Source organism: Dama dama, chromosome 16 (genome assembly GCF_033118175.1).
Source record: "Dama dama isolate Ldn47 chromosome 16, ASM3311817v1, whole genome shotgun sequence".
In the NCBI taxonomy this organism is placed as follows: domain Eukaryota; kingdom Metazoa; phylum Chordata; class Mammalia; order Artiodactyla; family Cervidae; genus Dama; species Dama dama.
The window spans coordinates 22,357,610-22,645,967 of record NC_083696.1 but is presented as its reverse complement, the minus strand read 5'-3'; the positions used below and the strand labels follow the sequence as shown (position 1 = coordinate 22,645,967).

General features: G+C 43.2%; 2 protein-coding genes and 2 pseudogenes across 2 annotated transcripts; 1 reads left to right on the top strand and 3 right to left on the bottom strand.

Annotated features, from left to right (window-relative positions):
* Positions 1-47,956: 47,956 nt before the first annotated feature.
* Positions 47,957-48,432, bottom strand: LOC133071417 (large ribosomal subunit protein uL23-like; annotated as a pseudogene).
* Positions 48,433-59,936: 11,504 nt separating this feature from the next.
* SHC3 (SHC adaptor protein 3) lies at positions 59,937-246,430 on the top strand. Its single transcript, XM_061163554.1, has 12 exons — positions 59,937-60,392; positions 112,564-112,634; positions 165,005-165,068; positions 167,503-167,622; positions 171,141-171,194; positions 177,956-178,007; positions 190,842-190,968; positions 209,512-209,662; positions 210,653-210,740; positions 213,271-213,429; positions 216,663-216,958; positions 246,249-246,430. The coding sequence occupies exons 1-12, from the start codon at positions 59,937-59,939 to the stop codon at positions 246,375-246,377; spliced, it is 1,767 nt and encodes a 588-aa protein (XP_061019537.1). The 3' UTR covers positions 246,378-246,430.
* LOC133071156 (HLA class II histocompatibility antigen gamma chain-like) lies at positions 208,442-209,247 on the bottom strand (annotated as a pseudogene).
* A 9,234-nt stretch (positions 246,431-255,664) lies between the features above and the next one.
* Positions 255,665-268,609, bottom strand: S1PR3 (sphingosine-1-phosphate receptor 3). Its single transcript, XM_061163553.1, has 2 exons — positions 268,365-268,609; positions 255,665-259,354 (listed from the first exon to the last, which is right to left on the bottom strand). Exon 2 carries the CDS (start codon positions 259,209-259,211, stop codon positions 258,075-258,077), a length of 1,137 nt encoding a protein of 378 aa, XP_061019536.1. The 5' UTR covers positions 259,212-259,354; positions 268,365-268,609; the 3' UTR covers positions 255,665-258,074.
* Between the last annotated feature and the right edge of the window lie 19,749 nt (positions 268,610-288,358).

Below are 288,358 nucleotides of genomic sequence, written 5' to 3'. Positions count from 1 at the left end.
TCTTTACCCACTGAGCCACCTAGGAAACCCTACCTTGGTCTATGTGCTTCGTCGCTCAGTCGTGTCCGACTCTTTGTGACCCCATGGGCTGTAGCCCACCAGGCTCCTTTGTCTGTGGGGATTCTCCAGTAAAGAGTACTGGAGTGGGTTGCCATACCCTCCTCCAAGGGATCTTCCCAACTCAGGGATCGAACCCAGGTCTCCCACATTGCAGGTGGATTTTTTACTGTCTGAGTTACCAGGTTAGTCTCCCTCAAATTGTTGTTGCTTCTTTGCAATCCCCCTTGTACATGCAAGCACCTTTCTCACTTACTCAGGGTATCCTTAAAAACAGGCAGAATACAGATTTTTTAAGTATTAGGAAATAAGTGGGCTTCCCTGGTAGCTCAGATGGTAAAGAATCTGCCTGGAATGCAGGAGTCCTGGGTTCAATCCTTGAGTTGGGAAGATCTCCTGGAGAAGAAACGGCTACCCACTCAAGTATTCTTGCCTGGAGAATTCCATGGGACAGATGAGCGTAATATTTCTTAGGATCCAATATTCGCCTTCCTGGGACTGCCTTTGACTTTAATTGTAGCACTTTTAAAAAAGTATACTGAATTATGAAAATGTAGTGGTGTTTCTAGTTCTGCAGGAGCCAGTGGCTTAGGTGTCCTGTCTTCTGCATAGAACAAATCATTTGTTCCTGCTCACCAAGAGGATGCTTCAGTGAAAGGTAAGGCAGGTCAGGAGAAATATTTTAAAGATTATCAGGATGACTAAGAAAATAAGACTGCAAAAACACAATGTAACTGAATATATGTAAGAGTCTTGTCTGCAAGTTTCTGGAGATGCCAGCTTCCTCTTAGACTCACCTGTCCTTCTTCCAGTAACATTTCATGCAGGGATATCTGTGCCCTACGCCCTTTAACAATATGGTAGACTAATATTAAAAAATAATTTAGGAAAATATTCACATCATAGATGCAAACAAATACATTTCAGGTGCTTACCAATCTTAAAAGCACAACAAAGAATTCAATATTTGTCTAGAAACAGTGAAGAGAAGACAGATTCCATGCTGGGTACTCACACAGGCAAAAGACTTTTTTGTTTTTTCATTGAAATTTTGTAGAGAGATATACTAACTGAAGGGGATTTAAGGAGCTGCTGAGCATAGGAATTGAACATGGCTAGCTGGTAGAATGGAGAAGGAAATGGCAACCCACTCCAGTGTTCTTGCCTGGAGGATCCCAGGGACAGCGGAGCCTGGTGGGCTGCTGTCTTTGGGGTCGCACAGAGTCGGACACGACTGAAGCGACTTAGCAGCAGCAGCAGCAGCTGGTAGAATGCACAGGACTCGCGAAGGCTGTCTTCTGGAGAAGAAAGGCAAGAAGGCAGGTTAATAGAGGTAGTCCTCTCCTCAGGATGTAATCTTTAGGTTTCTCTGGCTTTAAAGTGACAAGTCCACAGGAGCCTAGACTTCTGTAGGACAGAGCCATCATGTGATATTGGATAGGTTGTTCACTTCACTGAGCTACCTGGATGAAGGAGAAGTGGGTACTGAAATTCCAGCATCCTCTTTGCCAGGACCTGGGCTCTGGGCACCCAAAGAGCCATGTTTTAGAAGTGGGTACTGGTGACTCCCTCCCTAATCACAGTCATGTGGAATGATGAATCAACCTAGGGTGCTAAACATGAAAATGGGCAGACTTAGGACTTGGGAGAGTAGGGGGACTCTGAGACAAAGAAGATAACACAGCGACACTCGTGGAGGGGTCCTGGCCCTCCGTCTGTCTGGTAGTGGAGAGGGTGGCAATGGCCAAACCCCCTGCCACAGATGTCCATCTGCAGCCAGTTGCAGGAGCCAGCCTCCTGTCCACAGCTTTGCCCATGACCGGCCACCTACCTCTCATTCCTTATTCCATCACATCCCCATCCCCACCTAAAGGATGCAGCAGAATTGTGCAAAATGCAAATTGAAGGATGAAGAGCCTACAGCCCCAGGCTGAGTTTGGCAGGATGGTACCACGGCCACAGACGAGCATCACTTACTGTCCCCAAATTCTAAGTATAACTGTCTGCAGTATTTCCTCCAAATGCATTGAGTACCACATCAGATGGTGTTGTAAGTTTTGCTTCAGCCACAAAATATAATTATAGAAACTCATGAGGCATACGATGATCTGTTATGCATACTTCTATTTTTAGCTATTCTGTTGCTTTTTAAAAAAAAATCTCTGATGGTCTCAGCCTACTCCTATTGCCATTTTCTATTTGGAGAGCTTTCTCACCTATTTTAAAAGGATTACTCTGCTAACAACAAATTATCTTATTTTTTTCTTAATCTGAAAAATGTCTTTATTTTCCACTTTTTCCTGAAGGATAATTTTGCCAGATAGTGAATTCATAATTGACAGCTCTGGTAGCTCAGTTGGTAAAGAATCCTCCTGCAATGCAAGAGACCCCAGTTTGAATTCCTGGGTTGGGAAGATCCCCTGGAGAAGGGAATGGCTGCTCCAGTACTCTTGTCTGGAGAACTATATGGACAGAGGAGCTTGGCAGGCTGTAGCCCATGGGGTCATAAAGAGCTGGACATGACTGAACAACTTTCACTTTCTTTCAAAATTTGAAACTGGTCACCTCCTCTGGCCTCCATGGTTTTATGTGGGAATTCTGCCATCATTTAAATTGGTTTATCTCTATAGAGAATCAAATGTTTCTCCAGGGCTATTTTAAAGAAATTGGTCTTTGTCTTTAGTTTTCAGAAGTTTAATTATGTGGTTTTGGTGTGGATTTATTTGGATTTATTCAGTGTAAGTTTTCCTCCACTTCTTGAATTTGTAGCACAAATTTCCCCCACTATCTGAAAGTAGTCCTATGAAATATTTATAAACTAAAATGGCAAAACTGCTACTGCTAAGTCGCTTCAGTCGTGTCCGACTCTGTGCGACCCCAGAGACGGCAGCCTACCAAGCTCCTCTGTACCTGGGATTCTCCAGGCAAGAACACTGGAGTGGGTTGCCATTTCCTTCTCCAATGCATGAAAGTGAAAAGTGAAAGTGAAGTTGCTCAGTAGTGTCCAACTCTTTGAGACACCATGGACTGCAGTCCACCAGGCTCCTCCGTTCATGGGATTTTCCAGGCAAGAGTACTGAGTGGGGTGCCATTGCAGCAGAAATACCTTAGGACACATATTAAATGCCCAGAATGAATGGCGATCAAGTACAGATGCTCACAAACATAGCTCAAAACTCTGGCAGCTTGATGCTGAGATGCTGAATGTGGTTCCTAGGGAGGAGCTTGGGATCCTTGATGCCTCTGAAATGCCTGCTGCAAAACAAATGCTGAATGCTAGTTTCATCTTTCACCTTTTTTTTGGTAAAAGCAAACATCCTCTTCAGATTTCTTTTGGTAGGCAAAAACAAGTACGAATGTAACTCTTTTGTAAAAGTGAAGTGGCATAAATCAAACTTGCAGAAAAGTGAGGGGCACCTGTATATGTCTTTGGCCAAATCTGGGACATTGTCAGCTATTATTCCTGTGACTACTTTCTCATTCTCGTGCCTTTTTCCTCTGCTTCTGAGGCTCTAATACTATGAATACTAGATCTTTTGTTGCTGTTCCACAGATCCCAGAGGCTCTTTTCTTTTTTTCCTATTCTATCTTGTTCAAGATAAAATATTTTGTTTATCTTGAATAAATTCTATTGATTTGTCTTCATGTTCATTGATTCTATCCTGTCATCTCCACTCTACTGTTGAGTCTACCAAGAGAGTTTTAAAAATTTCAGTTATTCTATTTTTCAGTTGTATAATTCCCATTTGATTCTTTTAAAAATAGCTTTGATTTCTTTGCTGAGATTTTCTACTTTAAAAATTTGTTACAGATATACTGAAACTGAAATTCCCAGTTCTTGATGTGCTGAATGATTTCAACTCTAAGAGAACATTTGGTATTATGTTAGGAAAGTCTCGATCCTTTCTAAGAGTTCTCTTCTGGCAAGCAGTTTCCCTGTTTAGGGTTAGGGAATAGATTCTTGCCTATTGTGGCCTACAGTGGCCATGGAGGCCATAGCAGTTTCGTTTTCAGGGCCCTTGCGGTGTTATTTCTGGTCTGCCTCATTTTGCAGTGCTGCTGGAGCTCACACGGCCTTCTGCAGTTGATATCTGCAAGGGAAAGAGGCTCTTTCATGGTCTCCTGGTGTTGCCAGGCCATTTTCTGGGGTCGGGGCAAACTCTGCTTGGCCTGGTTCCCCTTGCGCCACTGGGTGGAGGCCCAGGAGACTATGGCTCCCCTGCATTGGCCCTGCAGGCAGAATGGTCCAGGTGCCTGGGCCTGGCTGTGGAACAGGGTCTGGGACACCCGCTGGGGCTTTGGGGCTGCCACTTATATAGGTCAGCCAGCAGATGCCACAAGGGGCCCTGTTGGGAGCCTGCATTAGGTCTCTATTGGGCTTTTCCTTTCCTGGTCCTTTGGCCAGAGGGAGTGGACCTTTTTTGTTTGGTCTTGGTTCAGGACTGTTGGTCCAGCCTGCAGCTTCTTAAACACCCAGTCTGCGGTATGTGGGGAGACCCTCAGAACTCCTGTGTCCATAGCCCTCACATTCTGCAGTCCGTAGCCAGTGGCCCTCTTTGTTCCAGCTTTCAGAGTCCTTTTATCACTAATTGTTAAATTATTTCCAGAGTTCTCAGTTGTGTTTAGAGAGGAGGAACAGGGAGAAATGAGTCTTGTTATCTTGTTCCAAAACCAGAGGTCTGCAATTGACTTTTAAATACCTGGATTATTAATTTCAATGGGCTTCCCTGATAGCTCAGATGGTAAAGAATCCACCTGCAATGCAGAAGACCTTGGTTTGATCCCTGGGTTGGGAAGATCCCCTGGAGCAGGGCATGGCAACTCACTCCAGTATTCTTGCCTGGAAAATCCCCATGGACAGAGGAGCCTGGCTGGCTGCAGTCTATGGAGTCGCAAAGAGTTGGACATGACTGAGCAATTAAGCATGCATGCATGCATTAATTTCAATAATATGTGTCCCACAATTGTCCCTTTGGTGGCTCAGCCAGTAAAAAATCTGCCTGCAATGTGGGAGACCCGGGTTCGATCGCTAGATGGAGAAGATCCCCTGGAGAAGGGAATGGTAACCCACTCCAGTATTCTTGCCTGGAAAATACCATAGACAGAGGACCCTGGTGGGCTACAGTCCATGGGGTCACAAAGAGTCAAATACGACTGAACGACTAACACTTTCACTTTTTTCATTTAGTGAGTTGTTTTTTTTTTTCCCCCCCAAGAAAAACAACTTTTAAAAATAATAGATGTCTTTGAAAGGCTTCCAGACCTGACCCTTAGGCTCAAGGTGAGTCAAAGAGCCAGGTAGGTATGATACCCGGAGCTTCCAGGAAGTCCCTTGGATGGAGTACATGGCTCTGGTTCTAGAAGCTAGTTCTCCCCTATTTTCTGATACTGATGAAAAATAGCAGAAAGTCTTTACTTTCAAGAAGAGGCAGCAAGTACATAGACATATGCTTCCCACTTGTCACTGTTTTGTTTTTTAATTCCTTCCTTCTGTTATTATTATTAGCAGTTTTTGACTTCGAGAGTAACAACCTATGCATTGAGAGGTCTGATTTCAGTGACTTTTATTCGTTAGAAAGGTAGGGGGCTGGGCTTCCCTTGTGGCCCAATGGTAAAGAATCCGCCTGCTGATGCAGGAAGCATGGGTTTGATACCTGATCTGGAAAGATCCCACATGCCACAGAGCAATGAAACCCGTGAGCCACAACTACTGAACCTGTGCTCTAGAGCCTGGGAGTCACAACTACTGAGCTCGTGTGCTACAGCTGCTGAGGCCCACACGCCCTAGAGCCCGTGCTCTGCAACAAGAGAAGCCTCCACAATAAGAAGCCCAAATACCGCAACTAGAGAGCAGCCTCCAATCACCGCAACTAGAGAAACTCCTGCACAACAGTGCAGACCCAGCACAGCCATAAATAAATAAATAAAATTGTATACAAAAAAGAAAGGTAGGCGACTGAATTAATTGGACTCATACCCTGAGAGAAGTTCCGGGTCAGTCCAGCAGGGCAGGATACATCAAGAGGAAAAGATATATTCCATCAATTAACCAAGCCAGGATCATTAGCAGGTCTAGAGAAGGCAGACAGATCAGTAGATTTTGGAGAGAAGCAGAGGATAATGGCAGGCAAAGCGGACTCAGGGTCAATTTTCACGACCAAGGGAGTGATGAGAGTCAGAGCTGGGGGTGGGCTGAGCTGAGCAGGCACCTGCTAGGTTTCAATGGCTACAGACCTCTCCTCCATGCTCAGGGTCTTAGAATTTGAAAAACATCCAAGTAGATGAAGTAAATGGTAACAGAAGACAATGTCTTGTTCTGAGCCTTGAGAGAAGGGCTGGGAGGGAGCATTTCAGGAAGGTGATGATGTGGGAAGGCTTGGAAAGATGGGACAGAACAGGGTGGCTGGGGGCCTACAGAGGACACACCTGTTGTCTCCTCTGGTGGTGGGTGGTTTGGTGTAGGTGACGGCCTAGGGGTTTGGGGAGTGACCTTGACTTGTCTGTCTCATGCTGTGTGGACAGAAGCAGCGGGTGGGGGCAGGGCTGGGGAGTCAGCCCACACTTTGTGTGCATGTCCCCTTGAGACACAGCATGGTGGAGACTGCCTTTCTCATTTAACACCACAGGAGCGGTTGGGGTAGGTCACCACACATGATCGCCCAGCTAGCTAGCAATAGGAGGAGGGCTCCTCTGGACCTGTGCCACTGTCCATCCTCTGGACAGTAGTGACCCAGGGAATAGAAAAGTAATACCCCTAAACCCTCGGTGCTTCTGTGTTCTATTCTGTAGAGGAAGCCCTTTGGTCTTCTGTTTTGAGCACACAGGTTCAAGATGCATGGAAGTGCAGGCTGGGTGGTTTGGGGAGTCTCAGGCTGGTGGGTTAAAAGTGAGAAAGATGGGGTGGCAGCTGGAGCTGGATCCCTAATGGTGTAAGGTGAAGGCTATGTGTGAAGGGAAGATTGGAAGCAGTAGGAATGCATGCATATGTTTTGTAAGTAATTGTAACATCAGAGAATATTTAAATTGTGTTTTCTCTACTGTTATAGAAGATAGTTTACTCTTTAATATATTTTAGAAAGATTTGAATCATCAAAGATAAGGGATGAAATAGATGAAGCCATTATTCCTTCTCCCATCATGTGGCCTTTTTTGGTAAATGAAAAAAAAAAAGGTCCATTTTCTCTACTGAAAATATTTTGAATTGATAATGCACTTATAGCAAGAAGTTCCTAGGAACTTACTAAGAATGTCCAGTTAGTGTGAGAATATGGACTCTGCTCACCAAGGAGACTATCCTAGAGAGGGCTGGAAGAGTGAAACACCCACTGTCAGTTTTTGGGAAGGCAGGTTCCCCTTTGCCATTGTAGAATCAATCTGCTTCTATTACATAGTTTGTGTAGCACTGGTCCAGCCCTGGGCAATCATGGTACCTGCCCTCCAGCCACACTGATTGGCTCTGGGTCTGGCCATCACTCATACCAGACCAATTATCATCTTCTCTGGGAGTTTAGCTGGGAAAACTCCTCACTCTTTCTGGAGGGAGATGACTGAAAGGAATCCCATGAGTCAGGAGACAAAGAAGGGAGCATCTTGCTTCTGCATGGACAGGGTTTGCCTAAAAATGAGACCAAGACAGGTAGGCTGTGAAGCGAAGGGAGGGAGAGAGAGAGATGATACCATTTGAGCACCTGAATCCAGACTTGTCTGATGCTAGAAACATCTTGCTTTGGATTTCCCAGTCACAGAAACTAACACATTCCTCTTTTTTTTTTTTTTTAGTTTATTTGAATTGTGTTTCTCACTTATAACTGAGTGAGTCCTGTGAATCCTTTTAATGTAAAATACAGCCAATTTGCCAGAGTGTGCTGGGCTTCTCAGCTGGGTTGCTCTTAAACTGATTCAATTAGCAGACTAAACACACAATAAACCTATCTGAAAGGCTCAATGCTACTCTTAATAGCAGTTTAGCTGGCTAGCTAGAGTCATAATAGCTCTGATCCTAGCCAGCAGCAAAAAGGTCACTGCCTAAATAAGGGTGTTAGTGACTGAATTTTGTCCCCCCAAATTCATATATTGAAGTCCTAACCCCCCATGTGATGATGGTATTTGGAGAGAGTGCCTTTGGGAGGTAATTGGGTTGTGAGTGTAGAGCCCCTGTGAAGGGATTAGAGCCCTTATAAGAAGAGACCAGGGCTTCCCTTGTAGCTCAGTTGGTAAAGAATCTGCCTGCAATGCAGGAGACCTGGGTTCGATTCCTGGGTTGGGAAGATCCCCTGGAGGAGGAAATGGCAACCCACTCCAGTATTCTTGCCTGGGGTATCCCATGGACAGAAGAGCCTGGCGGGCTATAGTCCATGGGGTTGCAAGAGTCAGACATGACTTAGTGACCACACCGCCACCACCAAGAAGAGACCAGAAAGCTTTCTGTCTTCCCCTCATTCTGCCATGTGAGGACACAGTGAGGAAGAGCGCTCTCACCAGAACTGACCACGCGGTTGCCCTGATCTTGGATTTCAAGCCACCAGAAGTGTGGGGAATAAGCATCTGTTGTGTAAGCCCCCATCTGTGCTATTTCGTTATAGCAGCCTAAGCTGCTGAAATAGGGCTTTGTGGAGTCCCAGGAGTGTGTACTGGCTTCTTAAACTCACAATGTGCAAACTCCTCCTCTGGGAAGTCCAGCCACCACACTTTAGAGGGGCAGCTTTGCTCAGATGCAGTTCTACTGTTTATTTACTTGTGGCTGCACTGGGTGTTAGTTGCAGCTTGCAGGACCTTCATTGCCGCATATGGGATCCTTTATTGTGGCCCAAGGGCTTCTCCCTAGTTGTGGCGCTTGGGCTCACCTGTCTTGTGGCATGTGGCATCTTAGTTCCCCAATCAGGGATTGAACCTGTGTCCGCTGCATTGGAAGGTGGATTCTTAACCACTGGACCACCAGTGAAGTCCCCAGTGAGCCCTTACTTCTTAAGCTTTTCCAGCTGACCAGCCCTTTCACTCAGTCACCCTCGTGTTTTGGTTCTGTTAAGTAGTTAGAATAGGAAAAGGGAGTCTAGAATGGTGGTGGCTAAAAGACAGGGAAGGGAAAACCCCATGAAAATAGAACAAAGGAAGCTCCGAGGACCCCAGAGCGAGAACCTCAGGTAAAGCAAATAGCCCTCCTGGCTGGCCCAATTTACATAGGGCAGGCTCAGGATGAGGATAAAAAACATATAAAAAGAGGAGCCAAAATTGAGCTGGGGGCTTCTCTTCTCTTCATGTCTTTTGGGTAGGCCGGCCCTCACACCTCGAGGATGTATTTTCCTTTGCTTGCCAAATAAAACTGAGCTGTAACACGGAGCTGTAACACTGGTCCATCCATCTCTTCAAATTTTTGTTGCAATAAGACAGAACCAAGGAAATTACCAACTCCCCCTACAGTTCTTTCAGGAGAGAGAGAGAGAGGAAAGCAGGAGTCAGCATTGTAGAGTCATAATCAGAACACTGTGGAGGGAAGGAGGGAGGGATGGTGTAGTGGGCATCAGTGACTTCCTCCAGATGATGACCCTGATCAGAGAGGTGTGGAACAGCTTGTGTGGGAGACTTCTTCCCTTCAGCCCTGCCCCCTGGGAGCTCTGCCTTTCCACCTGCAGAAGCTGACCAATAGCACCTTGTTGATAGTGTTCACTTTGGCCCCAAAATACATGGTAACAGTCAACGTCCAGAGTTTTCTTCGACTTTCCTTGTATGTCTTCATGGAGACCTCTCCTCATTAGTGATAAATAAACTGCATTTGCTTGGTATACAGCAGAGGTTGACAAATTTTTTCTGTGAAGGGCTAGATGGTAATAAATATTTTAGTCCTCTTGGACCATACAGACTGACTCTACCCTGACATGCGAAAGCAGCAGACAGTGTATCAACAAATGGGCATGGTTTTGTTCCAATAAAACTTTATTTATAGACAATAACATTTGGATTTCATTTAATTTTTATGTGTCATTAAATGGCATTTTTCTTTTGATTCCCCCCGCCCCAACCACTTAAAAATGTGAAAATTATCCTGCCACGGTCAGGAGGAGCCTAAGGAGATATGATGACTAAATGTAGCTTGGATGGGATCCTGGAACAGAAAAAGAACATTAGGGAAAAACTGAGGAAACCTGAGTGAAGTGTGGCCTTTAGTTAATAAAAAAAAAATCAAAATAGGCTCATTAATTGTGACACATGTACCATGCTAATATGAGATGGTAATAATAGAGGAAAGTGGGTGTGGGGTATATGGAAGCTCAGTACTGTCTTTGCAAATTTTTTTGTAAATTAAAAAGTGTTCATAAAAAGTAAAGTTCATTAAACAACAACAGCATTTTTAGCTTATGAGTGTACAAAAGCAGATGGTGATCCAGATTTGGCCTAAGAGCTATAGTTTGCCAATTCTTGGTATAAATAAAATGGGTTTCTATATCTGGCAATATGGTAGACCAGAAACTCTTACTGACTCAGTAATAACAGCTGAAAGTAATGATTAATAATAAAAAGAAATCCTTGAATCTATCAATGATCATGAAACAAAGAGTGATAGTTAATTTCATGTCAACATGGCTAGGCTATGGTGCACAGACAACAACCACTTGTGAAGGTGCTGGATGCTGCTGTGAAGGGATTCTGTAAATAAGATTAATGTTGACAGTTAGTTGACTATAAGTAAAGGAGATTACCTTTGATAACATGTGTGGATCTCATCCAATCAGTTGAAGACCTCAAGAGTAAATTCCAAGATTTCCTGCAGAATTCTGCCTCAAGACTGTAGTGTCAGCTTCTGCTTGAGTTTCTGACTTGCCCTATGAATTTTAGATTTACCAGCCCCTACAACTGCATCAATTCAGTTCAGTTCAGTCACTCAGTCATGTCTGACTCTTTGTGACCCCATGAACTGCAGCACTCCAGCCCTCCCTGTCCATCACCAACTCCCAGAGTTCACCCAAACTCATGTCCATTGAGTCGGTGATGCCATCCAACCATCTCATCCTCTATCGTCCCCTTCTCCTCCCACCTTTAACCTTTCCCAACATCAGGGTCTTTTCAAATGAGTCAGCTCTTCGCATCAGGTGTCCAAAGTATTAGAGTTTCATCTTCAATATGAGTCCTACAAATGAACACCCAGGACGAATCTCCTTTAGGATGGACTGGTTGGATCTCCTTGCAGTCCAAGGGACTCTCAAGAGTCTTCTCCAACACCACAGTTCAAAAGCATCAATTCTTCAGCGCTCAGCTTTCTTTATAGTCCAACTCTCACATCCATACATGACTACTGGAAAAACCAGAGCCTTGACCAGATGGGCCTTTGTTGGCAAAGTAATGTCTCTGCTTTCTAATATGCTGTCTAGGTTGGTCATAACTTTCCTTCCAAGGAGCAAGCGTCTTTTAATTTCATGACTGCAATTACCATCTGCAGTGATTTTTGAGCCCAGAAAAATAAAGTCAGCCACTGTTTCCACTGCTTTCCCATCTATTTGCCATGAAGTGATGGGACCAGATGCCATGATCTTAGTTTTCTGAATGTTGAGCTTTAAGCCAACCTTTTCACTCTCCTCTTTCACCTCCATCAAGAGGCTCTTTAGTTCTTCGCTTTCTGCCATAAGGGTGGTGTCATCTGCATATCTGAGGTTATTGATATTTCTCCCAGCAATCTTGATTCCAGCTTGTGCTTCCTCCAGCCCAGCATTTCTTGTGATGTACTCTGCATATAAGTGAAATAAGCAGGGTGACAATATACAGCCTTGACGTACTCCTTTTCCTATTTTCCTATTTGGAACCAGTCTGTTGTTCCATGTCCAGTTCTAACTGTTGCTTCCTGACCTGCATGTAGGTTTCTCAAGTATTCCCATCTCTTACAGAATTGTCCACAGTTTCTAGTGATCCAGACAGTCAAAGGCTTTGGCATAGTCAACAAAGCAGAAATAGATGTTTTTCTGGAACTCTCTTGCTTTTTCGATGATCCAGCAGATGTGGGCAATTTGATCTCTGGTTCCTCTGCCTTTTCTAAAACCAGCTTGAACATCTGCAAGTTCTTGGTTCATGTATTGCTGAAGCCTGTATCTCCAAGCCTGGCTTGGAGAATTTTGAGCATTACTCTACTAGCGTGTGAGACGAGTGCAATTGTGTGGTAGTTTGAGTATTCTTTGGCATTGCCTTTCTTTGGGACTGGAGTGAAAACTGACCTTTTCCAGTCCTGTGGCCACTGCTGAGTTTTCCAAATTTGCTGGTATAGCCAGCTCCTAAAAAAAAAATCTCTTTCTCTCTCTGGATATACTATATATCTATATGTGTAATGTATATATCTTGGCTCTGCTTCTTTTTTTTTTTCCTGGAGAACTCTGATACACAAAGTAAAGAATAGTAAGATGAAAGCTGAGTGAAGGCAAGGCTAAACAGGTAACCTGGTTACTGAATCCAGTGTTCATTTTGAGGGTGTCTGCTGCCAGGTGTAGGCTCTAAGAGGAGAACTTCCTGCTTTGAGCTAGGACCCCAAAAGTGTATTCTGTCTATGCAGGAGTGTAGTACAAACAACAGAGAATACAAAGATAATTGTATGGAGAATACAAAGATAATTGCTGGCATTCACTTAGATGAGGAGAAAACTCCCTGAACATTTTAACTACAAGCCACTGTTCTTGGGGTGATTCTAAATGCCTGTATGTTTTTTTTCTCATGGTTTCAAATTGACTGTGCTCCCAGGCAACACATGGGAATATACTCACATCTTGCAGGAACCTAAACATTATCCTAAACATTAAATGTTCTCACATTAGTTTAGCAAAAAAGGGAATAGTTCACAGTTACAGGTCACTTACAGAAGGCAATAATGTAGCTTGAGTGAGAACCAGCAGCAACACTCCATAGAAATAGGTTCCTGAAGTCATCACATATTGGAATTTTTAGACATAGGTTATAGAGTAACTACAGTTAACATGTTTAAATAAAGTAAAATGAAGTTTGAAAATAGAATAATGAACAATAAACTGTAAAGTATGATGAAAGGGTTATAAAAGAGAAATAATAGAACTTACAAAAATGAAAAAACCATATAATTATTGAAATTAAGTACTCGCTGGATGAGTATAGTAGCATTGGGAAAAATTGAAAGAAGAGTCAGTGATTTGGAAGATAGGAATCATGGAATTATTCATGATGTGTGAGAAAGCAAAGAGATAAATAATGTGAAAGAGATTTTCTAATTAGAGGCCTTAGGCTGTAGAACTGTCATTCTTAAACTTGAGCAATCATCAGAATCCCCTGGAGGACTTGTTAAAATACAGATTGCTGGGCCGACCCCCAGAGTTTCTGACATAGTAGGTCTGGGATGTGGCTAAGAATTTGCTTCCCTAACAAGTTCTCAATGAGGCTGATGCTGGTGGGGACTCAACTTTGAGAACCATTGCCATCAGTGTGGTTCAAAGCTTGCCTTTGCTGGTTTGAAAGCCCACTTGCACTTCTTGACTGTGTAACCTTGGAAATTTTTCATCACTTCTCTGTGCCTCAGTCCCTCCATCACAGGGCTGTTGTGGGGAACATGTGAATTAATGCTCACAGAACACTCAGTGCTATGATGGGAAGGGTGAGGATTCTGAAAGTGTTAGTTATTACAATGTCTGGTACACAGGACCCCTGATGGATTCTTTCCTGAGCACCCCAGATCACAGAATTTATGAGCCCTCTGAAAGTCGTATTGAAGCTGTGCAACTCATACTGGGACTTGAACGCATAGCCTTTTAGTTGAGATCACACGCCTGATCTCAGGACTTAATAAAGCTCAGGTTCTCAATGTCTTGTCACAGAAAGAATTCAGTGAGAGAGAAAGTGAGAGGTAAGAAATGGATTTATTCAGAGAGAAACTTATTCCACAGACAGAGTGTGGGCCATCTTAGAAGGCAAGGGACCCTGAACTATGGGATGGTTAGTTTTCTTGGGCTGGTTAATTTCACAGGCTAATAAGTGGGAGGATTATCCTAACTATTTTGGGGAAGGGGTGGAGATTTTCAGGAATTCGGCCACTGCCCGTTTTTTGACCTTTTGTGATTGGCCTCAAAACTGTCACGGCACCTCTGGACGTGTCATTTAGTTGCTAATGTATTACAATGAAAGTGTAATGAGGCTCAGGGTCTGCTGGAAGTTGACTGCTATCTTGGACCCTAGTTGGTTCTGTCTTGTCACAACAAAAATCTGAAGTGAAGAACCAGTGTTACAGCCCTCAGATGGACAAGTGTTACAGCTCGATGTTACAGCTCGGTCTTTTTTTTTTTTTTTTTTTCATTTATTTTTATTAGTTGGAGGCTAATTACTTTACAATATTGTAGTGGTTTTTGCCATACATTGACATGAATCAGCCATGGATTTAGAAAGTAAAGGAAAATACATCCTCGAGGCATGAGGGCATGCCGTCCCAAAAGACACGAGGAGAAGAGAGGCCCCCGGCCCAATTTTGGCTCCTTTTTTGTATGTTTGTTTTCCTCCCCCGGGCCTGCCCTGTGTAAATTGGGCTAGGCAGGAGTGCTGTTTGTTCTACCTGAGGTCCTCATTCTGGTCCTCGGACCTTCATTTGGTCTATTTTCACAGGCTTTTCCCTTCCTTGTCTTTTAGCCACCGCCATTCTGAACTCCTTTTTCCTATTCTAACTACCTAACAGTTCCGACCAGTTTTTTGTCATATCCTAAGGCTATATTGGGCTCTCCAGGTGGCACTAGTGGTAAAGAACCTGCCTGCCAATGCAGGAGACTTAAGAGATGCAGGTTTGACTCCTGGGTTGGGAAGATCCTCTGGAGCAGGGCATGGCAATCCACACCAGTATTCTTGCCTGGAAAAATCCCATGGACAGAGGAGCCTCATGGCTTATGGTCCATAGGGTCGCAAAACGTTGGATATGACTGAGGCAACTTAGCACACACGCACGGCTATATCATTCTTATAAAGGTTGTACCCTACCCCCTTCCCTCCTGTTTCAGTATTAGGGATGTTCCAGTGCTACCAATTCTCTGAAATATACGGAAGCTTGTTGTGTTAAAGTGCTCAAAGCTGATTTAGATAAAGGCTTGCCTTGAGTGTGAGAATTTGATGATATAATATTTAAAAAGAAATTTACCAAAAAAAAAAAGAAAGAAATTTACCTATTTCTACATGAAAGATTGACTATGCTGAATTCACTTATGATGATGTGATTCCAAATAGTATGTTTAAATAAATAGCTGAAGCTCATTTGTAATGTCAACAAAAGTTAATCAGTCAATCTAAGAAAGAAATTAAAAATTTTATTTGAACAAAATTGAGGATTATAACCAAGGAATAGACCCTCAGAAAGTTCCAAGAACTGTTCCATCCTTAGAAGTCAAAGCACAGTTATATAGATTTTTTGAGACAGGCTCCAGGTTGTACTCTAGGCTGTACATTAAATAACCTATTTGGCAGTTTACATAATCCAGATCTGCAAGTATGAAGTGGTGGGTCCTTGCGACCCCTTACAAGGTCAAGAAGGACTGTTATCTACAAAAAATTATCTTGTTGATGCTAGGAGAAGGTTACTCTTTAGGGCTAAGCTGATGGGGGAGGTTTGGTTGATGCATAATGCAGATACTCAATGTACAGTAGAAGGCAGAAAAAACCGTTTCATATATAAATTTTTCTTATCTTGCCATGAAATATGAATTTTATTTCACAGTAACCAGTAGATTGAATATTTGAATGTAAGTATTCACATGCTAAAATTCTTGGAAGAGCTCATTCCGTCCAAGCAGATAATCCTGGATCCACTCATACTGGCTGGTGGGAGCAAACGTACACATATTTTCCCAACTCAGCAATGTCATTTTGGTAGCCTGACCTCTGCCACGGTGTGAGTCTGAGTGTATACCATGGTGTTAGTTAGTTTTAGTCACTCAGTCATGTCTGACTCTTTGTGACCCCATGGACTGTAGCCTACCAGGCTCCTCTGTCCATGAGATTCTCCAGACAAGAATACTAGAGTGGGTAGCCGTTCCCTTCTTCAGGGATCTTCCTGACCCTGGGATCAAACCCTGGTCTCCTGCATTGCAGGCAGATTCTTTATCATCTGAGCCTCCAGGGAAGCCCACCATAGATATACCATAGAATACGGCAAATACTAGGAACCAGGGCTCTTCCTTCACGTGTACCCCAAGAACGTTTACCAGAACGCCATTGGTTTAACATACGGAATATTGCCCATGCTTCCTTGCTTAGGAATACTTTCTACAAAGATACACTAGACTTCAGGGGTGTCCATCCTTATTTGAGTTCTGGTTTGTTTATACTGCTGAAATCTGCATCATTAACTTTTTAAAATTTGGGTTTTATTATAATCAGGTACGCATACACATAGCTCTAAGAATCAAATAGTTCTTGTACTGACATGTGGACAAAGTCCACTTGAGTGGACAAAGCCATTGCAATCATTTGAGTTTTTTAATCTCACTGTAGGCATTCAGCCTTTTCAGCCATATCCCTATTACTGAAAACTGAATAAGCCAATCGGAATAAGTCATTCATAAGAGTCTGAGGACCAGCAGTCACCTTTTGAATTTTGCGTCTGATATCTGGAGCAGACTGGGCTATGAAATGCATAGCCAAAAGGGCCTGTCCCTTATGGGAGGAGGGGATCCACATTTTGTATACTTTTTAAAAGTTTCCATTAATTTCCCTTGAGAAACTGCAGGATTTTCATCTGGCCCCTGTTGAACTTCTTTTACTTTCTCATAATTAACAGGCTTTACTGAAAGGCTTTTCATGCCTTCTATCAAACAGCTGGACATATGTTCCCAGAATTTATCTGGTAATTCCACTGTGGATCAGCCTCAGGGATGGTGTCATTCCCCATGTGAAAGACTGCGTGTCCCTGTTGGGCTCTAGTTGCCATTTGGTCTGCGTGGGCTCTGGCTGCCAGTATTGTACACTTTCCTCTGGAGCATAGCAGTGGGAGAGCTTCCTCAGTGGCTCAGTGGTAAAGAATCCACCTGTAATGCAAAAGACGTGGGTTCCACACCTGGATTGGGAAGATCCCCTGGAGGAGGAAAATGGCAACCTACTCCAGTACTCTTTCCTGGAGAATCCCATGGACAGAGGAGCCTGGCTCGCTGCAGTCCATGGGGTCTCACAGAGTCAGACATGACTGTAGTGACTTAGTATGCAGGCATGCACAGCAGTGAGATAGTAAATATCCCCAGGTGAGATCAAAAGATCTCCTTAACCTGGTAAACTCCTTAGTAAGAAGTTCAGGGTCCTCAGAAAAACTTCCCAATTTCTCCTCTGCCGTACTTAGATCAAATATTGAAGAAGTCGTGTGGACTCTTACTCTTCCCTGATTTCTACCAGGAATTTCCCTCAGAGGCAGAAGTCTAGGGGCAGGTGGCTGCTAACTCATGCCACTATGGGGGCTAGCTGGACTGAGATTGGGTCCCTTGAGTACAGAGAAGGAGTTCCAGAACATGATGGTGGCCTTTCCTCACCCTTGGGTACACTTTCCCCTGGGATTTTAACTTCAACTGGAGCAGCAGCTCTCTTCGATATGGGAGCCTCTGTTGGTTCAGTGGTTCCCCCAGGAGGATTGTTGTTGCTATTCAGTTGGTCAGTCGTGTCCAACTCTTTGTGACCCAATGGGCTGCAGCATACCAGGCTTCCCTGTCCTTCACCATCTCCCGGAGCTTGCTCAAACTCATGTCCGTAGAGTCGGTGATGCCATCCAACCATCTCATCCTCTGCCGCCCCCTTCTCCTCCTGCCCTCAATCTTTCCCAGCAGGAGTGTGGGGAATATTGCTCCCTCTGGGATGGCAGCTACTGCAGGGGCAGCAGGTTCTTCCTGTGGGAGATCTGTCTTCACGTGGCCCCAAATCCTGGGTCAGCTAAAATGTCCTCTGAGTCCTTCCTTAAATTAACCTTCTGGGCTACATATATATTAGGCTCCCTTCCAAGACATTTCCCAAATACAAGGTCATAAAACCTTGAACATATGGTATTTCACTCCATTTTGATTCCCTTCTACAGTATAAAACCAACTGTAATATAGTATTATAATTTAGAGACCCACTCAGTGGCCACTTTTCTTGGCTAACTAATATTGTGGCTGAACATGGTTACATAGCCTGATAAGCTTTTTCTTTTTCATATCTTGTTTAGTTTTTTCCAGTTCTGGGGTATGTGTACCAGAGGAGTATTGACTGGGATTGATTTGGTTGGAATCACCTTACAGCCAAACTTAGGGAGATGTCTCTGATTTCCGAGCTATCCAAAAGTTTTGTTCTTGTGCAATTTGATCAAGATTTGTATTTATAATTTTAGATGATATCCATTTCCAAAGTAGTCTCCCAACTAGATGTTAGTGCCTGAGAAATTGTTGCAAAAGAATAGTTCAGAAGGTGTCCCTAGTGGTGCTGATGCCAACAATGGCCTGGAATGGATCTGGCAGCAAGTGGGAAATGAAAGGGTTAACATTTGCAAGGGCTGGAGGGAAGACTGGCATCAAGGCCTGGTGACTGCTAAGTCGCTTCAGTTGTGGCTCTATGGGCTGTAGCCCACCAGGCTCTTCTGTCCATGGGATTCTCCAGGCAAGAATACTGGAGTGGGTTACGATTTCCTTCTCCTGGGGATCTTCCCAACCTAGGGCCTGATAGTTCTTCAACTGGGCACTCATAGTAATTAAGGAAAAGTACTTTAAGTCTTGTAAGCTGGTTCCCTGCCAAATAAACTGAGAGCAAAGAATGAATTGTTGTACCTTGGTGATCATACAGGTCTTCTGGAGTTAAAAGAAAAGGAACAGAAACAGATGTAGAGCTTAGAAGGAAAATCTCAGAGTGAAAGAGGAGAGTATAGATTGCTAAATCCTGGAATGTCGTATAATGGGTGGCTTTATTTCAGTCTTGCTACTGCATTTGAGGGAGCATTGACATTCCACTGCCTTTTTATGTAGCCAGGACTTGAACTTGATCAAAGCAACCCAGACAGTGAAATTTCTTCCTTTTTATTATCATTTCCCTTGTTTTCTGCACCAGCAATAAGATCCCTTCTGTATTTCCATACCACTTTTCTACAGCAACCCATACTTATTGTCTCCAGTTTTCTGTCCTTGAACATCCATATCATCATTCCCCTGGCCTGTTCCTAGGAATCCAATCAGAGCCCCAAAGTGTTTGGAGTTGATTGGCTGGGCTGAAATGGGCTCTCAGTTGGTGGAGCATTCTCCCCAGGACTCCTGGCCTGTGGCATCCCATGACCCTACGAACCTGACCCTAGACCTTCTTACCTTACCACTGTCCTGTCCATCACCAGCTGTTGTGTTGATCCAGGGCTCTAAGGAATTCTGGCACTGTAGTTCTTTATGTCTCAGTGCAGAGAAGAATTCAGTGAGAGCAAAGTGGTGGATAAAAAGTGACTTACTATAATAGAATGTTTGTGAAGTTTACAAGCAGGCGGGCGAGAAATGCCGCACCCTGAGAACTTAGCGGGCTACAGTTTTATAATCAAAGGAAAAGTAGGGAAGAAGAACTTCTTTGTCTTTTTCAGTAGATGTAATATTTTCATCATCAGTTCCTACCCCAGGTAGGGCAGGGAAGCTTATTTGTCCCTTACTGTATGGTCAGACCAGAACTGTCAAAGCATTTGGGAAAAATATTTTTAGGTCTCAGTACAATAAGGGTTTATAATTTTGAAAGTCACCTTCCCATAAGTGATTGTTTTTTATGTGCACAGAGCCTGTTTTGGGGGTATTTAACTTGATGACACCACTGGGCAGATTGAAGGTCTTATTTTCCACAATTGTTTTATTGTTTTGGGAGCATGGTGCAAAGAATATGTCTTAGGGGCCAAAGAATTTGTTTCGGGGGTTATTAACTGACTGAACTCACTGGGCAGGATGTGGGTCTCATGCCACCATTGTTTTATTGTTTTGGGGCATGTCTCCTGCTTCTTTTGTGTGGTTTTGTTGCTAAGCAAGCCTCCTTGATTTTGTGGTTAAGCAAAGCTGCTTTCTCAAGTAATTGTTAACTTACAGGGATCTCCCATATTTTTCAATTTATAATCCCCTAGTGGGATAACTGTTTAATCATCTATTTTGTCCCTTCATTGTGTCCCTATCACTATTGATCTCAGAGAGTCAGCTCTGAGGGGTGGAGTAAAGCAAGATCTTAGTTCCCTGCCCAAGAATTGAACCTGGGCAGTCTGGATGAAAACCAGGAACTCTGACCATCAGACTAGCAAGGGCTAGAGGCTGGAAGCAAATTTTTCTTTGACTCTTGCCCCCACTGAAAAATGCATTTCTCAAGGAGGTAAAAACTTTAAAAACAGGCACTTGTTTATTATGAGACACACAGCACAAGTGGGAGAGCATACAGAGAAACAAATAAAAAAAGGCAGAGATGCGCACCCAGAGGGGAAGTGTGTGGACATCCCCCCGGTGAGGAGGAGCACAGTAAAGAGGTGCTTCACTCATTTGTGTAGGACAGTTCTTTCGGGTCTTTATCTTCCTTTTGGTCAACTGTTTGGTTTCTTTTTCCACACCTGACCTGCCCTAGGACCCTCCCCAACATGCATGCACAAATTTTTTCCAAGATAGATTCCAGCCTGGAGTTCTATGGGATCACATATTAGCATCACATATTATGGGATGGTGACCTCCAAGGAGCCTTTCTGCATATGTGAAATATCTCGTTTGCCCCAAGGAGGAGGAACATATGACCTCCTGATCTTTGCTCAAACAAGGTTTAGCCCCTCTCTGTTCCTGCCATAACTGTTATCTTAAGGATCCCACAGGAAACAAATCCTGGCTATTTGCCCTGTTTCTGTTGTTGCTTCCATTTTGAAGTAGGAACAGGAGGCTGGTTGTAAATATCTAACCTGGAGCCCACCTACCTCCTATCTCAGGAAATGCAAACAGGAGGCTAGTTGTAAATGCCTAGCCTGGAGCCCATCTATCTCCTGCCTCAGAATAAATAGTGCCTACTGAAGGGACTTCTCTGTCCTGCAAGTTAAAATTTAATTTTCTGAAGGGGCAGCGATTTTATACTGGGAAGCAAGTTTGTCCAATGGCACGTCTTCACCTTTATTTCAGGAAAAGAAAGGAAATTTCAACAAAATAAATCTCATGTATAAGGTTTAAAGAAAAAGGAAATTCTAGATTGTGTCTTGGATAGTATTCATACTTCAAATAATTTCCTATACCATCTACTACACATATCAGAAGGATTAATGATGGCTGAATATCATTTATCACAAAGCATTTAATTACATTTTGTAACTTAAAATGTTTATGTATTAAGGCAAAGACGTGTGAAACACGTTTTAGGATTTTTCACTGGAAAGAGCTGTAAAAGTTTTCCCAGGTTTAATGCATGGCTTTGCAAAGAATCGAGCAAGGTAGTAAGATTAATGTCAGTCTGTTCAGGCTGCCTTAACAAAGGACACAGACTGGGACCCGAAGCAGGAGAAATTTAGCCTTTCACAGTCCAGGAGATTGGAAGTCTGAGATCAGGGTGTCAGCTGGGTTGGTTTCTCTTGAGGCCTCTCTCCTAGGCTTTCAGACGGCCACCTTTTCCCTGTGTCCTCACGTAGTTTTCCCTCCGTGTGCACGTCTGTATCAGATGTCTTCTCATAAGGACACCAATCAGATACATAGGATTAGGGGCCACCCCATGACCTTATTTGACCTTAATAACCTCTGTAAAAATGCTATCTCCAAATATAGTCACATTCTGAGATACTTGGGTGAAGACTCTAACATATGAGATTTTATGGACATAGCTTAGGCCACGAGATCCCTTCTCCAGTCACGCTGGATGATCATGCAGCAGCCATTATGTTTGCACAGGAGTTTCTGAGTTTAGACTGCATTCAACCTTGCATGGCCCGAGGTTCACTCCAGCATCGCCTTCTCACTGTGGGCGCTCAGGCTCCAAGCATAAAAACTGTTGATGACTAAGTTCATATTTTTATAACTTTAGAGCTGGAACACACTGTCACCATCATGTTTCTCATCTCACAAATGAGAACTCCAGGTCCAGAAAGGTAAATGGCTTTCCTCCTCCAGTCCACTCAGCGCCTCCCAACCCCCTCTCCAGCCCACACAGGCCTTCCCTCAAGTGTCACCACAGGAAGTGTCAAACCTCCAGACCAAGCCAATGGACTCCCTACATCCCCAGGTCTAAGGTTCATGTGATAATGGAAAACATGCTTTTGGTGTGGAGGTGAAGTTTCCTGGGACACAGGGATGAGTCACATCTGACTGGATGTACGTGCAAAAATTGAAGCAGATGGTACACACAGGTATTTCCAATTTAAAAGGCTGTCTGGGTCATCCTCTCCTCTCCGCCCTGAAACCTCTTCCAACCTATCTTTAAATCACCCACAGAGAGGAAAAGAAAATTCATATCACTGACAAAAATGAGTATTTACACATAACCTGCCCATCCATCCACCCACCCATCCACTCATCTGTCCATTTATCCCTTCCTTCATTCTGATGTTTAAGAAGGCACTGGCTGAGCCCCTGCAGATCCAGCAGTAGGCAAGAATGAGGTCCGTTTCCTCATGCAACTTACACTGGGAGCCGTTGTTGAGATGGATGGGATTGCTTTACAGAAGGCAAAAAGGGAGTGATTTTCAGAATAGGTGGCAAGTAGAATGTAGAGAAGCTAGGAGAAGAACAAGTGATTTCAGAGAGGCAGCAGTGAGTGGAGGAATGAAGCAAGATCTTCGTTCCCCACCTAGGAACTGAAGCTACATAGCCTGGATGAAAACTAAGAATCCTAGTCACCAGACCAGCAAGGGATAGAGGCTAGAAGCTATTTTTCCCTGGCTCTTGCCCATAGTGAAAAATGCATTTCTCATGGAGACAAGAACTGTAAAAGCAGATACAAAGTTTATTACTGGATTCACAGCACAAGAGCAAATGGGGAGCACACGAGAGATAGTTTAGTTAAGACAGAAGCATGGCCAAGATGCACACTGGGAGGGAAGGGGTGTGGGCATCTTCTCTAGTGAGGAGGCGCACGATAAAGAGGTGGTTAAGTCATTTATATAGGGCAGCTCTTTTGGGTTTTTGTCTTCCCTTTGGTCAATTGTCTGGTTTCTTTTTCCACACTTGACCTGCCCTAGGACTCTCCCCCGGGGTGTGCAAATTTTTCCAAGATGGATTCCAGCACAGGGGCATAGGGGATGGCCTTGGCATCACATATTATGGGATGATGCCCACTGCTTTTTACCCCCAAGGAATGCTTTTGCACTTGTGAAATGTCTGCCTTGCCCCAAGGATGGAAAATACATGACATCTTGATCTTTTACTCAAATAGCATTTAGCCCTTCTGTTTCTCCCATGACTGTTATCTTAAAGTGTCCTCAAGAGCCAAAGCCTGGTTATTTACCCCATTTCTACTGTTACTTCTTTTTCAAAGTGCAAATAGGAGGTTGTAAACATCTAACCTGGAGCCCACCTATCTCTTGTCTCAGGAAATGCAAACAGGAGGCAAGCTGTAAATGCCTAGCCCAGAACCCATCTATCTCCTGACTCACAAGGACTTTCCAGGTGGAGGGAATGATAAGCTTACTATGGTCTGCTTTATAATTTCAAAAGACTCATTCTGGCTGCCATTTTTGGAAAGTGAAGAAGTGGAAGCAGAGAGGAGCGGTGGAGACAAAGGGATGTAGACAACCATCAGGACCCATGCTGGGATGGACGTGGAATGTGACAGAAAGTCAGGAAGCAAGCATGCACTGGTTTTCTGCTTGCTAGTGGGTGTGATTAGTGAGATGAATGGAATGAGCTAACCTGAAGAGATGCCACTTGGGAGTGGGCAGTGAGCATCCATGATTGTTGACATCTTATTTTTGTGGGAAATCTAGGTAAAATGGGAGGCGCAGCCTGGTTGCTGACTGGACGGATATTCAGGTGTGTGAGTCCAGGTGTGGCATCCTGCCAGGGTGACATAGAGTGCAGAACTGCCATGGAAACAGCTGTCCAAAGGCCTGGGCCTGATGTGCTTTTGGAGCAGAGTATCCAATGGTGACAGCACCTCAAAGCAATTCTTCCTGGGAAGGGTCTTGGCTTTGCTTTGCATCCCTGGGTTTCCACCCAAGCCTGGTCCTAAAGCCCAGATACCACCATCTGCTCAAGTGATTCAGAATCACTGTGTGTGCTTGGTAACCAGAGAGGCTAATTGTATTAGTTTTTTTGTGGTTGCTATAATAAATTACCTCAAGCCAGGTGGCTTAAAACAATTAAAATTTATCCTCTCATAATTCTGGAGACCAGAAGTCCGAAATCAAGGTGTCAGCAGGACCACACTCCATCAGAAGGCCTTAGGGGGAGCCCTGTACTTTGCCCCTCCCAGCTTCTGCAGGCTGCTGAGACTCTGACTTGTGGACACATCACTCTGGCCTTAGCTTTCCTCTTCCCATGGCTTCTTCTTCTGTCTATGTGTCTCTCCTCTGCATGTCTCTTATAAGGACTCTTGACATTGGATTTGGAGGGCACTGGATAATCCAGGATAATCTCCTCACTTCAGGATCCTTAACTTTATACATTTTCCAAGACTCCTTTTCCAAACAAAGTCACATTCTCAGGTTCCAGGAGTGTGACATAGACATATCTTTTGGGGGACCACAATTCAACTCACAGTAGTTGAACTTTGGCTCTGTTAAGTGTGAGATGCATATGGCATGTGTGAGTGAAGATGACCTAGTGAGCCAATGGAAGTGTATGCCTGGACCAAAGAGGGAAAGATCATCATCACAGGAATGGAATTTAAAGAAATGGAGCTGGATGGGTTCACACAGAGGGAGAGTATGGATGGAGATGGGGCTTGGGGTGAAGCCTTGAGCAGCAACTGCCCATTGGGCATGATTCCCATGTTGCACTGCTGCATAACAAATCATTATAAAACTCAGTGACTTAAAGCAACAGTTTATTATTATTATCTTTCTTGATTCTGAGGTTCAGGAATTTGGACAGGGCACAGAAGGTATGCTTTGTCTCCATTCCACCAGCTGGGAGCCTCAATTGGGATGACTCAAGTGCTGGGGCTTGGGGACTTCCCTGGTGGTCCAGTGGTTAAGAATCTATCTTCCAATGCAGGGGACTTAGGTTCCAACCCTGGTCAGGGAAGTAAGATCCCACATACTTCGGGGCAACTAAGGCCACACCCTATAACTATGAGAAAGCGTGCAGCAACGAAATATCCCACCTGCCACAACTAAGAGCAGATGCAGCTAAATAAATAAATAAAAGTACTGGGGCTCGACTGGGCCTCTTTCTTTTCTCTCTGTATCCACACAATGTCTCTACATGGTTAGCTCAAGCTTCCCTACAATATGGTGGCTTCCAGGTGGTCAGACCAATGGATGGAGACACAGAACACTAGAGATCAAGGCAGAAGCTTCAAGTCCAGTTGCAGAACTGGCGTGGTACCATTTTCTTCATACTTGATAGGTTAAAGCCAGCCCACTGTTGAGGGGAGAGGGGGGACCAAGGAATAAAGGAAGACTCGCAGCCATCTTTATTCTGCTTCAGGCAGATTATGAGAGTCTGAGGAAAACCCATCCTGGCCTTGTGTGTATGTGTGTGTGTGTGTGTGTGTGTGTGTGTGTCTGTGTGTCTGTGTACGTGTGCATGCACTCAATCACCCAGTCATGTCTGACTCTTTGTGACCCCATGGACTGTAGCGTGCCAGGCTCCTCTGTCCATAGCATTTCCCAGGCAAGAATACTGGAGTGGGTTGCCATTTCCCCCTCCAGGGGATCTTTCCAACCCAGGGATCAAAGCCATATATCCAGTGTCTCCTGCATTGGCAGGCAGATTCTTTACCACTACACCACCTGGGAAGTCTTACCTCATAGCAAAATTTGGGAAGAGCCTCTACAGCTCCCCAGTAATAATCTTCCTAGGATCTGGCTCATCTGAGACTGGGTGGACTATCTGTACCATCCTGAGGGTTGTGTGGGGCAGAACTTTCTTCTCCTGAAACTCCACCCTCTCCTTGAATATGTCTACATCTGTTCAGAGGCAGGAATCCCAGAAATCCCATTTCAAGGTATGCATGGTGTGTGTGTGGGGGGCAGGGGGGTGTCTGTGCAGTATGTGTGTGTGACGCACACAGCTTTGTGACTCACGTTATGAAGTTGTTTCTAGATTTAGGCTGGGGTCCTAGGTTGTTTCTTAGGGAGGGCAGGTGAGCAGTGTGAATGTGGACTGGTTGGGTGACACTCAGTGAATGCTTGTTGTCTTTATGTTCTCTGCATATTGATGGAAATGGCCTCATGCATCATGACCCTCTTTCTAGTCCAGGTCAGCACTCCAGAGCTTTCGGCCTTTCAAGAGCTAACATTCATTTGGAGGTGGTCACATTTGAGGGTGACTTCTGGGTTCAGGAACCTCCCTCAGAGCAAAGAGTTAAAGTCAAGGAGCCTGATTTCACATGTTGGCCTCACTCACTAGGTGCTCCACAGCTAGACTTTGAAATGGGGGTAACAACTTGAAAACATTTTCCTTTCACATGTGAAAGGGCCATTGAATTACAAGGGAAGCACATGAGGAGTCCATTCCCACTCATTTATAAAAGCCATGCTGTGTCCTGAGGCTATGCCTCGAGTGGAGGACAGCAGAGCTGGAAAGGGAGCTTGGCTGATGGCACAGTTGACAGTTCCTCCAGGCATGTATTCACCAGCAGGAAAATTGGAGGTGTGTCCAGAAGGAACGGAGACTCATAGCAGACTGGGATGGTTGGTCACTGGAAGGGCAGATGCGCTGACAAAGTTGCTTCTCTTTTCCAAACCCTCTTTATCTATCAAATGTTGAGGGTGTTTATATGGGTTCTGCCATGGACTGAGGGTCTGTGTCCCCCAAATTAATGTGTTGAAGGCCTAACCCTTAATGAGATGATGTCTGGAGGTGGGGCCTTTGGAAGGTAATTAGGTTTAGATGAAATCATGAGAGTGGGACCCTGTATGGGACTGTTGTTATTCAGTCACTAAGTTATGTCAACTCTTTGTGACCCCATGGACTGCAGCATGCTAGGCTTCCCTGTCCTTTACCATCTCCTGGAGTTTGCTCAAATTTATGTCTATTGAGTCAGTGATGCTGTCTAACCATCTCATCCTGTCACCCTCTTTCCTTCTGCCCTCAGTCTTTCCCAGCATTAGGGTCTTTTCCAATGAGTTGACTCTTCACATCAGGTAGCCACAGTATTAGAGCTTCAGCATCAGTCCTTCCAATGAATATTCAGGATTGATTTCCTATAGGATTGACTGGTTTGATCTCCTTGCAGTCCAAGGGACTCTCAAGAGTCTTCTCCAGCACCACAGTTTGAAAGCATCAGTTCTTCAGTGTTCAGTCTTCTTTATGGTCCAACTTTCACATCCATATATGACTACTGGATAAACCGTACCTTTGACTAGATGGACCTTTGTTGGCAGAGTGACATCTCCGCTTTTTAGTATGCTGTCTAGGTTTGTCATAGCTTTTCTTCCAAGGAGCAAGCATCTTTTAGTTTCATGGCTGCAGTCACCATCTGCAGTGATTTTGGAGCCCATTCATGCCCTTATAAGAAGAAGCACCACAGACCTTGCTCCCCTTTTCTATTCCATGTGGGAACAGTGAGAAGATGACTGTCTGTGAGCCCAGGAGGGTTTTCCCAGATCCCCACCCATGCTGGCCTCCAGAACTCATCTTCCTCTATCATTGAGCAAGTGGGGGAGAGTAGAGGCTGGCATTCAGCATGATTGTTGCCATGTACTGAGGGCCAGGCAGCCAGGACTCCTTCCTATCTCTCCCTTTCACTCTGGGCCAGGAGCCACATCAGGTTTTCAGTCCCTGTTTTGGCCAAGGACAACCACCTCATTGCCATAAGAAACGTCCTTCCTCATGCAAAGCTCAGGAGCTGAAGAAAATGGAATCAGGAAACTTGGGCCACTTTAAGGAATTATCACTTACAACAATAAAACTTATCCCCAACAAAGAAAACATTTAATAAAAATTGGCTTGATGGAAGATGCTGGATTTCAATCAGGATTCTGATGAAATGTTACAATCTGTTTGCCAAAATATGATTTTCAAAGACATTGAAAGGGAAACTTCAAAAAATATTTTGATTTGCTTCATTTGGGGCTTTCTAAATATTTAATGTCTAAAACCTTTCAGATTATTGATTCAAAGTGATGTTTATTTCCAACAACTTATGTTTAGTTTTTGCCATTTATAAACATTCAACAAAATTAGCCTCATGTGGTATTTAATATTGTTGGTCCATGAGTGTTTTTTCCTTAGAATTCTAGCATTAAGTCATAAGAAGATGATGAAAAGGAAGGCTAATGTAATTCAAAGGGTGTAAAACCTCAGAGTTGATCCTAGGAAGTTTCTATACTTCTTCCTCCCATGGGGAAGCCCTCTAACAGTTTCTACTAAATTCATTGTGAAGCTGTGGAGGGGAATGACCCTAAATTCAATCTCAGTATTCCATCCAGCCTGGCCGCTCAGGCTAACAGCATCTCAAAGTGCAGATAACATGCTGATGCTCACGGGTCCCCCTTAGCAACAGGATTACCATGGAAACACATTGTAACTCACTGAGAGGAAGCAAGCAAGAGTAGGAGGGGTTGAGGAATTTCTCACTGAAATAATTACAGTGGGCCTCAGTGTGTTTAAGAAATGAATGCACCATGACTTTTCGAAAAGAATTTCCTTTTCATAGCATGTTTGTGATAAGTCTTGCTTCCATAGAGTTTAGCTCAAATGCTTACTATGTTAAATCTAATAATACTGTATTTATGAAAAACATGTTTGGAGAGCTCTTGGTGGTAGATTATCTCTTTTAGGATACGGAGTGTCATGTGCATTTAGAAGTTTGACCAGACATGAACTTACTGTGAAGGGGACTGGTTATCTAAGTAAGAGGCAGAAAAGATGTATGTGAAATCTATTTTTTACAGAATTAAGGATTTGATAGGATTTTATATTAATTGAATATGTGCTCTTTATGCTTTTTATTCAATATTTTTTATAATGAATTATCACTTTTTTGAGTTGGATTATATCAGCACTGTAACTAGCGCTGAGCCTTCTGAATATCTGATCATTTGGGATGTTCTTGGGTTGCTATGAAAGATTTTGTTTCTATTTAGAAAACATTACATACTTCTCTGAATCAGAACTAAAAGGAGAAGAAAATGTCATTTAATAAATTATTCCTAAAGATTCTTTGTAGTGAAGACCTGATTTTTATTTTTAAAAGTAGCCTTTTATTCTGGTGAAAAATGTATATGTGTTCTTGGTAAAACTTTTAGAAATTATATAATAGCACAAAGACAAATATGAAGATTCCCCAGAAATCTGCTGAGAGACACTCATCCTCAAGGTTAAGCACTCTTCCTTGAATTCTTTATTTTTAGGTGCATGCATTGTTTATTTTAGTAATTGTGGTCAGGACAGTATTTAGGAGAACTGCATTTAACATGCAAAGCATTCATGGGAAGTTCTTCAGCTAAGAAGAAAAACTAAATCACAAAGCATGTAGATTGTTTGACATACAGAGAGGTTAATTCTTCCCTCAAGAAAGATGGTACTCCATGGAGAAATTAAAGTGCTCACTATGGAAACTCCATTTTAAAATTGATTCTGGCTGTGATGTTAACTTCTGAAGGTGATTTTCCAAGGATCCTGCCCGTGGGGAGGTGGTTGCAGGTTGGAACTGCTTAGATGGCTGGGGCGGGTTTTCCACTCTGCTAACCCCTGTGAGCACTGAATTAGGTGCCCTGATACATCTCTATCATTGTCTATTGAGTTGTAATTTTCATCTATTTTGATGTAACAATGTCCCAAGTTTTCGAAGACCCAGGACCTTAGAACCAATACATTATATTAAGACAGTAATGAGGAAAACATCTAACAATGTAACTCTCTGAAATAATAACATTGTTTACATACTGTGAAGAAAATACAGTGAAATCTAAATCCTTCCACATCTAGGGATCCTGGGTGTGGGCTTTTTTTGTTGTTGTTGTATTAACTGTATTAACCACAGCAAGGCTTTAGTATAGCTGAGGACCATGAGAGGTGGGCATTCTGGAGGCCCCAGGGTGCCACGTCCACGGCTTCTAGGAGTTTCTATGAGCTGTCATCAGAATATAGAGTACTGAGACCTCAATCTAGAAACTAAGGGCTGGGTTAGAGCCTGCAAATCAGGTAATGATGGAATTTTCACTAGATTCATCTCTGGTTGGATTCCTTTTTCTTTGAAGAGAATTTGGAAGCAGGTTGCATCACTATAGACATTTTATAGGAGACGAAAGTCACTTGAATATCACTACGTGCAGCAAGCAAAGTGCCTGAGGCAATTTATTCTGGCCCCGTGTTTGCCAGCAACAGAGCAAAGGAACACTTTTTCCAGAAAACTTTTTATTGTGGTAAAATACACCTAGCACAAAGTTTGTCATTTTAACCATTTTTAAGTGTACAATGAAGTGGCAGTAAGTATATTCACAGTGTTCCCTACAGATCACCACCATCCATTTATAGAACATTTTTATCACCCAAACCTAACCTCCAACCCATTAATCATTAACTCTTTGTTCCCCACCCCCTAGGCCCTGGTGGCCACCATTCTACTCTCTGTCTCTGGGAATTCAACTACTCTCAGGACCTTATTTAAGTGAAATCATAGAATATTTGTCCTTTATGTGACTGGTTTATTTTACTTAAAGGAGTGTCTTTAAGGTTCATCCATATTGTAGCATGTGAATTAGAATTTCTTTCCTTCTTAAGGTTGCATATTATTTCATTTTATAGATATACGGTATTTTGTTTATCCATTTATCCATTAATGCTCACATGGTTGCTTCTACCCTTTGGCTATAATGAGAAATATCAATAATCTCAGATATGCAGATGACACCATCCTTATGGCAGAAAGTGAAGAACTAAAGAGCCTCTTGATGAAAGTGAAGGAGGAGAGTGAAAAAATTGGCTTAAAGCTCAACATTCAGAAAACTAAGATTATGACATCTGGTCCCATCACTTCATGGCAAATAGATGGGGAAACAGTGGAAACAGTGGCAGACTTTATTTTTCTGGGCTCCAAAATCACTGCAGATGGTGATTGCAGCCATGAAATTAAAAGACGCTTGCTCCTTGGAAAGAAAGTTATGACCAACCTAGACAGCATACTAAAAAGCAGAGACATTACTTTGTTAACAAAGGTCCGTCTAGTCAAGGCTATGGTTTTTCCAGTGGTCATTATGGATGTGAGAGTTGGACTATAAAGAAAGCTGAGCGCTGAAGAATTGATGCTTTTGAACTGTGGTGTTGGAGAAGACTCTTGAGAGTCCCTTGGACTGCAAGGAGATCCAACCAGTCCATCGTAAGGGAGATCTGTCCTGGGTGTTCATTGGAAGGACTGATGTTGAAGCTGAAACTCCAATATTTTGGTCACCTGATGCAAAGAACTGCCTCATTTGAAAAGACCCTGATGTTGGGAAAGATTGAGGGCAGGAGGAGAAGGGGACAATAGAGGATGAGATGGTTGGATGGCATCATCGACTCAATGGACATGAGTTTGAGTGAACTCTGGGAGTTGGTGATGGACAGGGAGAGCTGGCGTGCTGCAGTTCACGGGGTTGCAAAGAGTCAAACACGACTGAGCGACTGAACTGAACTGAACCGTCTGCAGTGTACCTAGGTGGAAACCTCCACCATCCCAGCTCCTGCCAAGATTTCCCCACTGCTGCCATTTGCTCCTATTAACCCCAAAGACCCAGGACTAATGCTTAGGGACTAACAATAGTGGTGACTCAGTTCCTGAGTCTTTTGCCAGGACCTCAGTCAGTGTAGGCCATTTCATTTCTAATATCATAATCGTTCAAAGGAAAGAATCCCTTGGAATCTTTCCATAAAGCTATTTGTTGTCCATTTCAGATGCCACCCACTGGGTCTGTCACCACCTCCATGACTTTCTGCAAGTTCTGGGCTGCAAATCAACTGTTCTGCTTTAGAGAATGGAAATTGATCACTGTGGGAGTCATTATGGAACATCCAGGTCTTTGTTGGTCTGGGCTGAGAGGGGAAAGCTCTGACTAAAAGTGCTGTCCTGGGGTCAGCAGAATTATTATTTGACTTGATTTCAGAAATTATTCATCGTGCATAATAGACTTTGTACCCTTTGACCAACATCTCCCCATTTCTCCTACCCCCAAGCCTCTGGAAACCATAAATCTACTCTCTATTTCTATGAGTTTAATTATATAGATCTCACAGTAATTGTCTTTTTGCTTTGACTTATTTCACTTAGCATAATGTCCTACTGGTTCACCTGTGTTGTCACAAATGGCGTGGTTTTCTTCTTTATCCATTCATTTGTCAGTGGACACTAAGATTGTTTCAGTATCTTGGCTATTGTGATCATACTGCGGTGAATATGGGAGTAGAGATATCTCTTTGAGATCCTGATTTCATTTTCTTTGAGCATATACTGAGAAGAAGAATTTCTAGGTTATATGGTCATCCAATTTTTAAAAATTCTTTTTAGAAAACATTATTTACTTATTTTTGGTTGCACTGGGTCTTCATTGCTGCACCGGGGCTTTCTCTTGTTGCAGCAAGCGGGGGCTATTCTTGGCTGTGCATAGGCTTCTCACTGCTGTGGCTTCTCTTGCTGCAAAGCGCTGGCTTTATGTATGTGGGCTCAGCAGTTGCCGTGCACGGGCTTAGTTGCTCCATGGCCTGTGGAATCTTCCCAGACCAGAGATCGAACCCATGTTCCCTGCATTGGCAGGCAGATTCCTATCCACTGGCCCACCAGGGAAGTCCTATGGTAGTCCAATTTTCATATTCTGAGGAACCTCCATGGTATTTTTTATAGGGGCTGAACCAATTTACATTCCAACCAACAGTGGATAGCTGTTCCTTTTCTCCACATCCTCACCAACACTTGTTGTTATCTTTCTTTTTTCTGATAGCAGCCATCCTAAAAAGTCTGAGGTGATATCTCATCATGAATATGATTTGCATTTCCCTGATGGTTTGTGTTAGAAGTACAATGTTTTTCATGTATCTGTTGGTCATCCAGTCATATTCCTTAAGCCAATTGGGAGGATTTAACTTTTTCCTGAGATTGTTAATGAGATAGGATGGATTAAGGGTTAAAAGTATTAGGTTTGGAGTTGGACACGTATGCATTAGAATCAATCCAGTCACCCACTAGAGCTATGTGGCCTTAGGTACATTTTCAACCTTTTCTGAGTTTATTTCTTCATCTGTAAAATGGGGTAACAGTTCCTACAGCACTGCTCTGAGAATTCAAGGAGAACTTTGTAAACCTTTAGCTCAACCTGATAAGCTAGTAATACGTTTTTGAATGAATTTACTCAGAGCAAACAGCTATCAACTTTACCTGCCCCCAAAAGGAATCATTATTGAGTCATCCTACTGTGTTAGCCTTTGCCAACCTGGATTTCCAGCAATTGGATATTTAGGAAAATACTAAATGATGTTTTTACTTTATTGCCTTCTATATCTACCACCTGAGGCACCTGGAGTAAGAGCTGCCTGCATGGTTTTTTCAAAAGGAGTTCTTTCCTCAGACAGTGCATTAAAGTTTTGTAGAGGAGGGTTGAGCTGGCAGACTCCAGAGGACGAGGAGCTAGAGGTGGTGGTTTTAGAAGAGCAGCCTAGAGCTTGACCCTTAGTGGGGTTGGTGTCCAGGGAGGAGAGACCCCTAGAGGAAGAGGCAGAAGTAGTAGTTTAGTGCTAAGTCATTCCCGACCCCTGTGACCCCATAGACTGCAGCCCGCCAGGCTCCTCTGTCCATGGGATTCTCCAGCAAGAATACTGGAGGGGGTTGCCATTTCCTTCTCCAAGAGTAAGAGGAGGCATAAGCTTTGGGGTTTTGTGAGAGTGAGTGAGTGTGTGTGTGTGTGTGCTATGTGTGTGGTGTGTGGGAGTGAGAGTGTTGGAGAAGACTGTGAATGTGTCTGTGTGTGTGTAGACATCGACAGGCCCTCTGCCCCTTGGGGGCTCAGTGTGGACTGCTGATGAGAGGACCCCTGTAGACACTGGTGGTACTGCTCAGCGGCTTCAAGTGTCTGAGGAGGAGACGACAGCAATCTCCAAGGGGCTGCTCCAAGTCTGCCTGGAGCCAAGCCTGCAGCCACCTAGGGCAGCCAGAAACGGGAGCAAGGATGCAGATGAGGAGTACCAAAGGCCCACTTCACTGCATCACCAGTTACCTGGTACTCACAGGTGACAAGGAGGGCTTTTCCTACTGACTCAGGTAGCCAGGAGCTCAGTAAGAGGTTAAGAGGAATAGAGAAATGTGTCATTTAAAAAAATAGAAATGGAAATATAAAAAAATGAAGTGGTAAGAGTTCAAGAAATATTGCAGCTGTATCAGGTGGCGCTAGTGGCAGAGAACCCACCTGCCAATGCAGGAGACATAAGAGACGGGTTCGATCCTTGGATCGGGAAGCTCCCCTGGAGGAGGGCATGGTAACCCACTCCAGTACTCCTGCCTAGAGAATCCCATGGATAGAGGAGCCTGACGGGCTACAATCCCTAGGGTTGTGAAGAGTCGGACTGAAGTGACTTAGACCACACACAGCCTCAGCCCAGCTCAGCATCTGCCTGAGAGTGGGAAAGATTCTGAATCAGGATCTGGGCAAAGCGCTTCAGGTGAGCACCTGGTCCTCAGCCAGACACACAAGTGCTGCAGGAGTCCCATGTGGCTCTGGGTGCTGCCTCAGTCACAGGCCAACACCAGAGAAATTCAGGGAATTGTTCAAGCCCATGAAGGTCATGAGATAACAGTGCTTTCGGGGAGGCTTCTGATCCTGGGTTGAAGTCTGTTGGGATTTGCACAACATCGCTGTGATGACAGAGTGATGCTGCAGCTGACAACATTCACAGAGGTTGCTGAGGATGGGGTCATCTGCCTTGCCAGGCTCCCTAGGAATGCATTTCTTGTTCTGGAAAATAAGAGGGTAGTTCATGGTTAAGAAATGAGAACAAGAACTTAACACTTTTGAGGGACCACTCCCTCTGGTGGAAATAATCTGATTGGGAGCAACTCTGCACTTGTGAACAAGTAGAGATCTTACCTCTTGAGAGCAACATGGGGGTGGTCACATGGGGGCAAATTTGGTAGCCTGGTGGCCGTGGATCCCACTTCACAGAGTGGATTCAGGCTTGCCCCACCACTCTGGCCTTAAGGTCAGAGGATCTAGTTCTACTTAGTGACTTCTAGTGGGCGCTCAGCTCATGTCCCATGAAAGAACCCAGGAAATGGAAAGAGGGCTTTAGACTCTCCTGTGCTTTTTTATGTGTCTTCCCTGGTGGCTCAGACTGTAAAGAATCCACCTATAATGCAGGAGATCTGGGTTCAATCCCTGGGCCTGGAAGAACATAGCTTGCCCTGACTTTCTTCGTGAGAGAATGGGCACAAATTTGACAATCTTCAATTTAAATTTAAAACCAAGGGTATGAACACTAAAGAGAGAGAAAGAAAGAAAGGAAGGAGTTGAAATGGAATTTCTGGTACCACAAGGCATGGGAAGGCAGGGATATTCTTGCATATATTAAGGACTAGGGTATGAGGGTATAAAGAATACAGATATTTGTCCATTGTTATGTAATTTCTTTTGTGCCTGCTTAGTCGTGTCTGACTCTTTTGCAACCCCAGGCTCCTCTATCCATGGGATTCCTTGGGCAAGAATACTGGAGTGGGTTGCCATTCCCTTCTCCAAGAGGTCTTCCTGACCCAGGCATTGAACCCAGGTGTCAGGGATTGAACCCAGGTGTCTTGCATGGCAGGTGGATTTTTTACCATCTGAGCCAACAGGGAAGCCACTTTCTCATTCACTGTTCTCACTTAGAAAAAATGACTTTTTGGGTATGAATTATGATTCCTATTTTGTGAATAGAGGACAAATAATATTTGGAATGGTGAAGAAACTGACAAACCCACCTGGGAAGGAGCAGATGGGCATCAGGATGGAGCTAAATGTTTAACAATCAGCTTTCTGGAACACAACAAACAAATCTTGATCAATGTTTGCTGATTTCTATGGTGTCAGTGCTCCACCATGGTAAATTTTAAGTTACTAAAGATTTCGCGTCAGGCTCACAAAATCAGGTCCTGGTGGTCAGATGGTAAAAAATCTGCCTGCAATGCAGGAGACCTGGGTTCGATCCCTGGGTTGGAAAGATCCCCTGGAGGTGGAAATGGCAACTCACTCCAGTATTCTTGCCTAGAAAATCCCAGGGACAGAGGAGCCTGGCAGGCTACAGTCCCTGGGGTCACGAAGAGTCCGACATGACTGAGTGACTAACTCTTTCTTTCTAACAAGCTCTTGTGAGCTGGTACCAGCTGGCTCTAGCACAGTACTGCTTGGTAAAGAAACTGAGTGCATGTTTTTGTTTGTTTTTTTTTTTAACTGATCCTGAGTACTTCCTTGCTGCCAGGGGATATTTAGGAATAATAATTTGCCTCTGTAGGAAGCAATAGGACAGGAAATTTTGCATTCAATATAATACTGCATGGATGAGTATGTCTTGAGGCTAGACACACTAGATCCTACTTCCTACTGACATCCTAAAAAGGTCATTTCCTTGAGTTGTGTTTTTCCTGCCAATAATACTTCTACTAGCTTTTGTTGTAGACACTGGCAGTCTAACTATCTGTCTCAAATTTCTGTAAGTCCCCCTGCAGTCCTGGGAGTTGAAGGAAAATGGCTGGACCTCTTAGAGGAGCCTTCGGGCACTGAGCTGAGCTGCCGTCTGTCCCTGTTTGAGGTTTGTGGGCTGCGTGGGGAACATGTTACTAGGGAGACAGGGCCAACCTGAGGGGAGGCAGTGGGAGGCCTTTTGCAGAGCCTTGGAGCTGGAGTTGATTGCTCTTCCTGTGACTGGAAGGTCTTCTGCCCACAGTGTTGCAGTGGGAGCTGCCAGGCCACCTGATGGATGAGTGACTGCCATGATTTTGTCAACCCTGCTGCGCTGATGACATAAGACTTGCCCTGAATGCTCTGTCAGGGCACCAGTGTGGGAAATACAGTGTGGCATCTCTCAGGATTTGGCCTCTATCACTTATTTTAAAGCCATTTTCAACCCTGCCTCTGCCATTTTTATTTTACTTTTGGCTATAGCACCTGGCTTGTGGGGATCTTAGTTGATCAGAGATGAAACCTGAGGCCCCTGCAGTGGAAGCCTGGAGTCTTTACAGCTGGGACTTCAGTGAAGCCCCCTCATCTATTCCATTTTAGGAAGAACATACAGGGGCTTGGTTGCTGTGCATCATTGACATTTCCAGTTAACCTGCATGCAGAATTTGGCTTCCTGACTCATTACACATCAGCAGAGTTTCTTTAGAAAAATGAAAGTGTTGTCTCAGGCTTTCTCTCTGACACCACAGAACAGGACTGAGCCCCAGAGTCAGCACCGCAGGAATGCAGTGGTCCTGAGTTTCCCCGCCCCCCTCAGCTCCTCATTCCATCGTTGCTTCTGGCTTGCCTAATTTCTCTCCATTTGTTTCTGCATCTTCCCAGGTGGCACTAGCGGTAAAGAACCAGTTTGCCAATTCAGGAGACTTAAGAGACATGGGTCTGATCCCTGGGTTGGGAAGATCCCTAGAGAAGGGCATACACAGAGAAAAGTGCAGACAATATTTCTAATCTTGTAGGGCTTTGGTGTAAAAATTAATGAATTACTCCAAAGCAAATGTTTCTCATGGTTCCTGTCTTCTAAAAGCATTGTGTAAATGCTGGTGAAGCCTCCCAACCAAATTGCCAGTAGCTGTCAGCTTGTGTAGATGCACTGTTAAGGATCCAATCCCCACACACTCATCCTCATCTTTTGTCAAACTGATCCATCCCACATATGTCTCTCTCTCCTGCCTCTCTACCCTAGGGATCCCAGCCCAACCTTTCTGCAGTGTTTCAATTGATAAAATCCATTGTTCGTCTACATGATGATGCATTTAAAAAAACTGAAATGAAAACTTCCAGTTATAAAATAAATAAGTCGTGGGAATGCAATGTTCATCATGGTGATTATAGTTAACAAAACTATATTGTATATTTCAAAGCTGCTAAGACAGTAGATCTTCAAAGTTCTCATCCAAGAAAAAAGAATTGTGACTGTATGTGGTGACGGATGTTAACAAGACTTATTGTGATGATTATTTCGCAATGCAGACATATGTCAAATCACTACATTGTACACCTGAAACTAATGTGCTATATGTCAATCATATCTCAAAAATTAAAAAAACTCAAGTTATTTAAATTGATTTCATTTGAGAATTTGACAATTTTTGAAGCATCGTTGGAAAAACTTAGAGGCATGTCAAACTATGCAAATAAAATTGTCAGTGCAACTTGAAGAACAGTGTTACCCTGGACAAAACATAGACTAACTATATCAGAGCAATTGCTAATGCACAACTGTACTGTCATCTGAGGAATAGAAACATGAGGGGCCCATCCCTGGACATGAAGAACCTCTCGTTGGCCTTTGGATTGAGTCTGGAAGACAATGTTTTAAGGACCAGTTGCCAGTGCAGTGGCACTGTTTTGATAAACTCACGTGGCAAGCTAGTATTCTAGGTCACCAAGAAGATTGTCGCTTGGAAGAGATAGTATTTCTAGGACAAAATTTGCTCTACTTGGCAGTATCCTGCAGGTTTGCCCAAGTAATCATCAATTATTAGAGGTATAAAACAAGTTTCAAGTGTGTCTCTGTTCTTGGCCTGGGACACAGGGAAGGGTCAGTTCATGCTGGCATATGAGCGGGGTGTGGAGACCGCCAACTGCATGGGAGTAGGGAGGCATGCCTTTACTCTTTATATGCTCACAAAAGTGGGCCTGAGGCAGGAGGTAGATGGGTTCCCCCCATCTGCCAGGGTAAAGCAATTGCAGATTCATTTCCTGTGGACCAAAACTGCAAAATATCAATAGCAGGACAATTGAGAGAGGAGGCTGGGCCCTGTCCAGAAAGAAGATAAGAGATCACATGTTCTCCTTCTTGAAGTCAGGAGACCTCCAGACTCCACCTGTGCACAAAGGTTCCATGGAGGTCAAAGGGGAGTGATGCTAACTGATGCTAAATACCCATAAGCCTTTGCAGTAGAATTCATCTAGGCTAAGAGATCCTGAGGAGGATCTCTTGGGAGATCATACACTTGGGAGGATCCTGAGGTATGCTAAGTATGGACTCTGAATCAGACAGATCAAAATGATTGGCCAAAAGAAAGCCAGAAGAAATGTCCCATGAGAGTAATTCAAACTACCAGAAGTCGCAACTCAGCAGTTCCCTTCCTGAGTTTGCTTGTGTATCTATCCACATGTACTGTACTTGTTTTTCCTCCTAATAAATGCTTGTTTCACTGCTTTTTATCTTTGTGGCAGTTCTTTTTCTGCAAAGCCAAAAGGCCAACGCCTTGTCACTGACCACTGGTCTACTGGCTAGGATTTCGTGCTCTCACTGCCGTGACCTGGCCTCAATCTGGCCAGGGAACACTGGCCCTGCTTCAAACCACTGCAGGCTGAAGCTACCCGAGATCAGGCCCTAAAGAGGGGCCCAAAGACAAGCTGAGCATCCATATGGGAACGCACAGAACTCACGGCAGGTTCGAGGGTGTCACAGCAGGTTTTTGTGAACCTTCATTCTGAGCTCTTTATTTAGCTGGCTGGTTTCCTGACTCAGCCACTCTCCTTGGTTCAGATTTTTGAGAGAGCATCTGATTGGCGATAGGGCATTGGGTCGCCTGTGGATTGGTTCCCTCTGGTCTAGTCATCTGTTGCCGGGTGGGGTGGTAGTGTGGGGAATGAGGAATGAACATCTTGCTGGTATGGCTCTGTCCTCCCAGAACTGCTCACTGCAGATACCTCAGCTGCTGTGGTTTCCCTTGAGATGAGGTCAAGCTCCTTCACCTGCTTTGCAAAGTCTTTCTAGACCTGTTCACTCCCCACTCACTGGCTTCATCACACACATTCTCCCTCCAGGGTTGGCTGCAAAATGTGTGAGTCCAGATCACAGTGAAAATATGGGATCCTTTGTTAAAGAAGCAGGGGAAAATATGCCTTAAAGATATTTTGAAAGCCTTTATTTTCCTCTTGCAAGTTCCTTCTTCACTTCTAATGGTGTTTTTTTTTTTTTTTTATATTTAATGATCTAAAGAAAAAGAATTAAATTATCATGAAGTCTATTGTTCATCTTTATACTGTGCAATGTCAATTTTAAGTGCAAACAGTAGAGCATTTGACTTGCACGCAGTCACTGAAATGACACAGTTCATGTTTCCTGGCTGGTCCTGAGAGGCTTCCTCAAGTTGGCTGGCAGAGTCAGGCTCGGAGTCTTGCTCAAGAAGGGAAGGAGGGGGACAGGACCCCAGGCACATACCTGGCTTAGGGAGTGCTTCTAGCCGAGGACTGTTCACAAACACCTGGGGGCCCTGACTGTGACCTGGGGTACCCTGGCATTGGCTCAGCCATGGTGCTGATGGGTTCCCCCTTGCCAGTGTCAGAACAGATGTGCTGTGCTCCAGGTTAGGGAAGATTCAGGGAAGCAGAGCCTCCCCCATTCTCATGGGACCATTCTGTGTGGGCTGACACCCCGTTACCTGGATCAGGAATAGGCCAGAGGCTTGCTCCAGCTAAGAGGTGACCTTCCACTGGCTATCTCCAGATGTGTAGTGGTGCAGCCAGCCTGAAGCTGGGGGAGTTGGATGGGTCCAGGTCATCCCACCTTAGATGCTTCAGGCATGCCCCCCTGAGCCTGGGCCTCTGATGGGGAAGGAGGACAGCAGAGGTCACAGCATGGGGACAGGGAGACATGAGCCAGACCCTGGCAAACAGAAGTCAGAAGCAAGCAGCTGGTAACTCATTCTGGGAGAAGGATGAGAGAACAAAGTGGGACCACATGAGCCAGCCTCCTGGGACATGCTCCACCATTCCACCATCTCTGCTTACAAAACACAAATCAAAGATAAAATCACAGTATTAAGAATTTTGAAATGGTGATGGTGGACCACAGCTTTGGTCTCTATCAGAAGGTGAGCCCTGCCTCCTTCCTTTTAAAAATTTTTTATTGAAATATTAAGTACATATAGCTTATATCTTAAAAATAATTATTTTCTTATTTGGCTGCTCTGAGCCTTAGTTGCTGCACAAAGGATCTTCGTTCTTTGTTACAGCATGTGAAATCTTTTAATTGCAACATATGGGATCCAGTTCTCTGACCAGGGATCGAACCTGGGCCTCCTGCATTGTAATCATGGAGCCTCAGCCGCTGGACCACAAAGGAAGTCCCCCCACTTCCTTGTTGCTCCTTCTGTGGACAGGCCTCAGCTCAGCTCCCAGCTGTCATACATGCCTATGCTCTACTTGGAGAAAACCTCCTGCAGCCCCTTTGCTACCTTCTGGACTTTGCTAAAATGTCACTTTGTGTGGCAGTCTCTCCCCGCCCTACCCAGGCTGAAGCAGGGGCTCCTCAGACTCCTAGATCCCTGAGACATGGATGATGTAATTGCTCGTTTCCCAAGCTGTGTTCAGGGTCTGTTTCTGGCTTCCTGATCACTGTGTGCCAGTAAGTCACAGGCACACACGGACACCCAATAGATACTGGGTGAATGAATAAATGAGTGAATGAATGAAGGCACTATCAGAGGATGAAATATGCCCTCTATGTCTGCATTTCTTTTTTATTTTTTTTAAAACGTATTTTTTTGATGGCAATGGGTCTTAGTTGCTTGTTTACGGACTTAATAGTTGTGGTATGTGGGCTTAATTGCCCGGGGCGTGTGGGATCTTACTTCCTGAACCAGGGATCGAACCCATGTTCCCTGCATTGGAAGGCGGAGTCTTAACCACTGGACTACCAGGGAAATCCCCTGCCCCTATGGCTGGAATGGCCTGAAAGTGGATATAGGAAAGTGAATCTGAAGAAATGGCTCACTGTCCTTGACATTCCAGGAATGTGGGGTCCATGGCCCTCTGATTGACCCATAACCCATGGGAACAAATTATCAAAAGGTTTTCTTTTCTGCATGGGGTGATGAACTCCTCTATGGTATTAGTGAATAAGGATATTGTATCTTTATCTTTGGGAAACCACTGATATCTAAACACTTTAAATTATTAGGAAACATCAAGAGCTTGGACAGAGTGTATTTATGTCAAAACAGTAACAGAAAGTCCATGAAGTTGGATTCTGTGGTGTTGTTTTTGATGTTCTGTACATCCTTTAAATCTTTACTTATTAACTTTTTATTATGGAAAATTTCAAACTGCAAAAATGCAGAAAGAATCATATAATGACCCCTTTGCCTTCTCATGACACATTCCTGCTTATCAGCATTTGGCCAGTCTTGTTTCCTGTATCCCTCAGCTTTTTTTTTTTTTTTCCTGGAGCATTTTAAAGTAAATCTCAGATATATCTGCAAGACCATCGCTCTCTGCCCCTGCACCTGGAATATTGAGGGCCATTCTGGTGATGGCACTTTAGGGATGTCACAGAAGCACAGATGAAGCCATAAGGAGGAGGGGAGGCTGGGTTGCTAGCAGCAGCATTGAAAAGCTTCTGTTCAGTCTGAAAGAGACAAAGGCAAGAGAGAAGGGATCTTGCTCTAGGAAACAGTGAATGGCATGAAAAGGAACACCACCAGCTGCTGCCACGCCTAGGACTGGAAAAACTGCTTAAAACTTGGGGGGTGAGAGAGGACTGTGTAGCTGGCAGAGATAATTTCAACTTGCATGTCCTCCAGTGTGGAGTTCCCTGGCCCAACAACTCCTCTTCCTGTAGGAAAACAGCACGGCCATCCACATGGTGAGAAGAACATGATGGGTGAACTGGGCAGTGAGGGGAGCCACGTGGCCCATGGCAGAGGCTCTGGAAACAGACACATCCAGGAAGATAGCTCAGGGTCCTGGGTCTAGGGTTTCCAGATAAAATATAGGACACCAAGGTAAACTTGAGTCTCAGATAAACAACAAATGATTTAGGGGTGTAATTATGACTCAAATATTACATGGGATAAACTTATGCTAAAAAATGAAAAAATGACTTATACAAGGTTCAGATTTAAGTGGGTGTCCTACATTTTTTTTCTTTTTCTCCTGAATATGGTCCCTTTACTTTGCTGGTGTTTAATTGCTAAGTCATGTCTGACTGTTTGGGACCCCATGAACTGTAGCCCACCAGGCTCCTCTATCTATGGTATTTCCCAGGCAAGAAACTGGAAATGGGTGGCCATTTCCTTCTCCAGGGGATCTTCCCCTCCCAGAGATCGAACTGGCCTCTCCTGCATGGGCAGGAGGATTCTTTACTACTGAGCCACCTGGGCCACTTTACACCTAACTCCTTTTTCTGTTCTTCTATAAAGGCTCCTTGTTTTACTGGGCATATAGTTTAAAAAAATTTTTTTTTTAATTTTTAAAAGTTTATTTTTGGAGCAGGTTTAGGTTTATAGCAAAAAACTGAAAGAAAAGTACAGAGATATCCCATATGCCCCTTGCCCTCACATACACATAGCCTCTCCTATTATCAATATGCCCCCTCACAGTTGTGCATTTGTAACAACTGAGGTCATATAGTTTTTTCTTTTAATATTTATTTGTTAAACACTGTGATAAAATACACATAACATAAAATTTACCCTTTTAATAATTTTTTAGTGTACATTTCGGTAATGTTAGTTACATTCACATTGTTGGACACTCACTCTTCAGAGTTTCTTTCATATTATAAGGTCAAAACTTAATACCCATTAAACAAAAATGTCCCATTTCTCCCTCCCCTGGCCCTTGGCAACCTCCAATCTCTTTTCTGTCTCTATGAATCTAACTACTCTAGCTACTTCACATGAGCAAAATCACACAGTGCTTATCCTCTTGTGATTGGTTTATTTCACTTAGCAGAATGTCCTCAAGATTCATGCTGTTTTACTACATGTTAGAATTTATTTCCTTTAATGGGGGGAAGGGAGAATTAGGGAATTTGCGATGGATATGTACACACTGCTATATTTTAATTGGATAACTAACAAGGACCTACTATATAGCACATGGAACTTCACTTGCTGCTATGTGGCAGCCTGGATGGGAAAGTTGTTCACTACTCATTTCTCCACTCTCTCCAGGAAGACTGAATGGCATCACCATGTACAACTCAGGCATAGCCACGTGACATTCCCTGGCCAGTGAAATGTAAGCAGAGTTACGGTGTCACTTCCTGAGAGAAACTTGAAATGTGATCATCACCAGTAGTGTTCTGTCTGTTCAGGACCGTGGGCACAAGAGGCTGCTCTGCTAGCTAAGTCCCCAAGAGAAGACAACAGGGAGCAAAGAACAGCTGACCCAGGGTTGATGTGGAGATAAAGTAATAAATGTGCCACAAGATGCTGGCTCTTTTGTTACCACAGTATAATCGAATCTATCCTGACAGCACTGCACCAATCATGCAGATCTATATAGTAACAGAGGCAAAATCTCCCAGTCTTTTGGAACTAAAAATATCATTTATTTTCTTGTTCTTGACCTGACTTTCTGATGGAACTGGCCTGAGATGCCTAAATACACAAACTCCTTTTATTAAGGTGTAACTATCACTCAGATGTCTAATTCAAAACATTATAGTGTTTTGAATTTTATGTGTTCTATGCTCCAGTCGGTTAACATTACTGTTATAGGAGGTGTGAATGCTTAGCATCAAATAATGGTTACTCTAAACTCTTATTTGGGAAATTTAAATTTGAAAAGCTATTTCCTCTTGACCACACCTCTAAGTAGGTAATTCAATAGAGAAATACAGGGAAAAGCTAACTTATAATCACAACTAAATAGTACTGAATGGCGGCTGGTAGACTCAGGGTAAGGAAATATTCACATATAGTATTGTAAATTATTATACGTTATTCACATGTTATTATTCATTTATAGTGGTATAGATTATATAACATTAAAGATTATTATCAGCCAGCCCTCCATTATTTTCTATCCTTGAAAGGGAGGTCTTAGGCCAAGCTAGAGGTAGTCACATTCCTTCTAAGTCCATGCTAACTCTTTAAACCTAGTATGCTTTGATGGTTTGATAAAAACTGCGTATTTTACTCTATACATTGGTGAATATCATTTCCGGTTTACATCAACAGTATCTCTAGATGGGACTCAGTATCGTCACCCTTGTGGTGGTGGTAGTTTAGTCATTCAGTCGTGTCAACTCTTGTGACCCCATGGACTGTAGCCCACCAGGCTCCTCTGTCCATGGGATTTCCCAGGCAAGAATACTGGAGTGGGTTGCCAGTTCCTTCTCCAGAGGATCTTCCTGACCCAGGGGTTAAGGCTGGGTCTTCTGCATTGCAGGCAGATTCTTTACCAACTGAGCCAGCATTTAATGTTGAAAAGTGCCCTAAGAGAAGATCATTTGCTTCAAAATGTAATGTCATAGGCATACAACTCCTCAGAGAAAATTCAAATATAGTACACCCCCATTTTAAAAGCTGAAAAATATTCCCTCACTTTCACTATAACTGAAGAGCCTTTCTTTTGCTAGATATGTCTTTCTTCATCTCACCCCATCCTGCCCCAAGCATCTTTGCTGTTGGTGAGGTGCAGAGCAGTTGACTTCATGTAACATCGTGTATGAGAAATACAGGATCTGAAGGAAGGCTTAAGCCATAGTATCACTGGGAGAATCAGAAGGGAAATGGTTTTACACAAAATACTATCTTAGTTTCCATTTTTTAAAATAAAGGAGAATTTCCAAACATTTTTCTTAAACAAAATTTTTTTGCATACCATAAAATCCACCCATTCAAAAATTAATTTTTAGTAAATTATCTTTATGACTTAGTAATTTTTAGTAAATTTACAGGATTTTGTAAGCATCACTTGGATAAGGAAATGGCAACCCACTCCAGTATTCACGCCTGGAGAATCCCATGGACCGAGGAGCCTGGTAGGCTACAGTCCACAGGGTCGCAAAGAGTCGGACACGACTGAGAGACTTCACTTTCACTTTCACTACAAGCATCACTACAATGTAGTTCTAAAATGTTTCTAGCACCTTAGAAAACTTCAAACTTCCTTGTGAGACTTCCCTGGTGAGCCAGTGGCTAAGACTCCAAGCTCCCAAAGTAGGGGGTTCAGATTTGATCCCTGGTCAGGGAACTGGATCCCACATGCTGCAACTAACATTTTGCATGCTGCAACTAAAGATCTTGAATGCCACAATGAAGGTTTGAGATCCCACGTGCCACAAATAAGAACCATCACAGTCCAACAAATAAATAAATGTTTTAAAAAATCATTAAAAGACGAATAAAAATATTCCTTGTGCCTGTTTGTAGTTAATTCCCAGTCCTTGCTGCTCTCCACCTCATCTTCCCCATAGCATCAACTGATCTGCTTTCTGTCTCAATAGATTTGCTTTGTCTGAATATTTCATATAAATAGGACCATGCCACCAGAGAAGACCCAAAATAGAATCGTACTGGTGGTCTACTGTATCTGGCTTCTTTCTCACAGCATAACAATTTAGGGTTCATCTATGCCGTAGTGTGTATCAATAATTTGTTCCTTCAGAGTAGTCTTTCATTCACCAGTTGATGGACATGTCTATTGTTTTCACTCTCTGGCTATAATGAATAATGATGTTATGGACGTTTATGTATAAGTCTTTTGTGGATGTATATTTTCCTTTCTCTTGGGTAGGTTCTAAGGAGTAGAATTGCTGGGTGGATGAGTAAGTCTATGTCTAAACTTTTAAGAATCTGTTTTCCAAAGTGGTGGCACCGTTTTGCATCCCCAATAGATTAGATTTTTATATGAGTTCACTTCATGCCCTCTTAGCAAATGGTGACACCTTGCCCAGAGGATAGATGAACCTTTGAGGCCACCAGCAGGAGTGGCCCAAAGATCAGCCAAACTGTAGGTCATGTGACTGGCAGAACCACTTAGTATGAATTTCTATAAAACAAGCCATCAGTCTTGGCAGTCTCTCACCATGCAGCCTGACAACCATAAGAACCTTCCCCCAGTGCATCAATTCACTTAGACATGTGGAAATACATTTTACAGCCAGTTCCTCCTGGCAAGACCACTAAGACACAAAACTGCCAAAATCAGAGGCTTAAGGGAGAACACTTTTTTTTGCTGGTTGGGTAACGGATCATAGTACTTGATCTACAAACCTTCGGTCTGAAGTTGTGTATGCACGTCATCTGCATGGTCCATCTGCTGCATAAGACGTGTCGGGAGAAATGGCAGCCCTCATCCATTCTTTTCCCAGCAGTAATGAGTTTCCATTATTTCTTGGAATCAATTGGTTCTTCAAAATTTATAAAACATTCACACCATAAATGCACTTCCCAGACCCCATTTCTCCCTGTACAAATACAGTGCATTTTGACTGGATTAACATTCAGTGTTTACATTATTTTAATCATGCAAATATTGCTGAGAACAGAGCCATGTATTACATGGCAATTATTTTTCCTTTTCTGCACCAATTTCTTACATTCCTTGGAGTTGAAAGGTTGTCTTTTTAATCTGTTTCAGATTCTTTGTACTTATCATGAGTAGTGCCCCAAGTCCCACCAGGAGTCTGAACTGTCTCTTTCTTTGCTCAGTTTTGCATTCATGAACCATGTTCTGTCACCTTCTGTCTGCTCTTGCAGGGCCATCTTGGAAGTCCCCTCATTATCACCCCAGAATTTCCCTTCCCCTCCGTCTGGGATTGGGTCCCATTTCCTGCAGCCTATGGCTTCCTCTTTTAAATATTTGCCCGGAGAGGTGATGGGAAAGATATCTCATAGTAGCTGCCTGAGGAAAAATGCAGGTTTTTTTTTTTTAATACATAGTGAAAACTTTTATATTTGGAATTAGCCAGCTGGACTCAGTTTAGATAATCCCAGTTTTGTTGGTAATGTCCGAAGCATCGTAGTCAGGAGCCAGTCGTATATATGCCTTCTTCTCTCCATTAAGTCTGATCAGGGTATTCACCTTAGCCATATCAGAGGCATAGAGCTTCTTCACAGTCTGTTTAATTTGGTGTGTTTTGGCCTTGACATCCACACTGAATAACAGTGTGTTGTTGTCTTCTATTTTCTTCATGGCTGACTCGGTGGTGAGGGGGAATTTCATGATGGCGTTACTGGTCAAGCTTGTTTCTCCTCGGAGTGCTCTTCTGAGGATATTTGGGCTGCCTCCTGAGCTGCAGTGTTTTGGGCCACCAGCAAGTGGGTGACGTCCAGATCTTTTTTTTTTTTTTTGTGGGTGTGGGTACCTTTCAACACTACTTTCTTGGCCTTCAAAGCCTTTGCTTTGGCTTTGGCTTCAGGAGGGGCAGGGCCTTCCTTCTTCGTCTTCAGTGCCATGTTCATGAAAAAGCTTTTTTGAGACTTTGAATATCTAAAACTGTCTTTGTTCTACCTTCACCTTTGTTGATTATTTGGCTGGGTATAAAAGTCTAATCAGAAATAATTACCCCACACTATTTTGGGGGCATGGCTCTAGGGAAGTCTACTTTCCAGTATTTCTGATCCTGATTCTTAATATGTGACCTGCTTCTCTTTCTCTGTCTCTCTCTGTGTGTCTCCCACTGAGGCTTTTCAATACAGAAAGGTCTCATTGTATCCCAATCTCAGTATCTGTGTTCAAGGAAATTTTGTTATTATTTTATTATTTCCTCCTTTCATTGTCCCTCCCTTCCATGTCTCCTTTCCTTTCTCCCTCCCTCCCCTCTATCTCTACCTTTTTCTTTTTTCTTCCTGCAACTCCTATAATTTGCTTGATGAATCTTCTGATATGGTGGTCTAATTTCTTATCTTTTCTTCTTTCCATCTTTTTGTAATTTTGTTCAGCTTTCTAGATGTCCTCAAAAATTTCTGTTGGGCTTTAATTATCATAAAGGAAGATCAGGGGCCCTTTGTAGTGGACATACTGTGGGAACATTTGCCAGCCCAGCCTCTCCCTGGCTGTGCTTACTCTTGTCTGCATGGGGTGTGTTGGGACAGATGCCTCCATCCCACCTTCTCCAAAGCAAAAACAACTTATCTTCAGCAGGGTGGGCAGGAAGCTATAGCCTGGGTGTGGATGGTTGGGGAAAGACCTTGGAAACTACCTCTAAACAGACTTTCAAATAAGCCTGCTTACTTCAGCTCATACTCTTTACAGGCTAGTCCCCAGGTACCTGGTGTTGCTAACTCCTAAGGCTGTAGGTCAGTCAACAGGACCAGAGCTGCCAAAGCCAATGCCTGGCTCTAGCCTGTGACTGTGAACCATTACTTAAGTTCTCCCTGCCTCAGTTTCTCCATCTATAAAACAAAGACAATGACAGTGTATATGTAATTTGGGAATTTGCAAAAATGATAGATCATTGAAAGTACTCATAAAAGTATTTGGCACATCTTTTTCACTATTATTATTTTGGAGGTTCTTGGTTTAAATTTCTGGTTTCTTTGATAAGGAAGTTCTCAAGATTTCCAATGTGCAGCCAACATTGGGAACTCTGTTGCAGAGGAATTTCACATTGTGAAGTTCTCCAAGAGTTCTACCGAACTCCTTGAAGATGCTGTGTCAGGAATTTGCCAAGATTTTGTCTCATCAGGCTTCTCAAGGTTGACCACCTTGATGTCCTGAGATGTTGGCAGGTGGAGCCATTTCAGTCTGTTGGGCACTGTGGCTGGAACATATCCAGGGGGTTGGCTTTCAGTTTGGGATCACTGACCTGATGTGCACAGTTACTGTGTGGTCAATGGACATTGTTCATGTGGGAAGTAATTGGGTGGCATACCTGGGAACCATCAACATCTACTAAATCAGGAATGCCAGGTGGGGCAGCCATCCTCATGGTGACACATCCACCAGGGAATCCTTGTCTGAGAACCATGACAACACAGAGGGGCTGCTGGTGGCTGCAGTGGGAAAACATACAGAATTTTTATTCTCAGTCTCACTAAGTGCATCAAAGACAGTGAAGTCCTTTTTAGGGTACCAGTGTCAGCATATTGATGCCTCAGCATTGTTGCTTCTGACTCCACACATGAAGAATAAATAATATGTATAATTAATAAATATAAATATTATGTTGACAAAGATTGTATAAGTAGGTTAGTACATATGCATGCATGCTTAGTCACTCAGTTGTGTCCAACTCTTTGTGAACCCATGGACTGCAGCTTGCTAGGTACCTCTGTCCATGGGATTTTCCAGGCAAGAATATTGGAGGGAGTTTTCATTTCCTTCTCCAGGGGATCTTCCTGACCCAGGAATTGAACCTGTGACTTCTCTATTGGCAGGTGGATTCTTTATCACTGAGCTACCCAGGAAGCTCCTACGTTAGTATGTATAATTATGTGTAAATCACAAGACATAATACATCCATATGAAAGAGCAATAATACATATAATTAATATACATAAACATGTATAAATATAAGCTTTATAAGTATATTAATATATATGACTGTGTATTATATAAATCATAGCACATATTCATATGCAAGAGAAATAGTACTTTAATATTAATATATATCAATATTATACCAATATAGCTTATATATGTATATTAGTATACAAAATTATGTGTAAATAATAATGCATAATATATAATATGTAAACAATTATATAACAATGTAACTATATTATACATAATTATATATATAATAAAATATTTTTTGAAAAAGCTATAAGTGATAAACATTTGACTATAGTGAGAACCCACACAGAGTCTAGAAGAAATAATCTAAATTAGAAATAGCCAAAACAATGCTGTGAATACAGAAAGATAAATGTGAGATTCAAAACAGGCCCTCTGTTTGATGGAAAGATGTAGGTGAGGGTCTGTATGAGTTCAAGTCCACAGGTAGACTGGTCTCCCCATCCCATTTCCCTATCCAAATCTGGGCAAATCTTGTCACTTTTGGTTTGGAGCCAACCAATCTCTGTGAAGGCAGAGTTATGGCACCCCCTCCACCAGTCAAGAGCCCAGACTCTTGAATAACCATCTTGAAAACTATTAAATAAGAAAAATCATTTGTTACTATGAAAACCACAAAAACAATGAAAACCCAAAACTGGTGAGGTTGCAGAAACACAGGTCTACTGATTGCTGTCAAAAGTGAAAACAAAGAATTTCAGGAAAGGTACTTGGCAATGGTAATCAAGAGGTATGAAAGTTTGCGTTTCCCTGTGATTTATACTGAGAGATCATCCAATGATACAAGGCAAGCTGGGTATGCAAAGTCTCTCATTATGTCAATGTTTATGGCATTGATAAATTAGAAACAACCAGTGTCCAAAAAAAAAGCCTAAAGGAATTATGGTTTCTCAATTCCATGAAACATGAAATGTATTTGTGGAGATTATATTATAAACTAAAACATCCCTGAAAATATTCTTTAGAGGAGAATGAGGAACATGAAATTGTTTCTATGTAAAACTAAACATGCGTATGATCAAGGAATTGATGGGAATACAGAATTCACTAAATTTTCTCTAAATAAATTAATTCTTCAGTAAAAGCTATAATTTATTTTACAAAGGAATATAAGGAAAATTGTTACACTGATGAAAGAAATTGAAGATGACACAGCAGATGGAAAGATACACAGTCTTTACAGATTGGCAGAATTTATATGGTTAAAATGACCACACTACCCAAGACAATCTAGACTCAGTGCAATCCCTATCAAAACACCAGTGGCATTTTTCACAGAACTAGAAGAAATAATTCTAAAATTTGTATAGAAATATTAACACAAAAGGCCCCAAATAGCCAAACAATTTTGAGAAAGAAGAAAGCTGGAGGTATGAGGCTACCTGATTTCAAACTATATTGCAAAGCTATAGTGGTCAAAATAATATGGTATGGCACAAAAACGGACACATAGATTAATGACACAGAATAGAGGGCCCAGAAATTAACCCACATATAGATGAACAATTAATACATATATATCTGTGTGTGTTTGTGTGTATGTGTGTGTGTGTGTGTATGTGTGTAGGAATATTACTCAGCCATGAAAACAAATAAAATTTTGCCATTTGCAACAACATGGATAGATCTGGAGGGAATTATGTTAAGTGACATAAGAAAGAGAGAAAGACAAATACTGTATGTTATCACTTATATGTGGAATCTAAAAAGTAAAACAAACCAGCAAATATAACAAAAATGAAACAGACTCACAGATATGCAGAACAAACTTGTGGTTCCAAGCTGGGAGAGGAAAGGGAGTGGTGGAGGAAGATAAGAACAGGGGATTAAGAGAATCAAACTGCTATGTATAAAATATATAAGATACAAAGAGATGTTGTACAGCACAGGGAACATAAGCCAAGATTTTATAATAACTATACAGGGAGTATAATTCTAAAAATTGTGAATCACTTGTTTGTACACCTGAAACTTTTATAATATTATTAATCGGCTATACCTCAATTAAAAAAAAACTAAATTAAAAATTAAAAAAAAAAAACAAAACAACACAAAACTGTTCGGCTTTCCTGGTGCTCTAGTGCTGAAGAATCCGCCTGCCAGTGCAGGGACACAGGTTCAATCCCTGGTCTGGGAAGATTCCACATGCCACAGGGCAACTAAGCCCCAGGCACTGCAACTCCTGAGCTTTGCACTCTAGAGCCTGTGCTTTGCAACAAGAGAACCCACTGCAATGAGAAGTCCCCACACCTCAATGGAGAGTAGTGCTGGCTCAGTATGACTAGGGAAAGTCCTGGTGTGGCAATGAAGACCCAGAATAGCTAAAAATGAGTAAATCTTAAAAAAAAAAAAAAATAGAAAAAATATAAAGGATGTCCTTGATGCTGAACCATTGGGCACACCCAGTTTTCAGCATCCAAGTTTCTCGCACTCAGGTGACTTGTTACAGAGGATTCTTATACCACAGACATTCCTACCTCTAGGCACCTTAGGGGTCCCTGTGGAGAAGACATCTGCCCACCTCAGTCTGGGAACCTTTCTCCATGGTCAGATCCAGGTTTGATTCACATTTCTTCTTATCTAAACATCCTGTATTTTCATTCTGTCTTCCCTAGTGCCCATCCCTTCCCACCTTGTTGTGGGAATTGAGTTTTCTTTCATTCCCCAGCCTGCCCCCAGGATGAATCCAACCTCTGGTTTTAGTGAAACTGAGTCACCCCTGACCCCTGCTTTGCCCTCCTGTGAGGCAGCTCCTATGTCTCAGGGGCACAATGAGGGACTTTCTGCTCCCTCCCACTTCCCTTGGATGTGCATCCCAAAGGATCCAAGCAGCCACCTCCCCAGTGCTTCTCCTGAATACCACCGCACTTGCCACTGCTTCCGTAGCCACTTCCACCTCTGTGCTTCTTCTCCCCACTGCCCATCTCCCACTCCTGCTGGCCTGCCTTCTCCTCTCCTCCCCGCTTCTACCTGCATCCTCGAATGAAACTTCTACCTAATGATGTGCTACCTTCCAGCTCATATGTCAGCAGATGAGCCTTTAGAAAATCACACCTCTGCCCTCATATAGTCATGGTGGATTCATAACACCTTTGCTTTTCCTTGTTTGTCAGCAGCATCATCTCTTTTCCTCAGCAGGTGCTGTAAGTGCTCATCCTCACCTTAGTTTTCTTACTTAAATGGGCTACTTCAACTTTTTAAGTACAGTCTTGCTTTTTGTGTTACAGAGGTCAGGTATAATTCCACATTAGGCATCAAAGTCTTTTGGCTTCTTACCATGAGCCCAGATAGATTTATCTGCAGACACACTCATGGTGACAGCTATGGTCCACTTCCCTTTATTCTGCCTTGCCTGCTACGTTCCTGGGAGGCTGGCCCCTCACTCCCCACCACCAAGTTCCCTGGACCTCTGGCTTCTTGTGAGTTTGGCTAATGGAAGGCGCTAACAGGAGGTCAGAGACTGGGAAGAGAGAAGCTGGGGTATTTATTCTGTTTCCTCCCCATCACTGGTTCTACTTCTCCCTCAGTAACTTTATTCCTTCAAAACTACAGCTCCTCCCGGTGGCCCTACCTCTAAAATTCCCTCTGAAGTTCCACTGGTTCTAGAAATTCAGTTGTCTTCCCATTCCTTCAGCCCTAAACGTGGGAATGACTTTAAATTTGCAAGTTAAGATTTATTTGGGAATCTTTTTGAGGACTCTACTGGGCTTAGCAGGAGGCGCTAATGGTAAAGAACCTGTCTGCCAATGCAGGAGACATAAGATACACAAGTTCGATCTCTGGGTTGGGAAGGTCCCCTGGAGAAGGGCATGGCAACCCACTCCAGTATTCTTGCCTGGAGAATCTCCATGGATAGAGGAGCCTGGTGGGCTACGGTCCATAGCGCACACAAAGTTGGACGCGACTGAAGCAACTTAGCATGCATGCACTGAGGACTATACTCAGGAGACAGCCTCTCAGTTTGCCCTGAACAAACTATTCTGAAGAAGTAAGGGAGGAGCCAGGATATATACAAGTTTCTTTTGCTGGGGGAAAAAATATGTAGTTGAACATCATAAGATTACTGCTAATCACAAAAATCCAGACATCTCAACTTAATGATTTCAGTGCTTTTCTATGTATAAGAAGATGCAAGAATCTGAGTCCACTGAAATTATTTCTTGATATACGTGTCTTACGGGCTTCCCTGGTAGCTCAGCTGGTAAAGAATCTGCCTGCAATGCAGGAGACCCTGGTTTGATTCCTAGGTCGGTAAGTTCCCCTGGAGAAAGGATAGGCTACCCACTCCAGTATTCTTGAACTTCCCGGGTGGCTCAGATGGTAAAGAATCCACCTGCAATACAAGAGACCTTGTTTGATCCCTGGGTGGAGAAGATCCCCTAGATCCATCCAATGTGGCAATCCATTCCAGTTCTTGCCTGGAGAATCGCATGGACAGAGGAGCCTGGTGGGCTACAACCCATAGGGTCACAAAGAGTGGGACATGACTGAGCAACTAAGCATATATATGTCTTACCTATTTAGGGCCAATATCCAAAGCACAGAATATTTTCTGTTTTTTCTCCATCCCTTCAGGGTGCATTGTTGGGCAGTTACAGTGGCTAATGGCTTGATGCTAGTAGAACTGGTACATTCCTTGTTTACAGTCACCATCCTTTGGAATTTCTTAACCTCTTCCCTGAAAACGGGTCTCCTCCTTGGAACCACCTATTTTCTACTCAATCCCAAATGATCTGCTCCCCAGTTCCTCCATCTCTCCCACTGTCCTTTCTAGGGTGATAGCTCCACCTATCCTCTTGACCTCCACCTCTTTCCTGGATCTCCATTTCTTCCATTCTGTTCTAATCTAAAGCCCTCACCTGTATTCTTTTTGTTGTTGTTGCACAAGATAGGATGTAGGATCTTAGTTCCCTGACCGGGGATCAAAACCCCAACCCCATGCATTGGAAGGCAGAGTCTTAACCACTGGACTGTCAGGGAAGTCCTGCCCTCACCTCTCTTCTAAACATACCCCCAACTCTTCTATCATCTGTTCTATACTCCCTGCTGTACCTCCAGCCATTGCCCCATATCCTCCCTTTTATGGCAATTAATCTTCTGGAAAGTATGACTGCTTTCATCCATTTCGTCATCTCTCATTCAGCTGGCATCACCCCGTGACCTCAGTGGCAGCCCCTCTGTTACACTGCAAAGGTGTTGTCTTGGGGAACCACCACCTCCACAGTTGATTCTCAGCAAGTCCTTACTCAAGCTCCCTGAAGCTGTGGTCGTGAACATGGATTTGGAGTCAGACAGAATGGCCAGTTCCTAACCCTGTGTGTCCTGGGCACATCTCATAACCCCTCTGATCCTCTGTTTCTTTCTGTGCAGAATGGAGCCTCTGCTGTTTGGCTGGAGGCCGTTACTCCTGGGGCAGGTGAGGGAGTGAAGAGTGAAGGAGAAAGGAAGGCCCACCAGGGCCCAGGGGGACCCTCAGTGGGGAGCCCGCCAGGCTGGGGTATGTGTGGCTTCACAAAGCCCCACTTCTCACTCTGCCCATTCCTCTAGCCTCCTCCTGCCTCCCATGGAGTTTGGTCCTTAACAAGCATCTTGCACCCCCAAACTCCATCTCAGCTTTGCCTCCAGACAAGCCAGCCTGGCCCACTTTTTCTCACCCATCGTTGTCATCCAGGTCATTTTATTGTCTCTTGTTCAGCCCACTGCTTTGGTCTTCCTTCAAGACTCCATCATTTTTCATTTGTTCTGTCAACAACTCCACAAGGCCACCCCCCCTCACTGTCAAGGTGCCCACATAAAATGTAGATCTGACTGTGTCACCTCTCTCAAGCCACTGCAAACCTGCTCAAGCATCTCAAGGAAGTTATTGGTTATTCCTAGATCCTCCAGGTCAGGCCATCTTAGTGGCCTGGCTTCTCAATACTATGCATCAGCCCAACCAATCTACATGGGATTCTGGAAATGATGAGCTCCCTCAAGACTTGAGCTGTTCCCTACCCAGCATTTTCTCTCGAGGTACCTTTTTTTCTCAGCCTATCTGGAAGATCCCAGTAGTGCCTCAAATCTTTTCTTGGGGGATCATCTCCCTGCTGAAGTCAACCCTGACATCCTTAGGCCACGCTCAGTATGGTACCCTATGGATAAGTTTTGTATATCACACATATTACAACATTCACATAGCATACTGCATTGTAATATTAATTTTCAATTTTCTGCCTCTTTAGTTGGAATGAAATCTATGGGCAAAGCCATGCTCCCCAGGGTCCTGCTTATGGCCCATTCTCAGGAGCACAGGTTCGGACAGCCTCTGGAAGCAGGAGAAGGCACAGAGAAGGCAATTCTTCTCTAGAAACCCCAGAGGAATGAGCCCTGCTCACATCTTCACTTTATCCGCTTGTGAGCCATTTTGGACTTCTGATCTACAGCACTGGGAGATAAATTTGCATCGCTTTAAACCACAGATTTTGTGGTTACGGTAGAGTAGAAAATCAATACACATTTAAATTAACAGATTTAAAAAGAAAAACAAATATTCTGGAAAGGCCCTAGGCTGCCTGGCTTTCTTGAGGCTGACTTAATAATGGTTTCATTTTTTTTCTGTTTGTTGTTGTTTTTGTTGTTGTCTGTGTCACCAGACTATGAAAATTTCATCCATCATCCATCTTTATATTGTCACAGGCTGATAAATCTGATACTTGGGCTTCTGGGATAATGTTTAAAATAAGCAATAGCAGCCCCCAGTGAGGGTCCACAGGGCTGCCCGGGGGCTTCTTGGCTGGGTTGCAGCTTCTATTTTGGTGCTGAGAAACCTTTGGGATCCTCTTTTTGCTTTTCTCCTAAGTCCCAAAATGCTGATACCATCTCCCTGATAAGTGAGGTTTTACTGTCCTATTGTATTCTTAAAATATTAATCTCTCTCTTAGATTATGTATCTTCTTTACGTGTGGTACATTTATATTGCTATTTACTTTTTAAAGTGGTCAATTTCCCTTTACTTGCCTCATCATAACAATAGGAACGAAAGTCTCCTATTGGCTAAAGGGTTAACGGTGTAGCTTCGGGTTTTTTCCCCTCTCCTTGGGGACTCAGAACGTGCATGCCTGTTTTATATTCCTTTCACAAAAAGGATCAAGGGCGAGGAGCCTGGGTATTGAATGTGCATTCACTGTACATTCATAATAAATGCTGAACAGAATGGCACATTCATGATTGCTCTTAATGTAAATGAATGGTGAATGAAAGTTTTAGGGCACAGCTCACCTCCAAGAGGGCAGTCCTGTTCGCACTCATACCTGTCCAGTGGATCTTGAATTTTCTTGGAAAAACTAGTTTTTCCTCTCATCATAACAGCCGTCTCCTTCCTCCCTACATCTTTGTAATCAGGCTGGCTTTTTTTTTTTTTTTCCCACACTGCCGTTGGATGAAAGATCCCGCCTTTGATTGAAATGGAATCTTCCACTATTGAGCAAGCTTTTGTTGAATGAGTCATCGGGGCGGCTGCTCATTGGCTGAGGCCGCTGGAACCAGGGGATTGCCTGGCGCCGGCTGCAAGGCCCGGCTTCATTCACAGAAACGCTGGCTCGCTCGCTAGCCCTTTCATTCACACAAACAGCATTTCATTCACATTTTGCTGTTTTTGTCTGCTTCTAATGAAGATCACGGTTTGGGAATGATAGGGAAGTTTTGCTTTAGATTTGGGGGGACTTGGATAACCATCACCACCATCTCTGGAGTGTGCATTTGCTGTTGCTATGCCAGCAAGGGGAAGAAAAAAAATGAGTGCCACGCGGCTGCTCGGCTAGGCCTGCGGCCCTGGGAGGGGAGCTGCCGCTCCTCCACGCTCCTGTGTCCCCGCAGCGGGCCTCACCTGGCCCACCTTGAGTGGCACTCGTCACACCCTGTTCCATAAAGCTTTTCAAGGCTGGGTGCCTCAAGTGTCACATGTCTAGCCGTGGGTGTAAGAAGACTAAGGCTAATCTGATAACGTGCTAGAGGTAAATTCATTTTTTGCATAGAAGTAGACGGGAAACTTGGACAGGGAGCGAAAGCGTTTCACTGTGAAGGGCGGCTTCTCTCAATAGACCGATGAAGACCGATGAAGACTGTCAAGAGCCCATGGTGACAGGGGTCAGTGGGTTTGCGTCTTCGCAGACCTTCTGGGGTGGGGTGGAGGGGCTCAATGCTCTGTTGCGCGGACAGCGAGGAGGCCTGTGCGTTTCACTTGCAGCCGGTGTCTGACTCCTGAAAACAAGGCATCTTTCGGTGGGCTTGATGTGTACAGACAGCTGCTGCATTTTTTCCCTTTCTTTCTGCAGGGTTGCAAGCAGCAACCAAAGGGATATTGAAATGTATTTGTAGCGTTTCTTAGGCATTTCTCCAGAGCTTGAGCACATTCAGTTGGAATAAAGCTTCAAGCACAGCCCTCCTTTTGGAATGGATTTCTGGAGCTTGTTGCCATTCATCAAAGAAACAGTCTTCTTTTTCAGAAGTAGGTTTTCAGCTTAACCCTGGCTGAGAAAGACTGCTGTAAATGATGAGGGAAGAGACCCTCAGTGGCTCTGGGCAGAAGTTCATACGCAGATTTTTTTTTTTTTTGGGGAGGGGGAGGAACTGCATTGCCACAAAGACTCTTGTCATGGCTGCTCTGTTGACTTGAAAAAAAACCTTGGAGATTGATATTTTATGTTCACCTGGGAATGAATATTTTCTTTTTGGCTATTTAAGAATTCCTGCTGCTTTCCAAATCAAAATTCATGAGGATCCGCTGAAGATCTTATTCTTAAAAATCCTTCGTCACATTTTAACGCTGCACCGTCAGACACTTTTCCAGGCTCACAGATGGGCTGAACAGGGAAGAAAAAAAACCCTAGCATAGAATAATGGGTTTCAGAAAGTTCATTTGAAGGAACAGGATTTACCTCTGGCATAGATGTTGAGGGGGGCAGGGGAAGGGGAGGTGAAAAACCAAAGGTTGGAAGGAAATGTCTGGGAAGGTAGAGAAAGGAAATTTGAGAATTGATTGGCTCTAGAGTGCTGTCAGTGGGTGTATGTGGTTTTTTTTTCTTCTTCTTTTTTTTTTTTTTTTGCTACAGGAAGTGATTTGCAGTGCTCACCGAGCCTTTGTTGAGAAGGGTCTCCTCTCGGAGTGAGTCATGCTTTTGCTGTGAGCAGCCCCAAGCAGCTGGGCGCGCAGCAGAGGAAACTATGACTTTTGCAAAGCGAACGTACCGCCCTCAGCAGCCGAGTCCGGGGCCGGGGCTGCGCGGCCGCGGCCGTGCGGGGTGTTAGCGGTGGGAGGCCGGCGCCGCTGCTCGCGCCCCCCAGCCTGCTGTCCCGGCCGCTCCGTCCCGCCCCGGGGACCGCGGCTCGCCTGCTATGCGCGGCAGCCTGCGCCGGGGCCGGCACCTGCAGCGCCCGGGCGGATGCGGCGAGCCCACGGAGGGGCATGCTTCCACGCACCAAGTACAACCGCTTCAGGAATGACTCGGTGACATCGGTCGATGACCTTCTGCACAACCTGTCGGTGAGCGGCGGTGGCAAGGTCTCGGCGGCGCGCGCGGCCCCGGCGGCGGCCCCCTACCTGGTGTCCGGAGAAGCGCTGCGCAGGGCGCCCGACGATGGGCCGGGCAGCCTGGGCCATCTGCTCCACAAGGTGTCCCACCTGAAACTCTCCAGCTCGGGCCTCCGCGGCCTGTCGGCGGCCAGGGAGCGGGCGGGCGCGCGGCTCTCGGGCAGCTGCAGCGCGCCCAGCCTGGCCGCCCCGGACGGCAGCGCGCCCCCCGGCCCCCGCGCCCCGGCCATGCGCGCCGCCAGGAAGGGCCGACCCGGCGACGAGCCGCCGCCTCGCGCCCCGCACGCCAGCGACCAGGTGCTGGGGGCCGGAGTCACCTACGTCGTCAAGGTGGGTGCGGGCGCGGGCCACCGGGTGGGAAAGCCCGGGCGCAGAGGCGTCCGGCACAGTGGGTCGCCGTGGAGGCCAGGGGGTGCGCACTTTTTCGCAGCCAGCTCGTTTGGCAGCGGGGACCCAGCTCAGCAAACGCGCCCATTGCGCATCCAGTGGGAGAAGGTTTGAAATCGGTGACCTCACTGCCCTGGTTTCCCCTGGCTCCGCTCCTTTGGCATGCCTTTGCCACCGAGCTTTGCCCTGTGTCCGGCCAGTACCCCTCTCGGCATGGACCACTCTTCCTGGGAACTGTGCATCACGTCTGCCTGGGGTTCACACTTGGAAGAACTGGGCAGCCCCTGCGATAAGAAAGGCAGGTGGTGTCACTACTTCTCCTGTGTTTGCCCCCGGCGGCAGAGTAGGTGGTTTTATTTCTCGCTCAGCAAGGATTTCCAGCTCCTTGCAGTGCAGCCCAAGTACTGTCCTGTATACCAGATAGCAATTTCTTAGCCAGCAAGGTTTTCTTTGGTTTCTGCCTTTCCGTCCATACCTGCTTTGGTTTACAGCAGCAGAAGGAAATTTGGGACTGTTTTTCCCTGGGGACTCTGGCCTTCCCTTTAAATAGGCTAAAGGAAGCTGAGCCACAGGCTGGAAAGTAGATTTTTTTTTCCTCCAACACAGAGAATTATACAATCATGCCTGATGTAGTCCACAAAATTCTTCTCTTATGCAAGTATTCTATGATATTTAAAGAACAAATACTTAGCAGCCTTCCACTGGCCTGCCACATGCTTATCACATCCTTCTGGTCGTTGGGCAGCAGAGAATCACCACAGCGCTCTTCCAGCTGGGCAGACAGCCTTCAGACAGTGGAAAGGGGCCAAAATGACATTATTTCAGACTGGTCACTCCAAGGCATGACTTTTCGTTTTAAGAGAAATGAGATGCACACTCTCTCTAAAGTGTTGTCAATTGCACTGAGAAATCTGCAGGCTCTTAGTGGATATTAATACTTACTGCCTACAGATCCAGTTTCAAAATTCTACAGACCACATCCCCTGGCAAAATATATCTTGATAATTTTGAACCAAATATTAAAGGAAACAGTTGACTTTGTGGATTATCTTTAAGTATCTCAAAAGTACCAACAGAGGAATGCGATCATCAGTATTAAAAATGGACCTGTTCTCCTTTTGGGTCTCCTTTTTAATTTAATCTTCATTCTTAGCTTCTGAGAGTGAATTAATCATATATTTTACAAAAGGGAGGAAGATCAACGTAAAGTATGCACAGCTGGTTGAGTTTATTGTGAAAGAAAAAGGATATTCCTCTTGTATGCCTTCTTTAAGTTACATAACCAGGAGCCGAAAACAAAAGGGAAAAAGAAGAAACAAAACCAAACAACAAAACCCCTGACAACGCTGAGGTTAAGAAGTGATGCCAGAGTATATTACTTGTGGCATGTGTAATATAGTATAATTGCTATCTGAAGAAAAAAAAGAACCATGTTAGACAGACGTTGGCAAAGGTTTTTATACCTGTCATGTTGAACATAGAGGGTAGTTTCCAAATGGAGGGAGAATTTTCAAACTTAAGTCTTTAAAGTTTTCTTTAAAAAAACAACTTGCTTTGCTTAAGGCTTTACTCTTGCTTTTTGAAGGATGAAGGCTGACATCCAGTTCTAAATATCAGTTGTGGCCAAAGAAATCTAGTCTACTGTGCTGGGCTATTAGGTTGTGACACCCTCTTCCCCCAACCCTGAAGCAAGAACAGCACTCAAATAAGTGAAAGGCTGGGTCTGCTTAGAGCCTTCTGGATTTGGGGTCATTTTGCTGTGCCAGAGGATCGTAGTGACCGGGGGGGATCATAGCATGACCTGTTAGTGCTCCTTGCTGTCTCCTGGTCCATCTTCAGTGGGGAATGGTGGCTCAGGCTTCCCTGGAGAAGTTTGAAATCACACAGCAAAGGAATCCAGACACTAAAGGACAATTTCTTCTGCGCACATTTGATTCACAGTATCACGTGGCCTTCTGTCAGTGCACATTTCTGAATTGCCCTTGTTGAGTTTAGAACCATGAGTTTATTTTCTTGAAAGATCACAAAACTTAAAAAAAAAAAAAAAGAAAGAAGAAAGAAACCTGGTATTATTGGCTGATTTGCAAATAGTTTTATTGGTGTCCTTACTTTGAAAGATCTCTGGTAGATAGAAAAAGGGCAGTCTTTATAACTTGCTTGTACATCAACAGCAAAATCTAAAGGCTTAGAGTTTGGGAGAGAACTTGTTATCATTCTCTTTGATTTAAATATATGTCTAAATTAAGGAAAACCCCAAATGTTTTCTAGTTTCCTGGAAAACTCATCTGCTATATAATTATAGATTTCCTGTCTCACAGACATATCTACCTACAGATAATATTAGGATATTGCACACAGATTTATTCTTTAAAAATATTTCAATATAATCTACTTACATGAAAATGGACATTGTAAGATATAGAAGTCTGGTGTATCAATTAGGAAACACCAAATTGTTTGAATGGCAGGTTGTAATATTAATTAATGAAGGATTTGAAAATTTTAAAATAGTAATACCTGAGCCGCAGTAGAATTCCAAGCTCAGAGCATGTTTAATTTGTCCTTCGTGCCTTCACTTGAATCTGATGTTAGTAACAGCATGAGATTATTCGAATGAGCAAGGGTCCAGGTTTGTGTTTGTTTACGTCAGGACACCCATTGGTGGCACCTTTGTACCTGCCTCAGTATGCCTGACACTGGGTTTTGTTTTGTGGTTTTTTTCTTCTTTTTTGGTGACACAAAAGGAACAGAACAAGAAAGTATGTCCTTGAGATAAAGGAAAATCATAACAACGAAGAGCAATGGATATTTTCATTATAATTCTATTTTAAAACTATTTACATTTGGGCTTGAAAGACCTAGAGACATACAGACAAGTACTGATGACACTGCTGCCCATTTTCAAATTCTATTTCCTAGAAATCCAAGCTGGTGGGGAGCCTGAGAGCCCATGGGGGCTGCTACTGATTTTTAGCAGGTCCCAAAGGCAATACTGGGATGCTCTACCCACAGATCTGCAGGGCGAACAGTTTAAGAAGGAAAGATAGCCAAGAACAGTTGGGGGTCAGTTCTTTAAAATAGCCACTAGCTGTTGTGGAAGAGTCATTTGAAGCAAGCTTATCTTGAGGTTCAGCCTTGACCGCCCCTACTGGAAGGCAATACTGTGTGGACTACCCCTGAGTTAGCTGTGGCCCTCAGTGGGAGGGTTCTCTAGAAGAAGAGTTCGCTTTACAGCACGTGACACCACAGGCTCAAAACAGGATCAGGATAAGAAGTGACCACATTCAGGGCTGACCCGAGTGCCCACAGCAAGAATCAGGAGGTCCAGATGCTTGCTGATCACCAGGAACCCAGTGAGAATGTAGGTTGTACTTCATCGCTCAGTCGTGTCCGACTCTTTGCAACCCCATGGACTGTAGCCCACCAGACTGTTTTGTCCATGGGATTCTCCAGGCAAGAATACTGGAGTGGGTTGCCATGCCCTCCACCAAGGGATCTTCCCAACCCAGGGATCGAACCCAAGTCTCCTGTATTGCAAGCAGATTTTTTACCTACTGAGCCAATAGGAAAGCCACCAGAGAGAGTAAGTTATTCATCCTTAAATCCTGTGACAGCCCCCTCAGACAGCCAAGGTTTTGGTCTGCAAAGAGTGGTGCTATGTCTTTACTGACAATAACTTCACATTATGAGCTGTTTATAGGAGATTTTAATAATCAGAGAACTACTGAGTTATTTCCTGAAGTGCTGGATTGTTTTTCTTTTGGGATGAAGCCTTGTTTTTACAAGAGCTCTTTAAAAATTATTTTGTTTCTCCCATTTGTGACTCTGATGATATTTAGGGTGTATGAATTATTCATTTTATTCATAAATGTTCTATTGCTTTTTATAGGTGGTCTTTATTAACTGCTCTTACTCTAAAATTTATTCTTAATTGGTATTTTTTTTCACTTGCCTCACTGTGTTTAAAAGTATTTTAAATTTATTCTTAGAAAAAATATCTAAAATCTTTTTTCTTTTCTTAGCACTGTATTCTTTTGATAACTATGAGCTAAGTAAGGTCATATTAAACAGTCACCAACAAAGTTATTTCATGTATAGTCATGATATATTATTGTGGTGGGATTGATTGAATTTTATTTTAATTCTAGATTAGTAAGTTGTTCCTTGATGTACAACACAATTTTAAAAGTTGATTATTTTCTTAAAATTGTTGAAGAATCTCATAAATGCATGGCTTATATGTAAACTGTCAAATGATTTGAAAAACAGTTTAAGAAATTCTTGTGAGATTAGTAGACAAAATTATTTATTTGATCTGGAAAGCATGACACCTCTTTTTTTTTAATGTGACACAAGTATAGCAGATGTGTGAAAAGTGTGTATGTACACACATACCACATCACACATAAACACATACACACATATCCCACACCACACCACACACACACACACACACACACGTACACACACACAGAGTAGACAACTTGTAATGACTTTGGACAGGGTCATTAGAAAATAGTAAATGTTATATTTCCAGAAATGCCTGATTATTTCATTCATTACTTTTACATTCACATTTAAGAGAAAATAATTCTGAAAGACAAGCTTTTGATGAAACTTAAATCTTACAAAGAGTGGACTTCTTGCTCCTTTACGTTCCCACTTGGTTTTATCTTGGAATATATGTCATATTTTCATATTTGTCATATATGATAAATATCATTTGTGCAAAGTTGTGATAATGGGACACTTGGGTAACAGACATGTAAAACATGTAAGAGGCTGGCTGTCCAGCCAACTGGCTTGTTCTGAAGGGTGTGTGAAGCCTGCTGCCCCTTGCTTGGCTGTGGTATGTCCAAGCAGGAACATGGCCTGGATGTGGAGAATCTGCAGGGCGCCTGGACACCAGGACCCCAGATCCATTTGGCCACCTCAGAGTGTGGGGCTCAAGAGGTCAGCCTGTCATGGCTGGGGCAGGTCTTTTCTCCTGAACCTCATGCATCTGGAAGAAAGGGGCCTCCTGCTTGCACCATGGTGTCGGGGTGTGCTTCCCTGGGTCACGTGCCTGCTGGGTGGCTGTGGCCAAGACCAGACCCTATGGTGCTACTGCCCAGAAAGTTGCATAGGGTTTGGAGGAAAGCACAGTGAGGATTCAACACTTCAAATGAAAATCCCAAAGGACAAATGAAGTTACATGGAATTAATTCAGAGAAAGATAGTTTCAGATGAAATGCAAAAAATGATCAATTGGGCATATTTCCTGGATAAAGGACAAGAAAAAAATTGAATTTTAGCATAAAAAATTTACAATGTGTAGTGGATGAAGAATGTTTTTATGGTGGGAGGAATTAAGTGTAAGAATGTCCTGCTGAATGGGTGGATGTTGACTCTGTGTGGGTGTGTGTGTGTGTGTGTGTGTGTGCACGCGCGTGCACCCATGCAACTGCACAATAATCTTACAAGTTGCTTTTGGTCCTGCAAATTCATAAGCATTGATTTTCAGTTGAGCTTAAAAAAAAAACCACATAAAAACCAACAAATCATTCTGTCCCCATGTGGTTTAGCCTCTTCCCTCCCCACCATCAGAGTGGAGACAATAACCTGCTGATGTGTGTCAGTCTGGGCTTCCTACATGGCTTAGCAGTAAAGGCTCAGCAATAAAGAATCTGCCTGCCAATGCAGGAGACACAGGAGACACGGGTTCAATCCCTGGATTGGGAAGATCCCCTGGAGGAGGAGGTGGCAACCCAATCCAGTATTCTTGCCGGGAAAATCCCATGGACAGAGGAGTCTGGTGGGCTCTGGTGCATGGAGTTGCAAAGAGTCAGACATGACTGAGCAACTAATCACAGACACACACACAGACACACAGGCAGACACACACATCAGTCTGTGCCTCCCAGTGCTGGGATTGGCGCTGCTTTCCTAAAATAAACAGAAAGACACTAGTTAAACTTGGAGGGCGAGGGTCAGGAATCTCCACGAGAACCACTGAATTCCAATAAGATGCCGGGTCAAAGGCTGAGTTTCCATGGTTCACGAAGTGCTGTTCTCTTCACCTTGGTGGGGAGAAGGTGCCATGCATACCTGTGATGCACCTGGGAGGAGAGGACCAGTTGCTGCTCTCCTTGGGGAACTGGTTTCCTCTAGCATCTTTTTGACTCTGCAGTGACTCAGGCTGGGATCCGCCTCTGCCCTTGCTCCAGTAGATGATAGCAGCTCAGGGCATCCTTGGTCTTTGGCTCTCAGATTCCAGGCTCAGCCTTGCCTTGCTTCTCGACAAGAGAGGTCTGGCAAGTTCTACCACCTTCCAGCTGAGATCTCCATTTCTAGCCATGGTCTCGTCTCCTGCAGGAGCTATAGGGAAACCTGGGTGCCGGAGGAGAAGCTACAGAAATGCGAGAGTCAAGGGGCAGGAGCCTCACCTTATCACTGGTGTTTGTGGTGCTCAGCAGCTTTAGAGCTACCTGAAACCCCTCCAAGCTAAGACTTTCTGAGGAAGAATGTTCAAAGAGCTTGTTGTTATGATGCTCCTTGCTTTCTATATTTATTTATTGGCCACACCACCTGGCATGAGGGATCTTACTTCCCTGACCAGGGATTGAACCATCGTCCCCAGCAGTGGAAGTGTAGAATCTTACTCAGGGAGGTCCCAGCTGCTTACTTTCACGCTGACTTGAAGCCATCCTCGTTTTTCTGAAACATGTTGTTTTGCTAAAGCAAAGGCCCCTCGGAAGAGCCTTTCCTCACTTCTGTCTATTGAATGGGCAGAAAAAGCAGCAAAGATTTCATTTCAAATTTTAAGAAATTTAAATTTGTACCAACTCCACACTCAGTGGGACTTGGCCTTCACCCAGCCTCTCTGCTGGGACCCTTCTGACAAACTTTATTTTATCAAATTCCATTAAACATAATTATTTGGCAGTCTAAAGGGACTCACAGACCAGGTTCAATCCCATTGCTTTTGCAAATATTCAGCATTTCTAATGCCACTTGCCCATATAAAAATCTTCTGTTTAAAAATTTTTTGAAAAACCACAGCACAGCTCTAGCTCTGTTGAGGGAAAACTAGCCCCTAACCTGGTTTTCAACAGACACACTATAAAATCAGGGTCTCTTATGCTTACCCCCAAAGAGGGAGAAACAATGTTTTTATCTCTGGTAATGAAACCATAAAAAGCTGTCTGTTTTTGAGTGTTCTTCATGGTGAAGAACCAGCCCTTTCATTGGCCCTCCTGGAGGTAGATTCAGTGTGTGTGCGCAGTTTGGTTCTGTTGGGACCGCTGTGCTGCCCGGATCAGATCCTGAAGACCCCTTTCCCTCCTAGGACTTGGCACATACTTCTTACTTCCTTTCCCTCCGGTCCTCGGTTTGGACGCTGATTACTGAGCAGAGGCTTGTTTAAGCAGAAGTCCCCACAGCCTGCTCAGCAGAGAGGACCCTTACCCTCCCCCAACCCCGGGGAGGAGGGTGTTTGGGGGAACAGACGGTTGTCCCCTAATGCTGAATGGTTTCTATAAGGCAGGAATGATAAGAAAGGCAGCCTCTGGGGCCTGGGACCCATTATCCGATGGGTCCCAGGGCCCACAGAGAAACACGGTCATGGGCTCGAAGCCCAGTCACTGACGGGCCACCTTCTGTTGCTGGCAGTTCTACCGCCTTGTGATGTCTTTCACCTGGTTCTTTTGTACACCTTTCTTTTTTCTTTCTAAATGTATGTATTACTGTTTGGCTACTCCCAGGTCTTATTTGCAGCATGCAGGATCTTTAGCTGTGGCATTCGGACATTTAGTTGTCATAAGTGGAACCTAATTTCCTGACCAGGGACTGAACCCAGCCCCCCTGCGTTGGGAGGGAACAGTCTTAGAAGTCCCATAAACCATTTGTTATAAAACTTAAACATGTGCTATGGAGATTTTCAAACACACACAGAGCATACAAAGCATCAACATAAAAAAAAGAGAGGATGGTCTGATGAGCCCTTAGGTACCCAAGAGTCAGCTTCTCCAGCTGCCAGCTCATGGCCTCCCCCACTTCCTGAATCGTGCAGGGCTGGGGCGCTCAGACAGAACTCGAGGTTCTGATGAATAAGTTGCAGGATTGGGTTTCATACTGCTTCCACATCTGGCAGAGCATGTTCAGGGTCACAGGCACTGGGACACCCTTGCATTAGACGCTGTGGTCCCCAGCGCAGAGATAGTAGGGCAGCCCTTGTGGTTTCTTCTTTGAAGGTGATGACGATGGGCTCCAGGAGGCACCGCTGGTGGGCATCCCCAGGGGATGGGGTGGGAGCTATACCCCACCACCCACCCTGCTCGGGCTCCTCTGGACCACCCCACCTCTGACTCTCTAGCAACCAGATGACCCTTTGAGGAACAGGTTTTCTCCCAAACTGTTTTTATAGCAGTGTATTAGTCCAGGGTCTCCAGAGACAGAGAACCAATAGGATGTACGTATAGGAGGAGATTTGTTACAAGGCATTGGCGCACGTGATTACTGAGAAGTCCGCAGGGTGAGTCAGCAGGCTTAAGACCCAGGAAGAGACAACATTTCAGTGTGAGTCCAAAGGCAGGAGAAAGCCATTATCCCAGCTTGAAGGCCGTCAGGTAGGAAGAATTCCCTCTTATCCCAGGGGAGCGTCAGTCTTTTGTTCTATTCAGGCCTTCAGTTGATTGGATGAGACCTGCCCACATTAGGAAAGGCAGTCTGCTTTACTCTGTCTGTCCGTTTAAATGCTAAAGTTATCCGTAAACACCTTCACAGAAACGTCCAAAATCACTGTTGGTCCACATCTGGGCACCTGGTGGCCTAGCCAAGTTAATACATAAATTTACCATTACAGGCATAGCCACAAACTTTTGGAGTCTCATCTAGGATGGCCACCAGTTCTCCCAAACAGTTAGGGAGATTCATGTGCCCTGAAAGAATGGAGATGAAAGATAAGAAACGACTAACTAAATCTCCTGGAAGAATCTCAGGTTTTCTTACCATTTCTCTGGGCACCAAATGGAGACACCTTTAAAAATTCCTCAAGCAGGACCTCAAACCAAAGCCCTGGAGTATGAGACAGATGAACTATGACCCCTGCACACCAGGAGAGCTGTGGAACAGATCTTTATGGGACCAGTGGCAAGAGTGTGTCTGTGGTTTGACACTTGCTCAGAGTGAAGGCCTGATAGATGAGGTGTCACACCTAACATTATCACCAGAGGCCAGAACAAGTTCACTGGTGGAAATACAGCCCCTTAAGTGTCTGTGTACAGGCTGTCAACCGGGGACAGAGGCTCTAGGAGGGAAACAGATGTTTCTAGATCCATGTGTTATTGTTGTTGTATAGTCACTTAAGTCATGTCCACTTCCTTTTGTGACCCCATGGTCTGTAGTCTGCCAGGCGCCTCTGTCCATTGGATTCTCCAGGCAAGACTACTGGAGTGGGTTGCCATTTCCTTCTCCAGGTGATCTTTCTGACTCAGGGGTCAAACTCATGTCTCCTGCGTCTCCCACCTTGGCAGGTGGATTCTTCACCGGTGAGCCCCTTGGGAAGCCCCACTGGGAGTCATTACTAAAATGGAAAAACCGTGTATTTTTTTTTCCTGACTTGCAAATAATAATAATAATTTATAGGCCTAGTTTTCTCAATTTAAGAATTGCTCTCATAGATTTTTTTTTTTTCCTCATAGATTTTTAAAAAGTGGTTTTATGTGAGCTTCTGTTTGTGGCCTTGAACAAATTAGAGAATGAAGAGTATATATTACCAGACAGTGGAAGTAGCTAGGGCTGGTCCCTTTCAGAAACTGGGCTTTGTGTGAAAGGCTGATCATCATGTGGGCAAGCTGGCCTGAGTCTTGGGCCAGAGGAAGCACTGTTAGACACTCGAGACTTTCCTGAGCTCACATTCTGAGAAGCTTCTATCTTTTGTCCATGTTCTTGTAACTGATGGAAGCTGGGGCCCAGTCTAGAGATCCCGATTCTCGCATGTGTCAGCCTTGGTTGTCCCTGTCTGGTTCTGCTGGCTTCACTCCTGCAGGAGCCCCCCTTCAGACTCTCCTCCTGGTCTCTGGGCTAGAGACATTGCTTTTAAAATTTTAAATTATTATTATTATTTTGGGGGCCTCACAGTGTGGCGTGCAGGATCTTTCCTGACCAGGGATAGAACCTGTGCCCCAGCACTGGAAGTCCAGAGTCTTAACCACTGGACCACCAGGGGAGTCCAAACACTGCTTTTTAAAAAATTATCTTATTTATTTATTGGGCTGCAGCCAGTCATAGTTGCAGCACTCAGCATCTTGAATCTTTTTTTTTTTTTTTTTTTAATATTTATTTATTTATTTGGCTGTGTCAAGTCTTAGGTGAGGCATGCAGGATCTTCAGTTATGGCATATGGGATCTAGTTCCCTGACCAGGGGTCGAACCCAGGCCCCTGTCTTGGGAGCTCGGAGCCTTAGCCACTGGACCACCAGGGAAGCCCAACATCTTGAATCTTCATACAGCATGAGAACTCTTATTTGCAACATGTGGGATCTAGTTCCCTGACCAGGGATAGAACCAGGACCCCCTGCATTGGGAACATGGAGTCTCAGGCACTGGACCACAGGGAAGTCTGCAAACACTGCTTTTTTCAAAAAGGATGGTTATTTGTGAGGTGATGGTGGCTGCAGTCTCTAAAGGACTGAGCTGTGACTTTGTTCATTGGAAGTAGCAACTCTTGTAATAAATAATAACCTTGTTTGCAGAGTGACTTAGTACTTATTCACTAACATGGGAGAAGAAAATAAAATCATCAAATGATGGCTAAGACGAGGGGAGGTTCTGATGTTCCAGTGTGATCCACAAACTCCTGTCCTTTAATTGCATTCCCCACTTCTGTTGCGCCCTACCCCCGCCCCACCCTCTCTCACTCATGCACTATCTGTTGGTTAAAACTCCCAGGGCAGGGATTTGCTGAGAAAAGTTAACACCTGGCTTTCTGGGCAAAAACATGATTTATGTGCTGTGTATGTGCGTGTGGGTTCAGTTGTGTCCAACTTTTTGAGATCCCATGAACTGTAGCCCGCTAGGCTCCTCTGTCAATGAATTTTTCAGTTAAAAATACTGGAGCGGCTTGCCATTTCCTGCTCCGGGGGATCTTCCCAGGGTCTGCCTATTCTTGTGGTGTAAATAGTTATGGGAGGTGGGGAAAGGTGTGTAGTAACACAGCTTTGCAGAGTCTTAACTTCAAGGGTGTGGATGATACTGACATGTCACACAATACTTAGAAGTGCTGAGTTTTGAGTATTACTTTTTATAAAATATAACTGATGGTTTGGACTTCCTCCTTAGGCTGTGCCACGCTCAGTCGCTCAGTCGTATCTGACTCTTTGCGACTCCAGGGACTGTAGCTCTCGGGGCGTCTCTGTCCATGGGATTCTCCAGGCAAGAATATTGGAGTGGGTTACCATGCCCTCCTCCCTCCTTACGCTGCTTGCACCTAAAACAAATCCCCCTCCAAATATCTCTTCTTCCCTCTCTTCTCCACCTTCCTCATTTCACTTTCTTTCACCTAAGTCATGCCAACATGAGACAGTTGACTGCTGACCTGTGGACAGAGTTTGGAAAAGGTTCCTCGGTGACCCCCTATTTATAAAATCGAAAACCCACTTCATCTGGTGCTGTCACCTCACAGCTTCTCTCCCAGACTCCTGGCATCTGCTGTGAAGGTTCTTCTTTGCTTTTTCTCCTCATTTCTATTCCTGGATTATTTATGAACAGTCTTACCCTTTCTGTTCCTCTTCTCATTCATTAACTCCTCCATCAATCTACTAACCAATTATTTTATTCAATTAGTGTTTATTGAGTTCCCATCCTGGGATAATGTGTTGGGGATAAAGAGGTGGTTAAATAAGCACAATTCCTTCTCTTTTGGTGTCAGTGGTGGGGACAGAGGAGAGAAAGTACCAGGAGATCACATTGGTGGTGAGGATGTGGAAATCAAGGATGGCTTCTCAGAGGAGATGATATGGAAGTGGAGTCCTAGATATCCAGGAAGATGGATAGAATTGGTATGCAGATGTGTTCGAGCATGAGTGAGTGAGTGTGTGTGTGTGTGTGTGTGTGTGTGTGTGTGTGTGTGTGCATGCATGTCCCATTCTAGGAGGAGATGGAAACTGACAGTAGCCAATGTAATTAGTGTATTGAGTCAGGGGAGGGTCCCCAGGGGCTGGCCAGCACCAGACAAGTACAGTAGGAAACCACTGAAGATTTTCTGAAAGATTATTCTATCTTCTGTGTGGAGAACAGATTGGAAGGACAGGAACAAAAATAGAGACAGTTGAGAGGTAATAAGGAGGAGTGATGGTGGCTTGGACCAGTGTCATAGGTCAAAGGCCAGTGGCGTATGTTGGGCGCAGGTCTGTATTGTTCACTGTCCATGTAACCTGCCCATCCTCTCTTTCAGGGCCCCTTAAATGAAACAAATCTCAAACTGAATTCATGACCTTTCCCACCTCAGTTAATAGTGTCATTGCTCACCTACTTCTCAAATTCAAGACCTCAAAGCCATCCTTGAATGCCTCCTTTTCCTAAACTCATTGTATCTGTTCAATCACTGAAGTATCATTTCTACTCCACAGGGTTTCAAATCTTCTTTTGCTTTTCCTTTTGCCCTAATTCATACCTTCACCATTTCTTGCTGTGATTATTACAGTGAACTAACCAGTCTTCGATGATTGCTTTGGGAAAGACTCTTCTTTTTTAAATTAAATAAAAAAAATGATATAGTCTTACTTAGATGTTTCAGAGTGTCCCCTCAACTGCCTTCCCTTCAAATTTTCTTCCTTTCGTAGATAATCACCATCACCTGTTTGCTATTTGTATTTCCAGACACACATATGCACACTTTTTTCCCTTCTTTTATCTTTTCTTTTCCCTTTTTGTTTCACAAAGCAAAATATTCTACATACATTGTTCTGTGACTTGCTTATTTTAAAATTTAATATGCCTTGGAAATCTTTCAGTATTAGTATTTATAATTGTTTCATTCTTTTTGGCATTTGCTTAATATTCATGCACAATATACATGTATGCAAGTATGTGTGCATGCGTGTGTGCTAAGTTGCTTTAGTTGTGTCTGACTCTTCGCGACCCCATGGACTGTAGCCCACCAGGCTTCTCTGTCCATGGGATACTCCAGGCAAGAGTACTGGAGTAGGTTGCCATATTCTCCTCCAGGGGATTTTCTCTACCCAGGGATTGAACCCATGTTTCTTATGTCTCATGCATTGGCAGGCAGTTCTTTACCACCAAGCCACCTGGGAAGCCCAATATTCATGTATATGGAAGTGCTAATACTTATTTAGTCAGTTCTCTATTGTTAGACATGTAGATAGTTTCCAATTTATCACAGTAAAATAATGAACATTCTTCTACACACATATTTCCGTTTGGGCAAATACTTTTGCCTGTGTGTACAGTAAGTTTTAGCTAATATTAATCTTTTCCTATGATACTTGTGGGACATAGAGAACAGTGATCAATTCTATTGATGAGGGTGACTTTTTCACTCCTGGCTACAAAGTGAGTCCTCTTACTTAACTATAAAGGAGGACATTTACTGTCATATACCCTTTTACAAGTTAAGAAACATTTCCTATAACCTTAGTTTTCAAAAACTTTCAAATCAGTTTCCAGGATCTAGTGAGTAAATATATGTTTTTTTGCATTCTTCTGTTAATGTGGTGAATCATTTATCTTTGTAAAATGCATATCTCATCTTCTTAATAAAATCTCTCTGTTGCTTGCCTTTGCTTATGGAATTCAATCCAAATGACACCCAGACTTTCACGATTTGGCTTCAGTTTAGCTCTTGAGCTTCAACTCTTGCCCCTCCAGTGTTCCAGCCTCATAAAACAACTTGTTTTCCCCAAACCAGTTGCAACTCTGGCCTTAGTTCAAAGCTCATTTTCCCTCTCTGGGCCTCTTCTGTCCACTCCATCTTGGCCTGGAATAACGCTATTGTTGTTTTTCTGTCACTCTTTCGTGCCTGACTCTTTGCAACTCCATGGACTGCAACACGCCAGGCTCCTCTGTCCTCCACTGTCTCCTAGAGTTTTCTCAAAATCATGTTCCTTGAGACGGAGAGTGCACTAACTCTGTTAGCTTTCAAGAACTTGGGTCAGCTGTTCCCTCCTGTCTCTCTGGTGAGGTAGAGTTCATGTTACTCCTCAGGGTCTCCACAGCCCTGTAGGCGTGTTTTTGTGTTCATCAGTTCAATCCATGCTGAGTGAGAACCTGCCAGATACATGTTGCTAGAGTTCCTGCAAACCTAACATGAATTCAATGGTCCCTGCTTTCAAGAAATCATTCTCCAGAGAAGGGTTACTTGGCCATGCATTGTGGAAAAGGAGGTCAGCTGGCTCTCCCCAGAATGTCCCTGGGTAAAGAGCCTGTGACAAACATTTACTATGTGAAAATGGAGGCATCGAGGGGGCTGGAGGACACTGGGGTGTATGACAGAGCAAAAGAGGCTGGTTAGGAGGGTGACCTGTGGGCCTGTCATATCTGGTTGGTGATTAAGAATGTGACTTCAGAGAGGCACATTTTGACCTCTGTTCTGTTTAAAAATCCCTTGATGATTGTTCTTTCTGTGAACTGGCATGTACGACATAGCCCACCCAAAGTCTTTACAGGCTGTTCCCTAGATCAGAGGCCTTATTAGCGGACCCATGAATTCTGTTTTATATTGCTTTTTCTCTAACGCTAATTGCAGAAGGATTTCAATAAGAGAATCAACTTAATGAGAGCCATGAATAATCATTATTAAGTTAAAATGTTGTATGACCAAATGTCACCAGGACATTTCCAAACAGAAAGCTAAACTGAACACTTCCACATGCTCCCACCTCTCATTAAAGCATGTGGATTTATGAAAAAGAATGAGGGAAAATGGAATGTATCAACAAGTATTTTCTGAGGACTCAATTACTTGCCTTGTCCTGTGGAAGGTATTGTGGATTGTGAAAAAGGTACAGGGTGATTTTACAAAAGGAATTTGTGATCCAGTTGAGAAGGAAAAGCTGCTCCATTTTAAAAAGAAAGAAAAAAAAATTCATGTTCAATAAGGCACTAATGGCATAGTGAGAGATTGGTGGTGGCTGGAATTATCAAGAAAGGCTTCACAGAAGGTGTGGGATTTTTCTCTGGGTCCTGAAAGACTGTCCAGATCTGGGTGGGTGGAAGGGTGGAAGGTGTTCAAGCAAGAGAGCCAGAGTGAGAAACACTGTGGAGGTGGGAGTGGGCATGGCATTTGACTAGGGCTTGGCCACAGTCAGAGGGATGGTGAGAGGTCAGCTGCCATTTCTAGCCTCTTAGAGTCAGGATGCTATTTAATGGAGGGACCAGTCTAACGCTGGTCCTTGTTGGATTACACTTGATGGCTTCCCTGATCTTCATTATTAGGTTACAGAGCTTGAGGGAGCTGGAGGAATGTTTCCTTTGCTTTCTTCTCTCCAAGTTAAACATTTCTCACTCAATCAACAGTCCCAATCTCATGATATCCTGGATTCTATTTGTTTATGTATTAGTTTGTTAATTACTTTTAAGAGACATTGCTCATGTGAAAAATTTGGTGGAATTGCTTGGATTAGTGTATATTCTATTTTTAGAGTTTTGTCCTGTCCTAAGGATAATTTAGAACTGGACATTTAGAACTAGACATTTAGAACTGGAAAAGTTAGAACTAGAGATGGAACAACAGACTGGTTCCAAATCAGGAAAGGAGTACATCAAGGCTGTATATTGTCACCCTGCTTATTTAACTTATATGCAGAGTACATCATGAGAAATGCTGGACTGGATGAAGCACAAGCTGGAATCAAGATTGCCAGGAGAAATCTCAATAACCTCAGATATGCAGATGACACCACCCTTATGGCACAAAGTGAAGAAGAACTAAAGAGCCTCTTGATGAAAGTGAAAGAGAAGACTGAAAAAGTAGGCTTAAAACTCAACATTCAGAAAACTAAAATCATGGCATCTGGTCCCATCACTTCATGGCAAATAGATGGGGAGACCATGGAAACAGTGGCAGACTTTATTTTTGGGGGCTCCAAAATCACTGCAGATGGTGACTGCAGCCATGAAATTAAAAGATGTTTGCTCCTTGGAAGAAAAGTTATGACCAACCTAGATAGCTTATAAAAGCAGAGACATTACTTTGTCAACAAAGGTCTGTCTAGTCAAGGCTATTGTTTTTCCAGTAGTCATGTATGGATGTGAGAGTTGGACTCTAAAGAAAGCTGATTGCCAAAGAATGGATGCTTTTGAACTGTGGTGTTGGAGAAGACTCTTGAGAGTTCCTTGGACTGCAAGGAAATCCAACCAGTCCATCCTAAAAGAGATCAGTCCTGAATATTCATCGGAAGGACTGATGCTGAAGCTGAAAGTCGAGTACTTTGGCCACCTGATGTGAAGAACTTACTCGTTGGAAAAGACCCTGATGCTGGGAAAGATCGAAGGTGGGAGGATAAGGGGATGACAGAGGATGGCATCACCAGAGGCATCCAACTTGATGGACATGAGTTTGAGTAAACTCTGGGAGTTGGTGATGGACAGGGAGGCCTAGCGTGCTGCAGTCCATGGGGTCACAAAGAGTCAGACATGACTGAGTGACTAAACTGAACTGAAGGATAATTTGTTTATAGGCCTCCATGACAGAGGTAAATTCACATTTGTCTAAGATACAGGTGCTCTGTTTACCAAGAAAGGATGATAGGGCTTTCTTTGTGGATTATTCGTTATAATCTACAAACAAATGATTTTCAGAATCACAGTTCCTTTTATCAAAAGACAGTGCAGACTCATCTCTGCCCTCCTACCCTCGTACTATAGGCCATACAACTGTTGTGAACTTCCAACCATCAACCCTGGTCATCAAAACTCAGAATCACAATTAAGAAGGACAGTGGAATCGTCACCCATAAAATAAAGCGAATGCCCCCCAGTAAAATGGTGGAATTAGTTGTGGTGTATTAACACCACACAGTAACATGCAGACATTTAAAACAGTGAGTTAGTGTTTTATCATAGTTGACTGGATTTCACAAGGCATTGTTGGATGAGAAGAGCATAGTGTAACTACATGTGTATTATGAACTGATTCTTGTCACAGAAACAAGTACAGAAATGCTTGTATATACCCACAGTTATAGATGGAGACTTCTACAGCCTACTCCAAGCAATGAATAGGTTACTGTGCTGAAAATCAGCTGCTGCTGCTAAGTTGCTTGGTTTGTGTCCGACTCTGCGCAACCCCATAGATGGCAGCCCACCAGGCTCCGCCGTCCCTGGGATTCTCCAGGCAAGAACACTGGAGTGGGTTGCCATTTCCTTCTCCAATGCATGAAAGTGAAAAGTGAAAGTGAAGTTGCTCAGTCGTGTCCCACTCTTAGCGACCCCATGGACTGCAGTCTACCAGGCTCCTCCATCCATGGGATTTACCAGCCAAGAGTACTGGAGTGGGTTGGCATTTCCTTCTCCAGAAAATCATCAAGGATATACAAAACTGAGCAACATAATCAACCATAGGGTCTGATAGACATCTGTAGAGTCCTCTATGAAACCACAACAGAATAAACATTCTTATCGAGTACTCATGGAATATCTACTAAGATAGACCACAGCTCAAGCCATAAAGCAAGCAAACCTAACCAAGTTTAAAATAATTGAAATCATACAAAGTATGTTCTCTGACCACAATGAATTCAAATTAGAAATCGATAAGGAAAGACAACAGGAAAATATACAAACACTTGAAAATTAAGCAAAATGCCTATAAATAATCCCTGGGACAAAGGACAAATTGCAAAGGAAATTCAAAAATACATAGAAGTGAATGCAAATGAAACTATGTCATATCACAATATGTGGGACACAGCTAGAATAGTACCAAGAGGGAAATTTATAGCAACAAATGCTTACTTTGGAAAAGAGAAAACTTTTCCAACCAGTGACCCAAGTATCTAGCTCAAGACACTAAAAAAGAACAAAATAAAGCCAAATCAAGTAGCAGGAAGGAGATAACAAAGATAAAAAAGCAGAAACTGATGTAATGAAAAACAAAATCAATAGGAAGAAAAAATCATGAAACAAAAATCTGATTCTGTGGAAAAAATAATCAGTAAGCTGGATAAGCCTAACAAGACTGACAAGTATCAAAAGGAAGAAGATACAAGTCACCATCCCTAGGAATGTGAAGGGGCTGTTTCAAGAGCTCCGGTTGCCATGACAAGCCTTCTAAGATAGCTTGGCCAGGTTCTCGGTTGTCAGCATCCAGATGCTGGGCTGGCAGCCGCTCACGAAGAGCGAGGACAGTGAGGCAGGCTCTAGGCAAAAGGGAGAGTGGTAAGGAGTGGAAGACAAAGCCAGGCATCCAGATACAGTCTGATTCAATAATACAGAGGCCCAGTGCTGAGATTAGAGCTCAAGGCCCAGTGGGTCCACAGAAGAAGCCTGGCTGGGCTGAGAATGTGGCTGTTGGCACTAGGCCTATAAAGGTTCAACTACTCAGAAAGGAGCTAAGGAGACTTCAGGGGCCATCTTGTCCAATAATCTTTTTATTTATTTTTTTCAGGTAGGGCTGGGAAGTAAAGAAAACCAATGCTCCAGGCAAGAGAATGTATCTTCTGAGACCAAACAGCTAGTTCAGTGTCAGAGTGAATGGAGCCTTTGTAGGCTAAAGAGAGCCGGTCAGCTTCGCCTCCTTCATACATTAGCTATAACGTGGCTTTAGCTGTCATACCCATAGGTATTTTGGGAATATTTCTTCCCTCTTTTCCTTTGGCTTTGAATAGCAGATGTGGCCTATTGCGTTGCTGTGATTTTCAGATGAAATGAAGCACAGTGGTTTACTTTTAACCAAACCCCAGTCATACTTCCTCTCTCTGACTCAGCTTCCTCGTCGTAAATGAGATGGATGACACACGCCACCAGCTAACATTTACAAAGACATCCTGGCTTTTTTTTTTTTTTTTTGATGAAAGCCTATATGGCATTTGTATTAATATAATTTTCTCTGTTAGATGAAAGATTAAATGAGAATTGTCACACTAGCTAAGGAAACGTAGACGTAGGATGCCTATAGAACCAAATGGCTAATTTCTTCCTTGTGTGGGAGCTGAAAAAAATCTAATAAAGGAAACAGGGAAACTGAAAGTGGGTCGTCACCTCTCTCAACACTCAACCCTTTTATTCCCACCAGACCGTCCTGCCGCGTGCTCCTCTTCATGTGCGTTTTTTTTTTCTTTCTTTCTTTTTTTTTTTTTTACTGCACCGGAAACATATTTCTGGCTTTATTCTTAACAACAGATACCCTGAGTTCCCTGGACTTAACAACAGGTTGGCTCAGATAGTGAAGAATCTGCCTGCAATGCAGGAGACCTGGGTTTAATCCCTGGGTCGGAAAGATCCCCTAAAGAAGGGAATGCAACCCATTCCAGTATTCTTGCCTAGAGATTCCATAGACAGAGAAGCCTGGTGGGCTACAGTCCATGGGGTCGCAAAGAGTCGGACACGACTGAGTGACTAAGTAAACATTTTCACTTGCATTTTATTACTCCAAGCTCTCTGAATAGGTGACAACTTTACTTAACTCTTAATTGTCCATTCCCCAGGGTGATGCCCACCAGGAGGAGGTGCATCGGAGCCTTAAGTCCCTTGTCTGAAGTGGGGGCGACTACAGCACTGTCTCATCGGGCTGGTCAGAAGGAGTGCAGTCAATGAACATTAGTAGGGCAATTGGCTCGGCGCCTAGCAGGTGACAGAGGCTTCCTGAAAGTTTGCTATTTGACCCATCCATGTCCCTATTATTGAATCCGGAGCTCACCTCTCCAAAGTTTCATGAGTCAGGGACGACCTCTGTCTTCAGTCAAAGAGATTGATTATTCACTTGCTTTATTCAAGAAAGAGTATTGTCATATCACAAGACCATGACGCCAGCTCTGTCTCAGCTCAGCTTCCTAACTCATGTCGATCTGTTCCAGGAGGCAGGTATGATGGTGCAGTGCTGTTCTAGATGCCCCTGAGGGGAGGGGAGGTTGAGATTTGATGGGATGAAAGCTGGGAAGCGATCACTTACTCTTCCTGGTCCCCATTTTGGGTTCTCAGCTTCACAACTTTCTGCAGATTTTCTTTGGGGCTACAGTATGAATGGCATGGATTTGTCATGGAGGGTGAGTAACAAGGTAGTTGCCAGCAACGGGTTTTGAAAACCAACCAACTGGTTTTTGCTGCTGGGAAGAAGCAGTGTGGATATTGGAAACAGGTTTCATTGTGGGTGGGTGATGTCTATGCGGCCGCAGTGCCCAGCGCCAGTGTTCAAGTTGACGGGTGTTGGTACAGAGCTTGCTAACTGCCCTATAAGCCAGTGCACGGAAGCTGAGTTGTCATAGGGCTTCAGACAACATGTATCATAATGCCAAGTTATTTTGGTGGGTGGATTAGAAATGATTTTCATTTTTTAATGCTTGTCTGTATTTTCCAAGTTTTGCTACAAGGAACATACATTGTCAGAAAAAATTGAGCATTAAAAATAAAGTGATTTGAGGATTTTTTATTTTTATTTTTGAGGCTTTTTTTTAAAAAAAGCAATGATCTTTCATTCTTTTTATTGACCACATAGTAGACTATGTGACCTTGAGTGTTTAGCTAAGTGAACATCATATATATATATATATATATATATATATATATATAAACACATTACACCTACAGCACCTGACAAAGATCTAAAGGACATTCCCAGGCTTCCTGTGTCCCAGCCAGTCAGGACCCTCCCAGATGTACCCACTCTTCTGATTTCTGCCACCATTGATTAGTTTATGTCCATGACCTTTTTTTCCCAACCTTTAAACTTCTTATTTTGTATTGGGGTATAGCCGATTAACAATGTTGTGGTAGTTTAAGGTGAACAGCAAAGTGTCATAGCCATAAAAATATATGTATCCTTTCTCCCCCCAAAGTCCCCTCCCATCCAGGCTGGCGCATAATATTGAACAGAGTTCCATGTGTTATACAACAGGTCTTTGTTATCCATTTAAAATATAGCAGTGTGTACATGATCTTCCCAAAGTTCCTAGCTATCCCTTCTTCCCCAGCAGCTATAAGTTCATTTTCTAAGTCTATGTGTCTCTTTCTGTTTTGTAAGTTCCTGTATATCATTTCTTTTTAGATTCGGCATATAAAGGATGTCATGATATTTCTCCTTCTCTGTCTGAGTTCACTCAGTATAACACTCTCTAGGTCCATCCATGTTGCAGCAAATGGCATTATTTCATTCCTTTAAGGAGAAGGCAATGGCTGCCCACTCCAGTACTCTTGCCTGGAGAATCCCATGGACAGAGGAGCCTGGTAGCTTGCAGTCCATGGGGTCGCTAAGAGTCCGACCCGACTGAGCGACTTCACTTTAACGTTTCACTTTCATGCATTGGAGAAGGAAATGGCAACCCACTCCAGTGTTCTTGCCTGGAGAATCCCAGGGACGGTGGAGCCTGATGGGCTGCCGTCTATGGGGTTGCACAGAGTTGGACATGACTGAAATGACTTAGCAGCAGCAGCAACTTTCTTTTAAATGGTGGAGTAATATTCCATTGTGTATATGTACCACACCTTCTTTATCCATTCCTCTGTTGATGGACATTTAGGTTGCTTCCATGTCTTGACTATTGTCAACAGTGCTGCAGTGAACATTAGGGTGCATGTCTCCTTTCAGATCATGTTTTTCTCTGGTTGTATGCCCAGCAGTGAGACTGTTGGCTCATATGTAGCTCTAGTTTTAGCTTTTGAAGGAACCTCCATACTGTTTTCCACAGTGGCTGTATCAAGTTACATTCCCATTAACAGTGTAGGAGGGTCCCCTGTTCTTCACACTGTCTCCAGATTTGTTCTTTGTAGAGAACTTACTCTTGAACACAAATGTTTGTGGTTGACTCGCTAAGATGGTTGGGCCACAGCTAACTTCAGCAATTCTAAAGAATTTTTCAAACCTAAAATTTCTGGAACAGACTTTTGCTTGAGTTTAAAGTTGTCACACATTCTGTAAGTCAATGACAATTGAATTCTAATTGATTGTAGGTGTGTAGTGAAGTGACTCGAAGTATTAGTCACTCAGTCACGTTCGACTCTTTGCAGCCCCATGGACTATAGCCCACCAGGCTCCTCCGTCCACAGAGTTCTTCAGGCAAGAATACTGGAATGGGTTTTCATGCCCTTCTCCAGGGGATCTTCCTCTCCCAGGGATTGAACCTGGGTCTCCTGCATTGCAGGCAGTTTCTTTACCATTTGAGCCACCAGGGAAGCCAGTGGGTTAGTTCTTGTCTATGCTCAGGTGCAATGGTCACCACTGCAAATTTGGATGAAAGAGATGAAAGTTCACAGCCTGCCCTGGGCCTTTGGGTTCCCACAGGTTATCGAGTGATGATTGACCAGGTCACAGATGAGAGTCAGGCAGGCGCTCGTTTATAGTATATCTTGTATGCCTGACATCTTTAACTCGAATTTCCCAGAGAACACATCACAAGTGCCAGTTTCCCTCTAGAACCTGAAACCCTTCAAGTCACTAGCGATCAGTACCACTAACAGCTAAAATCTTAAAAACAGAACCATTGACTATTATTGCAAATCTGAAAGTCTATACACAACCTTACCAAATATGAATACTTTTAGTTAATAATGTTATCTTTCTCTTATGAAGGCAATGAAAGCAAATTGCAGAAAAAGTAGAAACTAGAGAAAAGTATAAAGAAGAAAATTAAAATTACCTGTAATCACAATTTTTCATAGTAATTGCTATTAAGATTTCCATGATGGTTTTAGCCCTTATTTTCACTTATGCAGAGTTGAGATAAAGTTCAATGATTCTCCAAATTATTAAATATTCTGAGAAGGCATGTTTTTTGTTTGTTTGTGTTGGCCATGCCACACAGTTTGCAGGATCTTATTTCCCTGATCAGGGATTGAACCCAGGACTTTGGCATTGGAAGGGAGCCTTAACCACTGGACTGCCAGGGAATTCCCTAGAAAACATGTTTTTCTTTTCGGTGTGCTGTGGGGCTTGTGGGATCTTAGTTTCCTGCTCAGGGATAGAATCTGGGACCCTGCCAGTGACAGCACCAAGTCTCAACCCCTGGGCCACCAGGGAATTCCTGAACATATGATTTTTAATGATTGCATAATATTCTATCTCATTAATGCATTATAACTTAAACACTTTCTTATTTTTTTTAATATTTAAGCTATTTCCAAGTTTTTTTGCTATAAAAACTTGGATATTCAATCATTCATTAATTTAATCAATAAATCACACTGAGTTTACACTCAAGCCCTGTACAGGTGCAGTGGGTAGAAACTGGGAATTAAAACTAGAAAGAAAACTAGATGTGGTCTCCTACCTCATAGAGCTTACATTCCAGTGAGGAATCAGAAACTAATAAAATAAACAAGCTAATCAAATAGAGAATTTAAAAATTAATTAAATAATTTAAAAATGCAATCATGCTCAGAAGAGCCAAAATGATCTTGATAGGAAAAAGAAGACTCAAAGTTTTTGATTTCAAGACAGTATGATACTGGCCTAAGTGTAGACATATACATCAATGAATATAGATCATATAGAATTGAGAGTCCATACATTTATGGCCAATTTATTTTTGATAAAGATTTAATGGGGAATTGTCTTTTCAGCAGATGGTGCTCAGACAACTGTATATCTACAGGCAAAGAATGAAGTTGGACCCCTTCCCACATCATATATCGAAATAAACTCACAATGAATCAAAGACTTAAATATAAGGGCTAAAACCATGAAGTTCATAGAAAACACACCACAGTAAATTTTTGTGACCCTGCATTAGGCAATGGTCTCTTAGTTATATTACCAAAAGCACAAACAACAAAAGAAAAGTGGGTAAATTTAGCTTCATTAAAATGAAAAAAAATTGTGCTTCAAAGGACACTGTCAAAAAAGTGAAAAGACAACTACAGAATGGGAGAAAATATTTGTGAATCATGTCTGATAAGGGACTGACATCTAGAATACATAAAGAATTATTATAATTCAATGATAGAGATGAAAATAACTCAATTTAAAAAAATGAGCAAAGGATTTGAACAGACATTTCTCCAAAAAAGACATACAGATGGTCAGTAATCACATGAAGAGATGCTCAACATCTTTAGTCGTTCAGTCCAGTTCAGTCACTCAGTCGTGTCTGATTCCCTGTGACCCCATGAATTGCAGCACGCCAGGCCTCCCTGTCCATCACCAACTCCTGGAGTTTACTCAAACTCATGTCCATGGAGTCGGTGATGCCATCCAGCCATCTCATCCTCTGTCATCCCCTTCTCTTGCCCCCAATCCCTCCCAGCATCAGGATCTTTTCCAATGAGTCAACTCTTCTCATGAGGTGGCCAAAGTATTGGAGTTTCAGCTTCAGCATCAGTCTGTCCAATGAACACCCAGGACAGATCTCCTTTAGGATGGACTGGTTGGATCTCTTTGCAATCCAAGGGACTCTCAAGAGTCTTCTCCAACACCACAGTTCAAAAGCATCAATTTTTCAGCGCTCAGCTTTCTTCAGAGTCCACCTCTCACATCCATACATGACCACTGGAAAAACCATAGCTTGACTAGACGGACCTTTGTTGGCAAAGTAATATCTCTGCTTTTTAATATGCTATCTAGGTTGGTCATAACTTTCCTTCCAAGGAGTAAGCGTCTTAATTTCATGGCTGCAGTCACCATCTGCAGTGATTTTGGAGCCCCCCCAAAATAAAGTCTGACACTGTTTCCACTGTTTCCCCATCTATTTGCCATGAAGTGATGGGACCAGATGCCATGATCTTACTTTTCTGAATGTTGAGCTTTAAGCCAACTTTTTCACTCTCCTCCTTCACTTTCATCAAGAGGCTTTGTAGTTCTTCTTCACTTTCTGCCATAAGGGTGGTGTCATCTGCATATCTGAGGTTATTGATATTTCTCCCAGCAGTCTTGATTCCAGCTTGTGCTTCTTCCAGCCCAGCATTTCTCATGATGTGCTCTGCATATAAGTTAAATAAGCAGGGTGACAATATACAGCCTTGACGTCATTAGGGAAATGCAAATCAAAAACCACAAGAAGATATCACTTTATGCCCACTAGAATAGCTGAAATAAAAAAGACAGACAATAACAAGTGTTGTTGGTGAGGATGTGGAGGAATTGAAACTCATGTTGCTGATGGGAATGTAAAATGCTATACCTGCTTTGGGAAAAGTTTTGGTGGTTCTTCAAAATGTTAAATATAGAGTTACCATGTGGCCCAGCAATTCCACTCCTAGGTATATGCCCAGGAGAACTGAAATCATATGTTCACGTGAAAACTTGTACATGAATGTTTGTGGCAGCTTTCTTCATAGTAGCCCCAAAGTGGAAATAACCCAAATGCCCATCAACTGCTAAGTGGATGGATTCAACTATAAAAAAGAATGAAATACTGATGCATACTATAACTTGGAAGAGCCTTGAAAACATGCTAAGTGAAAGAAGTGAAAGTGAATTCGCTCAGTCGTGTCTGACTCTTTGTGACCCCATGGACTGTAGCCTACCAGGATCCTCAGTCCTTGGGATTTTCTAGGCAAGAATACTGGAGTGGGTTGCCATTTCCTTCTCCAGGGGATCTTCCTGACTGAGGGATCGAACCCGGGTCTCCCGCCTTGCAGGCAGACTCTTTACCGTCTGAGCTACCAGGCACAAAAGGACACATATTGTATAATTCCATTTATATGGAATGTTCAGAATTGGTATTCTATAGAAAAAAAAGTAGATTAGTGGTTGCCAGGAGGTGTGGTGGTAAGAGGGTAGAGACTGCTAATGAGTCCCTTACCCAGATTTATTTTGGGGATGATGAAAGTGTTCTGGAATTAAATAGTGGGAATGGTTGTACAATATTGTGCATATACTAAAAATGACTGAATTGTAAATATTGACAGGATGGATGACTTCATAGCAGGTGAATTTTTTTTTTTTTTTAGATAAGGCTTCAACTTCTTTCTTTTAAAAAGTATGTATTTATTTATTTGGTTGTGCTGGGTCGTCTTTGTTGCACGAGGGCTTTCTCTAGTTGCAGTGAGTGGGGGGCTACTCTTCCTTGCAGTGCACAGGCTTCTTATTGTGGTGGCATCCCTTATTGGGGAGCACAAACTCTAAGCCCATTGGCTTCTGGAGTTGTGGCCCTTGGGTTCAGTAGTTGTAGCTTTCTGGCTCCAGAAAGTAGACTGACACATGGACATAGTTGCCTCACAGCATGTGGGGTCTTCCCGGAGCAGGGATTGAACCCACATCCCCTGAACTGGCAGGCAGATTCTTCACCACTGGACCACCAAGGAAGCCTAGATCTCACTTCTGAAGCAATAAAATTCATTGTAAAAATTATTTTTCAGGTAAATAACAAAATGAAGATAAATCACAGCCTGCAGACGTGGCAAAGAGGAAGGGGAAAGGTGCTCTCACATACCATGAATGGATGTATAAATTGGTAGAAGTTTTATAAAAAGCTGATTGAAATCCTTATCACAGGAGCCTGATGTGAATGAATAGTATTTTGAGTATAGTACATGTAGCTTTCACTCATTATGCACAGCTTAATTAATGCCACTCTTTTACAACCTGTGCTGTCTGGTGTATTTCTCACAGTAATTCCATTTTACAGATGAGAAAAAATAAACTCAAAAAGGCCTGCAGCAAAAAAGTTTGCTGCAGTTCACACAGCCACGAGGTGGGTCTATAACCTAGGGTTGTGTGAGTCCAAAGTCTGCTCTTGTTTGACTATCAAGATGAATGCAGAAATATATGGAGGTTTTGCAGGGCTTTGTCATTTGCCATCCAGCAAAAGTGATATGTCGACAAAGGTTCACCTAGTCAAAGCTATGGTTTTTCCAGTAGTTGTGCATGGATGTGAGAGTTGGACCACAAAGAAAGCTGAGCGCTGAAGAATTGATACTTTTGAACTGTGATGTTGGAGAAGACTTTTGAGAGTCCTTGGACTGCAAGGAGATCAAACCAGTCCATCCTAAAGGAAATCAATCCTGAATATTCATTGGGAGGACTGATGCTGAAGCTGAAGCTCCAATGCTCTGGCCACCTGATGTGAAGAACTGACATTAGAAAAGACCCTGATGCTGGGAAAAATTGAAGGCAGGAGGAGAAGGGGATGACAGAGGATAAGATGGTTGGATGGCATCCCTGACTCTATGGACATAAGTTTTGAGCTAGCTCTGGAGTTGGTGATGGACAGGGAAGCCTGGCGTGCTGCAGTTCATGGGGTCTCAAGAGTTGGATACGACTGAATGACTGAAGTGACAGGTGGCGCTAGTGGTAAAGAACCTGTCTGCAGTGCAGGAGACATAGAGATGTGGTTTGATCCCTGGGTCGAGAAGATCCCCTGGAGAAGGAAATGGCAACCCACTCTGGTATTCTTGCCTGGAGAGTCCCATGGACAGAGGAGCCTGGTGGGCTATAAGTCCATGGGGTTGCAAAGAGTCAGATACGACTGAAGTGACTTAGAACAATGCATAAAAGTGATATGTGCCTTTTGTAGAACAGTCTTCTTATGCTTTTAAAAGAACAGAAGACAGAGGAGTGAAATTTCAGATCAATGATTTTTCTTGTTCATTTTTAAATTGTAGCGGTTGGCATATAGAAACATTAAATACTTGTTGAATTGTGTAATTATGGCATACTCAACATAAAAGCACGCATGCCAGTTAACATAGAGAGAAGGTAGTTGACTCATAGAATATGTACTCATTTAAAAATTATAATTAGTCATTGGGAAACTCTAAGCATGTAATTCATTTGGAAAACTATCAACTACTGACCTTTTAGAAAATGCACCTGTTATACCAATTGAATGTTACCTGTATCAATTTCCAGGATACTGCTCCACATGGGGAAAAACTGGCATGGAGGTAAATTGAGAGAAAATGTTGAAATTTATGGCAATAGTGTTATAGTCTGCTTTTTCCTATTCCTGAATTTTTAAGCATCTTTTTATTTTGAAATAATTATAGAATATTGTTGCAAATATTTGTTGTGCTTTTTACTCCTCTCCTCCTTAGCTAAGGTCGGCATTCCCATCTCCTACCGTGTTTTCCTTATTGTTCTTTAACTTAAAATACACACTCTCAGACACTCACGTGGATTAATATAGCTAAGTGAAAAGGCTTGTTTAACAGTTAAATATGTAAATTCCAGAATAATTTCAGGGAAACGCAATCAGAGAATGTTCTTGTAAGTTACATATCACAAACCAGTGTAAATTGGTGCTAATAAGTGAAATAAAAAGTTAATGAAAAAATTATGATTCATGAGATTCCCACATTATCAAATGAAGTGTTAGAAGCTTTCTAGTTCTGATTGCTGGAGAGATGCTGAAAGCATCTTTAACTTCATTAGCCTTTAGTGAATACATTCACCAAATGTTTATTTTGTACCCATTTCATTGAGGCATTAGAAATGCAAAGAGGAATAAAGACACAGGCTTGTGGATTCCTCCAGGTGACAAAAATGTGTGAGTGGGTGCTGGAGTCTGCACTGGGTTTGGGGATGAGGGTGCAGGGCGATAACTGGATATTTTGATGGCAAGCTGAGATATTGGGGAATTGAGAGGGAGGGCGGGCATGGAAATGTCAGAGAGACTTAAAGGTTTAAATTTTCTTCATTTTGAATTTTGGCAGCGTCACTTTGTTACATTCTCTGTGTAGAGCGTCATGCCATGATAAAATGGTGAAAAAGGATCATGCAAACAGGCAGAGGCCATGGCTGCAGAACACAAGAAGTGTTCTTACAAGATAAGGGATATTACCACTTGAGGAGGGAGGGGCACTTTCTGGGTGTCTGGTATTTGATGCAGATCATGAAGGACTGGAAGTCATCTGAGCAGTGCAAGTGGGGAGAGAGGAAAGGAAAGGAGTTGCAGGGAGGAGGGTATGGCCTCTGTGGACTCAAGAGGTGTGACAAGGTGGGATGCATGAAGTAGTGATGAAAGATTTGGTTTGGTAGGAGTATGGGAGTGGAGGTGGTGTGTGAAGCCCAAATGGCAGGTGAAGGATAAAATCATGCCTTATTTATATTTATTACCTACTTCCCTGACCAGCATGGACCCTCAGTCTGGGCATGCTCTCATCAATACTGTTTGCTGGTATCCTGTCATCTGTCTAGACCAGTTCTGGCACAGAGTAGGGGCTCCATCAACATTTACAGAATGAACGACGTGTTGGAAGGATCTCCTTTTCAATTACAGAGAGAAACTATTACATGTAGTTCCAATTTTCATTGCTATCCCATCACCTTGTTTTGTGAATGTATTGCTATGTATTTATTAGTTACACCATTGATGGATATTTGGTTTTCCTTCAGTTTGGGACTACTATAAGTAGTGCTACTATGAATATTTTCATACATTTATTTTGGTGGGCAGATGGATTTATTTCTCTTGGAGTGGAATTGCTGTATCACAGGGTATGAACATATTCAGTTTCAGAAGAAAATGCCAGTTTTCCCAAGTGTTTTCTGCAATTTATATACCTACCAGCAGTGCAAGAATTCCCGTCGCTCCACCACCCACCCCCTACTCTTGATACTGTATTTTCCACTTTACCAACCAGGTGGGTGTGTAGTGTGTGCCTTGCGGTTCAATGAGCAGTTACCTGATGACTAATGAAACTGATCACCTTTCATTCATGTATTTGCCACTTGAAGTCACCTTAAAATGTAATGCACAACTTAAACTGGTATATTTCTAATACTAGCTTTACTATCTGTTAGTCAGTATTCTAGTCCAACGGAGACAAGAGCCTCACTATCTTATCTTTCATTTCCCTTCATTTCCCGTCTTTGCTCTGCTATGCTCCTTCTACCTTCCATGTCCTTGTAGAACCTTAGTTCCAGATTATTATTAAGACACAACCACAAGACATTTAGACTTAACAGTTAATTTCATTGATTATTAAATATTGTGTCTTATTTCCCATTTCTTTTTCTAGGATTTATTTTAATTCTCACTGAATAAACATCAAGTAATTCTTCCAGAGAGTTTCTGTGCAGTAAACTTTCTGAATCTATGTGTATCTGCAAATGTTTTCTACCTGTTCCCTTCCACAATATAGTTTAGCTGGGTGTTGAAATGTATGTTCAAAAATTATCTTCCTTCAGAATTTTGAAGATGTTGCCCCATTATCTTTTTTGTAACTGAAGTTGCTGGTGAGAGGTTGCTATCCATATGCTTATACTTTTATCTATGTATTTATGTATGTATGTATATTAAATTGTGCTAAAATATACACAAACATAAAATTCCCCATTTCAACCATTTTAAGTATACAGTTCAGAGGCATCAAGTACATCCACACACTTTTTTTTTTTTTTAAAGTAACTGAATCCTCTTCTCCAACACCCAGACTTTTGAGCATTTCCTCTATCATTGGTCTGACAGTGTATCAAGACATGGGAGCCTTTGTTCATTTGTTCTTTTAATCTTTTTTTTTTTTTTTTTTGACTACACTATGCAACTTGTGAGATCTTAATTTGGGGACCCAGGATTGAACCCATGCCCCCTGCAGTGGAAATGAGGAATCCTAAAGATTGGACCACCAGAGAATTCCCTGTTCTTTTAATCTTGCTTTGCTCTTGGTGGAACATTTCAAAGGAGAAATTGGATCTTCTCTATTACCTTTTCTTTATATTCTTATGCCTGCATCTTATATTTGATGGGTACTGAAATATCTGAATCTATCTTCAATGTCTTTTAAATTTTCTTTTACTCATCCCAATTCTTTGTACTTTCATGCTGTTGGTGTTTGTATGGTTGATCCCACAGTCTCCTTTTGCTCTTTTCATGTATGTAGCAGCAGTGGGTTTTAGGAATTGTGTCCATCTCTAGGTGTGGTCTTGAATCCGCTGTCAATCATTGTAATCGCATCCTCCTGTAAGCGGTTAGTTCAGGAACCAGGATGAAGCCCCAGCAAGGCATTCTCTTGGCAACATCCTCTTGATGCTGTCTGTGTTCATCAGAGCCCCAGTGTCCGCCCCATGCTTCATGCATGATGTTTGTGACTTCCTTCTTCAGTCCTACTCTGATTGGCTTTCCTCTTTCAGGGATGCCTTCATGTGGCCGGTCCACTGATACACCCCTTTTTCTGCTTCCCACTGTAATTAGGGATTCACCTATTCTTTCTTACTCTTCTGGGGATTTAAGTGGAAGCAAGAGGCTGCAGTGTGCATGCAAACAGCCAACATCATCCAAAACCTTTATCAATTTTTAAACAGAAAGGTTTTTTCCTCATTCATAGTGTGAATGCATTTCCTTTTTAATTTCCCTAGTTTCGTTAAGCCTAGTTGTATTTTGGGGTGATGCCCACTGTTAGAGAAAAGATATGTGTTGCCAGCTCTGCATGTCCATCATAAATGGAATGAGAGCTTGCCTGCCACCCTGGAGAGCTGAGTTCTGCTTGGAGCTCAGCTCAGGTTCACACCAGGAAGTCCCTGCCTCCGGCAGATGCTTTACTGAGCAAAGGGTATGTTGTGTTATTACATAACAAAGTTATGTAATTTTTAAAAATTTACCAAAGCAATGCATGCTTACCAACTTTGGAAAATGCAGAAAATACAGTTTAAGGATTTTCAGGATGAGTTGATGTTATACTTAAAAGCCCAATAAGTATGTTTAAAATATATATTTAAAAAAATAGTCAAAAAACAAATCCCCTTTAATCCCATCACTCAGAGAAGATAACTGGGCAGCAGGTGGTTGAGGTCAAGAGTCAGGGTCTGATATGAGGTGGCCTGGGTTCAAATCTTGGCTCCTCCTGTGATCCTGTTAGCTCAGCATTTCACCTTTCTAAGGACTGAGTGTGGCTTCTTTCAAGTGTGACTTCTGACCAGATACCCGCAACAGGCACCTTACCGACCACTGAGTCAGAAACTCTGGGGTGGAGAGGGCCTAGCACCCTGATCTCAACAAGGCCTTCGGGTGCTTCTGATGTGTGCTCAAGTTTAAGAACCATTACTCTAAGCATGGTTTCCTTCATGTGCCCTTTAAAGTGAAAGTGAAGTCGCCCAGTCGTGTCAGACTCTTTGCGACTCCATGGACTGTAGCCTACCACGCTCCTCTGTCCATGGGATTTTCCAGGCAAGAGTACTGGAGTAGGGTGCCATTTCCTTCTCCAGAGTATCTTCCCAACCCAGGGATTGAACCTGAGTCTCCCGCATTGTAGGTAGACGCTTTACCATCTGAGCCACCAGGGAAGTCCTCATGTGCCCTTTAGCTATTAATGATTTGTAATTGCATAAGTAATATGTGGGTATATTCTTGTTGAAAAACATAATGTCACATAGAATGAAAAAGCAGAAGTCCCTCTTCATTACCATCAGGTATTGAATTCCTTTCCAGTGGTCACTGCAGCAACCAGTTTGCTGCCTGTTCCTGTAGATTTTTTTTTTTACTGTGGATATATTTGCATCTTTGCAGACATATATGTCACTAGGAATAAGTAGTTTTGTGGGTTTTCTTTTTTTTTTTTCTTTTAACTTAAATGGTATAGTATTCATACTTTCCCAAAGTTAGCTTTATTCTTATTATTTATTTGCTTGCCTTGAAAAAAATTTCAAAAACAGAGCCATGTTGTTGTTGTTTTTTTTAGTTACTGCTTGATCAACCACGATTAAATTTCTTTTTGATATAATCACACAGTAAAAATCTTTGCATGTACCCCCTCTTAAAATGTGTAAGAATCTCCACAAGTACTTTCTCACAGGAGAGGTTTTGGGTAAAAAAGGAAAAGTGCATATATAAATTTTTGAGCCATTCTCTGAAATGCTTGTATCAGCTGTGGTTCCACCAACAGTAAATATTCTTTCATCTCATCTCTACCAACACTGATGTGGCTGAATTTTTCAGTTCTTTTTTTCCAGTTTTCAGTTTCTCATTGTGCTTTAACTACATAGGTTTGAGTGCTAATGAAATTACGTAGGTTTGGTCACTGCTCATAATGGTCAGCACCATGTCACATAGTGATTACTTAATAAATGTTAGCTTTTAACGATTAACATTTTGGTATAATCCTTCCTATTTTTTTATATGTAGCTTTTGAAAGACCTAGTTGTTATCATACTATAGATACAGTTTGAAAAAATTGGTTGCACTGCATTCCTTTCTATTAACTTATTTATTTTTTAAAATATTTAAATATTTATTTATTTGGCTATGTCGGGTCTTATTTGCAGCACATGGGCTTCTCTCCAGTTGTGGCTTGTAACAGTACAGGGTTAGTTGCCCCACAGCATGTGGGAGCTCAGTTCTCTGACCTGTGATTGAAACCATGTCCCTTGCAGATTCTAAGAAGGCAGGTTCTTAACCACTAGACTACCAGGGAAGTCCCTATTGCATTCTTTCCTCAGTATTTATATAGTCTTCATAAACATGTGATGCTGACATAGCTCCTCTGATAGCGTCACCACACTGACCCTTATCTCCTGAGGAGCACTTTGCGTCTTTGTTGTTTTTGTAACAATTAATAGTTGACAGGGCTTCCCAGGGGGCTCAGTGGAAAAGAATCTACTCACCAATGCAGGAGACGCAGTTTCATTTTTTTTTTAATTAAAAAAATTTTTTTTCATTTATTTTTATTAGTTGGAGGCTAATTACTTTACAATATTGTAGTGGTTTTTCCCATACATTGACATGAATCAGCCATGGATTTACATGTGTTCCCCATCCCGATCCCCCCTCCCACCTCTCTCTCCATCCCATCCCTCTGGGTCTTCCCAGTGCACCAGGCCCGAGCACTTGTCTCATGCATCCAGCCTGGGCTGGTGATCTGTTTCACCCTTGATAGTATACTTGTTTCAATGCTATTCTCTCAGAACATCCCACCCTCACCTTCTCCCACAGAGTTCAAAAGTCTGTTCTGTACATCTGTGTCTCTTTTTCTGTTTTGCATATAGGGTTATCGTTACCATCTTTTTAAATTCCATATACATTTGTTAGTATACTATATTGGTCTTTATCTTTCTGGCTTACTTCACTCTGTATAATGGGCTCCAGTTCCATCCATCTCATTAGGACTGATTCAAATGAATTCTTTTTATCGGCTGAGTAATATTCCATGGTGTATATGCACCACAGCTTCCTTATCCATTTGTCTGCTGATGGGCATCTAGGTTGCTTCCATGTCCTGGCTATTATAAACAGTGCTGCCATGAACATTGGGGTGCATGTGTCTCTTTCAGATCTGGTTTCCTCGGTGTGTATGCCCAGGAGTGGGATTGCTGGGTCATATGGCAGTTCTATTTCCAGTTTTTTAAGAAATCTCCACACTGTTCTCCATAGTGGCTGTACTAGTTTGCATTCCCACCAACAGTGTAAGAGGGTTCCCTTTTCTCCACACCCTCTCCAGCATTTATTGCTTGTAGACTTTTGGATAGCAGCCATCCTGACTGGAGTGTAATGGTACCTCATTGTGGTTTTGATTTGCATTTCTCTGATAATGAGTGATGTTGAGCATCTTTTCATGTGTTTGTTAGCCATCTGTATGTCTTCTTTGGAGAAATGTCTGTTTAGTTCTTTGGCCCATTTTTTGATGAGACGCAGTTTCAATCCCTGCATCGGGAAGATCTCCTGGAGGAGGAAATGGCAACCCACTCCAGTATTCTTGCCTGGAGAATCCCATGGACAGAGGAGCCTGGTGGGCTACTGTCCATGGGGTTGAAAAGTGTTGGACACAACTGAACAACAAAACAACACAACTAAACAACAAGAGGATCTTTATGCAAAATGGTTTTCTGGGAGTGGGGATCATTAAGATCCATTCCTTATATTAAAATTTCAGAAATGGAATTTCTGGAACAAAAGAACAGTTTTGAGCCTCTTTATATGTGTAGAAAAAATATTTTCTGTGTGGTTATATAAATTAAAAATATTCTTATTATGAGTAATGCATTTACTCTTATTGCACTTATTACACACATACGTGAATATCCAACAGTCCTAATGGTGTGAAATCAAAATACGAGGGCACTTCTCTCCCTCAGCATACTCCTGGTGGCATGCCAAGTCAGATATCCTTTATCTATATAAACACACACACAGAGAAATGTGGATATGTGTTTGATTAGGCAGAGAAAACTTGAGAAAAAAGAATGCATTTTTTCAGATTATAATTATTATTTTAAATAAAAGACAATATTGCCCCCCTCCTTTTTTTTAGCATTTGCCGATGTCTTTTATTGTGATTTACGTTGGGAAGATCCCCTGGAGAAGGCAAAGGTTACCCACTCCATTATTCTGGCCTGGAGAATTCCATTGACTGTATAGTCTATGGGGTTGCGAAGAGTCGAACACGGCTGAGCGACTTTCACATTTCACTTTCATGCTTCTATTTCTTAGGTTCATGGAATTTCAAGCTAAACTTTATCTTTCTTTAAATATGATCCATTGCAGATGGATCTTCAAGGTGAAAACTCAGATCTGGTCTGAAGAACAAGCACTAAGCGCTCAGGACACAACCTAGAGCCCACTGAAGGCCCAAGAAGGGGCCTTTGAAAGTCTGGATGTTTCTTCATGCCCTGAGAGTGGGCACATAATTATTTTCCTCTCCCTGAAGAGAGAGATTGGAAGAAAAGTCATGACCAACCTAGACAGCATATTAAAAAGCAGAGACATTACTTTGCCAACACAGGTCCATCTAGTCAAGGCTATGGTTTTTCCAGTAGTCATGTATGGATGTGAGAGCTGGACCATAAAGAAAGCTGAGCACTAAAGAATTGATGCTTTTGAACTGTGGTGTTGGAGAAGACTCTTGAGAGTCCCTTGGAGAGCAAAGAGATCCAACCAGTCCATCCTAAATGAAATCAGTCCTGAATATTCATTGAAAGGACTGATGGTGAAGCTGAAACTCCAATACTTTGGCCATCTGATGTGAAGAACAGACTCATTTGAAAAGACCCTGGTGCTGGGAATAATTGAAGGTGGGAGGAGAAGGGGACAACAGAAGATGAGATGATTAGATGGCATCACCAACTCAATGGATGTGAGTTTGAGTAAACCCCGGGAGTTGGTGATGGACAGGGAAGCCTCGTGTACTGCAGTCCATGGAGTCGCAAAGAGTTGGACATGACTGAGCGACCGAACTGAACTGAACTGCAGAGTGAGGGGCATGTTTGTAGCTCAAGTTTTGCTTGCCAGTTTGTGAAGCCCACTGACACTAACTAACCATGCAAGAGGCCCTATCCCTCAGGTTCTGGAGAGTCCAAGCAGCTGGCAAGAGTGAAATGAATTCGGGGGCCTGGGAGTTATTGGTTCAAGGTGGCAGGTTTCAGTGAGCACTGTAAACCTTCCCTGGCATCCCGGCCCTCCTGTGAGTCCTGAGCTCCTGGCAGTTTTTGGTTGTTCTAGGACCTGAGTCTCTCTGTCCGTAAATTCCTGCATCCCATGGGGAACTTTTAAGGGCTTCCTTGATGGCTCAGATGGTAAAGAATCCACCTGCAATGCAGGAGACCTGGGTTCAATCCCTGGGTCAGGAAGATCCCCTGGAGAATGGAATGGCTATCCACTCCAGTATTCTTGCCTGGCGAATTCCATGGATGGAGGGGCCTGGCGGGCTACAGTCCATGGGGTTGCAAAGAGTTGGGCACGACTGAGCAACTAACACAAACACATCGGGGGAACTTTTACAATTCTGGCTCCAGCAATATGTCCCTGACCCCCAGTCTCCTTCACTTCCTAAAACACCTGGTGGGGCAGGGAAAAACGCACCTACTAAGACAGTTCTGATGTCACCCTCATCCTCAGGCACTCATGGCCGGGGCTGTGTCTCCAGATAGATTTCTGAGATGGCAGTCCCAGTTCTTGGGGTGAGGCGAGAGCCATCAGAGTCGGTGGAGGGTGACAGGTCTGTGGCTAATCTTTTCCCAATTTTTTTTTTTTTTTTTTTTTTTTGGCATCCTGCCCTTTCTGTTCATCTGTAGCTGGTTCAGGCACACAGTTGCTGAGAAACGTCTTTATCAAGACCCTCTTTTATAAAATGATGACTTTTGTCTTAGTGCTATTGGCAGTTATCGCTCTTTTCTTCTGTATTGAAGGAACATTTCCCCTTATTTTCCTCCTGCTCTGGATGAACTGAGTTTTCTTTCAGACTCTTTGTAAGTTGCAGTTGTTTTTCTGATGGCTCCGGATTCTTGCCTACACACCCCATTATTTCTTTGAATTCTTTAAACAATTTTTCTTTGAATTCTTGAACAAGCTGGCTCAGTTTATTCTATCAGTGACACTCACTTCTGTTACAGGAACTCTGTCTCCAACCCCAGATGTTTTTGCTTTTAACGCTTCTCATCCAGAAAGCTGATTTTATTCTGTGCCCTTGAATTATTATTTTTAATAATAGTGTTGTTTGCCTGTATTCCTCTATTTCCTGAAGAAAGTCTTCAAACACGATTGGAAATTCTTTATTTTAATATCATGAACTTGGGTTTTCACAGAGTCCGGTTACCAATGTTATGCCATCAGTTTCCCAAGATTTGGGATGTTTGGATGCCCTACCTGGGGGCTATTACCAGACTTACTGCAGAAAGCAGGAGAAGCCAAAAGCCGCAAAGTTCTTCTGAGACCCTCAAGGTTAGCTGAAGTATGAAAAAAAAAAAAAAAACAACACAGTGAAACATATGCCATTTTTAACTAAATATAAACTGTAGTTGAACCCTCAGCCACATTTATGAAGATACCCTTAGGAACCTGGCCTGAAGTGTACAGATGATAATATTACTGGTATCTTAAGCCATGCGTATGCCAGGAGTTATGTGAAATATTTTACAGGTGAGTTTTATACTCACAGCAGGTCCAGGAGACATGTTGTCACCACTGTTCTCATTTAAGGAAAGTAAGGCTCTGGGTGTGCACTTCCGTGCCTGCTCAGTCACTCAGTTGTGTCTGACTCTTTGCGACCCCATGAACTGTAGCACTCCAGGCTCCTCTGTCCATGGGATTTTCCAGGCAAGGATACTGGAGTGGGTTGCCATGCCCTCCTCCAGGGGATCTTCCTGATCCAGGGATCGAACCTGCGACTCTTACGCCTCCTGCATTGGCAGGCAGATTCTTTACTACTGTGCCACCTAGGAAGCCCACGGCTCTGGGAGAATTAACTAAAAAGCAAACAAACTAAGATTGCAAGTATTAAATGGAAAAACCAAGATTTGAACTTAAATAGCCTTCGTACAACATTGATCAGATAAAGAAAGGTTGGAAGGTTAAATCAGTATTTATGCAGACAAATCTCAGACTTGAGTGGACATTAGAATCCCTGGAGAACTTGCAGGAATTTCTAACAGGTTCTCAGATGCTGCTGCTGCCCAGGGGACCACACTTTGAGATTCAGTGCCTCATATCCACAGTACATTTCATGGGCTCTCCTTCGATTTCCCAACAATTTGTCTTTCATCCTGGTTCTGACACATTTCTTTTGCTGCCCCATGATGTAGCTGTCAAAGAATGACCAGCAAACTGTGAGGTCTTTGAAGGCATGATGCCTGTTCAAGTTCTTTCTATGTGAGCCTCCTAACAGGTGCAGATAAGTGTTCATTAACACTTATGTGAATGGTGTAGGGTCTTTTTACACATAGTTAATAAACAATGGGCTTCCCAGATGGTGTTAGTGGTAAAGAGCCTGCCTGCCAATGCAGGAGATGTAAGAGATGCAGGTTCGATCCCTGGGTCAGGAAGATCCCCTGGAGAAGGGCATAGCAATTCACTTCAGTATTCTTGCCTGGAGCGTCCCATGGACAGAGGAGCCCAGCAAGCTACAGTGCATAGGGTTGCACAGTCGGACATGACTGAAGTGACTTAGCACACATGCAGTAAACAAATGCTTATATTCAGTTCAGTTCAGTTTAGTTCAGTTTAGTCACTCAGTTGTGTCCGACTCTTTGGGACCCCATGAGCTGCAGCATGCCAGGCCTCCCTGTCCAACACCAACTCCTGGAGCCTACCCAAACTCATGTCCATTGAGTTGGTGATGCCATCCAATCATCTCATCCTCTGTCGTCCCCTTCTCCTCCTGCCCTCAATCTTTCTCAGCATCAGGGTCTTTTCTAATGAGTCAGTTGTTTACATCAGGTGGCCAAAGTATTGGCATTTCAGCTTCAACACCAGACCTTCCAATGAACACCCAGGACTGATCTCCTTTAGGATGGACTGTTGAGTCACCTTGCTGTCCAAGGGACTCTCAAGAGTCTTCTCCAACACCACAGTTCAAAAGCATCAATTCTTCGGCACTCAGCCTTCTTTATAGTCCAACTCTCACACCCATACATGACTACTGGAAAAACCATAGCCTTGATTAGATGGACCTTTGTTGGCAAAGTAATATCTCTGCTTTTTAATATGCTGTCTAGGTTGGTCATAACTTTCCTTCCAAGGAGTAAGCGTCTTTTAATTTCATGGCTGCAATCGCCATCTGCAATGATTTTGGAGCCCCCAAAAATAAAGTTTCTCACTGTTTCCACTGTTTCCCCATCTATTTGCCATGAAGTGATGGGACCAGATGCCATGATCTTAGTTTTCTAAATGTTGAGCTTTAAGCCAACTTTTTCACTCTCCTCTTTCACTTTCATCAAGAGGCTCTTTAGTTCTTCTTCACTTTCTGCCATAAGGGTGGTGTCATCTGCATATCTGAGGTTACTGACATTTCTCCTGGCAATCTTGATTCCAGCTTTTGCTTCATCCAGCCCAGCATTTCTCATGATGTACTCTGCATAGAAGTTAAATAAGCAGGGTGACAATATACAGCCTTGATGTATGCCTTTTCCTATTTGGAACCAGTCTGTTGTTCCATGTCCAGTTCTAACTGTTACTTCTTAACCTGCATACAGGTTTCTCAAGAGGCAGGTCAGGTGGTCTGGTATTCCCATCTCTTTAAGAATTTAAATTCTCTTTAAGAATTTTCCACAGTTTGTTGTGATCTACACAGTCAAAGGCTTTGGTGTAGTCAATGAAACAGAAGTAGATGTTTTTCTGGAACTCTCTTGCTTTTTTGATGATCCAACAGATGTTGGCAGTTTGATCTCTGGTTCCTCTGCCTTTTCTAAATCCAGCTTGAACATCTGGAAGTTCATGGTTCACATATTGTTGAAGCCTGGCTTGGAGAATTTTGAGCATTACTTTACAAGCATGTGAGATGAATGCAATTGTGCAGTAGTTAGAGGATTCTTTGGCATTGCCTTTCTTTGGGATTTGAATGAAAACTGACCTTTTCCAGTCCTGTGGCCATAGCTGACTTTTCCAAATTTGCCGGCATATTGAGTGCAGCACTTTCACAGCATCATCTTTTAGGATTTGAAATAGCTCAACTGGAATTCCATCACCTCCACTTGCTTTGTTCGTAGTGATGCTTCCTAAGGCCCACTTGACTTCACACTCCAGGGTGTCTGGCTCTAGGTGAGTGATCACACCATAGTGATTATCTGGATCATTATGATCTTTTTTGTATGATTCTTCCATGTGTTCTTGCCACTTCTTAATATCTTCTGCTTCTGTTAGGTTCATACCATTTCTATCCTTTATTGTGCGCATCTTTGCATGAAATGTTCCCATGGTATCTCAAATTTTCTTGAGGCGATCTCTAGTCTTTTCCACTCTATTGTTTTCCTCTATTTCTTTGCATTGATTACTGAGAAAGGCTTTTTTAAATCTCTCCTTGCTATTCTTTAGAACTCTTCATTCAAATGGGTACACATTTCCTTTTCTCCTTTGCTTTTTACTTCTCTTCTTTTCTCAGCTATTTGTAAGGCCTCCTCAGACAATCATTTTGCCTTTTTGCATTTCTTTTTCTTGGAAATTGTCTTGATCACTGCCTCCTGTACAATGTCATGAACCGTCGTCCATAGTTCTTCAGACACTCTATCAGATCTAATCCCTTGAATCTATTTGTCGCTTCCACTGTATAATCATCAGGGATTTGATTTAGTTCATACCTGAATGGTCTAGTGGTTTTCCGTACTTTCTTCGGTTTAAGTCTGAATTTTGCAGTAAGGAGTTCATGCAACATGGATGACATTCCCCTTTAGGGGCCATGTTTGAAAATAATAAGCCTGGGCTTACCATCATTCCACATGAAATTGGAAGGAGTCCTCTAATAGGCACTGAAGCTAGAAGTCAGCAGGGTGAGTTATTCATAAATTCTTCTAACCTCTGGAAGTAAAGGTATGGGGACTGAGGAACAGTTACTATTAACTGGACAGAAGAGCCTGGTGGGCTACAGTCCACGGGGTCGCAAGAGTTGTACATGACTTAGTGACTAAACCACCACCATCACAGCTCTCAGAAGCTGTTCTGGTCCAGACCATTCCTCCAAAACCCCCAGGACTGTGTGACTTGTTGGCCTGACTGGGATCACACACACATCCTTGACCAACTCTGAGGCTGGAGTTCAAAGACACCCATCATAGAAGTAGCCTACCTGAGAGGTGTGGCTGGTTTCATGGATCGCTTCACTCACTATTGCATTGTCAGAACAAGGTAGCTGTCTAAAGGATCTGGGAGGGCTGCTTAAGATCCTTTGTCATCTGAGACACCAGATGACCTTAATAACTTTTTGGTCTATCTGCATCATGGCTTGAAGATCCAGTTTTATTAAGCATGGTCTGTTTCTTTTGGTGGAAAATATTTTCAATTTTCCCTCATTTTGTAACTGTCTGAGTAATAAACGAGCATGTTCTTGCTATGTAAAATGTCTATAAATAACATAGAAGGATTCAGAGCTAATACTCCTTCTGAACCATTCCTCCTTCCCACTGCCCTTCCCAGCAGTACCTGCACCGTCTTCGTCTCCTCTCTGTGCCTGAGGTCTCCGAATGTGGACCCAGTGAACCAAGCATCTTCATGTTCATATGCTTATGTGGTCCAGTCTCCTTTAGCAAGTTTCCCTTATCCTCCTCAACCACTTTTTTCCTCTGTCCCCTACCAGCCATATTGAGATCATCTGAGATTTTAGTTTCCCGTCAGTATAAAAGAAAAATTAGAGTTATGCATCAATAATTGGTTAGGCATAAAGTGTACCTGTATATTTTGTTGATTCTTTTCTTATCATTGTTTCTTGCAGCCCACATCCTTCTCTTTTTTGTAGTCCTTGTTTTCCTGAAATAATTCTTTCAGAGAACGTCTGTGGGTGGTTAACTTTCTGAGTCTTTGCTTTGCCCTCCTATTTGAATGCTAGTTTGGGTGGATATAAGATTCTTGGCTTAGTACCCTTCTTCATCCTTTTCATGTTATTTATTTTCATATATTTGGTGCTAAAAGAGAACTTTCCCTCTACTTTTTTCTTTTATTTTCCTGGAATTCCTATGAGACTAATGTGGAAACTTCTGCATCTAAATTTCATGACTTTACACTGTATTTTATGTTTCAGTCTCTTTGTTGGTAGGAGGTTGTCTTCAGTTCTGGGAGGTTTTCTGGGCTCCATTGTCCAGGCTTGCACAATTCTTCAGTTTTGTACATCTCTGGAGCCGATTGATTGAATTTTCTATGTAGTAAAAACCAGGTAGACACATGATGGAAAAAACCAAACTTTCATACCCTGCGGTTACCAAAATTTATACAAAAATGCCTTCAATTCAATTCAGTCACTCAGTCGTGTCTGACTCTTTGTGACCCCATGAACTGCAGCATGCCAGGCCTCCCTGTCCATCACCAACTCCTGGAGTTTACCCAAACTCATGTCCATTGAGTCGGTGATGCCATCCAACCATCTCATCCTCTGTCGTCCCCTTCTCCTCCCGCCCTCAATCTTTCTCAGCATCAGGGTCTTTTCTAATGAGTCAGCTCTTTGCATCAGGTGGCCAGAGTATTGGAATTTCAGCTTCAACATCAGTCTTTCCAGTGAACACCCAGGACTGATCTCCTTTAGGATGGACTGGTTGGATCTCCTTGCAGTTCAAGGGACTCTCCAACACCACAGTTCAAAAGCAACAATTCTTCTGTGCTCAGCTTTCTTTACAGTCCAACTCTCACATCCATACATGACTACTGGAAAAACCATAGCCTTGACTAGATGGATCTTTGTTGACAATGTAATGTCTCTGCTTTTTAATATGCTATTTAGGTTGCTCATAACTTTCCTTCCAAGGAGTAAGTTTCTTTTAATTTCATGGCTGCAATCACCATCTGCAGTGATTTTGGAGCCCAAAAATGCCTTGAAATATACCAAAGAAAAGTATGAGATTTACATAATAAAGACTACACAGTCTTATTAAAGGCAATAAATAATATCTGAATTTGAACAACTCTCATGTTTGTGGATAAGAAACTTAATAATAAATGTAAATTCTTTTCAAGGTAGCATATGAAATTTCTTTCTTTCTTTATTTTTTTCAGTGGGTTTTGTCATACATTGATATGAATCAGCCATAGAGTTACACGTATTCCCCATCCCAATCCCCGCTCCCACCTCCCTCTCCACCCGATTCCTCTGGGTCTTCCCAGTGCACCAGGCCTGAGCACTTGTCTCATGCATCCCACCTGGGCTGGTGACCTGTTTCACCATAGATAATATACATGCTGTTCTTTCAAAACATCCCACCCTCACCTTCTCCCACAGAGTTCAAAAGTCTGTTCTGTACTTCTGTGTCTCTTTTTCTGTTTTGCATATAAGGTTATGGTTACCATCTTTCTAAATTCCATATATATGTGTTAATATGCTGTAATGTTCTTTATCTTTCTGGCTTACTTCACTCTGTATAATGGGCTCCAGTTTCATCCATCTCATTAGGACTGATTCAAATGAATTCTTTTTATCGGCTGAGTAATATTCCATGGTGTATATGTACCACAGCTTCCTTATCCATTCATCTGCTGATGGGCATCTAGGTTGCTTCCATGTCCTGGCTATTATAAACAGTGCTGTGATGAACATTGGGGTGCATGTGTCTGTTTCAGATCTGGTTTCCTCAGTGTGTATGCCCAGAAGCGGGATTGCTGGGTCATATGGCAGTTCTATTTCCAGTTTTTTAAGAAATCTCCACACTGTTCTCCATAGTGGCTGTACTAGTTTGCATTTCCACCAACAGTGTAAGAGGGTTCCCTTTTCTCCACACCCTCTCCAGCATTTATTGCTTGTAGACTTTTGGATAGCAGCCATCCTGACTGGAGTGTAATGGTACCTCATTGTGGTTTTGATTTGCATTTCTCTGATAATGAGTGATGTTGAGCATCTTTTCATGTGTTTGTTAGCCATCTGTATGTCTTCTTTGGAGACATGTCTGTTTAATTCTTTGGCCCATTTTTTGATTGGGTCATTTATTTTTCTGGAATTGAGCTGCAGGAGTTGCTTGTATATTTTTGAGATTAATCCTTTGTCTGTTTCTTCATTTGCTATTATTTTCTCCCAATCTGAGGGCTGTCTTTTCACCTTATTTATAGTTTCCTTTATAGTGCAAAAGGTTTTAAGTTTCATTAGGTCCCATTTGTTTAGTTTTGCTTTTATTTCCAATATTCTGGGAGGTGGGTCATAGAGGATCTTGCTGAGATTCATGTCGGAGAGTGTTTTGCCTATGTTCTCCTCTAGGAGTTTTATAGTTTCTGGTCTTACATTTAGATCTTTAACCCATTTTGAGTTTATTTTTGTGTATGGTGTTAGAAAGTGTTCTAGTTTCATTCTTTTATAAGTGGTTGACCAGTTTTCCAAGCACCACTTGTTAAAGAGGTTGTCTTTTTTCCATTGTATATCCTTGCCTCCTTTGCCAAAGATAAGGTGTCCATAGGTTCGTGGATTTATCTCTGGGCTTTCTATTCTGTTCCATTGATCTATATTTCTGTCTTTGTGCCAGTACCATACTGTCTTGATGACTGTGGCTTTGTAGTAGAGTCTGAAGTCAGGCAGGTTGATTCCTCCAGTTCCATTCTTCTTTCTCAAGATTACTTTGGCTATTCGAGGTTTTTTGTATTTCCATACAAATTGTGAAATTATTTGTTCTAGTTCTGTGAAAAATACCGTTGGTAGCTTGATAGGGATTACACTGAATCTATAGATTGCTTTGGGCAGAATAGCCATTTTGACAATATTGATTCTTCCAATCCATGAGCATGGTATGTTTCTCCATCTGTTTGTGTCCTCTTTGATTTCTTTCATCAGTGTTTTATAGTTTTCTATGTATAGGTCTTTTGTTTCTTTAGGTAGATATACTCCTAAGTATTTTATTCTTTTTGTTGCAATGGTGAATGATATTGTTTCCTTAATTTCTCTTTCTGTTTTTTCATTGTTAGTATATAGGAATGCAAGGGATTTCTGTGTGTTAATTTTATATCCTGCAACTTTACTATATTCATTGATTAGCTCTTAGCTCTAGTAATTTTCTGGAAGAGTCTTTAGGGTTGTCTATGTAGAGGATCATGTCATCTGCAAACAGTGAGAGTTTCACTTCTTTTCTTATCTGGATTCCTTTTACTTCTTTTTCAGCAAATGAAATTTCAGTGGAATTCAAAGTGGTTTTTGAGGTGTGGGAGAACTTCACTAAATGATCTTAAAGTTCTTAAGGAAAAATATGCACCAGAGACTCAGAAATTGACCAATGACATATAAGAGAGTTCAGATAAAGGTCCATACAGAAATAGGACTTTAATATACCACAAAGTTGACACATTAATCCAGCAAGACATGAATGAATGATTAAATCAGTGATATTCATATAAGTTCTTACTTAAGTACTTGTATAAGCCTTACAAATAGCTGAGAAGAGAAGAGAAAGGCTAAGAAGAAAGGGAAAGATATACCCAACTAAATGCAGAGTTCCAGAGAATAGCAAGGAGAGATACGAACACTTTCTTAGGTGAACAATGCAAAGAAATAGAGTAAAAAAATAGAATGAGAAAGACTAGAGATCTCTTCAAGAAATTTGAGATACCAAGGGAACATTTCATGCAAAGATGGGCACAATAAAGGACAGAAATGGCATGGACCTAACAGAAGCAGAAGATATTAAGAAGTGGCAAGAATACACAGAAGAACTGTATGCAAAAGCTCTTAATGACCTGAGTAATCATAATAGTGTGGTCACTAACCTAGAACCAGACATCCTGGAGTGTGAAGTCAAGTGGACCTTAGGAAACTTTACTACAAAAAAAGCTAATGGAGGTGATGGAATTCCTGGGGAGCTATTTTAAATTGTGAAAGATGATGCTGTTAGGATCAAGTGCTACACTCAATATGCCAGCAAATTTGGAAAACTCAGCAATGGCCACAGGACTGGAAAAGGCCAGCTTTCATTCTAATTCCCAAGAAAGGCAGTGCCGAAGAATATTCAAACTACTGCACAATTTCACTCATTTCACATTCTAGCAAGGTAATGCTCAAAATCCTTCAAGCTAGGCTTTTACAGTAAATGAACCAAGAACTTCCAGATGTACAAGCTGGATTTAGAAGAGGCAGAGGAGCTAGAGATCAAATTGTCAACATCTGTTGGGTCATAGAGAAAGCAAACGAATTCCAGAAAAACCTCTACTTCTGCTTCATTGACTATGCTAAAGCCTGTGACTGTGTGAAGTGAGTGAAAGTGGAAGTGGTTCAGTCATGTCTGACTCTTTGAGACCCCATGGACTATAGTCCATGGAATTCTCCAGGCCAGAATACTGGAGTAGTCAGCCTTTCCCTTCTCCAGGGAATCTTCCCAACCCAGGGACTGAACCCAGGTCTCCCGCATTGCAGGCAGATTCTTTACCAGCTGAGCCACCAGGGAAGCCGGAGAATACTGGAGTGAGTGGCCTGTCCCTTCTCCTGTGGATCTTTCCAACCCAGGAATCGAACTGGGGTCTCCTCCTTTGCAGGTAGATTCTTTACCAACTGAGTCATCCTGTGTGGATCACAACAAACTGGAAAATTATTAAAGAGATGGGAATATTAGAGCACCTTACCTGTCCCCTGAGAAACTTGTATGCAGGTCAAGAAGCAGAGTTAGAACTGGACATGGATCAACTGGCTGGTTCAAAATTGGGAAAGATGTACATAAGGCTGTATATTGTCACCCTGCTTATTTAACTTATATGTAGGGTGAAAAGTGAAAGTTAGTCCCTCAGTTGTGTCCCAGTCTTTGCAAACCCATGGACTATAGCCTGCCAGGCTCCTCTGTCCATGGAATTCTCCAGGCAAGAACCCCAGAGTGTGTAGCCATTCCCTTCTCTGGGGGATCTTTCTCACCCAGGGATTGAACCTGGGTCTCCTGCATTGCAGGTGGATTCTTTACCATCTGAGTCACCAGGGAAGCCCTAGAGTCAGTATGTGAAATGCTGGGCTGGATGGCTCACAAGCTGAAATCAAGATTGCTGGGAGAAATATCAACAATCTCAGATATGCAGATTATGCCACTCTAATGGCAAAAAGCAAAGAAGAAATAAAGAGCCTCTTGATGAGGGTGAAAGAGGAGAGTGAAAAAGCTGGCTTGAAACTCAACTTTCTAAAAACTAAGATCATGGCATCTAGTCCCATCACTTCATGGCAAACAGATAGGGGAAAAGTGGAAACAGTGGAAGATTTTATTCTCTTGGGCTCCAAAATCACTGTGGATAGTGGCTGCAGAGATGAAATTAAAAGATGCTTTCTCCTTGGAAGAAAAGCTATGACAAACCTAGACAGCATATTCAAAAGCAGAGACATCACTTTTCTAATCAAGGTCTGTATAGTCAAAACTATTGTTTTTCTGGTAATCATTTATTATGGATGTGACAGTTGAACCATAGAGCAGGCTGATGGCTGAAGAATTGATGCTTTCAAACTGTGGTGCTGGAGAATACTCTTGAGTGCCCTTTGGACAGAAAGGAGATCAAACCCGTCAGTCCCAAAGGAAACAACTGTGGATATTCATTGGGAGGACTGCTGCTAAAGCTGAAGCTCCAATACTTTGGCTACCTGATGCAAAGAGCTGACTCACTGGAAAAGACCTGATGCTGGGAAAGATTGAGGGCAGGAGGAGAAGGGGACAGCAGAGGATGAGATGATTGGATGCCATCACTGACTCAATGGACATACATTTCAGGAAAACTCTCAGAGATAGTGAAAGACAGGGAAGCCTGGCATGCTGTATTCCATGAGGTTGTAAAGATTTGGACATGACTTAGCAACTGAACAACAATAGCTCATATAAGTAGTGGTCTATTTGGAGGCTTGCATTATAATTCATGCCATAGCCTATATAGACATATAAATCCCAAATAGATTAAAAAGGTAAATGAAAACTATTAAATAAAGTGAAAGCATATATAACTAATAAATAAATATTCTTAAAATTTGGAAGAGTATTATGAAAATCTGTGGACACAAGACCTTCTCATGCAAGATAGGGCATTCCAAAGCCACACCAGAAAGGACAGATGTGTAATCACAGTAATGATTACCATATTACTATGGTAACAAGTTCTTTTAGGTAAAATGTAGAAACTGACCATCAAAAGAAAATGATTGAATGGGAGATTAACATCACATTAATCTAGAAGAAAAAGATGAAGAACCTAATAGAAAACTGGACCAAAGATATGAACAGCCAGTTAACAGAAAAAGAAGTGCAAATAGAAGAAAAAAAAAAAGTGCAAATAGCCAATAAACAAATGAGAAAACTACACAATCTGATTAGATGACACGGAGATTCACATGAAAACAACAAAAAAGAAATACTTTTGCCCACGAGAGGCAAAGTTTCAAAAGATTGATGTTGTCCAGTGTTACAAAGGGTAGAGAAGTAAACTTGCTTAGACATTGGTGGGGACAGGACAAATTGCTACAGACCCTTGGGAGGGTAATTCAACTTGTCAGTGTTGGTGGTGATGTTCACGCAGAGCTGCGAATGCTGCAGTATTGGTCATCCTATATAATTCCCTGAAGTCGGACATGGTCTTCATATAACTGTGAGAGCAGTGGAGGTACTGGCAATACCTGTGAAGGTTGTGGTGGTGGTGATAACATAACTCTGAGAAGTTAGTCTACACGTTACTCTGCACATTCATCAAAGAATTCACATAGCTTTGCGTTAGTGTTGGTGGTGGTATTCACAAGAATCTGTGATGTTGGTTGTGGTCATATTCATATAACTCTGCAGAGTTGGTGGCTGTGGTATTCATGTGACTCTGCAAGGATCTAAGTGGTAGTGTTCATCTTACCTCTGCCGTGTTGAGCATGTTATCAATTATTCTGTGGAGTGGGTGCAGATGGTCTTCATTTAATTCTGCTGTGGTGGATATGATATTCACATATCTGCAGTGATGCTGACAGCATTGAAATGATGTTGGATGTTGTTTTTGGTGGTAACACAACCTGTGGTGTTGGTTGTGGTAATCACATAACTCAGTGGTTGTGTGAGCGATAGTCTCACCACTGGCTGTCTATTCTCATAGCTCCCACAGCTCCCATAGCTGTGATGTTGGTCATGGTATCCACACCGCCCTATCATGGTGGTGGTATTTGCATACACATAATGTGCCACGTGACAGGTGCATTCACATGACTTTATGATGTTGCTGATGTTATTTCCATGGCCCTTTGAGGTTGGCCAGGTTGGCATTTCACATATCATCATCGTCGGGGTAGAGGTAGTAGATGATCCGGCCATCCAAGATGGCTGTTTTCTTGCTCTCTGTACATCCCCTGCTTGACCAGTGCCAGCTATACCTACACCCTACTGACATGACTGACCTTCCCACATCCTTGCCCCCAGCCCCAGCCAGTGATCATTCTAAGCTTTGGTTTAGAGCATCTCCACCATGATACCTTATCAAATGGGCCATTGTGGACATGCTCCCCTGCCGGTTTTCCCTGGTAACTGATAGCCAACCTGATGTCAGTTCCCCCTATAACTGGTAACCTCCCTCTACCCCTAGGAGCGAAGACTACTGCCCTGTTCTGCCCGCTGTCTGCTGCATATGGTGGGTTGTTGCTCCAGGACCTTGCTTCAGACATGTGAGATTCCCCCATCCATTAAGCCATCGATGTCTCTGTTGCTGACACCAGCTCTTTCTTGGGTCTTGAAGCGGGGCAAGTGCAGGGCTTGCAGGCCTGTAGGGTTCAGCCCAACAGGAGATATTCAAATAAAAGTGTGGCAGAGGTCTTGTATTCACATGACCCCGCATCACTGGGGAAGGTTGTGTTCATAGACACTGCATTTCATCACAGTATTCATAATCCTAAGATGTTATTTTGTCATGGTGTTGGCAGAAGTATGTGGCATTGATATTGTTATTCACAGATCTTGTGAGGATGGTGATGGTATAATTCAGATAACACCAGGACTTGGGCATGGAATTGACACAGCTCTACAGTGATGGTCATGCTGGCATTAACACGGCACTGTGAGGCAGTGATATTCCCATAACTGAGAGAGCATTCACAGAATTCACATTTTGCTATGGTGGTGTTGATGGTATCATATAATTCTGCAGTGTTATAAAATGGTCTTCAATAGCTCTGTGATGGTGGGCATAGTAACTAGCTGACCTGCAGTGGTCATGTCATATTCACACATCTGCAGGGGTGGGCATGGAGGTTTCCATAACTGCAGTGGTAGTGGTGATGGTCATCACACATCTCAGAGCTATTGACACAACTTTGCCACTTTGGTTGAAGTAATTACTTCACTTTGTAATGTTGCTGGTGATGGTGTTCACATACCTCTGGGATGTGGTTGTTATGTTTACATAACTGTGACAGTGCTGGTCTTGACAATCCTGTAACTCAGCAAAGTGGGTCGTGGTCTCCACATATCTTAGTGACAGTGCTCACCATATAACCCTGCTGTGGTGATGATGGCCTCCACACAAATCTATAATTGCGATAGTGGTAGTCATATAATCATGCACCGTTGTTCATTGTTTTCCTGTGACTTGTGACCTCGTTGTAGTATACGTAACTCTGCAATGTTGGTCATGGTACTCATGTATGTTTGTGGTGATGGATGTGGTATTTGCCTAAGTCTTCGACTTTGATGGTGGTGGTGGTAGTTATATAACCCTGTGATGCTGGTCCTGGTATTCACGCGATTCTGTGATATTGTCCCTTTAATCACATGACTCTGCAAGGTTGGTGGTCATCTTATTCATATGTCTCTGTGACTGTTCATGGTACCCACTTAACTGATGGAGGTGGTGGTATTTAAATAACTCTGACTGTGCAGTGGTTGGAGTAACAGTCACATTTGAGAGAAGTTTAAAGTTTTGCTTGAGGTTATGTAAGAAGATATGACAGAGCCAGGCTCAAATTCAGGTTTTCTGTATAATTTAAATGCAGTCTTTTCTGTACTACACCATGAGGTCCCTTCCTGCTATGTCTAAATTTAAAGTCATTAGTATAAAACATCTGTACTTTCAAACTCCCCCAAGGGCTTTGGAACACGAATATTCTATCTCTTCCATTCTAGTTGTTTGTCTGTAGCTTTAACTGTGGCCATATAGTCACATACACACATACATTCTCATGTATAAAACTGATAAAGTTAGCTACAAATTTAGATGTTAAGTTGAAATTCTGAAAATTTATGTTAAATAATTCAGAAGAGGTCTCTCTGGTAAACCGAAATAAAACACCTTTGGGGGTAATCTATAGTTTATTCAAAACCCAAATGCATTTACTAAATAATGAAGTGTGAGGTTGGCCAAAATGTTGGTATTATAGTGTTTTCATTCTTTCTTTAAATATTATAAACTTCTGGAAATTTAGTAAAGGACTAGAAATGGGATATTGGGATGTTGGGTGGTGGTTACATGATAGGTACATGTTTAAATGGTCATTGAGTTGTACATTTATGATTTCTGCATTTTATGACATACAAGTTATACCTCAACAAAAGTTTCTGAAGATGTATTGCTAAAGAAAGTGAACATGCTAATGGGTTTCATGAAAGTTAAGTATAGTGCCAAATGTAAGCACTCAGGATGTTTTCTGATGGGTGAGAGTTATTACTTCTATAGAAACAGAATGAAGTGTCACCATGAATAAAAAGTTATAATGTGGTTGAAAAAATGTGTATGGCTCCCCAAATGACTTTGTTTTAGTTAGGAATCTTCTGACTCATGACTTACGTTTTCTCTCCTTGCAGTATCTGGGGTGCATTGAAGTTCTTCGCTCAATGAGGTCACTTGACTTTAGTACAAGGACACAAATTACCAGGTAAGCCCTCTTGAAAATGGACTCCTGTGATTTTACTTGAGAAAGGAATGATAATTCTGAGGTAAACCACTAGAAATTTCCAGAGGGAAAGTCTGCCCCTTGAGTGCTGGTGACCAGTGACAGGGAGTCAGGACCCACTGTCTCAAGTCTCCTGAGTGTTCATCTATGTTTGTGACATGTATGTCTTGACACAAGCCTCCTGAAGAACACTCCTCATTTCCAAACTCTTTTTACAATTAAGTTGCAGACAAATGGAGTGTTTAGGTTTGTTTCTTTAATAAATGAAACTCTAAGACCAGACTGATATTTTAAAATCTCTGTTATTTCTTTTTTTTAAAAAAAATCAAGATGTCAAGAGAGAATTTCCAGTGGTATACACAGAGAATAAAATTGCATAGAGTTGGAAGTAGAAATGTTAATGGGAGTAATAATTTAGAAAGCAGACTGACTCTTTTAATGTATCAGTGATTTTGAGCAGGTTTATATATTTTAAACCAGATTTTAAACTTCTTGAGGGCCAGTTCTGTTTTTAAGCATGTTTTTTATAAAATTCTTAGCCTAGTAGAGCTTGTATCTTTAGAAAAATGCCAATTTCAAGTCATCTTGAAGAAAAGAACCAGAACGCTAAGACGGGGTCTGTGAAATAGCTACATTTCAGAAAGCGATGAGCTTATATTGCTTTGGCAGTAGTGGCATTGTTTAATTTAAACAGTGACCTCAGAAAATGCCTCAGTTTTATTTCGTTCAAATTTGTCTATTGGATATCTTTGCATTAGCAAGCCAAAAACTAAAGATTGAGCTTTAGAAAGCAATTATTTGTGGTAATTATCTGCTCAGTAATTTACATACCTCAGTTCTACGTTTTAAGCATCACAATGAAACCTCTTCTTGCTCACTGAAGAAATTCATGTTCAAAAAAGTTGATGTTCTCCTTCTCTCCCAAGCAACTCAAGACACACTTATTGTGAACACGGTAGTAATCTACACTAAGGGGAGAATCCATCGCCACATATTTGTAAATGGTTTATGGATATTGCCAAGGCAAAAGAATGGTATTTTGAAGTGAGAGCAGTTAGAATAAAAGTTTGAATGTTTAGTCAATCACTCATTCATCTGAGCTGTGAGAAGGCAGTGCTGTGTGGGGGCTGTGGGCAGAATGCTTAACCACGGACCTAGGGACATTGGAACCCCTGACCCTGGTCACGTTCTCATGGGGGGTGGCAGTTGTTTTGTTTTTTTAACTTCAAAAAACTGAAGGATATTTGATTTACAATGTTGAGTACGGTGCTGTCATTTTTTAAAGAGAATTGTCGACCATTTCTACTGAATTTTCTTTACAGGTCCTAGAACTTCCGAGATAATTTTATGTCATTTTAATTTTTCTGATGTATTTACTGAGTCTGTACTATGGCTCTGCACATGTTGTGCACTGGTCTACATGAGCTGTCCTGCTTTGCCAGACCTCCTGTTTTTGGGGAGAAAGATGCACATGCAAATAGCCAAGTCCTGCTTTTCAGGAATGGAGGTGGGCAGGGGGGCCAGTAGCAATCCCAGTGTGCCTTTGGATCAAGGTCTGGGCACTCCTTGGGTATCAAATGGGCAGATAAAATAATAGTAGTGGTAGAAAAAAGCTGTGGAGCAGACATCCAATTCCATTCCATTTAGATTCTAGCAGAGGGGCAGCAATGTAATGGGCCAAGTGAAGTGCCATTCCTTGACTCAGGAAACTTGGTGTTTGTACTCTGATTATATCAGAATTGCCTTGGGTTTATTAAACTTAAAAAAAATCAATATATTTATTTTAATGGAAATATAGTTGATTTATGATATCATGTTAATATCTGCTATACTGCAAAGTGATTCAGTTATACATATATGTATATATATGTATACATTCTTTTGGATTTACTAGACTTTTTGAAAACTATGTTTGCTTTTCTCTGTGATGCTTTTTGTCTTTTGCCTCATTTTTGTCATGTAACCTGTTTCATATTTAGTTAAGAGCCAGACAGCACTTGTAGGAAACGGTTTGACAAACCAACAACAGAAAGAAGCCTTCACACCCAGGATGAGAATGCTCAATGGTGTCCTGTGGATGTGGCGCAGTTTAAAGCCTGTGTGGCAGCTGAGTGTTAAACACACCTATGATTGAATTCTACCATCTTGGTGTGCTTTATATACTATAGGCATTCTTGAAAGGTTGTAGGGAAACCTAATGTTGTAGTTAAGCTCTATTGTTGTTGTTATCCCTAAGTCATGTCCAACTCTTGCAACCTTATGGATTGTAGCCCGCCAGGCTCCTCTGTCCATGGGAATCTCCAGGCAAGAAGACGGTAGTACATTGCCATTTCCTTCTCCAGGGGATCTTCCTGGCCCAGGGATTGAACCTGTGTCTCCTGTATTGGCAGGCAGATTCTTTACCACTGAGCCACCTAGGAAGCCCAGCTATACAGTACCATACTGTAAAAGATTTAAAATACTTTTCACACAAATAATATATAAAAGAGCAAACAAAAATAAATAAAACATTTTTAACCTTACAGTACAGTACCTTGAAAAGTACAGTAGTACCCGCTACATCACTGCTGCTGTAATGCTTGCGTCCAGGCATCCTGAACTTGAAATAAAAGTACTGTACCTCTATACTCTAGACAATACTGCCATAAAGTACACAGAAGCACAGCCACTGGCAGAGGATGCACCCATGTGACAGTGTATGCCACGTGTGTGAACTAATTTGTGTGATTTGGACATGTGAACCATGTTCACATCTTAGCAAGTTTGCCACTTGAAGGTTTGGGCTTCCCTGATGGCTCAGCAGTAGAGAATCTGCCTGCAGTGCAGGAGATGGAGGAGACCCGAGTTTGATCCCTGGGTTGGGAAGATCCCCTGGAGAAGGACATGGCAACCCACTCCAGTATTCTTGCTTGGAGAATTCCATGGACAGAGGAGCCTGGCGGGCTCCAGTCCATAGGGTCACAAAGAGTTGGACACGACTGAAGTGACTGCACGCGCACACACGCACACAACTCGAAGGATCATATGAGGGGACTTACTGTATTTATGAAAGTCTGCTCAGGGGACAGCGACGCTTGACAGATGAAGAAAAAACTTTTGCAGAAGAACTAGCTGGCGATGGACAGGGAAGCCTGTTGTGCTGCAGTCCATGGGGTCGCAAAGAGTCGGACACTACTGAGCGACTGAACTGAACTGAACTGAGAAGAACTAGCGTCCCAACGGGCCCCTGGTCCCTGCAGCTGCTTGGCCTTGAAGAGGGTGACTCCCTTGAGTTCCGACCCCACAATGTGACCCCTGTCAGCACGCCTCCCCACACCCTTATGACTCAGCACTATTAAGGCCATACAGAAGCCCCACGGCCGAAGCTGGGCCACTCAAGAGCTTGAAGAAGCCACCCTCTGTTGCTTCCCCCATCGCCAGTGCCGCCTCATGGTCTGTGAAGCCTGACACCCGCGTCGGGGACCACCTTCCTCCCTGCGTGGATTCCACTGTGCCGTGCAGCCCCGGAGGGCTGCGGGGGAGGGTCTTGGCTTGGTGTCCCCCTGGGGAAGGCGGGGGCCTAAAGCAGGGGGGACCCAGCTCCCCAGCTGGAAGTCAATCAGAGACCTACACTTTCATCTGCGTTAAGCCACTGGGTCTTCACATGAGGAGACTGTGGCAGGACGCTGAGGGCCACTGCTGTGGCAACTGGCCACTCTTCCCCTGGGGACCACACCCTGGACCTTGGGGGATGGCTTGGACTGAGCTACTGTACTTCCTGTCAGAGCATCACGTGCCTCGTTAGATGGGGTGGGGTGGCCAGGGTGCTTTTGGTCTGACTCGGCGAGCAGCCTGTCAGGCCACCCCGCAGGGTGACAGGAAGCGCCCATGTGCCATGGTCACAGGAAAAGCCAGGCCTTACTTTCTCTCCCCTTCCCATCTGCTAATTTGATTTGCCATGTTAAATTTGATTTATTATTGAATATCACCTTAAGCTGTTTTTAGGGCATGGAAGGCTATAAATATATATGCAGTTAGACCCAGAGGACTCAGCAAGCTGGTCCTTCTCCAACAGTAAGTGTGATGGTCTGACGTGTATTTTTGGTTCTAAACGACCCCAGCTGACCTCCTACAGCGCTTGGATTCACCCAGTAACCATCAAGTTTGCTTTCCACTCAGCCTCGCATAGACACATGAACTCTGTGCATGGCTTTGCTCCACTTTCTGGGTGAGTTCCTATAAATCTACAAAATGTTGCGCAGAGGACACCACCACACTTGCTTTTTTCAAACTGTAGAGAGAAAACAGTTGAATCTAGTTTAGGTTTTTCTTCTCCCTTATTTTATTAGCACCATGCTCTAACCAACTGAGCTAACCGGCCACTTTCCCTTATTTTAAAGCTGTCATAGTTTCAGTGGGCCTTGAAGATGCAGGTTTAGCCCAGACCTTGACCAGCATGGCCCATGGACGAGATTGCTCCCTAGCACTCCACTTAACATCCACATGCTGGAGGGTTCTGCTTCAGAGTCCAGGTGTTTTGAAAATTCCCCAGGAACATGTATGAAATCTTTTTAGTTTGAAACCAAACTCAAAATTTGTGTTAAGGACAACATCCTTCTTTGAGGAAGGCATTTCCTTTTGTTCTTTTAAAAAAAATATTTATTTTATGTATTTGGCTGCACCAGGTTATAGTTGTGGTACACCAACCACCAACTCTTAGTCGTGGCATGTGGGTGGGATCTAGTTCCCTGACCAGGGATCGAACCCAGTACCCCTGCATTAGGAACACAGAGTCTTAGCTACTGGACCACGAAGGAGATCCCTCATTTTGTCCTGATTCAACCTATCGATGGGGGTCTCTGAAGACTTTTATCACGGATGCTAGCATGAGTTGAAGTTCAGAGTCACCTGGCCACAGCTTTCTCACACTACAGCCTGAGGGGGCAGAGTGTAATGGACACAGACTCAGCCATGAGCTGGTGAGTCAGACTGAATGTTGTGATGTTGGGATCTTTTATGTCCGATGTTTCCCTCAGGGAGTTTGGTTAGATGGCAGATGTGTGACTGTGTGGAACTGGTCTGACAGTGCTGGGCACTGTGATGGCTACAGGGCCATGATTTTGAACAAAATAACCAGCACACCCTGGTGGCCAGAGGGAGAAGGGAACCTGCAGACAAGGTGTTAAAAGATCGATCGTGGATGCTCCTGACACCGTGAGAACGGCGGCCTGGCTTGTGGGGATCTCTTGCCAGTTAGGTGCGTGGAGGGATCCATCCTCAGCCTGAAAGAGGGCTCGCTGGACGGCCTCAGTCTGGCTTTTTCTCTCCATCCACCCTCTCTTCCCTGAGTTGACCTTGCAGCCTTGGTAACACTCGCTTGTCCAGTCACTTCTGGCTTTCAACATTCTCTGAATGCTCCCAAAAAAAAAAGAAAAATGCCAAGGTAAAACCTTTCACCACACAATCCTTCAGCTCCATGGACTCCCCCAGCATCCTCATCTGTGTGCATCCATCCCAGCTGTGGTGTTTCTCCTCGTGTGCATGAAGGCCTCCGGCCACCGCGTGCCCTCGTTGGACTTCCCACAAGAGAGGGACCGACCAGGCTGCGGGGCTAGGCACCCTGGCCTGCTCCACCCCCACGACGTCCACCACAGCCCTTTGCCATCCCACATCAAACTTCTCTGTCACGTGGCCATTTCATCACCAGCTCATGGGGGAGTGGATCAGTGTGCAGGCTGAGGTTTGGGGAAAGGTCATATTTACTAATGAGCTATTTGTGTTGTTTGTAGAAGATGTGCCATCCTCAGGGTGGCGTTCGGCCTGTGAGGAGCTGTGGGGAGAGGAGATGGACGCAGAGGAAGAAAGGCAGGTAAGGCGCTGGGAGAACTGCACACGGTTGGGGGGATGACCTGGGGTCTGATCACACTACCCTGACCAGGAGGAAGCTGGAAGCACCCAGGCACCGAGGCGGTCTGAACATCTTCTGTTCAGCTTTGAGGTGATCCCTTCCTCTTGGACCACGGCATGGATCCCACATGCTTCAAGAAAAGGCAGACTTTGGTTTTGCAGCTTCCTCACCTTGCAGATCCAGAGGATGAATTTGGAAGGGCCCTGGCTTCCCTGGTAGCTCAGCTGGTAAAGAATCCGCCTGCAGTGCAGGAGACCCTGGTTGGATTCCTGGGTGGGGAAGATCCCCTGGAGAAGGACTAGGCTACCCACTCCAGTTTTCTTGGGCTTCCCTGGTGGCTCAGAGAGTAACGAATCTGCCTGCAGTGTGGGAGACCTGGGTTCAGTCACTGGGTTGGGAAGTCCCTGGAGGAGGGAATGGGCTACCCACCCCAGTATTCTAGCCTGGAGAATTCCATGGACTGAGGAGCCTGGCAGGCTACAGTTCATGAGGTTGTAAAGAGTGGGACGCGACTGAGTGACTTTCACTCTTATTTATCTGCAAACCCATTGGATCAAAGGTGTTAAGATGTGCGCTTGATACCTGGCAGGTGACATGAAAAACAAGGCTGACTTTCGCTCAGGTGCCCTCAGGCTCCAGGATCTTATCTCGCCAGTTAGACTCCTCCCCTATGATGTCGGAGAATTCCTTTTTCACTACAAAAGAAACACGTCTAATGTCGATTTAAGTTCAACATGCCAGGAAAAGGAAGAAATCTGTAAAAATCTTTCCCGAGGCTGGCTGACTCTCAGAATTAGAAAGGGGAGCAGTGGGTGTGAACAGCCTGCCCGCCCATCCCTGTATACATCCTGCCGGCACAGGATGGCTAACTTATGATTTCAGCCTTACGGCTCGCTCTAAATTTATTTGTTCTGAACACGTTTCTCAGGCTGAGCCTTTCGAAGACTTCCACCCCCAGAGGGGCGAGGCCTGGCAGGGAGGGAGTTAGTGTTTTCTCAGTTTAGAATTCTCTTTCAAAACACCAGCTTGCCTGCGTGCAAACGCATCCGGGCTTTGGGTGCAGCGGGCTGAGTCCTTCCGCTTTTCTTCTACGTCCTTACTCAGGGCTTACCACCAACCGGTAAGCTTTGGGCTTTGCGCCTCATTCGTCACTATTTGCGTGCGAGAATGTGATAGATGGGGGTGTGTGCATCACAGGTGCCCAAAAAGCCACGACTAGGGAAAGAGGGCCAGAGTCACGAGGCAGTGGGTCAGGTGACAGCAAGCGTATAAAAATACCACGGGAATACGGAGGAGGCTTGGACGAATCTGGGAGGACTTCCTGGGGGAGGAAGCGTTTAACACCGGGGTGAATTTCCCTGACCACATGGCAGACCGGAAGAAGGCATGACATCGAGGCACCTGCTTCCACTTGGGCCCCTCAAGGTTTCTACCTGCCTGCCTCTGGGCAGTAATGTAATACCCGCCAGAGGGTGGGGCCTGAGTCGGATGCAGTGAAGGAACACAGGCGCACGCTGCATCTGCCTGAGGCCTGGGCCCAAGCCCGACTGCCTTTAGGGCAGAAAGAGAGTTCTGGGGCTGAGGGACATAGGTGTCTGCTTTCTGATAGGCTGCGGTTTGGTGTTCCGTCTCTGCTTGCTGATATAAGTGGATGCATTCATCCCCTTTGTGAAGAACAAATGAGAGGTTACAACATCGGGCACACGCTGTGTACAGGTAAAGTCTCAAGGCCATTTCATGGACCAGACCCACACATGTGCCTTCATCTGTCCCCTAGCGGACCCTCAGACTTAGTGTGAGGGGCCTACTGGGGAGGGTGCTGCAAGGATCAGAGGGCGGGAATGGGCCGCTGGTGCTGGTGAAGCCCCTATCAGAGCCGAGGAGCCAGACTCTGGCCCTGGAGGGAGCATAGCCATGTTTATGAGGATGTCCATGAAGCCCAGACTGGACTGGGGGCTGCAAAATGACAGCTCTAGCTGAAGGTTCACAGCATCACTTGGTCTCCAGGCTTGTCTCTCTGAATCCTTTCCAAATCAAAATTTTCTCTTGGGGCTCTCTGAGCAGCCATCCTGGCCTGATCTTTCGACAGCAGTCTCCTGACCCAAGCAGCAGAGCCTTATTTACAGGTGGGGTTCCTAACCTAGCAGGCGAGTAAAAGGATCCATAGGTACCAACTCATAATTACCTCTCACCAGAGAGGAGCATCCTAGGTTCTCATTACTTCTCAGGGTTGGCTCCTCACCTGTGGAATAGGGTGGAATCCCTACAAGCAAGCTTGTTTAGAGTCTTAGACCTACAAAGTGCAGGGGCTGCACCTGGTTTGCCAGGTTACACATAGTAGGTGTTCAGCAAATCTGGATAGAGTCTTTATCATGGATTTAATTTTGCAGTTCACTCACTCTTTCCAAATTTCAGCATATGGTAATATCAACTGTTGATTGACATTATTCTAACTATCAGTATCAACCAGTTCCATTCAGGGCAGGTTTTCTAGCTGAAAAGAAACACTGGTTTGATGCAACAAACTAAAGTTACTGAAAAGGGTGAAATTTTTGATAACAGCACTGATTTTCACTTACACCAATATTATCTGGTATTTCGTTCTATCTTCTTACTTTGCTGACTGCTGCTGTTGCTGATAATAATAATGATGATACTAATAATACCAACACTATTATTGAATACTTGCTATATTGCTCTAAACTTTTCATTCATTCATTCACTCAACAAATTTTTATTGATCACATGTCGTGTTCTGTCACTGTTTAGATATTCAGAACAGGACACTAAATAAAAGCTAAACTTCTACTGCAGGGAGAGAGAATAAGCACATGGAGATATCAAAAGAAGGATGAACTTATAGTTTTCTTAGTTGAAAATAGTCAAATGTCAGCAGTTTCATGTTGCTTAGCATAATAATTTCAGATAGCGATGAGAGCATGTGGTATCTTCTCTCAGGGTCCCTGGGAGGTGAACTGTGTGCATTTTGGAGATGAGGAAACTGAGGATCAGAATGTTTATAAAAACTGTCAAAGATCACAGTGCCAGAAAGTGGCCAAGTTGAGACTGGAACCAGAGCAAGTCTGAATCTAGAGTCAGGAGTCACCCATTGCTACTTGAACAAGAGGGTTGCATCCTTAGGGAAGCCACAAATGCTGGCAAACTCCAGACATACACTGGGCAGGGGGCACCATTGGCAGATGGAAATTCCTTGTTAATTTAAAACTCCTTTCCCGACCACAGTGACATGATGGCCTTGAGCAGGCCATGGAGAAAATGAGGCACTTGCAGTCTGGTTGGGATGAATGGGGCAAATACATGTAAGGAAAAGGGTCAGCTGTGGGGCAGAGTGGGCTCTTCAAAGACTGTGCTGCTTCCCTTCTACTTGCTTTATTCATCCTGTGCTTCAGCAACTCTTCATTGAATTTCACTAAATTATAGAAGTGAATATAATACAAGTGTTTTTTTAAAAAAACTTTTCATATGAATAGTTTGTAGAAAGGATGAGAGCCTTGCCCACCTTAACTAGCCCAAAGTGAGTAGGGTAGGTTAGAATGGGGAGAAGTGGGGCAGAAAGCGGGTGATTGAGAGGTGATAGGATAGATGAGATGAAGAAGGGTGGCTAGGTGGGGGTTGTGGAATGGGAAAGGCTGCGTAGGGGTGGGGAGAAATGATGTGGGCTGGGTAAGGTGGAGGGGCCTGGGTGTAAAGGATGAGATGCCATCTTTCTCTCCAAGAAGTTTTAGGTGAGTCGTGTTTTCTCACCTTGACCATTGGGATAAACTAGAATCAAGATTTCTGGGAGAAATCTCAATAACCTCAGATATGCAGATGACACCACCCTTATGGCACAAAGTGAAGAAGAACTAAAGATGAAAGTGAAAAAGGACAGTGAAAAAGTTGGCTTAAAGATCAACATTCAGAAAACAAAGATCATGGCATCCGGTCCCATCACTTCATGGCAAATAGATGGAGAAACAGTGGAAACAGTGGCAGACTTTATTTTGGGGGGCTCCAAAATCACTGTAGATGGTGACTGCAGCCATGAAATTAAAAGATACTTGCTCCTTGAAAGAAAAGTTATGACCAACCTAGACAGCATATTAAAAAGCAGAGTCATTACTTTGTCAACAAAGGTCCATCTAGTCAAATCTATGGTTTTTCCAGTAGTCGTGTATGGATGTGAGAGTTGGACTATAAAGAAAGCTGAGCACCAAAGAATGGATGCTTTTGAACTGTGGTGTTGGAGAAGACTCTTGAGAGTCCCTTGGACTGCAAGGAGACCCAACCAGTCCATCCTAAAGAAAATCAGTCCTGAATGCTCATTGGAAGGACTGATTTTGAAGCTGCAACTCCAATACTTTGTCCACCTGATGCGAAGAACTGACTCATTTGAAAAGACCCTGATGCTGGGAAAGATTGAAGGCGAAAGAAGAAGGGGATGACAGAGGATGAGATGGATGGATGGCATCACATACTTGATGGACATGAGTTTGAGTAAACTTCGGGAGTTGGTGAGGGACAGGGAGGCCTGGCGTGTTGCAGCGAATGGGGTCGCAAAGACTCAGACACGACTGAGCTACTGACCTGAACTGAACTCAGTCTGATTCTTGTTTTGTTTTTTTTCCCCCAACTGGAAAATGAGACATTATTCTACTTCCTCATTTCTACTTTCATTTTAGACACTGGTTAACACTTTGTTAGGATGACCCTATCATGGTAGTTTTCTGACAAGCTGCTTAGGAGATCACCTTCAAGTTAAGTAGCTGTTTCTCCCAGTGAGGGCATAGTGCCCAAGGGCATGAAAACCTTCAACCATGGGACCTGTTCCTGGGAACCTGGGTGGAGAGATCTTTCTACTGAGAGTCTGCTGGGTGGGAGTGTCATTGTCAACTGGACTTGCATGGCATGGGCTTGGACAGCCAGTTGGCTTCACACATGAGCCAGGATCTCATGGGATGTGGGGCTAGGAAGGGTGAGTGACTAGAATAAGTTCAGATGTCATTGAAACACAGAGAAAGGGGCTAGACAGAGTGTCTAAGAGTTTAACGCTGAACTAGTCGAGGGCTTGGCAGAGCCTCAGGTGCAAAGCCTCAAGTTACTGGGTTTTTTTTTTTGGTTACTTATTTACTTCTTTAGCAACTAGCTCTGTCTCCTGGTGAAACGTTTGTTTAGTAAAGACATATCACTCTTTGAAGGGAAGACAGAGAAAACAGGAAAATTGTCAATTACCATAATCTCCTCCCATGGAGAGAATTCTGCTGCAGTGGGTTGGGGCGAGGCCTGGGTGATCCCCAGGGTGGCCTGATAATATCTCTGATGACAGCAATAGCAACAGAAGATCTTTTTCTCTTCTTTACCATATTACACCGCTTGGAAAGGACTCGTCACATAACCCGGGCTCCACTGTACTCTGGATTTCTTGAAGAATCTAGCAAGCTGGAATAAAGGGGCCACATAGATATGTTCTGACCTGGGACAGGGTCCCCAGAGATTTAATGACACATACACATATTATCTCATTTTCTAGAGTAGTGGTTCTCAAACTTGAACATACATCAAAATTACCTGGAAAGTTTGTTACAACAGATGGTGGGACCTCACCCTCAGAGTTTCTGATGCAATAGGTCTGGGGTGGGGGCTGAAAATGTGTATTTCTACCAAGTTTTCAGAGGTGGGTGCTGATGCTGCCAGCTCAGGTATCACATTTTTGAGAAGCAGCGTTCCAGAGTTCTATGTTTCACTTCTGAACCATTTGCAACTACCATCTATGAAACCACAGCTTTGAAAATAGGTCTATTTATTTTTTTTCCAGTGTTTCCACTCATCCAAAAATTTTAAAAATGGAGACCATTCTTGAGTTCATGGTTTAGAATGGTTTAAATAGAATCCATAAGATGAATATGTGGCATTCATGCCATACTCTCCTTAAGGACCATCTGGTATAGTGTATATTTATAATCCTCATGCCAGAAGCACATTTGTGTAAGAATGATGTACCCCCCTGATTGCTCCTTTTCTGTCTCTTTCTCTGAGTTCACTTACCCCCAAATATATCATTCCATAAGGAACTTTTTGCTCTTGCAGAGAGAAGCTAGTGTTGCAGGTTCTGGAGTCAGATTGTCTGGGCTTATGTTAGGCTGAGCAACTTTCCAGCTTGTGGTCTTGTGCAAATAACTTATGTTCTCTGTGTCTCAGTTTCTCTGTCTTTAAAATGGGAATCATCATGGTGCCTCTTTCATAGGATTGAGAAGAAATTGCGTCGATATCTGGAAAGCACTTAACTTGCTGTCTTGTACCTGGAAGGGCTTAAGGCATGTGAATATCATACTGATATTTTCATTTTTATTATATCCCCTCTTTGTTGGTGATCTCATTGTTTTAAATAACACTTCTAGGTATATAAGCCACTCTGGATCTTCTCTTCGGTACAGCTCTATATTTTTAGCAACTGATGGACCTGTGTCTTCTTGCTCAGTAAGTTGCCAAGTCCTAAGCAACCTATCTCTGACTCTCTGTTCTTTTTATGTCTCTCCATTCTCACCTCTATTACCATAGTTGGGTCCAGCTCACAACTCCCTGAATATTTGTCACAACTATAATCCATGCATTCTCTCAAAGTAGGAACCAGGGGGTCAGTCTAATATCATCTCTCTTCTACTATCATCTCATCTTCTCATCATCATCGCTGTAACATTGGTACAGTTACCAATGCTGTGGATTCTCCTTTGGAAGCCTTCCTAGTAATTTCTCTCTTTTTTTCTAGTCTCTCTCTTCTTCAGTTTTATTTGTATTTGCTGATCCATTAATGTGCCTAAAACATATTACTTCCTGTTAAGTTTCATTGTCTTACCCACTACCTGCAGAATACAATGAAAAAAATTTAACTTAATATTCAGTGTTCTATTTGAGCTGCCCCAGCATACGTTTCCAAATATATTTCTTCTACTCCCCATTATGCTTCCTTTGCGCAACCACACCAACCTACATATGGCTCCATTCTCCTGGTCCACTGTGACACCTCAGAGTCAAATATCCAGCTATAAGTATTCACTTTTACCCTGAGCTACAAGACCACTTTGTCTGAATTGCTTTGTAGGCTTTTACTTTATGCACATTTTATTAGACTTTTAAAGACACAGCCCATATTTCATCTACTCAAATATCATCTCCTGTATATAAAGCACTTCCTTTTTAAATAACTAAAAAATCACTGTCAATTAAAATATGACACAGTGCTTTCACATCACTTAGATTCAATTTACACATATTGAAAAAGCTATTTTGGATATTTTGCAGACACAGATTCATATCCTTGTCATACTTGTACATTTGTTAGAAGGAAAATATAACTAATATGAAAAAGATGTTCCTAGAAGTTTCTTCTAATTCAGAGTCTGAATAAAATGAATCGTTTTTTTGACTCCAAGTCTTGCTGTCTATGTTTTTCTAAATTTTATTGTCCTTTAGGTTATTTCAAGAGCATTAGAAGGCAATAAAATTAGAATCAGGAAAAGAATAGAAAACAAGTTTGAAACGGAAAAGGTAGTTTTTAAAAGGCACTAAAATTGATAAGCTGCTACTTAGATTGGTCAAGGAAAGAGAAAATTCAAATTACTAATAACAGGAAGGAAGGAGGGACCAACACTACAGATACTATAGACACTGCCACAATAGGAAGGGAATATTATGAACAATTTTATATCAACAAATTGAATAACTTAGATAAAATGGTACAACTACCAAAGTGGCTTAAGGGAAAAATAGATAAACGTAATAAGTCTGTATCTATTAAAGAAATTAAATACATGGTAAAAGCAATAAGAAAATCTTTCCATAGAGAAAACTCCAGGGACACATGATTCCATTGGTAAATTCTACCAAACATTTATATTTAAACAATAAATATAGTTTATTGTTATCTTTTTGATACATTGTACATATATGATACATTGTACACTGGAGGGGTTATCTAAGACTTGTAAGGTTGATTCAACATTAAAAAACATCAGTGTAATTACACATTTCAGCAGACTGAAAAAAATGAAAATCTCAATAGATGCAGAAAAGCCTTTGATGAAATTTAAGACACATTCATGATAAAAACTCTCAGCACACTACCAATAGAAGGAAACTTCCTTAATCTGATAAGACATCCACAAAACCCCTATAGCCCATACCACAATTAGTGATGAAAAATTAAATATTTTCCCTCTAATATCAGGAACAAGACAGGAATGTCTACTTTCACAACTCTTTTTTTTAATGGCCTAATATTTTTATTATTTTTTTTTCATTTATTTTTATTAGTTGGAGGCTAATTACTTTACAATATTGTAGTGGTTTTTGCCATACATTGACATGAATCAGCCATGGATTTACATGTATTCCCCATCCCGATCCCCCCTCCTGCCTCCCTCCCCATCCAATCCCTCTGGGTCTTCCCAGTGTACCAGCCCTGAACACTTGTCTCATGCATCCAAGCTGGGCTGGTGATCTGTTTCACCCTTGATAGTATGCTTGTTTCAATGCTGTTCTCTCTGAACATCACACCCTCACCTTCTCTCACAACTCTTATATAACATTGTACTAGAGATTTTAGTAAGATAATAAAAAGGAAAAGGAAAAGCCATACAAATTAGACAGGAAGAAATAAAGCTGCTTTTATTTGCAGATGATATAATCATTCATAGAAATTCCTGAAGACTCTATGCATAAAAGCTACTAGAACTAATAAGTGAGTTTAGCAAATTTGCCGAATACAATTTATATAAGTATCAGTTGTATCCTGTGTTTTACATACTAACAAGAATTAGTTGAAAAATGAAATTTAAAAAGAACCATTTACAATAGCACAAGACATGAAATAGTGTTAAATTAACAAAATATGTGTTAGATTTATACGCAAAAACTTCTAAACATTGATGAGAAAAATTTTAAAAGATCTAAATAAGTGGTGAAATGTACTGTGTTCATGGTTTGGAAGACATAATGGTTAAAATACCAGATCTTTATATGTAGTCCCTCGATATATATGTTTTAATACAATTCTAATCAAAATCTCAGTGAGCTTTTTGTAGAGAGCGACAAGCTGATTCTTCAGTATGTATAGGATAATCAAAGACCTGGAATAGTCAAAACAATTTTGAAAAAGTCATACAAAGAGAGCTTGCACAAATTTGCAGTAACCAGTACAGTGCAATGTTAGCATAAGGACACAAGGACAGACATGTAGAGTTCAGAAATGTATGCACACATACGGTCAATTTGTTTTTGACAAAGGTGTCACAGTAACTCAATGGAGAAAGGATAGTCTTTTCAATAATGCTGCTGAGACAACTGCATATCTACATGCAAAAACCAAGAACAACAAAAGCAACAATGACCTTCTATCACCATTTACAACAAACTTCTTCACATGTATACAGAAGGTAACTTGGAAAAACAAAAGTTGAAATGCCTTGTAGTCCTAAATCCAAAGGCTAAAACCACATAACTTCTGGAATAAAACATTTGAGATAGTCTTCGTAATCTTGGATTAGGGAAAGACTTTTTAGAACATGAGAAACACAAATCACAAAAGAAAAAAAAAAGGATAAATTTGCTTCATCAAATTAAAAACTTTCTCTTTGAAAAACATTGTTAAAAGAATTAAAGACAAACCACTGACTGGGCAAAAATATTTACAAAACACGTATCTGGTAAAGATGTGTATCTGCAGCACAGGAAGAAGTTTTGCAACAGACCAGTTTTTTAAAATGAGCAGGTGATGTGACTAGCACTTCATCAGAGAAGAAATATGGAAGATAAATAAACACATGGAAAGATGTCCAACATTGTTAGTCATTGGTGGTGGTGGTTTAGTCGCTAAGTTGTGTCCGACTCCTGAGACCTGACGGACTGTAGCCTGTCAGACTTCTTTTTCCATGGGATTCTCCAGGCAAGAATACCAGAGTGGATAGTTATTTTCTTCTCCAGGGGATCTTCTCCACCCAGGAATTGAACCCAGGTCTCTTGCATTGCAGGCTGATTGTTTACCCACTGAGCTATGAGGGAATTAGGTAAATGCAACCTGGGGCTTCCCCAGTGGCTCAGCAGGAACGAATCCGCCTGCAATGCAGGATCTGCCGGAGACGCGGGTTCAATGCCTGGGTCAGGAAGATCCCCTGGAGGAGGGCATGGCAGCCCACTCCAGAAATCTTGCCTGGAGAATCCTGTGGACAGAGGAGCCTGGCGGGCTATAGTCCATAGGGTCGCAAAGAGTTGGACACAACTGAAGTGACTTAACACGCACACAAATGCAAATTAGAACTGTGTTGAGCTACCACTACATACCTATTGGAATACCAAACAACTCAAAACAAAACACCCTGACAATACCAAGGGCTGACTATGACATGGAGGAGCAGCTGTAACTTTCAAACAGGGCTGCTGGGCATGCAAAGTACTGTTACTTTGGGAAAAAGTATGGCAACTTCTTATACAGTTAGTCACTTACCATATGACCCAGCAATCCCACTTCTTTTTATTTTAAAGAGAAGTGAAAGCATAGCCATACAACATACAAAACCCTGTATGAAGGTTTATAATAATTTTACTCACAATTGTCTCAAATTGGGAAAAACTCAAATATCTATCTACTGGATAATGGGCAGACCAAATTGTATGTCAACATAATGGAATGAAAGTGAAAGTCGCTCAGTCATGTCCGACTCTTTGTGACCCCACGGACTATACAGTCCATGGAATTCTCTAGGCCAGAATACTGGAGTGGGTAGCTTTTTGCTTCTCCAGGGTCTTCCCAACCCCAGGATCGAACCCAGGTATCCCACATAGTGGAATACTACTCAGCAATAAAAAGGAACAAAATCTTTAAAAATTTTTATAGTCAGCTTGCTGTACATTGTATTGCCAGAACTTAGTTACAACTAGAAGTTTGTATCATTTGACTACCTTCACCTATTTCTCCCAAACTTTCTTCCCTCACTTCTGGCCACCACCAATCTGTTCTCTGTTTTTATGAGTTTGATTTTTTTAGATATTACATATAAGTAATATTATAAAATATTTGTCTTTCTCTGTATGACTTATTCAGTTAGCATGATGCCCTCAAGGTCCATTTGTATTGTCATAAATGGCAGTATTTCCTTGTTTTTTTTAATGGCTGAATAATGTTTGATTGGATATATGTACCATTTTTTTTAATCCATTCAATTACTGATGGACATTTAGGTTGTTTCCAAGTCTTGGCTGTTGTAAATAATGCTACAGTGAATAAGGGAGTACAGACATCTCTTTGAGATACTTATTTCATTGTCTTTGGATATATACTCAAAAGTGGAATTATTGAATCACATGGTAGTTCTCACAGTCATGTCCATTGAGTCAATGATGCCATCTAATCATCTCATCACACTCTGGCAGATGGTGAAGGACAGGTAAGCCTGATGTGCTGCAGTCCACGTGGTCTCAGAGTCAGACACAACTGAGCAACTGAACAATAACAACATGGTAGTTCTATTTTTAATTTTTTGAGGAATCTCCACAGTGGTTTCCATAGTGACTGAACTAATTTACATTTCTAGCAACAGTGCATGAGGATTCCCTTTCTCCACATTCTCAAAAACTCTTACCTTTTCTGTTTCTGATAAGAGCCACTCTAACAGGTTGGCACCTGATATTATGGTTTTGATTTGCACTGTTCTTTTACTTTGCCAACAAAGGTCCGTCTGGTCAAGGCTATGGTTTTTCCGGTAGTCATGTATGGATGTGAGAGTTGGACTGTAAAGAAAGCTGAGCGCTGAAGAATTGATGCTTCTGAACTATGGTGTTGGAGAAGACTCTTGAGAGTCCCTTGGACTGCAAGGAGATCCAACCAGTCCATCCTAAAGGAGATCAGCCCTGGGTGTTCATTGGAAGGACTGATGCTGAAGCTGAAACTCCAATACTTTGGCCACCTGATGCGAAGAGTTGACTCAATGGAAAAGACCCTGATGCTGGGAGGGATTGGGGGCAGGAGGAGAAGGGAACAACAGAGGATGAGACGGCTGGATGGCATCACTGACTCGATGGGCATGAAATTGAGTGAACTCCGGGAGTGGGTGATGGACAGGGAGGCCTGGTGTGCTCCCTGGCATGCTGCGATTCATGGGGTCGTAAAGACTCGGACACGACTGAGCGACTGAACTGAACTGAGTGATTAGTACTGTTGATCACCTTTTTATGTCCCTATTGGCCATTTGTATGTCTTCTTTGAAAAATGTCCATTCAATTCCTCTGTCCATTTTTTAATCGCATTGGGTTCTTTCGGCTATTGAGTTGTGTGAGTGCTTTATATATTTGAGATACTAACCTTTTATCAGATAGATGATTTGCAAATATTTTCTCCCATTCTGTCTTCTGCCTTTTCATTTCATTGATGGTTTCTTTTGCTGTGCAGAAGCTTGTTAGTTTGAGGTAGTCCCACTTGTTTACTTTTTCTTTTGTTACCTTTTATTTTGGTGTCAAACCCAAAAAATCATCGACAAGACCTATGTCAAGGAGCTTATCCTCCCAATTCATTTCATCTTTCTTCCCCCTTTGGTGTGTTGGGAAGTTTTAAATTAATGATTCCATATTACTAATGGTCTGCTCAACAAAATCTTCTTACATGCAATAATATAGATAAATCTCAGAAGCACTGTGCTGAGAGAAAGAAATCAGACACAAAAGGCTGCATGCTGTATAATTCATTTATATGACAGTCTGGAAAAGGTGAAGTTAAAGGCAGAGTTCAGTTCACTAGGTGCCAAGGTCTGGAGGAGGGAGAAAAGCAATGACCACAGAAGGTGCATATGGACCCCTTTCAGGGATAATGAAAAATAGTCTATCTCTTGATTTTATTGTGGTTACATAAGTGTACATACTTTTCAAAAATTAATAGAACTGAACATCTAAAAGAATGAATTTTACATTATGTAAATTTTATTTCAAGAGACCTGTCTTTCCACTATCGTCTTAAATTTTTTTTGTCTTGAAATTGTTTTTTTCAAACTAATGATACTCATTCTGCAAATTGTGATACATATATTCAGGAAATGGTAACTACATCATAAATGCTGCCTGGCCACAGAAGTTTTGGAAACATTAAAATATGAAAAAATGTGCTTCTTAGAATCAATGCATTGGGATTCTTTCTCTTCCCTAGGGAAGGGAACCCTTTAAGCTTCTAAGACCCTTCATGGCATCATTGGAGACTGGCTTTTCCTTACTTCACAATCTTTGGTTAATAATTATTGAGTCATTTAATGCTTTTTACATCAGAGAGGTTTCTTAAACCTGAACTAATAGGTAGGGAATTTTGTGCCTTGGGAGACAAAGGGAATGCACCAATAATAATCAGGCAGAAGATTTTCATGAAATAACTCTATTCTGTGGATCAAAATGTATCCTTTTTTTCTGAGTATAAAAATAATACCAAAAATTAATGTATGTCTATTGGTACAACATTGGAGTGCATAGAAGCAGTATAACCTCCTACCCATAAACCCAACACTGTTAAATATTTTAAAACACCACATTTCAACTCTCAGATACACTGTTTTCACATATTAACATCTCTGAAATCTGGGTACATTTATACTGAGTCATATCTTAACCTCTTTCAGTTCAGTGGACTGAAGTTGTATCAGTTCAGTTCAGTCGCTCAGTTGTGTCCGACTCTTTGCAATCCCATGGACCGCAGCATGCGAAGCCTCCCTGTCCATCAGCAACTCCCGGAGTTTACTCAAATTCACGTCCATTGAGTAGGTGATGCCATCCAACCATCTCATCCTCTGTCGTCCCCTTCTCCTCCCACCTTCAATCTTTCCCAGCATCAGGGTCTTTTCTAATGAGTCTGTTCTTCGCATCAGTTGGCCAAAATATTGGAGTTTCAGCTTCAGCATCAGTCCTTCCAATGAATATTTGGGACTGATTTCCTTTAGGATGGACTGGTTGGATCTCCTTGCTGTCCAAGGGACTCTCAAGAGTCTTCTCCAACACCATAGTTCAAAAGCATCAATTCTTCAGCACTTAGCTTTCCTTATAGTCCAACTCTCACATCCATACATGACTACTGGAAAAACCATAGCCTTGACTAGATGGACCTTTGTTGGCAAAGTAATGTCTCTGCTTTTTAATATGCTGTCTAGGTTGGTCATAATTTTTCTTCTAAGGAGTGAATTTTAATTTCTTGGCTGCAGTCATCATCTGCAGTAATTTTGGAGCCCAGAAAAATAAAGTCTGACACTGTTTCCACGGTTTCTCCATCTATTTGCCATGAGATGATGGGACCAGATGCCATGATCTTAGTTTTCTGAATGTTGAGTTTTAAGCCAACTTTTTCACTCTTCTCTTTCACTTTCATCAAGAAGCTCTTTAGTTCTTTTTCACATTCTGCCATAAAGGTAGTGTCATCTGCATATCTGAAATTATTGATATTTCTCCCAGCAATCTTGATTCCAGCTTGTGCTTCATCCAGTCTAGCATTTATCATGATGTACTCTGCATATAAGTTAAATAAGCAGAGTGACAATGTACAGCCTTGACGTACTCCTTTTGCTATTTGGAACCAGTCAGTTGTTCCATGTCCAGTTCTAATTGTTGCCTCCTGACCTGCATACAGATTTTTCAGGAAGCAGGTCAGGTGGTCTGGTATTCCCATCTCTTGAAGAATTTTCCAAAGTTTGTTGTGATCCACACAAAGGCTTTGGCATAGTCAATGAAGCAGAAATAGATGTTTTTCTGGAACTCTCTTGCTTTATGATCTAGCAAATGTTGGCAATTTGATCTCTGGTTCCTCTGCCTTTTCTAAATCCAGCTTGAACATCTGGAAATTCATGGTTCACATATTGTTGAAGCCTGGCTTGGAGAATTTTGAGTATTACTTTACTAGCGTGTGAGATGAGTGCAGTTGTGCAGTAGATAGAACATTCTTTGGGATTGCCTTTCTTTGGGATTGGAATGAAAACTGACCTTTTCCAGTCGTGTGGCCACTGCTGAGTTTTCCAGTTGTATGGCATATTGAGTGCAGCACCTTCACAGCATCATCTTTTAGGATTTGAAATAGCTCAACTGGAATTCCATCACCTCCACTAGCTTTGTTTGTAGTGATGCTTCCTAAAGGCCCATTTGACTTCATATTCCAGGATGTCTGGCTCTAGGTGAGTGATACACCATTGTGGTTATTTGGGTCATGAAGATCTTTTTTGTATAGTTCTTCTGTGTATTCTTGCCACCTCTTCTTAATATTTTCTGCTTCTGTTAGGTCCATACCATTTCTGTCCTTTATTGTGCCCATCTTTGCATAAAATGTTCCCTTGGTATTTCTAATTTTCTTGAAGAGATCTCTAGTCTTTCCCATTCTCTTACTTTCCTCTATTTCTTTGCATTGATCACTGAGGAAGGCTTTTTTATCTCTCAGTGCTATTCTTTGGAACTCTGCATTCAAATGGGTATAGCTTTCCTTTTCTGCTTTGCCTTTCACGTCTCTTCTTTTCACAGCTATTTGTAGGGCCTCCTCAGGCAGCCATTTTGCTTTTTCACATTTCTTTTTCTTGGGGATGGTCTTGATCCCTGTTTCCTGTACAATGTCACAAACCTCTGTCCATAGTTCTTCAGGCACTCTGTCTATCAGATCTAATTCCTTGAATCTATTTGTCACTTCCACTGCATAATCATAAGGGATTTCATTTAGGTCATACCTGAATGATCTAGTGGTTTTCCCTACTTTCTTCAATTAAAGTCTGAATTTGGCAATAAGGAGTTCATTATCTGAGCCACAGTCAGCTCCCAGTCTTGTTTTTGCTGACTGTATAGAGTTTCTCCATCTTTTGCTGCAAAGAATATAATCAATCTGATTTCGGTGTTGACCATCTGGTGATGTCCATGTGTGGAGTCTTCCCTTGTGTGTTGGAAGAGGGTGCTTGCTATGACCAGTGCATTCTCTTGGCACAACTCAATTAGCCTTTTCCCTGCTTCATTCTTTACTCCAAGGCCAAATTTGCCTGTTACTCCAGGTATGTCTTGACTTCCTACTTTTGCATTCCAGTCCCCTATAATGAAAAGAACATTTTTTTGGGTGTTATTTTTAGAAGGTCTTGTAGGTCTTCATAGAACCATTCAACTTCAGCTTCTTCAGCATTACTGATTGGGGCATAGACTTGGATTACTTTGATATTGAATGGTTTGCCTTGGAAATCAACAATGATCATTCTGTCGTTTTTGAGACTGCATTCAAGTACTGCATCTCGGACTCTTGTTGACTTTGATGGTTACTCCATTTTTTCTAAGGGATTCTTGCCCACAGTAGTAGATATAATGGTCATCTAAGTTAAATTCATCCATTCCAGTCCATTTTAGTTCACTGATTCCTAAAATGTTGATATTCACTCTTGCAGTCCTGTCTGACCACTTCCCATTTGCCTTGATTCATGCACCTAACATTCCAGGTTCCTATGCAGTATTGCTCTTACAGCATCGGACTTTGCTCCTATCACCAGTCCCATCCACAGCTGGGTGTTGTTTTTGCTTTGGCTCTGTCTTTTCATTCTTTCTGGAGCTATTTCTCCATTGATCTCCAGTAGCATATTGGGCAGCTACCAACCTGTGGAGTTCATCTTTCAGTGTCTTATCTTTTTGCCTTTTCATACTGTTCATGAGGTTCTCAAGGTAAGAATACGCAAGTGGTTTGCCATTCCCTTCTCCAGTGGGTCACATTTTGTCAGAACTTTCCACCATGACCCGTCGGTCTTGTGTGGCCCTACACGGCATGGCTCATAGTTTCATTGATTTAGACAAGGCTGCGGTCCATGTGATCAGTTTGGTTAGTTTTCTGTGATTGTGGTTTTCAGTCTGTCTGCCCTCTGATGGAGAAGGATAAAAAAGGCTTATAGAAGCTTCTTGATGAGAGAGACTGACTGAGGGGGAAACTGGGTTTTGTTCTGATGGGTGGGACAATGCTCAGTAAATCTTTAACCCAGTTTTCCGTTAATGGGTGAAGCTGTGTTCCCTCCCCATTATTTACCTCCCCAAACTCAGTGGAGGTAATGAAATTAATGGTGACCTCCTTCAAAAGGTCCCATGCACGCACTGCTACACTCAGTGACCCCAATGCTGCATCAGGCCACCACCGACCCATGCCTCCGCTGGAGACTCCTGGACACTCCCAGGCAAGTCTGGGTCAGTGTCTTATGGGTCACTGCTCCTTTCTCCTGGTCCTGGTGCACACAAGGTTTGTTTGAGCCCTCTGAGCATCTCTGGTGGGAATGGGATTTGATTCTAAATGCAAATTAGCCCCTCCTACCATCTTGCAAGGGCTTCTTCTTTGCCCTTGCTGTCCTTGCTGAGCATGTGAACATCTGCTGATTGTTCATGTCAGCTCAATTAGACAACTTTTACCCTCAATGGTCAGTTCACCAACCATTCAAGGGAATGTGAGTCTTCAAAATGGGTCAAAATCCTTCCCTCAAGACCTTTTGGAAAGGCTAAGCATTAACTCTTGCATAATAGGCCTCAGTGGCTTGGAAGAAAATACCAAAATAGTAACAGAGCATTCATTTAAAAACTGCTGTCTCACCTACATTCTGGATGGCTCAGAGGATGATGTTGCATAGAAATGCACAGATACCAACAACTGAATCATAACATGATTCAGAAGTGTTGAAACCACAATGCCAAGAGGTTGCAGGAATATTTTAGTCCATTTATTTCACTTACCTATTTCTTTTTGCATATATAGGAGTGATATATATAAATAAAACTCTATGCATCAATAAGTCTAAAAAGTATAAAGTCTGAAAGTATAAAAGAAAAATTCTAAGGGATGAAGTATTGTGTCACAGTTTTTTCTTTAGTTGTGGCACATACAATGAGCATTTTTTATTTCTGGGACATACCACATAATCTCTTTTGCAGTTGGGTTCATCTTCAATTTGACTGAAGATAACATTTCCTTCATCTTTTCTGTGCATTATAAAACATTTTTGTTTGTGATTTTAAGCAGAAAAGGTGCAAGAATAGGACAAAAGAGCCCTGCCAATCTATAATTTTTTTTTTTTTCTGAACCATTCAAAGCTACATAAGAGTGTCTTTCCTCAGAACGATGACATTTCCTTACATATCTGGAGTACAGTGATCAAATCTGGAACTGTAACAGTGATAAAACACTATTACCTAATCTACAGCCCATCTCCACATTTCATCAGTTGTCCCAGTAATGTCTTCCACAGTTGTTTTTGCCCAGTCTAGGATTCCATCCAGGATCTCACACTACATTTAGTCATCATGTTTCTTTGGACTCCTTTAATTTGAAACAGTTACCTAGCCTTTCTTTGTCTTTCTTGACACCGACATTTATTAAGAGTACATGCTAGTTATTTTGTAGAATTTACCACACTTTTAGTTTTCCTGTTGCTTTCCCATGATTCATTTTGGGTTATATTTGGCAGTGAACAATAGAAATTATTGTTTCCTTCTCAGTGCATGACCTTAGGAGATACATGATGTAACTTTTTCCATATCGGTGACATCAACTTTGATGAGTTAGTTTGATACAACTATGATGGTTTGCTTTTCTTATACCTTATTGATACAGTAGTGTTCAGACTGTATATGAAAGGTATGTTCATCTTTCCTCCCTTAGAATCATAAACATATGTCATTATTAAAAACTCTCAGTATTTGTTATTATGCAAAAAGAACAAAGTCTAAAATGTCTGAATGCAGTCTGGGTTGAGCCAAGTTATCTTGAAAGTTGGGTTTGAGCTTAGGCCCTGATTAGGCCTGATTGGGCATAGTAGGTGCCCAATCAATGTCTGTTGAAATCTTGTTTTCATGAAGTTATTTCATGGGAAATAACTAAAAATGAAGCATTAGGAAAAAAAAGCAAGTTGCAGATAGTGGCAGCCCAGCTGAAGATGTGATTAATAAGACAAACTCTGAGTAGAAAGACTGATTTAAATTTTTTCCTTTCTTTTGCCCCCAGAACCTTTTCTGTGAAAATGAGTACAGCTATATCTGCTGAGCAGAGTGGAAGTCACTTATTTTTAGAATACCAGGCTTCCTTTGTTTGAATATAATATTGTGGGATACTGTCCTTTCTCTTCACATTTTCATTTTCTACTTATGACCTGGAAAAATGAAGACTTGTTGGATAATTTCCAGATTAGCAGCTTATAGCTCCTTTTCAAGTAAAGCCTTTAAGCACTGGAAAGTGAATTCAATTAGCTAATCTGCTATTTCCTGTAATTTAGTTTAATGCACTTTAATACCTAAAATATCTATCAGAGGTAGACATATTGTTGAGCGGTGAGTCTGATCTTCTCTGGGGGACACGACAGGGTCTGTAGTTGGTTGTTCTTTTAAGCAAATGAGCTCCTCATACTGCTTGCTGGAACCTGGCCTGGCTGGCATCCTTACTCTGGTGCATTCGGGTCAGCATCCAGGGTCTCTACAGCGCCCCCTCTGGTGGAACTTCTAACTCCGCTTGTCGCCTGGTCGGGGGGCACCTGCCCTAGAGGGCTCCCCCTGCAGGGCTGGGGTGGCTGGTTCCTGCTGCCTAATGGAATTTCCTCCACTCTCTTCCTGGGCCCTGGTCACTCCTTGTCATGTTGCCTTTTGTTTCAACAAAGCAATCTTCACTTCCTCAGGCCCCGAGTTTTGCAGGACCAGCCTCGCATAGGTGGATGCTGAACTCCTTGTCCACTCCACTCTGTCCAGAGCCCAAGACCCGTCACCCTGGGGAAGGCAGCTGGCAGGCAGATCCTGGGTGTCTGGTTTTCAGACCCTTCAAGGAGCATCTGAAGCACTAGCAAACTCTGCCTACTGCCTGTGAGCATCAGATGCCCCGGTTGTCCTCACCCTTGTTCCCTCTTGACCCGCAGGGACCCGCAGGACAGCCAGGTGACGGTGAAGATGAAGGTGTTGCCGCCTGCACACTGGGTGACCCCTGAGTGTGCACCGGGAGGGTGGGGGCAAACCCTTCCGTGACTTTCGTACTGAGTTTACCTTCCTTGGACATTTTTCTCTCCTGTAAAAGGGGCATCCTTGAACTCCTCCTGGGAGAACACACACATACACACACAAGCACAGATGGTACTGCTGGTGGCCTGGGGAGTAGAGTCCGGGGCACTGTGGTCCCTTATGGGAAACAAAAACTAGACTCCACCCCAGGGTTTCTCAGCCTTGGCATCCTTTACTTTGAGAGTCAGATCATGCTTTGTTGGGGGGACTGTTGTGTGCATTTTAGGACATTTAAAAGCCCCTCTGAGCTCTACCTACTAGACAGCCCCTCTTGCAACATCCAAAGTCTTCAGACTCTGCCCAATGTCCCCTGGATTAAAACTGCTGCTTTGCACTAACCTGCATGCATGCTAAGTAGCTTCAGTTGTGTCCGACTCTGTGCGACCCTATGGACTGTAGCCCTTAGGCTCCTGTGTCCACGGGATTCTCCAGGCAAGAATACTGGAGTGGGTTGCTGTGCCCCGCTCCAGGGAATCTTTCTGACCCAGGTATTGAACTCACATCTCTTAAGTCTCCTGCATTGGCAGGTGGATTCTTTACCACTAGCGCCACCTGCCTATCTTAAAACTAAATTTGATTTCATCATAAAAGTCACATATACATGCCCACCAGAAAAATTTTAGAAAACAAAGAAATGCACCCCAAAAAAGAAGGTGAAGTTTTCCCTTAATCTTTCACATTTGTTCAATCACACTATGCAAAGTTTTGTGCCCTTCATTTTTTGTCCAATATAACATTAAGTAACATCAAGTTCAGATTATTAATTTAATTTTATGGTATGTACATATATTATCTCCAGCTCACTCCCTCCAGTCTATTCACTTAGTCTAGTTGGAAATTAACTCAGCCCTTCATACCTGGTGGGAGGTGAGTCTGAGTGCAAACCTCACTAGGGGTGGATGGGATCAGGTCTGTCTCACAGTCTCCATCCAGCTTCTTGAAACCAGGACACAAGCAAATACTGATGTCCTGGTTCTTGGGGGATCAAGAATCATTTCATGCCCATTTATTAGCCGGTATCATTTTATGTGTTTGACAGAATTCTTGTTTTCATATGACTATGACTCTCTTATCCATCCATATTCAACATTAGTGTGTGTAGTAGAGTAGACCTTGATCCTTCGAAATGTATGTGCCTAAATATATGTTATTTATTATTTTTTAGCTGTGGTTTGTTTGTATCTGAGGCAGTGCTTTCTGACATGTGGCCAGACGCCCACAAAGCCTTTTAATAGCTTCAGAGCACAGGCTGTGCCGAAGGATGTCCCACGAGAAGCATATTATCATTTAAGTTTGAAAAGGCCTTACTTAGTTCAATTATTTATAGCCTCAGGCAGGAATTCTATCATTATGGGCATAAAAATATATTGAAGAATGGTGATGTATTTGACAGGAAATGCTGAAGGTTTAATTATACCCCCAGTGAAGGACAAGGTTAAAACTGATGAATATCTGTCAGTGACCTGTGACCCAGTGGCTTAGCATGTAGGTGTGAGACACACTACACTTTTATGCCAGGCTGCTGCCATGGCCCTCATGGGGGTACACACAGCCCTTGGTGTCTGGCTCTGACAGCAGTGACTGTTTTTTATTTTTATTTTTAGTAAACATAAAATTCCCCATTTTAACCATTAGCCATTTTTAACTGATTAAGTGATATTAAGTATTCTCACCCTGTAGTGTAGCCATCACCACCATCCATCTGTAGGATGATTCTATCTTCCCAAATGGAATTCTGTTCCCATTAAATAATCACTTCCCATTCCTTACTCCCCTTCAGTTTAGTTCAGTTGCTCAGTCGTGTCCTACTGTTTGCGACCCCATGAATTGTAGCACGCCAGGCCTCCCTGTCCATCACCAACTCCCGGAGTTTACCCAAATTTATGTCCATCGAGTCGGTGATATCATCCAGCCATCTCATCCTCTGTTGTCACCTCCTCCTCCTGCCCCCAATCCCTCCCAGCATCAGGATCTTTTCCAATTAGTCAGCTCTTCGTATCAGGTGGCCAAAGTGTTGGAGTTTCAGCTTCAGCGTCAGTCCATCCAATGAACACCCAGGACTGATCTCCTCTAGGATGGACTGGTTGGATCTCCTTGCAGTCCAAGGGACTCGCGAGTCTTCTCCAGCGCCACAGTTCAGAAGCATCAATTCTTCGGCGCTCAGCTTTCTTCACAGTCCAACTCTCACATCCATACACGACCACTGGAAAAACCATAGCCTTGACTAGATGGACCTTTGTTGGCAAAGTAATGTCTCTGCTTTTTAATATGCTATCTAGGTTGGTCATAACTTTCCTTCCAAGGAGTAAGCGTCTTTTAATTTCATGGCTGCAGTCACCATCTGCAGTGATTTTGGAGCCCAGAAAAATAAAGTCTGACACTGTTTCCACTGTTTCCGCATCTATTTCCCATGAAGTGATGGGATTGGATGCCATGATCTTAGTTTTCTGAATGTTGAGCTTTAAGCCAAGTGTTTCACCCTCCTCTTTCACTTTCATCAAGAGGCTCTTTAGTTCCTCTTCACTTTGTGCCATAAGGGTGGTGTCATCTGCATATCTGAGGTTATTGATATTTCTCCCAGCAATCTTGATTCCAGCTTGTGCTTCTTCCAGCCCAGCATATCTCATGATGTACTCTGCATATAAGTGAAATAAGCACAGTGACAATATGCAGCCTTGACGTACTCCTTTTCCTATTTGGAACCAGTCTGTTGTTCCATGTCCAGTTCTAACTATTTCTTCCTGACCTGCATATAGGTTTCTCAAGAGGCAGGTCAGGTGGTCTGGTATTCCCATCTCTTTCAGAATTTTCCAGTTTATTGTGATCCACACAGTCAAAGGCTTTGGCATAGTCAATAAAGCAGAAATAGATGTTTTTTTCTGGAACTCTCTTGCTTTTTTGATGATCCAGTGGATGTTGGCAATTTGATCTCTGGTTCCTCTGCCTTTTCTAAAACCAGCTTGAACACCCTTAGCCACTGGCAACTTCCATCCTACTTTCTGTCTCTGTGAGTTTTACTTCTCCTTCATAAAAGATACATCATGCAGTGTTTGTCTTTTTATAACTGGCTGATTTCACTTAGCAGAATGCCCTCCAAGTTCATCCATGTTGTAGCATGTGTCAAATTCCTGCTTTTTAAAGGCCAAGTAGTATTCCACTTAAATATATTTCACATTGGTGATACTTGAGTCGTTACCACCTTTTGGCTATTATGAATAATGCTGCTATGAATATGGTTGTACAAATATGTGGATCCCTACATATGATATATATATATGTACATATACATGTATTTGTACACCTGTATATATATATATACACCCATATATATAATTTGTACATATAAATTATATATAATTTATACATGTATATAATGTACAAATTATATATATAGTGTGCATATATATGTACATATATATATATAATGTACATATATATATGTACAAATTATATATAATTTGTGTGTATATATATATATATATAATTTTTTGTATATATACCCAAAAATGGAATTGCTGTATCATATGGTCAGTTTTAGGCTTCCTTGGTGGCTCAGATGGTAAAGAATCTTCCTGCAATGTAGGAGACCCAGGAAAATCCCCTGGAGAAGGAAATGGCAGCCCACTCCAGCATTCTTGCCTGGAAAATCCAATGGACAGAGAAGCCTGATGGGCTAGAGTCCATGGGGTCGCAAAGAGTCAGACATGATTGAGCGATTAACATTTTCACAACACTTTCGTGGTCAGTCTATGTTTAATTTTTTGAGGAACTTTCATACCAATTCCCACAGCAGCAGCACCATTTTACTTTCTTACCAGCAATGAATAAGTGTTCCAGTTTCTCCACATCTTTGCCAACACTTAACTATTTTCAGTTTACTTAAAATTTTTTATTTTAATAATAGTCATCTTGATAGGTATGGCTTGGCATCTCATTTTAACTTCTTTATTTCTTTTTTTATTGGAGGATAATTGCTTTACAATTTGTGTTGCCCTCTGCCATACATTAACATCACTGTGGCTTTAACAGAAATGATTATTTACAGTGTTTTGCTTTTTTATCTCCAAGTCCTTTCGCATGTGAGTTCACCTTTGATCCCTTCATAGGTAATGGATGTTTTTTGTGACTCTTAATGCCAGGTGCCCCAGTCTGAACTTGTCAAATTTCTTCCCACATCCAGGGCTTATGGTGCAAACTAGATCCATTACCCACTGCCACCTCCCAGTTGTGTGACCTCAGATAGGCCCCTTAACCTCTCTGGTCTTAGGTTCTCACCTATAGAATGGGAATCATAATATTAAAATATTAATATGCTCAAAATCAATAGAACAGGGCCAGCCACTGAACAAACATTCCCATAAGTATTAGTTGTGGATATTGTTATTAATTTTCCAATCTGCCTACCTTCATAATAACATCACCCTGTCACCAGACTCAGAGTCAATGTCTTCAACCTGGGTGTGCTCTTCTTGAAAATGACTCTTATGTTCTCACTTTCCTTTCATCCCACCTCAGCTCTCCCCCGGATTCTTTAACCACAGAGACTCACTTTCACATTTGACCCCTAAATATTTGCCCAGCAACACTTCCTCCTCCAGTTTCTCCTTTAAAAAGATCACATCCCTGTTCCAAAATTTTCATCACTTTTTTCTCTAGCTTCAAAAGCTACAGTGGGTCCTAATGACAGTGGGTTCTAATGTAGCAAAATACATTCCAGTCCTGCTGACTGGTTTTGTTGTTTGAATTTTCATTTTTGTTGGTGTTTAGCAATGAATTCCTTGAAGTATTAATATAACATACCTCCAGTAGAGTGTCCAAATATTCAGTGTATAACTCACTGGAATTTTACATATGCATACACTGAATAGCTGACACCCAGATCAAGACTTAGAACATTCCCAGACCCCAGAACTCTCTCTGTGGCTTCCCAAGCCAGTAAACCCCCACCCTGTTCTTGAACTTCTCATAAATGGAAGGATATACCCTGTCCTTGTGCCAGTCTTTTTCCTTTCCCTCATCATTTCCTCTTCAACTTTCATTCATGCTGTTGTCTGTTCTTCTCTGCTGATGAATGGTACCCAGGGACTGTGATACCACAGGCTGCTATGCGTGGTTTTGTGCATCTCTTCCAGGGAGTGTATGCATGCATTTCTCTTGGATGTGTACCTTAGTGTACACCAAGGGTAGGCCATGTTTCTTATTTCATTAAAAATTTTTGCTGTTATAAATGTTCCCCTCGGTTCATTGAGGTCCGACTTACACAGATAAAATCCACCTGTTTTAAGTGTACAGTTTGAGGAGTGTTGGCAATTGTATACAATCATTTAATTACTGCCACAAACAAGATACAGAACATTTTTGTCCCCTCTTCCAAATTCCCTATGCTTTTTGGAGTTGATAGCCATCCCCAAGTCTGCCACAGGCAACTATAGTACTCTCTGGTCCTATAATGTTGCCTGTTCTAGAATTTCACATGATGGAGTCATGCCGAATGAGGTTTTCTGTGTCTGCCTTCTTTCATTGCCCACAATGCTTTGTGGTTGCGTTGCCCACAATGCAATGTGATTATGTGTCTTTGCTCCTAAGGATGCAGAATGGCACAACATTTTGGAAAGTAGCTGAACAGTTTTTTTTTTCTAAAAAGTTATTTAAATGTCTTTATTTATTTATTTGGCTGTACCAAGTCTTAGTTGCAGCACGCAATATCTTTAGTTGCAGCATGTGGGATCTAATTTCCTGACCAGGGATCAAACCTGACCAGAGGCCCCCTGCATTGGGAGTGTGGAATCTTAGCCATGGACTAAGGAAGTTCTTGGACAGTTTTTAAAATAAAATTGATATAAATTTACCAGATAAGCCAGCAAAACATATGTGCACAGTAGGTGGATGTTCACAGCATTATAATTCATAATAGACCCAAGCTAGAAACAGCCCAACCCATTGATCAGCCAGTAAATAAATAAACAAATTCTGGTATGTACCTGCTATAAATACCACTTAGCAATAAAAAAAGAAGAATTACTGATGTATGTGACCACATAGACTGATTTCTTATTCTATTAAACACATTTTTCTTTAAAAATTTCATTAATACAGTAGGTGCTTATTATACTGAGTTAAACAGTATAGAAGTACAGAAAGAAAAGGTAAAGTTTCTCTGCTCCAATCATAGCTACTTGAGGTGAGGTAACAGGTAATCACATTTTCTTTTTTTTGCATTCACACACTGCACACACATGCATGCACCACACATCACACACCACATATATATAGCACACATACACACACACATAGTAACTCCCCACTCTTTTTGTTAAAAGCAAATTGATACCACACTGATTTCTACAGTTTGCCTTCTCCATGAACAAGTTAGTAGATTTCGGTCTGACTCCTTCATTTTTTAATGGCTGCAAGTCATTATGGCTACGTGCCAATTTAGTTAGCTCCTCCCATTTCTGTTGTTTTCTGGACAAAGCCACCCTACAAGGTCACAGAGAACTCTGTCCTTGGTGCTGGAGCTCGGGTTTTCATAGGATTCCTCGACATGGGGCTGTTGCAGGGTCGCCTCGCAAGTTCACACCATTTTGAGCAATTTATAAATACAGCCCCCCTACCCACATTTTTTTTTAACACATTTGAGCACCGAGTCTTAATGTTAATTTTACCAGTTTTATGGTCAAAACAATGGTGCTGTTGTTTTCCTTTGAGGTTTTTGTGTCCCAGAAAGGTGGCACATTCTCACACATATTTGCCAGCTGGTTTCCTTTCCTTTTTGATGAATCACTTTTGCGTCACCTGCCTATTTTTCTGTTGGGTTCTTTTTCATTTTCTTGTCAATTTGGGGGAAATTTTTGCACACACAATTGTATTTTGCAGCACAATATTTCCCTCACTGTAAGATCACACTAATGATTATTAATATTTTCCTTTATTTTTTGCATCTGGATTTTTTATTTCACCTCTCATAAGGTACAAGTGCCCAAACAGCATCTCCAGTTGAGTTGATTTCCACCTTGTGTGTGTGAGCTTAGTTGCTCAGTTGTGTCCAACTCTTTTGAACTGTGGTGTTGGAGAAGACTCTTGAGAGTCCCTTGGACTGCAAGGAGATCCAACCAGTCCATCCTAAAGGAGATCAGTCCTGAGTGTTCATTGGAAGGACTGATGTTGAAGCTGAAATGCCAGTACTTTGGCCATCTGATGCGAAGGGTTGGCTCATTTGAAAAGACCATGATGCTGGGAAAGATTGAAGGCAGGAGGAGAAGGGGACGACAGAGGATGAGATGGTTGGATGGCATCACTGACTCGATGGACATTAGTTTGAGTAAACTCCGGGAGCTGGTGATGGACAGGGAGGCCTGGCGTGCTGTGGTCCATGGGGTCACAAAGAGTTGGACACAACTGATCAACTGAATTGAACTGAACTGTGTCCAGCTCTTTGCGACACCATAGACAGTAACCTGCCAGGTTCCTCTGTCCAAGGGATTCTCCAGGCAAAAATACTGGAGTGGGTTGCCATTCCGTTCTCCAGGGGATCTTCCTGACCCAGGGATCAAACCCACATCTCCTGCACTGGCAGGCAGATTCTTTACCACTGAACCACCAGGGAAGCCCAAATTCCACTTTATCATCTACTAAAGTCCCTTATACCTTTGGCTCTGTTTCTGCGTCCTATATCAATCCACTTACGGATTTGTCTTCTGTGTACCAATAACCTACAGGTCCTGATCTTGGTGGTGGCATAGCCATGTTTCTGATCTTGTAGGGGGCATTGCCCCTCATTAGTCTTTCTTATTGTTTAAAGCCTTTTTTTTTCTCAAGTTTTGAACTTTCTTATGCATTCTAACATCATACTGTTGAGTGCAAAAAGATCTCATTAGGATTACAATTATAATCAAATTAATTTATTGCATTGGAGAGAATTTGCATTTAATACTATTATGTCTTTGTATCTGGGGACATTCATTCAGACCTCGTTATGTCCTGTGATGACATTTTATGCTTGTCTTCATGCAGGCACTTCCCCCACATGTTACACTCCATCCTGTCTTGTCATCCGTGTGCATGGGGCTCCCCATCCTTCACCCCATCCCACCATTCCCCTTTCTATGTGCTCACTGTTATCAGAAGGAAAAGAGTCTTTCTTGTTTGTCTCTACATTACCAGACCTTCATCTTACTTCCCAATAGTTTTTCCTTATGTCTCTTCAACAACATCATTTGTCCCATGATGTTCCTAACACCAACCTTGTGGGTTACTTGCCTGTTTCTTTGGTTCCTGTCCGAGGTCTTGCTCCAGACCATCCCTCTGTGCTCAGTAGCTGCCTTCCAGGCTCCTCCTGGTCCACTTGGACCCACCCGCCCTTCTCTCCATTTCTACATCTTTGCTTGTCCCCCCCTTTCCTGCATGGCACTTGGCACCCTTCTCAATAGAGAGCCCACCAAAACCCCTGGAGGGTCAGCCTATGCCCAGTGGCCAAGGACTTCCCCACTCTGACCCTGCACTTGAAGGCCCGTGGTCTTTCCTTTCTCCGAGGCCTTTGTCCTGTCACGCGGTGTGAGGTTGGATGTGGTCCTTCCTCCTCCACACTCCACGCATTTGGCCTCCCTTCTTGTATCAGCTCTGAACCCATCCCATGCAGGCTCTTCTCTGGGTCCGTCCCCACTGCCCACTGGGTCTGGTTATTCTGCACACGCTCAACCCTCAAGAGGGAAGTGCTGGCCCAGGCCCACTCCAGGGCCAGTGCTGGCCTTGTGGTCTCAGATGACCTGCTTGGTCTCCCCACACCCCAAGAGGAGAGCGAAATGAACAGGGATTTGAATGTCTGCCCCACTGCCTCTTGTGATCTAAGTGAGATGCTGGGTCTAAAGGTTCTCTTCTTACCTGACCTGGCTCATCAATGCTGAGTGCCCACCCACTGTGTGTGTTCCTGGGATTGTGTGTGGACCGGATGATGTGCTTGAGTAGCTTTTGAAGTGCAGAGATCAACTTTGTAATGCTGAGCATCCTCGCAAGAGATGAAAGCTTGGAACTCTGGGGCCATGCCCAGCATCACCCAGCAGTGCTGCATAGCCAGTGGTGTTGCCTCTGGTCACTGTGGGCTGTGGCAACGGGGCAGGATCTCACACCCGAGGCTGGGGTCCCTTCTTTCTGTGTGACCATGGAGGTGCCTGCTTCCTTGCTCACAGCGGCTGATGGCAGGCAGTCCCTGGGTCACTGAGTGCATTGGGTGAGTTAAGGTGGCCAGGGCCTCCCCACCATCGCCTCTAAGGAGACTCAGGGCTGTGGAGCCCCAATAATCTAATTCAGATTTTGACTCTTCTAATATAATGTGATTCTGGGAAGAATTAAGTACCTTCTCTGAACTGAATTCATTTTGAAACTGAAAATGAATGTCACTCAGTCGTGTCTGACTCTTTGAGACCCCATGGACTGTAGCCTGCCAGGCTCCTCTGTCCATGGAATTCTCTAGGCAGGAATACTGGAGTGGGTAGCTATTCCCTTCTCCAGGGGATCTTCCCAACCTAGGGATCGAACCCAGGTCTCCTGAATAGCATTCAGATTCTTTACCGTCTGAGCCACAGGGAAGCCCAAGAAAACTGAAGTGGGTAGCCTATCCCTTCTCCAGTGGGTCTTCCAGACCCAGGGATCAAACTGGGGTCTCCTGCTTTGCAGGTGGATTATTTACCAGCTAAGCTCCCAGAGAATTCATTGTATCTTAGTTCATTTTTCCCAAATGGGAAAGATGGTGGCTACATCTCAGGGGTGGTATCTCAGGGAGATGAGGGGTGTGAAGACACATAGCAGAGGCCAGTTTCCTTACTCTTGGGGTGCTGGCTCCCCATGGAATGAGCATATGTGTGTGTGTGTGTTTGTGTGTGTGTGTGTTTGTATGTGTGTGTGTGTGTGTTTGTGTAAGCCCCTCTCCTACAGCTTAGAGTCCTTGTTTGCAGGGAGCCTGAAGATCCACCCTCTGGGCCCCAGGCCCCTGTCCCCCTCTTGCTCTGCCCCTTAAATTGAGAATTACCTCCACACACAGGCAGCTGTCCAAGCATATTTTTTCGAAAGTTTATTCATTGGTTCCTCATGTTTCCCTCAAGCCCCATCTCCTTCCCTCTCCCTTTCTTTTCTGCAAAATCAATCAGAGGGCCTTGTTTTCACACTACATAGAAACAGGCAAATACAGACAGAAAGTCAGACAAGAGGGCTAAGAAGGGGACTCTCTCCAAGTAGAACAGCCTGTGATGCACAGTTTGTTGAATGATCAGAGAAGGGAAATGTCGCTTGTTTAAATAAACACCCACATGATGGGTGCCTCCCATAGGAAGGGGTGAGATTAACACCATTTGTACATGAGGAAGAATCAAACCAGATTTTCTCTCTTGCTTTCCAGATGTACTGTCTCTCTGAAAGGCACTTTCTGAGGACTTGCGGAGGGGGACCTTCACACCCTTGGAGTGCCCCGGCCACCTTGGTCTAGCCAGGTGCTGTGTCCTGAGCCCCAAATTCTGTTCCCCACAGCAGGGCTCCTGCCCTGCCCCCTCCCCTAATCCTGCACTTCCCCACCTCTCTGGGGGTCTCTGCCTCCTTACCCACAGGGTGCTGTGATCACCCTTTTGATTGACTGCCTTGTAGTTCTTGCCTGATATTAAACATCTTTTTGAGAAAAACAACCCATTGTGTCTATGTGGTCTTTATTTCTAGGAATTTGTACTTTGGCTTCCTATATTCCATGCTGCTCGTCTTCTGGAGTTTGTTTATATAAGAATCTGTTGTTCTATTAATAACATGGTGACAGAAAGGATGTTTGGGGACCAATGAAGTAGGTCCCCGAAAGAGGCGGGGAGCATGCCTCTTCCTCCCCTCCCCTTCTCTGACCCTTGGGCTCCGCAGGGCTCCTCCTCACTCCCCCTTCGACCCCCAGTGGCTGCTCTGAAAGGGGGAGCTCACTGAGATGGCCCCCACCGGAGTAGAGAGGAGGAGGTGTCAGACTGAGACAGCCCCTGAGTTTTTGTGAGGCTGGCATGAGCTCCCCCCACCCTGATGTCAGGAGGCACAGGAGGAAGCAGGAGACAGAGGACAGAAGGGAAAAGGTTGAGGCCAGCTTAGCCAGCTTAGCTAGCTCGAATAACTCCTGTGGGCTCTGAGCTATAGCAGTCTCCTGGCACCCAGTCTGGTGATGAGAGAGGCAGGGGAATATTGCCTCTGAGGTGCAGGGGCCTGAGAGAGGAGGCCTGGCTCTGAATTTGTTCATCGGCATGTCATCGGTCTCTCCTCTGGGCCCTTTGCTCTCTCTAAAGAATCAGCTAATCCCAGAGGAGTGGTCTGTCCCCAGCTAGAGAGTTTCTTTAAGATGTCAAACTGTCATGATATACAGAAAATAATGACAGAGGACGTGTCTGTGTGAGGCTCAGGACTGTTAAATAGGGCTGCATTGGAGATCCTCCTGTTGGCTAAACCTGTTTTTAGCTGCTGCCTCCAAAACCTGCATCCATCCACCCACAGGATCCTAAAGGGGAAGAGCTCACTGGGAAATGGCTTCTGAGTCTGCAGTGTGGTAGAGAGCACGGCCAGCCCAGCCTAGTGTCTGGCCAAAGGGACACCCACAATGTTGTAGCTGCCATTTTACAAAGGAAAGTGAATGCAGAGGATGGAGGGAAGGAAGAGCAGGTGTCTGGTCCAGGTTTAGGCAGTACAGCCAAAACTAGAGCCACAGAGAGGCTTGATGATGGAAACCTGTCCTGACTTTACCAGACGTGACTGGGAATGTTGGACCCAGGCTTCTCCCAGGGAGTATGGGAACAGGCTCGTTCCTCCTCCTGTGGTCTCCTAGTCACGCACAGAGCACCATCACGTATAGATCGGCGTGCATTTCCTGGAATTTTTATATATGTGGAGTCAGGTGGCACTTAACTCTCTTTTGCATGACCTCCCTCATGCATACAACTTTGTTCACACTCATTCATGTTCTGTGTGGATCCCTAGTCTGCTCTTTTTCACTCCCAGCACAATTTTACTCCGAATATGGTGTGTTTACCCATTCCATAGGTTTTGGATATTATGGCACCTGGTTTTTTTACTCACAGCCCCCATCTTGCCCACCACTCAAGGTCCCCAGTGGATTAGAAATGGTGTTGAGGACTTCCAAGGCCTTATGTAGTTCTGAGATGGTGAAGATGCTAAGATTCTGAGTCAGTTGCTGGTGACCTTGCTGAGGAACATGTGGGTGGACTCTCCTGAGGTCCAGAGAGATGGGTTCAAAAAATGCACCATCTCTGTGGACCTCCCATGTGATCCGGTCTTGGAGCTGAGGGTTCAGTCCTGGGATTCCAAGCAGGCTCAGGAGCTTGCTGGCTGTGTGATCTCAGACACTTTGCTTAAATACTCTGTGTCTTCATCTCCTCAACTATAAAATCAGCATCAGTGGCCCTATCTTCCAAGGATGTGTGAGGATTAAATGAGGCCACACCTTGAAAGAGACGCGGGTTCAATCCCTGGGTCAGGAAGAGCCCCTGGAGAAGGAAATGGCAACCCGCTCCAGTATTCTTGCCTGGAGAATCCCCCGGGACAGAGGAGCCTGGCAGGCTACGGTCCATAGGGTTGCAAAGAGTCAGACATGACTGAAGTGACTGAGCATGCACACATTCCCTGAAACATGTAGAACAAAGCCTGGAAAATGTCAGGTCCCCTTTTGCTTTTGGTGGTTGTTCAGTTGCTCAGTCATGTCTGATTCTTTGTGACCCTGTGGACTGCAGCACACCAGGCTTCCCTCTCCTTCACTCTTTCCCGGAGTTTGCCCAAGTTCATGTCCATTGACTCAGTGATGCCTTCCAACCATCTCATTCTCTGTCACCCTCTTCTCCTTTTGCCTTCAATCTTTCCCAGCATCCGTCTTCTCTGATGAGTTAGCTATTCATGTCAGGTGGCCAAAGCACTAGAGTTTCAACTTTGGCAATAGTACTTCCAATGAATATGCAGGGTTTATTTCCTTTAGAATTGACTGGTTTGCTTTTGGTATGTGTATCCAAAGGGTCGGAGACTTTGAGGTAAGATTTGCTTGCTTCTCCTATATTTCTGCTGTGCTGTAAGGAAGCAGGTTTCAGTGGCATTGGGTTCTTTAGAGCCTGTGGTATTTGATCTCAGAAGATGAATCTCTCTTAAAAGCTGGCATTAAAGATAGATATAGGCAGAGTTTCCAAGGTCTGTGGAGACCATGCTCCTTTGGGCAGCCCCATTTAACCTCTTGGTGGCTGGCATTCAGAGGGAAGTGGGACCACCTTGCCTACAGCACCGTGTGGGTCGTGGACTCATCCTGGTTACCTGAGAACTTGGCTTTTTATAAACTTGCACTTGTCCAAAAAGAGCAATTATGAGGTGCACCTTTCTCTTTGATTGGCTTATCAGCATCTTGAAGCAGTTGAATTGGGAGCACTTTTTCTAACCCACTAGTTAGAATGTTAAAGGGGAAAAGAAAATTCAGTGGAAGTACTCATAAGAATAAATCAAGTCTCTGAACTCTCAGCGAGAGATGTCTGTGACCACCACCAGTGATCTTGAGCAGACTTTAGTTATTTAAACCATTAGGAATATTAGGTTTAATATTGTCTCAGGGAGCTTTTTTCTTTGGTTCAGACATTTTTAGCAATCTCAAGGGTTTATGTTTCATTTTGGAGATATCAAAGTGCTTAAGGAATGCTTTTTCAACTTTTCTGTTGGGCTTTTATTTTAAATGAGAAATTATAGGATACTAGTTTTTATATCTATTTAGTAATCAGCAACCAGTATTTTTTTGATACCTACTGTGTACGTGTGTCTGGGGCAAATCACAAACATTGGGAATGTTGGGATAACGATGGCAGAGTTGACTCTGTAAAACAGACAGTTGGGGAACTCGCTTTGGTTATCTCACTGATTCTTCCAGTGGTACAGAGATTTCAAAATCCATGGCTCTGTTTCTCCTTGCAACATACCTATTGTTGGAAAACTTAAGTGCTTTTGACCTGTTGTGGTGAAATTCCTTTTGACAAATTAAGTTGGAGGTTATTTTTGATGCCTAATATTGTGTTTAATCCTGTGTGATGCTTTAGATCATAGGTGTTGGGATATTTCCATCCATCTGCATAGATGAAGCTAGGAAGAAGCCATCTGCTCTAAGCCCTCCTCCTGGCACTTTGAGCACCCATGTGCCCTCTAACCCTGAGTGGCAGCCTCCTGGCCCCATCCTTGCTGGGTGTTGGCTCTCATACCTTGCCTGCCTGTCTCATGGCTTCACGATGGAGATAATGGGCTGCTTTCAAGCGTCTTTGGGGGAAGTGAAGGGCCATCCTAACAGTGAGAGTGAGCTGTCTGTGGCCCTACCCTTAGCTCTACTCACCACTATCAGGCAGGCCTGTTGAGTTTTCTTCTCCAAATGCACCTCTTTTTCTTGTCATTTCACCGCAGAAGTCTGGGCTGGTCTCCCTGCCTGCTGTTTCTCAGTACCCTCTGTCTGCTGCTAGGTTAATGTCCATTCAGTTTTATTTCTATCATATCAGCCCTGTTTCTTTCTTTCTTAAATAATTTTTTTTTTTTTTTTGGCGTACAGTTGGTTTTCAATGTCAAGTTAGTTTCTATTGTACAGGAAAATGAATCAGCTCCACATATACATATATTTCCTCTTTTGGATTTTTCTTGCCATTTAGGTCACCACAGAGCATGGAGTAGAGTTACCTAAGCTGTACAATAGGTGCTCATTAGTTATCTATTTTTTTTTTTTTTGCATACAACAAAAAAGATGACTCTCATATGTATTATGCTGACAGAGAGAAGACATTCACAAATTAGGATATACAATGGGATTACATTTTTTTTTTTTTTTGTGGGTTTTGTCATACATTAACATGAATCAGCAATAGATTTACACGTATTCCCCATCCTGATCCCCCCTCCCACCTCCCTCTCCACCCGATTCCTCTGGGTCTTCCCAGTGCACCAGGCCTGAGCACTTGTCTCATGCATCCCACCTGGGCTGGTGACCTGTTTCACCATAGATAATATACATGCTGTTCTTTCGCAACATCCCACCCTCACCTTCTCCCACAGAGTTCAAAAGTCTGTTCTGTACTTCTGTGTCTCTTTTTCTGTTTTGATATAGGGTTGTCGTTACCATCTTTCTAAATTCCATATATATGTGTTAGTATGCTGTAATGTTCTTTATCTTTCTGGCTTACTTCACTCTGTATAATGGGCTCCAGTTTCATCCATCTCTTTAGAACTGATTCAAATGAATTCTTTTTAACGGCTGAGTAATATTCCATGGTGTATATGTACCACAGCTTCCTTATCCATTCATCTGCTGATGGGCATCTAGGTTGCTTCCATGTCCTGGCTATTATAAACAGTGCTGCAATGAACATTGGGGTGCATGTGTCTCTTTCAGATCTGGTTTCCTCAGTGTGTATGCCCAGAAGTGGTATTGCTGGGTCATATGGCAGTTCTATTTCCAGTTTTTAAAGAAATCTCCACACTGTTTTCCATAGTGGCTGTACTAGTTTGCATTCCCACCAACAGTGTAAGAGGGTTCCCTTTTCTCCACACCCTCTCCAGCATTTATTGCTTGTAGATTTTTGGATAGCAGCCATCCTGACTGGCGTGTAATGGTACCTCATTGTGGTTTTGATTTGCATTTCTCTGATAATGAGTGATGTTGAGCATCTTTTCATGTGTTTGTTAGCCATCTGTATGTCTTTGGAGAAATGTCTGTTTAGTTCTTTGGCCCATTTTTTGATTGGGTCATTTATTTTTCTGGAATTGAGCTTCAAGAGTTGCTTGTATATATATATATATATATATATATTTTTTTTTTCCAGTGGGTTTTGTCGTACATTGATATGAATCAGCCATGGATTTACACGTATTCCCCATCCCGATTCCCCCTCCCACCTCCCTCTCCACCTGATTCCTCTGGGTCTTCCCAATGCACCAGGCCGGAGCACTTGTCTCATGCATCCCACCTGGGCTGGTGATCTGTTTCACCATAGATAGTATACATGCTGTTCTTTTGAAATATCCCACCCTCACATTCTCCCACAGAGTTCAAAAGTCTGTTCTGTATTTCTGTGTCTCTTTTTCTGTTTTGCATATAGGGTTATCGTTACCATCTTTCTAAATTCCATATATATGTGTTAGTATGCTGTAATGTTCTTTATCTTTCTGGCTTACTTCACTCTGTATAATGGGCTCCAGTTTCATCCATCTCATTAGAACTGGTTCAAATGAATTCTTTTTAACGGCTGAGTAATATTCCATGGTGTATATGTACCACAGCTTCCTTATCCATTCATCTGCTGATGGGCATCTAGGTTGCTTCAATGTCCTGGCTATTATAAACAGTGCTGTGATGAACATTGGGGTGCACATGTCTCTTTCAGATCTGGTTTCCTCAGTGTGTATGCCCAGAAGTGGTATTGCTGGGTCATGTGGCAGTTCTATTTCCAGTTTTTTAAAAAATCTCCACACTGTTTTCCATAGCGGCTGTACTAGTTTGCATTCCCACCAACAGTGTAAGAGGGTCCCCTTTTCTCCACACCCTCTCCAGCATTTACTGCTTGTAGATTTTTGGATAGCAGCCATCCTGACTGGCGTGTAATGGTACCTCATTGTGGTTTTGATTTGCATTTCTCTGATAATGAGTGATGTTGAGCATCTTTTCATGTGTTTGTTAGCCATCTGTATGTCTTCTTTGGAGAAATTTCTGTTTAGTTCTTTGGCCCATTTTTTGATTGGGTCATTTATTTTTCTGGAATTGAGCTTCAAGAGTTGCTTGTATATTTTTGAGATTAATCCTTTGTCTGTTTCTTCATTTGCTATTATTTTCTCCCAATCTGAGGGCTGTCTTTTCACCTTCCTTATAGTTTCCTTCGTTGTGCAAAAGCTTTTAAGTTTCATTAGGTCCCATTTGTTTAGTTTTGCTTTTATTTCCAATATTCTGGGAGGTGGGTCATAGAGGATCTTGCTGTGGTTTATGTAGGAGAGTGTTTTGCCTATGTTCTCCTCTAGGAGTTTTATAGTTTCTGGTCTTACATTTAGATCTTTAATCCATTTTGAGTTTATTTTTGTGTATGGTGTTAGAAAGTGTTCTAGTTTCATTCTTTTACAAGTGGTTGACCAGCTTTCCCAGCACCACTTGTTAAAGAGGTTGTCTTTTTTCCATTGTATATCCTTGCCTCCTTTGTCAAAGATAAGGTGTCCATAGGTTCGTGGATTCATCTCTGGGCTTTCTATTCTGTTCCATTGATCTATATTTCTGTCTTTGTGCCAGTACCATACTGTCTTGATGACTGTGGCTTTGTAGTAGAGTCTGCAGTCAGGCAGGTTGATTCCTCCAGTTCCATTCTTCTTTCTCAAGATTACTTTGGCTATTCGAGGTTTTTTGTATTTCCATACAAATTGTGAAATTATTTGTTCTAGTTCTGTGAAAAATACCGTTGGTAGCTTGATAGGGATTGCATTGAATCTATAGATTGCTTTGGGTAGAATAGCCATTTTGACAATATTGATTCTTCCAATCCATGAGCATGGTATGTTTCTCCATCTGTTTGTGTCCTCTTTGATTTCTTTCATCAGTGTTTTATAGTTTTCTATGTATAGGTCTTTTGTTTCTTTAGGTAGATATACTCTTAAGTATTTTATTCTTTTTGTTGCAATGGCAACCCACAGCAAGTATCACCCTCAATGGTGAAAAATTGAAAGCATTTCCCCTGAAATCAGGAACAATACAAGGATGCCCACTCTCACCACTACTATTCAACATAGTGTTGGAAGTTTTGGCCACAGCAATCAGAGCAGAAAAAGAAGTAAAAGGAATCCAGATAGGAAAAGAAGAAGTGAAACTCTCACTGTTTGCAGATGACATGATCCTCTACATAGAAAACCCTAAAGACTCTTCCAGAAAATTACTAGAGCTAATCAATGAATATAGTAAAGTTGCAGGATATAAAATTGACACACAGAAATCCCTTGCATTCCTATACACTAACAATGAAAAAACAGAAAGAGAAATTAAGGAAACAATACCATTCACCATCATTAGTTATCTATTTTATACATAGTGTCGATAGTATATGTACCTCTGTTCCAATCTCCCAATTTACCCCACCCCTTCCTTCCTGCTTTGGTGTCCATATGTTTGTTCTTTACATCTGTGTCTTTATTTCTGTTTTTCAGATAAGATCATCTATACCATTTTTCTAGATTCCACATATACTTGTGAATACGAAATATTTGTTTTTCTTTTTCTGACTCATTCCACTCTGTCCAACAGCCTCAAGGTCCACCCATGTTTCTACAAATGACCCAATTTCATTCCTATTTTATGGCTAATATTCCATTGTATATGTACCACATTTTCTTTATCCATTTCTCTGCTGATGGACTCTTAGTTTGCTTCCATGTACCTGCTGTTGTAAATAGTGCTGCAATGAACATTGGGGTGCATGTATCTTTCTGAATTGTGGTTTCTCTGGTTATATGCCCAGTAGTGGGATTTCTGGGTCATATGGTAGCTCTCCATACTCTTCTCCATAGTGGCTATATCAATTTACATTCCCACCAAAAGTGCAAGAGGGTTCCCTTTATCCACACCCTCTCCAGCATTTACTGTTTGTAGACTTTTTGATAATGGCCAATATCAGACCTATTTAAAAGACCTCTGTTTGTCACTCCTCAGAGCACCTCTGAATACTTCTTGGGCCTGGATCTGAATTTTAAACCCATCTGTTTCTTTCTCCCAGCTCTCTGCAAATCTGACCCAGTCTGCTATTTCCCAGACCATCCATTGCTCCATAAGGCTGCTCCTTCTATTTCCATCATGTCATGCTTCTCTGATCCCATTTCCAATCTGTATTTTCTCCTGAGATCTTCTACCACCCCTGGCCTCCCGCTCCTTTAGCATGGAGGCCTCTCTGTGGACAAAGTGTACCTGCTTTTTTGCTTCTCTGAAAGACAGAATTGCCTTCTGGTAGTTCACAGTGCACGTGCTCTGGCTACTGCTTTCTCTAGAGTATTCCATGAGTCACTGGTCTCCTCCTCTGCTCTGTAGGTTTCTTGAGAACGTAGACTGTCTTGCTTCTCCACGGTGGTCAGAGCTCTGATGGATTTGCTGTGGCATGGGAGGATCAAGGACAGCTACTGGGTGTGGGGTGGGGGTAGCTCTCTGGACCATGGTCCTGTTTTCTACCGTGGGAAGACCAGGGAAGGAATGCTTTTAGTAGGGACAATCAAGGCTTTGTTTGAAAACAAGTCTGAGAAAACTTTAGACAATGAGCTGAGATAGCAACTGGATGTGGTAATTGTCTATAAAATCCTGGTACCAATATCCTGGGAAAGGTTGAAGCTGGAGATGAAGACAAATGAGGCCTTTGGAGCTAGAGATAATAAGATACCTGAGGACAGAAATAGGTAGAGGTAACCACAGAGTAAAATTGGACTCTGCCTTTGTTTAGCAGAGGTCCAGGCAGGGCATGGCTCCAGCACTGCTGGAGGGCTAAGGTGTGGGATCACCACAGATGGGTGTGGAACCTTCTTTGCTGTTGTTTTCCCAATACTCACCCGGAAGGCAGAATGAATGAATGATGCTGGGAATTATGGAGAGGACTTCTCTGGCTAGAGTCTTGTGTCTTATGGTCTCTACCCTGCTAATGTGGACGGAGCCAGATGGTTTCCTCTTGCATCAGATACAGTGATGGTCTTTGAGAAGATGACACAGACTTTGGCATGTGTCACAGGGAGCTCGGGCAGCCCAGTGGATCTGAGGAATTGCAATGTTGAGACCTTAAGCAGGAGGGAATGTGTTTGGAGAGAAACTACCTATAGCTGATAGAAGGTGCTGTGCGCAGGAGGCACCCTAATGGGTCATGAGCCTTCTGAATCCATGCTAGAAAGCATTTAGCTGAAGAATGGGGCTGTGTCAGCAGCAATAGGCTGGAGCTACTCCACAGGTGTGATGCTAGGAGGGGCAGGTGTGTGCTATTTCATAGCACAGGCAACCAACTATTCCTGGTAGAGGAGGACTGAGCTGTCAAAGAAGCAAGTTCAGTTCAGTTCAGACCCTCAGTCATGTCCAACTCTTTGTGACCCCATGGACTGCAGCAAGCCAGGCTTCCCTGTCCATCACCCTCTCTGTGAGTTTACTCAAACTCATGTCCATTGAGTCAGCAATGCCATCCAACCATCTCATCCTCTGTCGTCCCCTTCTCCTCCCACCTTCAATCTTTCCCAGCACTGGGTTCTTTTCAAATGAGTCAGTTCTTCGCATCAGATGGCCAAAGTATTGGAGTTTCAGTTTCAGCATCAGTCCTTCCAATGAATATTCAGGACTGATTTCCTTTAGGATGGACTGGTTGGATCTCCTTGCAGTCCAAGGGACTCACAAGAGACTTCTCCAACACCACAGTTCAAAAGCACTAATTCTTTGATGCTCAGCCTGCTTTATGGTTCAAATTTCACATCTATACATGACTACTGGAAAAACAATAGCTTTGAGTAGATGGACCTTTGTTGGCAAGGTAATGTCTCTGCTTTTTAATATGCTGTCTAGGTTGGTCATAGCTTTTCTTTCAAGGAGCAAGTATCTTTTAATTTCATGGCTACAGTCACTATCTGCAGTGATTTTGGAGCCCCCCAAAATAAAGCCTGTCACTGTTTCTGCTGTTTCCCCATCTATTTGCCATGAAGTGATGGGACCAGATGCCATGATCTTAGTTTTCTGAATGTTGAGTTTTAAGCCAAATTTTTCACTCTGCTCTTTCACTTTCATCAAGAGGCTCTTTAGTTCTTCTTCACTTTCTGCCATAAGGGTATCATCTGCATATCTGAGATTATTGATATTTCTCCTGGCAATCTTGATTCCAGCTTGTGCTTTATCCAGTCTAGTATTTGTCATGAGGTACTCTGCATAAGAAGCAATGAGAGTGCCTGTTAGAGGAGTCTGCTGAAACCCTCAGTCCTAGCCTGAGGGCCCAGACCCAGGGCTTACAGTGTCCCTCAGTGGTCCCTGACTTCTTTGTATGCATCCCCAGACCCCCATCCCAGCCAAGAAATCAGAAGCTGTGGCCAGAGGATAGGAGGCACCTCCTTCCTTGGCCACCAGAAGGTTTTGGGCTCCAGGCAGTGCTAACAGAGGGAGAAGAGCTCTAACTTTAAATGATATTCCAGGCTTTCACTATTACACTGGGACCTAACATTTTAAATCACTGGAAATAGGAAAATGGAGTCAGTTGTAAGTGATTGAGGACATTTTCTTGTCTGGAAGTGAGTTGACCAGATGTGGGGTGTGTCCAAGGGCTTCATCAGGAGCCAGGGAGGAGCTGGTTGCCTGAGTGGATTTAGACAGAAGATGTTTGGGCAGTAAATTTGTTCTCAGATTGCACCATCTACTTGTCCAGATTATACAAAGGACAGAGAGGAGTTGGGCTGAATAGATCGCTAGGGCTTTCTACGATTTAGAGGTAGAGTCATGGAGAAGGAGAGAAACTGACCAGGAACACTCAAGAGGGCGGAGCATGTCAGAAGTGTGTGGAAGCAAGAAGTCAAGAAAAGGAAGTATGTCAAGGAGGTGAGGACAGGAGATCACTTGTCGATTTGGTGCCAGGGAGGTTGTTGGCAACTTTGCAGGGACAGTTAGTGTGAACAAGAGTGACTTGGAGAAAGCTGAGGAGGAAAAGGGAGGTGAGAGTGGAGAGGGCACCATCAACAATGCTATTGATAGTTCATTTAATGGCGGTACCATAATTTGTTGAACTGGTCCCATGATAGACTTTCTTTCCCATCAGCATGTTAAAGACTTTGCTGCAATCAGTGGTGCTGTATATAAGTCTTCTGTCCTGTTTTTGAGTGTATTTAGAGGATGCATTCCTGAAGGTAGAACTGCTGGATGAAAGGGTCTCTGTGTCTTTTGTTTTGTCAGGGATATGGCCAGTCTGCTCCCACAGAGGCTATACCAACTTACACATTCTCACTAATGCAGGCACTTTACCTACAAAGTCTTACCAAGCTTAAATCTTTGGCTGTGAAAGTTGATTTTTAGTATAGTCTTTAATTTGTATTCTTACTATGGTAAAGCTGAGAATCTTGTCCTATTTTCAAGAGCCATTTATTTCCTGTGTGAACTCTTCATATCTTTTATCCATTTTCCATTGGGTTTTTGATATTTTCTTTATTGACTTATGTTAGAACAGTTATCTCTTTGATTGTGAAATATTGTCATTTTTTTCTTGTGCATGAAGTTTTATGATATTATGTCAATATTTTCTTTTATGGCTTCTGTATCATTCTAAGAGATTTAAAAAAAAATTTCCTGGTTTTCTTTTAGTACTCTTATGGTTTCATCACAAACAAATTAAATTTGTGATCCATCTAGGATCTATTTGCATACTTATATAAATATAAGATAGGAACTCAACTTACTTTTTCCTAGATGGTTACCCAGGCACTTAAATGCTCCCCACTGGGTAACTTTTCCCCTCAACTGATAAACATTACCACATTTATTCTGTAGGGGAGGAAAAAACTTTTGTGCTCTACCCTCCTATGTTCTTTGCCTGGGACCCTAAAATTAGGCTAAGAGAAGACAGATTAATGAGAGAAAGATGAACTGTTGATTAAAGCATGCAGTGCATATCCACACAGTGAAACTCAGCATTGAGTAACTCAAAGAAGTGGTTAGAACTTGGGCTTATACCTTAATTGAAGAATAGATCTGTACAGAATTGACAAGGCACAAGGAAAAAGAGTGAGTTTCTAAGGGTGACAGATTGTGGAAAGATAAAATGCATGAGGAAACTGATGGAAGATAAGAGCTAGTAGCAAGGTTTGCTATGCAGATTCCTCTGGTGCATTTCTTGGTTGATCTAGGTCTAGCATTGTCTCCAGCTTCCCTGGTGGCTCAGAGGGTAAAGAATCTGCCTGCAATGCAGGAGACCCAGGTTTGATCCCTGAGTCAGGAAGACCCCTGGAGGAGGAAATGGCAACCCACTCCAATATTCTTGCCTGGAGAATTCCATGGACAGGCCATCAGTTACAGTCCATTGGGTCACAAAGAGTCCAACATGACTGAATGACTAACACACACACACAGCATTGTTTCCAGTTGTCCTTCCTGGTAGAGAGGAGAAAGCAATGCCTTTGAAAATTCATGTCCTAATTTTAGGCAAGTAGGGGAAGTACAGGGAGCTTTTCTTGTATCTGCTTCTTCTCAATTGCCTTCAGCTCAAAATGATCCTTACACCAGAGAGGCGTATTTGAGGGTGGCAGGTTCTACTTATCTACACATTCTACATACCTCTACTTTTTGTTTTTTCATGAAATTGATCACAATTTGTGATTATATGTGTGTGTTTGTTGCATACCCAACCCACTAGAATATGAGTGATAAGTGTAGAAATAACCCAGATGTCCTGTTTTTCTTCTTTTTATTGTTTTATTCTATAAAATGTGTGTGTGTGTGTGTGTGTGTGTGTGTGTGTGTGTGTGTGTGTGTGTGTGTGTTTGGGGAGATTGGGTGGGCAGCAATGAGATTGTGAGTAGGGAATAAGGTGATGCTGCATGATTTCAAAGGATATAGTACTGTATTCCAATGAAAAAGCTATTAAATCTCTAGGGTACTGACTCTAATGATGAAAATTTTAGACTGAAAAAGGGACGATGGTGAAATCATGAGAAAGTAAGGAGCAGCATCTGGGGCTGGCTACTGAAGCCAGTAATTGTACTCTCAGATGACTCTGGAGGTGCCAAACATTCCATTTTCATATTAACTGAACTCCAAGGTCATGGTTGACTTACCAAAATGGGATCTCACTGGACAGAATGCTAGGACGCAATTTCCGTTATTAAAAACAGGGCAAAAGCACAACTGGAGGCTCAAACTAGGCTTAAATGGACTTATACAAAGGCTAAATAATGATTGCTAAATGAACCAATTGAAATAGTACTGATCACCAAGAGGCACTCTGCTAGGGAGTAAGGAGGGACATAAAAATTGTTACATTTAAATTAGACTTTGAAGTTCAAGCTAATTTCAGTCATCTAACTATTGCACTTATTAATAGTTATGTCACATTTCTATTTCAAACAGAAATGGATACCCTCAACCTGACTGAAATGAGAATTCCCACTCATGAGGAATATGGTCATTAGAAACAAGTTTCTGCCAATGATGAAAGGAGAGCATTTTTCTGAAAAGCAGCTTGGTTTGCAAACCTCCTTGGGGATTCTAAAGGCTGGCCCACAGGGGGGATCCCTAGGACTTCCCTGAGTTCATGAGCTCTGAGACATTTCTAGAATGTCTTACATTTGCAAAGTTTAAGGCCAAAAGGTTGAGTCTCTGAACATGCCCTGAGATGGTTGCTTTTCTCTCTATGGGAGGGATAGAGATATGGGATTTGTTTGATAGACCATGTTTATTATTTGCAACATTTTCACCACAATCCCATTCTTAATGCTCACTGGTCATTTCCACCTCCCAAAGTGGTACATAGGTAGCAAGGCCTGTTGCCCAAGCTTCATGGCTTGACTACATAGGACATTTGATGATGTGTAAGCTACATATTAAATTAGACATTTGACATTTCTTTTTTGAAGCCTGTCATCCAAGACCAGTTTTTTCCCTCTTGCATGTTAGTGGAAGGGAAAAGAAATCTGACGCTTACTAGGGATATTTAAAAAATGACTAACTGGAAACTTTTCACCAAATAATGTCTTTCTAGCCTGCTGGGACTATCAGAGACTGAACTGCTTTGCTCAGCTAAATATATCATTTAATACAACACACACAGTGCAGACAGGCATCAAACTTTTAAAAAATTAAACATAAAATATAGTAACTTTTAAAAAAATGCATGTTTCTCTAGAGAAATGACTCGACTCTATTCAATAAGGAGTTTACCTTTAGAAAATACTTTGAATGATCATTTTGATAGAACCACTTTTAGAATAATAGTATTTTAAAATAAATGACTAAGGATGAACATAAAAAATTTGTTTCTTTCAAATAAACTTTTTCTGCATCATGATGATTCATTGTCTATAGTTTTTATGGCATCTGAACTTTTAGAATAGTATTTCTTTCTCCTTTCTCTACAATGAGTTGAATGGCAAATGTAAAGCTTATCTTAATAGTCTCTTGCTTAATTTGACAAGGTCATATTTCTCTTAATAGCATTCTATGGTGACAGTAATAATTTTTCTAGATGATAGAAATAATTGCAAGAAGTATTCAGCTGAAAAAGTTTGTGACATGTCACTAAGGGCTCATTATCTTCTTTATTATTCAATGTGTCTCCAAATTCCTATTTATTATTTTTTTTATGTTCTTTTACTATTTTGTCCTTTTCCATGTGGGAGTTAGAAGTTAACCCAGCTCTTTTTGGGGCTCCTGACTTTGAGGCCTCACTTGGCATATCACTCATCATTTCTCACTGAGGCTGAGTCACAAAATTGTGCTAAGCATGCTTTCAAGCACCCGCCAGAGCCATGCTCTCCCCAGCTTCCAGCATCTGGACTATAGCAGCCTCCCCCTGGTCTTACTTTTGCACCCACCCACTGCTCCTGTGGGTGCCCTGGGTGGCTCAGTGGTAAAGAATCTGGCTGCAAGGCAGGAGACACAAGTTTGATCCCTGGGTCAGGAAGATCCCCTGGAGGAGGGCATGACAATCCACTCCAGTATTCCTGTCTGGAAAATCCTATGGGCAGAGGAATGTGGCGGGCTACAGTCCACAGGGTTGTAAAGAATTGGACATGACTGAGCATGCACGCACTGCTTCATGCCTGCTGCCCTGGACAGGCCTGTGGGTCAGACGCTGTGCAGCTGGTCCTCCTGCCAGTCCCCTTGGTACCTAGGTTCCTTGTCTCCTTCCTCAGGACTGTGCCCAGCACACTGTTGTTCTAGAAATGTCTGCACAGAGCCTCATTTCTGGCTCATTTGTATACCCCCGGAGTTCCTCTCCTCTTTCAAAACTCTCTTGATTTTATGATATTTAGTAACTGCAGAAGCTGGGAATAACACTCAGAGGACTGAATTTCTTTTAATTACATTCTGACTCACTTCAGAAGGATCTTGATCAATAGCAGTGCTTGATTAGGATTGGGCCTTGTGCCATGACCACAGCCATGGAGAGAACATCCAGAAAAGTACACTTCAGCGCTTCACGGCAGTGATTTTCTAAAACGGAATCTTAACCAAATGTTGAAAAAGAAAAAAGCAAGTGTGGCATTGATACATATCACAGCCTTAGGAAATGGCCACTGCAACAGATAGAACTATGATACTGGCAGCCAGAGGTTCTAAGATACAGTGCGTATGGATTTTTGGTTTTGTTTTTTGTATGTGTAGACAATCTGGGTTATGTAATCCTGATGGATGTGATAAAATGGATCTCTCTTCCTGTCCTCTTAGGGAAGCCATCAGCCGGGTTTGTGAAGCTGTCCCTGGATCCAAGGGAGCCTTCAGGAAAAGAAAGGTACCATCCTCCCAGCTCTTATTTTTTTCCCACTTCTGTCACCACGCAGTATCTTTAATCACACACAATTGTTCAGTTTCTCTTTCCTATGGCCTGGCTCTTGTCACCTTTTTTTTTTTTTTGGCTGAGAGTGGGGAACCAAGAGGCATCCGTTGGTTTAAAGAGGGTAACTTATAGTGACAATGACTCTTGTCACTTTTAAAAACAAAAAGAGCTTAGATTCCCTCTTTGCCATATGGTTGATGAGGACAGTTAGCTATCAAGGCTAACTGATAGTGTTGCCAAAGTAAACACCCCAGGTCTACACCTAAAGCCCTGTAAACCAGGACCAGATGCTCTTCTCAGCTTTTCCGTACATTAATTAATTTCATTTGAGCAACTCTTTGTGGTTGATGTCCTCAGGGGTGTGCTGGTAAAAGTTGAGCAACAGGCTCTTGGGGTGGAGACTGAGAAGCACTAAATTGGTCATGTTTGCCAGTTTCTATGGGGTAAATGCTCTACTATGGCCAATTTCAAGCTCTAACCTGATATCCCTAAAGGGCAGTTGGGAAGAAGTGTGTTTTAGGTCACTGTTACACAGCATCCCTGCCGCATGTAATGGACATAATGAACAGCATGGGCATGCATACTCAGTATCTTGGTCATGTCTGACTAGTTGTGATCCCATGCACTGTAGCCTGCCAGGCTCCTCTGTCCGTGGAATTTTCCAGGCAAGAATAATGCAGTGGGGTGCCATTTCCTCCTCTAGGGGATCTTCCTGACTCAGGGATTGAACCTGAGTCTCCTGTATCTCCTGCACTGGGAGGTGGATGCTTTCCCACCGAGTCACCAACCTAAACAGCATAGGTAATAGCTAATGTAGCAACAGTTAGGAAGTGATGAGTTTTGAGTGTTCATTGCTTGTCTTTTAAATGTAATTGATTTAATTGGAAGTCTACATAAATTAATTTTAAGTAGCAGCTCCTTTTAATGACCAGCTCATTGTTGTTGGTCAGTCACTCCGTCATGTCTGATCTTTGTGACCAGCTCATAAAACTCTTAAAAAATCAATAATTGGCTTTCGTTAGCTAGAACAAGCCATCTCTGGAATACCGCTTGATATTCCCATTTTACAGATGATAGAAACTGAGGTTCAGGGATGGGAACTTACAACGCAAGACGGTGGTGGAGCTGAGCTCAAGCTCAGGCCGCCTGGCTTCAGGGGTTGCACTTTTAATCCCTTGACCTTTTCATCCTGGAGGTGGTTGGACCAGAAGGAAAAACAAAAAAAAAACTTGATTAAGAGAAAACATAGAAAAACTCTTTCCTTAAGTGTCTAGTATATACATAATTAAATACCCACCATCTGGACTTTTCGAAGCCTGGACTGAATGGTGGGGAGTGCGTGCATCCCTGTCTTCGAGTCTGTCCCAAGGCTGAGGTTCTGGGGCAGGTTGTGTCATTGCCTCTGCTGCTTCCAGGGCTGTGGGTCAGCTCTGCTTTCATAGCTTGCAGACATTGGTGAACCCAGAGAGTAACTGGATTTCAGGCAGAGAAGTTTGGATGAAGGCTCAACTTGATGTGCTAGCCTGTGTTTCAATCAGCCCATGGGAGGCATAGAGGACCAGGAAGGCTCCAGAATTTTGAAAACAGGAATGCTTTTAAAGTCATATGGTACTTGACCAGCAGTTCTCAGGGTTCTCTTGACAAAAGTGGGGGAAGCAATTTCTATTTTGAGGCTTCACTCTGGTATACTTAATCAGAATCTCCTGGGTGGGCCTCAGGCATCTCTCTTTTTAAATAGCTCTGGCAGGGGATTCAAAAATAGTGCCTGCCTGGTTAAGAACTAGAGTGCATTGGCATCTTAGAAGAGGGCATGTTCTAATCTGAAAAGGAAGTATGGGGGGGGGCAGCTGGTCCCTGTGCCAAGGACAGTTCTGGAGGACTGTTTTATGCACCAGTTGGAGCAGAATTGGGTCTGTCCATCCTTATGCTGGCCCCAGACCCAACAGTTTTAACTGGACCATTTGATTGTTCATCAGCCCCATGAGCTGGTCCATTTAGTCTAGTCCTGAGTAGTTTCCTGGTGGGATGAAGCCAGTTTCTGAGGCTGCAAAACTTGTGGCCTGTGGTGCTTTCCTGAGGCTTATGAGTGACTGCCATGAGACGCATCCCATCACGAGCTACTTGGTGTATTGACACCTCTGACCTTCCTGCAAGGTCCTCATCTCAGTGTGTGCATGTTAGGTGTTTTAGTTTGCATACTGCATACTCTAGAATTGATGTGTTAGGGTCAGATGCCACCCTCCCAGCTCATTTCTGGGACATTGCCTTTGCGGGCCTGATGAGAGGGGAAGGTGGAGGTTGGAGGTGTGGCGGATGGAACGGTGTGGGGGCCCTGACAGTGCGGCCTCCAGAGAATGGAAAGCTAAAATAATGCTTCTTCATTTCACAGCCTCCGAGCAAAATGTTGTCCAGCATCTTGGGCAAGAGCAACCTCCAGTTTGCAGGCATGAGCATTTCCCTGACTATTTCCACCGCCAGCCTGAACCTGCGGACGCCGGACTCCAAACAGGTCTGTAGGTGCCCATGCCCTGCCCTTCCCAGAACCCCCAAACCGTGACTGTTTGAAAGGACTTCCCGTTTCCAGCTTTATCAGGTCCCTGTGAAACACATTTGTGTAAAGTTTTCACCAGTCTACAAACTCTGGCCACTTTTAAAGTTCATCAAGTGAGTGATAGCTGGAATTGGGTCTTTTGAATTCTGCTATAAATTACTTTTTTTTTGTTGGGGGAAGGAAGGAAAATGCATGAAATCACTGATTTACTTAGAGCTAAAAAGAGGTGTATTTGTGTATGCAAAAGTTTCCTATCAATGTCCCTTTGCCCCATTTTGTTTTCTCTTGCGTTGTATTTTGTTGGTTCTACAGCCCACATTTAATTTTCACATTTATTATCTTTGAAATGGTCACATGCTGTGGTTTAATTGATAGTATTTTTAATTTCTTAGCGGGTCATTATTTTCGAGCCTCTCACAGTTGAGACTGTCATGGAGTTGATGTGACGGGGTGCATCTGTGGCACATCCAGTGTGGCGGGGTCCTGGCTGACAGAGGTGGGGGTGATGAAGCTTACTGAGGCAGACTCTGTTAAGGTAGTTGGGTTTTTCCACACTGCCTCTCATTTAAGTTTCTTTGACTGTTAGTTCCTTCAGCTGGGAAAGTGGGTGTATGAGGAGCTGTCCTGGAACCAAGAGAACTTTGGTTCTGAAGGCCAGAGGAGACAAAGGAAGTGAACATGCTCAGCTCAGCCTGGGGTTCTGCTGGCGGCAGTGGAAGCTGGGATTCAGGTGTGTCTCCATGGAGGAGGCTGGGCGATCCACAGACCTCTGAGTGACGCACTTCCCCACTCCGCAGTGTGTTACCGGGGACGCCCAGGGTTACCTTCATCTTGCTAAACATAGTCATATTTATTGATTTCCACACCGTCAGGTGAGCAAGCAGCCTGCCCAGCTTCATTTAGGATGAATAGGACTCCACCTCCAACCCCAGATGCTGAAGTAAATTCTAGATCTGGCATAGAAACGAGAGGCAATGCCTAGGCTGTGCTTTGGCATACTGGGTGCCACTTCTCACTCCATTCCTCTGTCCTCACTCAACTGGTGGATAATTCCTTGTCTTTTCTCATCGGCCCTTCTGAGGGGTGGGTAACCAGTCATCTCGTGGTAGATTAGAAAGATGCCATGGGCTCAGCCTCTCTCTGGAGCTGCCTCTAGCTGTGGTGGCTTGGGATGCAGCATGATTGAGCGTGAAAGTTAATGAGATAGGTTTCCTCAGGGTTCCCCTCACATGCCCAATTTCATTCTTCTTTTTTTAAACATTGAATATGGTTGATTTGCAATGTTTTGTAAATTTCTACTGTACAGCAAAGTGATTCAGTTACATATGTATTTATATGAATATATTCTTTCAAAAATTCTTTTCCATTATGATCTATCACATGATCTGAACATAGTTCCCCATGCCATAGTGTAGGACCTTGTTGTTTATCCATTCTCTATATAAAGGTTTACATTTGCTAATCCCCGACTCCCTGTGTTTCCCTCCTGCCTTCTCCCCGCTTGGCAACCACGGTCTGTTCTCTTCCATTTTTATTGCATGTGACTGCTGCATCTTTTGTTTCTAGGAATCCTCAGGCCATGGTCCTCAATTTTGTGAGATCGTTGTAATTCCACCTTATACTTCATGTCCTACCTCAAAAAATAAAAAGAGAGAGAGAGAGGCAGGCTCTCAGAGCACAAAGGATGAGGTCACGATGGTTGGCCTTCCCCATCCTGCGGTTGGGGGCTGGTTGGGTATGTTCTGGTCTCATGGTCCTGCCCTGGGGAGGGAGTGCTAGGCTCAAGAGTCCTGGGAGATGCCAGTGCAGATACATGAGCACAGTCTGAGGAAGGTTTGGCAAGAGACAGAGCTCACATCCCTCAGCCTCTCCCGAATTTAGGCCTGGCTGTAGCAAATTGAGAAGGAGCTTGAGTGGGCATGCCCTTCCCGATCCAGAGAGACAACAGAAATGCAGTGCTAGCTCTCCTCTGCAGAGCTTGCAAGGAGGAGAAGCAAGATGAAACACCCTCAGAGCAAAACACGTCTTTTAGTTAATTAGCTCTCATTTTCTTACTCTCCTTTTCAATTTCTACTCCACCCAAAGGGACAGCATAAAATCACACAGTAATGGTCATGTTGACCAAATATGATGTCCATTTTATTCTGAAATCTTTGATTTCCAAATCTCAGCTTTCGGGCTTCTTTAGAATAAAAAAATTAAAAAAATTAACAAGCAGAAACGAACAACTTTAGAAGTCACAGTTTGTCATCATTTGGGGACTGCTACGTCCTCACTGCTCTCCTGGGAGCCCTCTACCCCTAGACTAGAGGCAGGAAACGGAAAGCTGCAAAAGGCAACTATTGGTTTGATCCAGCTGGGTTTGAGTACAGGCTACAGAGCTAGACTCACTGTTTCTATTCATGTGTATGCTCAGGATTCTTCTAGATTCTGAGTAGTTTTGTGAGTGCCAACAACTGAAGTAGGCATTTAAAAATATCTCATTTTATCTTATAATTCAGTTATAGCTTTGCTTTGAGTTTTACTGGCGCACGATCGGAAAAATCCCTTGGATGGTAGGATTACGGCTCTGTGAATTCTGCCTGCCTGCCTGCCTGCTGGCGAGGGCCTGAGGGGGCTGTGCAGAAACAAACTTGGTTCTGCTGGGCTGGAGGCAAGAGTGCTGTTCCCACCCCCGGAAATTTACTTCAGTGTCATTGCATTGTCTTTAAAAAGATAAAAATAGCAGGGAAGACTTATGTAGCTTTTTAAATTTAGGGCAGCTTCTAATTTGCTCAGTGTCTACTCAATTCCTCTGTATGCTGCAGTTGATAATGCTAATGGAAATTTCCCATTTTAAAATTAACTTGGAACATCCTTGCTGGTTTTTAAAGTGATCAATGACAAGAGTGCTGGAGAGGGCATTGATTTTGATCTTGGATATAGGCTAATTCGTGTGCTCATGCTACAAACCGGATGAAGTAGGGGACAGCCACATTCCCCTCCCCTCCAGCTATGGGGTCTTTAGACCCCATGTGTCTTTGGAAACAAACTGCACAGTTGAAGTGTTTTGGTGTGTGGGTGAGACGTTTTCCTTCTCAAAGAGGCATGGTTATTAAGACCCTCTGTGTTCAGGTCCCAACTCTGCCTTTTATTAGCTATAGAGCTTTGAGCCAACTGCTTGCTTAGCCCCTGGGAGCCTCAGGCTCTTCATCTGTAAAATGGGATTGCAATAGTTCTTACCTCACAGGGCTGCTGTGAGATGTAAATGAGATAATTCTGGCAAAGTAGTTAGATGCGCAGTTAGATGCTGTGAAATTTCACTGGAGGTTATCTATTGTTACCACTTTTATAATTGTTCTTTTCATTGGGTACCAATTTTACCAGTTTTCAGGAAACCTTATTGATTTGTATTGTCTGCCAACAAGCAGTTTGTTTTCCAAGACATGGGAAGGCTAATAACAGTACATCTTTGTTTCTTGTTTTCGGCCTGGCAGATTATAGCGAATCATCACATGCAGTCCATCTCCTTTGCCTCCGGGGGAGACCCGGTAAGTACCCCTTGAGTTGTTTTCGCTTGTTTTTGTCAGAGTTGCTGAGAAGGGACCCTGCTTCAAAAGCATGCCTCTTAGAACCCTGTAAGGAAATTTAACTGTGATACCAGCTACTTCGGCTTCCATTCCATAAGCTCTTCCTATCATTTTTTTTTTAGGGTTGACACATGGCAAAGACCCACTATTAAATTTCATTTCATTAGTCAAAAGCTGTCAAAAGTCTCTGAAGCAGTGGCTTTCTTAAGGGGTAGTGGCATAGCTCCCTAGTTTCCAAAGTGGCCGGCGTGTGCGCCTGACCCTGCCAGCCTTGCTGTGTTCCTGTTTTCCTCTTGGCTCTTCCCCGGAGTTCTCCATTTTGGGATTTTAAGTTTATTCAAAGGCTGTGAATTTACTTACTCTGACTTATTCTTAAATATTTGAAATTGGTATTTTTCTCTCCAAATTTAACACTGTCGTCTTTTAATGATTTGTTTTCCCAACAGGGAAGAGAGAGAAGATAGAGAATAGGAGAATGTTCCAGTTTTCGTTGCTTCTTTTATTAAGAAGGTGGCCTAACTAGGGAATTTGCTCCCCACATATGGTCAGGAAATCTATGATACAAGGCTAGCATTCAGCTTCAGTGTAGGACAGTATTTTTGTTATCCTTATCGCTGTTTGTATTATTTTATCAAATTGTCGGTAGGCAGTATTCAGATTTTATGTAAGGCTTACTGGTCCAAGATAGCCTGAGTAATCGGTGCATTATATTAATTACTTCTTATCCCAAGGCCAGGGACCTTGTCTATTTCTAGCCAGGAAAGGGGATTTTTCCCAGACTCCATGTTTAACTCATATACCTTTCTTCCACACTCCTACCTGGGTAGCCTGATTGTAAAACTGCTGTTGGCACATTGAAAGCCAAATCAAGGGAGTGATTTCTTCTGCTGGTTCCAGTCTCACATTTCCAAAGGACAGTGTAACCATGACATTGAGTGTATTCGCTACAGGAAAGCCTGTGCTTGCCCTTCTCTCCCCCACCTGCTGCAGCCTCTGGGGAGGTATCACCCCCATCTTCCCAGCATCACTCAGGTGCTCCTGCTGGGGAGATACAGGCTGCATCTCAAGGGTCTGAGACAGGGAGATGCCTGAACCAAGGGCCCTGGCAGGAGAAGGACTTGGCCACCCTGTAGATGGCTCTTTGCCCTTAAACCTCTGCTAAAGTTTCACCCTTATGGCAGAAAGCGAAGAAGAACTAAAGAGCCTCTTGATGAAAGTGAAAGAGGAGAGTGAAAAAGTTGGCTTAAAGCTCAACATTCAGAAAACCAAGATCATGGCATCTGGTCCCATCACTTCATGGCAAATAGATGGGGAAACAGTGGAAACAGTGACAGACTTTATTTTGGGGGGTTCCAAAATCACTGCAGATGGTGACTGCAGCCATGAAATTAAAAGATGCTTACTCCTTGGGAGAAAAGTTATGACCAACCTAGATAGCATATTAAAAAGCAGAGTCATTACTTTGCCAACAAAGGTCCATCTAGTGAAAGCTATGGTTTTTCCAGTAGTCATGTATGGATGTGGACTATAAAGAAAGCTGAGCACCGAAGAATGGATGCTTTTGAACTGTGGTGTTGAAGAAGGCTGTTGAGAGTCCCTTGGACTGCAAGGAGATCCAACCAGTCTATCCTAAAGGAAATCAGTCCTGAATATTCATTGGAAGGACTGATGCTGAAGCTGAAACTCCAATACTTTGGCCACCTGATGTGAAGAGCACATGTCTATACTTACATCTGTAACCAGGTCTGATTATTTTGCACTGGTTGTCTACTTCTTGCCTAATGTAATGCTTGAAACCAGTTTCTTAAATTTGGAAGTTGACCCAGTTTGAAAAATAAGATGCAGAAACACTGAACACCTGCATCAACATCTCCTTTCAAGAACTTGTCTCAAACTTCATCTTCATGATGATGTTATGAGAGGAGGTGCAAAGATATGGGAACTGGAAAGTCAAATACATTGTCCTGTGTTGAAACTATTTTTTCTTATCCAGGATGCACTAAGATCTGTAAACTATTTTCAGTTTTCATCATCACCTCTTCTTAACAAAGGAAACATTTCAGTGACCCCTAAAGTAATTCATAACTATTAATGTTTTTTCTGATACAAAAATGTTATGATTCTAGGGGATAGGAAACCTAGTTACTTTTTAATTTTAAGCAATTCAAGTGCATATCACCTTGTGCCTGAGTTCCCACTCCAAATTTATTTGTAACCATTTCAATTGGTAGATGTTTTAAATAAAACTAACAATTCTTATTTCTCTTCCTTGTTCTGATACTAAGTATGTGTCAATTTTTCGCTTTGTGCCTCAGTTTACTGGGTAAGAATATGGTGTTTTATAAGTCTGTCAAATAAGACAGACTGGAATAAGACAGTATCTGTCTTATTCTTATTCATTATAATTGTTTTATTCTTGTTCATTATAAGAATAAGATGAATAAGACAAACTGTTAATCCTTACAATAAATAGGCATACTACAATTATTATCTACTATTATTAGCAGTTCTAAAAGATCACTAAAAAGAATGCCAGAATAATGGTTGGGCTCAGAAAAGCTTGGGAGTGAGAAGACACATGTATAAATACAGAATAAGCCCTTGGCAACCCCATCTTTGGAACTTAGAGTGCTCACTGTGTGACTGGGTGATGTCAATAGCATTGTTTTGAATAGCAATACATTTCCCTACTGTGCCAGAAGTGCATCATTTTTGGCATCAGAAAGGCTGTGTCCTTGGCTTAACCGCTGATCAGCTGAATGACAGGGGCATATCATGTCTCTTGTCTAGTCTTCCTTCCCTAGCTTGGAGTCAGCAGAGCATTTCTCAGACTGGAGTAAGGACTGAAAAAGAATCATTTCCCTGTATATGCCAGAAGTGTGGACTCTAATTTTATTATCAAAATATATGCAAAAATAAATTATGTATAGACTCCTTTTGTTTACATCTTTTATTGAATTGTAAATCCCAATCAAACTTGGAAGTGCAAATAAAAACAGTAAGACTTGACAACATCCAAAGTAAAATTAATTTACTGTGATGCATAAAGTTTTGCTGAAACTAAATCTCTGCTCCCAATGTGACTCTAAAACTGGACACCATGGTGCTTTTGAGGGCAGCAACCGTACTATCACAGGCGTTGGATGACTCACTCCTTCCACTAATTTCTTCTATTCAAGTAAACACTTCAGTCATACATCACTGCGTACAAAAGTGACATTAAATTGCTTCAGGTGGGGCAAAGCCATCTAGTCTGCTTGTTCTTTTCTCTCTAATTCTTTAAAAAATTTGGCACCCAGAATGCTGGAAACCCCACTGAAAATCTTGGCACTGAAATTGCAGGCAGAACTTGATGACACAGTGGTTGTTCGAATGATCCCACATTTTCTTGTATTAACTTTTAAGATTTTCATGGAAGGGAAACCATAAAAGAGATTCTGGTGATATCTCAAAAGCTGGAAACTATACCTGCCCAAACCCAGCGTCCCATCGATCTCAGATCGAGAAACACTAATGTTCTCTAGAGTCACTTCTGACATTCACATCTCTTGCATCCAGAAAGGGTGTCTATGATGACAAGCTACAATCCTTATTTTTGCAAAATAGCTTCAGATTCTGAGCAGATCTTCCCTGATGAAACAATCGGAAGCTGTGTTGACTGTTGGTCTCCCACTCCAATTCCCAGGTTAGTCTGTGAATATACCAAAGGAGAGTGGTCTGGGAAGGAAGAGGAAACAGCTTAGCCAGACTGCATGCTGGAGAATGACCCCAGGTTAGCAGTCCAATATATCAAGAGCTGCTTGAAGCGCTCTCCTTTTTTAGTGAGTGATGCTGAGTTCTGGGGAGTGATATTTGGAAAAACACGTTGAACCATGAACTCCCTGCCATGGATGATCATACCATGGCACCACCCCACCCCCACCCTCACTCTCCCCCTTTCCCTCTCACATTGGAGGATTTTCTGGAGCGCTGTAGGGAGAGAAGGGGTTGTCTTCTCTGCCCACAGAGAATCACAATGAAGGAACTCATGACAGTCTTGCAAATGCTGGAAAAAAAAAAAGCAAAAACAAATAACCTTGGAATCCTCTGAAACCATCACTTTGGGGAAATACCAGGAGCCATGGGGAGAACTTTACCAGTTGTTCCTCTGCCTTGAGAATTTTTTGAATGTTGAAAATATCAACTTTGCAGCAAAGTCTTTCTTTTGCTTTTAAGAATTCAGAGATGGGACTTCCCTGGTGGTCCAGTTCAGTTCAGTTCAGTTCAGTCATTCAGGTGTATCCAATTCTTTGCGACCCCATCGACTGCAGCACGCCAGGCCTCCCTGTCCATCACCAACTTCCAGAGTTTACTCAAACTCATGTCCATTGAGTCAGTGATGCCATCCAACCATCTCATCCTCTGTCGTCCCCTTCTCCTCCCATCTTTAATCTTTCCCAGCATCAAGGTCTTTTCAAATAAGTCAGCTCTTTGCATCAGGTAGCCAAAGTATTGAAGTTTCAGCTTCAACATCAGTCCTTCCAATGAATATTCAGGACTGATTTTCTTTAGGATGGACTGGTTGGATCTCCTTGCAGTCCAAGGGACTCTCAAGACTCTTCTCCAACACCACAGTTCAAAAGCATCAATTCTTTGGCGCTCAGCTTTCTTTATAATCCAGCTCTCACATCCATACATGACTACTGGAAAAACCATAGCCTAGACGAAAAACTAGACGAACCTTTGTTGACAAAGTAACATCTCTGCTTTTTAATATGCTATCTAGGGTGGTCATAACTTTTCTCCCAAGGAGTAAGTGTCTTTCTTTTAATTTCATGGCGGCAGTCACCATCTGCAGTGATTTTGGAACCCCCCAAAATAAAGTCAGCCACTGTTTCCACTGTTTCTCCATCTTGCCATGAAGTGATGGGACCAGATGCCATGATCTTAGTTTTCTGAATGTTGAGCTTTAAGCCAACTTTTTCACTTTCCTCTTTCATGTTCCTCAAGAGGCTCTTTAGTTCTTCTTTGCTTTCTGCCATAAGGGTGGTGTCATCTGCATATCTGAGATTATTGATATTTCTCCCAGCAAACTTTATTCCAGCTTGTGCTTCATCCAGCCCAGTGTTTCTCATGATGTACCCTGCATATAAGTTAAATAAGCACAGTGACAATATACAGCCTTGATGTACTCCTTTTCCTATTTGGAACCAGTCTGTGGAAAGTTCCATGTCCAGTTCTAACTGTGGCTTCCTGATCTGCATACAGGTTTCTCAAGAGGCAGGTCAAATGGTCTGGTATTCCCATCTCTTTCAGAATTTTCCACAGCTTATTGTGATCCACACAGTCAAAGGCTTTGGCACAGTCAATAAAGCAGAAATAGATGTTTTTCTGGAACTCTCTTGCTTTTTCGATGATCCAGCGGATGTTGGCAATTTGATCTCTGGTTCCTCTGCCTTTTCTAAATCCAGCTTGAACATCTGGAAGTTCACGGTTCACATATTGTTGAAACATGACTTGGAGAATTTTGAGCATTACTTTACTAGAGTGTGAGATGAGTGCAATTGTGCGGTAGTTTAAGCATTCTTTGGCATTGCCTTTCTTAGGGATTGGAATGAAAAGTGACCTTTTCCAGTCCTGTGGCCACTGCTGGTGGTCCCGTGGTTGAGAATTGGCCTGCCAATGCAGGGGACACATGTTTGATCCCTGGTCTGGGAATTGAGCTCGCAGGCTGCAGGGCAACTAAGCCCACGTGCCCTAGAGCCTGTGCTCCACAACAAGAGAAGCTACCTTAATGAGAAGCCTGGGCACAACTAGCCAGTAGCCCTTGCTTGCAGCAACTAGAGAAAGCCCACGTGCAGCTATGAAGACCCAGCACAACCAAAAAAAAAAAAAAAAAAGCAAGAATTCAGAGAATTGTTGGTTCCTCTGTTTAGAAACTAAAACCCACGTGGCTGCCTAGGCCCACTTCTGAGATCATCAATTCCTCTCTGTGCCAAGTAGGTGAATCAGCAAGGGGACTTGTATTTCATGTGTAAGGGGGAGAATTCTCAATAGAATTCAAAGTTTGGAAACATCTCAAAAGGATTAAAATCAGTCATTAAGTCATCATATCTCACCCACCCATTAGGGGTATTTGTAACCAGTCTTTGAACATCCACTTCTGATTTTCTCAGTATGGCCCCCAGATCAGCAGCACCAGCAGCAGCTGCTGCCTGGATGCTTGTCAGAAATGTACATTTTGGGCCCTCAGCTCGGACCTGCCCAGTTGGAGACCATGGGGTGGGGCCCAGCAATCTGCACTGTAACAAGCCTTGTCGGGGACTCTTGACACCAGCTCAGATTTGAGCACCATTGTTGGAGAGCTGATGGCAGTATTTCTCAGCCTTCGTCCATAATAGAATTATCTGTGGAGCTTTTAAAAATTCTGATGTCTGGGGCCCACATCCACTCTAGTTAAATCAGATTATCTGGGAGCTGGGACTCAGTGATCAGTGTTTTTACAACTCCTTGGGTGATCCAACATGTTGAGTACCTGGGCCTTCTAGGTCCTTGCTGCTCACAGTGTGAGTATGCAAGAGCTGTCTGCCGATCTCCGGTGATCTCTGCCCTCCGTTACAGTTCGAGACATGTCCTTTAGCTGGTCTGTCGTTTGGGCTGGTCTTGGTGTCTGAGCTGCTGTGTACACGATGCATCTGCTTCACCCGTGGTTAGTGATGTGACATCTCCTTTTTCTTTCACAGGACACAACAGACTACGTTGCGTACGTTGCTAAGGACCCTGTTAATCGCAGAGGTAAGCCATGTGTGACCTCTGTCATTTCTTATTCACGTGCAGCTGGGCTTAACACTGGATACAAGTTGGTCTTCATGGTCTCAGCCCTCTTCACCTGCACGAACAAGTGCTCTCTCGTATTGTCAGCGATAATTGAGCTTTACAGGCAGTGAAGTGTGGCGGCACGCCTGGCTGGGTTAGGAGACGCTGGGTATCTGAGAGTCTGAACCACACACCTGTATAGGAGACGCTGGATATCTGAGAGTCTGAATCACACACCTGTATAAGAGACGCTGGGTATCTGAGAGTCTGAACCACACACCTGTATAGGAGATGCTGGGTAACATCTGAGAGCCTGAACCACACACCTGGCTGGGTTAGGAGACGCTGGGCATCTGAGAGTCTGAACCACACACCTGTATAGGAGACGCTGGGTATCTGAGAGCCTGAACCACACACCTGTATAGGAGACGCTGGGTATCTGAGAGTCTGAACCACACACCTGTATAGGAGACGCTGGGTATCTGAGAGTCTGAACCACACACCTGGCTGGGTTAGGAGATGCTGGGTATCTGAGAGCCTGAACCACACCTGTATCCAGACGGCCAGCACTTGGTACACCTGACCTGAGCAAGGCAGCTCCCACTTAGACTCTGAAGGTGGACTCAGTTACACCTGCAGCCTGTACAAACCGCTAGCCTCCTGCCCGACACCATCTCATTTGTCCACTGCCAACTGTCCACTGCTCTGCACAGCCCTGGAGGCCAGTGTCCAAGCTCAGGGCTCTCCTGTTAAACCCCGCAAAAAATGCTAGACACAGGCCTCAAACACAGGCTAGGTAGGGGATTTGAAGAATCAAGTACTTCCCATCCTCGTGGACCGTTTATCCCTAGACCTTCCCTTCGTACCCACCACCCCATCAGTTACAACAATGCCCCCACCCGGCCAGTGTTAATAAGCTTGGGCCGGTGGGCTGAATAGGGAGGGTGCTACTCTTGAATTCCAGGCAGCCACCAGGTGGCGCACGGCTCCAATTGAGAACTCATCGATGACGCTCAGCAGTGGGGCTTGTAACAACACAAAATGGCCCTTCCCTTCACCACCATTGGTTCCCCTCCTCCTCCCACCCTCTACCCCAGAAACCAATTAAAATTGCCTAGTTGGCTTTGCAGAACTTTTGTCTGTACACACACACACACACACACACACACTCTTCTTTTAAAATTTCAACACAGATAAGATTTTGAAATTATGCTTTCCAACTAACCTTCGGGGAGGGGGAGGTGGCAGACTGCACCACATTCCAGAGTTAAACTGGTTGAAGTTCTTTTATTTTTGTTTGTTCCAAGTTAACCTGCAGTAATCCTATACTTTCTTTTGATACGTTTAAGGGTTCCTAGGTCAGTGGTTCTCAAAATGAGCTACATTTTAAATCACTTAGGGAATTTTAAAAATCCCATTGCTCAGGTTTCAGAGCAGTGCTGCCCATGTTCAGCCAAGGCTGAGAAATCGGGCTCTAGGGACAGACCCTGAAGGAATATAACCCCATGCAATTTGCCTTAGGGCCATAGAAGCATACAAGCTATTGTCTTGTTTCACAGGCAGAAACCAGCAGTGCCTTCTGCCCACAGCGCCTTTTCAAAGTCAAGGAAATCAGGATATATTTCACATGCATGTTGGTTTCTAGACCAGCTGTTCCCTGGGACCCGTGTGCAGTGCTAGTGTGAAGACAGATGCCAGACCCCTGTGCTATGCTGCTGGTGCTTTGATGGTACCATCAGCAAAGGGGTCCTTTGAGATGCTTTGTGGGAGATGTTCACTCCTTCCTTCTAGTTATCTGTTGCCTGTGACACAACTTTGTGGCTTAACGACCATCATTTTAAAAGTATTTTTTGATACATTGTGTCACGAGGCCAGGCGGGGCTCAGTTGGCCAATTTTTTTTGCTCTATGTGGCATCAGCAGGGTCTTGGGTGGTCATTGGCTGGTAGCTGGCCTGGTCTAGAAGGGCCAGATTGATTTCACTTCCATGCCTCATACCTTGTCAGGAAGGACTAGAAGTCTAAGCCAGCAGGGTCCTTCTCCCTCTGCATGGAGTCTCAGGGTCCCTCCAGGTGGTTCCTCCATCAAAGAAGTAGGACGTCCCGCGTAGCAGCTCCATGATGCCAATGTGGACACGTCCAGTGGAAGGCCAGGCATGGCTCCACCTCTGTCATAGTTTACCAATCAAAGCAGTCCTAGTCATCTCAGATTCAGGGGATGAGGGAACCAGACCTGCCCTCCAACAGGAATTTGTAGCCTTCTTTATCCATCACATTTCTGTCCCCACCCCTGCCACCCCCGCAAACACACACATACAGGGAGCTCCAGCTTTCGTGAGGCAGTAGGTGAAGGGAGGCGGGTTGCATGAGTCCAACTATGAACAGTATCTCAGAGTCTGCTTTGCCTTCATCCCCTGTATCCACCCCTCCCCTACCTCCTTCCATAAGATGCTGGTGGAGGGCTCCCCCGGTTGCTCTGTTCTTCTTCCTCCTCCTGGAATTAAACCTCCAGGCAGAGAGTTTAATTTAGTAAGAATGGCCTCTGACATGCAGGAGTCATATTAGCAAGATGTTCTGGGAGTAAGTGTTCTTATTTGGACTCTTAGATAGCCAACTCCCCACACAGTGGCCCCAGTCAGTACGCTGGGGTAAGCCTTATAGCACTGTGGTTCCCTGGCTGCCAGCAGAGCTCCTCAGACTGGACAGATATCTGGTTCCACATCTGGAACCCAGAAAGTCTTCTGTCAAAATCCTACAGAGATGCGTCAGAGTCCCTCACCATTATCATTCGTCTTTTCCACAGTGATTCCTGCTTATACATTTCCTGTGTGTGTTTTGGTTAATCTAGAAGTATTTACAGCAAGCATCTATATATTTCTCTCAAATATCAAGAATCCATGGTTTATCTAATTAATCTGGTGGAAGAGCAAAGGATCTCTGACCCAAGTCATTAAGTTCTATGGTAACCATCTCGAGGAGATAAGCATTGCAAATGAGCAAGTTTCATGAAATTGGCAACTTATCATTGAAAGGCAAAGCCACCCATGAAGGAGGCCTGGAAGGTAACTCCTGATATATGTAGGATAAAATGCAACAAAGTAGGCTTTGCAGGATCCTAATATATCATTTTCTTTTCATAATGAAATTTGGATTATGACCCAATGATTCCCCTGCAACCAAATGTCTGTTGGTTCAGGATGGACTGTTCGGGTCACAAAAGTAGCTAAAAGATATTGTTCTGCTTAGACATATGGCTCCCTGCAGGTGGCTTGTATTCCTATAACCTATAAGCACAGTAGCATCCCTGTTCAGGCACCCACTGGAACTCCTAAACTTGCTGTAGAAAATCATGTCCTGTGGTGATGACCTGATGGCAGAGAGCCCTCTGTTCAGCTTGTATAGCTTCTAACCCCAGGGTTAGAAGCTGCTTTCCCTCCAGGGTTTCCTGAATAAGGGGAAATGTGGTGAATGGGCTTGAGAGGGAAGTCCCCATGGCCTGCTGCTCACACGACCACACTTCCTTCTTCAGGCTGCTCTACTGGCTCACGGTCATTTCAACCCTGAATTTAGGGTTCCTCTGGCTTTGGACCAGAGGCCCCAGAAGGTAACTTTGTAGGTTACCTTAACTTTGTAGGTCCTAGAAGGTAACTTTCTGCTAGAACCTTACAGAGCATGAACTCCTTAAATAATAGAGCACTTACTTCAACTTTTCCTTTCCCTAGAAGCAAAACCTCATCACCTCATTATAAGTGAAAGCAACGATTCGTTTTTTCAAGCCAGGAGGTTAAACTTCATCAAATAACTCTGTGGTGGGAGGTTACTTTTCCTGTGGGTGAATGATTAGGTTGTTCTTTCCCTTATCTGGCTATTGTCAACAGTGTTTTTTTTAACAAACAAGCCAACCTCTGGGTTTTAAACATGTTATGCAGAAGACCCTGAATATTTCTGCCTAGCCCAGAAAGTCAAACTTTCAGACTCTGGTTGAAAGTCAGACTTGTACCAGCCTGTTGCACATCTCTGCTCACAAGTCTCCTAGGCCTCTCACTGTGATAAGCCATGAGCTAAGTCTTTCCTCCCCCAACAGAGCTTGTCTCACTCATCACGATGTGAGCTGATTCCTGGTCTATCTGCTGTCTTGTTTCCTATGATTTTCTCCCACCTCCACTCCAGCTGCACTACTTTCTGGCTCATCCTTGAACATGTCAAGGAAGCACCTGCCTCAGGGCCTTTGCACCTGTTTAACCCCATGCCTGTGACATTCTTATACTAGACTTTCCCATGGTTCACTCCCTGACTTCCTCCAGGCTTCTTCTGTGACATCATCTCCTAGGTCACCTTCCCTGGTCATCCTGTATTTTATCCTATACCGTTGTCCTTAATTTACATTTACATTATTGTCTTTATGGTTGTATTGGTTTTCTGTGACTGTGCTGTGCTTAGTCGCTCGGTCGTGTCCCACTCTTTGCGGCCCCATGGATTGTAGCCCACCGCATGGACTGTAGCCTGCCAGGCTCCTCCATCCATGGGATTCACCAGGCAAGAATACTGGAGTGGATTGCCATTTTCCTTCTCCAGAGGATCTTCCCAACCCAGGGATCAAACCCAGGTCTCCTGCATTGTAGATAGATTCTTTACCATTTGTGCCACCAGGGAAGCCCAGAAATACTGGAGTGGGTAGCCTGTCCCTTCTCCAGGGGATCTTCCTGACCCAGGAATTGAACTGGGGTCTCCTGCATTGCAGGTGGATTCTTTACCAGCTGAGCTACCAGGGGAGCCCTGTGACCACTGGAACAAATAACCATAAACTTTGTGACTTAAGACAACAAAAGTTGCCCTCTTATAGTTCTGGAGGCTCAGGGTCTAAGATCAGGATGTGGGCAGGGCTGTGCTTCCTCCAAAGGTTCCGGGGAGGAGCCTTCCTGCCTTTTCCAGTGTCTGGTGGCTCCAGGAGCCCTTGGCTTGTGGTTGCATCACTCTAGTCTTGGCATCTGTCTTCACATCATCTCCTCCTCCTCTGTGTCTGTGTCGTCTCCTCTTCTGTCCCTTATAATAAGAACCTTGCCATTGGATTTAGGGCCCATCCTGATCCAGAATGATCTCATCTTGAGGTCCTTAACTTAAGGACATCTGCAAAGACCCTTTAAACAGGTTCAAGAGGTCAGGATGCAGACAGGGCTTTGTGCAGGGGCACCATTCAATCCGTGCAAACAGTGTATTTTTCCTTTCTTATTTTCAGTGTATACCCTCTAGACTGTCAGCTTCGTGAGAGTAGGACTCTGTGTTGTTTCTTGCTGTATCTGTAGATTGTAGGATAGGGCATGGTACATAGGTTACGCTCAACAAGTGTCTACTGAGTGAAGTCACCAGTAGATATTTTTTACATTTGCCTTGTGCGCATGTGCAAGAATGTTCTTAGGGTTTAATACCTCCGGGACAAATCACTGTGTTTTGGGACATCTTCAACTTTTAAAAAAATGGTTATTTCACTTTGCAATTCCACAGGTGGCACAGGAGGGCTCCTTGGCTTCTTCAGCACTTGGCATTTTCAGGTTTTTAGATTCCTGCCAGTCTGATGGGTGGAAAATTATCTCCTTATAATTTTAGTTTGCCGCTCTAGGGCTAGAACATGTATTAAACTCAATTTTTAAATTTTTATAATTTTTTTATTGGAATACAGTTGCTTTAGAATGTTACATTTGTTTCTGTTGTACAGTAGTGGATGAGCTGAGCATATACATATATCCCCTCTTTTTTGGATTTCCACCCCATTTAGGTCATCACAGCACATTGAGTAGAGTTCCCTGTGCTATATGTTAGGGTCTCATTAGTTATCTATTTTGTAACAGTAGCATACACATGCTACTTCTGTTGATGGACATTTAGGTTGCTTCCATGTCTTGACTGTTGTAAATAGTGCTGCAGTGAACATTAGGATGCGTGTATCTTTTTGTTTTATTTGTTTATTTATTACTGGGGTGTAGTTGCTTTATGATAGCGTGTTAGTGTCTGTTGCACGATGAAGTGAATCAGCTATATGTGCACAGATAGCCCCTCCCTCTTGAGTCTCTCCCCATCCCCCACATCATTGCAGAGTAATGAGCTGCGCTATATAGCAGCTTCCCACCAGCTGTCTATTTTACACATGGTCGTGCAGATGTATCAGTCCTAGTCTCCCATTTCATTTCACCCTCCTTTTCCACCCTCTGTCCACATGTCTGTTCTCTATGTTTAAGTCTCTATTCCTGCCCTGGAAATAGGTTCATTTGTACCATTTTTCTAGATTCCACCTATATGTGTTAATATGAATTATGGTCTTCTCAGAGTATACACCCACGAGTGGGATTTCTGGGTCATACGGTAGTTCTATTTTAGTATTTTTAAGGAAACTCCATACTGTTCTTCACAGTGGCTGTATCAATTTACATTTCCACCAATAATGTAAAAGAATTCCCCTTTCTCCACACCCTCTCCGGCATTTATTGTTTGTAGATTTTTTGATGATGGCCAGTCTGACTGGTATGAGGTGATACCTCATTGTGGTTTTAGTCTGCATTTCTCTAATAATTAGTGATTTTGAAAACAACTCTTAATTAAGAGCGTGGGGGATGGATCTTGAAGTTCTTACTTGTCTTGGATTAAGAAATCTGAAACAATGAGGAGCATGTGGATATATTAAGTGAACAAACTAGAGTTGACTGAAAACTACGCTTGAGTTTGTAGCCTCCAGCTCTCTGCTAAGACTTCATTGGTGTTCAGTGTTTGTTTTAAGGGGTGAGAGTTATCAGCCCACTAGGAGAAAGGGAGAGCAGTCATTGTTTGGTAGGGTCTTTTTCTGATTGGGCAAAGATTCCAGGTGTCTCTGAGATTGCCTGTGTCAGTCACCAGTTGGTGGAGAATGTGGCTCTGAACTTGAACTCTTGGAGAGTCTGTGAGTCTAGATATGAGGACAGTAAGAGAGTCCAAGATGGAACCACCGCAAAGGCTGGACTGCCTTGGGGAGGCTGGATGGCTGTGAAGTGTGAGTTGGGAGTGGTGTGGGTGTGGGTGTGGGTGGAAGGGGTCATGACTTCCTGAAAGGGCAGCAAGACCCTGAGAGGTTTTCTGCCTGTACTTGCAGAGTTCCCCCCATGGAACTAGTGCCCACCAAGGTGGAGTGGCCCATCCCACAGGGTTTGGAAGTGGCCACAATGGTGGGAGACACATACTGGAGCCTCTGTTTATAGTGGTCGCTGATCTGAGAGAGAGGGGGTGTTACTTTGTAATCAAACATAAAAGGTGCAGTGAGTCAGTGACATCCTTTCTGTGTATCAGTGGCTCCAGGACCACAGAGGGGGTATGGGAAGTGGGGTTTTACTTTCACAAAATTAAAAAAAAAAAAAAAAACACCACACAATAATCAGATAAAGAATCAACCCCTCCAAACTAAATGATTAAGAAAAGTATTCCAGAGATGGAAAGATAAATTCTTATCCATTATCGTTAGTGATGAACCTCACTCAAAATATTTATCTCGCTTTGAGATAATAACTGACAGTGTGATGCTTTCAGGGTCAACCGACATCTTGAACTTTTGTTTACCTTTGTTGCATCATTTTTGAAAGGTAAAAAGGAAGTGTCAGTCATGTCCGACTCTTTGCGACCCCATAGACTGTGGCCTGCAAGGCTCCTTTGTCCATGGGATTCTCCAGGCAAGAATACTGGAGTGGGTTGTCATTCCTTTCTCCAGGGGCTCTTCCCTACCCAGGGATCAAACCAGTGTCTCCTGCATTGCAGACAGATTCTTTACTGTCTCAGCCATCAGGGAAGCCCTACATGTTTTAAAAGATATTTTTATAATATACGTACCATTATATTGGACTTCCCGAGTGGCACTAGTGGTAAAGAATTCGCCTGTCCATGCAGCAGACACAAGAGATGCAGGTTTGATTCCTGGATCTAGAAGAATCCTGGAGTAGGAAATGGCAACTCACTCCATTATTCTTGCCTGGAAAATTCCACTGACAGAGGAGCCTGGCAGGCTACAGTCCATGGGGTCGCAAAGAGTCGGACTCAACTGAGCACAAGGAAAGAAGGAACTATTGTATGATGTTCAGTCGGACTCAACTGAGCACAAGGAAAGAAGGAACTATTATATGATGTTCATAATTTATAAATAAGTTAACGTCTATTGGGGACATGCGCTCAGTATAGTGAAGCGTTCTTTACTGGTAAGCGTGAACACACCTTGACAACTTCTGTAAATAAGCCATCTGGGTGTTTGGTGCACGTGATAAGCATTGCTAGTGCTCACTTATGTCCTGACCTCCTTCCTCCCCACCTCCCAGGGGCCTGTAGTGCAGCCTCTCCTGGGTGTAGGAAGAGTCACGCGACCGTTCTGCGAGAGAGCAGAATGCATGAGTGCTGGTGCAAGGCCTGCTGTCTCTTTCTTTCCTGGCTCGTGGAGGAGGCCTTGTACTGAAATTCAGGATTGAAAGATGCAAGCAGCCTGGCTCGTGGTGGCACCACCTGGCTGAGGAGAGTTGAGGTGATTGAGGAGGGCTGCCCAGGAACGAGCAGACAAGAATGGAGCTGACTTGTCACTGAGATGCTCGGGCTGTTTCTTACTGTGGCATCCCTTGTTTGTGCTGACTGACAGAGCAGCTGTCCCAAGCAGGGCTCAGAGAGCACGCTCAGATGAATGGAGGCCCCAGGGGGCCTGCAGTCCATTCATCAGTTAGATGGCCGGGGCGGCCTTGGACACCAATGGACAGGTGCCGCCACTGGCCTCTGGACTTATTTGCAACCATGGGGAAACTGAACCGGCCTCTTACATAGTCACTTCTGCCCTGCCAGGGTCTACTGTGCGTGGAAGACGTGTGGTTGCCATGTAGGTAAAGACGCCATATCTCAGTTCTATCTGATGTGATTATGAGGACCTCAGCACACGCTGCTCTCAAGCGGCTCATCCCAGGTTGGGAGAGGCCCTTGTGGCGAAGCCCGATGAGGCCCCTTGCTAGTGTCAGGGCGGAGGTGGCTGCTGTGTGCTCTGAGTGAGCTCCTGGAGAGTGATATCAGCCTTGCTTTTGGTCAAGAAGAGAGACCAGCTGGGCCAACAAGCCTCTCCGGTCCTCACCCACCCCCCCCATCTGTACACTACTGTTCACGCCCCAGTTGTACACTACCGTACCGCTATGAAGGAGCCAGCTTCCTGCAAGAGGGACAGATTGAGGAATGACCTCATTTTGTTGCTTCTGTGTTTGTTCGGGGGCCACATTTTAGGTTTTACAACGTCATTTTGAGTTCTTGACTCTGGGTCCCACCACCCTCTATGTACTTTTTATCTAGTGCTTCTCCTTCTCACTCATGAATGACAGACACCTCCAGCTCCCTGTTTTCATTGTGGGATGTAAAACAAGCAGCCCCGGTGGAGACCCTCGTAATCCTCCCACAAGTGAGGCTAGATGATAGTGGCTTTTAAGCTAAAAACCATTGCAACACCGAGAGAAAATCCCAGGCCCAGAGAGACTGTCAGCCCAGGTTGGTTTTAGATTTGGAGTGAGTTTCTGGAGCACGGAGAAGTCATTCTACAGAAGGATCCTCAGACCCAACTACTAGATGATACTTACTCAGTCCAATGAGGACAGAGCCCGGCCCCAGAGCCTGGAGTCATAATTTAATTCTGCATCTGCAGGTTCTGTCACCCTCTTGTATCCAAATACTAGGGCTCCACTGTCACCAAGCGAGGGTGCTTCCACCCAGAGCCCTGCATCCTTCAAAGGTCCCAGGAACTGACTTAAAGAAGACCTATTTCAGGCCTGGACTTCTCTGGTGTGTAGAAGGTGAGAGGGCTGTGTGGACCTCTGCAGAAACCTTATTCTTCACTCACTGTGTTAAAGCCTAGGGCGCTGCTTTTCTCTTTAGAAGAAAAACAAGCTTCACTTTCTTGACTCATCCCATCGTTATTCTGGTTCTCCAAAGTACCAGCCAGCTGGTTCCCTCAGCTGCTGCTGCTGCTGAGTGGAGGGGACAGGTGTGGCTGGAAACGGGGCAGATGGGGGAGCCAGGTGTCTTTCCCTCAATCCATCCTAGGCTCCTATTTCCTTCCTGGCTAGAAAGACACCTCCAATCCTGTCCGTTAATGAACAACCACGTGACTACAACAGCTGCTTAATGTGGGCTTGCTTTATGCTTACCTGGGTTAATAATAAATACCAAAACCAATACTAACATAAAACAATATCATTATTGGATAACAGAAATACAGCTGGGGCATCTGTCTCCTGGGACAAATCCCTTGGCCATATCTGTGCTCAGGCTAGGGTATCCAAGGGATGGGGTTTCCCTGGTGGCTCAGTGGTAAAGTATCCACCCACCAATGTAGGAGATGAGGAGACATGGGTTTGATTCTTGGGTTGGGAAGACCCCCTGGAGAAGGAAATGGCAGCTCACTCCAGTATACTTGCCTGGGAAAACCTATGGACAGAGGAGCCTGGTGGCCTACAGTCCATGGGGTCACAAGAGTTGGACATGACTAAGCAGCTGAGCATGGGCACGAGGCCCAAGGGGACTGCTTGCAGCCTGAAGCACTGATCCAGTTACACTTGGTCTTCCCAGAAAATTCTTGCTTCTGTGTCCTCAGAGGCATGCTCCTTCCGTGAGCCTGTGAGGAGAAGAAACCGCAGGCTCCCCAGCCCAGCAGCCGCCATCAGGGGGGCTGTGCGGTGCCTGGCTGGCGTTGTGCATGGAGAAGGCGGCATCGTGATGGAAGAGCAGCCAAACTGTGGAGGTGGTGATGTCTCTGCGCCTTCCCTCACAGTTTCCCATCTTAATGAATCCTCTCTTTGCTGACTTCTCCTGCAGTGGCAATGCTTCTGCATCCACCTAATCACTGCCCCAGGGAACAGCTCACTGCTGCAGCAATGCCTCTCCTCACTGCTGGGCATCCACCGCACTCCTGGAGGAACCTCCTTGAAACACAGTTGTGTCCTAACTGGTGGCAAGAGAAAGACGGAGTGTGACATATATCTGTCATTTTCTCCAGGGAGAATGCCTTTATCTCATTAGTAGCAGAACATGTTCCACTGGTCAGGGTGCCACGTGGAGGGGCTGAGATGCTTCTGTGGGATGCCATGGGCATGTGTCTGGGGAGGAGACACTTCTACTTGTAGAGCAGAGGGGACCTTCTCTGGCACCTTCCTCCGTTTGACTCTTTTTTCTCTGAAGGTTCTGCATGGATTATGCCACAGCCTGGCCACCAGGAAGGCAGGCACCCCAATGGGTTAAGGGTTGCTCCAGGTCCCTGAGGGGCCCTCATCTGACTGCCAACACCCTTTTTATGAGAACCAGCATGAATATCCAGCCTCATCTGGTGTACATGCAGATGGCATGTGGTGGGTTGGTCATACTGGTTAACTAGTACCTCTTTAAATGCGTCTTAAAAGTTAAGATGCTTTGAGTTGAGTCTTACTGCTCTGAGTTGCCACATTTGGTGATGACACTTTACTCCCCCTAGAAAATAAACAAACAACTTGCTCCAAAGGCCACAGGATACCTCAGGACTCATTCAGTAAGAGTCTGTTTAACTACAATGAGGTATCACCTCACACTGTTCAAAATGGCCATCATCAAAAAAAATCTACAAACAGTAAATACTGGAGAAAAGGGAACCTTCTTGCATGATTGGTGGGAATGTAAATTGATACAGTCCACTATGGAGAACAGATTTCTTGAAAAAATCTAGGAATAAAACTACCATATGAGCCAGCAATCCCACTATTAGTCATATACCCTGAGAAAAACCATGATTCTAAAAGACACATGTACCCCAGTGTTCATTGCAGCACTATTTACAATAGCCGGGACATGGGAACAGCCTAGATGTCCTTCAACAGATGAATGGATAAAGAAGTTGTTGTACAAATAATATACAATGGAATATTACTCTGTCATAAAAGGAATGAATTTGAAGTCAGTTCTGGTGAGGTGGATGAAACTAGAACCTATTATACAGAGTGAAGTAAGTCAGGAAGAAAAAACAAATACCGTATATTAACACATATACATGAAATCTAGAAAAAGGGTACTGATGAACCTATTTGCAGGGCAGCAGTAGAGACGCAGACATAGAGACCAGACTTGTGGACCCAGCAAGGGAGGGGACAGGGTGGGGTGAATTGAGAGAGAAGCATTGAAACATATACATTACCACATGTAAAACATAGCCAGTGGGACTATGACACAGGCAGCTCAACTCACAGCTCTTTGACAACCTAGATGGGGTGGGAGGGTGTGAGAGGCGGGAAGGGAGGTTTAGGAGAGAGGGGACATATGTACACCTAAGGCTGATTCATGCTGGTGTATGGCAGAAACCAACATAATATTGTGAAGCAGTTATCCTCCAATTAAAAATAAATACATTTTAAAAAGAGTCAGTTTAAGTCCATTTTTAAGGCTCATGGGGTCTTAGAGGGATTCCTTTGTCACGTTAAGATTTCCCTCCAAACTGTTTCCCAGTTGAGTTCAAAGTTGATATTTTCTAGACTCTCAAGCAATTGAAAAGCCATCAAGTTGAATTTTAAAAATTCAAAATGGACTTACAGATAGAACCTTTACTTTTACAGAGAATAAGCTATTAAGAAATGGATCCCTGTGGTGAAGCTGTGTGTCTGGGGGCTCCTGGGAATTAAGCTGCAGGCAGAACTGCCAGGACATGTTATGAAAGCCACCTCCTTGGCCCCCTCTTCTTCCCTAGGCTGCAGGGTTTCACCCTCAGGGAGAAGGAGCCTGGGCAGCTCCAGTGTCTGCCTCTAATGGGCCTGTCTCCCTTGCACCCACAGCTTGTCACATTCTGGAGTGTTGTGATGGGCTGGCCCAGGATGTCATTGGCTCCATCGGACAAGCCTTTGAGCTCCGGTTTAAGCAGTATTTGCAATGTCCTTCCAAGATCGCTGCTCTTCATGACCGGTGAGTAGTGCTGTGACACCATTTGCATGGCCTCTCTGCATTTTCTGACCTTTCCTCTTTAAATCACTTAAAAGGAGAAAAACCACAAAACCAGCTCCCTGAGGGGCGCTCTGAACAGACAGTTAATCACGGCATCCTGGGCCTGGAGACACCTGGCCGGTGCTGGGCTGGGGCTCAGAAAACTGACAGATGGAAGCTGACATATGGGTGATGCTCCCAATGTTTAGAAAAATATTTTCTTGAAACTATAGTGACAGTAGCTAAGGTTACAAAAAAACACTGTAATATGTTTTTATTCTGTTTCCCCTGCAAGCATGTGATGTTTCCATATGTTGTCTTCTTGGATCGGCGTTACCCTGGGTTCTACCTGTCCTGTTGTCCTCATCATCAGGGTTAGCCAGAGTCCTGATTCAGAGGCTCCTGTCATGAGGCACTATGCTTCAGATGACAAGCATTGGTTCTGCTTTATTGGACTTAGTAGCTTTCAGGCTCAATGGCTGTAGGGCCCTGATCTTTGTCTCACCAGTTTTTTTCTGTAGGGAGAAGACTCTTGAGAGTCCCCAGGACTGCAAGGAGATCAAACCAGTCAATACTAAAGGAAATCAACCCTGAATATTCATTGGAAGGATTGATGCTGAAGCTGCAGCTCCAATCCTTTGGCCATATGATGCTAAGAGCTGACTCATTGGAAAAGACCCTGAAGCTTGGAAAGATTGAGAGCAAGAGGAGAAGAAGTGGGTGACAGGATGAGATGGTGGGATGGCATCACCAGCTCAATGGACATGAGTTCAAGCCAACTCCAGGAGACAGTGAAGAATAGGGAAGCATGGCGAGCTGCAGTGCATGGGCATCTCAATGAGTTGGACACAACTTACTGACTGAGCAAGTTTTCTCTGTAAAATAGGAATAATAGTAGCTTGCAGTATTTTAAAAATTAAGTTCAGTTCAGTTCAGTTCAATTCAGTTGCTCAGTCATATCTGACTCTTTGTGACCCTATAGACTGCAGCATGCCAGGCTTCCCCATCCATCACCAACTCCTGGAGCTTGCTCAAACTCAGGTCCATCGAGTTGGTGATGCCATCCAACCATCTCATCCTCTGTCGTCCCCTTCTCCTCCTGCCTTCAATCTTTCCCAGCATCAGGGTCTTTTCCAATGAGTCATTTCTGCACATCAGGTGGTCAAAGTATTGGAGTTTCAGCTTTAGCATCAGTCTTTCCAATGAATATTTAGGACTGATCTTCTTTAGGATGGACTGGTTGGATCTCCTTGCAGTCCAAGGGACTGGCAAGAGACTTCTCCAACACCACAGTTCAAAAGCATCAATTCTTCAGCACTCAGCCTTCTTTATAGTCCAACTCTCACATCCATACATGACTACTGAAAAAAACATAGCTTTGACTATATGAACATTTGTTGGCAAAGTAGTATCTCTGCTTTTTAATATGCTGCCTAGGTTGGTCATAGCTTTTCTTCCAAGGAGCAAGTTTCTTTTAATTTCATGGCTGCAGTCACCATCTGCAGTGATTTTGGAGCCCAAGAAAATAAAATCTGTCACTGTTTCCATTGTTTCCCCATCTATTTGCCATGAAGTGATGGGACTGGATGCCATGGTCTTAATTTTTTGAATGTTGAGTTTTAAGCCAGCTTTTTCACTGTCCTCTTTCACCTTCATCAAGAGGCTCTTTAGTTCTTCTTCACTTTCTGCCATAAGGATGATGTCATCTGCATATCTGAGGTTATTGATATTTCTCCCAGCAATCTTGATTCCAGCTTGTGCTTCTTCCAGCCTGGCATTTTGCATGATATACTCTACATATGAGATAAATTAGCAAGGTGACAATATACAGCCTTGATGTACTCCTTTCCCAATTTGGAACCAGTCTGTTGTTCCATGTCCAGTTCTAACTGTTGCTTCCTGACCTGCATACAGATTTCTCAGGAGACAGGTAAGGTCATTTGGTATTCCCATCTCTTTAAGAATTTTCCACAGTTTGTTGTGATTCACACAGTGAAAGTCTTTAGCATAGTCAGTGAAATAGAAGTAGATGTTTTTCTGGAATTCTCTTGCTTTTTTGATGATCCAGCGGATGTTCGCAATTTGATCTCTGGTTCCTCTGCCTTTTCTAAATCCAGCTTGAACATCTGGAAGAAAAAAAAAAAGGAACATCTGGAGGTTCTCAGTTCACGTGCTGTTAAAGCCTAGCTTGAAGAATTTTGAGTATTACTTTGCTAGCCTGTGAGATGAGTGCAATTGTGCAGTAGTTTGAGCATTCTTTGGCATTGACTTTCTTGGATTGGGATTTGGAATTGGGATTGGAATGAAAACTGACATTTTCCAGTCCTGTGGCCACTGCTGAGTTTTCCAAATTTGTTGGCATATTGAGTGCAGCTCTTTCACAGCATCATCTTTTAGGATTTGAAATTGCTCAGCTGGAATTTCATCACCTCCACTAGCTTTGTTCATAGTGATGCTTCTTAAGGCCTACTTGACTTCACATTCCAGGATGTCTGGCTCTAGGGGAGTGATCACACCATCATGGTTATCTGGGTCATGAAGATATTTTTTGTATAGTTCTTCTGTGTATTCTTGCCACCTCTTCTTAATTTCTTCTTCTATTAGGTCCATACCATTTCTGTCCTTTATTGTGCTCATCTTTGCATGAAATATTCCCTTGGTATCTCTAATTTTCTTGAAGAGATCTCTAGTCCTTCCCATTCTATTGTTTTCCTCTATTTCTTTGCATTGATCACTTAGGAAGGCTTTCTTAGTTCTCCTTGCTATTCTTTGGAACTCTGCATTCAGATGGATATATCTTTTCTTTTCTCCTTTGCCTTTCGCTTCTCTTCTTTCCTCAGCTTTTTGTAAGGCCTCCTCAGATAACCATTTTGCCTTTTTGCATTTCTTCTTCTTGGGGATGGTTTTGATCATCGCCTCCTGTACAATGTTACAAACTTCCGACTATAGTTCTTCAGGCACTCTATCTATCAGATCTAATCCCTTGAATCTATTTGTCACTTTCACTGTATAATTGTAAGGGATTTATTTGATTTAGGTCATACCTGAATGCTCTAGTGTTTTTTCCCTACTTTCTTAAGTCTGCATTTGGCAATAAGGAGTTCATGATTTGAGCCACAGTCAACTCCTGGTTTTGTTTTTGCTGACTGTATAGAGCTTCTCCATCTTCGGCTGCAAAGAATATAAGCAATCTGATTTTGGATTGAACACCTGGCGATGTCCATGTGTAGAGTTGTCTCTTGTGTTTTTGGAAGATGGTGTTTGCTATGACCAGTATGTTCTCTTGGCAAAACTCTCTTAGCCTTTTTCCTGCTTCATTTTGTACTCCAAGGCCAAACTTGCCTGTTACTCCAGGTATCTCTTGACTTCCTACTTTTGCATTCCAGTCCCCTATGATGAAAAGAAACTCTTTTTTTGGTGTTAGTTCTAGAAGGTCTAGAACTGAGTTTAAATGTTTCATTTAAATATTAAATGAAATAGTAAATGTAAACAGGAATTGTGAGATGTTTAGTTTATTATAAAAAATGTTCAGCATCTACTCTTGAGTTTCCTTGGGAGGTAAGAATATTCCATGCTGCACTAAGAAGAAAGTAATGAGGCATTTGGTCATTCAGTCACTTCTCCTACCGAAAGCTTATTACAATGGTGTGTTCACTGTCAATAAAAGTTAATTTCTCCTGAATTTACTTTTCCTCCAACTTCTATGGCCATATTCTGGACTTAGTTGTAAAGGCATTATATTCCCCTGTCTTCATTATCTCTCTGAAGTCGTCATCTTTCTTGAAAGAGATTTTTAATTTTTTTTTCATCCACTGGAAAATTTCTTTTAAGGTATTCATTCTGGGGGTGCCTATGAAGGCCCCATTTTTCCTGGTTGGCAAAGACTTCTGCAAACTTATTAAAGCTGTGTGAAAAAAGAGAAAGTAGTGGGGACCCTATAGCCCTTGGCAGGACAGTGGGTGAACAAAGTTCTAAATTTTATATTATAATGGAATATAGTCATTAAACAGAATTCATCAGTTTATGTGTATTATCAAAATGAATCTCAAACATTTTAAATGATGTAAAAAAGGATATGAACCATTTATGGAAAATTTAAAAACACATAAATGATTGTACATGTAGCTTATGAATACATGCATGTGTATAAAGAGTATAAAAACATGCAAGAATATTACATACCAACCCTAGGACATTTGAGGATGGCAGGGACATGTATGCATGCATGTTCAGTCATGTCCAACTCTGCAACCCCATGGTCTGTAGCCCACCAGGCTCCTCTGTCCATGGAGTTTCCCAGGGAAGAATATTGGAGTGATTTGCCATTTCCTACTCCAGGTGATATTTCTGACTCACAGATTGAACCCATGTCTCTTGCATCTCCTGTATTGGCAGGCAGATTATCTACCACTGTGTCACCTGGGAAGCCTAAATTTTTGTACACAGAAGCTATGTGCATGCATGCCTGCTAAGTCGTGTCCGAGTCTTTGTGACCCCATAGACTGTAGACTGCCAGGCTGCTCTGTCCATGGGATTCTCCAGGCCAGAAGACTGAAATGGATTGCCATTTCCTCCTTCAGGGGATCTTCCCGACTCAGGGACTGAACTCACGTCACCTATGTATCCTATATTGACAGGCAGATTATTTACTACTGAGCCACCTGAGAAACTGACAGGGGCTTGGGGTGGGCTATAACTGGTTTTGTTAAGTGTATCTCTTCCCTAACATTTTATAAGGACAGTGTTCCAGTATGTAAAAAGAATTTTGCAGTAAACACCTGTATAACCAACCGTCTAGATTCTGCTATTAACATTTTACTGTTTACATCACATATTTATTCATCCAGTGTGAGTCTGACAAATTTTATTTCTTTAAAAAGAAAGGAATCAAGTATAGCAAACTGTTCACACTTGTTTAATCTCAGTGGTGGATGTGTAGGTGTCTTTTATATTAATTTAGCTTTTGTGTACTTTCAAAGTGTTACATAAAAGTCAAATAAATACTATTAAATTAGTATGTACAAAAATGAGTGGGGAGAGTTAATTGAACTACATGCTTCTCTGGGCGTATACTTAAGGTGTGAAGTCCTTACATGTTTCTATATAATAAAGTTTAAAGAGGTTTGGGGGAAAGAAAATGAAGTAGAGAGATCTTATCTATTGAGAAAACGTTGAATCCAATATGCAAGTAATGGTAAAAAATTTCTAAAGCAGAGTATCAGCCAGGGGTCCTGTGTTCCCTGACATCATTCCCATCTGGCCTGACAAACTGCTTGTGTCCATTGAGCAGGTCTGAGACCCATCAGGTGGGAATGTGCTGCCTTCTGGCCCTGCTGGGGCCATGAGAGAGCACATCTTGCCTCCAGCTGCCACACTCTTTTTCCCTTCCCCACCCTTTTCCAGAGACCCTGGACTGCAGAAGTCACTGGCCCATTTTCCTTCTAGATTTCCCAGAGGCCAGCAAGACAGGAGGTTCTGTTTGTGAGCAGTTCTCCTTGGGTTTGCTTCTCGCTTGCTCAGGCCATTTCTCTCCAAACTGGGAATGAGCTGGAAGTGTGAGAATTTGGTATAATTAGCTTCTTTGTCCACATTCCTCCAAGCAGAGTTGGGGACAGATGAGTGTGGAGTGAGTGTGGTGGCATTAGGGCCCAGGAAGCTGCCCCAGCATCTCAAAGTTTCAGGCTGGTGCACATGGCTTCTTCTCTCTTCTCTTACTGCTGGTGGTTGGATGACTTTACTTATTATTCGTGAATTATTTTTTGCTCATTGTATTAATTATTGAGGGACAGATTCTGTATCTGGAATCATCACCCATCTCCAACTGGAAATCAAAAATAGTACTTTTAAATGAATGGAAATTTTGGTATGGTCTGATTTTCCTTAGAAGATTTTTCCTCGTCAAAATCCAGGGTCATTTTCAACACAAAATCAGAGAAGACAGTGAAAAAGAATTCAAATGTAGTCAAATCTCTTTTGATTATTAAAAAAAATTTTTGATATATAATTTATGATGAAAATACCCTTTTGGAATATATAGTTCTGTAGTATTTAGTACTGTCAGAGACTGTATAACTATCATTCCTATATAATTCCAGAACATTTTCATCACCCCAGCAAGAAACTCCTTACTTATTAGCAGTTAATTCCCCAACTTGCAATCTTCTCTCCTGAGATAATCATTGTTCTACTTTCTGTCCTCATTGATTTGCCAGTTCTGGATATTTTATATGCATGGAATCATAGAATATGTGCTTGACTACTTTCACTTATTGGATTGTTTTCAAGGTTAAGCTATCTTGTAGCATGCATCAGTATGGCATTTTTAGGATGGAATAATATTCTTTTGCATACATTTGTTACCTTTTGTTTATTCTTTCCTTGGTTTATGGATATTAGGGTTGTTTTCACCTTTTAGTTCTCATGAATTGTGCTGCTGTGAAGATGTGTACAAGTTCTTGTGTGAACAGATGTTTCAATACTCTTGGGTATATAACTAGGAATAGAATTGCCTAGTCATATGGTAACTCTGTGCTGAAGTTTTAGAAACTGCCAAACTGATTTCCAAAGTGGTTGTACCATTTTATATTTTCACCAGAATGTATGAGTTTCAATTTCACTGATATTTGTTATTATCCATCATTTTGATTTTAGCTATCCTCATGAGTACAAAGTGGTGATTTTGATTTGCATTTTCTTGATAACTATTGATGTCAAGCATCTTTTCATGTGCTCATTGGCTATTTGTATCTCTTATTTGGAGAGATGTCTGCTCAAATCCGTGGCCCATTTTAAAAATTATAGTTGATTTACAGTGCTGTGTTACTTTCTGCTATACAACAATGTGAGTCAGTTATATATATATATACACATATATAAATATGTATATATCTCCACTTCTTTTTAGATTTCTTTTCCCATATAGATCATTACAGAGTACTGAATAGAGTTCCCTGAGCTATACAGTAGGTTCTTATTAGTTATCTATTTCATATACAGTAGTGTGTATATGTCAGTTACAATCTTGCAGTTTATCCCTCCCTCCCTTCCCCCCCCCCCCACCCCCCCCCCCCGGTAACCATAAGTACATTTTCTGCATTTGTGACAATTTTTTGTTTCATAAATAGGTTCATGTGTACCATTTATTTGTTAGATTCCATGTATAAATGACATCATGTGATATTTATCTTCTGTGTCTGACTTGCTTTACTCCATGCTGAGTAATATTCCATTGCATGTATGTGCTGCATCTTACTTATTCATTCCTCTGTCGATGGACATTCAGGTTGATTCCATGTCCTGCTATTGTAAATAGTGCTGTAATGAACATTGGGGTGTGTGTATTATTTCAAATTATGATTTTCTCTGGATATATGCCTATCAGTGAGATTGCTGGACCACATGGTAGCTCTATTTTTAGTTTTATAAGGAATCTCTATAGTGTTCTCCATTGTGGCTTACCAGTTTACATTCCCACCAATGGTGGAGGAGAGTTCCCTTTTCTCCATACCACTCCACAGCATTTATTGTTTGAAGATTTTTTGATGATGGCCATTTTGACTAGTGTGAGGTGATACCTCATTGTAGTTTTGATTTGTATTTCTCTAGCAGTTAGTGCTATTGAGCATATTTTTGTGTGCTTCTTGACCATCTGGATGTCTTCTTTGGAGAAATGTCTTTCTAGATCTTCCACTCATTTTTGATTGGGTTGTTCTTTATAATGAGCTGCATGAGCTGTTTATATATTTTAGATTAATCTCTTGTTGGTTGCTGTGTTTGAAAATATTTTCTCCCATTCTGTGGGTTTTCTTTTCATTTTGTTGATGATTTCCTTTGCTATGCAAAAACTTCTAAGTTTATTTAGGTCCTGTTTGTTTATTTTTATTTTTGTTAATCTCAGAGATTAAGCAAAAAAGAACCTGCTGTGATTAATGTCAGAAAGTGTTCTGCCAATGTTTTCCTGTAAGCATTTTGTAGTGTCTGGTCTTTTATGTAGGTCTTTAATCCATTTTAAATTTATATTTGTGTATGATGTTAGAGAATGTTCTAATTTCATTCTTTTACATGTAGTTGTCCAGTTTTCCCAGCTCACTTATTGAGGACACTGTTTTTTTTCTTCATTGTATATTCTTCCCTCCTTTGTCATAGATTAGTTGACCATAGGTGTGTAAGTTTATCTTTGGACTTTGTTTCCTGTTACACTGATTTATATTTCTGTTTTTGTGCCAGTACCACATTGTTTTCATTACTGTAGCTTGCTAGTATAGTTTGAAGTCAGAGAGACTCATTCCCCCAGCTCTATTTTTCTTTCTCAAGATTGTCTTGGCTCTTCAGTGTCTTTTGTGTTTCCATACAAATTGTAAAATTTTTCTCGCTGTAATTCTGTGAAAAAATGTTATCAGTAATTTGATAGAAGTTTCATTGAATCTGCTGATAACTTTGGGTAGTATAGTCATTTTGACAATGTTGATTCTTCCAATCTAAGAACATGGTATATTACTCCATCTGTTTATGTTATCTTTGATTTCTTTCATCAGTATCTTATAGTTTTCTGAGTATAGGTCTTTTGCCCCCTTAAGGCAAGGTTTATTCCTAGGTATTTTATTCTTTCTGATGCAGTGATAAATGGGATTGTTTCCTTAGTTTCTCTTAGTTTCTCTGATCTTTTGTTGTTAGCATATTGGAATGCCAGAGATTTTTGTATATTAATTTTGTATCTTGCAACTTTACCAAATTCTGCTCTGGTAGTTTTCTGGTAACATCTTTAGGACTTTCTATGTATAGTATCAAGTCATTTGCAAACAGTGACAAATTTACTTCTTGTTTTCCAATTTGAATTCCTTTAGTTTCTCTTTTTTTCTCTGATTGCTGTGGCTAGGACTCAAAACTATGTTGAATAAAAGTGGCAAGACTGCACATCCTTGTCTTATTCCTGATCTTAGAAGAAATCCTTTCAAATTTTTCACTGTTGAGAATGATATTTGCTGTGGGTTTGTCATATATGGCCTTTATTATGTTATATTATCTCTATGCTTACTTTCTGGAGAGTTTTTCTCATAAATGGTGTTGAATTTTGTCAAAAGCTTTCTCTGCCTCTGTTAAGATGATCATATAGTTGTTATTCTTCAGTTCATTAGTATGGTGTATTATATTGATTGATTTACATATGTTGAAGAATCCTTGCATCCCCAGGATAAATACCACTTAATCATGTGTATGATCCTTTTAATGTATTGTTGGATTCAGTTTGTAAGTATTTTGTTGAGGATTTTTGTATTTTTGTTCATCGATGATATTGGCCTGTAATTTTCTTTTTTGTGTGATATCTTTGTTCAGTTTTTGTATCAGGGAGATAGTGGCCTTGTAGAATGAGCTTGAGAGTATTCCTTCCTCTATAATTTTTTGGAATAGTTCAAGAACGATAGGTTTTAACTTTTTTCTAGATGTTTGATAAAATTCATCTGTGAAGCCATCTGGTTCTGGACTTTCGTTTGTTGGAAGTTTTTAAATCACAGTTTCAATTTCAGTGACTCATGTGTTCATATTCTCTATTTCTACCTGTTTCAGTCTTTGAAGGTTGTACCTTTTGAAGAATTTGTCCATTTCTCTCAGATTGTCCATTTTACTGACACAAAGTTGCTTGCAGTAGTCTCTTATGGTCCTTTGTGTTTCTGTGGTGTCTGTTGTAACTTCTCCTTTTTTCATTTCTAATTTTATTGATTTGAGTCCTCTCCCTTTTTTTCTTGATGGGTCTAGCTAAAGGTTTATCAACATTATCTTCTCAAAGAACCAGCTTTTAGTTTCATTGATCTTTGCTATTGTTTTCTTTTGTCTCTATATCATTTATCCCTCCTCTAATCTTTATGACTTCTCTCCTTCTTGAGGATTGTTGAGATTTTGTTTGTTCTTCTCTCTCTAGTTGCTTTATGTGTAAATTTAGGTTGTTTGCTTGAGATTTTTCTCATTTCTTGAGGTAAGATTGTATTGCTATAAAGGTCCCTCTTAGAACTGCTTTTGCTGCATCTCACAGATTTTGGATTGTCATTTTTTTTTTTTTTTTTTGGTGCCATTTGTCTCTAGATATTTTTTGATTTCCTCTTTGATTTCTTCAGTGATCCATTGATTGCTTATTAATATATTGTTTAATCTCCATGTGTTTTTTTTTGGACAATTTTTTTTTAACTGTAGTTGATTTCTAATCTCATAGCATTGTGGTCAGAAAAGATGATTAATATGATTCAAATTTTCTTGAATTTACCAAGTCTTGATTTGTGGTCCAAAATGTTATCTATCCTGGAGAATGCTCCATGTGCACTTGAGAAGAAAGTGTATTCTGCTGCTTTTGGATGGAATTTCTTATAGATATCAATTAAGTCTATCTGGTCTAATGTGTCACTTAAGTCTTGTGTTTCTTTATTTTCTCTTTGCATGATCTGTCCACTGGTGTAAGCAGGTGTTCAAGTTCCCCAGTGTTATTGTGTTACTGTTGATTTCCCCTTTCATGTCTGTTAGCATTTGCTTTATATATTGAGGTGCTCCTATGTTGGGTACATATACATTTATAATTGTTATATCTTCTTGGATTGAACCATTTATCATTATGTAATGACCTTCTTTGTCTTTTGTAACAGTTTTTATTTTAATGTCTATTTTGACTGATATAAGTATTTCTACTCCAGCTTTCTTTTGATTTCCATTTGCAAGGAATGTCTTTTCCCATCCCCTCAATTTCAGCCTGTATGTGTTTCTAGGTCTGAAGTGAGTCTCTTGTAGACAGCATATATATGGGTCTTGCTTTTGTATCCATTCAGCCAGTCTGTGTCTTTTGGTGGGAGCATTTGATCCATTTACATTTAATGTAATCATTGATATGTATGTTCCTATAGCCATTTTCTTAACTGTTTTGGGTTTGTTTTTATAGTTCTTTTTTCTTCACATCTTCTTTTGTTCTCTTCTCTTGTGGTTTGGTGACCATCTTTAGTGTTGTGTTTGAGTTGGTTTTTCTTTCCTGTATGTGTATCTATTGTAGTTTTTCTTTGCTGTCACCAGTTCTGATCTGCTGCTGCTGCTGCTGCTGCTAAGTCGCTTCAGTCATGTCCGACTCTCTGCGACCCCATAGATGGCAGCCCACCAGGCTCCCCCACCAATGGGATTTTTTAGGCAAGAGTACCAGAGTGGGTTGCCATTGCCTTCTCCGCAGTTCTGATCTAGCAATCTGCATATGTACAAAGTCTATATATGTACAAAGTCTCATGTTTTAGGTTGCTGATCTCATTCTACTTAGAGAAATTTGTTAGCATTTGTTGTAAAGCTGGTTTAGTGGTGCTGAATTTTCTTAGCTTTTGTTTGTCTGTAAAGCTTTCGATTTCTCCACCAAATCTAAATGATATCCTTTCTGGATAGAGTACTCTTGGTTGTTGGTTTTTCCCTTTCATCACTTGAAATACATCTTGCCACTCCCTTCTGGTGTAGAGTTTCTGCTGAAAAATCAGCTGACAACCTTATGGGGATTCTTTGTATATTACTTGTTGTTTTTCCCTTGTCACTTTTCATATTTTTTCTTTGTCTTTAATTTTTGTCAGTTTAATTAATATGTGTCTTGGTTTACTCCTCCATGGTTTCATCCTGTATGGGATTCTCTGCACTTCCTGAACTTGAGTGAGTGTTTCCTTTCTCATGTTAGGGAAGTTTTTGACTATAATGTCTTCGATTATTTTCTCCAGCCCTTTCTCTTTCTTTTCTCTGTCTGGGACCCCTATAGCATGAATGTTGGTGCATTTAATACTGTCCCAGAGGTCTCTGAGAGTAACTTCATTTCTTTTCACTCTTTTTTCTTTATTCTGCTCTGTGACAGTGATCTCCATCACTCTGTCTTCCAGCTCACTTACTTGTTCTTCTGCCTCAGTTATTCTGCTATTGATTCTGTCTAGTCTATTTTTCATTTCAGTTGTTGTATTATTCACTTCTGTTCATTTGTTCTTTAAGTCTTCTAACTCTTTATTGAACATTTTATGTATATTCTTCATCTGTACCTCCACTCTTTTCCAGAGATTTTGGATCACCTTTACTATCATTACTATGAATTCTTTTTCAGGTAGATTGCCTATCTCCTCTTCATTTAGTTGTTCTTGTGGGTTTCTATCCTGTTCCTTTGTTTGCAACATATTTCTCTGTCATCTCATTTTGTATAACTTCCTGTGTTTGTGGTCTCCTTTCCACAGGCTTCAGTATTATATTTCCTCTTGCTTCTGGCGTCTTCCCATTAGTGGATGAGATTTGTCTAAGGGCTTGTGTAGGCTTTGTGGTAGAAGGGACTGGTGCCTGCCCTTTTGTGGGTGGAGCTGGTCTTGAACCTCTAATGGGCAGGGTCCTTAGTCCATTTTTAAGATTGCATTATTTGTCTTTTTATTGTTGACTTGTATAAATTCTTTATATAATTTGGATACAAGTCTCCTTCCAGATATATAACTAGCAAATATTTTCTCTTATTCTTTGTGTTGTCTTGCATTTTCTTAATAATGTCCTTTGAAGGACCATCCTTTTTAACTTTGATGAGGTCCAAGTAATTTACTTATTTTCTCTTTGGTTGCTTTTGCTTTTGGTGTCTTGTGTAAGAAACCATTGCCTAATCCAAGATCATGAGGATTTACATCTATGTTTTCTTCTAAATATTAGCTCTTACATTTAGGTCTTTAATCCATTTGAGTTAATTTTTGTATATGGTGTGATTTAAGGGTCCAACTTTCACAAATGATTATCCAGTCATCACAGCACCATTTTTTGAAAAGACTATTCTTTTACGTAGTGAATTGTTCATCTTTGTTGAAATCTATTGACTATAAATGTATGGGTTTATTTATGGACTCTTAATTTTGTTCCACTGATTTATATATCCATCCTTATGCCAATACCATATAGTCTTGACTAGTATAGCTTTATAGTTAGTTTGAAGTGAGGTAGTATGTGTCCTCCAGCTACATTCTTCTTTATTAATGTTTGACCCTGATCACTATTTTGGGCCTCTTGCAATTTCAAATGAATTTTAGCATAGCATGTTTATTTTTGCCGAAGAAGACAATTGTGATTTTGATAGAAATTATCTTGAATCTATAGACCTATTTGGGGAGTACTTCCATCTTAACAGTATTACACCTTTCAATTCATGAATGCAGGATGTCTTTCCACTTGTTTAGAATTCCTTAATTTCTTTCAACAATGTTGTATAATTTTCAGTTATGAGTCTTGCACTTGCTTTGGTAGTTATTACTACCAAAAGAATAAATCTTTTATTCTTTTTGATACTATAAGTGAAATTGCTTGTTACTTTGGTTTTTATTGTTAATATATAAAAATACAACTGATTTTATACACTGATTATGTATTGTGGAAACTTGCTGAATTCATTTATTTTTTATTATTCACTTAGCTCTAATCATTTGTGTGTGTATGTGTATTCCTTAGTATTTTTTATATACAAGATTGTGTCCTGTGCAAGTAAATATAGTTTTATTCTGACTTACTAATCTGAATGCCTTTTATTTCTTTTTATTATATAATTGTCCTGGCTAGAATCTCTAGTACAATGATTAGAGGTGGAAAGATGGGACAAACTTATTATGTTCCTGATCTTAGGAGGAAAATATCCAGAATTTTCCCATTAATTGTATTCTTAGCTGTGGACTTTTCATAGATTATCTTTTTGGGGTTGAGAAAAAGGCCTTTCTATTCCAAGATTTTTGATGGTTTTTTTATCATGGAAAACTGTCAGATTTTGTCAAATGATTTTTCTGTGTCTAGATATGAGTATTTGGCATTTGTTTTTATTCTATTGGTATGACATATTACATTAGTTGATTTTGAATGCTTAAACAACATTGCATTACCAGGGAAATATCACTTAGTCATGGTGTATGATTTTTTTTGTATTTTGCTGGAGGATTTTTGGCTTGCTAGTATTTTGTTGAGGATTTTTCCATTCATATTCATAAAAGATATTGGTCTGCAGTTTTTTTTTTTCCTTGCAGTGTCTTTGGTTTTGGCAGCTGGATAATATTGGCATCATAGAGTTAGTTTGAAAACTTCCCTCCTCTTCTGTTTTTTGGAGGAATTATGAAGAATTGCTATTAATTCACCTTTAGATATTAGATAGAATTCACCAGGAAGCCATATGATTCTGGGCTTTTCTTGGGAAGCAAGATTTTGATTACTAATTTAGTCTCATTATTACAGTTATCTTCAGGTTTTCTATTTCTTCTTGAGTTATTTTTGATAGATTGAGTCTTCATAGGAATTTTTCCATTTCATCTAGATTATCTAATTTGTTGGTATATAATTTTTAATAGTTTCTCATAATCCTTTTAATTCATGTATGATTGGTAGCAATTTTTCATCTTTTCTTCCTAATTTTGGTAATTTGAGTCTTCTCTGTTCTTTCTTGGTCAGTCTAGCTATAGATTTGTTAATACTGTTGATCTTTCTAATAACCAACTTGGTTTCATTGCTTTTCTATATTGATTTTCTACTATTTTTATTTCTACCTTAATCTTTATTGTTTTTCCTTCTGCTTGCTTTGGGTTTAACTCTTATTTTCTAGTTTATTAAGGTAGAAATTCAGGTTGTTGATTTGATATTGTCTATTATCATACAGGCATTTATAGCTCATAAAGTTCTGTGTAAACACAGACTTTCCCTGTAAGTCTTAAACCCCTCAAAGTCATCCATGAGGGTTGAAACTAACTTCTTCCAAACTCCTATTAATGTTGAAGATTTTACCTCTTTCCATGAATCATGAGAGTTTTTGATAGCATTTAGAATGATCAGTCCTTTCTAGAAGGCTTTCAATTGACTTTGCTCAGGTCGATCAGAGAAATCACTACTTATGGCAGCTATTGCCTTATGAAATGTATTTCTTAAGTAATAAGACTTGAAAATTGAAATTACTCCTTGATTCAGGGACTACAGGATGAATGTTGTATTAGAAAGCTTAAAAACAACATCAATCTCAATTAGAACTCTTGGGTGACCAAGTGCATTGTCAGTAAGTAGTAATATTTTGAAAGGAATTATTTCTTTCCAAGCAATAGGTCTCAACAGTGGGCTTAAAATATTCAGTAAACCATGCTATAAACAGATATGCTGTTGTCCAGACTTTGCTGATCCATTAATAGAGCATAGGCAGAGTAGATTTAACATAATTCCTCAGGGCCCCAAAGCTTTCAGAATGGTAAATGAGCACTGGCTTCAACTTAAAGTCACCGACTGCATTAGCCCCTAGCAAGAGTCAGTTTGTCCTTTGAAGCTTTGAAGCCAGGCACTGACTTCTCTCTAGCTCTGAAATTTCTAGATGGTGTCTTCTTCCAATATGAAGCTATTTTGTTTACACCGAAAATCTGTTGTTTAGTGTAGCCACCTTCGTTATCTTAGTGAGATACTCCAAGTAACTTGCAATTGTTTCTATCAATACAGCAGTATTTGCTGCTTTACCTTGCACTTTGATGTTACGGAAATATCTTCTTTCCTTAAATCTCAGGAACCAACCTCTGCTAGATTCAAGCTTTTCTTCGGCAGCTTCCTCATCTCTTATAAATTGAAAAGAATTGGGATTCACTTGCTCTGGATTAGGCTTTGGCTTAAGGTAACGTTGAGGCTGGTTTTATCCTCTATTCAGATCTTTCATGCATTGGAAAAGGAAATGGCAACCCACTCCAGTGTTCTTGCCTGGAGAATCCCAGGGGCGGGGGAGCCTGGTGGGCTGCCGTCTATGGGGTCGCACAGAGTCGGACACGACTGAAGCGACTTAGCAGCAGATCTCTCTAAAGGACTCCATATAAACAATATGACTGTTTTACTTTCTTATTACTCATGTTCACTGGAGTAGCTGTTGCTGTTTTTTGTGGTTGTTGTTTTAATGATTTTCCTAAACCAACATAGTAAAGTCTATATTTTGTTACATATAACCATTGACAACTCTGCTCAGGTCACTTATTAGACAGCTAATGATCAAAGAGAGATTTAAATATCTGAAATCACTAAGTCCCCCAGCTTTTGCTGAGTTACTCTGTGTGAATCTTGGGGAACTCCTTCAACACTTAGCTGGGCAGTTGGCAACTCTGCTTTAGCTTTCACTTTCTGCTTGTGCAAAACTTCAAGGTCAGTGCGGATGAGAACTAATGCCTTCTTACATCTTTTCTGAGCAGGCACACAACCCGGATGTGAAAACAGTTCTATGCATACATGTAGATGCCTAGATTCCTAGAAATATGTCAAAGTTTATCATTTCCCAGCTTTTTCTTTTAAGCTTTTTGACTAGCTTACTCTTTAGCCCAAATGTTATCTATTGTTTCAGGGAGTCATAGTGTTAAATAATTGCCTCTAATTGTTTTTGACAAATGACCTTATGGAAGAAGCTGTTTTCCATAGACAAGCTCTGAATCAGGCCAAATAAAGACAGTTTTGGGAGTGGAGTCTTATAGAGAATGATCAGAAAGGTCATAATGACTGTTTTCTGGGAATAGGGCTTTACAGGAACCTAAATGCTCTTTTGCCTCCTCCCTTGTCTAGTTATTTAGGCTGCTGGTTTTCACTGTGACTACTGGATTTGGCTTTTAAGGCTACCCTGGAGATGGCAACAGAGCAAGTTAAAATGCAACAAAACTCTTGTCCTGCCAGCTATTTATGTCTTTTTTTGTTTGTTTAATAAACACTCTCTAGATTGGTACAAACTTCTGATTAATTTCCAGAGTTCTAAAAATGTTTATCATGAAAACATTTTTTGCTAGCTTTCTTGTTGTCATTACAGAGGAGAGAATAATTCAGAGGTCCTAACTCTGCCATTTTCCTCGATGTCACTAAATCTTCATTAAAGTTAATTTTGTTTTGGGTAAATTTCATGATATACTAAAATGTGTGTCTATACCTCAATAAGCTAATTATCATTACATATAAACTATGTCTTTCCTTATTAAAGTATACTTTTTTTGTTGTTGTTATTCTACTCACTACCTTTTATTCTCACAGGAGCCATGGCCGGAGGGCTGATGACAAGCTTGGCTGTGCAGAGGGAACTGGGGGATGGCAGAAAGTGAGGGGAGGGGCTGCAGTTTGGGGAGGTTGGTTCTTCTTGGGTGTATGATGCTGGGGAGAGGGAAGGGGTGGCTCATGCCCCCAGTTAGAGGGCTGGAAAGCCGAGGCCTGGAGGGGAGGGGACAGCAGAGGTGTCCGTCCTGGGACTTGGGATAGTGCCGTCCCTTCTCCCTGCACCTGCCAACCACTTCCGTGGGCCTCGATCTTGGAGTTCCGTGTCAGCCTGCTATGGTATCAGCAGTGGGGGTCAGCCTCACTCATGGTCCATGTCCCTTGGTGTGTCCCTGCTAGTGGATGGGAGTTTGGGCAGCAAGTGTACCGCTAATCTGATATGATTGTTGTGTCCAAAATGATGGCGAGGCAGAGTCTCATAGAATGAGGTGCAGGGTGGGAGACGGCAAGGGGAAGGGTGTGTAAGGGAAGGAGAGGGGCTGGGGCAGGGAGGGAAGCTGTGGCCTTGCAGGGCTGTCTGGGTGCTGGCATCTGCGTCTGCTGAGCTCAGGGGGCGACTGACTGAAATCCTGCTTGCAGCCCCAGCCCGGATGATGGATACTCCATCTCCACTGGGTCTTTTGGTGGAACCTCAAAGGGCTTCTCCTCCAGCGAGTTCTTGCTCATTTTAAACAAGAGCCACTGATGCAGCCAGCTCTCAAAGAGCTTCCAGTCCAAGCCATCCATGGTGTCTTTAAGGTGTTTCAGGTTTTCTGGCAGGCTCCCCTTCAGCTATGGGTACACCTTCAGGGGGTCCGCCTTCAGGAGCAAGTGCATCACGTGGTCCTGGGTCATGTTGCCGTACTTGGTGGCGTTCTTCATGGGCTCCGGGCCTGCCATGGGCAGTGCCCGCATCAGCATGGGAGTGGCCATCCGCATCTGGCTCAAAGGCTTGGCAGGCTTGGGAAGCTTCATGCGAAGGCTCTCCAGCTGCAGGTTCTGGGAGGTGACTGATGGCCCTGCTGCTGGTACAGGAAGTAGGCAGTGGTGGCCTGGCCAGCCAGGAGCAGAGCCACCAGGACGGAAAAGCCTGTGTACAGGGCTCCACGACTGCACTTGCTCTCCTGGGCTCCGGGGCGCTGGCTCAGCATGGCCAGCTGCTCATGGTTGGAGATGAGGTCACGCTGGTCTTCCATGCTTCTGACCTCTGGTCTTCCCCACTCCTGCTGCTGCTGCTGCTGCCTGCATATCTGGGATTAAAGTGTACTTTTAATAAAGGAATTCTTTTCTGTTTCAAATAAGACTGGAATTTTCTAAAGGGTAGCACTGTGAATAAGGCAGGGATATTTGGCTGAACCACTCATCTGCTTTTTACATGTGCCTGAGACCTAGGTCATTGAAGGGGGAGTGACTAAACTCTGCTATCTGGGACTATCGTTACTAACATTAGATTTTTTTTGTTTTGACAGTAAGTTCAACTTTTGGCTAAAGTTCTTGAAAATCCTCTTTTAACAGAATGCAGAGTCTAGATGAGCCATGGACTGAAGAGGAGAGTGATGGCTCAGATCACCCGTATTACAACAGCGTTCCAAGCAAGACACCTCCTCCAGGGGGGTTTGCTGATGCTCGCCTGAAAGCCAGACCCCACGGTCCTGACACAGCCCAGGTGAGTCTTATATCTATCCTTGAATGGGAGCTAACTGAACTTCATTTCCTATTGCTTTCTTCAACTCTATTTTCAGGCTGATATTCTATCCAGACAGAAAAACTCACAAACTTCCTCCCCTTGAATTTCATAAAGCAGACAGTAGGGGAAGCTTTTGCTTTAACATCACAAGGTTCCAAATGCCTTGGAATGCCATTGTGATTCCTGAGTATACAAGTCTGCAAGTTCCCTCTTCATCCCAGGACAAATCCCATTGTATTGTGAACTTAATGAGGAAAAGAGAGAGTTCAAGACTTTTAAAAGCCTGGGGTACTTTGAGTTCTCTGGAAAGAGAAAGAATGTAAGCCTTTAACATAGGATTTTTTTTTTTTTTTTTTTAGGTTTTCTATTTTACTTATCTCCCTGATTTTCCCTCTAATTCAAAATTCTAGTAAGACATTCTCTTTCTAGAGTTTTGGTAGCTCTATGATATCTCATTGTTATAGGGAATTTTTTGATGTCGCTTACCTTATGTGGATGACAATAAAAGTGGTAAATAACACTGAAGCCAAGGGTCAAAGCTCTATAAGAAGGAATCGACAAGGTGGATTTGCCCAAGAATGAATGGTTATAGGTGTATATGCTGGGTGGAAACTATGTTCTGACACATAAATAGTCTCTAACTGAAATCCATTTTAAGGCATGTTCTGTGATGTGACTGTATGTGGAGAGTTCAGTTTATGGTCACACTTAGGGAAGGGAGGTGGGGGGGTGGGTTATGAAAACAGGGAGCATCTGTAGTTTTGATGAGATGTAGCCTCTTTTTTCACACCCACACAGACTTACTTCCCAAACCTTCATGTCAACTGTGAGGCATGAAGGGAAAGCTGAGTGCAACAAGAATGCAATCCACTGGCCACTGAAGTCCCTTCTACTGTACTATGGTCTTTAAAGGTGGAGATGCAAGAAGAAGAGGACTTTTTCTTGTTTTGTATTTACATATGTCTATAGTTTGCAGGAAAAGAGCAAACTTACTACCAGGGGAGACACTTAGGAGACCCGTTTGGTGAAGACTGGCAGCCTACACCTGTCAGGCAAGGTGAGAGGCAAGGTAAGGTGGACAAGAAACATAAAAAATGCTTTTCAAAAGTGATGTGCTCCCTAGTGGCTGGTTCCTGTCCTGTGGAGTGGCAGAGTGGCTGACTGGAAATAACTGCTGTGGGTGGGGCTGCAGTTTCCCAACCGGATCACAGAAACAGAAATAATGGCTGTCAGGGATACCAAATCAAAGAAATAGAAATAATGGCTGTCAGGGATGTCGGAGGGCACGCATCAGATAATCCCTCCCTGGGCACCAGGACCAGCTCAGTCTTCACCCCTCCCAGTTCTTCCTGTTCTCCTACACACTGAGACTATGCCCCTAAGGCCCTTCTCCGGCAGGAGGGCTTGCCCACCCAGGGGCTGAGGAATTCACCTCCCCGGGACCAGCTCCACACCCAGTTCAAATGAGACTAAGGTGGGAGACTCTGGAGTCAATATGGAATCCTGGTAGCTTCTAACAGCAGCTTGTAGTTTTCCCTTCCTTTCCTCTGCCCCACCTCCCTCTTCTACAGTCACCTTTAGGAAGAACGGAGTGACACCAGCCCTGGCAGAGATGGCACCTGGAATACAAGTCTGTCACAGGGCCTGGGCCCTTCTAGAGGACATTTCACTTCTTATCAAACCTATAAGCATGCACCTACATCCTGCATTAAAAATAGTATGACTAATTAAGTACTACTTAGTTTAATTGCTAATATCAGTCTCTATTCTCTAGACAGTTATTTTTAGATAAGCATACACATGTATGTATCTATGAGTACGTTTTAAAGGTTTCTTTTAATTTTAAACATTTTACCTCCTCAAACATTTCGAGAACTTTTGACAGTTCCAGGGTCCTGGCTACAGGGTCTAAAGGAGATGGATTGATAAATGAATTAAGATCTGATGTACGCTTCTATGTATATATTTTAACCATTTGTTGGTTTAACATTAAGGTTTTCACCTTCATTATTGCCATTTGTGCTAGTGGGTAAATGACAATATATTTTTTAAATGTTCCTCTTGTGAAATAATTTTATGTCATGCCTGCCCCAGCTGAACGATGACCCATTTGTGCTTCCCAGTTAATAATCCATAAAAGAGCCAACAAACTACATGACTCTACCTCAGAATTGGATAGAAATAGTAAATTAAAGTTATAACTTTGCCAGAGGCACTTTTTTACATTTTCAACTTTGTTCTGTATACATTTAAAAAAATTTAGACAACAATCATGTACTTAGACATAGAATAACTATTAAAGACTAAGGGAGACACATTACTTACATTAGATATTGACTCTATTGAAAAATTTGTTAGATTTATTTGAAAATGAGGTCCTTTTTTATATCCAAGTTATTCCAGCCAGATCAGGAACAGACAATGTAAGAAATTCACCAGAGAAAAAATGAGCGTTATATAAGTTCTTGGCCTGGAACTTGAGACTCATAATTCTTAATGAATTTCAAGTTCTTATTGGAAAGCAATAAATACCTTGTCCATAGAACAAATAAACCTCTATTAATCTGCTAGCAGCCATTTCCCACAAATGAAACTGAACTCTGGGTACCACCATCAGGGAGTGTATGTTTCCCTGGCCTGCACTCAACACTCGCAAACATCTGAAGCTGATGACTTTCTCAGGACACTTGCGTTCTCAGGCTTATAGGCCAGAGACAGTGGTGCTGCCAAAAGTCCTTCAGTGTGCTCTTGGGAAAGCTTCTTAAAGAGTCCTGGACCCACTCTCGCCCGTTGGATTGAGCCAACTTTCATGCCCCACCACCTGGAGAGGTGACCTCTCTCTAGGCCCAAGGTGATCTTGAGAGTGTCTGCGGAAGTTTGTTAGAAACAGTGATCCTGTACAAAGAATCAGATGGTGACCTGGGCAGGGCCACACCCTTCGTTCACCTCGGGTGACAATAGCAGTGACCCCCCCCAGTCCACCCTCAACAGTCTTGGTTCAGTTGGGAAGTCCCATGATGGCACAAGCCTGATTCTGTTTTACAAGGGAAGAGTCTCAGTTCATTAGCAAATGGGGTAAATATTGCTTTATTTCTAAAAATGGGGCCAGAGCATTGGAAATGCATTGCATTTCTAGCGGAGTTAATATATGACGCATTTACCTACACTTAAAAAAAGAGCAGTGAAAATAAGGCTCGTTGTTCTTCTGCTCAGTTATTTTGATCTCAGTCCTTCGCAGAAGGAATGAGGAGGCTGAGGGAGCTTCTGTGGCCGGTGTGGTTCCCCTGCTTCTCCCGCGCCCCACCCTGGCCTGAGTCAGATGGGCCTAGGGTCTTGACAAGGCTCCTAACCTTCATGTTGTCCACCATCCTGGGCTGGCAGGGCCCGTTTTGACAGGAAGGAGTGGAGGATATCCTAGCTGAAGCACAGCAGAGTAAGAGGGTCAGAGAAGAGATTTAATAGATGGGCATCTGAAAGAAGGATTTTCTCATGAATGGACTAAAGGAACTTCTCTGTGAAACATTGGGTGGCTTAACATAAATAGCATTACGATCAGAAGAGAAAAGAGATCTATTTTCTTGTTGCAGGATCCTTGGACATCTACAGCATGCCTGAAGGGAAATCACACGTGGCTCCTACGGGAGAAGCCCCCACCTATGTCAATACTCAGCGTATCCCCCAGCAGACGGGGCCGGCCATGGGCAGCAGTGCAGAGAGCAGCCCGCGGAAAGACCTCTTTGACATGAGTGCGTTTCCATTTTTTATTGTTTTTTTCTCTTTTAAGGCTGTTTTTTTCTTTTTAAACTTTGTCTTTTGTTTGAAATCTGTTTTTGTTTTTTTTTTTTTTTTGAAATCTGCAATTACTGTTTTTTCTTACAGTGTGGTTTTGTTAAGGATGTTGATTAGTTTTTTTTTTTTTTTTTTCTGGGTTATGATTGAGTTTTCCAAGGCTTTGAACTTTTTTGCTTTTGTATTACAACCTTCTCTGCAGTTCTCTGCAGGAGACAAAGCAACTTCCCCCTCTTTTTATAATTAACTTTGTCCTTGACAATCATATTGAGAAAAATGATATACATAAATGAATGCATTTATTTATTTCTTCATTTAGGTATTAATTGGATATTGTATGCCTAAGTTTTAAGGATGTCAAGCTGAAATGGCTTGGCCCCTCTTAATCTGCTGAATAAAACTAACATGTAAGCAAGAAATTGTAATACACCCACGTGTTTGCCTACACACACCCACTTTCCCTCTCCCCTTCTTCCTCTCCATTGAACGCCTACCAGGTGTCAAATACTATTCTATTTACTGGGGATATACAGGAAAACAAAATAGACAAAGTCCCTACTCTCATGGAGTTTAAATAACCACCATGTGTTACAGGTAGTGACAAATGCTCTGATGAAAATAAAATGGGATGAGAAGAGGGACCCCAAATTTCTGTTGCTTGCACTCTAGTGTGATAGGTGTCAGGGACCTCGGTCTGTCATATAGATTGGGAAAAATAAGTCATCTGTGAACTGGTTAATGAAAGTGTAAATTGTTGTTAAAGAATTTTGAAAGAGCTTTCTAAGCTCACAGATAGCTTTACATCCCCAGATTTCTTTTTCAACTTCATTGAGAACTTTACAGGCTGAAGAGGGAGGGAGAGGAGACTAGAATTTAGTCAGTTTCTACCACGTGGCAAGGTGCATATTATTTAATTTTTCCAGTAGTCTTATGGGTAGATATTATTATTATCATTATTATTACTCATTTGCAGAGGAGGAAATAGAGACTTCCAGAAGTTTGGTAAGTTCACTGCTGGTTCAATACTTGGTACTGTATGTCGGTGAGGATAGGATTGAGTGCTTTTATGAATAGGCTTCACCATGACAACAATAGTCTATTTCTCCCAGGATGACAGACAAAAATTCACCAGAGCCAGAAGAACTGCAGAATCATCTAGTCCAATCTAATCCAATCTCTTCATTTAAGAAAAAAAATGTGAAAATAGCCTAGGAGGTATGAAGCGACTTTGCAAAATTTAGCACCAACTGTTAGCTCCTTGACCCTCTGCTCCAGTTTAACAATGTCTCCCAACTTCATTTTAGTAGTTGAATTTATGGCAGACCATTTTCACTGCTTAATTTAGTCAAGTTGCAAGTGAATTCTGGCCCCAGAGCCTGAGGAGAGTTAGATTCGGCTGGGGTTTGAGATGGGAAAAATGAAAGCCCAAGCCACCCTTTTCTCATCCCTCAATTTCCACTCCTACTCCCAAAACTAGAGAAGGGGAGAGAGAAAGCAGACAGAGCCCTGGAGAAGCTAATATCTGCTGAAAAGTGTTGGAGAATAAGACCTAGTGCCCTGTTTATCTTGAACACCAAGGCCAAGTGTTCGTCACTCCGTTGTGTCCAACTCTTTGTGACCCCATGGACTGTATAGCCTGCCAGGCTCCTCTGTCCATGGGATTTCCCAGGCAAGAATACTGGAGTGCGTTGCCATTCCCTTCTCCAGGGGATCTTCCTGACCCAGGGATCGAACCCAGGTTTCCCGCATTGCAGGCAGATTCTTTACCATCTGAAGCACCAGAGAAGCAGTATCTTGAACCACTATAGCTAAATAACAATGGGGACAGTGGTGCTGATTGTTCTGGTAATGGTACCGCCGGTGGTGGTGATGATAATGATGGTAACGAAGGTGACGATGATGATGAGATGGTGATAGTGGTGTTGGTGATGATGATGTTGACAGTGATGCTCGTGCTAGTGGGTCTGAGATGGTGGTGATGATGATGGTGATGGTGTAGAAACAGAATACAGATTTTCAACTACTCCGGGTAATCAGGGAAAAAAGTAGAATGAAGAAAGAAAATACACAAACAATTTTAGCCCATAGTTTTAACCTATTCTTTTTTTGGGGGAGGGGGGTGCAAATCTGTAAATAATTTAACAAGTTGTCAAAACGTCTTAGTTTTGGTTTCATTTATTCACTTCACTTCTGCCCATTCTCTGCTAACATTTAACAAACTGGTCTGATTTTACAGCACTCCCTGAATGTTTATAGGGTACAAAGTATGACCCATGAGCAGTGTTGGCTTCTGGGGATGTAGCTATGCCCAGGAGAGAAACTTTCCTGGTCTCGTGATGTACCATGCCAGCATTGTACCATGTCGGCAGTGTGGTCCTCAATGAACATCACAACACCTTACTCCTGTGTAGCACTGTGTGCATTTTTCAGAGTGCTGTTATACATATTGCTTTGTTTGAAAATCGAACATTGAGATTTAATTAGATGTGCCTGTCGACTTCTCTCACTGCTGATATCTGTTGCTGTTTAAGAGCAATGCCCTGCAGTGAGAAGTGTGTTCTGAAGGGCATGGAGTCAAGCTCAATCTCAAACATTCATACAAGAGCCTTTTTCTGCAGGGAAACAAGTGAATGTCCAAGGGAGGTAGAGCTCCTAGCCTGGGGCAAGTCACACAAAGGGCCGCTAATAAATGTTGGTTTTCTTCGCTTTTAAAAATGCACCTAATACAAAGATTTTGAAAGAAACATTTGTTGGGCTGGGTTTCGGTTTTGCACGAAACCTTGCAATTTGTCTTTTCCTCTGTGTATTTTCTTTGGTATTGACAGATTTTTATTCAGAAGAGAGCACATTTGTTGAAGAGGCTAGCCAATGTTCCAGAGAAAGTAGATGGCATGTAGTATGCCTGGCCTCTTGGAGCATGCAAAAATGAAGTCATTCTAACTAGTGAGACAAAGGGTGTGCTTGAATCTTTGTCTTGGGAAAGCAGACTCATCAGAAAGAGTCATGCCAAGTTTTGGGCTGTGTTTTCAAATGCCATGATGATGAATCTTGTTATCTTACCAGCCAGTCAGTTTTCTCTACTTTTTTTTTTTCCGGTCGAAGTTGCCTTTGCATTGCCAACCCTCACATTGTGTTGTTTATCTTCTGCTCTCCTTGGAATTGACGTGTTGCTGGCACATGTTGTTGGCAGAGCCTTTTGAAGATGCCCTCAAGATTCAGTCCTTGGGGCCTGTGTTGAGCAAGGCAGCCTCCATGGAGTGCATCAGCCCCGTCTCACCCAGAGCGCCAGATGCCAAGATGCTGGAAGAACTGAAAGCAGAGCCTTGGTACCAAGGGGAGATGAGCAGGAAGGAGGCAGAGGGGCTGCTAAAGAGAGATGGAGACTTCTTGGTCAGGAAGAGTACCACCAACCCGGGCTCCTTCGTCCTCACTGGCATGCACAACGGCCAGGCCAAACACTTGCTGCTCGTGGACCCAGAAGGCACGGTGAGGCCACCCTCCCTCCAACAGTCTCCCCTCGGTCACTGCACTGGGGACCACTTCCCTTCTCTACCCACATATGCCTGCTGAGTCCTGACAGTCACTCCTCTGGGACCCTGGAGACCAGGCCCAGAGGACTTACTTTCAGGCCAGAGTCAGATTACTGGAGCCCATGGTTAGAGCCCCATGCAACTTATAAGACTTGAAAATGCACCAGAGCCCAGGTGGAAAGCCTTAATTCTCATATTCTTTAAAGTGAATATAAAAACTGCGGGAGTTTCCCTTTCAAACACATTCATAGTGAATCTTTGATCACAAGTGCAGGGTTCCTGGGCTTTTGATACTCACCTCAAATTTCTCTACAAGTTGAACCACAAGATTTTATTTGCAGGTTGTAAAATGTGACGGAGCAGTAGGTAAGCCTCCTATGAATTGTCTCTTGCTTTCCCACCCAGAGAAGTAATGGCTCATGACAGTGAGTTTGGCTTTTTGGCTCTTCCTAGCAGAACAATTGTGTCTGAATAATTCTGTAGGGTTGACTGAATACCCCATCTTCCAGTAAGTAAACAAGTTTGACTTCACCCTGGCATAGTCTGAGAATTACTAAGTTTAATAAATGTAGTTACACTAACCTAACTATTGAGTAAATTCCAGGATTGTTGTTTAAAATCTTTTATCCAGTGAGAACAATGCAGCAGGTAGAGTTATCTCTATAGTAAAGGATGTTGTTTTAAAAATTTTATTGAAGTATAGTTGATTTATAATGTGTTAATTTTTGCTGTACAGAAAAGTGGCTCAGTAGACATATATATGTGTGTGTGTGTACATATATATATTCTTTTTCATGTGGTTAATCACAGGACATTGGATATAGTTCCCTGTGCTATATAGTAGTAGAACCTTGTTGTTTATCCTACCTCTGTATAATAGTTTGCATCTGCTAATCCCAAACTCCCAGTCCTTCCCTCCCCCATCCCCTCCCTCCCCTGGCAACCACAAGTCTGTTCTGTATGACAGATATTGCATTTTTTGATTGACATGTAGGGATGAAGACAGTCCTCAGTTGAATTTGGACATAACTGAACTGTGTGTGTTAGAGGTGATGTTTTGCCTCAGGTGTCTGGACTTAGCTGCTTGCCTACCTTGGCTCCCTAGACCTCTGCATCTCCTCTTTCCCTTCCACCTGGTCAACCACACTCCATAAATGTAATTTATAGTCTTCCAATCCACTTTCCTTAGTTGTGTGGATTTTTTTCTCACATATATACATACCAGGGAAAATACATATTTTGTGCTTCTGTGTTTTAGAAATTCACAAACATGACATTGTTCCACAAATCATTTCTTTCTTTTCCCCTTCGGTACATGTTTTTGAGATCTGCCAGTGGTGCCTCTGCATGCTGAAGTGTTACTTGGGTGAGCCATCTGGGGCTACTGGATACACAGTCTACACATCACTTCCTGAGCTCTTTTGGGAAGGATTAAAAACCTGAAGTCGCTGCAAACCTTATTCTTGCTCCCCCCTGTACCTGGTACAGTCTTTCTTGGGCATATCCCAAGAGTGGACTTTTTGATCACAGAATGTATATACATTTAATGTCACTGTGGGGTTGCATTTACTTCCAGAATGGCTAGGGTTATTGACATGCACAGTGGCAGAGGATGAAGGGCCCTCATCGGCCTCTTCTCTCTCTAATTATGCTAATATGACCGGGGTGGGGAGTGAAGAGATGTCTTATTGTTTGCCATGCAATTCTTTGATTGCACTTTAACAGATTTCTTCGTAAATTTTATATTCCTATCTTTCCCCCATATTTCCACTTTAATTTTCTTAATGGGCTTTTTTGAGTTTTCTCCAGTCATAGAATGTCCATATGTACTCTCCCACGCCTTCACCTGTCAGATAATTTTGTCTGTGACCTTCTTCATCAAATAAAAGTCTTTTTTTTCTGGGAATATAGCTAAATCCATCAATTTTCCCCCTTTATGGTTTATAGTTTTAAAAGATTTCTCACCTACCAATCACAGGTATACTGCATCTTCCTTTGGTATTTTCTCCCTATTAGCTTCATGGTTTTATCTTTCACCTTTACTTTTCAAGCCCAACTGAAGTTACTTTAGAAGATGATGTGAGAGAAGGGCCCGACGTTTAAAAAATCGCCATGTAGTGAGTCCGTTTTCCCATCACTATTTAGCGAAGAATTCATCTTTTCTCTGTGGTGGTGATGCTCCTTCTAACACACACTAAGTTCTCTGTGTCATGGCTCTATTTCTGGGCTCTCAGTTCTGTTCTGTTGGTTTGATGCTCTCTTCCTTCTGCATGTTCCATAACTACTTTAGTCATCACGCTTTAAACTATCCTAATATCTGGTGGTGTGAGTCCTTCCTCTTGAGTCTCCTTTTCATAAGTTGTCTTAACTATTTTCAGACCTTTGTTCTTTGTTCTGAGTTTAGATTCAGTTTACCAAGTCACCAAAAATACATGCTGTGGTTTTGAGAGGACTTGCGCTGAATTTGCAGATTAATTTGAGGAGAGCTGACATTTTTTAGTAGTAATTCATCACCTCCATGAACGTGGCATGTCTCCACTTATCTAGTTTTAAGATACATTTTGTTAGAATTTTAAAATTCTCTCCAGAAAGTTCTGTTTCCTTTATTAGGTTACTTCCTTGGGTGACTGGTTTTAGTGCCTGTTTTAAGTGATATGTTATTTTTGATTACTTTTTCTCAATAGCTATTGCTGCAGGGAGAGGAAAGTAGTGTGATCTTGATTCTGGAAATTTTTCTGAGTGTCGTAGTTTTACCGGACCAGCGGTCATGCCACTGCAAACACGGACTGTTTCTCTTGTCTTCCAAATCCCAGACCTCACAGAGTGCTGCTGAGCTGACCAGGGCATCTTAGAGCATTGGCCAGGAGAGGGCGCTCTTGTGCAGTTTCCAACCTGAAAAGGAATGGCCTCTAAATTTTCATGCGGGCTTTTGCGGTGGCTCAGACAGTAATCTGCCTGCAATGCAGAAGACCCAGGTTTAATCCCTGGGTTGGGAATATCCCCTGGAGAAGGGAACGGCTTCCCACTCCAGTGTTCTTGCCTGGAGAATTTCATGGACAGAGGAGCCTGGTGGACTACAGTCCATGGGGTCGCAAAGAATCAGGCAAGACTGAGTGACTTTCACTTTCTCCCTTAAGGATGGTGAAAGCTTCTGTAGATGTTCTAATCAGCCTAAAGGACTTCATTCATTCATTCTTCACTCAACAAATGTGTACTGAAGGACTACTAATCCATACACTGATTTTGGCACCTGGTGTATATCCATGACCAGTGGGAAGGATAATCTCTGCTCTCATTAACATATATATTAATTACCCAATTACTTTTATCATGTATAGGTATTGAACTTTATCAAATGTTTCTTCAACAGCTTTTGCGATAATACCATGATTTGTTTCCCCTAAAGTCCATTTGTCTGGGGAATTAGGTAGATTTTTCTGATGTTTCATCCTGGCATAAACTCTGCTTGGTCTATGACATAGTAAATCATGGATTTGGATTTGGAGTCTGAATATTTCCTTTAGAATTTTTTCAGGTGCTGTTCATAAGAGAAATCTGTCTTCATCGTCTTTGCTTCCTTTGGTTATGTGTTCATCAAGGGAATTCAAGATTATGGCGTTATACTCACCTCTTAAAATGATCTAGGTTTACTCCAAATCAGAGAAGCCTCCTCCCCCCACCATTTTATCTCATAGAGAATACTTTGTGTAACTGCTACTTCTTTACCCTCATTTTTTCTTAGCCTTAAGTACTTATCACAAACAAGCACTCTTTTATTTGCTAATTTATTATTTAGCTCCCCCAGCTAGACAACAGGGCTTCCTTAATGGCTCAGCAGTAAAGAATCTGCCTGCCAATGCAGCAGACGTGGGTTCAGTCCCTGGGTTGGGAAGAGCCCCTGGAGAAGGAAATGGCAACCCACTCCAGTATTCTTGCCTTGAAAATCCCATGAGCAGAGGAGCCTGGCTGGCTACAGTTCCCAGGGTCACAAAATAGTTGGACGTGATTTACAGACTAAACAACAACTAGACTATAATCCCCATGAGGGTAGCAGTCTTGTTCAGTGTAGTTATTTCCCACCATCTAGAATAGAGCCTGGCACATAAATGGTGTTCAGTAATCATTGGATAACTGAATACATAAATCAACCTCAGACTTTTGCAGGTTAGGAGCTGAGGACCCAAGAAGGCAACTGGGTTCACAAATAAGCTTTCTACACAGACTCAGTCCAGAGTTCTTTCTGTCTGCATTGACTGCCTATGAAATTTGTTGTAGTTATCTCTAAGTAAATAGGAGAGAAAATATCTAAGCAATTCTATGAGAATATACATATTTTGGTTGAAAATTTTAGGTATTTTTTTAAATTAAAATTTAGCTAAATTATACTCTCTTGTAGATCAAAGACGATTAGTATTTTTTTTGGTCACTCAGTCCTTATAGACAAAAGGATGATTTATGAAAAGATATGTACTACTAATATATTATACATTCACAAAACAGTATAGAGATAATGTAGAAGGTAAGAAGGAGATGAAGTTAGAGCAGATGTCTGAGCGAGCCCCGAACACCCCGCACTGTGTTGTCTCTACAACTTTAATTTTGGAGCAGAAATTTGCAGTATGGTTGGGAAAATGTGTGAATCACACCTACTAATAACTGTTCTTTTGGGGGGCTTTTCATTGGATCTGATTATCTAGCTTAATTGATCCTATGGAGGACAGCTTTAGCTGAAAGGGAAAATGGAAATGAAAGACTTAATTAAAAATATAATGTTGCTTGCTTGCTGTGAGGACACGAAAATAGATGATGAACACATTCTCTTCAATATTTATTCATCTGATTTTCATGGTAATTGGTTGGTCCCAGACTATAAAGGGGGAAGCTTGGCAGAACAGATTACTCAGAAAAATAAGGATGCAAAACAGTTCTGCATCTAAATTTACCCCCGAGTATATCAACCTATGTGCCTTCCCACTGTGCACTGATTGTTCAAGACTCCTGGGGGCGCTGATAACTGGGGTGACCGGGATGGTTGTGGCTGGGCTTCTGAGCTCCTGGGGAGTTGCTGAAGCTACCGACCCTTGAAAATACCAGCTGGAAATAGGCCCGTGAGTTGGTCTGTAGGAACAGCCTCAGAGATGGCATCTGGTGCACTTTTTTTTTAATCTTTTCAACATCTTTCAGAAACATTTAGTCAGCCCTCTGTGTCTAAAATTATTCCCTGAGTCATTTATCACTGATTCATCACTTTGGCCTTGAAGGGCCAGCAAAGTGTGGTGGGCAGTGTGCTTGCATTTGAACAAGCTGCTGTCACACATGGATGGGTATTCCGTGGGCTTCGTTAATGTGGTCTCAGGTTGTTTATTAACGTGGTCTCAGGTTGTGGCAGGTATGAGAGCACGTCCAGGGGCTTTTGCTTTTGTAAAATCACCAAACCACAGCAGCCATCCAACATTCACATTTATTAGGTTGTTACTTTCTTCCTAGTGTAATTAAGAAAGACTTCCCCCAATCCCTCCAATTAATAGAGCCATGTTATTATCTTTAAATTCCTTTTTTTACTGGTCAGTCTAGACTGTGCTGCCTCAACAAATAAAAGGTGAATTCTGCTTAAAAGTGATTTAATCCAGCAGAGCTTCTGTTCTCACTCACGCCAAGCTGGTGTTTGTGGCTCACTAGTCTCTCCGGTCCTTGCTTGGGTGGTTCAGGGATGCAGGCTTGTTCATCTCCTGGGCCTGCCTTGTCACCATGGAGAAGAGAGGAATGGAGGAAGATCAGTGGCCTCACTGGGGAAGCGACACATGTCACTCACCTCATGGTCCATTAGTCCCCACCTGACCCCAAGAGAGGCGGAGAAATGTAAGGAAGCATGAAAAGTGCTTGACTGACAAGGTCATCTCAGCAATTTGTCTTTTAACTTTCTGTCGATGTTGTGTCCCCAGATATAAACAAAAAAGACAGAAAAGATTTAATGAAGACTAATAGGCCCCCCTCCCTCCTCCTTACCCTATTTCCGATTTCGAGAGAGACAGGCTTTGCCAATGTATTCTCTTTAAAGTTCTCTGAAAAGTGCTTGATTCATTAATTTAAAATTTCAAGACATTGTTTCTTGATGTTCCCTGTGAACACTCTTTAGTTTACCTCATTTTTGCTACCTCTTTAATTTCTTGACAAGTATTTTAGTTTTTCTAGTGCTTAATTTTGTGCCTTTACCGAGGCTGTCTCTGATTCCATCAGTGTGAGGACCAGTGTTTCACAACTTCATCCCCTGCCCCAGGCAGAGTGGGTACCCTGCGGGTCCTTTCTTTCCTCCCCCTTCTTCCTCCATCTGTCTTCTGTCAACACTGGCTTTATATGTTTCTTTAATGCACCAGAGCAAAGAAAGTGGTCTAATGAATTCCCAAGTACTGATCATTGGCTGCAACAATGACCAGTATTATTCTAATCTCATTTCACCTGTATCTCACCCCATTAATTTTTTTTGGAGTATTGTTTGGAAGCACAGTATACAAAAACTTTCTTCTCTGGAATCATGTGAGAGTCAATTGCTCAGATATTCCATCACCCCTGAGAGTACTCGTGTGTGAATTCCTGCTAATAATTCTCCTGCCTACCCATGGTACAGACACCCGCGTGAATCAGACCTTTATCCTGCTGCATCACCACCACCTCATCCTCCAGAGCCTTTTGTTGTCCCAAGAGTGTCCTTTGTCCTGAAAGGATCCAGTTCAGAATCATGTGCTGCATTCAGTGGTGATGTCTATTTAGCCTGCTTCAACCTAGAACAGTTCTCAGTTCAGGTTCCTCTGATGTTTCCTCGTTATTGGAGTCAGCTTATGCATCTTGGCTGAACCATCATAGGAACCCTGCTCACTGTATCACTCCATCCTTCTGGGGAGATGCTGACTGCCGGTGAGTGTTCACCTGGACGGCTTCACCGAGGAGGTGTCGGCATGCCTCCCCATAGCAGGACCCCCTCCTTTCCCTTGAGTTAACATTTGGGGGAGGTACTTTTAAAACTACATAACTACCCTCTTCACGATCAAACTTTCAATATAATCACTTATTTATTTTTGCTGTTGTGGATTTCTAGTTTCCTGTTTTATTCAGTGGGCTCTTTCTTGTTGCTCAGTCACTCAGTCGTGTGGGACTCTTTGCAACCCCAGGGACAGCAGCACGCCAGGCCTCCCTGTCCTTACCATCTCCCGGAGCTTGCTCAGACTCACGTCCATTGACTTGGCGATGCCATCCAACGGGCTATACTTAGTTATTGTATTCATTTTGATGCTCCTTCAAGCTGGCTTCTATGTCCTTTTGACATGTCTTTATCTTTCAGCATCTCCTTTCTTCTGAAACAAAATGATAAAACAGCAAAATGATAAAACTCAGCCACCTGGCCGAGTCCTGCAGTCACCCACTTCTCCAAATGAACTCTGGTCTGGTTCCTTCAGAGACCAAGATCTGGGCACTGCATGTGCTCATTGCTGGTGGGGTGTTGCTGCTACCAGACCCTCTAAATGGACAGACACTGCACACACACACACACACACTCACTTATTTCCATATCTATTTCTATATCTCTCTGTGAAAGTGAAGCGTTAGTCAGTCAATTGTGTCCGACTCTTTGCGACCATGTGGACTCTAGCCACCTGGCTCCTCTGTCCACGGGATTCTCCAGGCGAGAATACTTGAGTGGGTAGCCGTTCCCTTCTCCAGGGGATCTTCTCCACGCCGGGGCTGAACCCACGTCTCCTGCATTGCAGGCGGATTCTTTACCATCCAAGCCACAGAGAATTGGAAACCAGGCGTTCACAAAAATTCTTCTAATTTCAAGCAACAATCACAGGGTTCATTTTTACTTTTTTCCTTTTCTCTGTCTACAACTCCCTTCTCCAACAATAAGAAACCTGACTCCCATTACTCTTAACAATTTAACCGATTTGATGAACTCCTTTGTATGTGACACATCACCCATCACGGCTGCTGCCCCTACTGTGCGCGGAAACCTTCCTCACCCAGCCCTGACTTGGACTTCCCGGCCCAACCGCTCTGCACGTGATTCCCTCCTCACCTTGTTCACGCTCCGATGCCTGTGCCGCTCTAGCCTCCTACACACACACCCGCCCCCTCCAGGGCTCTGACCACCAGACTGCACTGCCCAACCTTCTCCCTGGCAGGGATGTCTCTGACACCCTGCGCCAGTCCATCCATCCATCCCATGGGCATTTCCACTCTGCTCGCACACCAGGATGCCCTGTGGGGCCATTGTGGCTACATGACCCTCATGGCACTGAGACCTATCTTCTTGGCTTTTGGACTGATTGTTCCTTTAGGAAGGAAAAGGAGAAGAAAGGAAGGGGAAGGAGAAATTTTCAAAGTCTTTCCTAGCAGATTCTGGGCCTCCTGTCATCTCTCCTGTAACTTCTGCAGGAATCTCTACCAATAAGGACATTGCAACAATAACATATCATCGTTATACCAACAAAACCAAAAATAATTATGGAACATATTGAAATTTTCCTGATTATCTTAAAGATATTCTTTTTATGGTGAGTTTGTTGGAATCAGAATTGATAGATGATCCGCATCATGCATTTCATTATGTTTCTTCTGGCTCTCACTCTGTTGCAACTTTCTTTCTGCCTCCCTCTACACCTTGATTTATTTGAGGAATTAGACATTTGTCTGTAAAATATCCTGCATTATGATTTGGGTCCTTGTCCTTGTGGCATTATTTAACTTGTTTCTTGCCTCCTGTATTTTCTATGAACTGCTAGACATAGAGATCTTTAAAAACAGCTTTATTGGCATATAATTTACATAATACCCATTTATAGTGTATGATTCAGTGGTTTTTAGTATATTCACAGATATGTGCATCCATCATCACAGTCCATTTTGTAATTTCATGCTGTACCATTTAGCTATCACCCTTCTAGTCTCCCATTCTCCAGCATTAGGTACCCCTCAGCAGTTTTCTGTCTCTGTAGATTATCCCATTCTGGACTTTCACATGAACAGAGTCATATAACATGTGCACTTTCCTGACTAATTTTTTTCGCTTAGCATAATGTTTTAAAGGCTTATCTATGCTGTAACATGTGTTAGCACTTCCTTTTTATGGATGAATAATACTCCATTTATGGACATACCACATTTTATTTATGATTAATCTGTTGATGCTGCTAAGTCACTTCAGTCATGTCCGACTCTGTGAGACCCCATAGACCCCATAGAGCCCACCAGGCTCCCCCATCCCTGGGATTCTCCAGGCAAGAACACTGGAGTGGGTTGCCATTTCCTTCTCCAATGCATGAAAGTGAGAAGTGAAAGTGAAGTCGCTCAGTCGTGTCTGACTCTTAGCAACCCCATGGACTGCAGCCTACCAGGCTCCTCCGTCCATGGGATTTTCCAGGCAAGAGTACTGGAGTGGGATGCCATTGCCTTCTCCGAATCTTTTGATGGGCAGTTGGCAATTGTGAATAATGCCACTGTAAACATTATATAAAAGTTTCTAAATGGACATATATTTCATTTACCTTGGATATATACCTAGGAGTTGAATTAGTATGTCAAATGGTAACTTTTAATTAGTCACTTGAAATGCCAGTTTTCCAAAGCAACTGCATCATTAAGCAATGTATAAGGGTTCTAATTTCTCTGTGTCATCACCAACACTTGTTATTATCTGGCTTTTAAATTCTAGAATACTAGGGGATGTAAAGTGGTATACCATTGTGGTTTTGATTTGCATTTTCCTTGATGACTCTTGATGTTGAACACCCTTTCATGTGCTTATTGGTCATTTGGGTATTTTTGGAGAAATGTCTGTTCAGGTCTTTTGCTCATTTTCTTCCTTCTTTTTCTTTTTTTCCCTTCATTTTTTTTTATTGTGGTAAAATATATATATAGTATAAAATTTACCATCTTAACCATTTTTGAGTGTACAGAGATATTAAGTATGTTCATATAGATATGCAACCATCACCACCATCTATCTCCAGAACTCTTTTTGTCTTGCAACACTGAGACTTTATACTTGTTAAGCAATAACTCCTGCTTGCAATGCAGGAGACCTGGGTTTGATCCCTGGGTTGGGGAGATCCCCTGGAGAAGGGAAAGGCTACTCACTCCAGTATTCTGGCCTGGAGAATTCCATGGACTGTATAGTCCATGGGGTTGCAAAGAGTCAGACACGACTGAGCGACTTTCACTCACTCACTCATTCCCATCTCACAGCCCCTGCCTTCACCAGTTTACTTTCTCTGTCTATGATTTTGACTACTCCAAGTACCTCATGGGCTTCTCCAGTGACTCAGTGGTAAAGAATTCATCTGCAATGCAGGAGATGTGGCAGGAACTTTGGGTTTAATTCCTGGGTCAGGAAGATCCCCTGGAGAAGGAATGGTAAGCCAATCCAGTATTCTTGTCTGGAAAATCCCTTGGATAGTCCATGGGGTTTTAAAAGAGTTGGGTATGACTTAGCAACTAAACAATGAGTAGCTCATATACGTGGATTCACACAGTATTTGTCTTTATTTATTATTTATTTTTTAGTATTTGTCTTTAAATATTTGGTTTCTTTCATTTAATATAATGCCCTCAAGTTTTATTCACACTGTAGCATGTGTACTAATTCCCTTCCTTTTTAAAGCTAACTAATATTTCATTGTATGTATGAGTTCCAGTTTCTACACATCTTTGCCAACGTTTCTTATTTTCTGTTTTTTTTTTTTTTTTTTTTTTTAAATAATAGCCATCACAATGGCTATGGGATGTATTTCATTATACTTTGGTCTTGGATCCATTTTCAGTTAGTTTTTGTATGTTGTGTTGTCTAAGGGTACAGCTTTATTTTTTTGCATGTGGATATCCAGTTTTCCCAGAGACATTTGTTGAAAAAAACTGTCCTTTCTCTAGTCAAAGGCCTTGGCTTCCCAGTCAAAAAAATTTGCCCACATATGTGGGGTTTTGTTTTCTGGGCTCTCTATTCTATTCCCTTGGTCTATATGCTTATCTTTAAACCAATATCTTATTATTTTGATTACTGTAACTTTGTAGTGAGTTTTGAAATCAGGAAGTGTGAGTCTTCTAACTTAGTTCTTTTTTTTTTTTCCCCAAGATTGCTTTGGTTATTCACGTCCCTTGATGTTCTATATGAATTTTAGAATGGATTTTTCCATTTCTGAGGGAAAAAAGTCATTGGACATTTGATATGGATTACATTCTCCCCAGGTGGCTCTAGTGGTAAAGAACATGCCTGCCAATGCAGGCAATGTAAGAGATGCAGGTTCGATCCCTGGGTTGGGAAGATCCCCTGGAGGAGGGCATGGCAGCCCACTCCAGTATTCTTGCCTGGAGAATCCCATGAACAGAGGAGCCTCGCAGGCTACAGTTCACAGGGCTGCAAAGAGTAGGACACGACCGAAGAAACTTAGTGTGCATGTGCGCACACACACACACACACACACACACACACACACACACACACACACACACACGTTTAACCTGTAGTTTGCTTTATGTCAGTTCAGTTCAGTCGCTCAGTCATGTCTGACTCTTTGTGACCCCATGGACTGCAGCATGCCAGGCCTCCCTGTCCGTCACCAACTCCCGGAGTTTACTCAAATTCATCTCCAATGAGTTGGTGATGCCATCCATCCATCTCATCCTCTGTCGTCCCCTTCTCCTCCTGCCCTCAATCTTTCCCAGCATCAGGGTCTTTTCAAATGAGTCAGCTCTTCGCATCAGGTGGCCAAAGGATTGGAGTTTCAGCTTCAACATCAGTCCTTCCAATGAAAACTCAGGACTGATCTCCTTTAGGATGGACTGCTTAATGTAGTATTGACATATTAATAATATTAAATCTTCCAGTTCATGAGCATGAATGTCTTTCCATTTTTTAAAAATATTTTCTTTAATTTCTTTCAAAATGTTTTGTAGACTTCATTGTACAAGCCTTTTTCCTCTTTGGCTAAGTTAATTTCTAAGCATCTCATTCTTTTTTTGGGTGTAATTATATATGGAATTGCATTCTTATTTTCATTTTCAAATTGTTATTGTTAGTATATAAATGCCACTGATTTTTGTGTGTTGACTTTATATCTTGTTACTTTGTTGAATTCATTTACTGGCTCTAACGCATTTTTCTTCATGTGTATAGAGTCTTTAGGTTTCTCCATGTAAGATCATATCATTTGCAAACAGAGAATTTTACTTTTTGTTTCAAATTAGTTGGCTTTTATTTTTCTTTTTGACTAATTACCCTGGCTAGAACTCCTATGTTGAACACAACTGCTGTATTGAAGAAGAGGTAAAAGCAGGCATCCTTGCCTTTTTCCTGATCTTAGAGGCAAAGCTTTCAGTTTTTTACCATTGGATATGATATTGGCTATGGGTTTTTCATGTATCATTTGTGTTATTTTGAAGTAGTTTCCTTCTATGGAAGGGTGTTAAATTTTGTCAAAGGTTTTATGTATCAGTTGAGATTATCGTGCTTTTTTATCCCCTTGATTCTGTTAATGTGATGTGTTTTCAAACATTGAGCCATTCTTGCATTTCTGGAATAAGTCTCACTTGGTCATTAGTCATTTTAATATTCTGTTGAATTTGATTTTCTGATATTCTGTTGAGGACTTTTACATTGATGTTCATGAGGGATGTTGTTCTGTAGTTTTTGTTTTTTTCTTGTAGCATCCTTGTCTGGCTTTGGTATCAGGATAATGCTGGTCTCACAGAATGAGTTAAGAAGTTTCCCCTTCTTTTTGGGAGAAATTTGAGGATTGGTATGAACTCTTTTAAATGTTTGGTAAAAGTCACCAGTGAAGTCATCAAGTCAGGCTTTTCTTTGTCAGGAGATTTTTGATTACTGATTCAATCTCCATACTAGTTATCTCTATTCATGTTTTCTATTTCTTTGTGATTTAGCCTAACCGATAAGGCTATTTGTCTGTTTCATCTGGGCTATCCAGTTTGCATACTGTTATTCATGGTATGCTTATAATCCTTTTTTTATTTCTGTAGAATCAGTAATACTGTTGCCATTTCATTTCTGATTTTAGTAATTTAGACACTTTTTTCCCCTTAGCTAACTAAATGTTTGTCAATTTTGCTGAACTTTTTTGAAGAAACAACTTTTGGTTTCAGTGATTTTTTTCTGTTGTTTTTCTATTCTCAGCCTCACTTAGATCTGCTCTAATCTTTATTATTTTCTTCCTTCTGCTTGCTTTGAGTGTAGTTTGTTCCTTGTTTCTTAAGTTGTAAATCTAAGTTGTTTGATCTTTCTTGTTTTATAATCTAAATGCTTAAATCTATATATTGTCTCTTAAATATATATATTGTTAGGCTAAATCACAAAGAAATAGAAAACATGAATAGAGATAATTGATGAAACAATTGATGAAACTGATACCTAGTTTCATCCTGTTGTGGTCAGAGAAGATACTTTGTATGACCCAGCACAGCCATAAATAAATAAAATTATTTTTAAAATTTAAAAAAATCTATTGAAACAATTTGTAGCCTAACATATGGTCTATCTTGGAAAGTATCCTGTGTACATGTTGAGAAGAATGTATGTTCTATTGTTAGAGAGTTATGTATAGTGTTGAGTCTTGTGTTGTTCAAGTCCTCTATTTCTTTACTTATCATTATTGAAGGTGGGGTATTGAAGTCTTCAAATACTGTTGGAAAGCTGTCCATTTCTCACTTCCATTCTGTCAATTTTTGCTTCATATAATTTGATGGTCTGTTATTAGATGTGTAAATATGTATAAGTGTTATATCTTCTTGCTGTATTGAAACTTTTATTAGTATATAGTGTCCTTCTTTGTCTCTTCATTTAAAGTCTATTTTGTCTGATATTGGTATTGCTACTGTCACTAACTTTTGTTTATTATTTGTATAGAACAAATATTTCCATCCTTTGGATCTAAAATGAGTGTCTTGTTTATGGCACTGAGTTGGTTTTTTTTTTAAAATTATCTATATTTACCATCTGTCTTTTGACTGTAGAGTTCAGTCCATTTACATTGAATGTAATTACTGAGCAAAGTAATGCTCAAAATTCTCCAAGCCAGGCTTCAACAGTATGTGAACCATGAACTTCCAGTTGTTCAAGCTGGATTTAGAAAAGGCAGAGGAACCAGAGATCAAATTGCCAACATTCACTGGTACATTGAAAAAGCAAGAGAGTCCCAGAAAAACATTTACTTTTGCTTTATTGACTACACCAAAGACTTTGACTGTGTGGATCACAACAAACTGGAAAATTCTTAAAGAGATGGGAATACCAGACACCTGATCTGCCTCCTGAGAAATCTGTATGCAGGTCAGGAAACAACAGTTAGAGATTTACATGGAACAAAAGACTGGTTGCAAATTGGGAAAGGAGTAGGTCAAGGCTGTATATTGTCACCCTGCTTATTTAACTTATTTGCAGAGTACATCATGTGAAATGCCAGGCTGGATGAAGCACTAGCTGGAATCAAGATTGCCGGGAGAACTAGCAATAACCTCAGATACGCAGATGACACCACCCTTACGGCAGAAAGCGAAGAACTGAAGAGCCTCTTGATGAAAGTGAAAGAGGAGAGTGAAAAGTTGGCTTAAAACTCAACATTCAGTAAACTAAGATCATGGCATCTGGTTCCATTGCTTCATGGCAAATAGACAGAGAAACAATGGAAATAGTGACAGACTTTGTTTTGAGGGGCTCCAAAATCACTGCAAATGGTGGCTGCACCCATGAAAATAAAAGACGCTTGCTCCTTGGAACAAAAGCTATGACCAACCTAGACAGCATATTAAAAAGCAGAGACATTACTTTACCAACAAAGGTCCATCTAGTCAAAGCTATGTTTTTTTAGTAGTCATGTATGGATGTGAGAGTTGGACCATAAAGAAAGCTGAGCCCTGAAGAATTGATGCTTTTGAACTATGGTGTTAGAGAGACTCTTGAGGGTCCCTTGGACTGCAAGGAGATCTAACCAGTCAATCTTAAAGGAAATCAGTTCTGAATATTCATTGGAAGGACTGATGCTGAAGCTGAAAGTCTGGTACGTTGGCCACCTGATGGGAAGAACTGAATCATTGGAAAAGACCCTGATGCTGGAAAGATTGAAGGTGGGAGGAGAAGGGCATGACAGAGGATGAGATGGTTGGATGGCATCACTGACTCGATGGACATGAGTTTGAGTAGGCTCCAGGAGTTGGTGAGGGACAGGGAAGCCTGACGTGCTGCAGTCCATGGGGTCACAAAGAGTCAGACATGACTGAGTGACTGAACTGAACTGATAAGAAAGGACTCATTTCCATAATTTTGCTATTTCTGTTCTAATACCCTATATAACTTTTTTTTCTGTCATTTCTTACATTACTGTCTTTGTGTTTAGTTGATTTTTTATCTATGTGTAAAATGACTTAATTCCCTTCTTATTTCCTTTAGTATTTATTCTATCTCTACTTTCTTAGTAGTTATCGTGAGGTTTATATTTAACATCTTAAAGTTATAACATTCTAATTTGAATTTGCAGCATCTTAACTTCACTAGCATATAGTGTACAAAATCTCTGCTACTTTATAGCTCTGTACCGATTCCATGACTGAGCGACTGAACTGAACTGAACCCACTCCTCTCATTTGTTGATATTCTAAAATTATATGTTTATACATTGTGTGTCCAAAAACATAAACTAACATTTTTAATGCAATAGTCTCAAATTATGTAGAAAACAAAATGTGAAGTTACAAACCAAAGTTACAAAAATGCTACCTTTTATAATTGCCCATGGGCTTTACCCCTACTGAGATCTTTGTTTCTTCATATAGCTTTGAGTTATTATCCAGTATCTTTCATTTCAACCTGCAGGACTCCTTTTAGCATTTCCTCCTGGACCCGGCCTAGTGGAAATGAACTCTCTCAGCTTTATTTTATCTGTGAATGTCTTAATTTATCCTTCACTTTTGAAGGACAGTTTTGTTGGAAATAAGATTCTTAACTGAAAGTGTTTTTTTTTTTCTTTTAGCTTTTAAATATATCAACCCACTGTCTTCTGGTCTTCAACATTTAAGATGAGAAATTTTATTGAAGATCTCCTGTATGTGACAAGGCACTTCTTTCTTGCTGCCTTCAAGACTCTCTCTTTGACTTTGGCTTTGACAGGTTGATGATAATGTGTCTTGGTGTAGGTCTCTGTTTTCGTCCTTCTTAGAGTTTATTGAGCTTCTTGGATGTTTCAGTCAGTTAATTTCAGTTGCTCTGTTGTGTCCAACTCTTTGCAACCCCATGGACTGCAGCACGCCAGGCTTCCCTGTCCCTCATTAACTCCCAGAGCTTGCTCAAACTCATGTCCCTTGAGTTGGTGATGCCATCCAACCATCTCATCCTCGGTTGTCCTCTTCTCCTCCTGCCTTCAATCTGGCCCAGCATCAGGGTATTTTCAAATGAGTCAGTTCTTCCCATCAGGTGGCCAAAGTATTGAAGCTTCAGCTTTAGCATCAGTCCTTCCAATGAATATTCAGAATTGATTTCCTTTACGATTGACTGGTTGGATCTCCTTGCAGTCCAAGGGACCCTCAAGAGTCTTTCCCAACACCACAGTTCAAAAGCATCAATTCTTCAGTGCTCAGCTTTCTTAATGGTCCACCTCTCACATCCATATATGACTACTAGAAAAACCATTGTTTTGACTAAATGGACCTTTGTTGGCAAAGTAATGTCTCTGCTTTTAAATATGCTGTCTAGGTTTGTCATAGCTTTTCTTCCAAGGAGCAAGTGTCTTTTAATTTCATGGCTGCAGTCACCATCTGCAGTGATTTTGGAGCCCCTCAAAATAAAGTCTGTCACTGATTCCATTGTTTCTCCATCTATTTGCCATGAAGTGATGGGACTGGATGCCATGATATTAGTTTTTTGAATGTTGAGTTTTAAGCCAACTTTTCACTCTCCTCTTTTACTTTCATCAGAAGGCTCTTTAGTTCCTCTTCTCTTTCTTTTCTGGTCCACAACATATCTGTGCTTCTCTGGCATAACTCTGAAGAGATCTTGACTGAATTTCTCTTTTGGTCACTGTGGTTAGCCTTCCACCTTTTTTCTTTTCTACTATCAAAAACAGACTTTGCTGACTTTTGGGCAAACTTTGGGGATGATTGAGACTCCTTAGTACCTTGGAACTGGAAAAAGAAGGGAAGTTAGACCAGGAACCGGCAGAGAGTCCAAATTGTCCCCCTCACCCTAGATGTGGCTGATCAGGGAAACCACATCCCTGGAGGGGGAGACTGGAAGGTGTCCAGGACTCCAGCTGTGCAGGGATTCACAGTCCAGCTTACAATTTGCATAGAAAATGGGTGTTCATGTGAATCAAGGCATCTATTGGGAAATGGAAGCAATTGGTGTGCAAAATTGCAGGTGTAACCCTTCGAAATACAGTCCCAGGGCCTCACGTGGAGCTGGCACTGTGGCCATTGGATTTAGGAAGGGCCCCGACTGCACTTTCATTTCAAATCTGGAAGAGGCCAGGCAGCATGGCCAGGGTGGATCCACATCCCACCTGGGTTAGGTTGCATTCAGGCATGAACCTTTGGGGGTGGGAGGGTCTCCCAGTGGACCCAACCAAGGCTGAGACAGTAGACAGAGGGCTACAGGCCTGTGTGTGCACCTCGTCCTGTGGAACCAGAATTTCCATAGGAGATATCTTCAACTGACACCTTTGCCCGCTCCAGCGCCACCGTATGGACTGGGCTGAATGTAATCATTTTGCCATCAATTGAGTGTCCTTGTTAAGGCACAATTTCTTTTTAATGGTTGCTCCCCCGCCCGGCTTCACTGCCAGCAGGGGTCTCCACCAATATCATTCCCTGCTCTATTAATACATCTCCTCAGGATGCCTGTTGCCTTCAGGGTAGGTTTAAACTGCTCCGTATGGTATGAAAAATAGGAACAGTGAACATTTACCAAGCACATTCTAGGGGCCCTGTACTGTGTGAAATTCTTCATCCACATGAATCATTTGCTTCTGATGAGAATCCTATGAAGTAGGAGTATTACAATAACCATTTTACATAGAAATGGAGGCTCAGAGATGTCAGTAACTTGCCCTAACTGGCACCATTAGGAGGTGGCAGGCGGGGATTTGAACCCAGGTGCTCAGAACTGTTTTCTTGCTACTACACCTGACGATCCTCACATGGGTCAGGGGCAGGTGCAGTGGAGCTTAGCAAAGCACACAGGATCTGCTTGGCACCCAGCTAGGTGAGGAGGGAACGGGCCGGGGTCTGGCTCGGGAACCCCAGGCCAGTTTATATGTCAGTGGAGCATATTTAGAAGGCCCCCATAACTTCTGTTTTGATACTGAGGGGTGAATGAACATGGCAGGTACTGTCACCTTCCTGTCAACGATGCAATTAGACCAACAGCTTCCAGCTGTACCTTCTCACTTGGTGATTCTCAGCACGGGGTCCCCTGTCTGGCAGCTGCAGCATTACCTGGAACCTGCTATAAATGCAAATTCTAAGGTTCTACCTGCTGAGTCAGAGCAGGTGAAGGAGAGGGGTCAGACAGTCTGTGCTTCCAGAAGACCCCAAAAGCGGGGCTTTTGATGCCACTCAAGTTGACAACCACAGCCTAGTGACAACCACGCATCCTCCCCAGCCTGAACATGTTGAGGCCTCTGCCTGGGGCTTTGCATCATAGGGTTGCTCCATGGCTAAGAAGACAATGTCTGGGGAGGGCAACACCAGGTAATAATGAAGGAACCTTCCAGCTCTCAGTTCAATTTCTTCGCCATTGTGATCTGCTGGCCACTAGAGGGAGCAGAAGGCACATTGCTTCCAGCCTGGGAAAGGGATGGCTGAGCCTCACCTGGAGAGGATGCAGGTGAGTGTCCATCCTCAGCCCAGCAGCCCAGTCAGCCTTGCAGGAGAGCCTGCTCTGCATGCTAGCCCATGCCTTTTCTCTTTCTAGTTCTCTCTGTGTTCAGTCTTTTACAGAGTTATCAGGTTAGCTTTGTGCAATGGCTTTGCCATCCCTGGGTTCTCAACCTGGGACCAGGGTCTTCCCCTGCTGTAAGTGCATTTGGCATGGCTTCTGATGGCAGAATGATTGAAGGCAAAAGGAGAAGAGGGCGGCAGAGGACGAGATGGTTGGATGGCACCACCGATTCAATGGACATGAACTTGGGCAAACTCCAGGAGACAGTGAGGGACAGGAAAGCCTGGCATGAGGTTGCAAAGAGTTGGACACGACTGAGCAACTGAACAGCAACAACAACCGGTGGTGGAGGGTGCTACTGGGTCAGACAGCTTGAGGGGGTGTTGGGGATCCCAGATTTCCTCCTTTAAGCTGGACTTAGGGCTTTTTTAGTGCTGTCTTGAACAGTGCCTTATCAGCTGGTGTCTCGGCGGGTTCATAGAGGTGAGCACTTAGAGCTCATAGGGCTCTCGGGGATCTCCCAGGGATGAAATTGCTGCATTTGGAGAGACTACAATTCTTTTTTTTTTTTTTTTTTTATTAGTTGGAGGCTAATTACTTCACAACATTTCAGTGGGTTTTGTCATACATTGATAAGAATCAGCCACAGTTTTACACGTATTCCCCATCCCGATCCCCCCTCCCACCTCCCTCTCCACCCGATTCCTCTGGGTCTTCCCAGTGCACCAGGCCCGAGCACTTGTCTCATGCATCCCACCTGGGCTGGTGATCTGTTTCACCATAGATAGTATACATGCTGTTCTTTTGAAACATCCCACCCTCACCTTCTCCCACAGAGTTCAAAAGTCTGTTCTGTATTTCTGTGTCTCTTTTTCTGTTTTGCATATAGGGTTATCGTTACCATCTTTCTAGATTCCATATATATGTGTTAGTATGTTGTAATCTTATTCTATCCATCTATGGAGATCCTAAAAGATCATTTTAAAGGTAGAATTAGCAGTGCCAGTTGATGCTAATAGCAAGGGATTATTACATTTTCTGAACAGTTTGAACAAAACTTCACAAACCCAATAACTGCTGGGGAGTTCCAAAGGGCTGATCCAGCAGCCCCATACCATCGAGGGCATGGAGGCTCACCTGTGATGTAATCTGCACTCGTGTCCAACTCTTTGCAACCACTGCCGTCTTCCACTGCTCATCAAGGTGAAGAGCCCAGGCTGCAGAGCAAAACTTAGGCGCAGGATGTCGTTTCCAACAGATGTCACACCTGGCTTAGTCAAGCTTGGTGGAGGAAAGGTTTAGGATCAGTGATGAGGGTGAGCAAAGAGCTCAGTCTTCACTCAGCCTTCTCCTGTGCCCTGAGTTACCAGACTTGGGTATTTTACTCCAAAAATTAACTTCCTGAGGTTGATCCGCCACCTTCACCCTCACCATTGTACATACTGCTAGGACAGTGGCGTGGAATTGCTGGATCATATGGTAATTCTACCTTTCATCTTTTGAGGAATCTCCATATTGTTTTTTTCCACAGAAGCTGCATCAGTTTATATTTGCGCCAACAGTGTAGGAGGGTTCCATTTTCTCCACATCCTGGCCAACACTTGTCATTTCTTGTCTTTTTGATAATAGCCGTTCTGGCAGGTGTGGTTTTCTTTGTGGTTTTGACTTGTATTCCTTTGATGACTAGTGATGTTGAGTATTTTTCCATATGCTTGTTGGCCACGTATATGTCTTCTTTGGAAAAATGTCTCTTAAAGTCCTGTGCCCACTTTTAGTTGGGTTATATTTAGTTTTTTTTTTTTTTTTTAATGTTGAGTTGTGTGACTTTTGTATATTTTGGATATTAACCCCTTATTGGGTATATTATTTGCAAATATCTTCTCTAGTTCTGTAGGTGGCCTTTTCATTTTGCTGATAGTTGCCTTCACTGTGCAAAAGCTTCTTCATTTGAAATAGTCCCATTTGCTTATTTTTTGCCTTTGTTTCCCTTGCCTGAGGAGACATATCCAAAATAATATTGCCAAAACAGATATCAAAGACTGTACTGCCTATGTCTTCTTCTAGAAGTTTTATGATTTCAGCTTTACACTTAAGTCTTTAATCCATTTTGAGTTTATTTCTGTATATGGTGTGAGAAAGTATTCCAGTTTTATTTTTTCATATGTAGCTGTTCAGTTTTCCTAACACCATTTATTGAAGAAGCTGTTTTTTTCCATTATATATTCTTTCTTGGCCCATTTGAAAAACTGACTATTTTCTTACTGTTGGTTTTACAAGTTCTTTGCCTATTTTAGATAATTGTCCAAAGTTTTTTTTTTATTATTATTTATTATATGTATCTCTTGCAAATATTTTCTTTCCATCTGTGGCATACCTTCTCATACCTTCTCATTCTATTGATAGTGCCATTTGAAGAGAGGGTTTTTCATTTTAATAAAGTCCAACTTCTTATTTCCTTCTTTCATGGATCATGATTTTGATGTCATAAATAAAAAGTAATCAACAAACTCACAGTCATCTAGGTTTTCTCCTATGTTATCTTGTACGAGTTTTATAGTTTTGAGTTTTATCATCCATTTTGAGTCAACTTTTATGGAGGGTGTAAGGTTTGTGTCCTGTTTAATTTTTTGTATGTGAATGTCCAGTTGTTCCAGCACCATGTGTTGAAAAAAAAAATCTTTACTTCATTGTACTGCTTTTGCTTCTTTGTCAAACATCAGTTATTTTTATTTGTTTGGTTCAGTGTCTGGGCTCTCTTATTCTGTTCCATTGCTTTATTTGTCTATTCTTTCATCAATACCACACTTTCTTTATTACTGTAGCTTTATAGTAAATTTTGAAGTTGAGTATTATCAGTCTTCCATCTTTATTCTTCTCCTTTGATATTGTGTTGGCTATATTTTTTTTGCCTTTCCATATAGACTTTAGAATAAGTTTGTCAATATACACAAAATATCTTGCTGGGATTTTGATTGGGATGGCATTGAATCTGTAGATCAAGGTGGAAAGAATTTACATCTTGACAATATTGAGTCTTCTTACCCATGAATATGGAATATATTCCACTTTTTAGTTTTAAAAAATTTCTTTCATTATAATTTTGTAGTTTTCTTCCTAGAATTGTGTATATATCTTGTTAGATATATATCTAAGTCTTTCATTTTGGGAATGCTAATATAAATAGTGTTGTTTTAAATTTCAAATTTAGCTTGTTCATTGCTAACATATAGAAAAGCAATTCACTTTTGTATATTAACCTCTTATCCTGAAACCTTGATGTAATCACTTATTCATTCCAGGAAAGTTTTTTTTTTTTTTTTGGTTTTTGTTGCTGTTGATTATTTTGAGTTTTATTCATAGATAATCATATCATCTGTGAGCAAACAGTTTTATTTTTTCCTTCTCAAGTATTTCCTTTCTTGACTTATTGTATTAGCTAGGACTTCCATTTTGGTGTTGAAAAAGAGTAATGTAATGGGACATCCTTGCCTTGTTCCTAGTTATAGTGGGAAAGCATCATTACTTATAATATTCCTTTATTATCCTTTTAATGTTCATGAGATCTGTAGTGATGACCCTTCTTTCACTCCTGATATGAGTAATTTGTGTCTTCTTTCTTTTTCTCTTAGGTAGCCTGGTTAGAGGCTTACTGATTTTATCTTTTAAGAGAACTAGCTTTTGGACTCATTGATTTTCTGTACTGATTTCCTATTTCAATTTCATTGATTTCTGCTCTAATTTTTATTATTTCTCTCTCTTACTTTGAACTTAAATTGCTGTTGCTTTTCTAGTTTCCTATGGTGGAAGTTTAGATGATTGATTTCAGATGTTTCTTCTTTTACAGTACATGCATATTTTAGTTTATCCTTGCTGTTCCTTCACTAAGTCATGTCCAACTCTTTGCCACCCCATGAACTGCAGCATGCCAGGCTTCCCTGTCCTTCATTATCTCCTGGAGTTTGCTCAAACTTATGCTCATGGTGATGCTGTCCAACTGTCTTATCCTCTGCCGCACATAGTTTTCTAGGGTTAACATTCCTTGTGTCATTTTTGTAGCAAAATCCTTTATGCATCTGGAGGAGTTTGTCCTAAGTTTATCTGGGTTGCTGGGCTTTAAAAATCAGCCTTTGACATTTCCAACACATGGCAGGTGAGCCCCACAGATAGCTCTGTGGGCTGCAGGTTCTCTGGGCAGAATCCAGATGGGCTTTCAGCATGTATTTATGGGAGTGAAGTAGACTATTTCTTTATATTTCTTACTCCTTCTGTGTGCCTTTGTTTCCATGTGTGCATGTTTATACTGGCCATCCTATGCACTACAAAAACATTGACAAGTGGTCCTCAGCTTGGGCAGCATGTTGCAGTCATGGAGGGAATATGAAACAGGCTAGTGGCCAGGCCTCACCCCGAGCTCCTGGTGGAGCTGGCCTGGGCATGGAGTTCTGGAAAGCAACTCAGGTGATGCCAACATAAGCCCAGGTGTCCCAGACACTTCCCCATCATAAATCCTGCATCTGCCCTATTGCCTTAGAACAGAAATGATGTTCATCATTAAGAAGTGGGAATAAGGAATCAATGTAAAGGCAACACCCTGACAGTACTAGGCTCAAGCTGACCTCCTGGATGCCTTCATCCTCCTAAAAGGGGCCTGTTATGTTACTCAGGGGTCTTTCTGGGTGGGAAATTCTATGGAGCTCCAGGAGGATTAAATAACCTTGATGCAAAATGCCAGAAAATCTTGGAAAGGTGTTTTTTTTCCTGAATGTGCCCATCAGATTACATCCTTACTGATGCTTAGTGCCCAAGAGTCAGGGGACCTGACTGGGAAGTTTCTTCCCCTTCAATACTTACAGAAGTGGGTGGAGAGGGGCCTCATAGAAGAGCTGGATCCCAGGAGAGGAAAACATCCTCATTTAGAAAAGTTTAAAACCTGAAGCAGATGGCTTCTGATATCCACATCTGGAGCATAGAGTTAGCGGGAGAGTGGGATATGGGACTGAAGGCCCAGAGATACAGGACTAAAAGGCATCCCATGTCTTTGAGGTTGATGGAGAGGAGAGATAAGAGTGACCACATTATGGCAGGGGAGTGAGATTAAGAACCTGGGGAAAGGTGAATGGACCTAGAGACTGTCACCTTGAGTGAAGTATCAAACAAAGAAAGAGAAATATCATATGATATCACTTATATGTGCTTATTAAAAAAATGGTTCAAATGAACTTACTTACAAAACAGAAATAGAGTCACAGATGTAGAAAACCAACTTGTGGTTACCAGGGAGGAAGGTGGGGAGGGATAAATTGGCAGATTGAAGTTGACATATACACACTACTATATATAAAATAGATAATGAAGAAGAACATACTGAATAGCACAGGAAACTTTACTCCATACTCTGTAATGACCTACATGGGGAAACACTCTAAAAAAGAGTGGATATATGTATATGTTGGACAAGGAAATGGCAACCCATTTCAGTGTCCTTGTCTGGACAATCCCATGGACAGAGGAGCCTGGCGGGCTACAGTCCATGGGGTCACAAAGAGTTGGACGTGACTGAGTGACTAATACATACACACATGTATATGTATAGGATTCTAGGTGGCACTAGTGGTAAAGAACCACCCGCCTGCCAGTGCAGGAGACATAAGAGACACAGGTTTGATCTTTGGATAGGGAAGATCCCCTGGAGGAGGGCATGACAACCCACTCCAGTGTTCTTGCCTGGAGTATTCTTGTACTTGCCTCCAGTATTCTTGCCTCCATGGACAGAGAAGCCTGGAAGACTACATGGAGGCAAGATATCTTTTTCTCCTTTGCCTTTAGCAAAGATAAACCTATTTGAATGCAGAGTTCAGTTCAGTTCAGTCACTCAGTTGTGGCTGACTCTTTGTGACCCCATAGACTGCAGCACACCAGGCCTCCCTGTCCATCATCAACTCTGACAGTTTACTCAAACTCATGTCCATTGGGTTGATGATGCCATCCAACCATCTCATCCTCTGTCTTCCTCTTCTCCTCCCACCTTCAATCTTTCCAAGCATCAGGGTCTTTTTAAATGAGTCAGTGTTTTGTATTAGGTGGCCAGAGTATTGGAGTTTCAGCTTCAGCATTAGTCCTGCCAATGAATATTCAGAACTGATTTCATGATGGACTGGTTTGATCTCCTTGCTGCCCAAGGGACTCTCAAGAGGCTCCTCCAAGACCACAGTTCAAAAGTATCAATTCTTTGGTGCTCAGCTTTCTTTATAGTCCAACTCTCACATCCACATATGACTACTAAAAAAACCATAGCTTTGACTAGACAGACCTTTGTTGACGAAGTAATGTCTCTGCTTTTTAATATGCGGTCTAGGTTGGCCATAACTTTTCTTCCAAGAAGCAAGCGTCTTTTAATTTCATGGCTGTAGTCACCATCTGCAGTGATTTTGGAGCCCAGAAAAACAAAGTCTGTCACTGTTTCCACTGTTTCCCCATCTATTTGCCATGAAGTGATGGGACCAGATGCCATGATCTTAGTTTTCTGAATGTTGAGTTTTAAGCCAACTTTTTCACTCTCCTCTTTCACTTTCATCAAGAAGCTCTTTAGTTCTTTGCTTTCTGCCATAAAGATGGTGTCATCTGCATATCTGAGGTTATTGATATTTCTCCCGGCAATCTTGAGTCCAGATTGTGATTCATCCAGCCCAGCATTTCTCATGATGTACTTGGGATATAAGTTAAATAAGCAGAGTGACAATGTACAGCCTTGACATACTCCTTTCCCGATTTGGAAGCAGTCTCTTGTTCCATGTCCAGTTCCAACTGTTGCTTTCTGACCTGCATACAGGTTTCTCAGGAGGCAGGTTAGGTGTCTGGTATTCCCATCTCTTTCAGAATTTTTCACAGTTTGTTGTGACCCACACAGTCAAAGGCTTTGGTATAGTCAATAAAGAAGAAGCTAGATATCTTTCTGGAACTCTCCTGCTTTTCTGATGATCCAACAGATGTTGGCAATTTGATCTCTGGTTCCTCTGCCTTTTCTAAATCCAGCTTGAACATCTGGAAGTTCACAGTTCGTGTACTGTTGAAGCCTGGCTTGGAGAATTTTCAGCATAACTTTACTAGCATAAGATGAGTGCAATTGTGCAGTAGTTTGAACATTCTTTGGCATTGACTTTCTTTGGGATTGGAATGAAAACTGACCTTCTCCAGTCCTGTGGCCACTGCTGAGTTTTCCAAATTTGCTGGCATATTGAGTGCAGCACTTTCACAGCATCATCTTTTAGGATTTGAAATAGCTCAACTGGAATTCCATCACCTCCACTAGCTTTGTTCGTAGTGATGCTTCCTAAGGCCCACTTGACTTTGCATTCCAGGATGTCTGGGTCTAGGTGAGTTATCATACCATCAGGATTATCTGGGTCATGATCTTTTTTGTACAGTTCTTCTGTGTATCCTTGCCACCTCTTCTTAATATCTTCTGCTTCTGTTAGGTGCATACCATTTCTGTCCTTTATTGTGCCTATCTTTGCATGAAATGTTCCCTTGGTATCTCCAATTTTCTTGAAGAGATCTCTAGTCTTTCCCATTCTATTGTTTTCCTTATTTCTTTTCACTGATCGCTGAGGAAGGCTTTCTTATCTCTCCTTGCTATTCCTTTGGAACTCTGCATTCAAATAGGTTTATCTTTCTTTTTCTCCTTTGCCTTTAACTTCTCTTCTTTTCACAGCTATTTGTAAGGCCTCCTCAGACAACCATTTTGCCTTTTTGCATTTGTTTTTCTTGGGGATGGTCTTGATCCCTGCCTCCTGTACAATGTCATGAACCTCCATCCATAGTTCTTCAGGTACTCTGTCTATCATATCTAATCCCTTAAATATATTTCTCACTTCCACTGTATAATCCTAAGGGATTTGATCTAGGTAGGTCGTACCTGAATGCTCTAGTGGTTTTTCCTACTTTCTTCAATTTAAGTCTGAATTTGGCCATAAGGAGTTCATGATCTGAGCCACAGCCACAATACCAGCTGCTGGTATTGTGTTTGCTGACTGTACAGAGCTTCTCCATCTTTGGCTGCAAAGAATATAATCAGTCTGGTTTCCATGTTGAACACCTGGCAATGTCCATGTGTAGAGTTGTCTCTTGTGTTGTTGCAAGAAGGTGTTTGCTATGACTAGTGTGTTCTGCAAAACTCTCTTAGCCTTTGCCCTGCTTCATTCTGTACTCCAAGGCCAAATTTGCCTGTTACTCCAGGCATTTCTTGACTTCCTACTTATGCATTCCAGTCCCCTATAATGAAATGGACATCTTTTTAGGGTGTTAGTTCTAGAAGATTTTGTAGGTCTTCATAGAACCATTCAACTTCAGCTTCTTCAGCATAACTGGTGGGGACATAGACTTGGATTACCGTGATATTGAATGGTTTGCCTTGGAAATGAACAGAGATCACTCTGTCGTTTTTGAAATTGGAGCCAAGTACTGCATCTCAGACTCTTGTTGTCTATGATGGCTACTCCATTTCTTCTAAGGGATTCTTGCCCATAGTAGTAGATAAAATGGTCATCTAAGTTAAATTCACCCATTCCAGTTCATTTTAATTCTCTGATTCCTAAAATGTTGATGTTCACTCCTGCCATCTCTTGTTTGATGACTTCCAATTTGCCTTGATTCATGGACCTAATATTCCTATGCAATATTGCTCTTTACAGCATCAGACCTTGCTTCCATCACCAGTCACATCCACAACTGGGTGTTGGTTTTGCTTTGGCTCTGTCTCTTCATTCTTTCTGGAGTTATTTCTCCACTGATCTCCAGTGGCATATTAATAGGGCACCTACTGACCTTGGGGAGTTCATCTTTCAGTGTCCTATCATTTTGCCTTTTCATACTGTTCATGCGGTTCTCAAGGCAGGAATACTGAAGTGGTTTGCCATTCCCTTCTCCAGTGGACCATGTTTTGTCAGAACTCTCCACCATGACCTGTCCATTTTGGGTGGCCCTACATGGCATGGCTCATAGTTTCATTGAGTTAGATAAGACTACAGTCTATATAGGCTTGCAAAGCATCAACACAACTGAAGTGACTTAGCACACGATGCATGAATGTATATGTGTAACTGACACACTTTGCTGTAGCAGAAACTAACACAATACTTTAAATCAACTATTTGTATTGATACTACAACTATTTATATTGGAATATATTTTACTCCAATAAAATAAAATAAAATAAAAAAGAACCTGGGGAAAGAATATTGGGACAATTAAGGAGAATGGATGTGTCTTCAGGTCCCCAAGGTAGGAATGGGAGAGATCTGGTTGCTCCGGGAGGGATAGGTTCTGAGCAGTGAGGCTGGAGAGAGAGAGTGGAGTACCCAGGCATCCCAGATCCATTGTGAGGGCCAACTCCGGGCTTGGAGCATCCGTGGATGTAGCGAGGTGCCTGCTCCCTGCCCCACCTCCCCTCCCTCCAAGGAGCAGGCCCCCGGGGCTGCATCCAAAGCAAGAGAGACTGCTCCTGGCCAGACCTCACACTGCCTCTTTCAAGTGTGGCCTCTACTATAACTGTACTGACTCAGGGTGTTGGGGGGGGACTGGTGGCCTCCAGGGACCAGAGCACAGGCCCAGTGAGCAGAGCAAAGAGACAGACCTCCTCCCGGCACCCTCACCCCATCTCAGGCCCTCATCTGTTCAGGAGGAGTTCATGGACAGGCACCATGCCCAGCTCCAGAACTGAGTGACCAGGAATTGCAGCACTGCCCCTCCATCGCAGCTAGGGTCACCCTCCAGTAGAAACTTGGAGCCCCTCCTCACAGCCATGGACTCGTTCCTGGCAGGCAGGCAGGATGCTGCTGGGTGGCCTGGGGAGAGTTGGTGGGGAAGGAAGGAACCTGAGAGTGCTGAGCTGGAGGCTGAGTTGGGTTTCCAGGTGGAAGAAGCACAGTCTGGGCCAGGGACCACTGTCCAAAACCCCAAAGGTGGCAGGGGTTCTGGAGCCTGTAGACATCACTGGATGGTGTGGGACAGAGGTTTCTGGGTCCTAGGAGGGCAGGAGGGGAGCAGGAGAGAGGAGGCTGGCACCGGGTGAGCAAGCTCACCAGTCCCTGGTTGCTAAAGGTGGAGGAGGGCATGGTTCAGTCCCAGAGGGGTGGACAAATGAGCTAACTGAATTGACCGGCCGGTGACAGTGACCAGGGGCTTGGCAGACACCATCTCTGGAAGGGTGATCCCGGGTGCCTAAGGAGCCTGCCCTTCCAGTTTCGACTCCTGGTGAAAAGGGATGTTCTCTGTCCTCTGACTGTGGGTGGTGCTAACCTTCCTTGTGCATCCTTCCCAGATCCGGACAAAGGACAGGATCTTTGACAGTATCAGCCACCTCATCAACCACCACCTGGAAAACAGCCTGCCCATCGTTTCCGCCGGGAGCGAGCTCTGCCTGCAGCAGCCAGTGGAGAGGAACCCGTGACCTGCCAGCTGCCCTGTCCGACACCGCACCTGTGGTCAGGAGGGCTTGGTTCTTCCCAGTAGATGGATATCGGGCCCTGGGAATGTGGGCAGCTGTCCATTGGCTCAGAGATTTGTGCAGAAGCCCCAGGAGGAAGGCTTCCCTGAGATGCAAGTTTCATAAACTTGTTCAGAATTCTCATTAGCATATTAAAGGTGTACATACCTATACATCCTGTACAAATTATCCCTCTATATTTATATTTTTTAAGACTAAGAAAGATGTAAGACTAATGTTCTGTGCTGTATGTTTTTAATGAAAACTAAGTTTGACTGTAGTTGTCCAGGCAAAATGTTAATTCAGCTGACCCATTCCACTGGGAAATTCCACTGGGAAAGTGTTACCTATTAAGCACAACACAGGGAATAGAAGCAGCAGGAGGGTCAGTACTAAACACTTGGATGTAACAGAGTAAGACAAGATGCCGCCTGTGCTCTGCATGCAAAGCGCTGTGAAGTGCTGGTCCTTAGGGCCGTCCCTTCTCATGGGCGACGCCTCCCAGGCTGCCTGCACCACACCCATGTTCATGGGGTTTCCAGCACCAGAGTTTGGGGAGCTGTGCTAAAAGCATACGTCATTCCAGCTGTTTCAGGTAGTGCTGACCACAGGCATGCTTCTCCCATGACCCTGGTTGCCCAGGGGTTCTTGGGGTTTCACTTCACTGCCAAATAGGGCACAAAATAAGCCTCACGGATCAAGATCTTGACAGGTAAATGCTTCCTTTGTTTTTATCAGTATAATGGCAAAACGAGGGTGTGTGCAGGGATATTGGGTAGCCGGGGATGTGTACATCCTCTCAGCCAATGGGCTGCTGCCGTACCTGCTAGTGAAATCCTGTCCCCTTTATGTTTGGTAGAGGAGGAAGCATGCGTTCGACCTGCGCAGAATATGGGTGCAAACACGTGTGCTCAGATACGTTCCTTCGGTCGTGGATGATTAAGGTTTGCCTAAACCTAGGGACCAGGCTCAGGAGCTTTGGGAATCAGTTTGAAGTCCTGCTTCTGGAGAGATGGGTGGGTCTAGTGTCTGGTTTATTTCCACAACAGGTTTCCCAAGTGCTCCATGAAGAGGGTACCTGCCCCAGACAGCACTTTGTCCCAGCTCCTTCCTTCAGGATCAAATGCTCTGATCTCCTACTGGGTCTTCTGGTTTTAGGAAATTGACAGTTTCTAAATGTCTGGCTTGAGATTTCCATGGGATTTAACAGGTGTTGACTTTTAAAAAATAGCAAGATTCATTCATTCACTGGCACCTTCCCACTGGTGCCACAACATTGGCTCTTGGCTAGTTGAAATCCCCTTTTGGGCAGCACCCCCTTCATCAGTGCAACAGAAAGACCCTCCACACACACTTAGCCTTTAATAGTAATAAATTTGATGCTTCCAGAATGAAGAGCAAAAAGTAGATTTTTGAAAACGCTGATGAGCGCTAATTGCCCAAAGTTCTAATGCTCAGTGTGTGAACCCCATTTCTACTTCGAGGGGGTGTGCTTGGCCAGGATGGGAGAATGGGGCAGAGCTGACAGTTGAGGATGGGTTGGGGAAGGTCCAAAGCTTCATATTAGCATTCTGTGGAATTTTACCTCATGAATCTAAGCTGACAGTGGTTTCAATCTTCTAGAATGTTCTGCCGTGAATGGGAACTCTGTGGGGAGTCTGACACTAATCTAGAACCCCCACCCCCCCACGCCTGCTTCTTCCTGGACTGGTTTTGCTTTCAGGTGCAGTTGGGATACCTGTTCCAGCTTATCCAGAGGCAGTAGGGGCTGAGTGGGGATGGGCTGAGCAGCTGGGTTGGGCTCTTCCCCTGTGACAATATAGATTTGGGGTGGCTATGAGAATTGCCCCGCATTCTTTATGTATATCTGCATCCTGGAGATGTCCATAAAGGTCTGACCTCTGTGTGGAGGCACGATCCTTCTCTGTATGTGAGTGTACACACATATTCATGGACCAAACGACTTCTTTCAACAGTCTTGCACTCCCCGCTGTGTAAGGCCAAAACATTTCATGTTTAGGGCAAAGCAGAGAAGGAAACAAGGGCAAACACCTGAAAGCCCCTGAACACTTGATCTGTGTCTTTTTTTCTCTCCGGTGTGCAAGAAATGCTAATCTGCAGTTTTAGTAGCTCTCTGCTCTGAAGTTAGTGTTTATCTCAGTGGTGATAAGCAATATATGTTTTTTGGTTTTTTTTTTTTTTTGCATGAGAATCAATTTAGAAAATTTAATGTATGGGGGGTATCGAATATCATTTCAGTGTTAATTAAAATATGTATTTTTAAGTTCAGATTATACCTTGCCTCCCATGGGGCAGTGGGACAAACAGGCACTCTTGTAGCCACTGGAGCAGATTCGAGACACAGCAAATGGCAGTGATTTTCTAGTTTTTGCTGTCTCCTGTTTGTAAAGCATGTAAGAGCTCACCAGGCCATCTCATCTCTTCCTTCAAGCGCCACGTGCCGGGTATCACGAAGCCTCACACACGGCTAGCGAAACTGAGGCTCGGGTGGTGCCCACTTGCTCAAGTCCAGGCGGTCAGCGGCAGCTGTTTCCTGCTCCTCTAGGCTCTTCCCGAGCTCCGCTGCGCTGGGAGCTCCGGTTTCCGTTTCGGAGGCAAACTCCTCCATGCGCTCCAGGGCCTCCGACTCCCAGGGCGAGCTCACTGCGCGCTGTGCGGGCCATCCCGGGCTCCCGGAGTGTACTAGGACCCGCTGCCCCTCTCGTGGGCACCCCCTGCCACTTTACCCAGGCCCCTGTGTCTGCTGGGAGGGCCTGGCGAGTCCTAAAACGGCCCCTCTTGCTAAGTGGCCCTGGAGACGGCTCCTCCCTCCCCCATCATCTTGTGGGAATTAGCGGTGCCTTCCAGCGATTCCCACCTGCTGAGCGTCTGCAGGGCTTCCTGTGGGGCTGCTGGCCCCTGGTTTCAGCCAGCTTTGAGGCCTGACTATTAAGGATACTCTGAGAGGCTCACAGTAGAAGCAGGGGGAGAATTCCCTGGGGGGTTCATGTGTGACAGGAGAGGCCTAGTTTCAGGCAGGGAGAGTGGATGGAGCGGCACTTTGTGAGACCCCTTCCCCACAAAGAGCCCTGCGTTCCAGCACAGTGTCAGCCTCTGGGTCCATGTCCAGCCCAGTGTCCTGAGTGCCCCCTTCCCGTAGTGGAGCTCTCGTTTCCGATAGCATTGAAGCATTACGTAAGTCATGCTTACATAAGGAAACGAACGTCCTGGTCCTTAATTCCGTGAATCGCTCACCCCTTGAAGGCCAGTCACAGGATCCCAGGATCCCGGGGCAGCCCGCCTCAGCTCCTGCATGCAGAGCCACGTGGCTTTGAGCCGGCTGCTGGGTTTCTCTGAGTCTGAGAGGGTGTGGGGGTTGATGATTGTGTGTGAGCACCAAGGACTGTTGTTTTCTGGGATGTTTCACTCTAAAAGTGTACATCTGAGCTCTACTGCTGTCCAAGGACAAATGGACGGCCGCCGTAAATACTTTGCTGTGAATGGTGGTGTGCATGCATGCTAAGTCGCTTCAGTTGTGTCTGACTCTGTGGGACCCCATGGACTGTATAGCCTGCCAGGTTCCTCTGTCCATGGAATCCCATGGACAAGAATACTGGAATGGGTTGCCATGCCCTCCTCTGGGGGATCTTCCTGACCCAAGGACTGAACCTGCATTTCTTACGTCTTCTGCATTGGCAGGCAGATTCTTTACCACTAGCACCACCCGTGAATGGTGGAAGCCTAGTGGAAAATGGGAAGGAGACTGTGGAAAGATTACCAATAGGTAACCATAGGACACAGACAAATCTTGGCCTTGGTGTGTGTAAGTCATTCAGTCGTGTCCTACTCTTTGCGACCCCATGGATGTAGCCTGCCTGGCTCCTCTGTCCGTGGGAGTCTCCAGGCAAGAATACTGGAGTGGGTGGCCATGCCCGCCTCCAGGGGATCGTCCCAACCCAGGTGCTGAGCCCACTCTCTTATGTCTCCTGCATTGGCAGGCGGGTTCTTTACCGCTAGTGCCACCTGGGAACTGCAGGACACAGACAAATCTTGACCTTGGGTTTCAGAAAAATACTCTCGGGTTCTGTACTGAAACTTTAAGTTGGTCTTAATAAAGAGAAGTGGCAAAATGACTTTACTGGCACATGTCATAAACCTGGAACTGGCCCTGCTCCTCAGAGGACAGCAAACGAGGAGGCGTCTTCAGATAGCATAGATGGAAGGATCCATTTTTCAGTGAGGAAATTAGAGCTGATTGACTTTCTAGAAGGTAGTGATAGTCAGTGGCTGAATCTAGGACAGAATGCAGAACTTATTAGGGTCCTTCAGGGCTTCTACATAAAGTTTAGCCCCTGATGGAAAATGGCAAGTAGTACTTCCCTCCTTAACTTTATCTTTATGCTCTTTTTTACCCCAAAAATGCTTAAATGCATGAGCCATTCACATGGTCAAGGAAGTGTTTCTATTCCTTTGTTTAGTTTGTGTGTCCTACTCTTTGTGATCCTATGGACTGTAGCTGGGCCCCTCTGTCCTTGTGATTCTTCAGGCAAGAATACTGGAGTGGGTTGCCATTTCTTTCTCCAGGGGATCTTCCTGACCCAGGAATTGAACCCATGTCTCCTGCAGTGGCAGGAAAGTTCTTTACCACTAGCACCAACTGGGAAGCCCCAAATTTTCATTTTTTATATGGGAGTATAGTTGATTTCCCAATATTTTTGCCTGGGAAATCCCATGGACAGAGGATCCTGGTGGGCTACAGTTCATAGGGTCGCAAAAAGTCAGACATGACTTAGCAACCAAACAGTAACATAGTTGATTAACAATGATGTGTCAGTTATAGATGTATGGCAAAGTGATTCAGTTAGGCCCATAGCATGAATATTAGAGTGGGTTGCCATGCCCTTCTCCAGGGGATCTTCCTGATCCAGGTGTCAAACCTGCCTCTCTTATGTGTCCTTCTTTGGCAGGCAGGTTCTTTACCACTCGTGCCACCTGGGAAGCCCCAGTTTAGTTTGGGGTCCCACAGAAGCAGACCCTGAGAAAGGCTCTGGTGTATGTAGACTCAGGGTTGGGGAAGGAAGCTGATGAGGAAGGCATGATCAAACAAGTCACCAAGATGTAGATAACTAATTGCACTGGGGACTGAGATAGGCAGGGCTGGACAGACCTAAGAGCTACCCCACCAGGGCAGGGATCGAGCCAGACATTTACCCAAACAGCCCAGCACTGGTGGAAGGCTGTTTCTGGCCACAGTGTCCTGGCTGGTCCTTCACACACCAAACCGAGGAGTACTTGGGTGGAGAGACAGCCCTTCATAAGCAGACTTGGGGTGAAAGGCAGGCATCAGAGCCATCGGGGACCATCCTCAGAGTTCCTGACTCTGCAGTTCTGGATGGGGCCAGAGAATTTGCATTTTTAGTAAATTGCAGTTGATGCTGGTAGGCAGTCTTGACTTTCGGAACCATCATCAGGTATGAATTGCTAGCCCTTACCTGTCTCACTGTTTTTTCCCTCTAACGTATGGTTATGTTTTCATGCCACTTCATGTTATAGATCCCAGAGTCCAAGCTGTGAGTTCACAAGTGGAGAATTAATAAGCATTTATAACTCCATGCAATCACTACTGGCAGATAAAATGCCATCTGCCAGACACAATTTATTTATAATGGGGTTTATACATATTTATAAGTTTGCAAGCAACAAATGCACAGTTTTAAAACTGGCATATTTTATAGCAGCCAGAAAAATTGCAACTTTATACCAGGACTTGTGAATATCAACTGCATATGTGTATATATATATATATATATATATAAACACACACATATACGTATACCTACTAATTACGACAGATGTTTGTCTCTGTCTGTCTGTACATACGTATATACACATGCACATACCTACATTGATTATGACGGACACACATCTCTGTCTGTCTGTGTGCACATACAGGCTGGTACCTTGGGACTCCTCCCTGGATTTTGGTATTTTAATGAACATGGACAACTAGAAAGTTACACACATGTTGAGAGTCTGGGGACTGGTACGTCCTGGCATCTGCACATGGTCCTGGATGCTGATCTTGGGAGGATGGTCTTGGATGCTGCAGGAACAAGATAAGAGGGCCATGTGGGGGCCACTGTGGGAAGTGACAAAGGGACATAGGGAAGAGAAGCCAGTGGGGGAAGACAGGAAAGGAGAGGCTGGGAGAACAGAGGAGGAAAAAGGAAAAAGGCAGGGGGCAGCCAGTCCAGACCTACATCCTGTGATCGTCCAGCAGTGTGTAAAGATAAGCAGGGGTGGGTGTCGGGGAGGCTGCCCAATGTGTGCCTAGGGGCTGAGTGTTGCCTTCCGGGGGCAGCTACACTGCTTGTTGACTTTTTAAGCAGCCTCCTCTTGGCCTTGTCTTATGTTAGTTCACGTGAGGCAAGCACTGTGTTGCACTTCTATGATGCGAAGGTTCTGCCTGTCTGCAGTCACAATTCAGTAGAAAATACACACACAAAGGGTATGGGGGCGTGACAAACCTGATGGGTGGCCCACTTCACTAGGACCCTGGAGGGTGGGGCTCCTGGGTAGGTCTGGGGAGTCTGAAGGCTTTGCAGACGGGCTGCAGGCAGGATGGGAAGGTTAGAACAGGCAGACACAGTGTGGATGGCCCAGGAGGAGGCAGAGACACCCTTATGCATGAACAGTGGTCAGGGTTGGAAGGGATGTTGGAGGCATCCCTGGGGTGCTCCTGCCTCGTTCTTGCCTCCTTCTCATGACCACAGATGGCCAGAATAATGACCCCCTTAGACCCAAACACACGGGGCTCCCTCCTGAGGGCTAAGGTATGGAAGAGGCATTCTCATTGAAGAAGGCACGAGAAATGAAATCCCATACAATTTCCAGTTTCTATTTTGTTGTTTCACCTTGAAATGCTGTAGGCAGAAATACACACACATGGGGACACGTGCTGTGGCCCTGGGTGACTGAAGTCATGAATTCACACTCATCTGGGATGTTTTTACCACAACCAAAGTTTCTAACCACTGAATCAAGGGATGATTAAAGCAGAAATCAATAGACAAATCCATTTTTTAACACTGAATAAACGTTTTTGTAACAATTATATGTTGGTTGCGAGTGGAATGTTCTCTGTTCCTTTGACTTTTGAATATAACTTGTTCCAGAGTAAATCGTGTAAAATTAAGGACATGAATGTTTCTTTGTATCCAGAACTAAATAATTAAAATTTGATGCTTAAATCCAAGGATTAGGAGAGAACTCCGTCCCATGTACATCTAACGTGTAATAATGAGATATTTATTACTTTTAAAAAAGCATTTGGATCGGAAATTATACCTATTGGTAAATATTTGAAAATTTCATGTTTATTTTCCATTAACTTTTGTGAAACAAAAAAGAATTCCTGTGAAGATCTCTGGTTTATTGCCAATTTACCACTTTCTATGTTGCTACTGGATAAGAATTGGTGTTGGAGATCTCTGAGGAGTGGAAACACAAGATCAGCTTCAAGTTTTCTAATCTCTGTTCTTTGAAAGATAATGAAACTGAAATTATTTGGCCAACCTCTGGGAGATTTGACAACACAATGGGTGAAGAGAATTGGCTTAAATTCCCTCCTCACGTCCAGTGATTCCACGTCGCTCCTTCAGTAAATGATGTGGTTTCCTGTTGTGAGCTCTGTCGCCAGGCCGGGCACATCCCTGAGCTTCCAGGGCAGCCAGTTGGAGGTGCCACGTGGCATTTCTGTGCGTCACCACCATGGCCCAGGAGCAGAGGTTGTCACTCCCACTTAGGCGCGACGGCACTCCTTGTCACTGGTTATTGGAAAATGTGCCTTCATTTTCAGAATAGTGGTGTGTGCGTTTCTGATTATGTAGCAAACCCTTTGATATTTGACTTAGATACTAAAAACATTTGAGTGTGGAGGTTTTGCACTCGTAGATACATTTAAAAGCATGGACTTGGTAATTTAACTACAAGTTTTCTATAATGTACACCTCGTTAATAATACATTTCTGTGAAAGGCTCTTTTCCAGTGTAGAAGAACCATGGGTCAAGGGTGGAGAGAAACAACTGTTCTCTAAATAGTCTGATGTTAACTGATTGTCAATGTGAGTCTGTGGGCAATAAAGAATATTGTGAAAAGTCTCTCATTTGGATGGTGGATCTTGTATTGCCTCATGAAGGAGAGGAGGGGAGTTGGAAACATTTCCACAGAAAGCAGATATTCTCAATTATTCCCTAGGAGACCTCTTAAAATACAATCACAGCAGAGTCCTGTTGGGGACACCAAAGGTGTGGGATGAAAATGGCAGTTTGATAGAAGCATTCCTGATGGGATTTAGGTAAACTTCTGCCCACTTGGCCTTGGGCAGTATCAAAGGTGGCAGTAGGTTGCGGTCTTTGTTACATAATGGTACCACACACTGCCGCTTGTGCAGGTATCAACGGCAGACATTTGAAGTCCAAGTGCTCTGTAACACAGAAATGATGAATATATACCCACAGGTACTTCTGGGGGCAGATTTCTTCAGGAATGTCACTACCAACTAGTGATGCCAAACACTGGCTTCTTTCTATGTAAGAATGCAGGGTGGAGAGGTGAAAACTTACCATCTGTGATGGAAAAAGCTAGAGAAAGGGCTCGTTTATCAAGTCTCTCCTGTTGCCTGCATTGCGCCAAATGGAGCAGAACCCACCGTCCTATCTCTCTTGGCTGTACTTTGGTTGCCAGGACTCTTACAATTCTCTCCCTATTGAAAGGGTAGTCTATTGACCTCCTTCCCTATTGACCTACCAAAACTGGTGGAAAGTGAACGTGCTAGCTGCTCAGTCATATCTGACTCTTTGCAACCCCATGGACTGTAACCCACCAGGCTCTCCTGTCCATGGAATTCTTCAGCAAGAATCCTAGAGCGGGTTGCCATTCTCTTCTCCAGGGAATCTTCCTGACCCAGGGATTGAACCTGGGTTTCCCGCATTGCAGGTGGATTCTTTACCATCTGAGCCACTTCCCACGAGCAGAGCTGGTATTTTAGGAAACTTGGGTGTACCGGGTGCTATTCCACCAAAACACCAGTTCTGCTATTGGGAAGTACACGGAAAATGCTAGAGTTCTCAGAGTGGTTTAACTCCTGGAGAGGCAACTAGCAGCAGGTGGGAGTTCCTGCTGTCACTCTGCATCTCGCCAGGGGCGGCCTTAGTGTACACAGCTCCCCACGTGGACTCCCGACACCCAGTTTATACAAAGGCTTTCATTTTATTTTATTTTTTTTAAACAACCATACATGGGATTCGATGAAGGTTACTGACTGAATGAGCACTCACACACAGGTTCTCTGTGACTTTGACACACCCAACTTCTAAATGATCAGCTAGCTAGTTAGGATTGTACAGTTGGTACTTTTTGTTGTTCAGTCACTTGGTCGTGTAAGCTCTTTGCCACTTCATGGACTGTAGCCCACAAGGATCTTCTGTCCATGGAATTTCCTAGGCAGGATTACACTAGTGGGTTGCCATCTCCTTCTCCGACACTTGTTACTAAATTTGATTATTATTTTTTTTGCATATCTCAAACAGACACAATGACTGTTTTGGAGTATTTTTCATTCAGATTGATTGAAAGTGTTATGCTACCTCAAAAAAAAGTTGAGGTTATGGTGCAGTGTTATATTACTTTTAGTGCCAGAGAGCTGGAGCCCCCAAGCAACTCAGAACTAATATATAAAGTTCTTAAGTCATTTCACCACTGAAGACAAAATGCAATACTCAATATTTTGGCTCTCTGAGGCAACTTTGTTATATTCTTAACCCAGGATCTTAATGCTTAACTGTTCTATAAATGCTCTGGGTTTTCTCAGGCTGTTTGACAAGAGAATAAGCTCCTTTTCAGTGATGTAATGAAAACAACTAAAATGCCACTGATGAGCATGTCCTTGCAAATAGGATTTATCTCCATCAGCAACAAAAATTAAGAAAGATGTTGGGTGGTACATGGTCACCCAGGACCCATGAAAATGTACCTTAACTAAGAGGAACTGGCATGAGATTACAAAGAGGAGTCACTTTTTCTCTGAAAAGTTATTCATGTGTTAAGACTACTTTTTTAGTCTTTACTCAGGCAAAATTCCCACTGAACCTAAAAACTTCAGGGGTTCTGAAGTGAGGCTTACCTTTTGAAGGTAATCCTTTTGAAGGTTCCTTCTTATCTTTTTAAAAAACAAAAGACTCAGTACATCAACTATATACTTATGACAGTTCTGCAAATTTGTATATTTTTCATCCATTTGTACTTCATGAAGAATCCTTGGGGATGACTGTGTACAAAAATGCCTTCTAAGTAATTCCTTCTAAAGGTAAAGAGTGATACAGGGTCAGCCTGTGTTAAAATGAAAGATTACAGTATTGCTACATCTCTTTGAAGAAAACACAAACTGCCAGATCACAATTAAACTGCTCTAATGGTCATGGTCAGGGTCAACTTTCAGGAATCCATGAGGCTGTGGACAGCCCCAGCTGCTCAGTTGTAACAGCACAGGGGGGTTAACTAACTTGGTACTTTTCTGATACAGATTCAAACTCAACACAGGATCACAGTGCTGTCCTGTAAGCATCTTCAAATTCAACAGAAACTCCCCATTACGTTGGAAAGGTGAAATGGGCCAGGGGTCTGTCCTCTGCTTCTCCCTCTTGGATTCTTTTCTTGATTGGTGTGGGGCACAGGCTCCTGAAATACCTTGGCTGGCTTTTCTAGGATTTGGAGAAACCCCAAACAGTTGGGTAATTTGGCTAATTTGACTTTTGGATGAGCTTAAGACTCCTCAGGGAGAAATGACGAAAAGACAAGCAGGGGTCCCCTTGGGGGACGTACGTCCACAGAACTCACTCGTTCCCTCCTGGATCCTCCAGACGCTGTCAAGGGCATCTCAGGACAGTTGGAGGTCAGATGCTTACATCTGAGACCAGCCTCGGACAAGCTATTTTAGAGGGGCTGCGCATTCAAGACCTGCTTAACATGACACTTTGTGTCAGTCTGAAGAGACTGCGACTGGCCTGTCCAACGAGTTCCCGGTCACATCCTCAAACTTGGTGGTTCAGCCAGAACTTCCTTGTACTCCCTGTTACATAACAACACCATGTACTTCAGCTTACACATGTGCCAGGGGCAGACATTTGAAACGCAAGTGGTCTGTAACACAGGAACGATGATTATACAGCATCCATCTGTGCACAGTCAATGTAGTGTACAGTCACCGAACATCATCCTGGGATGACGATGTTCCTGGGAAACACACTGCACAGTGTGTGTGGTCCAACACCTTCCCTCTCCAGACAGAGGCCAGCGGGGAGGGAGGATTCAGGGGAAGGCGGCTGATGACATCAGCAGCTTGGTACATTTGGAAGACCCTAGAGCCTAAATGGACAAGGCACGATGTCTGCAATGAAATGCATCAGCAGTTCCTTGGGTGCCCTCCTTAAGAGACATCCACACCAGCCAGGCCAGCTGTTGGCAGAACAGCTTTCTCGAGTCCCAGCTCTGGAAATACCCCCATGGGTGAGGCATGCAATCCAGAAGAACGTGGCTGCAGGGTTGGTTGCCGCTGTTCCTGTGGCGATGCAAGGACCCCAGGTTCCTTGAGGCCCGCACCCTCACTTGTAGATGACTCCGTTCTGCAGGGTTTTGTTTCTGTCGGTGATGCAGGGCGAGGCGGCCGTTTGGGGGAGGTTTTCCTTGCTTTTGGGGGAGGGGCTGCTGTTGTTGCTGCCGCTGGATTTGCTTCTGCTTGGGTCGAGAGCGGGCTGGATGGGTGAGGAGTGGGCGCCCCGGCCCCTGACCAGGCAGGTGCAGACAAGTCGGAAGAAGGCCCGCCGCATCTCCTTGCTGGCCAGCGTGTAGATGACGGGGTTCATGGCGGAGTTGAGCACGGCCAGCATGATGAACCACTGGGCCTTGAATAGGACGGCGCACTCCTTCACCTTGCAGGCCACGTCCACGAGGAAGAGGATGAAGAGTGGGGACCAGCAGGCGATGAACACGCTCACCACGATCACCACGGTCCGCAGCAGGGCCATGGACCGCTCCGAGTTGTGCGGGCTGGCCACCCTGCGGCTGCTGGACTTCACCAGGAAGTAGATGCGTGCGTACAGGATCACGATGGTCACCAGGATGGCCATGAAGATGCTGATGCAGAACGCGATGTACTTCTTGGAGTAGAGGGGCAGGATGGTGGAGCAGTCAGGGAGGTTGTGCAGGCAGTTCCAGCCCAGGATGGGTAAGGCGCCCAGCGAGAAGGCGATGAGCCAGCACATTCCGATCAGAAGAAAGACACGGTGCTTCTTGTTGGCATCGTACGGCCTCATTTTGATCATGGTCAAGTGTCTCTCAATAGCAATGGCCAGCAAGCTACAGGTGGACGCCCCAAGGGCCACAAACATGCTGCCTTCCCGTAGGAACCAGACCGTCAGGGAGAGGCTCAGCGTCCTCTTGCCCGACATCAGAATGTTGACCTTGTAGGCTATGCCGGCCAGCATGTCGCAGAGGGCCAGGTTACCAATGAAAAAGTACATGCGGTTGTGGAATTTATTGTTTTTCCAGATGGCAATTAAGACCATCAGGTTCTCCAAGACAATGAAGCTGCAGATGATCAAGAACAGCGCGGTGGTGAGTGTGCCGCCCTCGGAAGCGCCCTTCAGCCTCTCCTCCAGCTTGCCCACATAGCTGTAATGTTCGTGCAGGGTCTCGTTGGAGGGGTAAGATCTGGGGCGTGGCGTGAGAATCATCGCCATCACTTGGAACTCACAATCAGTTAGCTCCTGAATCCACCAGAGGGCGCGCTGAGAACGTCCATTTCCAGGGAAAACAAAGCTTTCCGCTTAGGCTGCAACAGGGATCCAGGCCAGACACGGGCTAGGGTGTTGAGAATAGGCTCCTAGGAAAAGATAAAAGGAGAGAGAGTCCAGTGATAAAGTAACAGCACCTAAACACAACAGCAGCAACAGAGTTGGAGAAAGGCGCTAAAATGCTGAAGCATTTGGATGGCTGGTCCATAAGGGCCCAAAGAGGGCCTTTAACCCAGGCCAACTTCCTATGTGACTATGGAGACCAGAAGAAGCAATTCTGTTGTCTGCAGTCGCCAAGGAGGGAAATCCTGTGATCGAGCACTGTCATCATTCAATCATGTAATCCAAACACACGGATTTAAGCCCAAAGAATATTTCCACCTGGAGATCTCAAGGCACTTAGGCACGCTAACCAGTTCATACTCATCTACTGTGCATACATGCATGCTAAGTTGCTTCAGTCCTGTCCAACTCTGAGTGGCCCTATGGACTATAGCCCGCCAGGCCCCTCTGTCCATGGGATTCTCCAGGCAAGAATACTGGAGTGGGTGGCCCTCCTCCAGGGAATCTTCCCAACCCAGGAATCAAACCCACATCTCTAGTGTCTCCTGCATGGGTGAGTGGATTCTTTACCACTAGCATCACCTGGGGAGCCCCATCTCCTGCACAGGAGCTGGGAAACCCTTATTCCTAGTTACTGAGAAACAGAGATTACGTCAGGTCCAAAAAATAGGATGGAATCCAGAATAAGGCCCACTGATTCCTGAAACCTCCTTGGTGGGTTTTGAAACAATGTTGTAGGAAGTAGTCACACTTCCCTGGAATCCCTGGGACCAGGGCCAAGACCAGAAGTCAAATCTAGATGGCCCCCAGGTCTGCCCCACAGAGAGCTCAGAGACAAACCATCTGGTCCAGCACAGCCCACACAGGGCCCACAGGGCCACTCCCTGAGCGAGCAGCTAATCGTGGAGCCAGGGGAAGAAAGAATATAAACCTGTAAAGGTGGAATCAACCGCTACTGAGACTAAAGGAAGAGCAAGGACAAACAAGTGGATTTTTGAGTTAGGCTTAAAATTCAGAGTTTAGATACAACTGTCGAAACTGCCAAAACTAAATCGGTGTGTGTGAATGGAAAGAAACAATCAATCTGGAGCACCAGTGACAGTGGAGCAGGGAGCCCAAGAGCCAGGCTTCCGATGGCCCTTCCCCCTCTGGGCCTCTACACACCCCCCAGCCCCATGCGGCTTTATCCAAAGGCTTCTTGTGATGTCCAAGGCAGAGCAGCCCCGACTACAAAGGGAGAAATGGTTTTCGCTAAATGCACTGATTAAAACTATTTGAATATTTAAATATATAACTAAACTCAAACAAGGTCAGTTTACATCAGCCTACTGTGTGGATCTGGTGAAGTTTTCTTAACTTTTATAAGCTTAAGTCACAGCCCTCAGTTTGGCTTGGTGGCACATGGACCACTCTCCATAGAAATGGGGTTGTGCATTTTGGGGTGCAGTGGAATCTGAAGGCCTGGTACCACTGCTGAGCTCATTCCAGAGAAGGCCCCAGGGGCAGGAGGACCCTGGGCTCAGCCTGGGTAGCTGCTCTGTGAGTGAGAATCAGAGGAGGCTCCAGACAGAGCTCCCTGACCAACGACCTTCCAGATGGATGCTTTCCTGCCACTCGGGCGCTGGTTCCAGGGCCCTGAGGATGTTGTCAAGCCTCCACTCCCTTAATTTGGGGGAGCCTGGTTTTCTGACATGGGGCAAAGATGGCCCCCACTGCTTCTTTGCAGAGATGTCTTCTAATGTCCTGGAGTTTCGTGTGTGGCTTATTGTGGAAACCACATGAGCCCCTGGTGTCTCAGTGCAGTTTGAGGTCATGGAGGGCTGGGAGTCAGCTTTACCACCAAATCTCGGGGCCTGCCAAGGTCTCCCACATTGCTGATGAGCCTTGGAGGCAGCACCCGACCTTGGGGCTGCCTCCCCTCACCCAGGGGCACTGTGAGGCCTCATGCAGGAGGCAGGGTCCCCACCCAGCCCTGGTCCCCCCTGCTTGGTCTGTGATAAGGGGCCTGGCCTTCCAGAGACAGAAGCAGGGGTGGTGGGGGGTCAGCTCGTGGGCCACTCACCCCCACCAGCTTACCTCTTTTCCATTTTTATCGTGCCCATCCTTAAGGCTCCAGATCAACTTCTACCAGCTCTATAGCATTTTCTGGAATCATCTTGCCCCAGCACACCACTTTTTAGAACAAACTTTTTTAAGGATACAGATAAGAGCAGCCACTGACACTCTCAGAGCACTTTCCTGGAGCCCCTTATTTCACCCTCTCCATCTCTCCTCTCAGAACCACGTACATTAATGGTGCCCAGTAAACGCGTGTGCCCTTCATTACTGCTCATCTAAGTGCTCTCATCTGTGGGCACCGAATGCAGTCTCTGTGCTCCCACTTTGCTGACCCTCTCTGGCTGTGGTAGGAGACCAGGCACAGGAGAACCTAGTTGCCTGCTTATCTTTCCACCACCTCCCACCCTGGAGCACAACCCGGAGAGAGCGCTTGGCATTCCTGCATGGATGCCCTGTCATGGCACCACGTATGTCCTTGTTCACAGAAGAGGCATGACCCAAAGGTAGGGAAGAGGAACACACGTGCTGCTCCAAAGAGAGTCACAAAGCAGCGGCATCCTGAAAGGGGCGGATTTTCTCTGACGGCAGTGGGGTCATACAGCTGGCCTGAGGGCCCTCCAACACCCCCTCTCCCCACCTCCGCCCCTGCCCCCGCCACTCCAGGCCACTGGCTGCCATGTCCAGGTGGCCGCCCCTCTATCCCAGGACCTGATACCGGTGAGCATAACATGAGGAGTTATGATGGTGACTTAGCACCAGAACAGCCTGAATGATAAAAATATGCAAACATTACATAAAAGGAGAGCAATGTGAATTGTACCGTAATTCTCACTCACACTGGGGCGAAACAGCTCCAGGAAACTGCATCTGAAAGCCTTTTGAAAAGAGTATGTCCGAAGTTTCTCTCCTGTGCCTTAGTTTCCCTGTGATGGCCTTAAATACCTCATGGCCCCCTCTAGACAGTCTCTGCCCCTCCGACTGGGCTATACAGTAGAGACAGCAGGGCTGCGAGTCCCTTTAAAATTGCTGGATGTGGACTTCTCTTGGGAACAAAGGGCAGAGGGAGTACACCGCAGGCTCCACAGACTCACATTCATTTTTTTCCCCCTCCATATGTAGAGTTTTGATAAACTTGAGTAGAAGGTATGAAAGGAAACAATAAAAACTAATACCCAGCAAGAAAATAAGCAAAATGACAATAGTTTAAGATGTGCCAGAAACCCATCAAAACCATGAATCCTGAGGGTAAACACATTTTCCCATTAATGCTCGATTTATAATTTCCCTTAAATATGTATCACTCAAGGAGCATATTTTCTCAGAACCTTTTTTGTTATAAAATACCACACTGTGGGTAACTGGAAGATACCCATCTCTCTTTGGAATCCAAAAGCTTATTTTCTTTGGGTTATCAACATTAAAAAGCTGATCCCATCTGAGAGTTTTGTGCCGGGCCAAAGATCAGATTGATTTTGGACAGATCTGAATGCCACTATGCATGGTCAAAACCATCTCATGGGCTAGTTCCTGCCTCCATCCGGAGGGATGGAACATAGACTCTGAGTCTGCGGAGAGAACACTCTGCCCCCACCCTGGTCCCCGAATCTTTGAGAGTCAGCTGGCTCTGCTCATGGAGAGGTGGGCATCGGCCCTCCGTGTGTCACCCATCCTGCTGCTCCCAGCCACTGCAGGAGTGTTGGGCATTTGTGGGCACTGGGGCTCCTGGGAGACCCAAACTTTCCTATCCCTCATGGACTCTTCTAGTCACTAACCACCAGAATGGCACCACTCTCTGGACTTCTTATCCCTTACAGTAATTTAGCCTGTGTCTGACCCTCACATAAATGGAGTCATGAAGCTGTGCCTGGCATCTTCTTCTCAATGGATGTTCCTGTGAGCTTCCTGCTCAATGTGAGTCATGCGGAGAGATGTGGGTAACTCCTTCCCATTGCTCCTGCTGTGTGGACGGATACATTCTGGGTTGTGGACGTGGAGTGGTTTCCCTGTGCTGTTGTCCTCAGCAGTGCTGTTAGGATGAGTTGAGGATGTCCCCCACGGTGAGCATGTGCCTGTGTGCCGAGGGGTACCATGGACTTCCTACTGCTGATGTCTAGGCTGGGTTTTGATGGAGGGTCCCCACAGAGGCTTACAGGTCTCATCCAGTGGTCCTGAGAACTGTCTCTGTGGGTAGCTGAAGTCCCCATAGAGGGTGAGAGTTACATGTTACAAATGCTCACATTTTATTTTAAAAGATAAGTGTCTGGGGTTGGTAGTGACCAGACTAGTATCTGCCTTTCCATTGTAAAAATTGGATCACTGCTTAATTTCCACCTGAATACTGAAAAATACAGCCTGATGCTGAAAAGTGTGGCTGGGCGCCAGCTAGTCATGTACACATTCAGAAAACCTGGCCAGTTATAGAAGACATGTGGGTGCTTCTGCTCACGTGCAGAAGTCTTCCAACAAACCCAGATTCCGACAGAGCTGTGCCTGAGAGCAGGCCTTACTTATATCCATAAGCAGAGCTCTCCCTCCCAAACTGTGCTCAGGTCATCCAGACCCCCACAGACTTCTCCCCTCACCCACTCTGAGTGAGGATTTGACTGCCTGCATCTCACTGTGAAGGTAAAGGCAGTATATTGTCCACTCCCGGGCTTGCCTTCCATCTATTCAACAGAGATCTGCTACCTAAGAGTTTTCACTCCATCCTCATTCAGGTGGGGTCTTTGAGTCTACCTCAAGGCATTCCAACACCAAGGCTTTTCCTTCTGCAGAGAAGGAATATGATGCCTTCTAGAAGGTGGTTCATAGGGGTGTTACCCCATCCCCCTCCCTCCATTCTAAGGAAGAGCATCTGTAGGGGGGAGGGGGAGGGGGCCAGGCAGGGCCCGATGGATTCCAGATGTGTTTTCCATGCTGGAGAGTCACTTTCTCTACTCATGTCACTTTGAAAAATAAACAAACTATAAAAAGAAGGAAAAGGGGAAAAAAAGAAAAACAAAGGAAAAATGTTTCACCAGTCTGGGGTCTATCTTTTTCTCTTTGTAATGGCCAAAAAAAAAAAAAAAAATCACAATAACTTAGTGAGATATTGATTTCTCCCAGTAAGATGCAAGGCATTATATTTTTAAAGTGCTATATTCTCCCAATTCATCCCACAAACTGAATTAAAACACAAAGCATTTGTTCACAAGTAAAATTTCTTGGAAAGCAAGGTTTTTTGTTTTTTTTTCCCCCCACTTAAAAGAATTTAGAAAGGAAATAATGAGTTGGCCGTTTCATGGCCCCAACAAAATTCCTTTGCTAATGAGTATTTCCCTTCACTCAGGGGTTTCTTAGGTGACCTCACTCTGCTTTCAGAGATGGTTCATGACAAGAGGTGTCACATACTCAGCCTTGCACGCCTGAATGTTGCTCTGGACCCATTAGTGGAGCTCCTGGTGAGAAAGGCTGTTATAGATGAACCACATCAGGATTCCACATCTTCCCCTTTCTTCTCCAGATTGCGGAAGTGAGTTTGTCCCTGGTCAGGTTTCCTGCTTTTCTGCAGCTTCTCCAAAGGTTATTCTCTGAGCAAACAAGGCTCAGATGCCAACACAGATCTGACGGCAGTCCAGGGAGCCCCATGTATGCAGGTTGTGCCCGTAACCAAGTCCAGCTCGAACATCTGCCTCTCTGCATGTTCTCCTGGGCATTCAGGCTCATCAATCTGAGGGCAAATGCTTTTGATGCAAGAGGTCTTTACCTTCATTGCTTTTCTTTCTCAAACTTTCTCTTCTCTGCTTGTTCTAAGGAAGGGTACAGGACTGAATTCCTACCAAGACTGTCATAGCACGAATCAAAGTGGGTGGAAATGAGTTCCTCCAGGCATACGAAAATGAGAGGTGTTCTGCCCAGAAGTAGTGACTGTGGGGCTCCTTTCATCCCTTCCCACAGGGGCACTCTTACTCGGTGACCTGGCACGTGCTCTGCACACTGCATCTTGCAGGTACCACATCTGAGCCCACCACAGCATCTGCTTCCAAACGGACACAGGAGGAAACCGAGCCTGCGGCACCGCTTGGAAGAGGCTGCGCTGGGCTGGATGCCCATGGCATCGGATTCCAGGGCACCACATTAGGGATAAGCTCTTCCAGACGCTGTCACCTTTCCATGTGTTCCTCACCTATCTAGCTACATGGGTGTCACCAGCATACTTGGAACCGAACTACTTCTCGCTACTATGCTAGCAAAATGCTGGAATGCTGAATCTGGGGGCTTGACTGAAATATATGGAAAACTCTGACCCCAAGAAAATGGAGCAGCATCTTCAAGGCCAAAGAGCCTAGTCAAATGACTCAGGATTCTTACTCCAGCTCACGGTTCCAACCAGAGGTTAGAACCACCCGATGGGTTCCACACCCTCCTCTGAACAACCTTATCACTGATTTCCCTGACTGGCCTATTCCCTGGCCTCTCATAGATGCTGCTGTGATTCCTCAAAATCAGAATAAAAACAAAACAAAAGAAACTTTATGCCTAGTAACTGTAGCAGCAACTTAAAAAGTATTATTAACTAAAACTAGACAAGATTCCACTAAGTCTAGCATATCATCTCCAAAAGCTCATGGAATCTCTCTTTTTCATTTATTTATTTTTTAATTGGAGGATAATTGCTTTACAATATTGTGCTGGTTTCTGCCATACATCAACACGAATCAGCCGTAGGTGTACATATGTGCCCTCCCTCTTGAAGCTCCCTCCCACCTCCCACCCCATTCCACCCCTCTAGGTTGTCACAGAACAGCTGATTTGAGTTCCCTGCTTCAAACAGCAAATCTTCACTGGTTATTTCATTTTCCATATGGTAATGTGTATATTTCAATGTTCTTAAGGTAATTAACCAATTTTACAGAAAACATATGGCAAGGGAATAATACCAAATGGCTCCAAAACTAATAAGAAAGGAATCATGAAACCAAATGTGAGGGAGGAAACAGAAAGGCTTGTATAGCCCGGGGCCGCTCAGTCTCAGCTAACTGGCCAACATAGTAGATTGCCCAAGGCTGCCACGCCAGCTGGATCAGCCCAGAGTCACAGTCCCAAGTCCTAGCAGAGAAAAGGGTTTCTCCAGTTGGGCAACAACAAATGTTTCAAGATTATCTTATGCTCAAATTCCCATGTCTTTGTAACAAAAATATATGCATACACAGTAGGTCTTGAAACATTTTTAGGGGGTCAAAGAGATACCGTGGAATCAAATTAGTGTCATAATTTCCAGGTAAAGGAAAATCAGTCCCTAAATTTTGAGACATAAAGTCATTAGGCCAATTGGTACCTACCTATACAAAGTAGTTAGGCCTTGTATAGGAAATGGTAGCTTCACTATCCACATATGGTAGAAAATTAGGAGAGTCATGCATTTAATGGAATTCACAAATATAAAGAGGAAAGCAGCATTTTCAGAGATGAATACTAGTTGAGGAATCATTGCATCTGTATCTTAAGGGCTGATTTTGTGTTTCGGATCCCTGGTGTCAGGAGACTAGGGCGCCTGGACTAGCAGGCCCAAAGTGAAAGTTTGCTGACTGAGAAAACCCAGTGTGTGGTTCACCTATGGTAACAAAAGTATTCAAACTGGCACTGAGCTTTGCATCAGTGAGTCCACAACTCTTTGAGTACCACACACACACACCCACCCACCCACACACACACACACCCCAGAACCATCGCCTACACCAGCAACAAGCTTGACCATCCTCATTAGTCATATACCCACAGATCATAATCCTGCCCTTGTACTTTCTAGGAATTAAGTTTTTCTTAATCATGCCTGTAAGATTTTCATCAATGAAGAAAGGAATGTTGTAGAGATAAATCATGAAGACATAATTCTTTGGGGCTTCCCTGATGGCTCAGATGGAAAAGAATCTGCCTGCAACGGGGGTTTGGACCCCGAAGAAGGGGATGGCTACCCACTCCAGTATTTTTGCCTGGAGGGTTCTAAGGACAGAGAAGCCTGGTGGGCTACAGCCCATGGGGTTGTGAAGAATCAGACAGGACTGAGCGACTAACACTTTACTATCAGGATTCTGTACAATGTCTGCAACTTTTAACTCCAGACTTTAAAAAGATGCCTAATTCTGGAAGTACCCAGAGCTCCGGAAGAGCCAGACTTGATTCAGGCTCTTCATCTTCAAAGTAAAGCATGTTCCCTTTAAAAATCCAACATGAAGTCCCTCTCTTACATCTAAATATAAATACACCACAAAGAAATACGTCCTTGACAGTGTCCAACGTCAGGAAGAGAGAAAGTAAGGAGAAGAAGAACAATTTGGAGACTATGGTGGGGGCAGGGGGTTAAAACTGGCAAAGTTAGCACTTTCCTCCCATTGGGTCGAAGAAGGACCAGTCCTATCGCTTCCCCGGATTTATCTCAGTTATGAGTATAACTTACTGATCTTCCCTGGGAACATCATTACCGCATCGTAGGAACTTTTGTCTTCCAGACTCCTCTTCCCGCTCCCCCAACCCCGCCCCCCGCCTGGTTCCGACAGCCCCGAATGCCTTGTTTGAGAAATAGAAGGAAAACTGGAACTTTGTGGCGAAGAAAATAAAATAGAACGATGTTCCCAAGAGAACAAGAGCACATACTTCCAGAGCACCCAGGTCCGCATTCTACGCGGTATAAACGTAATTATCCCAGGAAAATGACCCATGGCGCGTCTCTGTGAAGAATCACTTCTCTTTCATTCGGCGTTTAAATGCTCTAACTGTAGTTAAAAAAGGAACCATCCCCACTTCCCCTGCCCGGGTTCAGTCACCAGAATGGATGACCTGGTGGGAGTGGGCGATGCTGATGTGGTGTGCTCGCCCGCCCAGGTCCACGTCGCGATGGGCTGGATGGCCTGGAAGACGGGCTGGAAATCCGTGAGAAAAGCGGACCCGGCTGCCCCCACCCTGCCTGGGGGCCCCGGGCCTTAGGTCCCGCCGGCTCACCTCCATCCGAGAAGGGCGCTCGGACCCCCGGCATCTTGGCACCCCTTCCTCCCCTCCCGGTGCAGGAGCGCCGGGATAGACTTGGCGCTCGGGGCTGGGAGCACTGCCCGGGCCGCAGAGTCTCGCTCGGCCACCGCTCCTGCGGCCACCGCGCTGGGCGCCGGGTTCTGGTCGCGTGTCTCCCAGACCGGCTTCCTCAGCCTCTGCCCCCGCCGGCCCGGGCGCAAACTTTTCCAGCTAACCTCGGGGCCGGGCCTGCGCCCCGCCTCCCCGCCTCCCCGCCCGGCTGTCCCGCCCTCACCTCCCCGCTTCCCAGCCCCTTACTCCCGCCCCCGCAAGACCCCTCCTACCCGGACCTCCTTCCCCACCTCCCGGCGCCCCGCCCCATCTCCCGGCCCGGTTGCATCTCCCCGGCTCCCTGCGGCGCTCCCACCCGCATCTTCCCCCCTCCCCGGCCCCTTAACCCCACCTTCCCGCTTCCCACGCCCACACCGTCCTCGGCCCCTCTGCCGTCTCCCCGCCCTCCGCCCTCACCTCCTCACTCCTCGGTCCCCACCACCTTTGTACTTCTTCCCTCAGCGTTGAGCCCCTATATCCCCATCCCTCCTCCCCTCCCCCCAGCCCCTGCACCCCACTTTCTCTCCCGGCTCCCGCCCTCGCCCCCCAAGCCCTTTATCCTTCTCCCCGACTGCCACCCCCGGAGTGTCCCCGCCTTTCGTGTCTGCCCCCGCAGTCGAGCCTCTGGCGGGCCCCGGACATTCTCCTGTCGCCCCCGCCTCCCTCGACAGTCCCCCTGAGTTTGGCTCGCCCCTCCGCCTCTCTCCCAGAACTGCCCTCAGATCCTCCGCCCCTCCAGGGACCTCAAGGCTGCTGACCCCTGCCCAGCACCCAGCGGAGAAGGTCCAACCGGATAGGGGACTAGGCTTGGACCGGTGCATTGAGGGCGAGGGTCTGGCAGATTATTGCTGTTAGTTTCATCACCATCATCTTTGTCGCGATCACGATCGTTTTTGGTCGAAATTGACCGCCAACTTGAGGGGAGACATCCGGCCACATTTTGATTTGAACCTTGCGTCTACCACCTCCCTTCTGCTCTGAGCCTCTAGCGCCGGGGCTGTTCCCCGGAGGGTACACACGCTCTGAATCCCCGGATCCAACCTGGGCACAAGAGCTCGTGGGCCTGCGGGGGCAGATCTCAGCGATTCGCCCCTCTTGTGTGTATGAATGAGATAGTCTATGTGAAAGCTTCCTAAAGAAGAATCCCCAGGGAGGGGACGACCAACTCTATTGGACAGGGAAAGTGAAGGTCACGAGTAAGTGAACACAGAACCAACCCTCCAAGCTTCTAGGGGGAGGGAGAAAGAAAGAGGTGGGCAGTTGGGGACGGGGGCGGGGGAAGGGTTAGGAGGAAAAGGAGAGAGGCAGGAAGAAGGAACCAGAAGGTCTGTTATCATAGAAAGGCTGTGCATTCCTGCGAGGTGGGGACTGGGACCACAGAGGTCCCAGCAAGTTGGGGAGTTGCTCAGTTACCTGTCTGTGGTTTGCTCTCTTGCTTCTAGAGGAGGAGCCCCGAGCATCCTTCCCCTTGAGCTGGGAGCAAATGCCCATTAGGGGTGGGACTGAGCAAGTTTCCAGCACTTCTGCCTGCCTTTTGAGTTGGTCCCTGTTGAGAAACCCCAGCCCTGGAGAAAAAGGGGTGTTGGTATGGGTTTGCGGATCGCTGTTGGCCTTTGGCACTCAGTGGAGGGCTGGTGCTGCCCGTTCCTTGTTTCCACTTAATCTACTCTGAGTTCCCTCTGGTCGCCTTCCAACTCAGAGTATCCTGTGCAAGCTCTGAGAAGCTATTTCTGCTCCAAATTACAAGGGGAACCAAGTGTGCTTTCATCTTTCCACTTCTACAACAGCAAGTCAGGAAAAGGAGAGGACAGATCACACATTTTCAGCCAATCACTATGACCAGGATAAAAAGACAGAGTACTGGCCATGATGCCTACAACTGACCAAAACAATCAGTTGGTTCATCAACAAGTCTGTTCAGTTAGTTGCTTCGTGTTGTGAAAAATGCACTACGAGGTTTGTTTTGATTGGTGTCCATGTCTTCTTTCACTGGACAATGTCTGAAATCTTGACATCACCAAGGGCAACCTTGAGGCCTAGTGATGTCTCCAAAACCAGCGTCAGGACCTGGACTCCAGAAGCCTGAAAACTTGTGGGATTCAACTGCAGGTGTCCAAGGGAGATGAGAGGATTTGACATATAGGCATATCTGAAACTCCTTTTCCGCAAAGATTTCCCATCCTGAGCAGCCCTATCCATACACAATCCTCTCACTGGCCCAGTGCCCAACCCTGCTTGCTCCTCCTTCCCTTAAAGCTCAGACAATGGACCTTGACTGGGGGGGGCGCCCTCTGTACCCCCACACAACTCTTAAGAGACCACATTCTCTCATGACTTTCTGGAAAGAACCAGTCCTCCCTAAGAGACTGTGGGATAAAAGTCTTCCCCTCTGCAGGGACAGCTGTTTCCAAAGGATTGATGTTTCATAAATGCAGAAGTAATGGAAGAACTGGGCTTCCCAGGTGGCTCAGTGGTATAGAATCTACCTGCAGTGCAGGAGATGTGGGTTTTGCCACAGGGTCGGGAAGATCCCCTGGAGAAGGAAATGGCAACCCACTTCGGTATTCTTGCCTGGGAAATCCCACGGACGGAGGAGACTGGCGGGTTATGGTCCCTGGGGTGGCAAAGGAGTTGGACACGACTTAACGACCACACAACAGCAGTGGGATAATTAGGGAGTTCCCAGTGTGCAGTGGTCAATGAAATAATTAAGTTAGAGAAGGCGATTTTATGCAGGGCCCTATGAAGGTGTGGAGAATTGGTGAAACACAGAGATAACTGGAAAAGGAAGAACATTCTCCATTTTCAGTCGACACATCTGGCTGTCAGGGCCTTCAGGAGGGATCAAACTTAGCATCTCTCATACCGAATCAACCTGATGTTATAGGATGCAGAATCCAGCACACAGCATCACCAATGCTGTGTTCTTGGTTGAAAACACTTAAGTTAAATCAAAATTCAAGCCTGCAGCCTTTCTGGTTTATAAGAAGGGTTTGAACAGCAAAGTAAATGATTCCAGGGAGAAAAGATCAGATAGGTGCAGAGAGCAGCGCATTCTGTATCAATTTTTCTGGTCTCTTGAAAAATGTCAGTGTCAGAAAAAGAGTGGGAATGTTCTAGTACAAAATCAGCTAAAAAGGAGCAATATTCATAACAAACATGGATCAACTCCTAAGTCAACTAACCAGTGTGAAACAGTTTGGAGGAAGTTTCAACATGATGATGTATTGAACAATATTGTAGAATTATTGTTCACATTGTTAGGTGTAATAATAGCACACTGCTTGCTAGAATGACTTTATTTTTAGGAGATGCCTGCCTAATTATTGAAGGGTCTTGATACCTGAAACTTGATTTTAAATGATTCAGCAAAAACAGTGAAGTGAAGTGAAGACGCTCAGTCGTGTCTGACTCTTTGCAACCCCATGGACTGTAGCCTACCAGGCTCCTCCTTCCTTGAAATTTTCCAGGCAAAAATACTGGAGTGGGTTGCCATTTCCTCCTCCAGGGGATCTTCCCAACCCAGGGATCAAACCTAGGTCCCCTGCATTGCAGGCAGAGGCTTTACCATCTGAGCCACCATAGTATGTACAGGTAAAGCTGATATAACAAAATGTTAGCAGTAATTGGATCTCCAGGGTGGATGGGGAGACTTGTGTTATGTGCTCCCTTTCTCTTGAGGTTGAAATTTTTCCATGATAAAAATTTAGAGAAAAATAAAATGTCAGGTACTAAGTAATTAAAAAAATTCTCCATCTCTGTGCTCAAACTATCAAATCAAATCTAGGATTATGGGAATAAAATTAAAAGATACAATCATTTATGTCTGTATACTTTTGAAAACCACATGATCCCAGACATGAATATAATTTGAGCAAATAGGTATTATCATGTGGACTTCCCAGGTGGCGCTAGTGGTAAAGAACCTGCCTGCCAGTGCAGGTAGAGTGAAGAGACTTGATCCCTCGGTTGGGAAGATCCCCTGGAGGACGGCATGAGAACCCACTCCAGTATTCTTGCCTGGAAAATGCCATGGACAGAGCAGCCTGGTGGGCTACGGTCCATTGGGTCACAAAGAATAGGACTCAACTGAACATACACACACACACACATACACACACACACTTTATATTCTTATGTGTACTTTCTAGAAAGGAAATACACTATTTTTACAGCACATTAGTGCCTGAAACATGTCCTGCAGGTGCCACATGGTGAAAAGACATCCAGTTTTGACTCTAACCCACAGGGAAGCCTTCCCCAGCAGAATTGAGATGCTGTAGAAGCAGTTGTAGGAACCTAGAAGTTGCTAAAGCTAGACACTTGTGCCTATAAATGCACCTTATTTCCTCCCTCTTTGCCTCTGCCTCTTGGATCTCTGTCTTGCTCTTATGCTGAATGAGTGTACATGCTACTTTTTTGTGGTTTCATTGGTCGATCCTTAAAGATGCAATGTGGTGTGAGTTCACACGTGTGGACCAGTGGTGGGAGCTCTGGGCAGGGGGTTGAGTAGGGTAGGTTGGCCACAGGGAAGAATACCCAGTAGAAAAGAGCCCCTGGGGTGCACTGGTCTTGTGGTTTTCAGCAGGTCACCACAATGGAAGTTATTTACATAGTGCTGGAGAGAAATGAAGTGAAAGTGACTCAGTCATATCTGACCCTTTGCCACCCCATGGACTATACAGTCCATGGAATTCTCCAGGCCAGAATACTGGAGTGGGTAGCCTTTCGCTTCTCCAGGGGATCGTCCCAACCCAGGGCTTGAACCCAGGTCTCCTGCATTGCAGGCGGATTCTTTACCAGCTGAGCCACAAGGGAAGCCCAAGATCCTGGAGTGGGTAGCCGATCCCTTCTCCAGTGGATCCGGTCCAGGAATTGAACCGGGGTCTCCTACATTGCAGGCGGATTCTTTACCAACTGAGCTATCAGGGAGAGAAATAGCTCTACAACATTGATCTGGATTGGATCTGCAACATGGAACTTGGCCTTTTGTACCTAATAACCCTGGCTGGGGCCAAGTGAAGCCTCTGCCTCACTGCCAGAACTCCTTCCCAGTGACTTTTCTTTCCTTGACAGAGATTCCTACCAAAGCCGGCCCTCACGACTTTGTGACTTTCATAGTTATTGCATCACCTGTCCCCATCTTTATGCCTCATCCATCCCTCTCTCCATTCTTGCTCAGTGGAGAACCAACAGATTCCAGAAATTGTTCTTTTCACATTTCATATTTTGTAAGGCTGTTTCTAATATTCAGACACCTAATTAGTGTATGTGTGTTTATATAAGTGTGTAACTGTGTATATGTGTATGCATTGTGTGTGGGTGTATGAGTGTATGTGTGTATGTATGTGTATACATGTATGTGTGTGCCTGCATGCATAAGTGTGTGCACGTGTGTGTGTGTGTGTGTGTGTGTGTGTGTGTGTGTGCATGTGTGTGCTGCAGAGGTAACTCCTGTGAGGGAGGTAATAGGTTTGACCCTCCCTGGAAGATAAGCCCATGGACCCTGTAGTATAATACAAAATAAATATTTGGTCTTTGCTCCTGATTCTTGGGGCTTCCCTGGTGTCTCAGACAGTAAAGAATCTGCCTGCCAATGCAGGAGATGGGAGAGATGCAGGAGACGCAGGTTCAGTCTCTGGGTGAGGAAGATCCCCTAGAGGAGGAAATGGCAGCCCACTCCAGTATCCTTGCCTGGGAAATCCCATGGACAGAGGAGCCTGGCAAGCTAAAGTCCAGGAGGTCGCAAAGAGTTGGATGCCACTGACAGAACTCCTAAAATCCTCAAATCTATTGTCTTTTGCCGGCTGATGAGATGGCTGGTGGTTGGGGCCCTGAACAGCTTCAGGATGGGGGCTGCCTGAGAGGAACCAGCCATGTGATTACAGAGTTGGAACTTTCAGCCCCATTCTGGGGAGGAGGGTGGCTGGAAATAATCACCAAAGGCCAGTGATTTAATCAATGAAGCCGACATAGTGAAACCTCCGTGGAAGCCCCTACACAACTGAGCTTCTGGGTTGGTGAACATATCTATATGCTGGGAACATGATAGACCCAGAGGGGGCATGGACTTTCCAAGGTCTTTCCCCATACCTTGCTCTGTGCATTTCTTCCATTTGGCTATTCCTAAGCTGTATCACTTATAATAAACCCTTAACATAAGTAAATTTGTGGTCTGCTGGGCAGAAGTTTCAGTGGGAGCAGATAAACAGAGAAATGTAAGCTCAGTCTGGGCTGGTGGTGAAGGTCTAGTATGTTGGTGTATTTGCCCTTGTGGCATGTTTTCAGTTAGAATCCTGTGTGCTCTGAAAGCAGGAGGAGACAGGGTAGGCTGGAAGGCACTCCAAAGGGTGGAGGCACTCCTGAGTCTCTCCATTGTGTTGTTGAGGAGACCTGTCTGAGGCTTGCGGCGATGCCTGCCCTGAACCCCACAAACCGGGTAGCTCAGCCTTCGGCAGCCTGAAACTTTGAGTCAAGTTTGTCCCTAAAAGTGCTTTTCTTGCTGGATATTGCTTCTGGGAAATTGTGGTGGGGGCTGACTTGCTGGAGAAGAGCTTTCCATTTATGGAGGACTGTTGATATATATAGTCCGGGCTGTAATTCAGCAAAAATGCCTGGGTTGTGTTTATCCTATCATTCACATAACCCTCAGTGAATGGAGTGGTTTTGCACAAACCTGTCTGCACTCTGCTTAGACCGGTTCCATGTATTCCTCCCCTGCCCCTGGCTTTTTGAACAAGTGTCTGCAACATTATTGAATGACTTGGCTTTTCCTTGACTGTGGAAGGGTTGTTTGGAGATGAAGGTGGAGAGAGAGGATGATGAGATGAGCGCAGAAGTCATTGCCAATTTCCTCACTCCTGTACCACCAGAGACTGAATCTTAAGTGGAAACGGCTGAAGGAATTTGGATGGGGGCAGTCAGAGAAAATATCAGTGCTCATTTGGTGCCTACTCCTGCCAGACCTTGTTCAGAGAACTTCACACAAACTAACTCCTTAATCCTCAGAACGACCCTAGGAGATGGACACCAATATCATTCCATTTCTCAGAAGAGGAAAGTGAATTGCAGAGCTGACCATACATTTACCCAAAGTCACACAGTTGGCAAGTAGTAGAGTTGGCATACCCTGTCTATTTGAAGTTTGTTGATTTATTTTAGCACTTGGGAAGTTGCAACCCTCCTGAAAGACCTAGGCTGGCCTTTATACATGGATGTCCAATATCCAGGTGCCTGCAAAGAGGCCCAGGGCCTGGCTCCTTTGACCTGACTTGACTGGAGCCTGAGCGCAAGAAGAGGAAGGTAGATGCCATCCACTGACCCTCACTCTTGCCAGTCCCCACATCTACTCTGGGCTGTAGACTGTACATGGCTGGTTTTGGGGAGACTGGGTGGAACCTGCCCATAGCCCTTATGGATAGCCTCTGCTCCAGCTGGTGAGAATGGCTAGCACAGGAGTAATGCTGTAGTGGGGAGAAGGGTGGGCAGTGTTGCTTCTACCATCATTGTTAATTAATAAAGAAACTGCCAAACATTTGAGTGTCAGGGTCCACATCTAGAAAATGGCACATTGTACCCCATTTAATGGGTACAATGTTAGCTATCTGGACATTTAAATGGATCATAGAAATTCTACAACTTTTCATAAAAAGAAGAAGATTTTCCTTCTATACTCATTGAATTGAAACCATGGACAAACTCTTCTTGATTAAAACTTTTCTTTTTTTTCCGTGCACAGTTCTTGTTTTTTCCAACCATCTTTTCCATCAAAATCAGCAGTTACCTTTTATGGTGATATATTGATTTTAATTCATTTTATTTTTTAATTAATTTTTTTAAATCGGAGGATAATTGCCTTACAATGCTGTGTCTGTTTCTGCCATACAACAACGTGAATCAGTCATAACTAATATGTATATATCCCCTTCTCGTGAGCCTCCCTCCCCCCATCGAAACTCCTACGGAACTTCTACGGAACTCCTACGGAACACTGGCAGAAGACCTCAGACTTCATGAGATTAGAAAATAAAATGGAACTGAAATCAATAGTCTAAGCTCTCATCTCAGGAAACAGGAAAAAGAAGGCAAAGCAAATCTAAAGCAAGCAGAAAGAAGGAAGCAAGAAAGATAAGAGCAGAAATTAGTTAAATGAAAACAGAAAAATAATCAATGAAATAAATGGTGGTTGTTTTGAAGGTCAATAAATAGACAAACCTCTAGCAGGGTTAACAAAAAATACGGGAAGACAGACATTGGCAGTATTAGAATGAAACAGGTAATGACTACATTCCCTGCAGACATCAGAAACATATAAAAGGAAAACTAGAAACAATTCTACACACATACATTTGACAACTTAGATAGAAAGAACCAATTCTTTGAAAAGCACAATCTACCACAACTCTCCCAGTATGAAATAAGACATTTCAAATTTGAATTGCCTTATAGCTATCAAAGAAAAGGAATTCATAATTTTTAAATTCTCAAAAAATAAATCTTCAGGCCAGATGGTTTTGCTGAAAATTCTACCAAAGTGTGAAAAGAAGAATTAACTAATGCCAATTTTGCACAATTCTTTCAGAAAATAAAAGTGAGAACATCAACTCATTTTGTAAAGCAAGTATTATCCTGAAAGCAAAAGCAAACCAAGAAAGTACAAAAATAGACTGCAGGCCAATATTCATCAATATAGACACATACATTCTTAAGAAAATGTTAACATAGAGTTCAGTGATATATAAAATAATTATCATGAGCAAGTTGGATTTATTCTAAGGATGAAATGCTGGTTTAATATTCACGAATCAAGCAATATAATCCATAATATTTACAAGTTAAAGAAGAAAAATCATATGATCCTATCAGGTGATGCAGAAAAATCATTTGACAAAATTCAACATTATTTATGATAAAACTCTCAGACAGCTAGGAATAGAGTGAACCTTCCTCAACTTGGTAAAGAGCATCTGCAAAATCCCTACTGCCAACATTATATGTGATGGTGAAAGATTTGAATGTTTTCCCCTAAGATCAGGCACAAGGCAAGGATACTGAACCACTTCTCTTCACCATGATACTGTAAGTCCTAGACAGCAAAATAGAAAAATGAAAGTAATAAAAGGTATACAGGTCAGAAAGAAAGAAATAAAACTGCCCCCATTTGCAGATGGCATGAGGGTCTTCATAAAAACCCTAAGGAGTCTACAGAAGACAAACAAGCAAAAAACAAACATAAAAACACCTGGAACTAAGAAACAAGTTTTCAGGCTACAAGATCAATGTGCAAACGTTAATTGTATTTCTACATACTGGTGATAAATATATGAAAACTGAAATTTAAAATATAATATGACTGATAATCACTAAGCAAAAAGAAATTCTAAGGTGTAAATCTAACAAAATATGCACAGGTATGCTAAAAACTACAGAGTGCTGAAGAGAGAAGTAAAAGATATAGATAAATGGAGAAATATACTGTGTTCATAAATTGGAAAATGTAAAGGAGTCAATTCTCCAAAATTGATATAAAGTGAAAGTGAAAGTGAAGTCATGTACGACTCTTTGCGACCCGTCCATGGGATTTTCCAGGCAAGGATACTGGAGTGGGTTGCCATTTCCTTCTCCGGGAGATCCTCCCTTATCCAGGGATTGAACCCAGGTCTCCCACATTGTAGGCAGACGCTTTACCATCTGAGCCAGCAGGGAAGTCACCAAAATTGATATAAGGTTTAACACAATTCCTAAAAACTTCCAGAGAAAGGGAAGATAAACCAGGCCACATGCCAGAAAATGGTCATCATAACAAGCACCAGATTTCTCAACAGTAGCTTTGACAGATAGTGGAGCCTGGAATCCTACACTCAGCCAACTTATCAGTCAAGTCTGAAAGCGTTATAAAGATATTTTCAGACAAAGCAAGGATTGAAACAGTTCTCCTTCTATGTCCCTTTCTTAGGAAGTTACTTGAGGATGAGGTTCAACAAAATAAGAGTAAGCTAAGAAAGAGAACAGTCTGGGGCCTGAACATAAGAAACCCAAACTAGAAAGAGAAAGCAGATCTCCTGATGCCTGAGAAGGAAAGTTTCTAGATGATGGCTCTACAGGAAATTCATCCGTGATTATCTCTACCCTTCTCCCCACTACTCTAATACCAATGGGCAGTTTAAAAGGGTCAGACCTGGAGAGTAATCTCCCTTCAGTTTTCTTTGTGGCTATTTCTACTTTGTCTTTAATGCCTCTGTTTATGAACCACATTAAACATCGCTGTCCCTGGAGAATGGGAAATCTTGCAATTAGTTAAGATGGGAACATTTGGGATAAGCAGAGGTTTACTGGGTAAGCATGACCAGATAAAGAAAGAGAGAAAAGACATCGCTGTATTTTTGGTAGAAGGAAGAGGCTGGCTACCAAAGAAATGTTTTAGAATGAACCACGTGAAATTACCACACTTGACCACTGGTAACCACTAATATGGTAATTTTATACAGTGCACGCTGATAAGAGTAATGCTAAGAAACACAGAAGTGTTCTCTATAAATGCTCTCAGACTTCTATAAACCAAGTATACAAACACACCCTGTCCTCCTTCAACAACTCTCTTGCTCCCTTCTCTATTCGAAACAACAGGGAAGAAATAAAGTGATCTCTCTAGTCCCTCAGTACAGAAATCTGTGAAGTCCCTTGCTTCAGGGCTACAATCTCTAACTAGCAAAGCTAACCAAAGGACCCCAGACTCATAGTTCTGTGGGCTGTAGGACCTTGCAAAGTCAGATAAAAGCAGGGGCAAATCATAAACCAGAAATAAATCCTGCCTGCAAGGCTGACCTGCTGCCTGAAGCCTCCAAGTAATTGAGAGTCCTCACCAATCATCTGAAAACAGATACCATTACACTGGAAGGAACTGATTTTGATTCATAAAGAGTAGAGTGAATTCCATTCAATAAAAGCCATAGGGACTGTTCCAGGACTACATTGGCTACAATGCTCACACAGGCACTTAAAGATAAATAAAGAGGACAAGGAGAAAAAAACAACCACCACCTTTGGAGCATTATGCTTTTAAATGCAGAGGCTCGGAGAGAGCCAGTGGAGAGTGGTGGGTAAGCCCAGGAGAAACAAAGGTCCCAACAGGGGACTGTGTGGTTATCGAAGAGGCAATGAGTCAGAGGCAATGAACCACTTGAGAACCCAAAGGAGGCAGCACTAGGTTTTGTGCCTGGAAGGAGGAAATGGCCAGAAGCCCTGACTCTGAGCACTTCTCCAGGTACCCAGAGAGCTCGCAGTGCCGTGGCCTTCCTCCAGCTTCCCCAGTCACTGTGAGATCCCAGGACTTGCTGGCTCAAGGCTTTTCCGTTTCATGCACTCCATTGCACTGTCCATAAAGGAGGCACCTCAGGAAAAAAAAAGCCCACTTCACATTGAGACCACCAGCACTAGAGCAGCAGGTCCATGGGATATCTGCATGGAGTCTTTCTGTCCCCCTCCCATTCTTCCTAACAGAGAGGTATTCAGTTCTGTCCCACTGGGGTTCTTCACCCCAGTTGTTGTACATATCATGAGAACATACCGTTCAGTTTTCCCAATGGAACAAGGACATCATGTGTTAAATCTTTCACAAGAAAATATAAGGACTTTCTGATTTTTTACTTATTTAAAATTTTAACTTTTTGAAAGTGAAAGTGTTATTTATTCAGTCGTGTCTGACCCTTTGCGACCCCATGGCCCACCAGGAATTCTCTAGGCAAGAATACTGGAGTGGGTAGCTATTTCCTTCTCTAGGGCATCTTCCTGACCCAGGAATCGACCCCAGGTCTCTTGCTTTGCAGGCAGATTCTTTACTGCCTGAGCCACCAGGAAAGTCAAAATGTTAACTTTTTATTCTAAAATAATTATAGATGCATAGGATTCTACAAGTTACCCTGCCATGGAGAGTGTGTGTATGTGGTTCGGTGCCATTTAATCACTTGTGTAGGTTCTTATAACCACCTCCTGGGTGTGCCCTGAGAGCAGATGGGATGCGGACATGGGCTCCCAGTTGGATTCTCTTGTTTCTCCAGACTGAAGACTTCCTGGAGTTCTGGTCAGCACCCCTCCCAGCTAGCCTTCCTAAGGCAGTTCCCACTCCTTCATCCAGGTGTTCTCTTCCCAAATTTCCGTGAGTGTCTCTTTCCCTGATGTCCCTATTCCATTTCTTTTTATCCCTTGTGCATTTATTGCAATTCTGGTGGGGTTTCAGGAAGGAGAGGCGGTTAAGTGTTTGGTTAATGTAATATGGGCTTCCCAGGTGGCCCTAGTGGTAAAGAACCCACCTACAGAGGCAGGAATTGTAAGAGACAAGGTTCGATCCCTGGGTGGGGAAGATCCCCTGGAGAAGGGCAAGGCTACCCACTCTAGTCTTCTTGTCTGGAAAATTCCATGGGCAAAGGAGCCTAGAGGGCTACAGTCCATGGGGTGGCAAAGAGTCACACACGACTGAAGTGACTTAGCATGCATGCACAATGTAACATATTCAGTCAGACAGCCTACCACAGGTTTTTAAACATTTTCATTCTAAACAATGCTAACAACAACAGAACAAGTTCCTCCTTTGATGATTTCCCCTTCCCCATGGCTATCATCTTTCTTCTCCTTCCTAGAAAGTTTCTATTTTCTCCCTTTCTGCTTCTCTCTTCAATTCAGTCCCATTTAGCTTGTATCCGTCGCTCCAACCATAATATCTCTTGCTAAGGTCACAAGGATCCAAATGCTGCTCAGCGCAGTATGCTTTTTCTTACCCTGTGGTGTCCTGTTCACACACCTTTTGGGCAGTCCTTCTTTTCTTGGCTGTCTATTTATCCTCCTCTCTGATGATCCCTTACTCTCCTTTGTGGATAACTCTGGCTTCACTCGAGGTTAACCTTTGACTTAACCCCAGGGCGGGATCTAGGCCCTCTCATCTTTAATTTCCACAGTGGTCATGCACAAACACAGCTGAACTCACCCTAATTCTCCCTACCCACTGCCACCTAAAGCATCTTTTCAAAATGCACAGTGATTACCTCTCTCGCCTCTACCCCTCCCAGCTCCTAGGATAGAGTCCCCATTATTTCATGGCCTGATGTCCTGCATGTCCTTTCTCCAGCCCACCTCCTGCCTTGTTCTCCTGTCCACCTGTGGAAGCCTCTTCCTTGCCACACTGCTTCCCACCTCAGGACCTTTTGCACATGTTGCTCTCACACCCTCCTCATCTCAGTAGATCCTAGTCACACTCTGGCTTTCAGATGAAGAGGCTCTTCCTGGAGGAAGTCCTGCTTGATGCATCTAATTGTCTCTCTGTTCCCTCCTGGCCACTAAAGAGATAAATGCTCCTCTAATTCTTCCTTCCCTCACCTTTCATCTGTATTCCGCATCTGCCTCCAGACCCTAAAGCCTATTATCAGGAGAGTTGGGGTCTCTATTATCTCTGGAAAGCAACACTTTCCAGAGGGTTTTGCATCATTTCAGCCAGTCTCAATGCAGAGTGGCGGGTATTCTGTTTTCCCATGTTGCAGAAACACAATTTACATTTACTCTGCTGGTTTGCTTAGAAGTATGCACAGTTCCTCATCCTTTTTTAATGTGAAGTGAAATTTTTATTTTTTGAATTCACATAATTAAAATATGCATGTAACATAGGTTGACCCTGCAGGATGTGGGGAGTATTTTTGTTCTCACACTGACATGCCGCAGCCGCCCCATGCTGGGACTTGGCTCGCTGCAGCCCCAGGAAGCACCTGGGGATCCTGACCCCCTGCAGCCAGGTGGCTGCTTACCTGGGGGTAAAACCCCCGAGGTGGCCAGGTGTGCAGAGGAGGTTTCATTTAATTTACGGCCTTTCAGGGTCAAGGGGTTTTCATTCACTAAATTAAAATGTTTGACAGTTGATTGCTTAATATAAGTGGGCAGGAGGGAAATCTACACTTGGGACCAGGGCTCGGGAAAACAGACGGCCCCTTTGGACATATTCCAAACCCAGAGACTAAAGAAATGTTGGCTCAGCCACTCTGTGGTCTAGAGCCCAGTGTGACTCTGGGAAAAGTGTGGGGTGTACGTGTGTATACGTGAGTGTCTGCATGTATGTACGTGTATGTCTGCATGTGTGTACGTGTGCATCTGGACACCTGTGGAGCAGATATCTCAGGCCCACACGGCACTTCTCTTCAGGCTGACTTTGGAGTGGCCACCCTATCGTCCCACTAGCTCCTTACTTAGCAGTTGTCCTGCAGGGCTGGTGGCTCTGACAATGACTTATGAATTTCATGTCAATTACCACTTTGGTGTGTAGTATTCTTACCCCGTCTTCTGTTGACTACATTGAAAGACAAAATTATTCTTATTTCTCTGTTATTTTCTTTCCCACACTCAACCTTATTTGATTTGGATTACAATGAGGCAAAACATTACCTGTGTTCACCTTGAATTTTAAATATTCATGCTGGTCCTTATAGCACGTTCACCTGAATGTGCAGGATAGTAACCATGCTATGAGTTTCCACCCAGTTGAAGATTAGATCCACTCATTACTTAATCAGTGATTATTTACACTCAGGTCACCTTGAATTGACTCTTCTAAAGATAATGCACCAGCTACATTCACTGGGCACTCTTGATCACGCACCGTACCACCTATGGAGTGTAAGTTCCGAGGCCTTAAAAAGAAATAGGAAACAGGGTTTGGAGAGCTAAATGCTTTCCTCCTTCCTGCCTTCTCTCCTTCCCTCTCATCTCTCATTCATTTTTTTTTTTTTTTAATTTATCAACCAACAGGGCTTGCCAGGTGGTTCAAATGATAAAGAATCTGCCTGTAATGGAGGAGACCCAGGTTCGATCCCTGGGTTGGGAAGATCCCCTGGAGAAGGGACTATCTACCCAAACAACTAACACTTGTGAAGCCAGGCCCAGAGGGGACATTGGATCCTGTCCTTAAACCTCCTCTAATCCAGTAGAGTGGGAAAGACCAGAAGGTGGAGGCGATGATAGAGCTGCTTTTAAGGAGGGTGGGGGTCCCAGCCCAGCCTAGGGAGGTGGGTAAGGCTTCCTGCAGGAGGGGCTTGCCCTCCATCTTACATCTTACAGATACAAAGCATGCAGGGTCCAGCAGTGAAGGGTTGGGTGGCAGGTGCCAAGCCTGGAGATCGTGTGCCTCCTGGGCCTTACATCATGTTAGATGTGACTTAAGATCTGTGTGTATTGGGGTGGGAGTGGGAAGTCATGGCAAGTAAGGTCATGGGGAGGGTCTGACCTCTCAGTCATCACACCAAGGATTTCCAACTGTCTTTTCAGACTAAGGGCCTTTGCTGGCTTTGAAGCAATGGTGTCCTGATCCAATGGTCCTGTGAAGACACACCTCAGCCTCACTTTCTACCCACACACCTTGGTGTGCACACGGTGAGGAAGTCCTCCCTGTGTAGCCTTGAAGGAGAGGGAAGGCAGAAGCCTGGGGAGGCCTGGCTGGGTAGACTGCTGGGGGCCGCAAGAGCCTTCATACTCTGAATCACTAGAGACTAGAGTTCCAGGGCAGGCAAGAGCTTGGTGGGTATGGACGACACTGTCATCACTTACTGAGAATGTCTTAGGTGACATGTGCTCCTGGTCAGTTGTTCTGTAAATGCATATGTTATTTGTTAACATCGAGGGCACTGCAAACCTGTCGATCCTAGAGGAAATCAACCCTGAATATTCATTGGAAGGACTGAGCCTGAAGCTGAAGCTCTGGTACTTTGGCCATCTGATGTGAAGAGCCGACTCATTTGAAAAGACCCTGATGCTGGGAAAGATTGAAGGCAGGAGGAGAAGGGGACAGACAGAAGATGAGAGAGTGGAATGACATCACTGACTCAATGAACATGAGTTTGAGCAAGCTCCTGGAGATGGTGAGGGACAGGGAAGCATGGTGTGCTGTCGTCCATGTGGTCAGAAAGAGTCAGACACGACTTAACACCTGAACATCGAGGGCACTTTGAGATGAGTTCTTGCTTGCTGGTGTAAGCAATTGGACAGAAGAAAACCTTGTTAAAGGGCCCACTCTCTTTGTGGAAGTGTGATGTTGGGTTTGGTGTTGCCCGGGAGCTCATCAGAAATGCAGGCACTGAGGCCCACTGTTCATTCTGCACCAGAATATGCATTTTAACAGAACTGCAGGCGTTTTCTGAGGCACTGAGGTGGGAGGAGCTCTGAGCAACAGCAGCAATTCTGTCTGCCTGTGACAGAGGAGTCTGGGGAACTAAAGTCCAGGGGGTCGCAAAGAGCTGGACGTGACTAAGTCACACACACACACATACTGCATATTAGCATCACCAGAGATCTCACACTCCCCAGATCCAGCCACACGCCAGGCCAGTGGAGCCAGCTGCTGGTATGCAGATGGTGCTCTGCACAGCCAGAGCTGGATCTGGCTCACCTGAGCCCGCATCTCAATCTCCCTGATGTAGAGCTGATCCTTGTTCCTTTCCTGGCTTGGTGTTCTGGCTTGGTCTGAGTCTGGGACCTTCTAGTCAGGCCTCTACAGTCCTATATTCCTGGTATTCTCACCGTCTCTCCAAGGGCTCCCCTCACTCTCCTGCACATCCTACGGGATTGCTGCATTCACCTCCCACATGTCTTTACCCTTCTTCCCCCAGGTAGGTGTTTATTGTCCATTGTCCATTACTACCATTGCTCCTCGGTCAAATCCCCAACAACTCCCACACTTGCCACTACCAGTTGAGTCCCTACCGAGACTTTATTTACTCAAAGCTGAATCTGAATCACAGCAAGATGACAGGGCGAGCCGAAGGCAAACATGACAGATGGACATTTGAAAATTGTCTTTTACTCTAAGAAATAAAGTGTGAGCAGTAGATGAAAAGACAGGCTTTGAGAGTGACCACAGGGCAAGGACTGGGTGGTCGTTAACAATGCAGTAGGAAGAGAGGAGCTGTGGCTTTGGGCATACCTGGCATTTCAGTTAGGGGAGACTGGGTGTGCCATCAGGGAGATGGGGCACCCAGTAGCCTGCCATGCCCTGGAGTCCTGAGAGTCTTAGCTGAATATGGCCAAGGCCAGGGTCTAATCAGTGCTCCTGTGACATGGAGGCAAGTTACTTGTGTAGTTCTTCTTTAATTAAATATCCAAGGAAGTTTTCACTCTAAAAATAGCTCCAAAGTGATAGCTGGTGGCAAGAAGCCCATGGACTGTGACAAAGCCCCCATACAGGTTTCTGAGCAACTGAGGGCCTTGGGATCCAGACAGGGCAAACGGCAAGCGTGGAGCACTGCAGAGTGTGGCGGGAACGGGGACTGGGGTGATGGGCAGAGGTCAGCTTGCTGTGGGATGAGGGCTGGGTGCCTAGAATAGGACTGTGAGTGCCTCCAGAGCCCCCACAAGCCTGGCAGCAATGTGATGAGCCAGAGCTCAGATGGCCTCATTGGGGTAAAAACTCTGGCTCTGAGATGGCTTATAAGCAAGTACATCACAGGGAAACGTAGGTCCCAAGTGCAGAGGAAGGGCTTGGCCAGGTGACAAGTGGAGAAACCCACCACAGATCAGGCTCAGGTGTTCAGAATCTGGTGACAGGACCCTGGTGGCTCCCAGGAAGGGGCACGGGGTCTCCAGGTCCTCATCACTGGACCCCCTTGGGGCAGAGAAAAGGAGACTGTCTCCCTACTCAGATTCAACTGGCTGCCAGGAACTGAGATCAAAGCTTCCTAGAATGGCCTGAGTCAGGGCAGGATGTGGCCAGCTGTGGTGAGCAGGGTGTGTGGGAGTCAGGGCCACTGCCTCCTGCCGTGTCAGTCTTGCAGTGGCTCACAGACCCATCAGGAGTTTCCGAAACAGGCCCGTGGGAGGGAGGTGGGTGAAGCCCTAGGTTGGTGATCTGGGGGAAATCCATTCTTCATAATAATGATTTTTGCTTTTGTTTTTGTTACTTTGGTAACAAGAGTGGCCTCTTTTATGTGACGTGCTGTTTTGAGATTCATTTTATGTTGTTCCACACATCAGTAGCTTGTCCTTTTTTAAAAAATTGAGCTATAGTTGCAGTTGTGTTAGTTTCAGGTGTAGAGCAAAGTGCTTCAGTTATATATGCATCTTTTTTTTTTTTTAATGTTTTCCATTAAACATAATGATGATTTGAACATGGATTCCTTTACTGACCATGACTTTTTTCTTTTCTTGTATCCCTTCTTTCCCTCCTTCCTGCCTTTCTTCCTCCCTCCCATTATATCAGTTTCAGGTACACAGACTTATAATATGCCACCTGTGTACACTATAGGGTTGTCATAGCCACAAGTCTAGTTGCCATCCATCACCATAAGGTGGACCCCCTTCAACAATTTCACCCTCCCCTCAACCCCCTTCCCCTCTGATAACCACTCGTCTTTTCTCTGTACCTATGAGTTTGTTTTGTTTAATTTTTTTTATAGCTTTTATATGTGAGTGATGTTTTTCTCCATCTGATTGATTTCACTTAGCATAATACCCTCTAGGTCAATCCATGTTGTTGGAAATGACAAAATTTCATTTCATATTTTACGGCTGAGTAGTACTACACACACACACACACACACATACACACACACAGGCTTTCTAAGTGACTCAATGATAAAGAATCTACCTGCCAATGCAGGAGATGCAGGAGATGTGGGTTTGATCCCTGGGTCAGGAAGCTCTTAAAGGAGAACATGGCAACACACTCCAGTACTCTTGCCTGGAAAATCCCACAGACAGAGGAGCCTGATAGGCTACAGTCCATGGGGTCAGAAAGAGTTGGACATGACTGAGTGAGCACATGCAACATGCACACGTATATATGCCACATCTTCTTTATCAGTTCATCCATTGATGAGTACTTGGGTTGCTTCCATGTTGCCATCTCTTGGCAGTTGTAAATAATGATGCAATGAACATAGATATCTTTTCAAATTAGTGTTCTCATGTTTTTTGGATAAATACCCAATAGTGGACTAGCTGGATAATATGGTAGTTGCAGTCTTAATTTTTTGAGGAACCTCCATTCTGTTCTCCATTGTGGCCGTATCAATTTATATTCCCACCACCTGTGTGCAAGAGTCCCTTTTTCTTCACATCCTCTTCAACATTTGTTGTTTCTTGTCTTTTCCATAATAGGTCATTTTAACAAGTATGAGGTAGTATCTCATTGTGTTTTGATTTGCATTTCTCCAATTATTGGTGATGCTGCAAATCTTTTCATGTGCTTGCTGGCCATCTGTATGTGTTCTTTGGAAAAATGCCTATTCAAACACTTCCTTTTTAAGTGGGTTGTTTATTTTTTGTTGTTGAGTAGTATGAGGTTTATAAATATATTTTAGATATCAGACATATGATTTGCAAGTATCTTACTAGATACATGATGTGCAAGCATCTCCTCCCATTGGAGGGGTTGCCTTTTCAGTTTGATGATTATTTCCTTCACTGAGCAGAAGCTTTGTAGTTTGATATAGTTCAATTTGCTTATTTTTGCTTTTGTTTCCCTTGCCTTTGGAATCAGACCACAAAAAAAAATCACTGAAGTTACTGCCTATGTTTTCTTTTAGGAATTTTATGTTTTCAGGTCTAACATTGTAAGATAGTGGTCTAGTTTTGTTTTTGTTTTGTTTTTTTTTTTTTTTGCCTGTGAAGGTCCAGTTTTATCAACACTGTTTATTGAAGAATGGTGTTGAGAATCCTTTTTTCATTGTATGTTCTCTCCTTTGCCATAATTTTTCCATTTATGTGTGAGTTTATTTCTAGGCTCTCAATCTGTTCTGCTATTCTGTATGGTCTTTTTTTTTTTTTTTTTTTTTTTGCCAGTATCATACTGTTCTGGAGGAGGAAATGGCAACCCACTCCAATTCTTGCCTGGAAAGTCCCATGGACAGAGG

Excerpts from the sequence above, each read along its gene's own strand:
- S1PR3 (XM_061163553.1), bottom strand. The coding sequence starts at position 259,211 with ATGGCGATGATTCTCACGCCACGCCCCAGATCTTACCCCTCCAACGAG.
- SHC3 (XM_061163554.1), top strand. The coding sequence starts at position 59,937 with ATGCTTCCACGCACCAAGTACAACCGCTTCAGGAATGACTCGGTGACA. Across the intron at positions 165,069-167,502 it reads GAGCCTTCAGGAAAAGAAAG|CCTCCGAGCAAAATGTTGTC; the intron begins GTACCATCCTCC and ends TTCATTTCACAG. Across the intron at positions 210,741-213,270 it reads GCCTACACCTGTCAGGCAAG|GATCCTTGGACATCTACAGC; the intron begins GTGAGAGGCAAG and ends TTCTTGTTGCAG.